This window comes from Pagrus major, chromosome 8 (genome assembly GCF_040436345.1).
Source record: "Pagrus major chromosome 8, Pma_NU_1.0".
Lineage (NCBI taxonomy): Eukaryota > Metazoa > Chordata > Actinopteri > Spariformes > Sparidae > Pagrus > Pagrus major.
In genome coordinates, this window is record NC_133222.1 from 22,980,991 (window position 1) to 23,239,812 (window position 258,822).

The 258,822-nt window shown below is 39.9% G+C and overlaps 1 protein-coding gene across 1 annotated transcript; it reads right to left on the minus strand.

Moving 5' to 3' along the window:
• Window positions 1–4,218: 4,218 nt before the first annotated feature.
• On the minus strand, window positions 4,219–177,725 carry galnt18a (UDP-N-acetyl-alpha-D-galactosamine:polypeptide N-acetylgalactosaminyltransferase 18a). Its single transcript, XM_073472461.1, has 11 exons — window positions 177,473–177,725; window positions 82,503–82,710; window positions 82,220–82,386; window positions 71,685–71,871; window positions 57,850–58,047; window positions 54,145–54,259; window positions 47,010–47,195; window positions 45,673–45,810; window positions 37,526–37,621; window positions 21,093–21,260; window positions 4,219–4,365 (listed from the first exon to the last, which is right to left on the minus strand). The coding sequence occupies exons 1-11, from the start codon at window positions 177,723–177,725 to the stop codon at window positions 4,219–4,221; spliced, it is 1,863 nt and encodes a 620-aa protein (XP_073328562.1).
• Window positions 177,726–258,822: the final 81,097 nt, after the last annotated feature.

Sequence of the window (258,822 nt, forward strand, 5' to 3'; positions counted from 1 at the left end):
AACACACCAGTGTTTTTCCTGTTAGAGGTACCATCCATCTGTGTGATTTAATCCATTCCCTATACCTTACTCATCATCTGATTCTACTTCTGCTCAATTCAGTCCCACATTTCCCAGCATGCCTTTTAACAGCCCACACAGAGGCTGGACCTGACCACAAAAGATGTTTTGCTATGGTTTTGGATTTTAGTTTTATGTTGAAAGAGTCTGTCGTACTGTGTCCTGTTTTGTGTCACTTCCTGTCTTATTGCCCTCATTAGTTTCAAACCTGGTCCTGTTTATCAGTCCCTGTGTATTCAGTCAGTGTGTTTCCCTCTTTCAGTTTGTCTCTTTGTCTGTGTCTCACCTGTGTTTACTACATGTGCTCCCTGTGCTTTATTGGTTTGTACTCAGCTTAGGTTTTGCATTTTTGTATTTCCTCAGGTCTTGGATTTGCTTCTGCCTGTTTACTCAGTATTTGTAGCCTGCCAGTTTTTGTTTGGGTTCAGCTTAACTTTATTAAAGCTCGCTTTTCGTTTCTACTCTCTGCCTGCCTTGAGTCTTGCGTTTTTGCAAAAAAGCTGACAGACGAGCTGGGGCCATGTCAGGGTCTGCGTCCAAAGAAGATGGGATGACTGAAGGCTGTCTACCTGCCCCTCCACCATGATAGAGGATTCATCACATTGTCACTGGGATTTCTTCACCAGAGCTGGCTGTCCTTCATATATATATATATTTTTTTCATTTAAGCTAACATTTTACCCACTTAAGTAATTGGTAAGTTCAAAGAAATATGACTGGAGTGGAGTGAAACCACTGAAATTTAGGAGAAACTAAAAGTGAGTGTACCTGATATGTCAGTAGTTATTTCTCACTGAACAGGAAAAGTGGTGCCTCCATAACTCCAGTTAGTATCATAGGTCATATTTGAACCAGGAGGTCGATCTGTAAACTGTGACAGATGTTCACAACACCCCAAAAATAATTTGCCTAATAAGTTCAATACAAAGGGTCATATAAAATGTCATGTTGAGTCAATGTGTATAAATTAAACAACTAGATGTTTGATTTACTTTTAGGTATAATACTAAAATAATAAACACCTGAAAAAGATGTTCCCCTTAATTTTATCTGTAATAATTGAATAAACACATAAAGTTTATAAGTCTACATTAATTTAATCAGACTAAGTCATGTTATTTATTCAAACTGACTCAACATGATAGAAACACTTTGCATGAACTGTGAAACTTTACATTAAAAGGTGCAATATGTAAGAATTGGCCACCAGTCAAATTCATATTCAAAAGAAAGAGGTGGCTGCATATCACCGGAGTCACCGCTAACTGCAGCTAACTGCAGCTAACTGCAGCTGCCATCAGCTAGTTAGCCCTGTTAGCCGTGCAACTAGCAAACTGGGAGGTGAGGGACCAGGTGAGTGTTTTTGTTTGAACCGGTAGCACAGGAGCTAGAGCGGGTTAGCATGTTAGCTTCAGCAGATATCTCTGGAACACAATTCATAGAAATTATGTCAAAATTGTCATTTCTTCACTTTCTGTTGATAATTTTAGCTGTTTTTTTAAAAAAAATGTTTCTAACAAAAATTCTTACATAGAGCCCCTTTAAACTTAATGTATGTAATAAAATTATATGGAAAGTTTCATGTAATTTAAATACTGTAAGTCGGTGCTTTAGGCAAATTTTTTTGAGTGAACCAGACATATATTTGTACAATATATACACCAAAAAGGTTTTGGCTGGCTGAGCTGGCTAACCTTGTGCTGACTTTCTGGACACAGGGAGAGTCCTCTCTAGATAAACCCCACAGGTTGAGCAGTCATTTTCAGTTTGCCTTTGTTTTATTTTCAAATCAGTCTGACTAACCTGCTTGTTGCCATTACTATCACTGATAGAAACAATGGTTAAAGCTACAAAAATAAGACCTGAGCTGTAATAAACCAGAAATAGTCTTTACATTTAATGGAAAAAAGTATGCCCAGTTATTGGTTAATATATCCATTTAACTTCCATTTCTCCATCATAATGTGTGCATCTGATTGGTACATCCTACATGTAACAGCATGTTCAGGCTGCTGACAGGGACAGACAGCAGTGTTTATGCCTCACTTTGGAACGGCCTTTTTCATAGCTTCTACTTCCACATAGACACGACGTCACAAGTGACGTGACCATTATCGAGGGGTCGTGGATCATCAAGGTAACATAAACTTCTTCTTGGCTGAATTTATGGAAGCAGTTAGCCTCTGGTCTTGAAATTCAAAAGGAGGACTGTGAAGGCAGAGACCCCTGAAATAGGACAGTAAATATCTGACCTTGAGTTTTCGCACTGTTAAAGCTCCTGCACATCCATCTTACACCCACACAGGCTTTTTCGATTATTTTGCCTGTTTAGACATCCTCTCAGTGCTGTGTGGGTGTATACAGACTGTGTGTAAGTGTCAGCTTTATTATATCTGTTATGGCAGGTCAGATTTAAATGTGTATTGTTTGGTGAAGTCAACATAAAACATTTAACATAGACGGTTTAAATTAGACACAATAATTAGAAACACTAATGTGGACTGAGTATTCATATTTGTCATATCGATTTGATGTTGGAGCTTTCACATCACTGATCCTCTGCTCTGAGATCAAGGGTGGGATTCTTGAGGTGTGCTTCATCTTCTCCAACCCCGACATTTTCAACATCACTAAGGCCTCATTCAGACAGAATCGGGTGTTGCGGGTGAAAACGCCTGTCCTCCCATTGATTTGAGTGATGGTAGTGTTGTGTGTGTGCGTGTTGGGCTGTGGCATTGCGGACCAGAGGAGGTGCCAAAATATGAAATTGAAATATGAAAACAAACAAAAAAAAAAGCAGCTGGCTGTGGCGAAAAAGTTGAAACAGAATCAACTTTGGAAACACAACCCAAGTAACATTGTGGTGGCCAATCAGGTAAGGCCCTAGACACACCAAACCAAAATCAACGAACTTGTGTCGCCTGCGTCTCAACCAAAAAGCTGTACTTGACCATACCGCAAAGACGACTGTCGACAACCAACTAGCTCGTACGTTCAGCACCTGCAGATAAGGAGATTACTCTCCATACCACCAGGGGGCGGTAGTCTGTTAGTCATTCAAAAAGGGAAAACATTAAGTCACACATTACGTTTTTGTGCAGTGGAATGACTCCCACAACCCCAGATTCTGTCTGCCTGGAGCCTCATGCTGCGTGAGCCAGAGTCGAGTTACTTGCTGGTGTTAGAGGAACTAGGAGGTCTTAAATCATCTTTTCTGGATGAACCTCATGTTCTTGCGCCTGAACTCATAAATATAGCGCCTGCCACCATGATCGACAGCTCGAATAAATTCCAAAGCACGCTCTGAAACTTAGACAGTTAAGGTTTCTATCACAATACCAGTTTAAATCCTCGCTGGATATTCTCATTGCACTTTCTTTCTCATCTTTGTGAAACTGAGGGAATCTCCAGCACCCGTCCTGCCTACACTGAGTCAAGAAATGTGTAACGGTAATAAATCAAAAGCTGTCTCCTCCACATAATTTGTGCAATAGATCAGCCAGTTTGCGTTGCACAATTGCTTGATTTTTCTGGAATGAGTGCAGCCACACACCTTGCATCGCACCCTCTGCCCACAAACATATTGAATCCATGCTCACTCAATTTGTTATGGTGATTGTGCAATGAGACTGAGGGAGTGCGGGCCCTATCTTAAACTGTGGATGGGGACCCAAAATACATCACAGGCTGGCTTCTGCAATAACCAGAGTGCTTATATGATTTCATGAGTCTGCCCCCTGGAACAAGCGACTATATTTCTCATTTCGATTGCAGAGTGGGAAGTTTTAAGAGCCCCGGCACCATCTGTGAGTGTCTCTTCTCTCAGGTCATTGGTATAAAATGGTTATTAGGTTACTGATGGTCCGTGTCTGATTGAAGCACACCTCTTCCTGTGCAGATTCTCGTTAAAAATAGGTCCGGTATCCAAGCTCATTTTTTGGACACTTAGTTCGCTGCTTAGGTCAGCATGTTAGTCCATTCCTAACTGGACTCTAATTGTTTTTACGTGAACCAGAACTCTGCGAAGGTCGGTCTCGGGTCTCGGGTCTCGGTCAGTTTGGTTTTTCAGGTGAAGCCGCAAGATTCTCACTGGAAGCTCCTCGCTTACTAGGTTAGTCCATCGCAACAAAGGTGACTATGTGACTGGTGCCAGTGTGTTCACTGTGGCAGGACGGTCAGTATGTTAGTGATGGTCCATTTCTGATCGGTGCACTCCTGAATGGCCAGCTGGAAAGTGAACTCTGACTGTTTGCTCTCCACCAGCTCCAGACAATTCTGAGACTCGATGTTCTGGATGGAGCCACCCTGAGGGGACACAGAGAGAGAGAGGAGGTGAGTGGGATTTACAGAATAAAAGCAATAATGTACAACAAGGTGAGGCTGTTGAAGAAAAAAATAATGGATGAGACAAGCGAAGAATGCAGCACTACTTAGTGCCATGTTTTGGTGCCAAATCCATTATTTTCAGACACTTGTATGACATTGTAAGACCGTTCTTACAATTTTATACCTTGAGGACAGAAAATTCTGCAATCTTGTTTGCAGTTTTTAATTAATTACCTTGCAAGGTCAATGGATTCGCGAGGTCAGTTGATCACATGAGCTCACGGGCTTCAAACTATGCGTTTGGCTTTGGTGCGACGACCACCTACAGAAGCACCTGGTCGTTTGAAAACAACGATGGCGACTCTGCAAGAGGTTGGCATACAGTAGATGTTGCAATAGCATCCAAAATATATCGGAACTGGAGAGATTATTTCATTTGAAAGAAGAGCAAAGAACGACACTGACAGCTTTTATCAGCGGAGAAGATGTTTTCGCTCTTCGCTCGACTGGTTTCGGTAAGACTTTGATTTACTAAGTCGCTCTCCTACTGTTGATCTGATTGGTTCAAGTAAGCCCAGGTAGACTGACAGACAGATGGTTTGTCCAATGACTTTCCAAGTAAGTTTTTAAGGTGAGCCTGCCCTTTTGACTTTCAGCTGACTGAGCTCTGACTTAACCAGAAGAAGTCAGTAGAACAAAGCTAAAGATTCAACATTCAATAATTTATAACCATTTTAATGAAACATTACTCAATCCAACCAGTCCAGGCAGATGGCCACCCACCATTGAGTCCGGTTCTGCTCGAGGTTTCTGCCTGTTAAAAGGCAGCTTTTTCTCGCCGCTGTCGCCAAGTGCTTGCTCATAGGGCAAATGTTGGGTCTCTGTAAGTAAATGAATCAAGGAGTATGGTCTAGACCTGCTCACTTAGGAAAGTGTCATAAGATGACTTTCGTTGTGAATTGCCGCTATACAAATAAAGATTGATTGATTCATTGATTGATTAAGTGGATTTTGTCCTAGTGTGTGCTTTAGGTAGACTAAACAGAACCACACAAATACACAAAAACAATACAATGCAAATACCGATCAACATAAGCTTATCAAATGTAATTTAGCAAGGCAGCTGAATACATGAACAGCATAAACATATTCATACAGTACTCAGGCAGAGTTACTAAAACACAAGTGTCTAGTGCATGGAGAAATCCGCTGGGGGACACAGGGAGGTTGAATTCATGGACTGAACTGATGATAAGGAGTTAAGGGCCCTCACTGCCTCAGGACATGTGCTTTTACTGAGACAAGTAGTTTCAGCCTGGTGTTAAAGCAATACACTGTAGAGAGAATTTCTGTTTGAGTAGTATTCAACAGAGAACACTTGTCATTATGAATCTCCTGCAGGCCCACACAAACAGTTTTAGACCTTGGGGACCTGAAAAACCTCAGTGCAATTAAAACACTTTTGACTACAGAACCTAACCTCAACACAAATTATAGGCATACATAAAAAATATCAATTATATATCAGTTTATGTCCAATTACAGCCACACAAGATTGGAGGAACAGTGCACTACACCTACAATCTGAACAGACACCAGCCGGTCAGTATTCTGTGTGGTTTAACAACCAATAACTTTTTTAAGTAAAGTTTGAGTCTCTGGATCTTTTACAGTGTACATCCCTCCAGCTGCTGGAGGTACGCTGTAAATATTATGAGCCACTTTACAGCAAAGCTGCATGGGTGTATCATCTGCCAGACATGGTCAGTATATATTTGACCTTGTGTTTGAAATTTCACAGCCTGTAATCACAAATTAGACCCGGTTTAATACAGTGGACAGAGTCCACGCTGCAGCAATGAATACGTTCAAGGTCCTACTGTGAGTAAGCCCCTCAGTCATCAGGTCACCAACAAAGAGACGCCACGGGTAGAAAACAGGATTTATTCAGGCCAGCAGTGTCATGCATCCTTTGAGGAAGGTTCTTAAAAAGTAGGTTAAAGGGAACTGCAGAGTCGCGCAAACCCCTTTACGTGTGATCTATTGTGAATAAAACAATATAGATTAATGTGTCTTTAAGATTCTGTGCTGTGCTGCCGGGAATTGAACTATGTTACCTTCTGTGCTTTTCACATGAAAGTAATATGTAACCGCCACAATTTTAAAAAGGTTGAATCAAATGCTTATCAGGAACTTGAAGCTATAAATGTCACATCCTCGTTGTAATTTGAATGTATCTTATTATATGTATTACTGTATTGGTCTATTTAACAATTAGTCTTCTAATTAAATAATCAATCTAAATTAAGCAACAAGTGTTTCAAGCAAAAATGTCAAACTGGTTGCAGCTTCTCAAATGTTAGGATTTGCCGCTTTTCTTTACTTCATTCTTACTTCACTATCACTGGACCACAGGTCAGGTAATACTAGCAATTTGAGGACATCAACACGGGCTCAGAGAAAATATAATGTCCATTTTTATGTATTTTCTGACATTTTATATACTATGATTAATCAATTAGTTTAGAAAACAATGCTTTGATTAATTGACAATGACAATAATTGTTAATAACAGCCCTGATCAACGTTTGAGGTGATGTATTTCTCAGGATACAACAGGGTTGAATAACAAAATAAGAGTTTGTATCTGTAATTCTGTAGAGTATTTATTAAAGTTGTGTCAGGGTGAATGTACGGCAGCAACAAGATGAAAATGATTAAATTGGTCGGCAGCTGCACATTAAAAGTTCGATCAGGTAAACACTGTCCATCCACTTTGACTGTGTGTGAGCACCATGCATCAATTACGTAAACACAGAGTCCACTTCCTCCCTGAGACGGTCCAGCTGGTCATGTTGGATGCTCAAAGGATGCCGTGGGCAGTTATCATCTCAAAGTCCGCTGCTCTAAATGCAAAAACCTGCACTTTCCACTCCAATAGTGATGAATGCTTTTTTATCGTTGGCGTTTAAATGTGTTCCAGCAACAAAGCTAAAAAACTGACGGTTAAAAAAACAAATGTAGCGAAATTTATGTATGTGTTACTGTTGCCATGAAATGAGTCTATATTGTTTTGGTTTTTGTCCTTCTGCATCTTTCAAGGGCCACAATAGATTGTCTGAGATTATTGTCTCATATTTAACATTTTTGTAGTGAATATGTGATTTATTGTCTTCCTTTTCGTGAGTTAAATAAACTCGACCAAACAAACATCTTGTCTTTCTAAATTTACAATCAAGCTAACATTCCTCTTGTTTTAATCCATTCTGCCCGAATTATTTCATCGAACACTTGGATTCAATAAGCGTTGGATGTTTGCTATGCACTGTATTATTTTAATCATTGTTATCTAGATGTTTTGGCATAAGTGCAGATTCGTTATTTGTGCCAATAAAGCACACTGAAGTGAACTGAATTGAAACAGACAGAGGGAGATGTTGTGGGAATGCAAAGTATGTGTGTGCATGTGTGTGTCTGTGGTATCCGTGTGTGTGTGCACACCGTATTTCTTCCAAACAACGTCACTTTGAATAAAAGGCTTGCTTTATTGTCATTTAATACGAGCCCCTGGCCCCCTACCTCCTCTGTGTGTGTATCTGTGTGTGTGTGTGTGTGTGTGTGTGTGTGTGTGTGTGTGTATGTCTTACTTTCTTGAACAATAGGCTAGCACCCAAAGTAGGTCCTTAGTTATATGGCAAGAACAGTAATATGTTTTAATGAGCCTGAGCCCCGGCAGAGAGGAGACTGAACCCATTTGTGTCACACTGGCTGCCTACTTTAGGAAGGCTGCTTTGCTTTAAATCAATATGCCGTACATCTTCCACAATAACAAAAGCACGCACACACACACACACGCACGCACGCACGCACGCACGCACGCACACACACATGTACAGAGGAACGACCATCAGTAGAGGCCTGGGAGCAGAACTGAGTGTAACGCGGTGTATGAACGTTTCTGAATCTTGCTGCTAACTCTACATTCTGACGCTTGATTACACTACAAATACAAAAAAAAAAAAAAAAGCGGACCTGTGTACAACAACAAAATAGTCACGTTCTCCTTGAGGCTCGCTTGTCTGTGTGCACAGCTGCCTCTGCACAGAGCAGTCCGTCCACACATCGGCTGGCCGGCATGTGTAGGTGTGATAACTTGACGGAACAAACTGTCCACATTCTGGTGTCACACCCACACATACAGAACACGCACACACGTGTACACTAGCTCACACAAACACTCAAGAGAGAGTAGGTGTGCAATCCCATCTATGTTGGACTCACATATTGGATTTTCAATGGTTAGCCTCTGTTGAAATTGATCCCAGGCTAATGAGTGAAACGCTGCACCACGCTGTGTTAGGAACAGAGCAAAATCCTATTTGATTTTTAATGATCGACCAGTTGAATCCCTTTTATAAAGTTCAGGTTTTTATTAAGAGCACTTTTGTGTGAGGCAGGTGGAATATGATGCCTCTGAAAATCCAATCAGCAGGTAAATGATCTTTTTTTAAAGCAGGATGAGAGAAGCGCTCTAACAAGTAATGAAAAAAGTTGACCTAATGAAGCTTTCAGCGACTGAGATTGCTGGTTTATTATGCCTGAATATTGATAGTATTGTGGTCTGTTGCATATTTTTGGATGATTGCTTCTCTTTATTTGCCTCTTTTTATTTTACGTCTTCCTCGTCTGCATCAGGAGACAATAGGCTTCACATTAACTAATGGAGTTTCTAATGTAAAACACAATCTTTACTGCTTGTGCAACTGTCCCCCAGTGGCAAAAACACTGAATTTATGTAGTACTCATCCATTACTGTAAACTAGTAGACAGAACCACCGTTACGTCACCCATAGGCTTCTGAAGAGCCAGAATGAAGCCCAAAGTGGGTGGTACCAGCCGACTCCATCTTAGCAGCAACCGCCTTCGCCGATGGCTCATCAAAATGGGAGAAGAGGTAGAGTGTGTGTGGTGCTGAAGCAAGCCTCGTCAGTTAAACAAGCCCACCAAGCTGTAAGCTACCAAGCTTGCTAAGCTAAGTCTAACAAGCTATCAGTGTTCATAAAGAAAGAATAGCATGTTTAAACTTTCAGCATTCGCTTGAGTTTGATTGCGGGATCATTGATGTTTATTTGAGTTACTCGCATGAGTTTAACCGCAGGTTTATTGCCCCAAAAAGTCAGAATACTTTACTGCACATTAGTGGCAAGATAGCAACAACAACCGCAACACAACGCAACCTGGGTTGTTTGTTCATACAAAACACCAGCATCTGTCCCTCCACTCCAGACTGTTAGTATAATTAACAACAAGACCTTTTATTCATCTGACATTTGCATAAAACAATTCTCCAAAAGGCACCAACACCACAAACACAGCAGAGCAGTGAAGATCAGTGACTGGAGTAAGCTGAGCTGAAGCCAAACAGACAGCTGGCGGCTAGCTTTCAATCAAAGTGGCGTTGAGCCTTGATTTAATTCAAACAAGTGAGTTATATAAAAATGTACTGCTGCACAGTTGTCATGAGCCGGGAAATTAGGCATGGATACCAAAACCGATTTTGCACCTAGCTATAAACATGGGCTCTCATGGGGACTGAATCGCTTTTGGAGCCAGCCTCAAGTGGCTACTAGAGAGACTGCAGTTTTTGGGACTTCTGCGTTGGTTTAATTTTTCAGCCCCGGCGGTTGCCCCTCGGTCTGATCCATTGAACGTATAAAATATAGATAAAACTATTGGGTTCGAGATGTGAAGCCAAAGTGGAAGTGCCTTAAACCTGCAGTTTGTATGCAGTCTAATGGCAGGTGACTCCACTTGTTTAAAAAAAGAAGTCTTGTATGTAAGCTTATGAGAAAATGAGCCTACTTCTCACTTGAACAGTTTCCTAGTGAGATTATGGTCTCAATTGCTAGTTTCAAGTCTTCTTCAATACAGCATGGTGGTCATTTTGTAAATTGTGGATCCATTTAGAGTAAAACATACGATAAAGCAGGGTATGCTTTAGGGCGTGGCTACCTTGTGATTGACAAGTCACTAAATGGACATATCCTTGGGTTATCAGTCAGATCTGATCAGTATCCTCCCCAGCTCCACCCTCTCATCCAAATATGTTCACTTTTGGCTCCAAAAAAAGAAGATGGCAACAAATTCCAATTTTAAGGCTTCAAAACAGTCGCCCACAAACCAATAGGTGAAATCACAGCGGGTTTACACTTGGTCTGATTTCAAGTCTTGAGGTTTGGTTAGGTAAATCGTTTATAGTCTGTAATGTCAGGTTCAGTGCTGTTCACTCTCAGATGATATGTTTGCATTTGTTTGTATCAGTTCTCTGGGAAAAGAATTACAAGTCCATCTTGACGGGACAGATAGAACCTCCATTACAAAGTCTCCAAACAATTTCAAGTTTTTGGGAGCATGTCACATAGTCACACAGTCACAAGGACCAGAAAATGTATGGACGTGGTAACTGTGACGCCTCCTCATCAATCAATCACTCATCTGCTGAGCTACGTCTGACAGATCCTGACAGTCTGACACCTTTTGAGATCAATTTTCTTACTGAGTCACAAAACCCTGATTCATTAAATGTGCAGTAGCCAGTTCACCCTGAAGACTTCTAGACTTCTGTTTTATTTCATAAGGGGTGTATAAATTTGATATGACAAAGGAAGTGGTCATTAATTTAGCAGAGGAGGGCTGTCCCTGCTGCAGGAAATACTGGTCATTATGAGAATGCTGAGCTTTCCAACAGATTAATGTATTGTAACTTGCAAGTTCTGCTTATGTGCCAGCATAACGAGACACATTAAAGCTGTTCTAATGAATGTTTTAAGAATAACGCTGAATTAAATGAATGTAATTTGAAAGGGTTTGCTCATAGTGACAAACTCATAGAGATTTATCACCAACTCAGCACTGTGGAGCCTTTTGTGTCTTTTCACTCACTGTTTTGGTTTACTTTCTGTGTGACATGGTTGACAATGTTGCCACTGTACCAGATATATGTGTATTTTTATGGCACCAAAGCAGAGACAGTGAATTTTGGCATCGAAAATAAAATTTGTCATCGAAGAAAACACTGGCACTGAACATTTGTCCTTGAAAAAGTTGTATTGGCCCTGAAACAAACATTTGGCACTGAATTTTTTTTTTTTCCAGTGACAGGATTTTTACAATGTCAGTATTTTTTCAGTGTCACTGGTTTGCAGTTTCAACTTTCTACAACTGCTGTGGCGTGGAGAGGAGGGGTTTGAGAGTATGATTTTAATATCTGCATACTAATGAGGAAACACCTCCGATGGAGATTTGCAGTTACGGAGCAAAAACAGTCCTGACATGAGAACACACCTAGCACACAGCTTCCCCTTCCAAACTGCAGCTTTGTTAAAGTCCCACAGAAAACACTGCTCCTGCACCGCCTGAAACGCCTGGTTTTGAGTCTGCTACTGCTGTAGCAGCATTATTTTACATCCTGCCCGTTAAGTAATGCGCATGTGCAGCTCTCACCAAAGATTCAACAGAGGCGAGATGTCTCACTCTGTCGCTAAAACGGAGCGTTCAAGACACAGTGTGTAAAGGGATGCTGCAGCAATGCACCATATGAGAAAATTAATGTGTTTTTTGAAGTTTCAAATTTAAGTATGTAAACCTATTCTACTAGGACCACCAAATAAAAGTATGAACCTAAAAATTTGCATAATATGACCTCTTTAAAACGGAAATGAACTGAAAAACATTAAAATGACTCCATGCAGCTCGTCTGGTGTAATCCAAGTCTCTAAGCCCTGAGATCCCAAATTAATCTGAAGAGACGTTATTTATACCCTTTTTAAAGCCGAAATCTTCACTGTAGCTGCTGAGCAAAGAAAGCATTAGTGTACAACCTGTCTGAAGTGGGTGCACTAGCTCGACTGCACATAGAGGATGTAAAATGTCTTCTAAAATAAATCTGGAATCACAAGGCTTACGGAGAATTGCGAGAATTTTTTCTAGTAGTTATTTCTAGTCCCCATCTACTTCAGGTGTTTAGGAGAATGCTGCAACGCTGTTTTGCTGCGAAGCTCCAGAAATGTTTTGTGGACTACGAAACTTCACCTGACTTTCCATCAGCATGGGGGTGAGCAGATAATGACTGAATTTAAATTTTTGGGTGAACTGTTCCTTGAAGGTCATTGCCTTTACAGCCTTTTATCACTGCATTGTATAAAATACACTGATAATCCATCATTTTTGCTTTCAGAAACAGCATGAGCACTGGGTTTGACATTTTCAACCTTTACACTGCCTGCTGCCGTGGGCTGCTAATGGGACATTGTAGCAGGAGGGACTTGTTATAGTGGACTCCGCTGATGGCTTTAACTATGTATGGTACAGTAACGGAACTTATGATCCATTAAAGTAATCACAATGGTCTTTCTTACCTTCTCTGCTAAAAACGGTCAATTGGCTTTCTCATAGTGTACGACCTCCTGAGTGACTTCCAACAAATGTACTTAAAAGTCTTAGCTTTACCTCTTGGCTTCCCTGAGGAGTTCAGCTCAGACTAAGTGTACAGAAGCTGCGTTAAAGCATATACAAGCACACACACACACATTCCTGTTCTTGCAATCTTACACGTACACACACAGACAAATAGTTGGCTTTCATCCAGCACCTTGTCCTCAATTCAGCAGTGAGCCCTTCTGTCATTCTGGAGAGTGCAGAGTTGGACCACACTATTGATTCCCTGCTATTAAGGCGGGAACACTAGTTAATCAGTCGGTCAGACAGCCAGTCAGCCAGAAAGCCATCAGACAGCCAGTCAGCGGGTTGGCCTGCAAGTCAGGCAATCTGTCAGCCAGGCGCTCAATCACCAAGTCATTCACCTCAGGAGGATGTGGTGAATAAAAGCACTGCAGGGAGACAAAGAGCAGAGACGACTGGAGCACCAAGCGTGAAGTGCTTCTGCAAATGCAAATCACACTCGATGAGATGTTCATGCTGAAATACACTGATTTCATCTTTACACAAGTGGGATGGCAGCAGTGACGCACCTCCTCTCCTTACGAACTGATGCACCGCAGATTCCCTCTATTTACCATAATTCAATCCTGAATGACTAATGTCTGTGTTCCTCCATCTACAGATAATAACAAAGCAAAACACAGCCCCTGTCGGTGGTGTACACACGTTATTTTTTGTCTTGAAATAAATAAATCATCACTATGTTTTCTCTTAACACACATGGGGTTTTTGAGCCAGTGTTATATAGGTGAAGGGGTCAAATGTGCTCTTTTCTACTTTCTTAAGAAAAATTAACTTCAAAAATCATTAGAAGGGATTTTGTTTTGTTATTTGCTTGTTAGATTTCATGAAATTAGATGTGTTGTCTCAAATGTCTTAAAATAAGTCCCTGTATCTCACTGAAATGTTACTCTCTACTACTTTACTCATGTACTAATGTAATGAGATGAGAAAAAAACAGACAAATGTCTTTTTGGAGTTTTGGAGTTGGAGTGGGCAGGGATACCAGAAATGTTCTTTTCTCTTTTACTGCATAAGCAGGGTGAGGAGAGCGATGATGGGTGACTGTTTACTGTTTACTTACTACAACAGTGATTACTGTTGGAATATAGAGCTATTAACACTTATTTTAATAAAAACATATAATTTACAGCAGCTTTAAATTTTCTCTACCAAGAATAATATAAATATAATATGTGCTCCACAGGCTGTCAACTACAACCACAAGTGCGGAGGGAGTCAGCAATGAAATACTCCTCAGTCTCTGCTGTTTCGTCATTACTGAGAAAGGGGCCAAAGAATTTGCCTTAACTAACTTTTTAACTGCAAGGAGCTGCATACAACGTCATTTTGGCACATAAATCGTGTATCGCTGGAGAGATTACCTACATTAGCATAATATTCAGTGAGGATTTATGCGATTACACCAGGACCTGCAGGCCAAAGTTCGCCCACCATAAGATCTGAATTGGCCAGCAAGATGTTTTAAGTGGAAAACAATTAGAGAATTATTTTAAAAAAAAGAAAAAATCTAATATGAATCACTGTTTATGCTGTTTTTATTAAAAGGTAAATGATTTTTAAATATGTAGGATCTGTAATTATTCTTTATTATTCATGATATGAGCACGACGGGCCAACACTGACACTTTGCGCAGGAAGTCAGTCAATAAAGGAAACTTGGGGTCATAGTACCATTTTGCATCTTAATACAATACTTTTTGCTTTTGGTCCGTGGCCCAACATCAAAGGGAAAACATTTGGGCACCCCTAGACTCAAAAAATAACAACGTATTTCTTCATGATTAAATAGCTTTCTTTCAGCATTAAACAATTCTGTTGGTCCAACTTTATGTACTTAGGTTTGCTCAACTTGGCTTGATTGAACTTGTTTACAATGGTTGGTATGACTTGATTTAATAGAGTTGATCCAACTAATTTTACAGGAGTAAAATTACACTATGATTACACATGATTGAACTTCTTTTAAAGAGTTCTTTTCTTAGCGCAACAAACGTATAAAACAATTTTATATTTATTTGTTTTCACATCTGGCATTATAAGTTACATTTCTATACTTACTACTCTCTGTAACTTGACATGTAATATTGAAATATAAAGTCATTGTCCACTTTTTTATGTCCACCTGGCTCAGTCAGTCTAAATGCAAAGTGTAATAATTTCACGTGAAGTTCCTCTTTATGCAGGTATATATATTCATTGAGCTCCTCCTACCTCCTCCATACATGTTTTTATTGACTTGCATGGCATGTATTAACACACCTATGAATTATGTACACTGTGCTGTGTTCAGCTGCTTCACGTCAAAAGACTGCCTTGCAAAATGCGTCGTACAGAAGGTAATTGGCAGCACTAGAAAAATCACGAGGTTGTAAAATATGAGATTTATTCTGCAGAGAATGCAGTTCCAAGATATTGAACTTCAAAGATTCGACAAACTACAAGGCAAAACAATAAATATTTAAACCCAAAGGTTCTTCCATATCACACTAAGCAAGCAGAAAAGTAATATTTGCAGTTCACTTCAATGACTCCAATTAAAAAGTTTCCAAAATGTTATTGACTCAAGTCACAGCTGTGTGTGCCGAGTGTGAAGAAAACACGAGCTGGTGTTTGCAGTGTTCACAAGCTCTTGGAAAGTAGCTGCTCGTCTGGGCGCACTCACAAATTACTGATTAGAATGAATCAAACATGATCAAACATGAGTGGAACCACACTCAGATGTCTCATTGTGTGATTAATACGGCACCTATCATATCCTACATGTACATGATTATCTAAAGGATGCATGGAAAAAAAGGGATATATAATGGGAGCACAGCTACATCGAAGAGCCGTGACAGTTCAGTGCTGCGTTTCACTTTGGATCGATACACTGTATTGTGATCAATACAAAGAGCTGCCGTCTCGCTAGAAAATAACCGTTCTCGCTCAGCAAAGCTCCATGAGTCGACCTTTCTTCTGCTCCAGTGTTGTGTTCTACAGTGAATCTGTGCTCAGCATTAGCGGAATTAAACTTTTTATTGAGCTACCTTGAGACAAGCGGTGTCCATCAAAGGATACATAATAGCAGAGCAACAAAATAAAAACCTGTTGTCAGAAAACACCACCTGCTGTATGAGGAAATACTACCTGCTCTCAGGCAGCTTTTTGTGAGGCAATTTCTCCCTTTCTCTCCCTCCCTCCCTCCACCGCTCTCCCTCTCTCTTCCTCGCCACTGATGGCTGTTCTCTTCGGGTCAAGCTCAGTTCAATATTGTAAAGGATCTACTAATCAATAATTCACAAATACTGACTGCTTCACGCTGCCTCCCTGTCTCTCGTTTGCTTCACATCTTTGCAGCACTGCCTCTCCCCGACTCTTTCCTTGACCCTCCGTCGTTCTTTCCTTTTATTCTCTCACTTCGCCTCTCTCACCTCTCATCTGTTTCCCTCTCCTGTCTTCTTGGGGCTGTATCTCCACACCTGTTTCCTCTTTGCCTGTCTCCACCTGCGTGTTTCTTCTTAATGCCTCCTTCCACTCTCATCTCCACCTGCGTGTCAGCTCCTCAACCTGCACTAACACCCTCAAAGCCAAAAGATCATAAATACAGATGCACGCATCAACACAAAACACACATATCTGTTGTTGGTTAGTCAATAATTCATCTAAATTTCTCAATCGTATTGTTTTATTTATTTATTTTTTAATTGATCCACATTATTGATTTTGTGTGTGGATAATTTCACTTGGTCGGCGAGCTAACTTGTTTGGTATGCATCTGTATTCATCTAGTATAGTAATAAATCTATTTTGAAACTATCCTTATAATGAAATGCTAAAAAAAACTGTACTTGCTAGAGGCTATTGTGCATTGGCGTCAACTCCATGCTAAAGGCTAGCAACAGGGTTGACCATAACAGGGTAAGAACTCTGAGGTGTGACTAAACATTTTCATTGGTCAGTGGATGTGCCTAAGGACCATTAGTCACTTTAACAGTGAAAGTGTCCTTAATTATTTGCTTGGCTAAACAATAATCCCCTTCATGAGCGAGCTCTGTTTGACTGAGGACTTACGACGTCCCTCTAAATGGCTACAAAATGTAAAACAGAGAGAATGTCAAACTGAAGTTAAAGCTGTACTAATTCATGTCTTTCATATTGGCAGCTGATTACATTATGATGTGAAATGTGGTGACAGACCCACAGACAAACATCATCCAACTGTAGTCCCCCTCAGGTCTGTAGAGTCTAATTTAGCTCAATGTTTTGGTTTTATAAGCACAACTAAGCTAGCATTAACCTAATTTCCAGCTGCAACAGACAGCTGTTTTAATAAAATCTTCTAAAAATTCCACCATATGCTATCTGTCCAGCACCAAACAGCAAATAGAGTCAGAAATTCTGTCATAAAGTAGTGACGCATTTAGCTGCTATAGACTGAATACTGTACTGCAGAAGACTGTATCAAAATAGTGTTAATGAATGAATGAATGTTAAGGTCTGTGTCTGCTGGATGTGTAAATAAGGAACTGCTTGTTGGCCATTATAACTCTGTAACTTGATAATATGTCAGTATTGTGCTTGCACATCACTATTGCTTTTGCTGAAAGATTTGTTTTTAATGAGGTGTATTTGAGGCACTACAGGCCAATTTTGAGACTCTGGGGTATTTTGCTGCTTAACTGGTTGATAGAAAAATGTCCAAAATAGACATTTAGGTGTTAATTTTCCAGTTTTGTATCTATATTCTGAAGATTTTAAAGAGGGGGTTTGTTCAAATATCAGTCACATATCCTGATTTATATAACATGTCATTCGTAAAAACATGGGCTACATGTAGGGATGTAACGGTTACCGGTGTCATGGTAAACCACGGTAAAATTCCCGACGGTGAAGGTTACTGTTTAAGTTTTAATTACCATGGTAACCGCCGCGGTCGATAACCACGGTGTGGAAAGCTCGCGAGATACTTTATCCAAGTCTCCCTACGCAGGCGCAGCGTGCAACGTGCGCTTGTTATGTAGTGAAGAAGACATGGTGGAGGGAGGACGTGATAGTAGCGGCCCTCAAGGCATTTTTCCGCCTTCAAAGAGAACCAAATCTGAAGTCTGGGCGTATTTTGGTTATTATAAGAATGCTCAGGGACAGCTGGTCGAGGATGGCAGCCCTATCTGCAGGAGCTGCAAGAAGAAAGTTGTTGCGAGGGGCGGCAACACATCCAATTTACTTACTCATTTGCGCTACCATCACCCTCAACTGTTAAGCGAATGCAAGGTAAATTAACCTTAAGCTGGGGTGCATGATGTGTGTATGTCGAGTTTTCTCTGTCTAATTTGCTGTTGTCACTAATGCAAACTGACCAGATAGTGGTATAACTGAACGAAGTTGATCCGTGATTTGGCACGTTATCTGAACCACTTATTAATTGTAGATTTCACTTTTTAAAGTCGACCTAATAATTCCCCAAATATTGATGCAGAGCTGCAGTGAGGAGGATTTGAGACAAACACGTACTGGGTGGACTGAGTTAATGAATGCAAACTGACTGAGATGACTGACTTTCATCTCAGCTCCGTTCACCGGAGCAGCGTCTACCTGTGGCTCAGCAGCCATTTGACCAATCAGATTGACCGAGTCCATTGACAACAGACGGGCAAGCAGACAGAGACAGACAGCCAATATATATATAAGTAATATCAGAAATATATAATACTTGTGAATTATTTGTAGAATAGACTATATATAAAGAATAATATAAAATGGTGAATATAACAAGTGTCTAAAGAGATAAGAGCCAAAATAGAGTATTCATAATTAATTTAACAATAATCCTTTTTGTTTTGATCTAAAAAATTATCCAACCTGTTTCTCACAAAAGTGATATGATCTAGATTGTGAGTTTTGTGATCTGTTGGTTGCACCCTTAGTATTAAGTAACAATGACAGTAATAATTAATAATGACATTTTCTATTCATTTTTTTCACAGAGAGGGTCTGCTGGCCAATCGAGTGCTACTGCCAGTACATCTCATTCTACCTCTGTAACGCAGACATTACAGGACGCGTTTCAAAAACAGGCTGCTTATACCTTAACCCTTTTAATTTATAATAAATCTATTTAAATATAAATCTTGGTGAAATTATTTCAATTTATCAGTGTATCAGTGTTTTTTCAACATTTTGAAGACATTTTAAAAATACCGCGGTATACCGATAACCGTGATAATTTTGGTCACTATTACCGTGGTGTGAAATTTTCATACCGTTACATCCCTAGCTACATGGATGGATTATGGCTGTCGACAGTATTTTCTGATTTATGGATTGATAGAAAAGAGCTCTTCAAAACTCCCACAGTAAAAAACCTTGACCTGACTCTAACATGTCAACAAAATGGAACATGAACTTTGAACATGGTATTATCCAATGTTCAGATTTGTGCTCTGGAAATACTTTTGTGTGTCTCTCCTTAACCTTTTACATCTAGTTAGAGTATCAACAGAGACACACCTTTCCTACTTTTTCTTTCTAAGTATCATTTGACACGTAGCGTAGTATTGGCTAATAGTAAGTACAGAGTCAGCTCAACAACAGCGAGCAGAACATTCTGTTTGCTGTCCTGGTTCCATAATAGTGGAAACTTGACACTTATTCTGTTGCAGTCTGAAAACTCATCAGTCTATATGTAAGAAAAGACACAAAGGTTGATGTATTTGCATGATTCTTGCAACATTTGGGTTGAATGCTTGTGGCTGAATGCAGTTTTTTGACAGTGCTACCTAACCAGTCCGTCTTATGTTTCACATTCTGATTTTACAGTATATGTTGATCACGTCTACTATCAATTGAACAGTAACACCTCCTCCGGCACAGGTTTAGATGTTTCTTGGCCTTATTTTCTAGTGTCCAGTACAAATTAGGCCATTTTAAAAGGTGGCGTAATGTAAATGACACCTATGCGACTGGCTAATATCTACCATGCTTTTAAGTATAGCAGTATTGGAGACAGTGATTTGCTGCATCACTAGTGCTGGATAGAAGCCGTACAGGATGAGCCAGCTTCAACCCTGTGCTGCCATTTGGTATGCGCTCTCTGTCCGCTCACTAACTTTAACTTTTGATCCCTTTTTCACTAATAGAACAAGTTTGACCAGTGAAATGTGATCAAATGTTGAACTTGCCGTACTGCATTTCGCTTTTCTCCTTCCCCTTTAAATCTTTCATACGTCTAATGTTTCATCTGCTTTGTTCAAAAAGCGAGCGGTTCAGTCTCAGGCCCTCATCTGACTTCACCACCAAACTTTTTAAGAAAGAAAATGGGCTTCTCTTTTGAAAAAAAAACCCAGAGGGGATATGCCTAATGGGTTTCATCTCTCTGACTTCTGACATAAGTTAGAAGGGAGATTTTGGATTCTGGCTGATGCTAATTAGAGGCAGATTTCCCTACCAGTGTGCCCACTAGCTACAGATATTGAGGAAACTGGAGGCTGAAGGATGGGGAGGTATTGTTCTCTGAGGACACTGGACGATGGGTGAGAGGGGGAGGGAGAGAGATAGAGAGAGAGAGAGGGGAAGGATCTGAATGATAGTTCGTTAAAGGATCCTGTTATTCACTCTGATGTCTGGGACAAAAACAGAACACACACACTCGCACACACTCAGAGAGAAGCGTACAAATGCACACACACCGAGCAGAGATGCCTAGGGCGTGAATATAGTAGTGCCTTCTTTATACTAATTATCCAGCTCCCTCTACTTATCTGTCACATTTTAAGACAACATTAAAAGTGTGAAGATTAAAAATAAGACAGAAGGTTGTGATAAGTCAGAAACTGTGGATGTGTGAAAGCTCATTATCCAACTGAAGTAGATGGGCTTTTAAAACGCCTACCGCATTAAAAAAAAGCAGAAGAATGATCTGTGCTCTACACGAAACAAAGTGGGGAGGAAGAAGTATGAATCCCACTCAATTGAATCATAAAAATGCGCTCTGAATCCATGGAGCTTTGGTCCAGCAGACAAGAACCAGCAGGAAGTTCCGGCCACATACAGAATACCAATTAACAAACAATAAGATCAAAGATGCAGCCAAGCTGAGGAGCTGTAACATGGCATAGCTGGAGTTTGTGATGTCTTTCTTGCGCATGGGGGGTCCAAAGACCGCGTTGTACATTTATAACTGTGCTTCTTTGAGTGTGGTTTACCTGAGAGAACGTCCAGGTGAGCTTCATGTGTTTGGTAGCAGCGTAGCTGCACTCCAGCAGCCTGGGTCTGCTGTTCACGTCCACCAGACACTTGTTGTCATCGTCGTCGATCGTCGGACTCAGCACTCCCAGGTGGAGCTGCTGGGAGCTGGTGAAGTACACATTCTGCTGGGGGACACAAACATAAACAGTCAGACCAGTCAGACAGTCGCTGAAAGTAAGACTCAGTTCTCCTCAGCTGTGGAAAAACATCAAGATGTGGGAATACTCAGTCTGCTCCTACCATCTTCTTTAATGAGCTTTGTAAAATTCACAAAATCAAGGTGTGTTGTTGAGAATCTCTCAACAGAGCAGCTCTCGTTCCAATCTCATCTCATCCCAAAGTCTTATTTGTATGCAAATTATTTTCTGCAACATCAAACAATCTACAGGAGATTTGGTTTCTGGAAACTACACAAACTGTATGTTTGCGGCTGAGAATGCATCACTATTGTACCCCTCAACCTTCAGACACACTTCAGTCACCTTCGTAACTATTTTCCAGTTGCAGTTGGAAATCTTTCCATATAGTTCATAGTGATTTTTTATTTTCCATTCAATTTGTAATTTCCTTTTTATTTCACTTATTATATATATACTTGTTATAGCACATTTATAACATATATATATTCAGGCAGTGCGACCCTGGTGTGCAGGAAGTTGTGATTCTTTTATGGTGAAACACTTCCAACCCCTGGTGAAAATAAAAAAAAGGCTGAAAGTACCACAACTCTTTAATAAAACCACGCAGGAACTATTAACTAACCACTGAGAGGCACGTAAACAAATTTTCTAGCATAAAGGACACCTAGAGGCCACTTCATCATATTCATCATCGACCATAGGGGCTTCCAAGAGTGCACTTCTGCTGCATTTTCTTTTCTTTTTTAACATGATGGCACCAGGGAGGGCATTAAGACCTTATAACACAACAAACATTTTTATAGTCAAACAACCAAACAGCTGGCATATAAAGTCAGACAACTAACCACCAGGAAACAAAAAAGAATTCATGAAAACAATTACAGGAATCATGCGGCACATCGGCTTAAGAAGCTGTGATATCTTTAAAAAGAAAGAATGAATGTATCTTGACAGCTACTTGTGGCTCCTACATTTCAAAGGTGCTTTGAGTGTTTTTGGTCAGAGATATGGCAGGTTTCCTCAGCATCAGGTCGCTCTGTAAAGTCTGCGCCACTATAGCCAGACAGTGGTGTGCACAGTCTGCGGTTCTCCCTGTATGTTGCCGTTCATGTCATGATTTGGACTTTGTGTGTGGTATTTTTCTGTGCTTCGCGCTTGTGTTTTTGTTTTACGTGTTCTCAGAGGTGCTCTGCAGAGGCCGGGCGTGGCTTCTCTGGATGGCTGGAGCTCCGGCCTCTCACACACCTTGCAGCTCATCTAATCATCAGTGCTGGCTCAAATACTATGGTCTTCTCTCCACTCACTGCCTGATTGTTTCCACTCGTCGCTGTGGTATATATGGCTATGTCGCTAGTGCTACCTTTCGTGGCTTTTTTGCTCTTCCTTGTGACTAATTTTGTGCCTCCTCACCATTTCCAGAGCCAGTGCAACTCCAAGCTCTAGCTCCACAGCCACCTCCGCCTCCTACCAAGATCCCTCTGTGGATCCTCCGTGTCTCGCTCACCTGAGCCTCCACCTAAGCCTCAGCTTCCCATTATCATGAGCCCTACTCCACCTTCAACCTTACCCCCGTCTTGGTGTCCGCTTTTTCGGTCCAACATACAAGTGCATCCTCTAGTCTGCATACCAGTGAGAACTGGGCCTTTCGAACACTGGAAGTATGTGTTTTTTTCTGAGTTTCTTCTGGAGTTGCTCGTCTTGGCTATTTTTGTGAGGAGTTGTATTTCTTTTGTATTTCGTGGTTGTGAACTCTTTTGGGGAAAGAAATGACACACACAACACACACACATTGAATTGAGTTGTGGTCTATTTGTTGTTGCAGTGCTGGTTTTTGGAGACATTTATTTTGTTTCTATTTACCACTCGTTTCATTGTTATGTCTGTTTTGACGGAGCTATTTTATCCAGTTCATAATACTTTACAATTCCTGATTTTTTTCTTTCATATAGCTGTTTACTGTACATAACAGAAAAGAAAAATATTACAACATCAGTTTTTCCCCCCCCAATTTCCAGCCCTGGTAAAGAAGTGATTGGATCATGTGCTGTATTTACAAATTTAGCACTGTAACTAGGGAGCACTGTAACTAGGCTAATTTTAAGTGTATTTTTTTTTTTGTACCTCACCTAGAAATTTGCCAGGTCTCTGAACAACATTCTCACTTTTAATATGAGAAATAAACAGGCCACCTGTAACTGATCTAATTAGGAAGAAAAAGAGAAATGAAGAGAAAAAAAAAAGGAAGGAAATATTCAGTGGCATGTGATGAAGGAGGGAGAAGAGAGGTCAGGGATGGAAAAGTAGATCCTGGCTAAATATTAGCTGGGGGAGATTTTGCATACCTGGAATAAAAAACAGAAAACAAAACACAAGGACATGGTAATGAATGCAAATGTTGGCCCAGTTTTGAAGCCTGCAAAATGTTTTCCGAGGTAAATCAAACACACCTGATGTAGTTTAAAGGTTCCAACCATAAAGTGAGACACGCATTTCCCCGAGTCTGACAGAAGAGCAGAAGATGAGACAAAGAATCACAGACAACACGACACGAGTGAAGCAGATAAGAAGGATCAATGTCGAGCCGAAATTCAAACAAGCAGGAAAAAGTTGAGAACGTAACAAAAGAGAAACACAATGCTCAGAACAAACGGAAACATCGCCGTGTGCTCACACTCCGTAGGTGTGTATGTGTGTGTGTGTTTTGCAGAGGAGTGTGTGGAGGCTCTGAGGAGGTAATTGATGAGAATAATGACCGTCTTGCAGGAACAGGACATTTCGAGACAGGAGCCATTATCACACTGTGAACCAGCCGCGGACCTTTTAAACTGCTGTTTAAAAACACCTCGAGAGAGACGACAGCGCGGTCTGATGTGTGTATCCATGCGCATACAGTTTGTGAGGGAGTGCGTCGAGGCTGTGCGAACGCTCCCGACTGACGATCAGTTTCTCTACGTATGTGTGTGTGTGCGCTAATAAGAGCGATTAAACTCGCATCTGTCAATAGATTGATGCTCAGCTGCCAACAGAGGGCTTAATGCTATTTCCTCTCCTGTCACGGCTTCTTAAAGCTTCTAATAGAAGGATTAGCACAGCGCTGTGTTAGACAGATAGCAATCTCTCCTGACGAATGTAAACATTAACAAGTGTGGACAGAATAAAGCCATTAAGCTACGTTGATTTTCAGGTGTTTAATGTCTCCCTTCAGCAGACGACATTCCCATCCGAGCAAAATCAAACCTGAAAGGAGCTGTTTGGTGATCGAATCTGTCATTTCCAGTGCTGTGTGACATATTTTAGATATAAAGACAAAAGCTGTGCTGTACAGTGAGTTACATGTTGAGAGGGTGAGGGTTGGACTGAGTTCAGAGGCCCCTTAAGACAATTTGCTACCACACCAGTTCTAATGTGCTAATAACTAATAACTAATCTAATAACAGTGTTCCTGAGCGCATGTCAACATGTTCTTAATCCCAATTTATTAAATAGTCCGGAAAATGCATGTAAAATGATCTAAAGACTTCTGTCCCACGGTCCTGACCAAAGTCAATTCAAAGCTGTTCTTGAACCATTTGGAGTACAGGGCTCTTTTGAAAGGTTACAGTCTGAAACTATTCACCAAACAGTCAGAAGCTCTCTAAGTGCTTCTGGCATTGATCTATAGGAGTCTGAACACACACTGAAATATTCATGTTCTTTAATGCAAAAATGAGCCTGCAGATGACCTGTAACTGCCCCATCAGCTGGACAACACAATGGGTTCACATCATATAGTCTTACATGGTCCAAGACACGCCCATTCACTCCTTCACTTCATGTTGCCTCCTGCAGCTGCAGTTGTCCCCTGCAGCTCCTCACCACAGACACACACGCACACGCACACGCACACACACCCACACCCACACCCACGAACACTAACATACAATTAGCTAACATGTTATCAAAGCTTTGTCATTACAAAACACGGTTTGAGATGCCGCAACTTCCCAGTCAAAGATACTTTGTTTTGTTGCCACGAAACAGACTGGAAACTGTTCCGTAGTCTCAATAAAGTCTCACAAATGTTGAAATGCAGTTTTTTTATAGGATCGTCAATATGGTTTGAACGTGTCAGTGGTTTGCAGAAATAATTAAATACCAAGATTTTAGCATTAGCAAAGGCATTTTTATCTAACTACTCAAACACTTCTTCACTGATACTCCTCTCCCACAGTCTGCTGAGTCGGGACCAGACTGAGTCGAGACCTGCGAATAGCAAAATTCAACTGCAATAGCCAGGTTTCAACCTGTAGAGGGCAGTCGCTATGCATATTTGTAACACAATAGGTATAATTCAAATACTTAACACTAAATGTCAACTACACTACTCAACACCCATATTTATTGTATTTCAGCTGAATAAAGTGGTTAGGAGTTTAGTTACTCTTCAAAAGGGTCTAAATAACATTGTTTTGAATCAATTTGGGATCTCAGGGGGCTTCAGGAGACTTACACCAGAGGAGATATATGGAGCCATTTTATGTTTTTTCTTTTTCAGTTGATTTTTCAGTTTTAACACATCTGCTTTAGTTGTTTAGGAGAATGCTAGATAATGACTGAATTTTCATTTTTGGGTGAACTCATCCTTTAAAACACCTGTTTTGGTCCCAAGGTCTCTTTAAAATATCCAGTGGTCCCACACACAAATGTTGAAATGCAGTCTCGCACTGCGGTCACTGGCTTGCCAGCCTTCTTGCCTGTAAATCCATCACCGTCTCCTCCACCTCCTGACAGTCAGGTCATAAACATGTAATGTGAACGTGATATGACACGTTTCGTACATATTCAGTGTGCTACATATCCTATGATGTCACAAATGTAAACGTAGCAGTGGTTTGCAGAAACATTGACTACCAACAGTCTCCTCAGTCGTGACACAGTTGACCCCTGATGTCTAGCTACAGCACACAGACTGACATATTTGCTACAGTAGCTGAGTGTCTATGAAAAATGTCTGTATCATCTATTATCTAACTGAGGCTCCTGGTGAGCTTATTTCTGACAGCTACGGATGTAGTTAGACACACTAATCACTGGTGTTTCCCTCAGCCATCTGTTCTGGTGGTGAAAGACAAACCCAAACACACACACACACACACACACACACACTCACACACACACGCACGCGCTCGGGACACAACAGCTGCAAAAATGTCTCAGTACATAATGAAGAGGTTCCTCCAGACGAGCAGAGCAGAGAGAGGTGCAGGAGGAGAGTTTAAAAGAGGGAGCAGGCAATGAGGTTAACTGGAAAAGATGTTATTTATAGATACAGATAACTGAATAAAAAAACGGTATTGTTCCTACTACTATTCAGCTCACACACACACAAACACAGAGAGAGAGAGAGAGAGACAGAGGGAGAGGGAGCTCATTATGGTATCGTGCACTGATCAGACTGGTGCCACTTTTAATAGGCTTACAGACACAGCCATTTTCAAAATAGATTACTTCAGCGCAGCCACAACCGTTTCATATCTCCGTTTTATAACCATCGCCTTTTAATGACCCGGAGAAAATTCACCTGCAGGCTCTGCTGTATTCTATGGCTTGTGATGCATTTTGCTTTTATTAAGTGAAAGTAAAAGCTGGTTGGAAATTCACACCTTGGAAGGAGAGTCTTTTATATAAGCACAATGGCATTTGATCCCACAGGGAGGTCATGCATGTTTTTCTCTCCCGCTGACGAACAGACACGGAAAAACACGTCAATTTAGTCAAAGGTTAAACTTTTAGAGTCCAGTAATTGGGTTTCTCTGACAAACACCCGCACGTAGTGTTTGTGAAAAGTTTTGAAAGTCCGGTAATTGGTTTGTGTTTTCTTTGAATCAAACCGACTCCCTGGTGAAATAAATCATTAATACACCACCAACTTTTCCCCAAAATGATAAATCAGTGTCTTCTTAGGTCTCTTTAAAGCATGAACTGTTGGAGAACAGCTTTCTCTCTTTCCCAAGTGGCAAGCTTCAAATTTTAATCTTTGATTAAACTTGTTCTGCTGCTTGCTTCCTCTTTATCAATGCTCGTCTGTTTTTTTAAAATTATTTTCCCAGCCTCTTACAAACATCAAATCCTGCTTGTTCATTTCCGCCCAAACTTACTTACAAGTTTAATATCCTGGTTATTTCGGTTCCGTCGACACCCACGCGTCCACCCACACGCATGCCTGTACACACACTCACGCATTTATATTATCGTACTTGAGAGAAGTCTTATTCACTACATCTAATCCATTGCTCTAATCTTTTTACAGCATATCAGTATGACATGGCTTATTCTTGCACTCAAGTCCTTAAATAGCCTGATGAACAAGTGAGGACTGGTGAGTGTCCTTACCTCGCAAGAGTCAATTGGGTCCTCACAAAAAAAATCACACATACACAAACACTAGCACACACACACACGAATGCCGTCCTGGTAAATAGCCTCAAAGGTCTAATTTTCAGACTTTATTGATCCGGCCACAAAGCAATCTTCTTAGCAATGCTACACCATTACTGAGGCCCAGATCAAATTTCTATTATGTGCTTAGTTTCCACAGCAATTTTTCACTATATTTTGCTGAATGAATATTGTCATCCACACCTCTCCCACTGGCCTGAGATTCACCCCTGATTCAACATCAGCCGCATTAATTTTTGAATATTACCTAATGTGGTGCTGAGAAGGGTTTTCTGTTTATATAACAGGTTTATATAACAGTTAAGGATGCTGAAAACATGTTGGTGCAGTGTCATGATAGCTCATTATGGTCAGCAGTTAGAAATGACACAACTTGCTGGAAAACAATAAAAATACTTTTCTGGAGAGGAATTTGTGCCGGATATTTGCTGATGCTGAAAGACAATTGACAGCTGTGAGAAATACTGACTAGCAGCAATAATAATGCAAAACAGGACAACACCATTAAGTTAGCTAAAAATTCTATAATCCAAAAATGAATCAGTCATTATCTATTCACCCCCATGCTGATGGAAAGTCAGGTGAAGTTTCATAGTCCACAAAACATTTCTGGAGCTTCACAGCGAAACATATTGCAGCATTCTCCTGAACAATTCAAGTAGATGGGGACTTGTTTTAAAATGTTAAAAAAACAACTGAAAAATTGAAGATAAAATTGCTCAATGCAGCTCATCCAACAAAATCCAAGTCTCCAGAAGCCCTGAGATGCCAAATTAATTTGAAAATAAGTTATTTACACCCCTTTTTTAAGCCAAAGTCTTCACTGTAGCTGCTAAGCTAAAAGCGTCTCAAGTGTTTCAAGGGTGTAAATAACGTCTTTTCAAATCCATTTGGGATCTCGGGGGTTTCCGGAGACTTGGATTCCACCGGACAACCTGTATGGAGCCATTTTATGTTGTTTTTCGATTGTTCTTTTATGTTTTAAAATGAGTCCCCATCACTTCAGTTGTTTAGGAGAATGCTGTATCGCTGTTTTGCTGCGAAGCTCCAGAAATGTTATCTAGACTAGAAACCTTACTAGAAACCTTACCCAACTTTCCATCGACATGCGGGTGAGTAGATAACTGAATTTTCATTTTGGGGTGAACTGTCCCTTTAAAGGAACAGCACAGTGATGGATTTTCAATGAAGCTCTGCAGTGGACATTTACTACGCTGTGTAAAGTAAAGAAAATCAAGTTTACACTTGACACATATGGTTTACTGCAGACCTGCTATAGATATCAGTGGGCCTTTTCAGTGGTGGATTTGATCTATTCAGAGCACCACTGCCACTCCAAATGGACGTATTGTACAGTACGTGATCAGACTGTTTTGTGCTTGAATCATAACATCCTGTCATTTACTTTATGATACAGAAATATGGCAGGCTGTTCACGCTCTTATAGCACTGGCCCATTATAGCTACATAATGTACAATGACATTACTCTAAACCAGTGTTTTTCAGTCTTGGTCCTGGGGGCCCTCTGTCTTGTAGATGTTTCTCTGCCTCAACACGCCTGATCTAAATGAATGGGTCATTATCAGGCTTCAGCAGAGCTTGATGATGAGCTGATCATTTGACTCAGGTGTGCTGGAGCAGGGAAACATCTAAAACATGCAGGGTAGGGGCCACGAGGACTAGGACTGAAAAACACCGCCCTTAACTATAAATCCCCCTTTATTTAAAAGTGGTGATAACTATGTTTATGATAGTACAGTTTTGAGCTACGTATATTTTACTTGTGTTTTTCCATTATCTACGACATTATATTTTTTACTCCAATACAATTTAGAAAGAAATAAAACACATCTCATTTTGCAGAATAAGATTAATGTGGAAAACATATCAACTGATAACACATGATGCATTGTTATTAACTATCCAATAGTATGTAAAGTAATTAAAATTGAATTCAGAACTCTTTCCAATTCACGTCATGGATTTTCTCAAACAAAAAAAAAAAAGTATTGTCAAAACTTTAACTCCAAGGGCACCTTCAAAGGAATAGTTCACTCTAGAACGAAATTCAGTCATTATCGACTCACCCTCATGCTGATGAGAAGTCCAGTGTAGTTTTTTATTCCTCAAAGTGCAGCTGGAGACCCGCGGGGGTACGGTCCTGCAGCAAATATAGTATAGTAACTGTTTAGGCTATAAAAATGTACTAAATGACACTGTTTCGAGTGAACTCTGGATGTCGCTACTTCAGGACACTTGGATTGCAGTGGACGAGCCATGTATGGACACCATTGATGCCCGTTAAATGGATTTTTGCTGCAGGACGGTACCCCCGCAGGTCTCCAGCTGCACTTTGAGGAATAAAAAACTACACCGGATTTCTCATCAGCATGAGGGTGAGTCGATAATGACTGAATTTCATTCTAGAGTGAACTACTCCTTTAAGAATTCATAACCCAAAAAAGTATTTGGAGAACAGCCACATGTTTTTGCAAGGTCCCTTGAATTTAATATTAGTTTTTAAATGATCCCTTTTCAAGAAAATCTATAACATGAACTGGGAGGCCTTGTGTGTGCAATGACCAAGTCCTAAGATGCACCCACTGCCAATGGGTCTTGTAAAGATTTTGATATTTCCAACTGACATTTGCAAATGATTTCATCCCTTGTGTGTCACCCTTAAGGACACATAACGGTCTATTGTCGAAGTCAGTTCCCCCTTTGAATAGTGCTGTTGCTTGGGGTCAGAAGACTGCACTCAAAAATAATCAGGCTCAACACATTGACTTTAAGTATTTTAATTACATGTAAATGTTCCATCTAATTCGATTACATAAGTTTAAGGCAAAGTGTCACACTTGATGCAAAGTTTGTTGAGTCAGTGTGAATAAATTAAATAACTTGTCTGATTAGATCAAATGAATGCAGACCTATACTTGAACCTTATATGTTTATTTAATTATGATAGAGTTAAAGGGAACTTCTACACAAACATAATGTGTTATTCAAGTGTTCATTATTAAGTGAGAATTATACATAAAAGTTGTGCACTTTAAATAGGTTATTCTGTCTCTTGTAATAAATCACACATCTAGTTATTTAATTTATTCACACTGACTCAACATGATAGAGAAAACTTTGCATTAAATATATGTTAAACTTACAGAATAACATGGAAAATTTACATGTAAGTAAAATTAATTAAGTTAATGTTTCAGGCAAATCATTTTTTGATTGTAGTGTAGTGTAGATTTAGGTAAGGAGGAACACATATCGACAGGGAAACTGACTTTGATATAACGCTCATAAATTTAAAAAAAGAAGAATGACCACTTTTTTTTTTAGCCTTTTCAGTGCAAATTCAATTCAATTCAAACCTTCATTTAAAATGAACAAAGCCATCAGACAATCAAAAGCAAACCAGTAGGGCTGCACAGTTAATCAAACTAATATTAAAATCGCAATATGTGCCAAGTGCATAATAAGCTGCAAACAGCATTAGAATGAAGTACTGTAGTGCTCAGACGTCCTACTTTACATAACGTGTTCTCCAGATTTAAGTCACAAAATGTCACATTGTCATGATTGAGATGATTTAAAAAAAAATCAAAATCAAAATTGTGATGCAAAAATGAACATTACCAATAATCTTGATCACATCGCAACCGTAACCTTTTAAAATAATCATGCTATTGTTTACTATATTGTGAAGCCCAACAAACCAGTTACTATAGAAATATAAACACAGCAAAACTTTATCAGTTAAATCAGTTCCAGGCCGATAGTGGACGGTTGTTCAGGAAAAACCTAAAGTGACCAAGTGATATAAGATAGTTCATTTGTAGGTCACATTGCAAGAGACTCCAAGAGACTGCAGCACTCATACAAAAAGCAGTCTTTCCAAGATCAGTCCTGGCACGAGCTACCTAGATGTGATATATGAGGTTTGTTCTCCAATCACGGCTTTAAAGATAAACAGATACTAGTGATTTTTAAATCTCTCAGTCAGACACGGCCAACCAAACTTATCATAAAGGGTGCAGTGGTGAGTATTGTAGCTATCACTGGTATGAACCTATATAAATAGTGCTAACTGCTGGCTGCGATCCATGTTGGTTTTGGTGCAAGAAAATGCAGTTTATCACCACAACTCCAGTTATCTCTGATCAGTGGTTCAGTGTGCTGTCTCAAACATCTGTGTTGTGGAACCAAACCAAACTTAAAGGGTTACTCTCCCAATGTAACAATCTGATAATTTGCTTGCAATAATGTCACTCAATGGCGAAGTTGCATTGTGGGTAATGTAGGCGGCCAGGTTTTGTAACGCAGCCCACTGGTCGAGCATTGCATTGTAACACTGCTGGACTCATTATGGACAGTTTAAAAACAAATGATCGGATGTATTGCCTTTTTTATTGCTCGCATTCTTCTTTCTTTTTAAAACTTGGGGCCTACATTACCCACAGTGCAACTGAGCCACTGGAGGCAAATGATCAGTTTACATGTAGCTTCCTCTGGAGCCACAAAAGGCTTTATACTACTTCAGTCACACATGCAGTGGTACTCCCCGACACCTGTAAACACATTTTAATGTTGGAAATTGGTTACCCTTTAATTTAAAATGACTACCAGGACCTTTAGGTGAATATTTCTCCAGTCGGCAGGTTCAACTTGAGTGAAACTGGTGGCACGTGAAGGTGGCATGAAGCTGAAAGCTCTGGTCATTTACTGCGGTAAGTGAAAAAGTGCCTAACTGAACGCTTGCCACTGAAATCCTCACTGTGAAATGTCTCTCACTCTCTCTCTGTCTCTCTCATCCTCCTCTGCATACCCTTCCGGGCTTCCCTCCCTCAGCTGTGTCAAGTGGCTGAGAAGGAAAATGAGGAACGTTATGCATCGTTGACATTCAACAGATCATCAGGTATTCAAAGCCATATCCATCTATCCCGTTGGACACGGACACACACGCACGGAAATGATTCATTTCAGAAAGAAGAGGACTCAGAGGTAATCTAAAGGATTGGACGAATCAGAATAAAAGGATCTGAATGGGGAATAAGAAGGACTGGGGGGAATAACATTACAAAAGATACTCCACATGAATAAAGAAAAAAGAATGGAAAGTGATAGAAGTGCATGATAGAAGACCAGAGGAATATTTGAGTCTTTGATGTTGGCTGTGAAGACATTTCCTGCTGCTTTTCGCCCTGCATCCTCAGGCCTCTTATCGTTGCTGTTTCAGAACTCTTTTTTGGCATTCATCAATGATTTCAAGATCAACATACCACTTTTGGCCATAAAAACACATTTGTTATTGTTTTGGCATGTATCAGTTTGAGCAGGGTTACTCACTCAGGCGAGGAGAGGTCGTTTTTGCATAAATATGTGTGAGAATATCTATTAACAGCAAGTATTATGGATTTATCCATTATATACTAAGATTCTGTAATCTCTCCCTGATTACTGCAGCAGGTACAGAATAGATATTAACTTCCATTTCATTTTATGTGCACATAATGTATATATATGCACCTCTGATTCGAAAAGACCAAATATCTCCAACCTACAAAGTGATTAGTTCCCCTTGCTGATCCTGCACTGTGTAATTATATTCTGCTGCTATCATGACTTATCCCAGTAAAGCCCCCAAATACCTCTGTTATCTGGAAACATGTCACACCGCAGTGGGTAAATTATGGTTTGCTAGAAGTCATTTGTCTTTTTTCGGAAGATTAAATTCCTCCACAAACATGAGCGAACAAATTATCTGTTCATTTGCTCTGCCTTTAATATCTCAAAATAACTCAGCTGCAGCTAAATATCTGTTCACTAACACTAACTGGAAAAGCAAATGCCTGGCTTTGAACTTGGCTGTGACTAAAAAAATGTGAGTTTTAAGACACAACCCCTCAGATTTGAACAAATTAGCATCATGTAGGCCAGATGAATAATACTGCATGATTCTGCGTCCCAGAGGACGGGGATTAAATTGGCCCACAGGCTTCTCTTTGGGCAGCGTTGGCTCGGACTGCGGGCAGTCTGCTCTGCCACGGGCTGAATACATTTACCTGCCATCTTTCTGTCCCATCTGCCAAATTCATGTTGGGAATGTCAAAACTTTTCACTAAGTGTCTTCTAGGCTTTGGGCCCAGTTAAGCAAAAGCAGCGCATTCAGAATTAAAGCAACATTATGTAATTTTTTTTACCTTACAACAGCTTCCAAATCATTTTAATGGCACAGTGTCTTGTTATAGGGTGAATGGTGTCTCTGTCTCAGCCACTCCGCCCCCCTACCTTGTTTCTACACTATGTAACTTCAGTGAGAGGGTAGGATCACAGCGTTATACACATGTTTACTTCAGCATACAAGTTTTCAACACATAACATTGTTATTATGTAATGAGTTTTGTTTGTAGTTAGCACCTACATTACGAAAACCAAAATCACAATCACATTGCCTCAGTGGGCTTTACAATCTGTGTAGCCAGTGACATCCTCTGTCAAAACTTGCCATATTGAGAAGATAAAGATATCTACTTCAGTTGTTTAGGATGTTTTGCTGTGACCCTCCGGAAATGACTGTGGACTACAAAACTTTGCATCAGCATGGGGGCTAGTCAATAATGACTGAATTGTCATATTCTGGTGAACTGTTCCTTTAATTCTGAGTCTGCTAGTTCTGCTTAAACTGGGCACAAAGCTCAAGGGACAATAATTGAAAAGTTTTCAGCTGATTTTATTACTTTTTTCGGTTGTTTTTTACATTTTTAAACTACTGAACTTAACCCAACTTTCCAACAGCATGAAGGTGAGCAGATAATGACTGAATTTTTTATTCTTGGGTGAACTGCTCCTTTAAGCTCTTTATTGTGGATAGAATAAGCTCAAGACCCTTCATTGTGGCCTTGCCCATATCAATTAGTTACGTTTCAATAAATAGATAGTGAAGGGGTGACGGAGATAAAAAAGTACTAATACAAGTCAATTTCTTTATCGGCACCTGCTGATTATGCTGTGTCCAGGAAAGAGAAAATGTGAAAGGTAAAACGACAGGACAGAGAAACGCCAACACAGCTGTTTCAGCAGCTGATTCAATACTGCTGAGTATGACCCAGATAGAGAGTTGGATGTTTCCGACGTCAAGGCGCCGGTCAAAGCTATTAACTTTACTGACAATGGAGGCAAGGCTTGGAGTGTCCTCAGAAGGCTCCTCTAGGTGCTGGGCTCGGTGAGTTAGCGGAGTCTAGTTCTGATTATGCGAGCCTCTTTATGGCAGCCAGGATATAATGCAGACGGTAAAATATTAATTTTTAATTTAGTCAAGCTACAGAGCATTTCAAAGTGGTGAAAAGTAGAAATACAAAGTCACACTCTCTTGGTGTTTAAAGTATTTTTCAGTGTCTCCATTAAAGGGCCAATAAGTGCTGCCTTTACAGCCCCTTAGAATTTAAATGGCCCTGAATCTGCAGAAGGCTGATAGAGTTGTTGATTGGCCTCAGCGACTCGAGTATTACTTTTCAGATACTTCAGCTGCGACGGCTGAAAAGTTTCACTCCACAAGCAAAACAGCACATGACAAAGCAGTGTTATTATAGCACGGTGATAGATTGGCTCTTTGTTGCATTTCCTTCTAGATCTGGGCTCTAATTAGACAGGTTTCTCATTATGGAAATGTGACTTTTTCATTTATGTAAATTACAGACCCCCACTGCTCGACATTACTCATGCCCCTATATGCAGAGTCACTATAATTCCTCAAAAATACTCTACATTATTAACTTCAACCACAAACAAGTGCAATTTCCTCTTGACTGTGGAAATGTTGAAAGCTGCACTGCCCAATATTTTCACATCAACAGTTGTTCAAATAACTATGTGCGATGCCATAGTAGTGGCTTGAAGTGATTTACCTTGTGAGGCAGCTGGATTTGCAAGATCAAGTAATCATGTGAGCAAGCAAAACTATCTTGCTGGGCTTCAACCAATCAAAGTCCTATGAGGAACTACTGCAGCTGTGGGTGTGGTTTGGGTGTGATGACGAGCGAGAGAAGCGACGGTTTGTTAGCCTTTAGGCATAAAATAAAACCTGGTTATTTTGCAGCACTAATACTAGTTGGTTATGGTAACTCGCGCCATATTACTCATGTCACATAAAGACACCACTCAAGTAATGTAAGTTATGTCATTTACTTAGCTTAATGCCGTGCTAGATTACATACAAAGTCAATGATAACATGCGATAAGACACGGATTGGCGCACCGAACTCAATTCAGGGAACAAGCATTTTAAAAGTGGTTTGCTTGTCATCTCGCCGACAGACCTGACGAAGCATGAATTCAGGCTGTTTACAAGACAGCATTATGATGTTATTTTGGTGTCCTTCTGATCCATTTATTGCAGTCAGATCACAGAGAAATCTCTTTGTTTTGGATCCATACTGATGTGGTTCGTGGTTATTTTTATTTGCGTTACTCTCACGAGTAGACACGATAGAAAATGCATAACCATGCGATCAAACTTGTGCAAGTAACGCAACGTGAATATTTTCAGGGCGTGTCAAAACGTGATGCTAGAGGGGTAACTAAAGCAATGAACTTAAAAGAATAGGGCCACTGACCAGGCATCTGTATTTGATATGCTGGGAGTGAGAACCGACTGCCGCTGGTGGTATCGACTCCCTCTGTTGATCTAATTGGTTGATATTAGCCCATGATGGACGGTGATAGACAGATGGTTCATCCAATAAGCTGCAAAGTATTTTTTGAAAGTGCCTGCCCTTTTCCAAACAGTTTCTAGAGGCGCCTTTCCAGATGGTTTTGTGATACAAACCATCCGGTGTGAAGTTTGGTAGTGATGGACCCAAAGAATTACCACCAACATTGCTGTTCTTTTTACCTATCCTAAACAACTTTTAACAACTTTTAGCGCATTCTTTTGGTTTTTGGTCCACAAATCAGCTCTCACAAAATAGCTCAGATAAACTAACTGTACCCTGCCTGTCCAGGACCAAACAAGAGAGACTGAATTAGGAACTGGCTGGTGACCATAATAGATGATGTAACAGGTTTGATGACCCAAGTAGAGCTAAAAGTAGAGTAAATATTGGACTTTCATTTATCAGGTGGACACAAACAAAACTCATTAAAAACTTGCAGTGATAATATGTAAATGTGTGTTTCCAACTAAACCCCCCGGGAACAGCGCCAGGCTTTGAAGCAAACTTTCGTAGTGGCCAAACTGTGCAATTACATCACGTAATGTACTGAGGTAGCAGCTGTGAAAAGGTGGATACATTTTTTTGAACGTGACAGCCCCTGTAAAATGGATCGTTTCACTATCATAATTTGAGCCATTTGGTCCTATAACATTTGGAAAGTCTAGAAGAGCCACATGATTGAATAATTATTTCCATTCAAGTTAGCTGGTTGCTACACTGGAAGCTAGCCAGCTCGGTCGGCAGAAGTCTCTGGTGTGCACGCTCTATGTTGATATGTTGATGATTTCATAACATTTTTAAATCATTTTGATGTTTTAAACTGGGACAACATATCAAACGTGTTCTCACACAGCCTTTTTGTTGTGCAGAGAATAAAGGGATATCACTCACACATATAATGCAACTTCATGCAATAGTTGCTCTCTCTAAATCCCTCATTTAAAATAACAAAGGCTGCAGAAGAGTTCAATTATCCACTGCCAACAACCTCTCCTAAGATCTCTCTGTGTGATCAGGGTGTTTTTTTCCTATGCGTCTGAAGAGGAAGAATAGAGAAGATGGAACGTAACTGAATAAAATGAGAGCCCACTGACCTGTGGTGTCATACCATGACAGAGGTACATGATGGGAACATTGTCGGTGTCCGGCCCCTGGTCCAAACACAGGTTGTCTCTTAGACTGTTCTTCAACTGGAACAACAAGACAGAGATAACATCAGGTGAAAAAGAGGCGAGGGAGAAAGTGAAAATGAAAAAGGGATCTCCAGTGATGACAAAACTCGAACGTGAACGTATGGCTAATATTAGAAAAGCAATACGGAAGAGGAGACGGACAGCTCTCATACACATTTAGTCATCAAATTTGCAGCACTGTTAAACAAACTGCGCTCCCCGCTTGATGCTTTTTCAGGCTGTCAGAGCTTGGCAGCTTTTGATTTGATCACAAAAACACAGAAGAGAAAAAGACAGCACCCCTTCAGGCTGATTTCACCTTCATCTTTGTCTCTTGAAAAGAACCTCAATAAAACCTTTGTGGTTTCAACTGCTGTTTTTTTAATTTTTTTCAGATTTACAGAATTTATTTAGATTTCTTTGAAAGAATAGTTCAATATTTTTGTAAACAGTGTTCTCAGCTGCCTTTCTGAGAGTGAGATGAAAAGATTGATATCGGTGTCATGTCATTTTGTCTCTTTTTTTGTTGAACTCATACATAAACAGTGTAGTCATAACAGTTTTAGGGGTAGTTTGGGACAGAACTGGACTGGTCTTTTAGCTAACGTTAAGCTAGGCTAAACATGTCTTGACTCCAGTTCTGTAGCCTATAGAGTGGTGTAGTTTGTAGTCCTATGAGTTTTTTTGAATCGTTTTTTGTTTAAATGCCTGAGATAAGGTGTGTGGTTACCACAGGCTTAAGATATTTACATGTTTTGTCTATGACTTAAAATACATCATTAAATGTCCTACAATTAATTTACAAAGCGCTTACGTGTCTTAAAAATGGCGCTTGCTAACAAGTGGCTAAATGAGACTACAGACATGAGCTAAAACATCATCACACCGAACACGGAGACTCATCTACTCACTAGTCCATCTTTACAGGCCGACTTTAGTTACAAACCATGCAACTTGTAGGATTATTAATTTATAGAGAACGTGTATAGTAATTGTGGTGGTGACGTTTAAGTCATGTGATCTCAATGTAGTCTGTTTTCTAGCCTAACATTAGCTTCTAGCTATTTAAATTACACCCTGAAAATCACAAAGGTGGTGCTCATCTGTGAAGATTATCTTTCTGAACAAAACGTTTAAGTATCATAAACTTGTGTTTGCCACAGAGCTTTTTTTTGGCAGTATTCAAAAATCCAATGTAACAGTCCCATAGGCTTTTTGTCGAGCGAAACAGGGCGATGCTAACTTCCGGTTTAGCCTACAAAAATATGTCATCCCTACAGCACTCTATTATGCACAGAGAAGATTGATATTATTATTCTCACCTCACTCTCAAATAGAAGCCTGTCTCTAAAAGGTTAAAATAGTCCTTGAAGCCTTAAAACATACATAACTGCTTTCATTTATAGATGTGATTTCAGAATCTTTGAGCATACTTCATGTAGAGGACGAGTCTGTCTTTCTCCCTGCATCCCTCTCTTTCCCCTCTATCCGTCTCTCCATAATTAATTACTCCATTATGACAGAGTGGTACACGACACAGCTAACTTTGTGGCCAAAGTGAAGACAAATGGAACCACTGTAGGCTAATTACTGTATGCCAGGAGAAAGTCATACAAACACTTTACACTACCCTTCAACTTTTTTTCTGGCAGCCGCCGAGTAATATCTCAGAGAGGAAAAGCATCTGTACTTTTGGGATGGCAGCTTACTCCTATAATTTGGCTATATTCCACAGAGAATTACAGACTAATTGTGCAATATGTGTTAATTAACACAGGGCAATCAATATACCTCAGTTTGTCCTTGCTCCTTCAAACATTTACAAGAAAGGGTCACGCAGGCATATTTTAAAGGAAGATTCTGGTTTATTTTTCATCAATGTCTCCGTCTGCAGATTGCGTCAAGCAGTTTGAAGAGAAGGTCAGATGGGAATAGGTTTGCAGGGAAAAAATGATGATGCGCTGGTTCTTCGTGCTACTGTTAAATTGGACTCTAATGTTAATCACTTCAATTTCCTTCTAGACCCACTTTCAGGCAAAGGCTGTAATGGCTGAAAATCAGTCAGTTCTGGTTTGGAACTGGTCCAGATGATATTTGATGTGTGTGATTGACTTAAATATGCTATTATATTACCTGATCCTGCTTAGTTATTGACAGTTATTTTAAAATGTTTAATTTTAACTTGTTTATTGTTGATGTTTGCCATTGTTCTGCAAGGAAGTAGAGCAGCATTTTGCCTCTGGCATTTAAAAGGTTGCATGGAAATGAGAAGCAAGAGCAAACAAATCTAATTAAGACCTATCTAATTAAAGTGGCCATCATCAATATTCCCATCCAGACAAAGTATCACATGATTACTTCTGTGTGACCATTATTGTTTGTACTAAACTATTATCAACTTACTCTGCACTTCCCTTCAGCTCTACTGGTTTAGCATCTTTCAGCTCATGTTTTTGGTTTTCTGGCCCCCAACTCTAATGTGTTGTTTGAGTCTCATCATTTTCATAAGCAAATTGTCCAGCTCCAGCAGGCAGCAGTTTTAAGCAAAAGCAAGAATTACCGCATCGGGGTTGTATGCCTCTGTTGATTGATATTGTGTTATTAATACACATATCATCATATCTTTTTAACAAAAAGTTATTTAATTCTAGTCGGGAGTTTTTGCTCTGTCCATTAATGTTGCATTGATGTATTTTTGACCACTAGGAGGCAGGAGAACTGTGAAACAGGCAGTGCAACGGCAGAAAAGCTTTGAAAGTTTATCAGAGCTTTTAAAGAGCGATTTCCGCTCTGGAAACAGTTGTTTTCTGTTGCTGGATACAAGGTGTTGAGAGCAGTGACACTGACCCAAACAGTAAATGTGCTTTAAAGCCAAAACCATGACATAAAAGAGGCTAAACGGGTCACAGTAGAGCACCAGAGTTGGTGATAATTCTCTGTGGATTTGTCACTAGTGACCCCTTTCACATTACAACTACTTATTCTCTCAATTTCAAGGTAAAAATATTCATTAAAGTATCTAAAATAGCAGCTGAGGTATAATGCTTAAAGACTGGGGTAACGTTGTACTTCCACAGCTTTGTAAACATTGTGTGGCAGCCATCTTAAATCATGCCATTAAAGTGACCTTTAAAAAGTAGTGATTTGAATAGAAATGCCTGTCTATTCAATCTCTGTGGTATGAGAATAGGTCTGCTTTACTATTCCTCATAAATGTTTGCAAAACAGCAACATTAATATCTAAAGATGAATGTGAGGATTTATTGGCTGCATCCCAGACTCGTACTAAACTCATAGTCCAAAGTTGCAATTGTTTGAGTTTATGGCGAGTGAACAGAGAGGAAGAGCTACTAATCTCTTCAACATACAGCTCGCAAAAGCCTTTCTTCTCCATCTGCTGAATAGTGCCCAGTCATCCCACTCACTGTTTAGACAGATCACTGACTACATCTCTCGCTCAGTTCACTTGGTGCATCCCACCACCTCCTCATGCTCCTCTGCAGTCACATCACACACAGTCCTGTGAGGTTTCCTGCGCACTTCTTGATCTGCTACTGAGGGCTGAGCTGAGCTTTCTACTTCACAATATCTCATATTGCTGTCACACTTATCACAGTGGTTGAGGAAAGGAAATACATTTACAATACATTCCTGTTACCTTATTTCTCAGAGAGGTCAGAGGTCAGGCTCAGCTGCACACCAGTAGCAGCCCTAGGTTTTTTGGTAGGTTTTAGTTTCTTGCTTAAGGACACAACAGTATAGTGAATGCATATAAGACAACAGCTCCTTCTGCCCCGTCATCCTCGCCAGCATGTTTGTTTCTGCTTTATGTAAATGTAATTGATAGACAAGCCCCGTGGTACACTGACTGTTGTACTTCCATAAATATCCTTCGGGTTTCCTCCAAATAAATGCTGTTGAGATGCCGAATCGTACCCTTTATCTAACTCTGGAAAGAATCACATTACATTTAGTAATTTACCTTCATTATTGGACAGGCTACTCCTCCCATAACACATGCAGACCTATACACCATTTGTATTCCTATTTGAAGCCAATAAACACATAAAATATTAATTTAAAATATACATTTTACAATATTTTTTCTTCCTTAAAGGTGCTATTTGTAAGAAAAGTTGATTTTTGAGTCTCATTCCCAACTCGTCAAATACTGACGCTTTGGGATTGTAGGACGGGTCGACCGCCATCCCAAAGTGTCATTATTTAATGAGTTGGAAAGGAGACTCAAAAATGATCTTTCTTTCAAAAAGCACCTTTAAGATATGTTCCCTCACATTGCCATTTGGAGTGAAAAGAGGTAGAAACATGTTTGGGTGGAGTTTCTCTTTTATTTCTGTAATACTGTCAAAGAAAAAGAAAATACTGTCATATAAATTTTACTGGTTTACTTCTAAATGTATTCATTTAGAAGTAAACCACCAGACTACAGAGCAGCTTCATTCCTTGGTCTGTAAGACTCCTAAATTCATCCTCAGTACTCCACTTTATAAAATTTGTTTGTTTTGTTTTCCTGTAGTTCATGAAGCATAAAGGGACTCAAACTCAGTTTCATTTTGCAACCTTGGTGTTGTAAAATGACAAAAAACAACTTTGAACCTTGAGTGTTGTGTCCTGTGTTCCACATAATCTTTTTAACACTGAATCAAAACAATGATCTTTCTCTTATACCTAATCGGGTCGTTAATTATTCATTCATACCACATAGCAGCACTTCAGGAAAGGTCAGGGGATGAATGAAGGTAGTCGGATTTATCTTCTGGGGACCATGAACATTGCATAAAATTCCATGACAAAGCATGTCATGTTATGCAGATATTTCAGTCTGGACAAAAGTGGTGGACCGACTGACCAACAGACTGACATTGCCACCTATGATAGAGCCACAACACAAGCGAGGCTAAAAATGTGTTGAAGACACAACATGGAAACACGATTCAGGTGTCTTTTTTCTTGGAGACCTTAGCATTGGGAAAAAAGTTACAGAAAATATTGAAGTGTTAAATTTGTTAATAAAATACAACAATTAAATCGGTGTCTCTTCCTGAAAACATGTCAAACTGATGAAATAGTTCATCACAATATGCGCATGTGCCACATTTAATGCAGCATTCAATCCTAATATCATATATCCTCTTTGTTCAATATTTATCTTTGTATGAACAGTGCATTCATCCAGCTTCTGTTTCTTGTTAAATAAGAGATGAGTGAATGAACAGATGGCATCGCACCACAACACTTGTTGTACTCTCTCCAACTGCTATCCCCTGTGAGAGTTTGTTTTTGTCAAATATGTAATCTTCATATCTACATCTCTCAGATGTCACTGTGGCAACGCTTTCATCTCATACGCTCAAAGCCGAGGCCCCCGCACATGCTCAGTAGTGTCAACAAATAACTTCATCCAAGTGTTTATTGAACAACAGACACAAGACTCAGTCGCTGCTGCTGCTACAGAGAAGAACCACACAGGCCTTTCATCCATCATCGCTTCATACCTTCGTTTTTCTCTCCAGTGACAGACTTGAAGTCAGTCAAAGTCAATAAAGCTGAAAGAGTCAGACCTTTTCAACCTGAAGGGAACAGGTTCTGTGCCATGGTAATATTCAGACTGCATTCAAAAGTTCTAGGTTTAAAAAAGTTAAAAAGAAAAAAGTAAAAGCAGCAATCAAAAAATCACAATCAAAAATGAAATTAATAAATTATTAGAAGTTGGACTAAGCGAAGGAGTACATTTTTCTTCCACTATCAGCAGAGCACTCTGTGAGTGGTGGGATAATTCTGCTCAGCTTTCAACAGATTACTGTCATTTTTCAATTATGCAAAATCCTCCCACAGCCGTTAGCTGAAGAGAGGAATAGCCATGCAGAAATTAAGTGGTATAAAAAGGTTCGCCCTTTCAATACCCCGCTGCTGTGATTTGAAGTGAGCTCTTACAGCAGAGAAGTAAATATATATATATATATATATATATATATATATATATATATATATATATATATATATATATATATATATACGTATATATATATATATATATATATATATATATACCTCATGTTGTGCGTTCAATTAGACTCAGTTTTAATGGAAAAGTTAAAGATGCACAGCTTGAAATACTTGGGAAAGTTTTGTTGAGGAGGTGTTACTGCCCTGTCAGAGCCAATGTTTATCAAATGGCTTTAACTGAACAAGTTTTGGTTGCTTTCCTTAAAATCATATGACCACACAATAAAATACTGCTCAACATATATGCAACATAAATTCACCATCATGCATCAGATCCAAATTAAACTAGGTTGAAGCCTGAGTGAAGAAAATGTCACAAAACAGAATTAAAACTATTTTGCCAACCTGAAAAAAATAACATTTAGCCTCAGCTGTAATGGACAAGTTAGGCCTTTACAGCCAGGAATATTAGAGAAGTTTTGTTTTGATGGAAATGTTTAGTCAGGAGGTGTTCATGCTGTCACAGAGCTAGTTATAACCCCAGTTATTTTTAAATTGTTTTCCCCTGGGTCATAGATATGTGAATACAGGGAAATGAAAATGGCCTGCCGGTGCAGGATGTGACACGTCCTGCACGAACTCAGTTTGCTAGTTTGCAGTGCACTCTCCTGGTTCTAGGCTCTACTCATTCAGCACATCTGTCGCTCGCCCTATCTCTTGTAAAGATATCAGCCCCAGCTCTCACTGGTCTCCAGAACTCTGTGCACCTCAGGATATCCCAAATCTGCCTACCTGCCGGCTTGTCTGCTTGTTATCCCTGCACTTATCCACCATACCACACATCACTATCATAAATGTCATTACTTCACCTCACCTCTGAGTCTGTGCCTTACATCTGGGTCTACCATGCAACCACTTTGTAGCAAAGTCATCTCGGCCTTTGGGTGAAATTTTTCACTATTTTCTGACATTTTACAGGCAAACAACTAATTAATTAATCAAGAAAATACTTGACAGATCAATCAGCAATGAAAAGAAATGGTAGTTGCAGCCCTAATACAATTACATTTTTGGTTGGAACCATGACGATACTGGAAAATGTTCCCACAATAAAAAATCTTAAAGCTGCACAAGTCAATATTTTCATGTAAATAAATGGATCAAATGAATATAGAGACTGCCAGCAGCTTTACTGTTTTAGTTCATCCTCATGCTCTCATGCCTATCTGATGAAGCTCTGATAAACTGTCCAGCAACAAACTGCAGGCACAGTCAGTGACTAGCTGGTAACATACTGGAGGAGAGCTGGAGAGCTGGACGTTTCTCTGAAGAGCTGCTAAAAAAGACTGATTATTGGACCTAAATTCATCAGGTGGATACAAACACTAATGTGTCCACTGGATGTGTAACTACTTGCTAACAGGTTTCCAACAGCAACTTGAAAAGATGAAATTATGTTGTTACATGTTGTGTTCTGCTGCGCCCCAAGTGTCCGTAAGAAAATCTATTCAGATTTAAATAAATCCTAAAGCAGTGATTTACTCTGAAATGAACTGCCTGAGTCAAACAGAGGAGGAAGTCGAGTGCCAACCTTGCCAATGGGGTAATCGCAACATTAAAAAAATATGACAGCTTTGCACAACACTTTGGTTCCTTTATCTTAATAAAACCAAGTTCATTGTTGGAGCACACCAATAGGAGTCTTTATAAATGTGTTTCCTTTTTGTTAAAATGGCACCAGAGAAGGACAAATGGAAATCTGTTCACACATTTTTAAAACTCCCTGCTGGTGAGCTACCACAACAAAGGTATATTAATTTTTGATGAAGCTAAAGGAGCATCTTGTTCCTATTTCATAATGAATTCAAATACTCCTGAATACTTTATGTTTTGAGGAGTTTTCTGTATGTGTAGCACCCAGTGGGGACTGAGTGAGGAAGTGTACAGTGTTGTGTTTCTCAAACTGTGGGCTGGGATCCAGACTTGTTCCTGTGGGCTCCTTTATTGCTTTAAATAACAAGCCCATTTTTCAACGTGATAATAAATTAATTTACAGGAATCGAGGTTGCAGTCCGGAAATATTTAGGAAATATTTAACTCACCACTCCGTAAGCAACCGTGTCGCTGTAGGATCGGAGCTCGGGGTAGATGTTGGACAGGAACCAGCTGAATGGTCGGCACTTGAGTCTGGATCGCAGGGCTTTCCTCTGAGAAATGTCCCCGATGTCTATTCCTGAGTTCTAGAGAAGGAAGTAAATACAAGCTCAAGACAAGAGTGCAAACGTGAACTTCTCTAATGTTGCAAGAAATCAAAAATAATGAGCACAGAAGTCAGGGCCTCGGGGTCAGTTCAGCACTACTGCATCCTTGGAGTGGCGATGTAAGTGCTCCAAATAATAACTGAGCAAGACATCAAGTGTCTTGAGTGGATATCAGTCAGTGAAGAGAGGCTGAAGTGAGGAAGTTTTTTGAAAATAAGAGTGTGACACAGAAAAATGGATGAATGAATACATTGGAAACATTTGGTTATTGATTTCTCATGTCGGCCAAAGAAAAATTCCAAACATTTGCTGGTTCCAGTTACTCAAATGTGTGAAAATTCTGCTGTTCTTTGTTTGAATCCATTGTAAATCTGATTTCTGGTTAGCTGGATACAACGAACAACATGACACAACATCATCTGGGGCTCTGGGAAATGAACTGATTAATAGAAAATAATAACGAACTGATTCATATTCATCACTAGTCATCATTTGAAGCCATACGTTAGGTAACAGTGGCTGTGAGCACTGTTTCTAAAAGGTATATTCTCACAGAACAGACAGTATTTGAGAAAATGTATGTAGTTACATTCCATCCCTGGGTTAGTCCTTTCAAATGCATATCTGGACTCTGTGGAACTAGACCTGAGGATTCTTAGTTTCAGGTGATTATACATTACTCAAAACAATTATGTTTTAGTCATGAATATACTACTATTTTATACATATTAATATATTCTCTGCCGACAGAGAAATACACACAGGACCTTCAAGCTTCGATTGTGCAGGTTTTGGGAAGATTTTGGTCTGGACAGTTTTTCTGGACCTGGCAACCCTGCTCAACCCTTCAATAGGTCTAAAAGCTTGGTGTGTCACAGTAACCTCATTTTAAAATGTAATGAACCCGTAGTACTCACTCATAACATCAATAATACGATGTGCACCCACAGCACAACCATCCTCCACAGGTTGGTGTGTGTTCAAACATTACTTGTACACAAGTGATTCTCCAGTGGGCCGACATGATGGATCCAATCATGGTTGCTAGGTGATATGTGACACAGATTCTGAACATAAATAAGCATGTACGCAATTACGCCCACACACACCCTCCCACACACAGAGAACAAGCATAGTATCAGACTGCCAACACACACACACACACACGTAATGTTTACCTGTAGTGGAACGTTCCAGGCCATGTAGACGTGACTCCTGTACTGGTCCATCCAGACATCGGCCACCCTCAGAGCGTTCCGACGCACGAGGGCTGTCAGGTTGGCTGTGTAGGGTTTGTGGGCGCGCTCGATGTGCGCGATCCTGGAGCAGGGCAGGACCTCCACGCTGCCGCCACACTGCCACACCTTCGTTACACACACAAAAACACAAATACGTTAGCAACGTCAGAGATTTCCAAAATATAAGTGTGGATATTCTTGTACTTTACATACCAGTTAAACCTTTATCCTCTAAATGGGGAATTAAATCCCTGCTGAGTCTCAGCAGCCTGCTTGATTGAATTAGTGTGAATAGAAAGGTATCACAGGAGCGCATGCATGCCCACCCAGGTGCTTGCTATGTTTACCAGTTTGCAGTTTGATGGCGGAGGGAGCTGTCACATACGTCTACACAGGCCTAGTTAGCATCATGACAGGCTCATGAAATATGAAATAAATGTTCTAATGGGGTTCGCCAGGAAAGCAACACAAGTGTGCGGCCCTCTGGCATGCTCTGACAGATGGAACTATTTAAGGCCTATATTTATTTAAGGTGTACATATATTATAAGCATGTGTATGTTAGAGGGTAAATGAGCTCCATGAGTGGCCAATTTTTATGTGGCATTAAATCAGCTGGTCTCATCTCCCACCTGCCGAGTGACATTTTACTTCTCTTAATTTATTAATCTTCAGTGAAAAGTTCTACTGCCTATACCTGTTATTCTTTGACTGTCAGCCCCCCCCCCCCCCCCCCCCCCGTTAAGTGATTACACTGTGATTACAACTGATTACAGCTCAATTTATCAACCTCTGGTGATTTCAACACCTTTAAGTGCTTCAGAACTACTTAATCTTTAAAGGTGCATTATGTAGTTTTGGGGAAGAAAAGAGAAAAATCGTCATTGACTGATTTTTTTAATGACTAAATAAACTGAATAAACAAAATGACCTTAAAGGACAACACAGTTTCATTTCTGTTTTACTTTGTTTATGTTTGGCGGACCCTGCCACCTTTCCAGCTTCAAACAGTGTTCTGCGGACAGCTTGTTTATTCAGTTATGGAGAAACTAAATATTTCTGAGTTTGTGTTATTATCTCATTAACATTGTAATATTAGAATTTTAAGTTTGAATTTCTTCTCCAAAACTACATAGTGCACCTTTAACTTAACTCAGTCCTTACAATTCACTTAAAGCTAGGGTAACTTAGCCTATTCTGAACGCAAGCTAACCGCACAAGAATGGAAAAACTGACATGCTAGCTCGACAGTGGTGAGGACTACCAGTTGGATATGGTTGGCGATGATAACGAAGCGCTGCGCTCAAAGTACACCTCCACTGTGCCTTCTCCTCAGTAGCAGCTAACCCAGTTAGCACAAAGCACAGCCTACAGCGGTAAAGAGTAACTGTTGCGTCGGGTAGCCATTTAAGATTGTGGCATTAACAGAGTTGTTAATTTAAGTATTTATTAGAGTAAAAAAAGCTAGGAGAGATGGTGGAATGTAGCGAACTAGCCGCTATCACATATCTTGAGCTACAGGACAGTTGCTGTCAGGCTAGTTAGGCAGTGCACTTATGGAGGGAGGCCTTCAGGGGTGGGGGGAATTTTTTGATTGGATACTTTCAAAGACTTTTTAAATGCACAGGTACTTATAATTCACGCCGAAGGAAAGGAAAAAACAACAACAAAAAAGCACATCTCCTTTAATCAACACTTAAACTGAAACTTAATCTTCAGTTTTTCGATGTTTAGTCAACTGACGCATTTGCAATGGTAAGACATATTTCTGACTTTCATGAAGTAATCAACTACCAATTTCCGTGATAGCACTGCTAAAATTCTGCAGCAAGCTCCCTTAGGAGTTTGGTGTACTGACAAAACAAGCGCTGGGAAATGAAGATTTAAATAGAAACGCCTGTTCTCACTATTCCAGTCCTGCACTTTGTTTGTGTGTTTGCGCTATAATCCCTCCTGCCGGCCAGCCTCCTTCTCTGTATCATTCTAAAGCAAAGAGCTACTGGAGAACAACAGTAAAACTGTGGCACTGGCCCGGCGCCCAGGCAGGAGCACCAGCCACAGCCAAATTCTGAGATAATACACGCTTCCCTGAGAAATACCTCAACGTTCTCTATAAAGGATTTACAACACGGGGTTAGAGTATAAGGAGCTATTCTTCGAGCATAACAATCTATGTCTGAGCGTGTGGGTGTGCACAGGGAGATAGGGAACAAGACGAGGAAGAAAGCGGACAGTGAAGAGAAAGAGGAGCGATTCAGAAAGAGTGTGGAACATAAAACAGTGAAGGAAGGTGAAGGTATAACAGTGAAGGAAGATAAAGTGGGATGTATAGAGAGAAGAAGGAAGTGAAATAGAGGGGGAGAGAGAATAAAAGCTCCTTTCCAAAAGCTTGGAAGATCCTTTTTTTTTTAGTTTGTATCTTCTTTCAAAATAAAAGCCTACCCCTGTGGGATAAAACAAGGTCATGCGTCAACTTTTACCCATAAAACATCACGTAACATCATCATGATGTCAAGTAGCCGTAGTTAATGTGTGTGCGTTGGCATCCAATGCTTGGAAATCATGCCTGGCTGATCTGTATGTGTGTCACCCAGACAAGACGCAGCACATTTACATCCCTAATTGTCTCTCAGTATGTCCTCTTTGGTTTAACGCGGAACGAATCTCGCTCGCGGACTTGTGTTTTTAAAAGTTTTAATGAGAAAATGAGAGGCGGACGGCAACAACAAATGAAGTTGTGAATTATAAATCACGCCGAGGACGACCGCCCGTCGTGATAAAAAAGACGGAATGAGACAATGAGCACTAAATATGCGCAATATTACACCATGCTGCATATGAAGCTTCATAAAAGCAATCTTTATCACAATGGGAGCATGCAGGCCAGAGATACGGAGCGCTTCTGCAGGAACTGGGGGAGAAAAAAAAATCCCATCGCTGATAACAAAAGGCGCCTGTGTTTGGCATGAGGGAGATAGAAATAGAACAAACCGGCTTGGTTCTAACTTAAACCTTGGGTTGAACTCAACACAGGATGAATTAGTCAGAGTAAGAGCAATGCCCTTGAGACGCAGAACTGATTCTGTCAAAATATCACTGCTGATTTTCATAATCACTGATCTGCAAAGAGCTCTTTTGCAGCGCAGTCTGCCACTTTGACAAAAAAAGGAAATATTGACGTTTCTTGTCATTCCTGATGTGTTTATAGTCTAATCCGTGTGGTGTGAAATAACTGACACTGACTATGTGTTTGTGTGTGTCTAGGCGGGTTATATTAGATGTCAGGTTCTGACTTCAAACACCCCTGTGGCACTGGAAGTGTTTGCTGTGGAAGAGAAATGTCAGTACTGAATGATGTTCTTGCTAACCTTTTGCTGCCTTTCAACCGTTCAGAAACCTCACATACAAATAGACAGACCCTGAACACAACCCTGACGTTCCAACAACCACACAACAGGCTCAACAGTAGCTTTCAAGTGTCTCTCCGCCGAAATGGGGTTCATTTCAGTTCAGTGTTTGTTGTCTCGTTGTCACAATGTTTGCAGCGGAGAGCAACTGATTTGCAGCACTGTGCCTGAGTCTTGGCCCTCTATCAGCGCATAGGCTAAAGTGTAATGTGGGCAGAGCTTCCGACAGCTGGAGGCATCTGATGCAGGGTCAGAAAAACACGGACCGCCGAGGTCGCAGTGTCGGCGGTGAGATCTCCTCCCATGGAGAGACCATCTGTTTGTGGCCTTGCTGCTTATGCTGCGATGAATAAGCCATCCAATTCTCCCCTGTGCCAACGTCTACAGGTGTACAAGCAATTTGTCTCTACAGTAGGGGCTTATACTGGAGAATTATATGCCAACAAGCTCTGTAATAGAGAATAACCTCTCCGGATGTAACAGAAGAAGTCATGGTCACTGCACTGCGAGGAGCTAAGGAGAAAGCCATTATCAGACTTGTTATAGTTGACTGTTGAAGCCTGACATTCAAGCCTCCTATGGAGAGAGTCAAGGCCGAGCCCAGCACAAAAGCCTTTATGAGCCGCATTACTGCCAATGTGCCGAAACAACAGGACACTTTAAGCTTCTGGCAGATTTAGTCATTTATATTCATGACATCATATAATGTTTATGATATCAGGTCAAAGCCATTTTAATAGAAATATTTAGAGTGCTGTAAACCGCGTTATGAGTATCTTTTGCTTGTTTGAGCTGAACCCATTCAGCTCCTGCTGTTACAGCAACACGAATAACCCAAACTGATTCTTTCTCACTTACAGAGGAGTGGAAATATCTTGGTTCTTAGATCCATGGCGATGCATAAGTGGAGGATTCTGCATCAATGCAGAGACACAGCATGATCGGGAGTTTACAGCCAACACAAAATTATAGTCTTATGATGTTGATTGCTGATTTAAAGTTGCAATGTTGATCCCTTGGATTGAATTGTGGACATGCATCAGGCTAATGTTACCATTTACATGTTGGGAGACTTGGCAGATGGAGGCAGCAATGTGATATAAAAAGTATTCTGAAAGCGCTCACATGGCGACATTTCAGATTTTATGAAGTCACTAGGGAGCACAAACTAGACAAAACTGGCCTCACAACAAATACTAAACACATTAACTGATTTCATCCAGAGCTAACATCTGCAAACATAAAGAATACAGCAAGCCCAGCAAACCAGCCAAGAAATAAAGACGCACTGTCAACTTTGCCATCCAGCTTTGAGAGAGGGGTGTGCAGCAGAGTGTTTGTAATGTCACATGAGAGCTGCTACGTGAAAACTTTATTTTTGTAGATTAAAGCACTTGTGTAATGCACTGCAGACAGATTTATGATTTGTTTCGGTAATGTTTATGTACTGAGCCGGGTCAAACAGACACTGGTATTGAAAAGATGCAGCTTTTTATTTTGTAGGTAATCACTGTGGTAGTCCAATTTTTTTTTTATTTATAGGACTCTATAAATAAAAGGGAATTTAGATTTGTCTTACTGTTTGTATTAAATGATGAAAAAGTAGCTGTGTACAGTAAAAACAAAAACTGAAGATGCCATACACTGAGATGCATCAAGATCCATAGTCAACAGGTGAGGCGTAATCAAATCATGAGCCCACCTCTGCTCACTCAGCCTTCACCGGAGAGTCACTGTGCATGAAGTCAACAACATGTGTAGAGGACAATCTGCATTCAGGGGGGTGTTGGGCAGCATAAACTAACTAACTGGGGGATGAATTCCCCAATCCCTCCAAGCAAGCAACATCTGCCACCAAGGATGCCAATAGATAACAGCTGTTTCGTTATATTCCCGACTGTTTCCCTGTACATAATGTTCCCTAAACAATCAGCATGCAATGTTACATAGGGGGTACATTATTTTTTAATTTATGTATCATTATGGAATCAAATTAACCTACAGTATACACGGTTATTATTAATTTCATTACTTCACTTTACATTCTGATAGTGTTGTGCTGTAGTGTAAAAGTACTCTGACTTAACCAAACACGAGTCGTCACTGCTTCCATGCCCAAGCAGCTAAAACCTGCAGGAAGAGTCCAAGCCAAAAATAAGCCAGCAGATGACCTATAAATGCCCCTATTAGCTGGAAAGCACAATGGACCCACATCATATAGCCATACATGGTCCAAGTTCAAATTTGATAACAATATCTCTATAAATTAACACTTACATAGAAGCTCCTGTAATAATGGCTTTTTGGAGGAGTTTTTTGACAGAAAGAAGCATGTAAAGGCATCTGCATTCGCAGTTTTTCACTATTTAGTTGGCATTTAAAGGTTTTATTGATAACATATAGTTATATATAACTAAATATGCCATTCTATCTCTCAATTTTTACTCAAAAGGAAGTAATGGAGTCCATGTCTTCACTCCAAACATTGTCTGACCTGCCCTCAACAGCAGCTATTATCGTCATTGTTCAGTGTCAATGCAGGAAGTAGTGCGTTCCTTATGTAACCAGGCTGAATGTAAGGCAGTAGAGGGCAGGGTGATGGCTGTGTAGCTAGTCCAACTTTGTGTGTGTATCCTTGAAGCCTTGTAACTGATTTCCTTTTTTATTAACTCTAACCTGGTGATGTGAGGCAGCAAGAACTCAAAACGTCACTGGACACCATACGAAAAAATGTTTGTGACAGTGTAGCAGCATTGCAGTCTGTGTTTTTCCTTTTGAGGACAATATAATTATCACCCACTCATCTGTTCTACGGGCTCTCCTGTCATCGATTGTCCACAGCTGTCCAATAAATCTCAACCTGACATGGTCAAGCCTGACAGTATTATACATTTTTCAGAGTGTGATGCGTTCTTAACCCAGTGGCTTGGATCAGCATCAGTCGAGCCCGGGCTGATAATCAAACCTGTGCTTCACTGACACTTCACTGTAAATCACTCGGCACTGAGCCTGAGTCAACAGTTTCCCTGGGATGTCTCCCGTGTCCGTTCTGTCTCGAAGCTGTTCCAACAGTTAGCGTCCTCTGGGGAGTGATTTGCCGTCTCAAGAGGACGGTGCTTTGTCAGAGCCCTCAGCCTCTGGAGACCAGATTATAGATGAAATCCCTGCAGTAACTGTTAACGCCATAACTGTAGTTGAGCTTGCTGAAAATGACTTAAAACCTGTTAGCTGCTGCAAGAAACTGCAACACTATTCAAATAGAAAAAATGACTTTCATCATTAATTAATACATGTCAAGCAATGTAGCTGCATTTTAGTTCTAATGTCATTTCATTACATTTAATCACCATGTTGTCTGTCAGCCGTTACATCATTAGTAATCCGCTCAGTTTTCTTGAGTCAGACTGAATGAATAATGTGAAGGACTGATAAAGACCTCATTCTGTCAAAGGAAAGGTCAGTCTTCTTCCTCTCTATGCTGGACATGTCTGCTATTCGGGATATTTCAATTTGGCAGGTGTCAACAGCGGATGCCTCTCTGGCATACATTGTGTTACAGATATTTTTAGTGTACGCAGGGCTGTACGCGGGGCTGCAGGACTGTATAGTTGGCATGTGGTTGCCATGGTTGTGTGGCTCAGGATATACAGGTTTTTCGAGCCGACTCACCCTGATGCCGAGCTCCACATTTTCTCCACCGTAAATTTCCATGCCTTCGTCTAGGAGGCCAATCTCCTCAAAGTACTTCCTGTCGACAACAAAGCAGCCAATCAGAGCAGGGCTCCTAAAATAGAGAGTGAAGGGAGGGAAGAGAGGAGGTCAGAGAAAAGAAAGAGGTAAAAAAAAAGGGGGGGGGGAGGGGTTTAAATGCAAAATATTCTTTAAGACACACAAACACAGTCCTAACCCCACAATTAACCCCACACTGGACATCAAGGCCCTGAAGGTCTATTTGTCAAGTATGCTGCACATATCATGCTCTTCACAAAGGCATTAGCGTGTCATGACGAATCTACGCCGCACATTTCACTTACAAATGATCCAGCTGTCAAAATGATGCTGTCACCTAACACAACAAATTCAGGACATTTTGAGGAAACCGGTGGGGGGAAAGCAACCAGATCTTTCATCAACATCAAACTGAATCAACAAGAGTGAAAAATAACTCTTATTAGTATTCATGCTGTCAGTCCCACACATGTCCTCTTATCAAAATGAAATACAGCACCACTGCAAAAACAGCTTGTTTGAGTGAATTCCTCTTCCCTGTGGATACACGGATTGGCAAACAGCCAGAAACTCTGAAACCCCAAATGCTAATGGAAACAATGAGGCCCTCCCACTACTGACTCTGAAGATACTCTCTTCTCTAAAGCTTCCTGCACAGTATCAGAAATCATATAGCAAGTATCAGTATCAGTGTGTTTTCCGCTGTTCAATCCGAACATTGCCCTTTTTTTAATAGTACACTGAGTAGATGAGATAAAGAACTTTGCAGTAAACATAATGCATCAGAGGCAGCTTCAGGTTGGGGATGTGAACACATTGTTTGCTCCATAACACACATCATGTACAAATAAAGAATATAATTCATTGACATTTGGATTTCCAGCATAATTTTAAGTATGAAACAGTGGCATTGGTCTACAATAGAAGTGACAGTGTACAGCTAGCGTTTGAATATTTGAAGTAGCTGGTGATTGTGTTAGCATAATTTGTTATCTGTGGGTTTATTTTTAGGCAGGTGTTATTAGCACCCAGGTGTCCATAGCTAACGATGCTATTTGCATCACTGCAAGTAATTTTGGTGCCTAAACCTACCGAAATAACTGACACGGGGCGGGGATGAGGGGGCCAGTTGTAAGTAGCCAAAATAGCCTTTAAATCAGATGCTGGATGTGTGTGTGTAAGTCCACTACTCAGAGTCTCAAGAAATATTGGACTTAAATGTTGGATTCCCCCCTGGGAAACATATTATCTCTAACAATGTTAAGATTTTTCCCCCTGAGTTTTTGCACAGTGAAAGGGTGTGACAGAGTAATGCATAGAGTGGTGAGGTCAAAATATAACCAATAATACATAATTATTAATGATTTCAAATGTGTTAATCCTCGTGTGGACAGTTTTTTTTTTCTCAATTGGAGGTGGGTGTACTGTCGACTACCTGGGTCATTTTTAACTCCCAACCTTGTCATAATTACAGCTGCAATTACCCGCTGTGTCTTCGTCTATCTCACTGGTCCAACTGTAATTTAAATCCCAGCTGGAGGGATCTTCTTGTATGTTGAATCTCTACAATTTTTCAGCAGGAAAAGCTGCTTGTCCTTCAAACTTTTGAACAACTGGCACCATTGAAAGTATTCTGTAGCAGGTGTTAACAGTTCCTGTTGCACTGCGCCCATAATGTAAAAAAAGTGATGATTCTCAAGGAAGTTCTGATACGTCTTTTTTAAAGCAGATTTATGGATGATATTAATAATGGCTCATGTCTGCGTGTTAGGATTTGACTGATTTATGACTCAAAGAAAAAGGTATGACTCAAATTCACCTCATGCAGTATCCTTGCCTTACTATAAGACCCTTGGGCAGGCTTTTGGCCTTTTCTTTGGGTTTTATCCCGTGAAATGACCATGACTATAACAAACTATATCCTGTAACTCTAATACCTCTCTGTGCTTACTGTGCATGAAAAACAGCTTAGTACTATAGAGGGATAATAGCTACAATGAGTTACAGTGGTATACAAATCCTAGTTGAACACCTCAACGTTCCACTTGAGCGCCCACGTTGGACTCCACACAGCAGTGTCTGCCAAGAGGCCAGAGTACTCCTATACCAGAATATTACCAGGTTGTCTGTTTACAGTTTTTTTTAGACATAAGTTTCATGTGAAAACAATACAATATGAAAATAATAATAGTCTTAAAACTCGTTTTTGACACATGACCCTGCCAAAAGACAGAGGATAGACAAGAACGATAGCCCAGTTGCAAGCATAAAATGTTGGAATTTAAGGTTTTTGCCAAACACTGATACATTCAAATGTGTATGTATCATACGTACCACATTGACATTTCTACAATATGTGTCATATCACACTCACATTACATGTTTATGACCCGGCGTTCATATCAGGAGGTGGAGGAGATGGTGGTAATGAAGGCTGCCAAGCCAGTGACTGCTGTTTGAGACTGTGTTTCAATGTTTGTAAAACCACAGTGAGTATTCGAGGCCAAAACATGACCTTTCCTAAACCTAACCAAGTGTTTTTGTGCCTAAACTCAACCAGACCATAAACACAGTGTTGTCACAACATCAAATTAAAAACTGTACCAAAATAAGTTGCAACATATCCGTGATTTGCAGAAACTCACATGAATCTGCCAACATTGATTGATAATACAGGATTCATCTTAGTTTATTATACAGTTTATTTAGAATACATATTCTCTGTGCATGTGCAGGTTTTTCTCAGTGAATCAGGAAAATTAAAATGCAATTAAATGTACATACATATCTACTTCGGAAATGAGTAATTGCTTTGACAAAGCCAGTGACAAATTGCACCTGAAAAAAAGTACTTAAAGGATAAAGAAATAAATAATGGGGGCATTCATCTTCCTCCATCACAATATTGAGCAGGTTATGTCCTCTTGTTTTTGTCCAAATCCATAAACACTGCATCATTGATTTGCTTGCCATGAGCCACCACGACAGAGGTATTATCCTCTTGCAGATATTGGTGAGTAGGCAATTTTGCTCTTGTTGCTGGGCTGTTTTTCTGTTGTAGCCTCTGCAGTGTTTATCTGTCATATTGGCAGTTTTTTTCTTGGCCAACAGTATTGAGAAAACTGGACCATTATGTCAGTTTCAGAGAATGGACGATAGACACTGCAGGTCGCCTCTTAGTGCTGTTATTGTGGTGACAAAAATCCCCTTTCCTTTTTAAATCTGTGTACCTGCCCAGAGCTTCTGATGAAACTCCTGTTTGTATGCGTTTCCTCTAATGGGCCTCTGGCTGTGCTTCATCTCCCAGGTTTTATATGGGTTAGAATATTAACACTACACTTATAATTTACATACGTAATTATCATTCATGGGGATTAGTGTTCAAGAAATTATAATGTAAAAATAATGTGCTTAGTAAGTGATCTTATCAAACCTAGTTCACTAAGCTGTAAGTCAACTTATTAATAATTAATACTGCACCGTGGATTATTTTCTGGTGTCTACCTTCTTTCATGACAGCAAGATATTTTCTTCCATGGAACCAAACTATCGGACAGGTTTCTTTCATTTTTTTTATAATGATTTTTTAATCCCCCTTCCTCTTGTTAAGCCCAAACAAAATCTTTAAGCTCCTTCTCTGTTTACCTGATCGGGGCTGTGTGGTTGCGTTGCGTCCACCAGGACTTTGGTGGGTTGAGGTATCGACACCACAGCTCCCAGTCGAAGCCCTGAGCAGACAGCGGGTACTCCTCGATCTCGAACGTGTCGTACTTGATGTTGTCAAAAGAGGGAGACACCACCCGGGTCCGGTCCTCCTTTATTCGCTGCAGAATAGGTTCTGCCCTGTGGGATGACAGAGAAAAGAATATGTTTGAGAGGAGATAATAAATGAATCAGTCAGCTCTCTTGGCTCCTGAGCCCCAAGCCAACACTCTACAATGCATTAGGATAAGTAATCACATTATTATTCAAGCAAAAATGTGAAAAAGAAAACTGAATGCCAGTGTTCAAGATTGCTGTCTGCTGTAGTGTGAAGCGTTCTAAAGTGAGAGTCAAATTTGTTAGTAGCCATTAAATATATACGGTGTGAGTATTTTATATGATATAGCACCCCCAACACTATTCTCACTGTCTGTACTAGTTTTTTTATTAGTAAGTTTGTGACTTGAATCATAGTGTTGCAACATTTTTTCATTAGTTGTTTTCCTCAAAATTACCCCCCTCCCAAACAAAACAATTCACCAACACCAACTACATTCAGATGGCACTTTTTCAGTCATACCCACCACAACACAAGTCAGCCTTCACCCATTCCACACACTGGTGTCAGAGGCTACCATCCAAGTTACAGCCTGCTCGTATACACACTCAAACAGTGATGGAACAGCCATCTGGAGTAATTGAGATTTCAGTATCTTGCCCAAGGGCACTTCAACACGCAGACTGCATTAGTGACCGGATTAGTGAACGACTTTTACTGCGTGACATCACTTTTTCCCTTTTCCACCAACTAAACACTGTCCACTTTAAACAGTTAAAAGTATAAACGAACCAAAAATGAAATACAGAATTCTCTAAAAACACTATGTTCATGATGGACCCCATAATTCAGAGTAAGAAGCTGATTGAAAAATATTTTTCAGGGTCTTTAATGCTGGACATCTGCTATCGCAAACAAAGGATGCACAACAGCAACCCAAAGCCATATTTCCAATAATTAAATATTAATACCTTTCAGAAATAAGACATACTGTATATTATGTATCCTTTATGTTAACACTGAGCTGAATGACTTATGTGTTAAGTGAAAGGAGTTGATTGTAGTAATAAAGTTACCAAGTATAATCACCAACTCTGCAGCTCTTCTGAGCTTTTTAGCCTCTTTTAGCTCATTGTTTTGTGCAAACACATTGACTCTATGTTGTGCTCTCACTGTCTCATGCCTCATTTACACATTCAGATTTAAAACTTGCCTCACAGAAGCTCGTGGGTGCATTCGTGTTGAGTGTGTAATTGACAGCACAAACTCAGCTCTGACAGGACAATTATTTTCTTAACATGCCAATATGACAGTGCACAATGAAGAAATTGCTTTTGTTTATCGGATTTTATAATTAAGTTTTTATATTAAGTTATGATAGCTCATTAAATCAATTGAAGGGAAGTGGGGACTGTCAGCAACGGTGTTGTTTGAAGAAGTACTTTTGTTTAGTTGAGTTGTGTTGTTGAGCTTGCATGTTTACGTGAGCCTTTCTCAAATTCCCCTTTGAGTCTGTGAGGCATCGGCAGTATTTGCGTCTGTATATTTGAACAGATCAACTCGAGCCGTAGCTGGCAGTTGGATTCTATAAGAAAAAGCTCTGTTAAAAATAAATTTGTCAAAAATATCATTGTTGCTGTGAGTCCATTGGATGCGTAGGTTGGCAAAAGCAGGAGATATGATGGTGGTTGTGTATCTGTTTTCATGGTGATAGTTTCAGACAAAAATGCTGAGTGTTGGCTTGCTGGGTTGTTGGGTTGCTGCTAAGAGAAGAGGAGAGAGTAAGGTGCAGAGCCAGACCTTCTGGACGAGTAAACACTCAGTCGCATCAGATTTTGCTCTGATCCGGAGCAGTTTACCGACAGGAGGAGAGCTCAGAGATGACTTTTGAACTTCCTGGGATTAAAAGGTTGATTTATCTTCACCCGTGTTACCAACCTGACCAACCAATAGCAATCTGCAGGTGACCTCCATTGTTTGGTGTTTTTTCAACTGTAATGTTGACTGCTGACTGGAGCTGGAGGGGAAATGTACTTTACTTCATGAACATAACGTTAAGGGGGAAAAGGAAAGAGAGAAAACTGGAGTCTCTGGTGAGTGCTGAGTTCACACACACTCACTCTCAGTGAGTACGATTACTTGCTAGCTTACAGCTAATGCAAAATTAAGTAATCTGGCTGTTAGGGGTGAATAAACATTTGCACAAGTAATAAATACAAATGATCCCGAGGTCCAACTTAATTGAGTAAAGCCTTGCCGGTTGGTGAACACACCATGAACCCTCCACCATTGCTGATGAAAGTCTGACATGATATAGGCACAAATGCTCACTGACAAGGTGATGCGTTAAAGTTTTCTTCACGTTAATTTTAGTCTCTTTCGCCAAGAGACTAGAGACACTTTCTTTGAGTAAACTCACAGATTTCTTTGGGTTTAAACATTGTTTGGGATAATGTAAGTAAGTAAAAAAAGTATTTTTTTAATGCAGAAATCTTAAAAAAAGAAATATCTTTTCAGCTTCTTTCATCACAAAAGTTTTAACATCACAAACAAGCATACAAAAAGGCAAAAATAAAATCAAACAGTGCAAACAATGAGAAAGATCACTTAAAAATTAATAAATAAAATGAAGACAAGGCAGAAAAACAGAGGAAATAAACTGAGAAAGTACAAAGGATTTTCAGCCCATACTGGAAGCCAGTGAGTGAGTCTGCTCTCCTGACTGGATTAGGAAGGTCAATCCACCAGTGAGGAGTCAGGATGGAGCTGAATCAAGGTCTGACAGAGTGTTTGCCAGGGCTCCTCAGGGGAGGCAGAGCAGAAGTACAGAGACTGGCTGGCATGGAAAGTCCTGGAGATATCCGAGTGTACCCTGCTTAGCCTTGTAAGCCATTCCCAGGGTTTTGAATTTAATTTGAGAGAAAGCAGGGAAAGTGGTTTCTGTGTTAGAATTCACTACTGACAAGAGCGAGGTTGGCCCAAGCATGAGGAGTTGAGAGGGCAAATAGAGAGCCCCCTCTGGAACTGAACACAGCCCTTGATCAGGTAATATCGGATTCAGTGGACGTTGAAGGCAAAGACTGCGGGGGTGTGGCTGTGATGATGGCCTTGCTCGTCCGACGGCTCTGAAGATCTCAGAGGCTTGTTGGAAGCCTGGGCAGTAATCACAGGGGTGGTGCTGATTCAGAGGTGTTGCCGCAGGCGGGGGTGACCAGCGGAGAGGAGCACTTCATGTCAAAGAGATGGAGCAGGTGGTTTGACGGTGAACCACAGATAACAGCTAGACGCAAGCAGATATGCAGTTTGTTTGAGCTTAGGATCTGAGTGTTGGGTGCTTCAGAGTTACTTCATCTACCACATGAACCACGCTGATGCAGCCACTGATTTTCAGGACAGCTAAAATACTTCAGAGACTTCCTGCTTGTATAAAAATCATTTCTCAAACACGATCTTCCTAAAAGCCCTCTCTACAACATTAAATGCTACCAACTTAGCAGAATCATTTTTTTTTTAATTTCATTCACATTTTATCTAATTAGAGTTTACTCATTTAACCCTTTGAATATTAATCGATAATCTGGTTTCCCAAAGGGTTGGTTACCTTGAAGATCAAAAAAAAAAATCTATGACATTGACATTAACAATGTTTTATGTTATGCTCAAAACAGTAAAAAAAAGCAATAAATATCAAAATCACCGTATTAAAAACACTGTAGTTGCCACTAATGACCTGACTACTCACAGCCGCCAGTCATTATAGTAACACAAGCGCTCGGTTCAGGAGTTTTCAGGAGCTCAAAGTGAGAAAAGGGGAAAGATTTGAGCTCAAATTAATCCTGATTGGTCTCAGCCCTCAACACAGTCTGACAGGCGGGAATCTGATCCCACCAACAAAACTAAGATCAGACTAAACAAGTAATGAAAAAAGTACCCCAAAGTTAAACTGAGTAAAGAAACTAAACTAAACTTACTAAGCTAAACTAAGCGAAGAAAAAAAAGTGTTGAAATATTACTTAGTACTGGTTAATGTGAAAGTCACCCATACGAATAGTACTTAAGTAAGAGTCTTCAAGTATATGATCTTAAGTGTACTTAAGAACAGAAGTAGTTTTCTGGCAATTAATGTACTTACATACCAACAGCACAAGTAAAAGTACATCATACATACAGTGCATTTACATGCGTGAATGTAGGATCTGATAATCGGACAGGTCCATTATCAGATCCTATATTCGGCTTTGTTCTGCATTTTTATGATTATGGCAATCCTCATTTTCAATCGGACTGCTGATAAAATAAATTAAGTTACAGCTTTGGCTCTGATGCAGTGTGCAATCTGCAAAATAACTAGTAACGGAAGTTGTTAAATAAATGTAATGTATAGTACTTTAGTGAATGTACTTACATTACTTACATTTCACCAATGGGCTTAACACTACTTGACAATGACTTCATGCATGCTGTGGTTTTGGCTGCTTGTGGAAGATGGATATCTTTTATTGTGTTACTGTTCGCACTTTCTAACATCATATACAGTATGTGTGATCTTACTCTCATCCCTGGTAAACATGAATGTACTGTATGTTATAATGAAAAAATACAAATAAAACAAACCCTGGAATTTAGTCTTTCTAAACAGTATATTGGACGTATTTTCATGTATATGAATATGTATACTAAAACCCAGGAACGTGCTTTATAACTGGCCCTTTGTAAATTTAGAATAGAAGAGAAGAAGAGAGAGGAAAAAAAACAAAAATAAAGGAATCTCTCATGTGAAATGACTTTAGCTAAAACTAGTGCGGTCATGTCTGATCCCTGTTACTCATGCAAAAACTAAACGAGAAAATACAGTTTCAGGAACTTTATAGTATGACAAAGGTTCAGGATTTGTGACAGAATAAGTGCACATGAATCAAAATGTCAGACCTTGCTGTCTGATGAAAAAACTATTCATCTGGTTCAAAATGATACGACTGATCTAGAGGAGACATGATGGCCGACTGGTGAGAAAAAGATAAAATCTTTACATTCTTTATCTGTGGAAAATCTGCCAAAGGCAGTCGTTAAAATGCAAACTAAACTTGACTTTCCCATGAGATATAAAACACAAACGAGGCAGCGTACCTCGCCATCATTCATGTTTTATCTGTTCAGCCCCGCAGAGCTATATGATAATCACATCACAAAGCGGCAACATCAGAGAGGAGGACGGACTCTTTTATCCTGCACACTGATTGTTCGTTAGAAGGTGAACCTTGCCTCTGGCTTACTTTGCGCAGTTCTATAAACACACATCAACACGGAAATACATAAATAAATACAAACAGTGAGACCACCCAGAAACTGGCGGAAAAACTAAAACTAGGTTGCCACCCAATTAGTGTAACCTCCACATCAAAGAATCCTCGACTAGTCAAGGTAATGTTTAAAGAGTTCACACCGTGAGACGTCCAACCGAGAGCAAATCATTTTTTCTCACAGCTTAAAACTGAAGTGTGATGGGTGATCTGAACCACATGGTGGGAGGTCTCGCTAAATGTCAGAGTTGGTATCGGTAATTCAAAACTGATACAGATTTCAGGCAGAATGGACAATTGGATAAGTCATTCCAGTGTGAGGTGCCCTATTTCCTTGGTGGTTAAAATCAGAACCTAGCAGCAACTGTCCAGGTTTGATTCATCCGTGTGGTCACAACAAAGTTTCTGTCAATTTATCCTGCATTAATTGATTTTCGGACCACTCTTGTCATGCATAACAAGTAGTAAGCACAACATTGACATATAAAGTTGTTATGCTAATTAGTTGCCTACTTACTTACTTACTTATCCAGTGTTGCAACAGGGTTAGACCAACATTAGCATTTATTTAGAGACATGTCTCTGGCCACTTGAACGCAAGTCCAATGCACTCTTGTTTAAGCTTTGATTTGGTCTCCACCCACTCCTGAGTAAATACTGTAGCTCTTTATCTGCTAAATGCTCACCTGTGTTCATCAGCTAGTTGCTTATTAGCTTGGTGCTTGGCAGGTATCATACGGGAGGGACTAAGGTGACTCACTGGGCACACCCCTACTCTTCCTCTGATTGGACATACCCTTCCAGGCATCTGCTAAATGCTAATGTTTATCTAGCTATGACGCTAACTGGCACTACAAACTCAACAGGCCTGGGTGGAGAGCGACTCAGCCACAGCAAGTCACGTTTTTTGTTCCTGTAGCAGAGAAACATGCCAACATTGCTAGCACCTGCGTAGTTGGTTGCTAGCCAGCCGGCCAGTCACGCTCACAGACCCCACTATATCTAGCTGGAGCTCTCTCAGTAGGCCACTGATTGGCTTTCCCTAACCAATTGTACTTCTCATGCCCAAACCAAACTAAGGTCTAAGGTCTTGCAGTTATTATCTACACAATGGTGCTTTTCACAGCCAGGGTGCTTTTTTGGCCTTATAACAGCACCCAACAGAGCTGCTCCCCAGAACCACCTGGCCTAGTTCAACTCTCTCCCTTTCACACAAAAATGAAGTCAAAGTGATAGTTGGGGTCGTTTGATGTGGGGTTGTATGAGGTATTTATCCCTAGTCAGTGTATTACCTGCAGTAGATGACCGTCAGCTCTCCCACTATATGGAGAAGCAGCAGAAGAGGGAAGCAGAACATTGTACTGCTAAACGGTACCGTAGGCAAGACACATTTTAGCCACCTAAAAAAATATATAGCCGTTAATGTGTACATTATATTTTGAACATTTTTAGTGGTTTACATTGCCGTCATACAGCCACGTAATACAGTGCCGGGCAGGCACAGCTGCATTTGTGCATTGGAATACAGATGTTGTATTGATGAGGGAATATGGTGTCAAACGTAAAAAGCCAAAAATGTTCAAAATATAGCGTACACGGATATATCATCTTTTAGGTGTGCCTTCTTTTAGGTGGCTAAAATACGTTTTGCTTACAGTACCATTTAGCAGTACAATACTCTGCTTCCCTGTCGATGCTACATGCTGCTTCTCCACACAGAGGGAGAGCTGACGGTCATCTACTGCAGGAAATACACTGACTAGGGATAAGCACCTCATACAACCCCACATTTAAAGGTATCCGACCTATCACTTTAACATAAACAATACATTCATGATGTTAGTTTGGCAAACCTTAGCATTTAGCACAATGTCTGGACTGGCTGGGAGGTTCTTCCTGCACTTCCAAAAGCAACACCTTTAGCATCGTCTTTTCATTAAATGTGACAATCAAAGTATTTTTGAGTGCAGCGTTAATCGTCCTGCGACCTGCTGTTTTATTTGCTGCTACTGGCTGATCCTAAAAATGTCAAATATATTTTGAAAAAGAGGATTTTGCTACTATCATTTGAAGTATTGCTTGCCTCTGCGCTTGTTTGCAGTTGCTATGTCGGCTAAATGGACAAGAAGAGAATCATGAGAGATGAGACTGAAAAAGTTTTGTAGGCAACAATTTTGTTACACTATTTAGGTGTTCTCCATTTACGTAGAGATGACTAGCACTTATACTGTAGGCGGAGATGATTGAGGATTATTATGATAACAGTCAGGCTCTGAAACATAAAACACCCTATAATTACTTGTTTTTGACTCAAAATAGCCAACATTGCAGATAATTGCAATGTATGGTGGAGACAATTATGTAGATCAAGGAGTCAGCCTTTTCGTTGGTAATTATACAGTCATTTCTTAATTTCTACAAAATATCACACAGGGTGGGTGAGTTTCAGAGCAGAGGAAGGCAAACAGAGGCAGGAGGATTAAGAGGAGAGTGTTAGTGAAGGAAGACAAAAGAAAGGGAGAGAAGAAGAAAGAAAAACGAAAACAGGGGATTGAGAGGCATGTACACAATTTGTTGATTACTAAGTGTGAAATTAGACGTGTTACAGCGAATGGTAATAACACTGGCACAAACACAACATCAACTTGTCACAGCAATGTAGCCCCAAGACCAAGACCATAAAAATGTTGCAAATGTGTGCGTGTGTTTGAAGAGAGGGTAGAAAGTAGAGGGGGAAAAAAGTGTTTATCTCCAGCTGAGCTCTTTTGTATCTCTGCCAAGAATGAATTCATTAGTCATAGACCAATACCCCCTCTGTGGCAATATGTGGGAGGTTTATGTGGTGGGTTTGTGTGTGTGTGTGTGTGTGTGTGTGTGTGTGTGTGTGTGTGTGTGTGTGTGTGTGTGTGTGTGTGTGGAGAGAGAGAATGAGAGAGAAACAGAGGAAGATGGGTTGGAGTGTGTGGAGGAGTAGGGGGGTTAAGAACCTTGTAAGTGTCTCTTGCCTAATCTGGAAAACAGCAGCAATGAAGGTTATTTTCGAACCAACTTAATGCAGTGTGTGTGTGTGCGTGTGTGTGTGTGTGTGTGTGTGAGAGAGAGATTTTTCAAGCTGTCAAAAATGATTAACAGGTGCAGAGCAGAGCTGTTGTATCGGAGTGTTTTTAAAGAAGGGACCCTGAAGTGATGAAGTGTCTGCAGCTCAGAGAGACTGACATAAAACGTGTGTTTAAAAGCAAACAGCAGTTGATTTGTGTCAGAGGAGAAGTTATCATAATGTGTTATGACCCTCAGTCTCATCGCCGTGACAGATTTAACGTTACCGGCTATGCTAATGAGCTCTGCAATTAGCTACTGCTCCCACTACATACAGTACTTAGCGGAATGATTAGGAAACATTAATACTGGGTGTCAACGCACTTGTCTTGACAAGTATGGTAGAAATGACACATGATTGGTATTAATATGGAGGTGAGGATTGAGAGCTACAAAATGACTTAACATTCCCTCATTAAAATGCAAGTGAATGCAACAAGAAACGCCAAACTAATTATCTCAATCTCCTGTAAAGAGGAAATATGTAGTCCAAATATGAAAGCGCTGGTCTAAGCTGGCTTATGCATGGTGGAAGGATGTGAAAGATAAAATAGTAACCTTTGCTAAATATAAACTTCAGGTTACCTGCAATATTCTTCCACCTTAAAACAATCCAATAGTTTGGAAACATGCTTAATTGCCATCAAACCCTGAGTCAGAGAAAAGGAATAATATCAAGTATATATCTCTTTGTGTAAGTTCAAGCCGAAGTTAGCTACCATTAACGCAAGACTAACACCTGTCTTAGCCACGATGTGATCACCTGAGCAGATCGCAGCTGTTCTAGACAACGCTCATGCTTCCACTGGCTGCTCCTCGGAGAATACGCACCGAGTCATTTTTGACGGAAGCAGACCGCAGCCACGTCAAACTAAACAGAGCTGTCAAGTAGCCAGACAGCGGAATGGCTAAGTGCATCCAGTACTGATCTTCTGCACAACAAATGGAAATATTGATAATGATCAAATGCCAAGTCTTGGCAAGTCAACAACATCAGACAGGCATGACGCTCCGCTTCTGAAATGCCGCCAGTGGGATTTGAATATTTGAAAGAAACAACAGTGGCACACATGCCAGGTAACAGAGATGTGCCTGGTGGCATCAAGGGGTATGGACTTAGGCATGAAGGGGCTTTGTCGTACATACCGTAGAGCTCCTATGTGTGTATAGGCTATGGGGTTATGCCATAGGCCAAAATGTAGCTGAAGTGCTCCCCCTCTGAAATGTTAATACAAAGTCAGGGCTGCGACGTCGACAGAGATCCGATATGAGATTCCACTGCAAGAACTGGGAATTGCTGCTTGTGTTCTCTACATGTTTCTGATGCCAATCTAGATTGATGAGAGTGAAAACAACATCACCAACAAAATTTTGGTGAGCCATAGTTGTATCCCTCATTGAAACAATTTAACTCCAGAACTGTTCTGCTTTCTTGTGGCTATTTTACATTAGAATGACGGCACACATGGACATGTACAAGTTGTAGTCAGTGTGTGTGAGAAACTTGCACTAAATTAAGACATATGCACTTTTTACCAGCCACGACAGCATTGGCTGGTATTGTTTTCAGCTTGTGATTTTGTGTGACTGTGCGTGTGCCATCATGGCAAAATGTGTTCCTGGAGACACCGTTTGGAGCGGGAACCACAGAAGAGGTTATGAGTTTGGCCAGGTGTTTATCTGTCAGTGCATTAGTTGAGATCAAAATGAAGTTTTCAAAGTTCGAAAATAGGCATGGTCTGAGCAAAGGGGCCAAAAGCAGTAGTACTTTACGGCCCTGGTCCACATGTTGATGGAGTCATAAAACTACAGGTGTGTATTTGAGCTCAAAGGTTGAATTCGAAGATGGATTTGGTCTGACCCATGAGTACTGAGTACTCATATAACAATGAAGTAATGACTTTTGAGTAGTCATTGGTCTGAACTTGAACATGTTGACCGGCGATGTGACTGGTGTGGTGTGCAAACCTGTCTCAGTCTGAGAAAAAGAAGGAGAAGGTGAAAACTGGCATAAACATAAACATAGACATCTCAGTGAGTCCAGGATTGATTAAGCTACACGAGTCACAGTGTGTTGTCCCTGTTGCAGCACTCCACAGAAGATTGGACTGTCCACCGTAATTTTGAACAGCCATTACTCTTCAGAGTACAGCGAAACAGTAAATTCATCAAAGATAAGAGCAGCCTGTTCGACACAACATCCATTCTGATGAAAGAAACTGTTCTGGTTATTATTTTTGTTATTATGGATGTTGCTGTGTAGCATGATGTGCATGTTGTTATGTTGTGAATTATTATTTTAGCGACTGATGCCACAAACAAAGTGAAAACCCTTTAGATAATAGTTGATTTTTAAGTGACAATGAATGGTTATGATTCATGATTTATGATTATGAATGATTATATTGTAATCAAGTTATTATGGTGTTTTTCTCTCTGCTTCATTTTCTGAATGACACACCTGAGCCTGCTCCAAGGCAAAGTAGCTGAAGAGCCCATGGAGCAGAATAACAGCAGATGAGACCTGGACGTATTGTGCAAACCTGCTCAATGAACTGTTAAACCACTCTGTTCTTATTTATAATTCCTAACACGTGAGAAATATTTGCAATGAATAACAATACTGCAATGACTTCACTATACTTGATCCAGATACGCTTGCTAATTCTCTCCTAATAACCAGACAGCTAACAAATTGTGCAGGAAACACACAAAAAAGACTATTTGATCTATAATGTCAACTTAAATGAGCACAAGACTTGAAAACAAAACAAAGTCAGGCTTAATATGGCTTGAGGTCAAGATAAAAGATATTTGGGTTCTCATTTCTAGCAGCAGTATAAATATCCCTTGTCAATTAACATTTGTTAAATGTTGTTAAAGTGGCTAAATGTATGTCCAGAATCTCAGTTTAATGAACATCTATCACACTTGGATCTGGAGTGTTTTTCTGAGGCAGATTGTTGCCCAAAGGTAAACAGTCAAAGAGAACAACCACAAGACTGCAGGTTTAATTAGGCCTTCCTGGACCACAACAACCTCAACTACTTAACAAATACCTAAACCACCCGACTTCTCTTTTGCACAACAGGAAGTCAGGAATTAAATCACTGCATCGCCAGGCTCTCACATAATCAACTTACTCTGTGACCCAAAATACTAATAAATATATCACAGCTGCGTCTGTGGCTCTCCGGAGCTGAGCGTGTGCACCTGTCTGAACAGTGAATATACAGGAAAATGGGTTACAGCTTCATCACTTCTCAATAGTGCTCAAAAGACTGGGAGAATTGAATGATCCCTTCATGAACCAGCTTATAAATAGACTGTTTTGTGCCATTCACTGTTCAAATTCTGCACTATTGTTCTGCCTGATGAACTGATGTGTCCTGAGGAAAAATAAATGTCCACACAGAGAAATGATGCCTCTTTTCTGATTTAATCAGCAACCTTTCAAACAAAGTGGCTGCTGAATAAATGCTAATGTTCAATATCTCATTTTTGTATTCTGTTTTTCTTTGGCCCAGCGTTTACAGCAGCAGGCTCTATCATTACAGCAGCGACAAGACTGGGAGGAAAGGACACCTGCAGCAGTGCACAACTTCCAACGCTCTGTAGTGTGGAGATGTGGTTTACTTGGTTCAAAAGGGCACACACACACCTCTAGAGTATTAACATTACCATCAGCTGAAGAAGAAAAAGAAGAGGGGTGGGGAGTATTCTTTTTAATGTTAGGGCAGTCAATATTAGGGGTATAACGATACATCGATCCGGAAATGCAAGGTGAAAACATCGATTCGTATCGCCGCCATCGTGAAGATACGCCTTTATTTTTGAAATTCTCTGTCACCGTTTCCGTCCATGCGCAGATTGTTTTCCATTTAAATGTTGAACCATTGATAAAACAATATTTCCACTGAAGAGTTCAGTAATAAAATTGTCAAATCATATTTTAGCTGCTTTTTCTGAGTTGATATAAATGTAACTGTGTTAAATGGGCATATGATATCATCTCACATCGATCACAGGCCCCTGTATCGAATCCAATCAAAATCGTATAGTGGCAGATTGTGTGATATCAGCAAATATCTTATCGTTGTCCAAAGAATCAATTTAATACCGTATCGTGATGAAATTTGCGATTTACACCCCTAGTCAATATTCTATATTTCTGACATTGTCAATGAATCACATGTAAAAAACAAAACCAACATATAACTCTAACTACTCTCTGATTTTCCTACCTTGAAATCAATACCAGTGTCCGTAGGATTGCGCAGGTGGGTGTATGTATGTGTGACTTAGTCAAGCAAACTACAGTGTGTCCTTGGTAATAAAGGGGCACGTCATCGTCAAGGGTGTGAACCATTAATGCATTTTTTATTAGTTTTTGGACAACAGCAAAGTTTATGGCACAGAGGAAAAGAGTTGGGGTCTTGGATTGGACCTCTTAAGTCCTTCTACAAACTAACCCTAAAAACTCCATGCATTTCCATCTGCAGGGTACTGGAGAAATACACTTTCCTTAGTTTGAGAATTTTGGATTATTTATAACTTGTGCCTGGTTTATAACATTTGAAATGGTTTGACCTCTCCTCCACTACATGATTTTATGTACGCTCACTCAGCAGATTTTATGAGATCCTTCCAGAATATCCTCAACACCAGCTCATACCATATCACTCTCCACAGCAGCTGCAGCTATGAATCAATAAAAAAACATCCTGCCCGACAATGTGAGGAGGCTGCACTTCTATCAGCGCTTTCAAACCCAACTTCAAAAATTCTGTTAAAGCTGCTCAGCTCTGCAAAAAGCATACATTTGTGATGTACTTCTGTCTGTAGTTTTGTACTGTGTGTTTTATATTTTCTTTTTTGTATAACCTGAGGTGTTATTTTTACTCTGTACTGTTTGTTACTTTGCTATTACTCCGCTTGTAGCTGCAAAGGGACTGCATGTTTGCTTGAAGCTAAAATCAGTCCGTTCACCCTGATGCCGTCTGACAAAATACACAGAAGTATCCACTGCCGTACCACCAGACTACAGAATAGCTTCTTTCTTTATTATTTATCAATTATTCTGTATAGTTTTGGGGGGGTGTCTGTGTGTCTGTAGTTTAGGGAATTAGAAACAGACATTTGATTATACAAGCATAATGACAAAATAATCTTAAATCAAATATTGACATTTATGCTTGATGTACACAGTCCCTTTAAATAAATTAATAAAAGAAAGAAAGGTTTCTGGTTGTGTAGACTTGTCGTCTTTCTGTAGACAGTGCTGTAGTCACAGTACACAGTATGAAGTGAAGCCAGCTGCTCACCATCCGGTGTTGAACTCCACATGTGCATCGAACAGAGCGACGACGGGAGCGGTCGCGGCCCTCCATCCGCTCACTCTGGACCTGATCAGTCCTTCCTGCTTGTCATGGCGGACTACCTTGACGAAGCCCGGGCCGTGCTGGGCGTTGGTCTCGTCCACAAAGCTCTGCAGGTGCTCTTTCAGCTCCACTGGAAGGAGAATGACACACAAACAAACACGAACACAAGTGGATGTTAATGCAAACTTGCTGAAGCCTGTAACAGCATCGATCTTATCGACGAAGCAGAAAGTCCCTCAGTTCAACAGCACTGAGGAAATGTGCTCTGATTGCGTGTGTGCTCAATTTAGCATTATTGACATCAAAAACCCCATTCAAAGTTGCTGATTTAGAGCGAGAATAAACCATCTTTCTAATAACATTTTACTGACACATTTCATTTCAGTTTGGACGCTCATTAAGGCATTATCCATATGTTGCAGCAATAATACTGTACATATTCACATTTCTTGAATCCCTCGGCAGACCCTGGGACACAGAACAATTAAGTAAGCATGAGCCCAAACTGAATGGACAAAAATGCTGAATTTACATAAATCAGAAATGCTACTGTAGATGGAGGCTGAGCAGCAGGGAGCAGTGTAGCAGCAAGGGTGTAGTGCTGACCAGACTCTACAGGAATGGGCTGAACAAGGAGGTACAGCTGTGCAAAGTCTAGATGTAGGATACACTTTATGGCCAAAAGTACGTGTACTTCTCTGATGATTTTATCAGCCTGCCCTCAAACACACAACCATTTGGGTCGACTGTGACAGGAGCTTATTATATTAACATATATTTAAGTTTCTTGTTCGGCGGCAGCCTCTAGTGGCCATATTAATTATTAAGGCAGCAAAGGAGGAAGTCAAAGTAGTATAAAAGGTGAGAAAGCCCACAGAAAGAGGGGATCAGAAGAACCAAGCACAGGGCTTTCACCCAGCAGGCCGCTGTTCACGTCTATTGTAAAAGAGAAAGTCAACTTTAAGTTATTTTAACTCACGTTTCATTCGTAACTGAAGCTACATATGTAACACTGTTATTTTAAGCCAAATCATGTTGTTTTTCTAAACCTAACCAAGGAGTTTTCTTGCCTAAACCTAACCAAGGAGGTTTCTTGCGTAAACCTATCCAAAGTGGAAGCATAAGACGAAGGTCTGGTACGTCTTTCGCTGGCATGCTGCAGTAGTCCTGTTGTTTGGAAATGGTGATAGATGTGTGTATGAGAATGTGTTGGATTTGTCACATGAAATGCTGTTCACTTGTCATGGGGAATACAACTTTTACTAAGTTTAACTCCTTCAGTGCCTTCAGATGGAGCTTTCTAAATTCTAAATAACCCTGGCGATATCATCTGAGTTATCACTAAGAAAACAATAGAAAGCACGGTGACTGGAAACATCACAAACTGGCATGGTTTGTGCAAGTCCCATGACAGAAAGACTCCACGTCTCTGTGATTAAAACCACCAAGAACATCATTGATACCCATTCACTGAGAATCAGTGACATCGGTGAAGTGAGGTGTCTGCACAGAGCCCAAAGGATACTAAAAGACAACGCCCACCCCAGCCACAGTCTGTTCACCCTGCTGCCATCTGACAAAAGATACAGAAGTATCCGCGGCCGTAGCACCAGACTACAGAGCAGCTTCATTCCTCAGGCTGTGAGACTCCTGAACTCATCCTCAACACTCCACCATGAATAGTTATAATTATTTATTGATAAGTCTGTATTCTTTTTGTTTTGTGTGTGTAGCTTAGTAAAGTACAATACATTTTTTTAATATACAATCTTGTGTTGTATAATAATTAAATTAATCTTAAAAGTCAGGATATCTCTGCCTCCGCTGTACCAGTTTTTTTTTTTTTCTAAATGTGTCTCTGACAAGCCTCCCAACTTTGTGAAAGTGAAATACAGCACCTGACAATGTGCTTCCACCTTCCTTGTCATCTCTTTTGTTTCTCAGTGTGATAGTGACCTCGATGCACAAAGCTAAACAGTTTGTTGTGGAAAAACTTGACGAGCCTGCACCGAGCCCTGACTTCAACCCATCCAGCACCTTTGGAATGAATATGAATGGAAACTGTGAGCCAAAATCAGTGGCTGACCTCACTAATGCTCTTGTAGATGAAAGGCAGCGAATCCCTGCATCCAGGTTTGTAAATCTGGAGCAAAGCCCAAAACCAGATGAGTGGAGGCTGGAGCAGCAGATGAATGCTCCTGGTTTTGGAATGATGTGTTCATCAATAAGATATGTGTAATGCTTAGGTTCCTGCATAGTTTTGGCCATATAGTGCAGTCATGTTTAAATCATGTCTCATGACTCCTCGCTCCCTTGCCCACAGTAAGACATAATAGGAATTAAAGAAAACTACAAATCTACAAAAATGAAACCCACGCTAAAAAAAACCATGGAAGTATCAAACATCAAGTGAGACTTTTAAGTCTCTGAATCATTAAAGACAGCAAATCTGCAGAAGGCCATCTTTCTTTAGGCTATGAAGGAGATTTTTATATCATGGGGTAACCTGGTGAGCACAAATTTACATGAAAATGAATTCAAAACAGCAGAAAAAGAGGGGACTGAAGAGAAAAAGGGGCAAAAATATATGAAAACAAGAGTTCACTGCCAGGCTAGCAGCTCTATGAGGCTGTTCTTTCACACAGCGCTGCTTTGAGCTAAATGCTAATGTCAGCATGCTCGTGCAGTGTGGATGCTGTGCTTACAGTAGAACAGTAATCACCAAAGAAACCCAAATACCATTCAGCAGGTAGCTTTGGAACAACTGGCTTACTGACAGCCCAACAATGCCATTCCTAGAGCTCTGATGCTAATGTGACCATGAATAAATAAATAAATAAATAAATAAATAAACAAACCCAGAATGTTCCTCTAAGAACTATGACGGTGTGATGGAATAAAAGGCTGAGAAAACACACCACACATTTTTTAACCTGGATTTTCTGAAATCTGTTTTACTTTCCTGTAGATATACTGAAAAAAATTCTTACAGGAATTCAGTGGAATCAATCCATTATTTCTCATTAAATTAACATAAATATACAAATTAATTTATTTCAAGCTCATCAAACTTAAAATTTCTTCTTTTCATTTTCTGAAAACGTCAGAATGCCACAGCAGGAGGGCTTGGGGCATCATTAGTTGCTGGGAACACCTGGACCCGGTGTTCCCAGTACTATAAGAGCACACCTCACTAGCTCTGGAGGAGAGAGAGAGGACAAAGGAGAAATTCTGTGCTCTGCTCTCCACGCTCCTTATTGTGTTTGTTTGCTTCTGTTTCCACCTTGATATGTTGGTTTTGAGTTAGTTCCAATAAATTATGATTTCCTTGCTTTAACTTCTTGTGTCTTCTCCCATTATTTGTCATGGCTTTGAGCCGGCCGTGACACTTGTAGAACATGTGTTGCAAATAAGTCCACACTGGCGTTGACATGTTCGGTTCTCTAGGCTACACTGTGGCTCTACACAGGTGCAGCTGTTTTTTACTTCTTCTTCTTTGATCAAAATCAATATTTCCCATAATTTCAATCTGATACATACTATCCCTACATTTTGTTCCATAACTAAACACAGATTTGTTATGTTTGTTTTGCTACGGAAACAGTTAGCTTATGCTCCCAGATGATGTGAGAGGCCTCTAGGCTTCATAACAAAAAATAAAAACCAGAATGCACTTAGATTATCAACCCACAGATATGGTAGTCTTTGTTAAGATATGGGATTCTTTCTTTCTTTCTTCCTTTTCTCGAGTGATTTCATATATGCCTTGCACACATACAGGTAGACAGACAGATTCAGTCGGCACACACACACACACACACACATTCACACAGGCTGCCCACAGTGGAACAGCGAACATCTTCATTTCCTCGTTGTGATTCCTCTGTGCTGTAATCCTGCCTGCAGGCTACGGCTGCTGCCTTCCCCTTTCTATTCATTATTACCATCAGCCTGGATTCTCCAGTCACTCTGTTTTCCTTTAATGAGCCACAGTTTGCAGTTGACCTGGAAGAAAGATGGGCTCATTTAAAGCTGGAGTTGGGGGTATTTGAAGAGCACCTTATTGTGTTACACGTACATGTGAGATTACCTCCATATATATAAAAAATCCAGCCATTACATCAAGCGCAACTCCAGTTACCTAATTAATTTTCAGACGTCTGGTCCACGCTGTGAAACATGTTTTTACTCAAATGTAGCCGACTGCCTGAGCAACAGGAGAGCTGTCTGCCTTCTGTCTATTAAAAACCTTCATATGAGAGCTGCTGGGCTCTGTCTGACTGGAGGACGGTTAGAAGATCCTCAGTGGAAAACAGACTGATGCTGAAATAATCAAATGGTATTTGAATACCTGTCTAAAACCCCATGTTGACAATTGATAAGATTAGTGTGTTGTACATAATTGTTAACCACATGTAGAAATGAAAACGGGAATTTTCCGATTTCAACACCGACATTGTATTGTTACTTTTTGGAACATTATGCAGTTTACGGAGTGGTGTTGGCTTGTTTACTATCCCAATCAGCTGTAATGCTCATTATTAAGGAAACAAAATTGTTGGATAAAAGGAAAAGTCAAGAGTCTTCATCACTAATGATGCACTCATGTGAGTCAGTTCATCCGTATGAAGGCTATTTTAAAATATCTCACCCAAGCTCCACATCTTGGCACGTTTTTTTATATATAAAAAAAAAGTATGTATTTTTTTTGCCTTTTCATGACTTTATTGATAGGACAGAATTGAGAGATAACAGGAAATGAGATGAGAGAGAAGGGGGGTGACATGCAACAAAGGTCCACAGGCTGGACTCGAACCCTGGGTCGCTGCAGTGAGGACAAAGCCTCTGTACACAGGACGTGGCTCTACCAACTGAGCTTCTGGGGCACCCGTCTTGGTCAATTACTGATTAGCCCAGACGGCAACAGCCGGAACCACAACTTTGAGCTTGGCTCTTTCATAACCCACCATGACAACATGGTGACTCTGTCCACTGTTTTTACATACAATGGCGGTGAGCCACAACGCTAACATGGCCTAAAATATACTGTGATATAAATATTGAGGCTTTTTTCTTCTTTTACAATTGTCTGACATCAATTGTTCATTAAAAAGATCTTTGTTAGATTTAATGATAGTGAAATAATTGTTACTTGCAGCCCTAAGTTTAAATACATTGTTGAATTAGTGTAAGTTATGATGTAGATATTTAGCCAACAGTGACACAAAGTAAATCAAAGTGATGTCAATGTGACATTAATGAAGGTGTGCACGGCTCAGTGATCTTTGATCGGCACTTTGGGGCTTTATGAATACAACCTTGATGTCTCTGCTAATTTACTATTCTGGTGGGAACTCATAAAGACTGTGACTGCGTTTCCACTTTTGCCTCTGTCTAACCTCAGATGACCCTCATTTGTCATAATTACACCATGTACGATCAATAAGCCACAAAAATGATCGTGCACTTTCATTTTCAGAGTTACCTTCCAACAATTACCTTCATTGTGTATTACTGCCACACACTTGTTATTCACCGCCAAGCAAAAGCATTAAATCACATTTCCCGGAGAACTGTTAACTCGAGCTGTTGAAACGCATTAGGAGGGAATAATTCGAGGTAAATGTTGAATCTATTTATCCCCTGGTTGCTTCACTAATCAGCATTCAACCCTGTGCAGCAACCATACCTAAACTCTGATATACTGTATTATTAAAGAACAGAGGATCAGTGAGAGAACCATAATATCTGCAAGTGACGGTCGCAGACAGATTTCTCATAATGGTAATTATAGATTTGGCAGAAGTAAAATATGTTTCATAGTACGTGATGCAATTATTAACACCAGCCCTCTAACAGACAAGTGGCACCCATGGCTCGCCTGTGACTGCTGTGATAAGTTTGAATCTGTTTTCATACAGCACTGATGCAGCTTACGCCTGCACATGATCTCTGAGCACCAAGCAGAGCAGATATAAAATAAGTTGGCCATAAAATATAGACAGTAAGGCTGACCTACAGCAAGTCAGCACTCACTGACTAACTAATCATTCAGCTTTAGATCTTTGGCCTTTAATGGAAGAATAAACTAGAAATCATCAAATAAATTAACTCTTTATTAGGGTATCATTTGGCTGCAGTGATGTCAGAGCAGGAAACAATAGATTAGTCTTCATTTGTCCTACCGTTCGATGCCAAATTTCGACAATTAATTTATGCACATGGCAGAGTTTTTAATTCGTAAGAATTAAAACACTGTTGCTCAAACTGTTTAATATTTTTTTTGTAATGAATGTCCTTGCTTGGACATCGTGTTTTGACAGTAACCGAGATCCAGGGCCCACAATCACTAAGGGGCCCCATACAAAGCCAATATATACTTTTTTTTATTTCTATTTGACTTAATGATTCTGCTGATTTAAAAAAGAAACTTTAATTTACATTTTAATGCTAAAATGTGTAAGGCAGAAGTATATATATAAAAAGATTTAGTATCATGCAGTGGGCTATGGATCTGTTGTTCCCAGTACCTCTCTATTCTGGGGACATTGTTATGTCCCTGCAGTGTTGTTGGGCAGGTACACCTTGACCTTTGTTTTGCTTTGCTTTTTTTACACATTCACTTACTGAAAATATTTTTTCAAAATGCTTAATTTTACACTTAATTTAGTTTGATATCAATTAATATTTTATAGTTTCAGTTGTTTTTCCCACTGTGCAACATTCTACAAGGGCTAATCTACTGCAGAAATGGAAAGAAAACCATTCTGATGGTTAGATAGAGAAGGCTATTCTCATGGGTTTTTATGGGTTTGCCAGAATGAAACAGAAGGATGAACGTTGTAAACTGGACATAAATCTTAATTTAGTTTGCGTTAACTCAATAACTCACTACTCATGTTTTATCAGGCATCTCTGAGATAACACAGAACTACAGCACACTGAGTAAAGAAAATATATTTTTCTGTGTCCATTTCTCTGTGTTTGCCTGAGTGACATTAATGAAGGAACTAGTTTAATGTGGTGGATTTATGGCTGCAGTCTTGGAAAAAGCGATTAGCCGACATTCTGCTGATTTTATTCATATTTTAGTCAAACTGTTGACACTGAGGATGGTATTTTTAGTTGCTGCAGAGATTCAGATCTGTGGCATGCACTTTCCGCAGCACTGAAGAGATGTTGTGGCTGTTTGCCGGATTACTGTGTGGATTACTGCCTTGCCCGGCCTCTTGTGTTCTCTGTGGTAAACTAGTAGTAAAGGCCATGTTGTGGGTGTTCAATGAATATTCTGCCTACTCTGTTCAGCTTTGTGGGCTGGAGACTAAGATATTAGAAATTACTGATGCTAGAATGTGGTATTTTAAGTGGTACAGTTTTCTAAGCTCACTAAATTGTGACACATTTGTTCAAAGTCCCGACAGAGATATCATACACAACAAAGTTTCAACCCCCTCCTGACAGTAGGCCCGTTCCGCTGCTGCAGTAACCTCAATATGCCTGTGATCACTATTGCTCCTCAAACACCATTTCAAAGCAATTAAGTCCCACTCAAGTTTCATGACAGTGTTGTATTGTGTGCTGAAAGAGAGACCAGTGATGGAACAAGTAAAAAATAATGAAGCGGTTAATTTAATCAATATCCTTTCTGTGTCCAGAAGCTGTCCATTTTCGACTGAAGCGGACAGAAGTTACATCAACCTTTACAGGACAGATCAAGCCAAGCAGGGAGTCACACACAGGAACGGCATAGAGCATCCACTTTTTTTCAAAATAAAACACTGTGCAAACTATTAGTGATAATTAATATTAACAATAAACACACTTCATAAGGACAAAATTAACTACATAGCCGACACCCATGGTAGAAGCACAACAATCAAGGATAAATGACGCAACAAACAAGGTCTGAGCAAGTCAACAATACTAGTCGCACACTAGTCGAGGTTATTTATGGTTCTGTGTTCTCCCCTTACTTTGTTCTGCCTTGAAATGTGTATGTCTTTTTCTAAAGTCTCACCTGCTGTATGCCTATATGTGCGGTGGCACTCAATTTCTTAACCCTCTAGGCGCCAAAGTCGCATTATTGCGACAGGCAACATTGCTCATTAAAACAGCCCATATCTTTAAATCTACTGCCTTGTGCTGTTACTGCTTGCTACCACTAGATAGCCAATAGATTCAGCTTCAATCCTGACGTCATTTGGGGGTGTGTTTCTATGCAAAATACCTGAGAAAAAAAAGTTTGAAACCCGACACCGGCTGTCGGAGCGGCAGCGGCTAAGCGGGCAGAGTGGGAGAGGAGAGAGCCGCGGAGCGGTGGCGGAAGTGTGCTGGACAGATCGAGAGACAGATAGCGATTTTTGTAATAAAAAACAAAATGCCCAAAAGACTTTACAGTGTAGATGAGGTGCTTGCACAGATCTTTGCTGATCGCGATTCAGAAGCGGACGATTTGCCCTCTGATGACGATCGCTCGTCAGAGACGAGTGACTGACGATGCTGCAGCTGCGCACACTGTCACACAAGCAACACACGCTGATCACGGCGAGAGTTTTCTTTTCTTTTTACAAGCTAGATTAGGACATTTACTCCTATCAGATTCCTGTTCATTTACTCTGAGGATGAGAGGATGAAAAAAAAAAAATCTACTGTGTAAATATGTTCAGAATTCCGTTTTACTGAATTTTACCTGGTGACATACAAATTAGATTAGTAAATTTACTCCAATCAAACTCCTGTTCCTTTATTTTGAGGATGAGATGACAATATAAATATTTTTTTTCTGTGTAAATATGTTCAAAAATCAGTTTTACTGAAAGTTACTTTCAGTCACCTGGTGACGTCACAATATGCAAATTAGATGATTAAATTTACTCCCATCAAAATCTTTAGGTCATTATGAATATTTTTCTCATTTACACTATGAATTTATCTCTCACCACTTCCAAGCTACAGCCTTTTGAAATCTTACAATCCAAATGGAATATTTTCCTAAATAAACTCTGGCGCCTAGAGGGTTAAATTAATAAAGTATTTTCTATCGTATCATATCATATCACATCTTATCACATCGGATCACATCGTATCATATCGTATCTGATCACATCATATCATATCATATCTGATCACATCGTATCGTATCATAACATATCGTATCACATTGTATCGTATCCGATTGTAAAGTTTGGCGATGTAGTTACTCCTCTAGCCTCATTTCTTGATGCATCCCTCTGATGCAATTGAATTGTCATTATAAAAAGCGAGAAAAGTCTGTGTCAGGGGTGGTTGGGATGGTTGGATGGGTCATACAAAACACTTTTGCCCCAAGAGACCAGGGTTTCACTACTACTACTGAGTCCAAGATTTGATGTAAATTATGTAAGTGAGAAAATCTTATGTAAATTATGTTACTTAAGTTATGTATGTAATGTGATTGAAGTTATGTAAGCATTGTATTTATTTAAACCTCAGGGTGAACCCTAACCCTAACCCAAATAGACCAAACCAAAGATCTTTTCTTAAACCTAACCAAGTTGCAACTGTGTCACAACGTTAATAACAGTCCAAAAGTCATAATATGTGAAATGTTTGTCAGCAGACAGTCTAACCAGACATCACTAACACTAACTCTCTAACACTAGAGCACTTAGCTTAAATCAACTGACCAAGCTGCTGTATTTGACGAGGTGGGGTAAGAAAACATTGAACTGTGTCGAGAAAGAAAATGAATTTCTTTCCCAAAATGCTGGACTGTTCTAAGTAGTGCCAGTCTGTGTGTCCTATGCAAAACCTTTCTGGATAACAGGGAGACTAATATTCACATCACACACACATCTAGGTGGAAAAACATATCCATGCAGGAGATTCCATTGAGCCCGAGGTGAACACACTCCAGCACAGCATCACCTGCCATCTCTCCTGTGAAACTAGAGGCAAAAGAGCTATTAAACAACTAAGGGGAGCAAAACTTATTCTTCACGCAGTGTAGGTCACCACATGTGGCTTGTGTATATTAACATACTGGTCGGTCCCCAAACTTCTCAAATTAAAATGGCAGATTACGCTATTATGACTATTGTAGCTCTATCATTACTATAAGGTTGCATGTCTTCTCTGATAGATATCTATGAACAGAAGGTTAAATTATAGGTTCATTACATGTCTGTGAGTACAGTATGCCTTCTTTTTCTCAAAAAGCCAAACAGATTAAATCTAAAGCAGAAAATCAATCAAAGGGCAAATATATATTGATAATACTATAAATGTTCCAGAGAAAACCTATAGCCAAGAGGAGCTGCCAAGAGGGTTATCAAAATGGAATACACCTTTTCATCCCACTTCAAATTGATTGCCCCCTGTGGATGGATGGAGGTATAAATGAGCTCTGTGTTTGTGGCTTAGCTGTAAATCAAGGAAAGGTGGGCAGGCTTTCCACATATCACAAAAGTGAAATTGTGATGAAGCTTTATGATTCTTACGGCTGCTGCTGTGGTCATCCACCAGTATGATCTCTTTGAGCAGGTGTGGTGGAGTCCTCTGGATAGCTGTGTGGACAGAGCGCAGCAACACCGACAGGGCCTCATTGACAAAGATGAAGATGACGCTGAGCTGAGGAAGATCTGATGAATACGACATGTTTCTGCACCTGGTGGGTGTAAGCAGAGAGAATGAGAAGCTTTAACACAAACCATTCCATTAAAGGGGGAATCCGTACAGACAGATTAATCAATGAACAGTGCACACATCGATCAACTGACTGACCCGTCCGGTCGTAAATCTGGGATCGGCCTGGTGAGGGAGATGCGGTCACTAAGGTAGCCATTGTAGCCATAGTAACGGAACTTCTTGAGAGCGACCCTTCGACTCTCTGGGCCGAGGTCGTGACCCCAGCGGTCGAACAGAGTGGAGGCGGAATCGGAGGCAGAGTCTGACGAGGAGGCAGCGTCTTCGCCATCCTTCTGTGGAGTTTCTGTGGACACAGAGGGAGAGAGATTGAAAATCAAACACATTTTAGTATTATCAGTTTTTCTCCAACGCTTTTCTCCTCGACCCATCACTAACCACTGTGCAACCAGATGCCGTGACATCTTCCCCGCTGCTACACTGTGGAGACATTGAACGAACTTCCTTCAAGCTCTATTCATGGAGAAAAAATGACTGTAAGTGAGCGCTAAGTAAGCTGTGTGGTTATCAAACAAAACCTGTTTGCCGAGGGCTGAAAGAATAATTGAAGCCACACCGGGGAAAAGGATGGAACACAAGTGTGACGCGCAATAACAGGGATTGTCATTGTCATTATAAGTAACTCATTCTGGCAGCTGCGGCGATCTGTTTCTGCAGAGGTGGACACAAATCCACTAACATGCTCAAGGAAATATTTTTTTATAATCAGTACTGTAGCTGAGTGCTCTTCCCATGCATGGCGGAAAACAGTGAGAGGAGAAAACATGCTTCAGGCCTGTTTGCAAAAATTTGCAAACAACAGAGAGCACACATCGCTTTTTGAAATATTTATATCTTATGTGAATTATAGCATGCAAACAGACCAAGAGGCTGCACTCTATTCCAGTTTGCGATATCCTAAACAGGGATGTAGAATAATTCTTTGCAGCTTCCCTGTCACCTGTTCTCGCTGTGTGGCAGATTTGGGGCAAAGTAGCAGCATAGTCTGAATGCAGTGATCTGTTGTTTGTCCAGGTCACTGGAAAGACGGGGAACGACTGAGAGAATAAAGCATTCATGAGACTGAGTCATGCTAAGATTCCTTACCCAGGTGAGCATGTGGGGAAGGTGGAAAGGGCATAAATAACAAAAAGTGCTCCAGCCATAGAAATAAAATGTAAAATATGAAACAGTGAAACAGTATGAGACTTGGAAAGACTTGCGAGTTCTACAATCACTTTCACAAAGGCTTATAAATGTCCTGAGGAATGAAACAGCCCTCGTAGCATTACTTGTTTATTTTCACAGCAGTCTGAATGCCTAAAGAACAGAAGTTTGAATTATCTTCACTTTATGTTTAAGGAAATATAAACTATTGTGCATATCTTTCTATTTATCAAAAAGGTTTTGGACATATTTGTGGAAACAGTGTCTGAGGCACCTATAGAGATGTTTTTTGAAAACAGATATTTTCCTGTCATCCAAATTAAGCAAAATGAACTTAAGGTCACTAAAAAAAAGATTTTTGATTCCCTCTAAGGTGCTGAGTTCTTTCAAATGGAGCATCTAGTAAATGATGACATCATCAATTTGTGCATGCCTGTTTTGTGACACCTATGAGAATGCTACTGAAACAACAATGGGAAACTTCTGGTTTCAGTATGTTTGGTTTCATTGCCAGTCCATGTGACGGAAAGGTGTTATATAAGTAAAGGTGAAGAAATGGGTGTCAAATAACCATAAATAATTATCTCATGTCGTTTGTCTTTTCAAGTTACTACAGCCAAAGAAAAATAAAATCATTCTTCTCTGGTATTTGTTATACCCTTTGCATTAACTAGGCTGAGGTGCTTGTTTGAGCTTTTCAATATTGTAAGTCCTCATCTGGACAGAATATTTTCTAAAAATGGATGGTGGAGACATCAAAATCACATAGCCATGTTCCCTCTTTTCACGTCCACAGTAAAACAATCATTTCTTAAAAACAATTTTTCTTTACCTCATCACAACACAACAAGCCATCACCCATGATCATAAATACCTGAAGTATAATAACATTTCTGCTGCTTAGCAGGAAAAAATATACCTATAATAGTCAGGTTAATTTAGAATTAAAATGTAGGGCTCACGTCTGTCAAACGTTACTTTCATTCTCCTCTTCCTCCCACCACTTCAGGCACTTCATCCTGCTCTCCCTGCTGAGCTGAATGGGTTTGTCTCCTAGCTTAAAGAGCAGCAGCGCTTCACCCTCTGGCAATAACATTCTTAATGTTCTCGAGGGTAGAACGCCACCTCCCTCACAGCCACATAATAAGCACCCTAAAAGCACTGCAAATAAATGAGACTTCTCTAGGCCGCAAGTGCATTGTGAAGCACCTTTAGTTTTGAGGAGTCTGAAGTTGCCCCATTTAGGCACCCTTTTAGAGTTAATATCCAACAGAAAAGAGGAACACTGGCTGAATAAAATCCATTTATATTCACTGATGCTTTTAGTTAGTGCATTGTGCTTTTAAGCACCGGAGGACAGCAGGAATGAGACTCTGAAAGGTTTCTCAGTGCAGCCAAATTCTCTGGGGAGAGAAAAGGACAGAAGCAGCAACACCTGTGTGGAAATGAAATGCAGATTTCTTTAATAAGAGTTCCTACTTAAATGACATTACGGATATGTTGGCTCAGAATTCATTCTGGTTAAAAAGCAATTGTTGATATCTACAAATGCTATTAATGCTACTTGTGAAATGTTAGAGGGCTTTGCCATTGTAGACTTCTTCATGTTGGAGTGGAAAGCAGAGGGAGTGTGTTGTGTCCCGCCCTGCTCTGTGTATGACACATTTCATTATTAAATAAGAAGGACCCAGCTACCCTTTGCAGCATGGCTGGAGGGCAGAGCTTACCCCTGTAGGAAAAGTCAGGGGGAATCAGGTCCAACAATGATGAGGCTGTGTGTGTGTGTCATACAGTACTGTGCGTACATGAGTGTGTGTGTAGTTGGAACGGGGACAGAGTGCTACGTGCATGTGAGAGTGTTTGTCTTAATCTGTCCTCTGCATGTGTGTGAGTGCTTTTACTGTCAGAGAAGATCTAATTACAACCAATGAGCAGGCAACAAAGCACAACAACAGATTCGGCAGGTTATATACTGTATGTGCGTGTTTTGTCCCGCCTGAAAGGTCAGAAAGTCAAATGTAGCATTTTGGAAAAGATGGTTATTTGCATTCTTTGCGAGAATATAGCTAAACATAGCTCCCTCATGGAGTTCCCCCTAATAACAAAAATGGTATTTTTTAGATTTCTTTTAAGCAAACCAGATGTTTTAATGTGTTGTAAAAATGCTAAAAGCCAAAACTGCATTTTTATATTTCACTTTGGACTAGCTGTTGCTGCCAGTCTTAATGCTAAGCTAGGCTAAAAACATCCTGTCTCCAGCTCCATTTTTACTGTGCATTATACATGAGACCATCTTGCCATCTCACCGCCAAAAAGTTAAAAATTTTCATAGTTTAAGATTCACATCACCACACATGACATATGCACTATGCATTTCTGCAAAGTTTGCATTGGCACTAGAGGAGAGCTCATGGAGTGTGTCAAATATTAAAAGAGTTCATCCTCTGGGGAGCATGAGTGCTGAGTTAAAAGGGTAACTCCCACAAAGGGTAAAGTGTGTATTTTGTGGCTTGTGAGGAAGCTGTATGTAGTGTGACGAATTACCTCCAGTGACGTCACTCAGTGGCTAAGTTGCATTGTGGGTAATGTAGTCCCAAAGTTTTGAAAAGCAGTCCACTGGTTTAGCATTGCACTCCTATAACACTGTTGGACTCATGGACAGTTTGAAACAAGAGAGAGATATCACCTTTTTTATTCTACACTCCTCTTTTTTCAAAACCTGGTGCCTACATTACCCACAATGCAATTTAGCAACTGAATGACATCATTGGAGGCAGTTTATCAGATTACATGCAGCTTCCTCTGGAGCCACGTAGGCTTTACACCACTTTTTTCACATATGCAGTAGCACCCCCCAAGACCTGTAAACACACTTCAATGTGTAAAACTAGTGAAATTACCCTTTAATTTTATGACTATTACATTTTGATATTCGTTGCTTTCGGGTGGACATTTTGGCGTAGCGGTGGTGTTCTAGGGCATGTCAGGGGGTCACTGGAGGGTCATCCCAATTCAACCTCAAATTTCATGTCAGACTGGCCTGTCATGTCGAGACAGTGACCACACGACCTCCTCCCTACATCTAAATCTTTAACTCCACACACCACACATTAACTACTGTAAGTGTGCGGATGGGCTCACTTTTATACCACAGCCCCAAATAATTGTATTATCTTATTTTTTAAATGTTGTATACCCTATTACCCTATCCTTACCGACCAGCTGGTAGTGCGCACACACACAGGACCTTGGGGGTCAGAGGTCAACTCCTACACGTGCTGCTCACTGTTCAGTCTGGCTGCATCCAGCATTGCATTGTGACAGTAAACAGTGGAAATTTGTCTTGTGATACCCTTGTTGGGGATAGGAACTTGGCTGCCTGTCAATGTCTGCTCAGCTGTGATCTCACACACACACACACACACACACACACACACACACACACACACACACACACACACACACACACACACACACTCTCTGTACAGACCAGAATAGTTCAGAAAGCGAGATTGAGGTTGACAATTTTGGAAATAACTTCTCCAGTTTTTCCTCCCAAAAGCAATAAAACACACATTTGCTGAATTGAAAATAGGCTTTAAAAACATTAAGATGCACAATAAAAAAAAAGTGTCAGCTCTCTCGGACCCATAAAAGACAAAAGAGAGGGAGAACACAAAGGAGGAAGAGAAAAATAGTGATGACAACAGCGAGAGAAAGATGGAAGAGAATGAGCAGAAGCCAGAGGAGTTAGGAGGGTGACAAAGTGAAAGTGCCGACAGCGTGTGGAGCGAGGTATGAGAGAGTGATGAGAAGGAGGAGAGGCAGTGAGAGTGATGAGGAGAACAAGAGAATAAAGGGCTTGTGACAGAAGGTATTCATCCCTGGGCATCTGTAAACTAGACGACCCTGAGCTCCGTCACATCAGCTTGCAGAGACACGCTCTTTTATTGGCTCAGACACCGAGACGGCTCCCCGTCCACGCACACACATACACACAGGCCATCAGACCTGGACTCCCCACAACCTAATGGATTAGAAACAAGCTGCCTTGCCCAGGTGACAAAGTGTCTCACCTTGTCCTGCAGTCACTTTATGCAGAATTGGCGTGCTGTTGGCTCAGCAGGCAGGACGCTGCAGACCAGACCTGAACCTCCAGGTCACACTGACAAAGGACTGACGCCAACAGAGCTCTGGCTCAGATCATGACTGACACCAGGGCTGTTGCAGACCAGCGACAATAGGTTTAGGAAGGATTAAAAGAAATGTAGGAGCTCTGTACGATACCACAGGGTTTTTTTGGACTAATTAATACATAAAAGGTTTCAAACAATCACACAATAAACATGCAATACATGTAAGTAAGAAAATAAGTTTAAAGCTGAAATATGTGTTGCCTCTGAATTAATAAGTATAACCATCTGCATGTTGGAGGCAAACTCATGTTTTGCAAATCAGAAATGTTAATGTGGTTTGTTAAACAGCAGCTACAGCAACACCAAACAGAATATGAGCATCTTGTTTAATGTTTTAGAGTTTGGACCATTTTGTTTTCTTGTCTTTTCCTCTGCAGTAGTGTCCAATACGTCTCAGGGCAGACGTTGACAGCCAGCCTTCATGTTAGTTAAGATCGGTGGATTGTGAAAACACCCGGGACAACAATGGAAACGAGAATAATTGATGCAGAAACATCAAGCTATGCATACAGTATGCCACGTAAACTGTTATTAATTAAAACAGAGCATGTGGAGACAATGTGTGCCTCACACTCAGCCTTCAGACTACTGCGTTTTCTGGAGGGGGCTCGGTCAAGTGGAAACAGAATAATAAGGATAGGATCTGATGTCCAACACTATTTTTAATAATTATGCAGGTCAAAGGTGCATTATACATTTATTCCAATGACTGCTGAGGGCTCAGAAAGCCTCAGTTATGGTTTTAGTGTTTTGTCATTTCTACCTCACACTATTGTGTGACGCTCTGTAAACTCAAAGATTGAGATAAAGTTTCACTGCTGATACAACTAGAGCCCAACGATACTGGATTTTTGAGGCAGATGCAGATATAAGGGAGTAAATAATTACAATATCTTTATATCTGCCAAAATGTTTTTCTATAATCACCCCTCAAATTTGGTTATCAAACAACTGTGACACAGATACGTGTGGAATGGAGACAGGATATTTTACAGTTTGATAGTAAACTTCATTGTCTAAAATGACATTGGTGCACTGAAACAATAAACCTCAATGGGAATTTCATTATTGCACATTACCCCAATAATCTTTTTCTGTATATGTTTTTTTTAAAAAAAGTTAGTTTTCATATCGGTGCATATCAGACGACACATTACATATGCCGATACTATATATCTTTGATAGGCCAATATCAGTCATCCAGCATATTGGTCGGCTCTAGATACGACCCTGTCTCCTAGGATTTACATTTCTACAACTAATTCGCACCAACAAGCACATTTTGAAGGAAACGCAATGCCAACTGGTTACATTTTCTACTAACATACTGAGGAAATGCTTTTAATTAATCTTGCACGCTGCAAAAATGTTGATATGGATTGATCAGTAAAAACTTTAATTTGTGTAAAAATATCAGATCCTGCTCAGAACGACATTATTTAACTTTATGGAAGTGGAAGCACTACATTAACGTTAGGGAAAGAGTAGGCTGGTTCTACGCATGTACTGTAGGTGCAAGGCTGTCAGGAAATGAAAAATTACTCAGTGGCACAGAAGTTTAATAACGTTTCGATCCCACTTGGATCTTCATCAGGTCAGACCCGAGTCTGACGTTTGAAAACATTGTTTTTATTAAACTTCTGTGGCAAAGGGTGTGTGCAAAGGGTTAACCTCTTTCCATTTATAAGATTAGGGAAAGATTATGCACTTGGATTGCCATGAGTCACAATATTTCAAAAGATTTTTTCCTAACAAAAGCGCTTTAGTTATCTAAACTTTACCACAGATAATGTGGTAAGGTTTTATGATGTGAAGCTCAGACTCTGAAATAAAAGTTTCTAAATAATTGATTTTTTCATGATATTGACCGTTCATCACCTTTTAAGTTGATACAGCAAACTTCTGAACAAAAACTTTATTTACTCATCCAGCAGTTACAGAAATTCATTATATTTTATTAGAAGTCATTTGTCTGTCTGCTTGATGAACGTCAAGGGCCGTCCACATCAGGAATGATAACGATAACAATCACTGTGACTACAGGTAGTTCAAATCATTTTAAATTAAGTGGAGTCCACTCCACAAATATAACGACAAGGACAGTGGAGAACGATAATGTTGAATTCACTTTCAGAGCAAACTGATGAACGATAGAAACTTTGACAGCCAATCGGGCTGGGAGGTATGGCCTTAAAATAATATTACAGTATTTTAAGGCTGTATTGCAATATAAGATATATGTCTGCAAAAACACTTTATAAATGCTGGGATTAAGCGTCAAATCACAATGTTTCTGACCAAATACTTCAATATTAATATTGTGGTAATATTTCACAAAACATTAGTACAATATTTGTGATCAATAATCACCAGTAATGTGGATGTAATGACTAAGTGGGTAAAGGCAAGTGTTAGAACAGGTAGAACAGTCTGGTAAGTTCAGAAATAAAACCAGGATGACAACACCTTTGCCACATTGTGATAACCTCAGACGACATATAGTCTCATGTCATGATAATGATATATATTGGATATATTGCCCAGCCCTAGTTTCTAACAGTAGCTGACCTCTTTTATGTAAGCTAACTGATGGCAATTAGGAAACACTTTTTGTGGTGCTCTACTCTAATAACTCAGTCTTGGTTTTTGGTTATTATAAAATCTTACATAAGGCATATTAGGTTTCAGCTGACACAGCTAAAAAAACTGAGACTTACTGCCAAACAGTCTATGGAACTAATGGGGTCTCTGGAGTTTGTTTTGTCTTTACTGATGTCGACTGCCAGAATAATTGATGCTGACTACATTTTCAGCTGGAGCATGCAGCGCGTGGCTTGAGCCCACTATTTACTGAACATTATAGCTCACCAGTGTGGACGCTCACATCATTATCGCTATTGCGTTCATTCTTTTAGCTCTATTTTCACATCTGGCTCGTTAGCTGTTAAATGCTCCACTTTGTTCACCAGCTAACTGTGTCTGCCTGCAGTCTGGTGATGAGCAGGTAGTTTACGATGGGTTTGCAGAGGTTTTTCACTGAAAACGACACTATGAGCTGTGAGAGTGATCCAAAATGTTAGGTGTGGGCCACACAGTGAAACAACTAGCTGAAACTCATAATAGATCTTTGTAGAGGTCAGAGGAGCTGAAGAGTTGGATGATAATTGTCTGTATGTTTATCACCTGTCGCATTACAATTTGTTATTACAAAAACATTGATTATAACCATTTTAATTATATTTAAATCTCATGTATATACGGTTTTCACGACAGACAAACACTGTGCAACATTGTCCATGAAACTTCAGCGTGTTTGTGTGTCTAGAAAATTATAAATAGCAGCTTTTGGAAGAACAGGAACATATGAATTTTTAAAAAGCCTCTCAGACTGCGTTATACCTGTAATATGTCCACCCAGCAGGTAAAAGGGAGCTGAAAGTTCTTGAATAGCCCTAAAAAAGTTGAGGCATCATCCATCTGCAACTGCAATGCTGTAGTCACACCTCCTGCAGTCCTGCTGTTTGAATCCTCGTGCAAATAACAGCCTGTTTCTGAGCTGAGAGCCCTGTAACTGCAGCTACAGGAACTTCAGGAACTCACCATACTGTAGCTACAATCAGCACCATTTCTAAAAACAAGACAGAAATACTTCTGTTCTGGATATTTCTGTTCTGATTTACATGACATGCTTGTTTGGTCTGATGTAAAAGCTGTCCACCCTCTGCATACCAAATGTTCGCTGGGTAAAAGCTCAATAAGAGCGCGTCAGCCCGGCTGTCACTGAGCTGTGATTGACAGTCGACCGGTAGACAGGGGGATGAAGTGTTGGATGACAATTTTTCAGTAGGAGGTTGGAATGTAAAAGAGAAAGCAATGGAACATTAAATTCTAAAACTGAACTGCGAACAAAATCCAGAGTAATCAAACCTCCACACAGCCGGGATACCGGATGTGGTCTAAATCCAGATGCTAACCGGTGAACATCTTCTGACATTCTCAGCTGAATTGTTTCAGAAAATTCAGACACAATAAAATTCGTCATCAGATAGGTGATGGAGATGTCATTTGAGGACAGAGTGGACATTATTAAGATGCAGTACAGGCCTGTCGATGTAGAGGGGAAGTGCTCGAGGGTTGTGAAGATGATTCAGTGCTGGATCTTGTTTAGGGAGAAAGAATTCCTGCTCTGCAGTGTGTGAGTCAGCGTAAAAGATGCTTCCAGCATCTACTTATTCTTTTGAGAAACCTTTTCACCTTTTTGTAATGACGATGGCTTCAATTCAGCTAGTTTCCAAAAAACTCACCACAAAATACTCTACATGTAATACGCCCGTCTTCGAGCACGTCAATTCAGGGAAATTGGATGTTGTCGCTGAGAAAGGAGCATTCAGGATTTGGAGTTCGTATCCTGAATGCAATCAGTTCTTATTTTGATGCAGTGAAAGCGCAGATAGCAAGTGTTTACATCACCCGTCTAGTGTTTGTTTTAAGCCTACGCATTAAATCACATGGCACATCAGGAATCTTCTATTTATCCAGCCCTATTGATTTATGTGTGGGATATAAAGATGCACATAAACAGCTTAAACTGATCAAGACCTTATACGGGACATGAGCCCGATTTGCAAAACACCGTGCGTGGATGTAAAAGCACTCAATTAGACCGCGGCGCCTCCTCCGTGTACTTTCAAGTTGCACATCAGCCCCGCGTTGAAACACTCGCAGCGGCTGCTGCTTCGCAGGAACCAATCCCAGCAGGCTTTGCACTTGTAACACAAACACACACCCACTCACACCCGAGGATTGGAAAGAATTTGTTTTTCGTGGAGAGAATCTCATTTGCTCTGCAAGCCCCGCAACATTATCTCCCTCTGAAAGCTTTTTGTGTTCCAATATTTAAAGAGGCAAAAGGGAAAACACAAGCAATTCATTTGCCTTTTGTACTCTCTCCGAGCCCCTTCACATCACACAACAGCTTCTTTCATGTAACAGCGAGCAATGACTCACAAAAAGTGCCTTTTCAATTGTTTGCAGTGAGTTTGATTGCGTTGCCGTGAGCGTGCTTGCACAAGAGTCATTTATAAAATGTTGTGCTGCTCCCAGCTGGCCCATCTGCACATCTCCGAAGTAAAGGAAACTAGTTTTTGCAACTTTTGTGCGGCTGCTTCTTTTGGAACAATGACACACACGCACACTGATGAGAGAGAGAGAGAGAGAAAGCGTGTGTGACAGAGAGAGAGGGAGAGATGGCGACCTGCATCCAAAAGTTCACACATGATTAATTTAATCAAGCAGCGAGCAGATGGTGATCTCTGTCTCCCTCTTCTCCCCTCAGGTATGATTAACATGTTTCATGGATCACACCTGGACAAGTCAAATCTGTACTTACAGTGAAACCAGAGGGATAGAGACACACAGGGAGGTGAACTGAGATGCATCAGCCATTTTTAGATGTTGAATTATAGCTTTTTTAGCTTCATCTATCTGTCAAAGTCAAACTGAGGTCTCCGTTATGGGAATGGATTTCAGAAGAACAGAGAAGATCATTACTAAGAGTGCAGAGCTGGAGTCATGACATGTTCAGTCTCGCTGAGCATAAAGACAGAGTGGAGGAAACAGCAAACCTTTCTCTGTGCAGAGAATTCTAAAACAAAAAACATACCTATCAGCACCTCTAAAGTTCACTAATACATTAAGTGTATCTTGTTTTTTTGTACAAAAAGAGAAACCGTAAAATGATGATTTGTGATTTTAGTTAAGGTTCGTATGAGGGTTATATATTGGTGAACAAGGTATAGGTACTGTGACGGTGTGCAGAGTAGCTTGTTTTACAGGTAAAGTTCTTTATAATGAACATCATAAGTGTGTAAAGCCTCTTTTTACCCTTCTGAATCCCTTCACACTTTGTCATTCATTTCATCATTTATACTAAATAGAATAAATAGAATATAGATTCACCCTCCAAACAGGAGAGATGGCCCTAACCATATGGTAAAATGTATATCTGTAGTCATAATATCTAGTCGTAAAATATTTTGTTGCATGGGTGGTTTGGTCTGGGAGTTGTGTTTTGAGCAGCAAAGATGCTACTGCATGATCACAGGCAGCGATGTGTCTCTTCCACGACCACACGTTGCTACTTGTCACTTTTACCATTAAGGTGACACTATCTACAGAGTATAGACTAAAATATAGTATAGAATGGAGTATTTATAGTATTGATTTGAGAAAATATTATAGATCTAAGAGGAGAACAAGAACAAGAGAAAAACCACACTTAGAAATCCGTCTGCTACTTCAGCACCATGGACAGCACCATAGTTTTATCGATGCACAGCACAGCTGCTGATATTTCAGAGCCATGGTCATTCTAACGAATATAACGAAATAGCAGGTTCATAATTAGGCCCTATTCATACAGATGTGCTGGCTTGGCTTGACTCAGTTTGACTCTGGGATTTACATTTACATTACATGACCATGTGTCCTTAACTGACGACGCGCTTATCTTGAGTATTGGTCAAAGGAGCAGCTATAACTTCTCTTCCTCCCTTAGGTATTATCAAATAAAAGCCACTGACAAGGCTCAGATAATTTGATAAACATGTTTAATTTCTTTCTTCCGGTCTTTCACTGGCAGTACCTTAACATGACTCCCATACAGCCGAAAGTGAACATGATGAAACAGATGTCAGAAAGTACAAACAGGGACGCAGGAGTGAAACTAAACTACACAGAGATTCAGGTACAAGCTACAGAAGTACTGAGCTCTGAACACACAGAGACGTTTACAAAGGCCTTTCTCTCTGGTCTCCTGCACAGACATGTGTTGAATATTGCAACTTGTCTGAGGGGAAGAAGGAGGGTTGTCATGGGTTGGCGGCTCAACTCAACTAGGCGCGCTTAAACTGGTAATGAAATCACAAATCAGTGTGGCATTGTTTGCCCAAGTAGGACGGGACTGAGATCAAAAGGAGCAACTGCAAATATGTCTGCTACTCCAGTAACCACAGACCGCTCCATGGATATTCATCTATACACAGCTACTGAGGCCACTGGAATTTCAGAGCTGTGGTTGGGGCCATGGATTCTAACTTGTATAAATCTCAGTCAGGTTAAAGATCAATGAGACTGACAAGACCAACATATTCAACTGAACAACCCCATTGCTCCTTCACTGATCCACTCATAGAGGATAAAGAGAGGGGTGCATTTTGGTCATTTGCCAACCAGAAGGATGGCATCCCATCTTATATGCCCTATTGTATCATATTTGTGGTACGCTATCTCTCCCCTATCCCATATTTGCCCACCATTGAAAACCTGTAGAACTGTATAGACAAAAAAAATACATATGAAATCGCGCTCAGGAGTCAATGAGCATTAAATCTACACCATAGCCTGATGTGTACTTCCCCAGAACTCTAACTTCATGTCATATTAACGCAGACCACACGACTGGGATTGGTTCGCTTGGTAGGATTGCATTCTCCGGGTTCTCCCCCGGTGCTTAGCGGCGGTGCTAATCCTGGATTTCAAACACACCACACTCCGGCAGCTGCTCTTTTTGGATTCCTTTTCTGGAGCTGCTTTTAGCTGCTGTAGTGTCTCTGGGCTATAAAGAGCAGACAGGCTGGGACAGCGGTAAACACTGACTTGCCAAAACTGAATCATTCAAGCTTGGCATGTATGGAGAGACGGTCCTCCATGCAGTCATTCTGCCCGTCCACTCTGAATAGAAGTACACTGCCAGAAATGCAGACACGCCGGCGCAAATGTATAAATGCTCACTACAGTGTAGGCCACTTGTGTAGTTCACAGTGTTGGCTCTGCGTAGAGCTGACATGCAACCATGAATCAGCCTTAAAGGTTGGCAACATCGCAAGACTCCATGACTTACTACACCAGTACTCTCACAAGCTGGACACACTGGATGCGTGAGCAGCGTTTGTGCGTGGAGGAACGTCCTGCTTTTCATTTCAGCGTCCATGTAAACAGGTTAGAGCAGACACACACAGCTGGCGCAATTAGCGCGGCTCACGTGCTTGTCAAGCAAGGCCGCAGCAACGCTTCATCTAGAGATTTGGAGTCTTGCCTGTTTTAACTGCAACATGTGCGCAGTTCTCGGGAATACACTGCACACACTACACAAGCAGGCAGTGTCTTCCAAGGGTAAGAAAAAGATACTTAGGAGAGAGTGATCTGACATCATCTAACTAATCTATAACCTAAAAATGGCTCATTAACGTTATTATCTGACTTATTAAACTGATTTTTTTTGTACATTGGAAATGATGATGCATGACAAAGAGTTATGTAGGTCAGACTTGAGATGAACTGGAGCTGTTACAGAGATCTTACTCAGTCTGACTCACTCCAGACTTTTATGGAAAAACTGGCTATATAAAGGGGCTTATTCAAACATGAGACTGACATGTAAAATTGCCACCAATACATGTAATGAAGTGCATGTCTGAAAGCTGTTGAGTGCTCAGAGAGAACAAAGAGGGGACGATACACCACAGCACTGAAATTTTATCTGCAATTTCCTTGTGCAAGCTGACTTATCTAAATTTGTACTCCCTCGCTTTGATAACCCTCACCTCGTTGTTTACTGAGCGGAATAATGCAGAGTGTTTCCTCCGCTCGCCTCTCTCCAACACAAAGCTTGACAGGCTGCAGATTAAAGATCACAGAGGCAGATTCCATTATCAAGCCATTTCCCTCCTTTACCACGCTAACAACCTTTTAAAACTATCAGCCATCATTTTCTCCCCATTTCGCCGTCGTCATAGTGTGATGGCCTCAAAAATGACTGTCATTCTTTCTTCCTGCCTGTGTGTGTGTGTTTGTGCGTGTGAAGACAATGGATCGTTTTCTCTCTGCAGCTTAGCCAAAAACATTATCCATCACGGCTCCCAGGAGACGAACACACACATGCCAGCACACACAAACAGGAAGAAGTGAGACACACGCACTTAGAAAACACGCACGCACACACACACCCAAACACAAACACACATACAAACACACCGTGGGGAGCATACATGATGGGAGGGTAATCTATGTCTTGATCGCAGCTTGACTGCTTGATTCTCCAAGTCGTCCACTTCCAGGAATCAATACAGATTGAGTGGGTCTTCCTGTAAGTCCATATGGCTCTCTGCAGCAACAGACGGCTCCACCGCTCCGCTAATTACATTACAGCACTACAGATAAGGTTTCATTGTCCCATACAAGCAGATGAGCAGGACAATATAACTGCTATAAAAGCCATTTCTTTGAAAGGCAGATATAAATCAAAAAGGAAAAAAAAGGAGAAAAGAGATTTGTCACAAAGGATAGGAAGTTCTTCAATCTCATTCTGATGAGCTCATTCTGTTCGGAAGAAAAGCTGCATCTCTTTCGGTGAGATGAAAGAGCGACAGCTGCAAAATATGCACACGCTTTATTTTAAGAGCTTGCTGTTTGTTTTTGTGGAAAAAAGTGATTCTGGAATAACTGTTCAATCCTTTAATTCTCTGAAAACCAGAAATATAAAAACAATATTATCCAACTTAATCAGATGTAATAGGTACTTTTTCTTACAATATGTCTCTTGGACATTGGTGACTGAAAAATACTCCACTCCAGTGGACATTACGCCAGAGGGTATATCCTGCCCACTGGGCCTATTTTTATATAAAATCTGTAGACTATCTAATATTTCTGTTTAAATTAAACTACATAAGTGTAAATTATATAATTTAAAAAACAGACAAAATTAGGCAGAATGTTGCATAATATCCACTGGAGTGGACAGTCGTATTTTTAGTCACTGAAAAAACTTAATGCAGTTGAAAAGTATGTTTTTTTACCTGTTATTCAAGAGGTACTTGGTGCAATCCTCTTCTTTCCTCCATGATTTTGAATTTGCAATGCCATATCTCCAAATGACAAAGAGGTACCAAGACAATCATCAACTGAAAAATCTGACAAGGCTTACTGAGTCCGATAGTTGGGACATGGTTCTCCAGCCTTAATAATTGAAAATGGCTTCCAAATATCTGTCCACCGTAGTGACACCATGCATGAAAAAGCTGCATCACATGAGCTGTATTTTAACAGTTTTTTACTGTAATTTCTTAATGTTGCTTCTGCTGAAACATCATATAGGAGCTGTAGAGCACACACAAGGATCACAGAAATTATAAACCAATGTGATATCAGTTAGCAAAACAGTGACAGAGAACAAAGCCAATTCACACCATCATTAATATAAATCATAAATGTATCATTAGCTAAACCTTAGTCAATGGTTATTTCACTGTTAACAAACAATGACATTTTTGTACTTAATTTAATTAAGAAGTTTAATTATTATACATATAAAATTATTTGTCCGCTCTACAGAGATACTCAGTGAGGAGCAGCTCTGAAGGATGAGTGACCGGAGAGGAGCAGCAGAAGACCGAAAAAGAGAGGTGGAAGAGACCAGTGTATAATGGCTGCCATTGCCATGTGAATACTCGTGGTTAAGGAATAAATAAATTGGATCCAGAGATATGCCATCTTTATGCAAATGAATGACTTTCCGCAAAGCAACGCTATCAGGTGTCCCTCACTTGAAATACACATCAGCATCTGCAACTATGCAGCCGTTTAAAATATGCATCGAAACAGATTGGAAAGGCTTTTTCCTCGGAACAAGACATTTGCATTTGCTGCGGCCTGTTTGCTCTAACAGCACAATATGACGTCTGGGGGCATAATCAGAGGAACAGAAGGGCATGCATGTTCTCTAAAATAAGAGACCCTGGAGACACTTGGAGGAAAAAACCTGTTACTGGTACTTGAAGAAGCCAATTAGTGCACAGCAGGAGAACAGCAGGTTTGTTGTGAAGAGAGCAGAGGAGGTGTGAACAGGGAGGGGAATAGGGAGAGAGGAGAAAACCTTTTAATACAAGACACATCAGATCTATTCTCTGTGCAGAGAAGACTGAAGCTGTTAGTGCTAACAACCAAGTGCACCTCCTCAAAATAGAGACACAACTAGACACATCGGTGCATACGGATCACACTATGGTTTCGTATTGTTGGTTCATGTACCGTCCATACCAGCTAAAGGTTAAAGAGTGGAAACTCTGAGGCCACAAGGGTGCCTTTATTTTCTCTCTTTGTTTCAACTGCTTACAACTCATAGGCAAAGTGCTTTCAAACTAGTGTGACACTGCAGAACAAGTTTATTTCAATGGACTGCCAATGATTTTCCAGCAAGTTCAACTAAATACTGTAGAACTTTGATCCCAAATACCCTGACCTCCACGACATAATGAGAATAGAGGAGCAGGTGTTGTCATGCATCTCTAAGATTCCAGAGTCATCTAACTACTCCCTGATCCTACCAGGGTCTGGCTAAACAAGAAAGGTATAAGGTACGTACTCATGGTGCGAGGCTTTGAGAAATGCTGACGACAGCATGCTAACAGGTTCGCAATGACAGTGCTGAGGTATAATGCATGTTTAGCATCTAAGTTTAGCGTGTCAACATGCTAACATTTGCTAATTAGTACCAGACACAAAGTACAGCATCAAGGTTACAACCATTTATCCTGAGAAACATATGAATGTGTGTATCAAATATAATGGAAATCCATCCAATAGCTGCAAGACATTCCACTAAAAAACAAGAATGTTATCTGATTGATAGCTGGGCCAAATTTCATAGGAATCCATTTGACATATGTGTTGAGACATTTAGACATTATATGTAACTATTTCATATTAAAATGTTTATTATCTAAGTACAGTAGTACTTCTACAGTCCTGCTTTTGGAGGCATATATTTCACTATTTGCTTTATTATTTTGTAATATTTGTATATTTGTGTATGTATATTTTGGCAATATGCAGCCATAAACAAAGGGTTACAAGTAGATAGTTTTTTGCCTCTGAACAGTGGTCCTCACTGACTGCCAATTTAGGGAGCCATCAAATGATTGAGAGTTTTACATGAAAGCTCATGAACCTGTCGAAAGATTTGTGATTGGTCTCCTAATTGCATGAAATTCCTTGAGCACCGATTCCACTGTGCGCTGAGGCAGATCACTTTATATGTAACAGTTGATCCATATTTCCTAAAACCTCCGCCTCAATCATGCAGTGTTTTTCCGTTGGTTTGAAATGTAAACTATTGAAAGAGAAATTATTAAAATGGAGTGCACATTTTTTCCGGGGGCTACTATTGGCCCGCAGGCTGCACTTTGAGATCAATTGCTTCAAAAGGGTCACACAAAGGTTGGGTTCAGTTTGATGTTAGTATGCACTGCTTCACTACTTCTTGTTTGTAAAGCTTTCCGATAGCCAGTTAGCTTGTAAGGAGTTGGCAGTGGTGCCAGTGAGCTGCAAAAACTCAACTAGTCCAGTCAGTATGCCTCTGCTCATTGTTGAAGCTGAGCCCAACACTGACTTTGTTCACTGTGCCAGCTTGCCCTTTTGTCCAAGGACCTGCCAAAATTAATTTTTGCTGAAAGTATTCGGCTGTCTATTCAAACTACACCACATGTCCTGGTTTATTAAGCCCACAATGGCCTTATCCCAGGTTGGCTCCCACATCATAAGAGTACTAATTTAGCAAAGTAAGTCACAGCTCTGGGGTGAGACCAGAATTCTCACATGGGTGTCTGACAAAAGGGCGTACGAACTATGTTAAAGGCTCTTCTGTTAGAAATATTTCCAAAAACTGTTTCATTGATTTGTGCAGCCTGAGTGTAACCAGCAGCCTCCTGGCAGCATTTCTGACTTATTGGATGAAATAATTTTATATCACCACTTCTTGGATATTATTGTGCTGAGGCACAATGCATGGTCAGGAGTTTGAGTCCATGAGATGCGATTAATATCCATCCACAAATAGGCACACCATTTGCTGCTGGATGAAAATACTATTCCTTTGCCTTCGCAGATCAATTACATAAAATGCCAGCGAGGCTCTCTGTGAGCAACGAAGAGGCTTGTGTGTTCAGCTCTGAGCTAATATCCATCACAGCGTCTCATAGTCATGCTAATCACACTGATAAGGTGCCAACATGAGTCACACCCACTTTCATTTCAGCTGCCACACACACGCGACACGAGCACATAAATCAAAAGTAGTATATGACATAATTCCTGGAAGCTAATAAAAGGCTTGACAGCTGTAAATTAAGCTGCTCATTTCTCCACAGCACAAAATGGACATATTAAAGCCACAGGAGGCTGATCAATATCTGAGAGTCCCTGATGACTTCAGGCGCTGGGATCACTGGCTTACAGGCTCAGAGCTCACCTTGTTTTTGAACAAAAACTTTTCAAACTGTCCAGTGAAAGATGATGCTGCTAAGAATGAGTGACGATTGAGGCTGGGGTCCTAATGGCTGGTTCCATTTTTGGATCCGGTTCCAGGTTGAGGCTCTTGGTTCAAAGGCTAAAAAATCTCAAATCATCTTCTTTTAATCAAACAGCAAAGTATAAGACTTGTTTTTTCTAGCGAGTTCCATTGGTTTTGCTGGTAAAAATTATAAACATGTCACGATGAGAGCAGAGTAGGTGGACTCAAATGCAAAAAACAGCAGGCAGGAAGTGCAACAGATGATTTATTCAGATCAATGGCAACACGAGGAATGGGCAAATGCAACAAAACACCAGGAACGGGAAAACAGAACAGCAGGATCAGGAAAACTCAACAGATGGCTCGACAAAGACAGAACTAAAGATGTTTCGCAATCAGTCTGTTTCTCAATTAGCTTTTCAATCAAATTCATCATTGACTGTTTTTGTATGCCTAAACTAACTAAACAAACAAACTCTCTTTGTTTCATGACTGAATAAACTGAATAAACAAACTGACCTCAAAGGACAACACAGTTTATACTGTTTTACTTTGTTTATATGTGGCAGACCCTACCACCTTTCTAGCTTCAAACTGTGTTCTCGGATCTTATTTTCCTCTGAGAACAGCTTGCTTATGCAGGCATGGAAAAAAATTAATATTTCCTAGTTTGTATTATTACCTCATTGATATTGAAAATATTAAAATTCTGAAACTACACAGTGCACCTTTAAAAAAAAAAGCAGCAACAAGTTGAATGTTAGGTTGTAATATGCTTCAGCAATGACACTGTAGATCTCAACTAAATTGTATTTCTTGGCGCAGCCACTGTCGCTCTCTCTCACTCAGCCTTACACATTGCCATCTTCTTAAAGGAACCACGCTACTCTTCTAACACGTGAGCAAAACTGTCTTCTCAGTGTGCCTGCACAAGCTACGACTCGCAGATTCTACTATACTCACACATCATCGTTCCATTTTAGCAGCAGCTTAATATTTTAAAGGTTTGCGCTCAAAATTCTGTCAAAATATATTTGGTAAACAATGTGGCTAACCATGATTGTCAGGAGAGGACTCAGGAAAATATGAAATGCCATGAAAATGCCAAAATAGTGGGGCTTTAAGCTGCTCGGCTGGAGGCTTTGCTCTCAAGCTGAATGACAAAGTACTGCAATATTTCAGATGTGTATGGCATTTTGCTCTCATTAGCTAGCTTACTCTGACGCACACATATGACTTTTTTTAATCGCCAGTGTCAATAACAAGCTGCAGGTCAAGGTGCGTGGAAGGCAACTTTTGCAGAAGAAGGAATGTTTAATGTTGGCGCACGTCCAACTGTGTGCAGACAGAGCTAGATAAAGGTTAGAGAGCACTCTATGCCCCTTTGACATTTGCAGTGCCTTATGTTTCTTTTTTTTTAACTTTTCAACCAAAATGCCACGTTGGGTTCTGGGCATTGTAACATCACAATGATCTGCGCCTGCTGTGATCTGAATATCACTCTTCGGTGTGGTGCTTGCAGTAAGTTTTCTCATGTGGCGCTGACGACGGTTGCTTCGGCTTTCAGTCGCACGCAAGCTCTGACATTAGCTGTCAGAGCATCCAAACATGTCCTGCTGAGGCTTTTCAAAATGCAGAGCTGTGCACAAGTCCAAGGTCCTTTCAGTCCGTTGAAGATATTTTTTTTTTACATTTTAGCTTGGAACGTGATGCATGACCATGGAGGCTTTCATCAAATGTGGTCAAAAGACACAGCACAGTGTCTCATGTGCTCTCTGTTGCTGAATCATGGTGTTATTCCTTCGAGCTGAAGGCATGAAGGGGACGCAGAGTATGTGAAGGACATTCTGTTTGCTTGTGCTGTGTCCCTCTGCGCTGTAAGTGTTTGCTAAAAGGGTAATGTTAGGCAGGAAGATAATGCACAATGACAAGGTGACTGCTACTGGCCCTCAGAAAAACAAAATCTCCTCATTACTGCAAACATTTCATTACTTCTGAACAACAATCTTCTCTTCTCCTTTCCTTCCTGTCACATCTCACCCTCCGGGCTGTGCTGGTTTGTCTAGCTGCTCATCTTCCTCTCTGATCACCAGTCTGAGGTATACTTCTGTCTAAACATTGTTTTATCACAGATTTTCCGGTGAGACTACATATTTCCCTCAGTACCCACAGCGTTTTTTGTTCTAGCCATTCAGAGAAAAACAAGACTTGTCTAGTCAGATAGTCTTGTCACTTATCCCCGTCCTTCCTCATTCTCTCTCGCTCTGATTCATCTGCATGAGAGACAGCAGGGAATGTCTGACAGCCACTGCGGGTCAGCGGACCAGTACCCTGCTCTGTGTGCGTGAGCATGTTGTGTTTTTCTGTGTGTGAGACAGAGGGACGAGGAGGGAGCTGCGGGCTGATGAGGGGAAAACGCTCCAGGCAGCACAGTGTCCTTGGCTGAAACCGCCAGAAACGAGCAGGCAGACTTCATTCACAAACTCAGAGCATGTGAATGTAAGATGTCATGCCTCCACTGAATTAACTGTGAATGCATTAACACTGTTTCCCAAATATGCTTTAGGAAAAGTGTGCTGAATTAATTTACAGTTGCACTAAAAAAAGCCCTGCAATTTCCACTATAACTGTAAAAAGTCGGCTCTGTGTTTGCTTTAGAATAATGATTAATTCTGGTATTCGTTGGTTGAGTTTTAATTTGAAAGTTCTGCTATTGAGGAAGTTAATTTCCTGACATTTGGTGGATTCTGAGAGGCTATTTACCCAGGTCTAACCAAATTACTAAACTAGTAGGAGTGAAAGGATTCTGTAGAAGTGTTCAACTTGTAACTGAAGAATGAGACTGGGATGTCTCACGCTGAAGCATTTATTGAAGCTAGATCAAGGAAAATATAGGTGTATACACATATATACCACTGTGTAGTGCCAGAGCAATTCTGAAGGCGAGTGGAAACACCTTATAATAACCATCACTAATAAATGGGCAATTCATAGTTGATTAAACTGTAGTTATTTGTTATTTCACTGTAAAGCACAATTAAATGCTTTATAAACAGTGAGATAACTGTTAAATACAGTTAATGAACAAACTAAATTTACCATTCATTAGTGTGGTTGTTACAAAATGTCGCTATACAAGATCATGCATTTTTGTTTGTAATTCCCTAAGCCATACACACACACACACACACATACATGCACACACAAAGAAAAAAAACTATGCAGACTAATTAATACATAATAATCAAGTCAGTAAAAAATATACTATTGGCAGGCTGTTGAGGATGAGTTCAGGAATCTCACAGCTTGAGGAAAGAAGCTGCTCTGCAGTCTGGCGGTACAGCAGCAGATACTTCTGTATCTTTTGCCAGAAGGCAGCAGGGTGAATAGACTGGCTGGGGTGGATGTTTTCTTTTAGTGTCCTTTATGCTGTGCAGACCTATGTTAGCCTAAACTACACTGTTTGATCCTCAGGTCACATGTAATACTGCACAGTCTGATAGGAGACTCTGTCTGTCTGTAAGAGTCTGAAGGCGAGTACATCATATCTATTGGCCTTGGCCACCCCGGAGACAGAGGCAGCGTTATGAGGACAGCTATCAGTCATCCTTAGGAAACACAGACGTGAACCAGCCCCGAAAGAGACTGACATTTTAGTTTTGGCCGAAAGAAGGAAATTTCCTTTGGGATAATTTACTCATTTTTATGTTTGGACTGTCACATTTTTTAAAGGATAAATCCAGCCTGGAATATTAACTCTGTAATCACTAAGCAACTGCTAAGATCTGGGACTCCGGCAGCATTACATAAAAAAAGTTTGACCTCGGGAGAAACGTGTGAGTCAAGACAGATTTTAATATGTCTTCAATGCTATTACTAACAGAGACGATGGCCAAACTACAAACACGAGACTACAGGTGAGAATGTGACTTTTTCAAATAAAATAAACTTTCCTTTCTTTTCAAGAGTTACATGAGAGAGACTGATACCACTCTCATGTCTGTATGTTTTGTACAAAGCTAGATCCAGCAGGTAATTAGCAAAAAGCATGGAGGCAGGGAGGAACATCTTGACTTTGTCCAAAGTTTAAAAGACTACTGCCCCAAACAAGAAAGCAAAAAAGCCAGTGCTCACCTTAAATCCATGATACCAACATCTACCAATCAATCCAGACACCTTGGTGTAGTTATAGTCCTGGATTTCAAGTGCTACATAAGCACAAAAGCAGCTGACTACCACCTTAATAACATGGCAGGAATCAAAGGATTTCTGTCAAAACAAGACAGAAAAACTTGCTTGCGCATTTATTTTCAGCAGGCCAGACTATTGTAATGGTGTGTTCACAGGTCTGAGTACAAAATCAATCAGACAGCTGCAGCTCGTTCAGAATGCTTCTGCCACAGTTCTCACCAACATGAAGAGTGCAGCACTTCGCACTCGTCCTTTAATCACTGCACAGCCTTCCTGTGTGTCAAAGGACAGATTTTACTTGCTTATGAAGCACTTAATGGTCTCAGGCCTATATACATCTCTGATTTACTTGTACGCTACAAAACATCCAAAACCAAACGAAGTGAAGCAGTTTTAATTCTCAACACCTGTGGAACGAGCTTCCTGAGTACCTGAGGTGTGCTTAAAACTGTGTAGTTTACTGTGGCTTCCCAATAAATCAGATACATAGCTTATTTTTAATCTGTATCAAATTATTTGCTTGCTTTTGTTGCTGTAGTCACGATCACGACCCCCTGATCTTCTTTAGTATACAGCTATCAAATGATTCATTTCAATTGTGAGTAATCTCAGCATTAACATATTTACAGCAATGGCACTCAGAACTGTATCTACTATTTAGTACAATGAAGTCGTGCCCTTGATTTTTTTTCAATGTTCATTTCCATTTTTCACACACAGATGCAGATTCATTTATGAGAGGAATGAATATTTTCTCGAACCTAGTGCAATCTAAAGTCACACAGCTTTTCCAGCATTCACTCTTCATAACAACAGGTCCTTAATTAAATTTAATTCATGATAAAAGGGCTCCATAAACCCGACCAACTCAGCTCTCATTACCCAGCAGAATCTTTCGACCTCGGTTTTTGTCATTTTCTAACACCCGTGGCTGCAAACAATGTCATATTTGATTACATACAACATTAACCTAAAAATATGCACAACAGCACAACTTTTTTTCCCCACAGAAAGCCAAAAAAATAGCAGAAATAGTTTCACCAAAAATAGTCTAAACTGGTGTGATAACCTAATATTTTGGCATTGACGAAACAATTGTCTGTAACCCCACCACTTTACTTTCCTCACTGATGTGCCTATATATAATTTCCTTAAGGCTATAATCCAATGTGTAACTACAAAGCAAGTGTAGCCCTCTCACTCAACTCTGTCTTATGATTTTCATGAACACCCCTTTTATGTATCAGACTGCATGGGAGTGAATTGGTGAGAGCTACTAAAATTTATAATTTGGGATGTTTTACAATAAATAACACACATTGAAAATAACTCTGGCTAAATTGCAGAGAGGCCTGGTTAGTTTATTAACACCTTCAAACAAGGATTTAGCCATAATAAACAGTTTTAATGTCTAAACCTTGTGGCTCATATCTTTTTCCTTTGTTTTGAATCACCTCATAACCAAGAAATACACACACATTAGACACCTTCAAAATTGTAACACCCCGGGTTTTTGTAGTGTTTCAGTTGGTACCAGTGATGGCGCGCATGTTGGAGCTCATATAGAAATACACTTGAACCCGCAGGTCAGGATACTCACACCGGAGCCACGGAAAAGCGATTTCCTCCAAAACCTCTTCCCAGTGGCAGCGACGTGACCAGAGACCCGTCCCGAGGCTTGGTCCTGCCCCGACTCCTCCGTCCTGCAGCAGCACTTGGCAACGTCCAACGTCCAATGTCCAAAGTCCGCAGCCTCTCCTGGTTAGCAGCTCGCGATGCTAACCGCTAGCAACATCATGGTCTTCAGCTTGCGCCAGTAATGAGCCCTCACTTCTAAAACACGCTCGGTTACACTCTTAACAAAATAAGACAACACTCGCCTAAACTCCCGGTTGATAACGGTAAATAATACTTTTTCATAAAGTTATTTGAAATGTCTTTCTGCTTCACTCTGCAGCTCTTTCCCTCCTCACTTCCCTCGCTTTCCCTCTAGTCCCGCCCCTCTAACAATCTGACAAGTTAATCCCCAATCACAGAGAAAATGATTGACAGCTGCCCAAACAAATGAGAACCCAAACAAGAGAAACCTAAGGTGTTCAAAGGCCTTTCAAAATATAGGACATTTTGGTATCATTCGCCACATTAACCATACAAATATTAACAGCAGCAATACATTTATAAGCCCACATCAGAACACTTTACCGAAGAAAATAAATGTAATAAACCCATATATACAAATTTGCAGGGCGCTACACAAGGAATCTCTGCCTGTCTGTCTGTCTGTCTGTATTTTATTCACATATCTCATGCGATCTCATGAGGAAACATGTAAACTAAATGGAGATTAGCGTGTTGCAACAACTTTCTGTAGTAACGTGTTGCAGTGATAAAAGAACAAAGGCAGAAGGTTAAATGAGTCTGGATGGGCGGGGAGATGCTATTATCATGAGTTTTCTTCTTATTCTTCAGTGGTGGTGAGATTTCAAGTTTCTGTCATCAGTAGTATGCTAGCTAACATTAGCCTCAAGGGCTAGATTGTTTACCATTGCTTGGCAGCACCGTCAAGCCGCCCCGACACACATCTTTAACTGGTTGCTGTGGTCTGGCTAGAGAGTACCAAGATAATCATCCAGATTTCAAATTGTAAAGATGAGATAATCTGTGCTGAACAGTGGTAACAATCAAGGACGCAGACCAGATTTCACCTCCGATATTTTGTGTTGATTTTTGGCAATTCAGATTTCAGATCTTCTCCTGAAATGCCAGAGGGGTTGGCTGTGCTATTGGATGGATGTCCAGGAATTTTGGTACAGGAGTATGAGCAAAAACCCATAAAACTAAATAACAAGCCCCATCAGTCTCAGCTGTACCTCGTCCTATGTTAGAATGCTAACATGCTAACCTAAGATGTTACCGAGGTGAACACTGGACCTGCTAAACATCACCATGTCAGCATTGTCACTGTGAATAATATACTAAATTGCTGCAGTACTCCTTTAATGATAATTCCCTTTGATAAATTCTGCTTCAGTAGAATCCCCACAGAGGATGGCTGGTAGCTGGTAGCTCGAAATAGAAATAGAAATATCATTAATTGTACCGTAATAATTGTATTCAATGGTATTCATTCTCAGTTAATTATGTAACAAAATTGACAGCCATTATTAATTCCAGCAAACAGCGAAGACACTTAAACAGTTACCTATAGGTTGAATCACTGCTGCATTGTAACGCTCTGTAATCGTGAGAGTAGCAGACAGTTATAGATAGGAAATGTTGTGTTTGCTGAACCTTTAATTAATCTCTCAGTGCACCTGTTCCTCAGTATATTCAATTTTATACCTGAGTGTTCAGACTCCTGAAAACCCAACAGCAAACACACGCGCTTGTCTCAGTCGCTGCTCTGTGACGTTGAATCAATACAAAGCTGAATATAATGAATAAGAATAGGGAACAGAAGACTGAAGGCGTTCACAGTTATTCCCTCGGGTCTGAGAGACACTCACTGGTTTTGTTCCACAAAGTAATTTGAGAAATAAAAAATTCAGACGCTCCCATCTTAAGGACATGTTCGTATAGATTCATATTAATTGATCATATATATATTATATCATACTGTTACAACGGTGGAACAGGCGCAAATAAAATCTGCCACAGAGGTGAATTTCAGTTTTGTCCCAGATAACCTGACAAAAGTACAGATATTAAATACAGAAGAACACAGGGAATGAGTTGTTGATCTGTGTAATACATCAAACCTTTGTTACTACAGCATTGAAAAAGAAGTAAGTATTCAGTATTCATCTTGGAGTGCTTAGTCTCCCAGCTCCACAGCACAATGACAGGAGAGGGTCGGAGCGGCTGCGGTGATATTAAATCATTCAGATAATGTGTTGACCTGAGGGAGCACACACACACACACACACACACACACACACACACACACACACACACACACACACACACACATGACCTCAGCCGTACCAATAGCTGGAAGAGAAGATGTGACTGGATAGTCAATACCCACCGCGCTGTCTCTCTCTCTCTCTCTCTCTCTCTCTCTCTCTCACACACACACACAAACATACATAAACATACATTTTAAGAGAAACAGAGAGAGAGAGAGAGATACAGACGCAAACACACACATACAGTTGGGCAGCCTCCTCACACTTCCAGATAGATTCATATTTTATTCATTCCTGGTGCTGGGACACATTTTCCCTGGGTCTCTGGGGGGAAAGGTCTCTGTTGGGACAGGTTGGTTTATTTAGAAATGAGACTGGGCTGGGGATGCTTTTGGCCTATTCTCTTAAAAAGGTGTCATAGAATTACGGCTAGAGATTTGTAGGCGTTAAAAGTGACTCATGATTATTTTAAGTATTAAGTATTAAAAGGTCGGTTCATTCACATGAGAATATAAAAACAAAACACATTGTCTCGATGTGCCCTTTCGGTTTTATTCGCCCAGGTTTTCAGATATCCTGGATATTTTGTTTCTGCAGAAGTTGATCTACTGAAACCTTTATTCTGAAAGTTTATCCTATGGAATATCCACAGTAATCTGGACATGGACAATCTGGATTACTAAAAGATAGTGTAGTGCACTGAATTAGGAAACATTGGCTGCTCTTTCCTGACATTTTGCAAGTTTTTGTTCATTTCTTACACTGAAAGCCAGAGGGATTGTGAAAGCAGCTAACTCACCGCTGGCACATATTTCCCAGCTGAAACTCACCTCTTGTCTGGTGTAAGGAGACAAGACGAGCATGTGCAGTAGCAACACAATACATAGATGTCGTTTACATAATGTCAGCACTGTTTTTTTTTTTTATTCTTCAATTATATTTTTCTTATCTTTTTTAAATACTGGCCATATCTTACAAATTGCCCCTTTAAGGTTTATTTCACACACCCACCAGTAGAATCAAGGGGTACCCCCTGTTAACCCCACGTTATTAAAAGATGCATACATACATCAAATATGATATAACAAGTGTTCTCTAAAGTGGCTGAATGTGCAAGAAAACATGATGCTGTGCCTTCTCTTCCAGTGCGATGCTAGAAAATGAGTTGACCTCCACGGGCCTCTAAATGTTTAAATAGTTAATAGTTCCCTGTTCCATGTTTTTATTGTTTTATCATTATACTTTAAATATGACTGAAATAATGAAACAATTTTACCATGTCAACAACCCTTACCAGGTTTTGGAACAGTTTCAAAATAAATGCATCACAATTTTCTGCATGCATTGTGCCCCAGGCCCTCATTTAGCTCAGTCCACCACTGCTCATATAAATATGGACAGTAACAGGGCACGTCAGTAGCTGCTTGTTATATTAATGATTTAGTTTTAGTTCCTTGATTTCATTCCCCTGGCACAGTCGGGAATGTTCCGCAGGATGCTAACTTCACATAGCCTTTATGATGATGAGCTGAGGTTAGGGTTAGAGATGCTACTTCTTTCAGGCCAGAGGTTCTTATCCTTTTTGAATTGCGACCACCCAGAAAAATTATGTTGATGTTCACCCCTTGGGGGTCCCGATCCACAGGTTGAGAACCAATGTCTTAGGCTATCTTTAGGTAAATGTGCTCTTAACTGTCAGCCTGGCTTAATACCCCTAATGTTAAGTAAGGAAATATGTTTTTTGTAATCTGGGTGTACAAACTCTTCACAAAGTGCATCACATTCTTTTTGATGCCAGTGAAAAAAAGTGTGGTGTTAAATTAGCGAGTGTCTCTTTTTACAGAGCTGTAAGGACCTTGAGGGGCTGTGAAGGGATTTTAATCTTAGGAAATGGATCAACACACCGATTTAACCACACAAAACTCCACTGAAACTGACACTAATGCAGTCCTTTCAGGCAGTAGTTGACAACTTAATTTACTTAAGGAGAGTCCTGTTTCCATCCGAAGAGAAGTTACTTCTTAACCTGCTTACGTAAGTAACATGGGTCAGGACAGGGTCAAAGAAACTTGGCTTACTTCCTACTCTAACTAAAGGAGCCTGCTCAAGAAGCCGTGCTCACTCCCATAACAAACGGTGGCATGAAAACTTACTGTACTGCTGTCTCCCTCAGTTTTCACCATCTGCAGAGCTTCAGACTCACACAGCATTATGAATCAGCTGGTGTTGACATGACGCCCCCCCCCCCCATCTCCCTGATTTAATTAAGACAAGTGTAACTCTCACAGCAAATGATGTACAGTACAGTAGGTGTGCGTTAGCAGGGCCACATTACAGGCTCCGCGATGCTGCACATCACGGCAAATGAGGCAGGGGACATCCAAACCTTCTACATCTGTAAACTCAAACACTAGCTCTCTCTCCCAGCAGCCCTGACAGGCCTGGTGGTATATTTATGTTCCAAGTCCTGGCACGATCAGCACATTTCCAGGGCGGGGTGCAGCTCCAGCAGCTACAACCTGGTTCTCTGACGTCCAGGATTCATTAGACTGAAAATTATAATGACCGGGAACATCAGGAGATTTGTTCCGGGTGTCAAGAAGATGGCACGTCGATCCTCATTTCCTACTTAATACAGCTCATGTAATTTTTCTGATTAACTGACACAGGGGACAGGGGATTGCTAGCTTGTAATAAGTCATAATATTTTCATAGTTGGATTATTAATGGCGTCAGGGAGACTCATCTGCTTGCCATGAAAGGATCATGTGAACCAGCTTTAAAATTGCATTAATCATGTTTTATATTAAAAATGAATCAAATGACCATATGTATATGTCACACATACTGAAATACCAAACCCACAGAGAGTATCTATCACTCCTCATTAGCCAGTGGGAAAATGTAGTCACTGCAGCAACCTAAACATACTACTACTGGTCATAATAGACCAAGTATGGCTGTGGCAGCTTCAATAGTAGATGTATTTTATTACTTATGAACTAAACTTTCCATTTGTTATATTGGGGTTGTATGTTTTTTCTCTTAAAATTACATGGTCTCACTTTAAGTTGGCGACAACTGTGCATGTGAATGTAGTTGTTGCTGGTTTTGTGCATGGGGAGGACAGATTGGGGCTGGGGGAAAGGATTCGGGCTGGAGTTTTGATTTGATTATGACTGCCTGACTGGGCTGCATTGCCTACAGCTCAGAGTGGCTGATGGGTAGGGTAAGAGTAATGAGAAATAGAGCTAAGAGTAGGCCATGGAGTAATAATAAGGGCTCCAAATGTGGTTTCAAAACGACTGAAAAATGAGGCTCAACAGTGCATTTGCCAGGATACCTAATTGTGTTGGGTTTCTTTGTGGCATACAGCAGGTTTGAATGTTCATACAGTAACTCTATTTAAGATGCCAAAGAATGATGCATTGGCTCATAAACAGTGACATGAGGCTGTGCTGCCATTAATCTTAAAGGCAATCAGACAGGAAGCAACATTTACCAGCAACCTAATCTAAATGTTATTGGATCGACTGAGGAGTTTTACTAAGTGGGCCCATCCCATTGCAGATGTTTCTCTCAATTAAACCAGAAAACACTCCACAGATATCAGTTTGCCTGCTGACAGAGGTGTTATGAAGTGGTGGTACAAGGATTATTTTTTTGTTCTATCTGAGTACTGAGAACTGAGGCTGCATCGCAGCAACAATCTTGTTTCATAGGACGCAGTGACATTTTGAAGGGGTCTGTTTCCTCAGCAGACACATGTCAGGCCGTGGCAAAGAAAAAAACACCAAAAAAACCAAAAGTCTCTCTGATAGCACTTCACCTTCCCAAAATGTGACAAGTGGCCTGGTGAAGAGGCAGAGCACAGAAGAATTCAAAATACCACGGCACTTCTGAAGCGAGGGGCGCACGGTTTTGGTCAAACGTACAGCGTGTTCTCTGTCAGCCTGCCCCAGGAAAATAAAGGTTAAAAATGAGACACAGCCTTGAGTCATGATAATGTATGGGGCCAGTCCTGTTTCATTTTGCCCACTGTCTTATAGCCTAGGCCCTCGCCATCCAGCCATCTGTCAGCCGTGACCTAACGGTGGCATGTACGAGGCAGCGCGCCAGAGACTGCAAGAGGGAGGAGGGAGGAAGAGGCTGGACAAAGAGGGGGAGAGCGAGAGGTGAGGAAAGGAAAGGAAAGGAAAGGAAAGGAAAGGAAAGGAAAGGAAAGGAAAGGAAAGGAAAGGAAAGGAAAGGAAAGGAAAGGAAAGGAGATGGATGAGGCAAGAGAATAACTGAATAAGGGATGAGGGGATGAGTGGACTTTTAAAAGAGGGTGGTGAGAAGGAGGGAGCATTGAGGAAAGAGGAGAGAACAGAGTGCACATGTAATCCCCCCTGACCCATAAAGCCTCGGGGCTCTCACCAATCTGTTGACTCTGAAAGGTTTTCAGATTTACATGAGCTACAGGAAGATGATAAAGACTACCGTGAACTCAGTCATTACTAAAGGTTGTCAACCCAGTAACAAGTCAATGAAGAAGCTACTTCAACAGAATGCCTGTTATTACACACTGTGTTTAGCATAACATAAAACAACAGTTTTTTGATGCCGTATGCATGGGATACTGTGTTTTGGCCTGTATATTTTACTGAAGTGCATGTGCTGGATGTTTGGGAGTAAGAGAAGACAGTTTTTGTTGAATGTGGATTCAGCACTGAAATACCCAGATGATTAATCGGTGAAGTGTCAAAACTTCGTAGGCACTTGACTGTCAGCTAAAAATAAACAGTTCATTACTAGGTATTCTGTAAAAAGTAACAGTAACAAGTGATACTGTGGGTGTATTGGTCCATCACTGTTTGGTGCATGCAGTCATATGAAAAACACTGACTGTAGGGCTGCATGTTACTGTAAAACAAACTGACATTGTGATATTTTAGTTTTCCTCAATATATTACCTACTGCAATATGAAAAAAAATACAGGAATTTTAACCAGATAACTTGAATATCTCTTTTTGGCAATGGTAAATCCTTCTCAAATGATGTAGGTGATTGTATAGGGGAGTTCATTTTATCAAACAACCAAAGCAGGCACTGCTTTGTTTGATCAAATGATCAAGAATAATCAATGTTCACTCAGAAGCATAAACTCCCATGTATCCAAGAACCATGAGAACCGTGTTTTGGTATCTGGCAGCAAAAAGGTGTACCATAACGTTTTGGAGTTAATTCGCATTACTCAACATTTCACATCCTGCTGTGGGACTATTACTCATGCCCACATTGCGATTTCAATGCTGAAACCTATCTGACTCTCACTCTATGGTGAGAGCATATGTCAGTGAGAACCTTTCAGATCCCCACTCCAATCCAGTGAAAAGCGATAATGCACCTAAAAGCTGTTCCAATCGTCATTAACAACCAAGCAGCAGCAGAAGAAGAGACACAGTAAAACAAGATTCTGATGATAGAAATACCAAAATACAGAAAGCCTTTACTTTACTGACATTGAATTTTATTGAGTTATTGACTTTCATTAGTCCCAGAGAGGGTGAAATTTAACAAAATATTTCAACTAAAATATCTGAATTATTCAAGGCCAAGTAAACATGATGCTCAGTGGGAAGAAGGAAGTGGCAGAGACAGTCAGTGTGTTACATTAGCATATTGAGTTAATATTCGGGAAGACGTTAAATGAAACAAAAATAAAGCCTTAGGTCAGCTGCAGTTGGGGTACGTTGGCAGGGATCAGGGCTCCGTTTTGGGCCTGAGCAGATCTTGAGAAGAGAAGATGTTATACAATTAGTAGCGTCTGCCTGTGTGTTTGAGGCAGGAAATACCTTTCATTTTGGACTTATTTATCTATTAATGAACAAGACGTATATCAAACTCATTTCTATTTACACTATAATGGCTGCTGACAGTTTTAGAGCTGAATTTAATCATGTCTTATAAATAATCAAAATCCTTTTCTGGAGAGAAGTTAAATGGAGATGACCACAGAGGCATACCAGGTCAGTTTTCATCACTGTCCTTAATCCCCATAGATTCAGTGAAAGCAGCAGCGTAAACTGAGGCAGACCTGAGCCACATTTAGTTTCCAAGCAACATGGATGAAGCATCTCTACGCCTACATCTGAGGCCGCTGGGTGACCTTACCAAACCTGAAAGGCTCTGCATGGTTTGCGAGTGTTTATGTCAAACTTTCATCCACAAAACAAAAGGACTTTGCAATGAGGTGGGAAATGTGATCCAACTGTGCTGGTGTTTACCTGCTGTGACTAATGCACCCTCACAGAGGAAAGCATGGCTTGGCAACACTCTGTCAGAGAGATCAACTCATCTGTTCATAATGACATTTTGGATGAAGCTGACATTCAGGCTGTCACGAGTTTATCAGCATCACTCTGGAACAGACTGCATCCACCCACTGCTGCTACTGCTGCTCAGTGATCATTTTAAGTATGTTTGTTCTTTAAAATGTACTTACTGGTTGTAGCTCTCTTTTTATAGCAGACCCAAGGTGTGAAGCGCTCACTTTCTGTCAGGGATGTTATAACTAATGCTTCCCAACATATGGGTTGTGACCCCCAAAATAGGTAACAAGATAAATCAAGTACTGAAGTGGAAGTAAGGTGATGGCACAGGAGACAGTTTATAATCCCATCTTGGGCAGTGTGCTGGTTGCAACAGTGTCATTGGGCTGGGTGGGGCTTTTTTAATGTATGTTCCAGTCAATGTCAGAGGTCCGAATTTCCTAGTTGAAATGTCCAACTTCCACCTCCAAGTGTTTGCTGATGGTAACAATATGTTGTCTCTTTGGCAAGCGCACACCCTTAGCAGTGCAGCGTTGTTGCATATAGAAATAATAAACAGGAAGAAAAATGACACATGGCACTTAAATACTTGACTTAGGAAACATGTCAAAATATTTCATTCACTACCCTAATACTTATACTGTCATCTACAAATACGTCCTACCCCCTCCCAATGGGTGCTGCCATTGTTGTGTGACGTCAGACAACTGTTCCCTCATGAAGTCGGGGTAGATGCGATTTGCCCCAAGTTCAAAATTCTGACTCTGAGTGGCATTCAAGTGTACGTTTTCTAGTGGGAGGTCAGCGAATGTTTTTGAGTTGAGTTGTCTGGAACGCAGCATCAGACCTCGCTACAAAAGGGAAGGAGAGATGTCACGTTGTCCAGGAAGAGGTAAGAGCAGGGGGGTGAAGTACATGCAAGGATGGTGGGGATGCAGCAGCAGAGCCCATGGAGCCAATGGGGGAAAGCCATTGACCAGAAGGTAGCTTGGTCATAGCTGGGTAGAGGGTAGAGTACGTCCAGATAAAGTTGCTGATCTAGTTGGTTTTGATCGTCCTCACCAACCCAGCCCTTTGGGTTTGGGGTCAGTCAGGAAAAATGGCCCACTTTACCCAGAAGGGCGATCACTGGAGCAGATTCTGAGCTGTTGTCTCAAGGCCCTGGGGGAGGGGTACTTACAGTGCCATCATGACTAGATCCTAAGGGGAATAGCAGATGCCATCTGCAAAACTGCACCCAACAAGGAGGGCAGCTGGCTTTGTCAAGTGCAGAGAAGATGTAGCAGCACCCAAAATCATTAAAGGGGCTTCTTGCCACTGCTATGGACTGGCAGCCGAAGTTTGACCTTTGAGGTATCCGTTCCCAGACAATCATAATTGGGCCAAACATGGTCCTGATGAACGAAACAGCAAGGCAAGTGGTCTGGAATTGGCTGTCCTTTTGGAAGACCAGATGGAGAAGGCCTTCAGGAGGAAGACAACCAAGTATGCAAACCTGGTAGGCAAGTGGCAGGGTCGAGGACGGCATGCACTGTGTGTGCTCAATGAGGTTGGCTGCAGGGGCTTTGCTGGCATTCAAGCTCAATGGGATTATAGGACTGCACAGGAAGGGAGCCATCTTGAACATCACAAGTGCCAAGATGGTTTTGGATCAAGAGGCATGACCTGTGGACCACACAGGCTACTTGGACACAAGTTGGAGACTGATCAACCCTGGCTGGGTCTCCTGGGCAAGTGTGTCCTGATCTTGAAATACCTTAAACACCTGATGATCCCCATGTTACATCACAATTCAGGTGTCCAAGTGAACTGTGAAAACTGTTCATTTTTTGGGGGGATTCTTTATTTTTTTGTGAAAAGTTGGATAGTTTTAACTGTTCAAGCCTCAAATAAGTACTCAATACTACAACACAATATGATATTTGAAAATAGTCTTCACTGGAACTGCTTATTTCTAAAAACCTTGACGAATGGTAGCCAATGGATACTTGTATTTTCAGGGGTCAAAATATAATAAAGTTGGAAACCATGGGTGCAAACCACTCAAAGGCTGTCAGACCCCGTTTCTAAAAAGATGGGATGCAGTGTAAAATGTACATACAAGCAGAATGCAATCATTTGCAAGTGACCTAATTTAATGACAATGGTTTTTTAAGTGGGGAACCTCACCCCATGATACCTGTTCACCTGTGAAATGTTCCAAACTGGTGTTTTCGGAGCATTCCACAACTTTCCCAGTATTTTGCTCCTCTCCCAACTGGTTTGAAACAGGTGTGTGCCATCAAATTCAGAATAAGCATATATTTATAAAAATCAATAAAGAAAATGAACATCAGTATGTGTACATATGTGTATGTGAATGTGTTTCTCAGCTCACCTGATTCCAATCACCTTCAAACAGAGTCAGAAATATAGGCTGACAGACGTACAGTGCACACTGCAAGATAAAGATAGTAGCCCTCTGCATCCTCACTCTCCAGTCTCCTGTTCTCCTTCAGTGACATGACACCGTGCCTCGGATTGTCAGACAAGCTCTCATTCTATCAATCAGCTGTAATGCCTGGAAGACAAAGCCTGTCTCCCACTTGCTTCTCTTTCCCCGCTCTTGCTTTCTTCCTTGCACTGCCAGCTTGGTGTCAACATAAAGCTTCTCTTCCTCCCTCTCTTCTTTCTTCTCTTACTTTATCTGTCTGCCTTACTTTTCACCTCCTCTCACCTGTTTCCTCTGCCTTTTGGAGAAAAACACTTTCTCATATGAAAGAACTTTTGTTGGCATGTGCTTCATTGTGTGGGAGTGACAAAGACCTCTTCAGCCTTTTTTCATGATAAATCAGCTCAGTGCATACGGCATGCATGTGGTATAAAATATGCAGGTAGGATTTTAAAATATCAAAATTTCAATTTCTCACTCAGCTGTATTAGTGAATATAAGCTTCCGAGGCACAACTAAAACTTTTACACAATAAGAAAGCTGAGTGCAGCTTATTCTTCATATCTTCAGCAAATCTCTCCACAGCAGCAGAGTGCCTGAATGGTGTTAACTTCACCTCATCCGTGCTGGAGGTAGCTTTTATGGCTAATTAACCTCTTTTGCCCCTTCTCCAGAGAGGGGGCCCTGGAGGAAGAGGAGAAGGCCCAGCAGAGAACAACCTGGCCTGGGCAGATGGCAACCCACAACCCCCTGAGGTGGGACGGAGGGAGGCAGGAGATAGGGGGATAGGGGTGAGAGGGATACAGAGTTGCACTGTGAGCATAATTTTGAAGAGATGGCTGATGGTGATTTAAGGTCTCTTTCAGACAAATTTTTAAGATTTTAGTATAATGACAATGCAAAAATATAGTAGCTATGATTGACATATTGCTTAAAATTGCTTAAAACAAAGTATGTGACACAGAAGTGAAGACAAAATATTCTCTTTGTGGCAGGAGGCAACAGAGTTTATGGGAAATGTGGTCTTGGAAAGGGGAATATGTAGAATAGGAGAAAATCTGTTGGCTAATGAAGATGGAATCAAAAATAATGACTACTACTGAATGACTGTATCTTCATTCAGTTAAACAAGGATGTCTAATGTTTGCTGACATGAGCTTTCATCGGCCAACATGGTTACTGGTCATATCAGACCAAGTAAGGCTGTACTTTAGCAACAAAACCCCAAACGTACTAAATTGGGTATGTGTTTTATTATGAATTCAACTTTTAATTTGTGAGAGGTTCATTTTATTATTTCTCCCTTTAAAAGTTACAGAGTACCTCTTAAACATAACATTTGTATCTGGGTACTCGTGCTGTGACTGGAGCTCAATATGAAAACTAGGTAAGCAAAACTGGCACACTTGTCAACAAACATGGGTGAAGGGAAGCGATGCAGGATACTCTAGAGGGGCCGCTACAACATGCAGGTGAGGGTCGAATAACATCTGATGGCTACTTTTTCTGTAGCCTTGATTTCTAAGCTAACGTTACTCATACAGTATGAGTAATGCAGAGCCAGCGCATGAGCTTGCTCGAACCAGACAATAAAATCGCCAGAATAAATGTTGACATAGTACGTTATTGCAAACCCACAGATAAGATAAAACTTTATGTTGCAACTTTACATTTCTTCAGGTTCAATTTTCATTTTTCTTGTCACAACCACTTGGTTTGTGTTAGAAAAACATCATGCTTTGGCTTAAAATACCTTTTTGGTCATTAGAAACACAGATGTACTGAGGTCTCCATTAAAAAAATCCAGTTGTGTCACATTTACAAATGTTGGAATGCACCAATTTGTAAAACCACCAATTTCCCCTCCACCTCCTGACATGAAAGTGATAAACATATAATGTGAATATGACATGTTTTTTTTTTAAATGTCAGTATGGTACATAGCCAGACACATTTCTTCAGAATATGAGAAGGAGGTGTGGCCGGATTAGAACTGATCACAATTTGAGCCGAACAGCCTCCAGAAGTGGTTCTGTCAGTCTGATTGTGACCCAAATGCAGTGCACTGTGTTTGCATTTTCATCTGCATTATTGTGCCTCTTTCCTAACTAATATCATCACTAGATATAACGAGACAGGTTGCAGAACCTCACAAAATATTGAGATATAGATTGCATTAACACCAGGCACTCATTGGGCCTTCAGCTCTATTTCTTCTCCTGTATTTAAATGGAGGCCTGCTGTTAACCAACATTCTCACACAAACTGCAGCTGAAAATCAAGTGGAGCTGTGTGCTGCTCAATTGTTGGTGATTCATGTGATCCTATATATAGTCTAAACAACAACCTTAGGGCATTCACTGAGAGGATTGTTGGGATCGGAAGAAGAGCTGAGTGGTTTGTGGAGCACAAAGGGGACCCAGGAGTTTATAGTGGAGAAACAAGAAGTTAAAACACGACAAAGAGCTGTTGTGATGAGACGCACCCTGTTTTTGTGTGTGTATACAGTAAATGTGTGTGTAAGTGGGCTGTCCGCAGCATAGCAATAGCAGATTGTTCTCTTGCTAGCGCGTAGTATGTAGACAAAACATTCCTTTGTGTGTGTGTGTGCGTGTGTGTGTGTGTGTGTTAGAGGGCTTCACTTGTTACCCAGTCTTAAACTGCATTAGGTTCTGTCTACACACTCTTACACACACACACAAAGCGAGTGATGTATTTGTGGTTAAATTACTAAAGACAGGTGGTATATGGAGAATGCTTGTTTATGCAGACTACACGTGTTTGAGATCCAGAGAGTAATTGCAGTGTGTGTGGCTCAGACTATTTTTATTTCTCTATGAGGACATCTGTGTGTGCATCTGGGGATTCTATTCGTAAAAGGGTGTGTGCTGGTATGTGTGTGTGCTGGATGCTTATAGCAACAGTGTTGGTTTAGAGTCTCAGTCAGGGGCAGAGCAATAAATCATTAGAAGAGTGTCTTTGCTTCTTGACTTTATTGGAGGAAAGAACAGCTCGGACACATCATTCATATTTCCTGTAAATGAAAATCGACATTTCATCGCTCCGACACAACCTTGGGGTTCACAATAGTTGCTGAGTAGTGTTTGCTTTGCTGTGCTTGACAAGGTCTTCTGCCAAATTATTCTCTCAGCTGCCTCTAAAAGCTGGGAAAAAACCCCTTAAGAAATTCAACTGTAACGTTACATCAGTGCTACTCAAGCAGAAACAGCCGGAGAGCCAAACATGCACATTCAGGCGTCGTCGGCGTGAAATCACTTCATGTGAAACACCCACAGCTCAGGAGCCTGAAGACAGAACAGCCGGCAGGTCAGGGCCACGCAGTGTTTGTTCAGCAGCAGATGAGATATCCATACAGCACATTTGTTTTTCAGTCCTGTATCAGTGGATGCTGCTCGGCAGAAACACTCTTGTGTTATTTAGTTTGCTACAAAATGCCTCTGTAAATTGTTATTGCTAAACATGCCGACTCTTAGCTCTTCTTTAAAAAAGAGAAATATAAGACATTGAACTAAGCAAATAAAGTGACCTTGATGAAAGCCTTTTCCATTTCGTTCTATTGGACCGAACATCTATCTAATCTAGCTGCCTCATTTGTCGCTAATTGGTGTTAATGCTCTTGAACTGCACCAACATTATCTTTTTTGCAACTAGCAGGAGACATCTGTCCTGCCACTGCTCTGAAGGTAAGTTCTAAATCCCCAAACAACAATAAACATACTGCTCATTATCTTCAGTTTCTATCATTAATAACAACCCAGATAAGAGGGAATTTATCCGTATTAATTAGAGGAATATTTATCTCTGCACTTTCCTTCTACTGACGAGTGAATACTCAGAGCTGCAAACAACCTTGTTTACTGTAAACTGTGGTGATAAACAATCCTCTGGCTACCTGAGAAGGTGAAAAACAATTAGATAATTGGTCTAAAGATAAAACAAAGGTATTGTTAATGTAAAACCTGTCATCATTTAAAAGAGTGAGTCGAAGATAAACTGGCAGTCGAACCCAAAATTGACAGCAGCATTAATCAACACTTAAGAAGCGTTTCCTTTTTTGGCAATGTGGTGTAACATTTCAATGCTAACAACTAGCACTAGCTTAAAAACAGATACATTCCTCCTGTATGCCGTACAGTGGAAACAAAGGAAAAGATTTCTTTCATGATTTAAACAAATTATTTTGACATTTTGGGAATTACACACTTTCTTACCGAGAGTTAGACAAGAAGACTGATCCCACGTTAACGTCTGTCCATTATATATGAACTAGGAGTTGCTAGACAGTTAGCTTGACTCAGCATAAAGTTAGCCTGGCTAATGATAAAACCCAACACGTTTAACTACTCATGGTTAAAAGTTGCAATATGTAAGAATCTGCGTCTTGTTGAATTCATACTCAAAACAAATAGGGAGAGGCATACCACAAGATTAACCTATAACTGCCACTAACTGTAGCTACCGTTAGCTACTTAGCTCTGTTAGGTCCGAACTGGGAGCTTGGAGCACTGGGGCAGTGTTGGTGTTTTACCTGCTAACACAGGAGCTTTACAGAGTGAGATGGGCCGGGGCTAGCTCATTAGCATGCTAACTTCAGTAGATAACTCTGCAACACAATACATAGATGTCATAATGTCACAATTGTTATTTTTCCTTACATTCTGGTGATAATTCTAGTTAATTTTTGAATGTTTTCAACTTAACTTCTTACATATTGCCCCTTTAAACATGAGGTTACGTGCCAGACAATTTACCGACCTTTCTAGCTCCAAGCAGGATCAAATAACTTCTAGATACGATATTAGATACAATAGACCTATATAAATACCACACAGAAACAATTTTTAGTGGCAAAAAAGTGAAAACTAGTGGAGGAGTTCTGAATTCTAGGTGAGCTGGCATTGAATTATCCAAATGCCCATCTGTGTTCTTGCTTCCTTTGTCTGCCGGTAGCCTATGGTGGGATTATCAGAGGGTTTTTTTTTTATTATTACTGGAAACAGTTGCTGGAAAAAAGGCTAATGAGAGCATTGTTAATGGGCCAGAAAACCAAAACGATAAGCTATAAGATGCCAAAATGTGATATAAAGCTAAGGGAAACTGCAGAGCTGGATGAAAATGTCCTGTGGGTTTGTTTCTTCTAGTAATGGGATATATTGCTATTATATTGTTAGAGAAATACTGTAGCTGCCATATGCTGATATTGTGGTAGGGGAAAAGTTAGTGGTAAAATAGTGGCAATGGACACATAGTTCCTCAATTCAAAGCTGCAGTGAGAGTATTTAGAAGTTCAACCTGAAATAAATTTGGAAAAAGTTGAGATGAGTAGAGCAATGTAATTCCCTTTCATCCACACAAATCACCCTGAGCTGGACACCAGGGTCATCATGCTAGGTTTTCAATCAGGGTTGAATGTGCCATAATAAATACCATAAAAAAGATTTAATAGAGAAGTGCTGTGCATGTGGCTCAGCCTATGATAGAACTACATGAGTTTGGTGGAATTTCAAGCTGATTGACTGAATTTTTTCAACATGAGGTGATGGAAGACTTTGCCACTTTAATTAAAGACAAGAAATGTCTCAAATATTTTGGTTTACATATATAAAAAAAATCCCTTTTTCCTCACTCATGATTTTGCCATGGTTACCAACACTTTCACTGATGCCCTCATCCTCTCTCTCTCTGAAACTCCCTCTGGTTTGACATCTGCTTAATGTGAAGGCCACCACATATGATGAGTGTGTGGATGAGATACAAGCCAGTTCTATGAGGTGTTAAGCATCTAAAAAAGAAAACGGAAGGAAGCTGCGCCTCCTCTCCCGTCTGTCCCGAGGCTTTTCCAGGCTCATTCCTACTTTTAAATGACCTCAGCGCGACTTAATGAAGTGAATTTCTCTTCACGTAAAATTTTGAGTTGGGTCACATTTAGGGCATGAGCAAACTTTGCCACTCGCCTGAAGAACCCTGGCGAATGACCTATCATTTAATGCTGAGGCCTGCTGTGAAAATGGATGATTGCTGAGGAAAGTTGGATTGTGTGTGCATGAATGTGTCCCTGTGTAAGTCTGCGAGTTTGTGATTGCTGTATTTTTCCACTGTAGCAGCACTCACTTCCCCGCAGTGCACTCAGTCTGTGACAATGACGGTGCTGTAGTGATGAGAAAACATGAATGAAAAATGCAGACAGAGAGGGGGATAGAGAGAGATACTGGGTCAGTATTTGCTTATCTGCAGAGGGATTAAGATTACGGTCAGTAATCTGGAATGCACAGATGGGTGAACAGTCCAACACCCACACCAGACACACACACACACACACATGAAAACTCAAATTCATGAACAGATATGTGCCATGTCATTTTAAAGCAAAGGCTACCAAAGCAGAACAGCGCACCTCTGTGATTTCATGCAGTTAAAATTGTACAGTCATCTGTCTTGGAGTACAGCAACATGTGATTTTAAACTTATTATCCACGATGCTGAGACCTTCATCAGTCACAAAAGTAGGAGTAGGAGTAAAGCACAGGTGCATGAGCGTCATTTCCCCAAATCCTATTTTTGTCTCCTCACTTGTATTATGTCAGGTTGACTTTCCAACCAAATACTCTCTGAACATTGTTTTATTACCATCCGGCCGCCGTTTTCAGCAGATATTAGCTGATAAAAACTCTGATAGACTTATCTGAGTAACCTTTAGTTATAACTGTGCACTCTCACTCTTTGAGGTTGTTGTGGCTGTATGCAGTTTGTGGGGAAAACTGCAGACACCTCTTAAAGCTATCTCCAGGGGAAAGGTCTGGCTGCACTTATTCTCATTCATGTATAGGGAAAAAAAACGCTCTGGCTTGTTTGCATTTCTTTTACCCAATCAAAACTGTCGGGAGCAGCGGTAAAAAAACAGATGCAGTGACGTTGCCCCAGTAAATTGTGTTGGGGGGGAACTACATTCGCACTCCTGCACCACATCTGTACTTTTCAGTGAACAGTTAACAGTTTGCATGCCCGCAAACAACAGATATGTTCACATCTGTACATGTCATAGGTACCATACTGACATTTGTACAATACATGTTATATCATGTTCACATTACATGTATATAAGGTGTCTTTCACGTTGGGAGTTGGAGGGGCTTGTGGTTGCCTTACAGCCACCAACCGCTGTTCAATCCTGCGTTTCAACATTTGCGTGAAACCGCTGGATGTTATATCGAGATATCATGACCTCGAACCTCGTCTCTGCGGAGGAAATTGCAGTCATTTCTGATTAAATAGGAAATAGGAAGGCCTGCACTTGCTTGACAAGTCAAAAATATCTATTTCCAGTTTAATACTCGCAGTTGGATGAGCTTGTCTTAAGCTCTGTTAGTGGTCCCCAAACAGCAGATGTTCAGTGAGCACTGCCACACCACAGTGTAGACCATTTCAGAGCGAATCCAGTAAGTGTGGCTGAAATATATGTAATGTACGTTTGTTGACCCAGCAGGCAGTAGAGAAAAGAGACTGAAAAAAGAGCTGTTAATTCTCTCTGGATAATGATTGGACTCAATACATTTCAAAGCAACATGTCCATTGGATTTCGACGTATCATGTGTACAAGTGGAAACTCGTGCTTAATTGTGGCTCTGGAGGAAAGATCAGAGGCTTCTCAGGCACATTAGGTTCAAGTGTTGGAAGGATGGATTTAACAAGCAACATCATGAAGAAAACCACTGCTGCTGCTATCTTTCATAATACGATGTCCACAATGTTAGAACCTCAAAGCCCTTTTCTCCACTGTAACACTGTAATCTGCTTACCACATTCTTGGAGGTAAACCATTAAACCGTGATAGATTACAGTCCGTTTCACATTTTCAAAGCAGATTATTGTAGATTCATGACACTGAATCTACTTTGGGTGGATGATTAACGGTGTAGGTGAACTCTGTCTGTGTAGTCATGCACAAACCTCGTGACTACAACTTTCTCTAGTTGAGGTTCCTCGTCCTTCTTCCTCCATGCATTGACGGGTTCCTTTCACAAGAAAAACATTCAAAACACTTAAACACATAAAGCAATATGATGGTTGATGGCTATATTGCTTGTTCATGATTTGAATTGAGGCTTTCATCAGACATTTCTTTAACCTCTTGTCTTATTTTTCTTTTCTCAGTTTTTTCTTGTGTTTCCTTCAAGAGCACCGTGGGCACAACCGCAAGGCCAATAGCAAATAAGTGATGCACAAAGCGAGGATAAAATATGGATTTAGCGTCAGATATATATATGCTTGGCTTCACAATATGATGCAGATATTGATAAAATAATATAAAAAGGTGTCCCCTGGAGAAATGAAACATCAGACCATCCAATATCAGCAGCCTGAGTCATTTTTCATTAGCCAGTCATACCAAGAATATTCTATAGCTAGAGGGAGCTCAACCTTTGTTATCATCACTCTGTTCTCCTGTATAGTTTTTTCTCCACATCTCTGTCCTTTATTCTCTGCCATACCTGACTGGCTGCCAGTGCTGTCATTCCATAATCAATTTTCACATTATTATCCTTGATATTTTTAAGCTGCATTGATTCAGATTTTTATACTAATAATGGCTGAAATAACTTGCAAAATATGACACTTGTTATGACAAACCAACACAGGACTGAAACTGTCAAATAAATAGGGCAGTATGGCTTGACGAAACAGTCTTGGGAGAAAAAAATTGAAGCAGTCAGAGAAGTCTTTACCTCACCAAGGTGCTTCCAGTGGCTACGACCCAGACTCTGCCTGGACTCTGCGTGACTTCATCAGTTTTCCTGATGGACATATAGCTGTACTTGTTGTTAAATTAATGGTTAACCGCTGCTAACTTTAGCATTAGCTGCCTTCAGGTAATAGAGGTCTTATCAATCAATCAATCAATCAATCAATCAATCAATCAATCAATCAATCAATCAATCAATCAATCAATCAACACACTCTAATTAATTTATTCACAGAGACCCAACATTTCCCCCATGGGCAAGCACGTGGCGACAGTAGCGAGAAAAACCTGCCTTTTAAAAGGCAGAAACCTTGAGCAGAACCGGATTCAATGGTAGGCGGCCTTTGCCCATCTGACAGGTTTACTCTCCCTGCTGTGTCCCTCCCAGCTTTGGCTTCAAAACCTCCTCCTCTCAACTGTCTTTTGCACCAACACTCCCCTAGGTTTATTTTCTATCATGAAGACTCTTGTTAATATTGACCAAATTCATCTATACTTTTGAATAATAGACATTAGCATACACACGGTGTAGAATTGATCAGCGTGATGCTCATTAACTGACTTTTTCATCAATTAAAAATGGATCTATTAAATATTGATCTCATCAGAGGTTGATGGTATATGACTTTCACGTAAAGGCAAATATTGACCTGTAATACAACACAGCTGGAACAGTATTGAGCTAATCTTAGCAGTGCTCATAAAATGGAGATGGAAGAGGAGGTAAAAACACACAGACATCCATTTTCACTCAGCAACACAACCACAATCATGAGACAGATTTGACCAGTTGCACATGCTGGTGTGTGCGTGTGTGAAAACTTAATCATGTTCAGCCAGCAGATCTGTCCACATGTCCTCTTCAATTCTCCCCCTGCAGTATTTCCCCTGTCATCTCAACCTCATCTCTCAAATGTCTTCTGTCAAATCATCCCACTCTCTTTAAATCTCAGCTCCTCTGCCTTTTTAAAAAAAATTTTCTCCAGTAAAGAAAGGTGCAGCGCTCCTGAGCCTGCCAAGGTTCACAACCTCAGTTTCCTGTCAGGAGCCGCCTCCGTCTCAGTTACATGGAAGCTGAAACATTGACAGCTGATGTGCTGGACATGATATTAACGAACCCTGGGAAGCCTATCCATACCTCCGAGCTGTCTAGCTGCACACACACCAACACACATATCAGCTATGATCTCTATCATACTCTCAGCATCCGTTGGATCTGCTGATCTACTCAGCAGATCCAACCAGCGGGAACTAATTCTTTACCATGGAGGTACAGCTAGAATCGATAATATCCCTCGCGGCGGATTCCTTAGATAACGCATGGACTTCTAAATGTTGCAACACTAATATACAAGTCACACAAAGTTACCTATGGCATTATTTTCATTTCAATAATACTGAACACAAAATAAATACTCGTTTTTAGTTTATATTTTATTTTTAAATTTGTTTTAGTGTTAGTTTTTATTTAGGGAGTATTTGTCAGGGACGAGATGTAAGAAGTTTAGGCATAATTTCACAGTCCTGTGCTTATTGTTTTGAGAAATTTGACCAAATTGACGCTAAAAATACAGACATTTCCGTATATTTTCAGTCTTTTTTAGTCAGTTTTGTAAGCACACAATATAGTTTCAATTGGTTTTAGATCATTTTCTGTAGCAAATTTTTGATTTTGTGCTTCTTTTGGTTCAGGCATCCGATTAGGACACCTCCTGGGAGCTTTCCCTTGGAGGTTTTTCCAGGTGAGCCCAACTGGGAGTAGACCCCAGGTTAGACCCAGAGCTCACTGTAGGGATTACATGTCTTATCTGGCCTGGGAACGCTCAGGATCCCTCAGGAGGAGTTGGAACACAAATACTGGCGAGAAAAACTTCTGGAATCCCCTGCTGTGACCTGACACCGGACGAGAACAGTGATAGATGGATGTTTTTTCCTTTATTTCAGTAACCTAAAGGTTTTTTCAGACCTAATTGTAGTTCAGTTGTAGGCAGCTATAATAACCTTACCTCAGATGCAATAAAAACTGTACAACTATATAGAGAATAAAACTAGCCTAATCACTCGTAAACTAATTAGATTTAATTTGTTCTTTTAGGAACAACAAAAAGACACAACCCTCTCCTTCTTCTCATTAAACATCAAAATAATAGCATGGTGACCCATCATCAACAAAACTATTTTACTATCTGACTCCATCTGGTCAAAAGAAAGAGCGGATGCTTATTAATGCATATATGCACTGACTTATATCTTATATTATAGCATAAACATAATATGCTAATAAAGTCAGTGGGCAGGAAACAGACAACAATATTGCAAAAAGCAGAGAGGAGAGAGGAGCTGAGGAGGAGTTGTTGTCCAGTATACTGCATGAATCATAAAAGTGATGGGTGGAAACTGTTCAGTATTTCAGGAGGGATTAAACATCCCTTCAAGCACAGGGAATATAATCGTATGCATTCAGTGATTTACAAACAGCCACGCTCTCAGCATAGGGTGTATAATGTCACCATACACTCTGGCCAGCCACTTTCAAAGACAGTAATAAGAATCTGGTTTACTTTGAAGAGAAACAAGCTGTCTGGCACTATAATCAAAGATTGAAGTTTATGTCGGACCATGTTTCAGAGTGCGACTTGGTTAGAGAGGTGGCAGACTAATGGCTTCGGGTGGAAAATACAGAACAAAAATCTTTCCATATCTAACTTTCATCTTAGGAATTCATTCAGGGGGTTTATAGGTATATCCTGTTACGAACTGTTGGACAAATGAACATTTCTACTTGTTGGTGGTATTTAAATAAAAGTCGAGGGATCATCACAATCATTAGAAATCTTCCTTTGGGCTCTGGGTAATTAAATGTAATCACCAAAATGTTCTTGCTATAAAACCTCATACTTGTAGAGATATCACTCTGGACCTGACCTGTAATAGATAGTGTCAGTCTAGAGCAGGGGTTAGCAACCTTTACGATCAAAAGAGCCATTTTTGCCCCCGTCCCTCGCCAAAAAAATATTTTAGTCCATTTCAGTCTGAGTTTATCCTTCTTTTTTATCCTCGGCCACATACAGCAATCAACCCTTGGGCTTGAGCATTAAACACAATGTGTTAACTCAGGATATATATATATATATATATATATATATATATATATATATATATATATATATATATATATATATATATATATATATATAATTCATTTTCATGTGAAATGTCAAAGCCACAGGGAGCCACTGCAGTGGGGCAAAAGAGCCACATGTGGTTGCAGACCTCTAGACTCTAGAGGCTGACCAGTGATTGAATGCAAGTACAGTACATTCACCCAAGTACTGCATTTAAGTACAAATTTGAGGTACTCGTACTTAACTTATAACTTATTTGAACTTTATCCTTTCACCAAATTGCATTTTGGCAAATTGTTCCTTTTGCTCCAACTTTATTTATTTGATAACTTTAGTTACTTTGCAGATTACAGCACATTTTAAATCAATCTATTTATCAGCAATCAAAAAAAACAACAACACAAAAATCAGAAAAGTACTGACTATTGGGTCTGAATCAGTCAGGCTGATAATCAGTTGACCCATAGTATACACTTTGTAGATACATGTAAATACAGTATACTATGATGACTTTCACTTTTACCAAAGTAATATTTTAACACAATATCTTTACTTTGACTCAAGTATGACTTTAGGGAAGTCTTTATGATACTGCAGACAGGAGATGCATTCAGAGAGAGTAGGTTATGACCTGAATGAGGGACTTCATCTCAACCACTACCCTAAACAGAAGACTCTTAATGTGGCTACAAATGCTAAAAATATTCTTAGCAACCTTTTTATTTAATTCAAGGTGCAATATGTAAAAAGTTGCGGAATGTAAACAAATAACAGCTGTGACATTACTTAGAAGACATCTGTGTATTGTGTTGCAGAGATATCTATTGAAGTTAGCATGCTAATCAGCTAACCCCTAGCCAGTTTGTACCTCAAGAGGTGACATCTGACATAAACAATACCAACACTCCCTGGTGTGCAGAGCTCCTGATCCAGGCAGATCTGCCGAATACTCCCCCTAGCTGCACGGTTAACAGAGCTCACTCACGCCAGGTACAGTTAGCAGCAGTTAGCGGGTACTCTAGTGACATGCTGCCCCTTTTGTTTTGAGTATGAATTCAACAGGTGGCCAATTCTTACATACTGTTTTGTACCTTTAACATCTTGACACTAATCGGAGCAGGAAAATATGAGCAGTTGAAGGAAAGCATATTCACTCATCCCAAGAGTTAAACGACTCTTAAATCATAGCTGAGAAAATACTCTGAAGATAAATTAGCATACATTAGTGTCAATTTAGGAAGAACTCACTATTATCATGAATATTGAGGACCTCATTTTAAACTCACTGACTCTTTATTCCTGTTGATTTATAGTAGAAAAGCTCTTCAGTTGGACCACAGTGCGAGTTTATTTTCTGCACCTCATGTCAACAGAGTTTGTATTCTCTGCATGATGAAATCTTCGACTTGTGAAACAAGTCATGCATCTCGATGCAACAGGAGGATATCAGTCTGTCTGCACAGCAGGACCGAGATTAAAAAAACACTGAGCTGAGAAACTACTGGAGCCCGGAGGAGGTTATCAAATCCAACACTGCCAAATCGATACTGCTGCTGCTGCAAAGAAAAAAATCTTCATAAGGTGTTTTGATGGAAACAAACTTGTACAGAAGCACAGTGGAGTATGCTTATAGTCCGAGCTGCACTGTGTGTCTGATGTTGTTCTATCAATTAATAAACACAGCTGTTAATTTTCTCCATTTACTTCAACCACTCAGATCATAATGCTGTTTGAACATGACGTGTTATTCACAGAATTAATCTTAGTGTCCAGATGGCAAGTAAACTTACATCATTCTCATCTGTGCTTGGCAGTCATCTGATTTAGACCCAAACTTCAGTCACTGGACTCACAGGAACCAAAGCACACATCCACACATACTGAGAAAGAATTCTTAAGATGTCCGCAAAGATTTGAATGAAACTGAAATGGTAATGGAGTTGTAAGTATAATATCTAGGCCACAGTAAACCCTCACAACATTGGTTTCAGTTTGGCTGCTGTAAATTGATGGATGATCAGTATTTTGTTCCAAAGACTCATTCATCAAGAACCTGACCGGCCAAAAAAGTGAATGAGCGGAACTTGATGGGCTTGAAGAAGAAGAAATGTTTGTACAGCCGTGATAGCAGCTCTGTGATGCTGACAGTGACAATGATAACATGATAATGTAAGGTTTTACATCGGTGTTATCACAATACTGGGATGTCTGACTTTCCTAAAATACCTTGAAAAATATCAAAACCATGTTCAATACCACAGGGGAGAGTTGAGAGTTGAGAGTTTTTTAGCTTTATTGAAGGATAAATACAACAGAGTTTATGTACTGTGTGTTAACAACAACAGTTTCTAAGTCAGTTTACTTCTGGGGGGACCACAGCGGTGCATTTATCAACTCACTGTCAGAGAGGTAAGTGAAAGTAAGTTCTTTGAATTGGTTAAATGGTTGCACAAATTACAATTTTGACCTACTGGTGGCGTTCAGGGGATCACCATAGTGACTATAGTTCATCCTGTGGAGGACATGAATATCTGTAACACATTTCATGGAAATCCATCCAATAGTTGACAAGATTATAAACAACTCGAGACTTGGTGGTGCGAGTGGAAAGGTAAAGCTGGGCATACACCCGTTTCGGACCCGATTTTTGAGCTGCAAGGCTCATCTTAGAATCAGGACGATATTCGTCAATGTATGAGCGAGGACTGATCGACTGCTCCCAACCAGCTGTCAGACGTTCAGATTCATTTCTGGCATGGCAGAAATGTTTGCCGGCCGTCGTCGGGCTCTCTCACAGTTGAAGCAAAGCCACAAGCTGATCTTCAGCTGCCTGGTAATGGTTTTTGTTCTCATTTTGCTAACTAGTGTGTCAGTTTGTTAGTGCTGCTGACTAGTGTGAGAAAGAGAGAGAGAGAGAATCAGAACTTGGAAGTTAAACACACATAGATACAGAACCAAGTGTTACAGATTTTACACAGGGTAAAATGACGGTCATGGCTTGAAAAACGACCTGACAGCACGAGCACATACATTGTGAACTTTGGCTTTAAATCGCAGACAATTGACTCGTAGAGTATGAGTTGGAATTAAACATCATTTACAAAACTGTACAGCGCACATCCAGCTTAATGAGATCCCCAAAGTCAGTAGACTTCATCCTGTGGGGACTCAGATTTTCTGTGTGGAGAAAGTAGACAAACAGATATTTCCATCTGGACCAAAGCGTTGGACCAACTGACCGACTAGCATCGCCATCCCTGGAGCCACACAGCTGGTACGGCTAAAAATAGCTTCACTTGAGGCATAGCATCACCTGAAACTGCCTGTCGCCTGGAGAGTCACACTAACTTTAAAGAAAGAAATTTGCATAAAACTAAAACAGATTTTCGTTGTAGGATAAATACCAGCCTAGGTTCATAAAGAGAAGTGTTATCATCAAGTTAGTCCAACTTGTTGTGAGTGTTAAACGTGCACCACTGTTGTTAGGCTGCATTCACCAAATAAATGACAGCATGCTCAACACATGCAAAACTATTGATAAAAAAAGAAGCAGATACATACTGTATCTGTAAACAACAGCTCATTTTTAAACCAGGCCAGGATCAGCATTGCCTGACTCATTAGTCTGAGTCAGCCCTAAGCCTGTTTTCTTTTAAAGGATGAGGTTTTAATATTTTATCCTTCATTAGATATTATACAGCGTGAAGAAAGGTTTAAATCTACACCTCTTTAAAGTGCCAGAATAAATATTTTAGGGTTATCAGAGAAGGCAGAAACACATACAAAGATGTCGTAAAAATTCAGGGATTGTATTTACTCATCTATTTTTACTTTCAAACACATTGCAGTACACATGCTCTGCTCTGTGATAGACTGCTGATCCTGTTTGACCCTGCTCTGTCTGCATGTCTGATAACCAGGTTCAGATAAAGGAAGGATGATCCAGTAGTACCATCATTTTCTCTTTGTTTTCACCCTCTCACTAACTGTCTTGAATGTATCTTGATATGAAGGCCACTGTTTTACAACGTCTCAGTCCTTTGCCATTTCAAAGTATAATGCGACCAAGGGGAAGCATATTCAAAGAAAATAAGACTGGACCCAGAATTGAACCTTGGGTGGCTCCGCCAGTAGATATTGATGAAGTTGAATGAATGTTGCTGTTAAAACTATTTAATATGTCGAAGTATGGTTTAAAAAGATTCATGCAAGACACACTACTGAAGTCGTTCGGTGTCTTGGTCTATTACATTGGCAGTATTACATTACTGCTAAAGAATGGAGCACATTTGTGATTATTACAAAAGCCATTTGTGACCTTGAGAAGTGTAAAGGAAAGCTGTGCCCACGTCTCTCTAAAGGCTGCTGAAAGAGTCAGTTCTTTGTAGGATTTTGTAATGAACGATAGTTTGGAATACATTGTATAATTGTTGCAAATTAGATACATTTGCTTAAAACTGAAAACAGGTATTGTCGGGCCACAGTCTTCAGAAAGAAAGTGTCTGATTAACTATAAGTTTCACCACAGAAAGCAGATAGAAAGCAACAAGTTTGAATTGAAATTTGCAAGGAGGAGTTCATCAACAGACAATATGGTTATAATTTTTTTTCAGTGGTGTAAGGGATTGAAATTTAATTTATTTCAGTAGTTTCCACTCCCAGTAACACTTCCAGGTATGGCAGTTTTGGAGTTGTTGCGCCTTTGAAGCTGTGCTAATGCCGTGTTAAAATCATATCAATCAGTCTATATTTACAGTTATATCAGAAGTCAGCAAAAGCTTACATGTCAACTCAAGTTGTGAGTGTGAGGTATCAGAGATTTCTGACAGCTGCAATATTTCGCACATGGTGAAAAAAAGTGCAGAAGTGTCAAAACAAAGCCTGCAGTAATGTGACCACAGAGGCAGTTACATCTAAGTAAAAGCAAATGTTAATACTTAAACGATTCAGTTTAAAAGGAGACTTGCATAGTTTGTTTGTATCTGGTTTCACTTGTTAACTAACCTGTCTAAATATGTAACACAGCAAAGGTAGAAAATATAGCTACACTATGTAGTTTTGGGAAAGACATTTAAATCAGAAGAGAAAGATCTTCATTGGCTGATTGTTCTGCCTAAACAAACTAAATAAACAACCTTTTTGTTTTCATGACTGAATAAACTGAATAAATAAACTGACCTTAAAGGACAACACAGTTTCATACTGTTTAACTTTGTTTATATGTGGCGGACCCTGCCACCTTTCTAGCTTCAAACAGTGTTCTGGGACCTTATTTTCCTCTGAGAACAGCTTGTTTATTCACTTTTGGAGAAAAAAACATTTCTGAGTTTATGTTATTACCTCATTAATATTGTAAATATTTAAATTCTGAGTTTGAATTTCTCCAAAACTACACAGTTCCCCCTTAATACTTTAGGAGGAGACACGCACAGTTTGTCTGTATCTGGTTTCGCTTGTTACCTAACCGGTCTAAATGTGTAACACAGGAAAAGTAGAAAATTTAGGCTATTTAAAGCAACATTGTGTCACTATTTTACCTTAAAATAACGTCTTCAAAATCAGTTTAATGATGCAGTGTAACATGATGAACTGTGTCTCTCTCTTAGCCTCTCCGCCCCTCTATCACTTCTGTACTGTATAACTTCAGTGAGCTGGTAGGATCGACACACAGTGTGTACAGCAGTACATCACACACAACACCAGCCATCGCTGATTTTGGTCAAGCTGGATCATATTTTATGGAGAAAATGTTATCTGGTTTTCCCTCTGATGTCTGCTCTGCCTCAACTCTCTGTGATTTATGATGTTTCCTAAAAGCAACCAGTAACTGCTGTGCACTGTAGCTACAAGTTATCTCTGCTAGCTGACTCTGCCTGGAGCACTGTCGGAGAGTGTTGGTGTTTGCAGCATCGGGAGAAGGAGGTTTCCAGAATCGGCACCAGAACCGGACCCAGGCGAGCCGGCAACGGCACTGGACTCAGCAGCCTGTACTGACTTCAAGACAGAGGTGAGGAGACCGAAGACGAAGGAAGCCAGGAGGAGAAAAGGAGACTGTGACTGAGCAAGAGGCAGGAGAAACTTGATTTAGATGATGTATAGCAGGATAACTACTTTGGATAATGCATTAAGGGTTGGTGGAACAGGTGGATTCCCTGGTTATCCCATTCTGCAGACAGTATATGAATGTAGCTAATAATGGAACTGTTATGTTACTACTTTTATCATTTAGTAAATAGTAAACTGTATTTGCTTTTGAAATGAGTAATAAATTACATTTAGCAACGAACTTGCAAAACTAAATTGCAAAAGTCTGTTTGTCTGAATGGAACTTGCTGCATGTGACCTTCCCTTTAGCACCCCGCCTTGAAAATTCTGCCTTCATTTCCTTCATTTCTTTCTTTTTCACATTTTTTAATTTCTTCTTTAATCCAACTGGTTCCGGATATCTCCCTTGTCCTTGGGTTCAAGCCAAGCATCAATACCAAATCATAAAATGTGAAAAGAAAAAAAAACAAAGCAAGAAGCGACAGTGAGTCTTAGTGTCACATTCCAACTTTTCTTTGTCTTAGTGACCACTTAAAGTGCTTCACAATGCAGCATTCACCCACTCACACAGTCGTGACAGAGGCAACCATGCAAGGCGCCACCTGCTCATCAGGAGCGGTAACCAATTGCATGCACGCACACACACACACACACAGATGGAAGAGCCAATGGGAGCAAATTAGGTTTCAGTATCTTGCCCAAGGACACTTCCACATGTAGACTGCAGGGGCCGGGGATTGAACCACCGCCCTCAGATTGGTGGACGACCGCTCTAACTCATGAGCCACAACCGCATAATTATTCTATCACCACAGTGTGAAAGCAATCAGGAAACTACAAGGACGGACTCAGCCTGTGCAGTTCATCTACAGTGATAAGACAAACACCACGTCATTTGTCATTACAGTGTGAACTTCACCCAAGCATGAAATCCAAAAGCCCATCACTGACAATGCAATATACATTAACCAGCACAGATTATAATTTGTATGGAAACAAGACAAAGTGCAAAGACACACTTGAACAGATCAAACAATATTAACATCCCCCGAGTCGCGCGTGTCACATTATTATCTGGCTGTCTTCACGGTGTGAAATCTTTGGCAGAGGCAGAACGAACAACATGCAGATGAGCTCGAGCGGTGACCCATGACGGTGTATGAGAAGAGGACATTATTAACTGTGAGATAGAAACACATTAACGTCGACAACAAGAGTTCATCATGGATGACCAACAAGGGGAAAATAATTACCTTTCAAATGATCTTGTTACATTTTAGAAGAGAGAAATCCATCAGATGTTGGACGCAGAGATCAGAGACACGCTGCTCTTTATTAAGGCTCCAACCATTACTGTAACTCTGTGCATTTACTATTACTTGCTGTGGGCAAGTATTGCATAATACTGTTTATTAATTGCTCGTGAGTGCAGTGTTCTTATTTTTAATGTTCTTTGAAAAGTTAATAAGAAATGCTTTCACTCTGACATGCAAGGACACAGAAGCTATTGATGACAAAGAAAGGATTTGAGCTGTCAGAAACAACTTCAATAACAAACTTTTATACTGTGTTTGTTCACAGAGACTGATGCTGTTGGTGAGAATGCTTGATTTAAGTAGTTTTCATTTTTTGGATTGTTCCAACAAGATAGACTGAGACCAAGCATGACCAACACCATAGAGACCGAGACAAGACCAAGGCCGGTGCAAATTCCACACTGGATGGCACACAATAAAATGTGGAACCTGCAAACCAGAGGCATTCTTGAAATTGATCTGACAATACACCCAGATACAATGAATGCCTCTTCACTCACCTCTTTTATTGCCAGTTGTATGTGTGTATGTGTATGTGCAGCATTAGAAATGTCTTGATGAAATAATCAAAAATCATTTAACTTTGTTTTGAGCAAATGCAAACAAGAAGGAGCTGAAATCGACTTAACCATCTTTAGTCAACACTCACTTTCCATATTTCACCACCGACCTAACACGCCTAACTTTGTGTGCAAGCATTAGGTTGTCAAGGTGACTCTTGTCTTCCCATAGAAACCATTAAGTAGAGTATTTATACAACATATATTTATATAATATCCCTGCAATTGACTGATCTTGACATAAATTTTGAGTCGACTTTGTCTGGGACAGGCAAGGCCGAGTATAAATGCAATCGAAATCCAGTATCGATTTCGAGAAGAGACCTTCAAAAAGTGGTCTTGAGACCACGACGGATCTCGAGTACTGCAACACTTAAAATTAGAATGTGTGTTTTTCGATGTGAACATTGACTTTATGGATATATTACAGCACAAGAGATAAAAAGATCTGAAGTCAGCTGCTAGCATTGCTTGAGGAAGTCTGCGCTTCCTGCTGCTGCCGGCAGCCCCCGACAGGGAAACCTGATTAAACAGTAGAAGAAGTTTGGTACGAATTAGTTGGCAACTCTTTTATTGCATCATCTGTCATACTACTTTGTTACACTTACTGCCTCAACATTTTGTAATTTGACATAAGGTTACTGTGATGGACCAGTTCTGTTATGTACATTCATATAAAAACATAAGAAAACCTTCCCTCACTCTCATTCAGAAATATTCATTTAGGATGATTTTTCCATGGTTTCTTTAGTGTGTTGTGAGCAGTGAGAAAAAAAAATGACACACAACTGCTTTTAAAATGTATTAGGATGGGCCATTGAATTTCAAGTGATCTAGATAAAAAAAAATATGTGTCTTGATCAGACTAAAGTAAAAACATAAACCCACATGTGACAATACGATAACAGAGCAGTGGTGGAAGTACATTTAGTCAAGTACTGTACTAAAGTACAAATTCGAGGTGCTTCTGTATTTCCATTTTGTACAACTTTATACATCTACTCCACTTCATTTCAGAGGCAGTTATTGTACTCCACTGCATTTGTCTGACAGCTTTAGTTACTTTCAAGTTGCGTTCTTTCATCCCCTTCCTGTTCAGTGAAAACCACATATTTCCAATTGTGATGATTTTGAATGTTTGCGAAGTGTTCCTTCATGTGTTGAGAAAATTCTACCGCTTTTAAAACTAAATAACTCATTAAAAACCCCTCTTGGATAAGCTGGAAAATGCATCGTGACAGCTGAAAACAGGCTGTTTTTCTGACACCATGAAAAGTAAAAGTAAGAAAACTTTTTAGAAATATGTGCTTATGGCAGGAAAATCCTGTTACAAACATATGACGATCTTATAGAAAATGATACATTGCTGTGGATTGAACTAGCCAACAGTAAAGTAGCCAAAATGAGCTCAACCTTAAACATCTACAGCAGTTTAATGTAACGTACACATTGATGCAGCAGTAATCCAAAAATATCAGATACAAAAGGAAACAGGGACCATTTTACTTAAGATACTCGAGGCACATTTTGCTAATAATACCAACATACTTCTATTGAAGTCATGACTTGAACACATGAGTTTTACGTGTCCTGAGGCATATTCATAGTGTGGTATTAGTACTTTTACTAAGGAAATGATCTGAAAACTTGTTTTACTCCTGTTACAGACTATATGATTACAGGCCTCACATATTGGGAAAATATAGAAATTCCTTACACTGAGACATTCTAGCTGTGTGACCACAGAGCTCATAACTCCACTATGTAAAGAGTGACATACTCATATTGCACAGGAACAAATCAATGTCTCACATTATACTACATAGTGGGCTCTCTTGATGGCCTTTCATAGTACATGCGACACCAAATGCAGTCTGAATGCAGATACCAATATAGGAATGAAGGGAGCATGACTCAAAAATCAATGTGTGAGACATAAAAAGAGCATTAAGAGGATTCATATTTTCCAAGGAGAATTTCATACAGGAGATCATATTTCCTCCACAAAAGGAAATATGTCGCTAAGCAGGATTTAGCTTCTCATTTCCTCTGGTTCAGAGAGAGTGATTAGTGTCAGCCAGAGTAGACTGGGAGTGTGCAAGATGTGCTCACAGCATGTTCAGAAAAAAAACAAAAACGCACCCTTAAATATAAAAATCCTTTTATCATGAAATGTATTACCGGTACGCACTGGATCACAGGTCAACTCAAAATCAATCAAGGAGCGTCAGAATCGCGTCAAGAAGATGCATCAATACCTCACTGTCCAAGTGTCTTCAGTCAGCCATGTTCATATCAACCTCAAAGAAACAACAGGCAGAGAAAAAACAACCTACAACAGAAAGTTATGAAACAAAATCTGACATATTAACAGTTCACAAAGCTGTCCAACTATAATTTGTCTTAAATAGCATGTTGTTGAAATTTTGCCTGCTTCTAATTGAGTGGAATATGATGAATTATCCTCACCCCCTGCACAGTGCTTCTTGTGTGTCTGTCCTTCTGTTGCTCTAACCCATTTTTCCCAAGTGGCACGTTATTTATCCCAGTTGTCAAATTCTTGCTCAGGAACACTTCAGCAGGAGAGAATCCAACATGCAGCAAAAATGAATAGTTAATGAAAAATGATTTCTCTCCAGCGTGATATAAAACAGCAGCCTCAGGTCTTTTCTGTTAGAGTCGCAGTCAAATGGCAGTTAGTGCCTTTAGTTGCAGGAACTCCCGCTGTTGGATCACCGAACAAAAGATGGGAAAGATATTTAATTTGAAACACTCTCTGGTCCAGGATAATGTGCTGCCAGATACTACACACACAAGCCACGGGTCAAGCGTGGTTATATATGATACATGGGATAAGCTAGTGGCCCCAGTTTAGATTTAAATGTAGGTATGCCATCCTGAGCCGATATAAAAGCATTAAAAACTGATTTTTGGAAAACATATTTGATAGAAATGATCAGAATGTGGTTAGCCTCGCTAAGCATAAAGACAGAAACTCTAGCTCTGTGCAAATTGAACAACAACAAAAAAAAACACTACAACTGTGGTTTGATAAAACAGAAAAAAAAAAAGAATTTGTGTTTTTAGGGAGAGTTAAGACTGACCAGGTTTTTTGGCTACGTGCCTGCATAGACAGCAAAACCAAAACCTGTTTTCTCTGACCATATCTGGCAAGCCAAACTACTGAGCATCTGAAAAACCTGTTGGTCCTAGTGAAATAGAAACGTACACCTGCCCCTAAAATCACAAATATCTGTTCATGTGAAGGTTTAACAAACAAGAACATCTTGTATATATGACGATGTCACTCTCTCTGCCTGTTTAGGTTCAACAAAGGAGCAGAGATGAGGAGATTCATGTAGATATGACAGTGTGTGATTATAAAAACCTGACAGGAAGTAGTCTTGAAAACTGCATCTTCCAGTCACAGTCAGTTCTGATTCTGAGTGTGAGAATGTGGAGGTTGCAGAGATTTGTGCTTAACTGGTAGGCAAAGAGAAAACCTGAGCCTATCATTAAGAAAGCACTCTAAAGGAACACATTTGTTTAACAGACATGGTAGAGAGAGATGAAACTCTTGAAGAAATGAAATACCTGATCATTTGTCTTTGCATCATTGACTCAGCTGTAAAAAATAAGAGCTCTGGATCGGTCATTCACCTAGAACAGGACTCTGTACGTACAGTTTGTTCAGCTGAATCATACCACTCAAGTTTCCTCCTCTGGCATTTTATTAAATCTAAAAAAAACTCCAATGACCTGATATGCTCCTTTAAATCACATTCCCAGCCATAACAGGCCAATTTCATACGCATAAACCACCGCCGCTCTGCACAATCTACAGTCTGTCAGGTGGAGGAAATAGAGGCCACGGCACATTCCAGCAACAGGCAGCCAGACAGACAGGTAGACTGACAGATTAGCATCAGGAGGGTTTGACCTTAGCAGCAGGCACGGCAGGTGAAAAGATGGAGAGATGGATGGGCTGCTTGCATTGATCTCAGTCTTAGAAAGATGAGGATCTCTTAAGGGAAAAAAGACAGCACCATCTGTGCGGATGATTGAGACGATGATTCAGCCATCTTTCTTTTTTATGAACACGCTTCATATTTCAACCCACTGACAAGAGTGATTTAATGATGCTGTTTGTACAGAAACAACAGTGTTTCAGCATATTCCAATTATTCTTGTGAGCCTATATAAAAGACTGTGGGACTGCAAGTTCTGATTAAAACTGACCTCTAGTTACACTCAACTCAACTCATTTAAGACACAAAGCCTTTATCAGGGAATTAAGAGGGAAACAACTCAGTTGCTAATGCTGCATTGTTGTTATAGCTAAAATGTTAGCTAAGAATTGCTTATTTACACATCCAGTGGACAGATACCAACATTAGCATTGATTTGGAGTCGTGTTCCTGTCAATCTGATGAATGTAAGTCCAACAGTCACTCATCCTGCCTCTGTTATGGTCTCCACCAACTTCAGAAGTATGTATCTGAGCCTTGCGCTACTCATGCACTCACTTCTAAAACGCCTTGGAGAAGCGCTTTAGGCAAAACAGCATGGAGCGTCGGTGGAACGAGGCTGCAAGTGCAGCTAGGCAATCAAACTTGACTTAAAAGAGAATATTTAACTTTTTATGTGTGTCTAAAAACTGCTAGAAAAACTTGACATGCAATGCAAGAGAGGAGTGCACGGTACGGTGCACCATTGGAAAACTTAGTAGCGGGCATACCTCTGCCAAGGCCCAACAGTCCCCTGCAATCCAATCAAACCTTATCCAATTACAAATAAAATAGAAATCAGCCCAAATCTGGATTTTTAATTGGATCAGCATAAAATTGTACTCACTCACAGATACCAGCCATCTAAATATGCCAGATTTGTTTTATCAAGATCCGTGCTTTATTCCCTGGGAAACTAACGAAAATTAAAGGTGCAATATGTAAGAAAGACTAAGTAGTATAAGTATAATGAGACAGGAAAGGCCAAGGCTAGCTTGTTAGCATGCTAAGTTCAGAGGATATCTCTGTAACACAGTACATAGATGTCTTTAATTTAATGTCGAAGCTGTTGTTTCTTCACCATCTGTCGATTATTTTAGTCAATTTTTGAATGTTTTAAATTAAAATTCTTACACATTGCACCTTTAATGAAAATGTCTTGCAATGTTAAAGAAAGTGAGAAAATATTCCTAGATCTGTCCCTTTATCTGGATCCGCACCAAAAGTTAATGGAGTCTATTCTGGGTCCAGACCCATCCCTCGTCCAAGTTTCATAAAAATCTGTTCAGTAGTTTTTGTGTAATCCTGACGACAAACCAACAAACAAACAAACGGACAAACTGTGCCTGCTGCTTGGTACTGGGTAGAGTACAGTGGGTTTATCAGAACTTTTCTACCGAAAACATCTGTCATGGCTCAGCAACTGATGATGAAATATTACAATAAGCTGCAAAGCTCTGCGGACATGTAGAGTTGGGTTTGCTGTCGCAAATTTCAAGTTACACATCCACTGAGCCCTCTATCTGATGTTAATCCACCAATAATATAAAAATATTTACTGCTGCGCCTTTATCTTACAGTCACTGATTTTATGTCTTTTCCCATCATATTCTGCATATTTCTTATCTATAAGGAGCTTGAGGAGCTAGTGTGGTGAAGCCCCGCAGAGCTGGAAGTTTTACGAGGTGAAATCCAAGTTAAGCCACAAAACTCATAGATCCAGTTAAAGGGCGTCATGGTGGCTCAGTTGGCTCAGGCACCAAGCATCAGCTGTGAACATCCTGGGTAAAAAATCAATGTCCCCTCCTCCCTCCCTCCTCTCTCTCTGACCTCTCCTGTCCTGCACTAATAGTAAACTTTGAGCTGAGGATTTAAAGATCAATCAAAGATACATGGATAGATAGTTTGCAATCAAAACCAATCCATAACTGCATGTTCATTATATAATGTAGTGGTAGACCAGTAGGTGTTTTGACTGATGTGATGTAAAAGTCCTTTCAGAGCTGCACCTCACTCAAACAGAACGTCAGAATCCTGAGCTCACAAAAGGCAAAAACCCCCCAAGAATGCTCTTGAAGAAAACCAGTTCTTGATAGGTTTGTGGACTCTTCTCACTGTAAACCGAGCTACAACAAAAGGTATGGATTGCAAATATTTCAAATAATTACTTCAAAGAGGATTCAGGAAATTGTGCAGTGTTTATCCGGTCCATTACGGCGGTAAGAAAACAAAGACGAGGCAGAGGAGCGCCAGTGTTTCCTCAAGGCGCACAGCCAAACATTAAAGCAACAGCAGTTCATTACTGAGCTTAAGCAATGCCATTTTCTAACCTGGAATAAAACACAGAGCACAGTGGAGAGAGGAAGAAGAATGAATGCTGGGAATATTACAGCTTTTGTGCCCGAACCACCGGCACACACATTACTGTACATGGACGTTCACACGCATGCATAACAGAGGAAAAGAGACGTCCTGCTGTTCACATCTCATAGGCAGCCAGGGGGGAGTATGGAAATGTGTGTGTGTGTGTGTGTGTGTGTGTGTGTGTGTGTCTGTATGTGTGTCTGTGTGTGTGTGTGAGAGAGAGAGAGAGTATTCTTGGCTGAGCAGGCAGGATTTTTCTCCCTGAAGACACAAAAAAACTGATTGACTCCTTTCTCCTGTTGCTCCTGCAAACACACACACACCTACACACACAAACACACATGCATATCTGCTCCAGGTACAGTATGCACTCCCATGCTTCACGTGGGCAATCGCACACACACACACACACACACACACACACACACACACACACACACACACACACACACACACACACACACAATAAAGATACACTGACCTTTTTAACATGCTCCCCGATGATTTTAGACACTAATATGGACAAAGGGAGGTAAAACAACAATGTTTACTCAGATTTGGAGAGTGAGAGAAAGTGTGTGTGTGTGTGTGTGTGTGTGTGTGTGTGTGTGAGAGAGAGAGAGAGAGAAGCTCAGTGTTCTGTAATCTGCTCTTGGGATCCTTGGGGATGTGGAATTGCAACACCTGATTATCTCCGAGCCTGAGCATCAACAAGAAAGGTAATTCTCCAGAGACAGATTGAAAGTCGTTCTCCCACTCTCTCTTTATTTCAATTTCGCCGTTCTCCTTCTATTCTCTTTATCTCCTGTCTCGATCACTCTGGCACACACACACACATACACACACTCCATGTCCTCTACACACACTCACACACTTCAACTCCGGTCTCTACCGGCACCTTTCTTCCCGCACCCGTCTTTCTCTCGCTCGGTTTATTGTCCCTCGTGTTTTCTCTCCTCCACTCCTTCTTCCTCTTCTCTTTCATCATTCTATTTGAAAGGCCGGCTGGTTTTGACGATGATTGCTTCTGAGATTTTTCTGTCATCATGAAATATTTCTGCAATCTCCGCTGCCATTTCACTCCCTCCGACAGCTGCAGGTCGGCATTAGAGGAAACAGAGACAGAATCGCTCTCAACAGGTAAAAAAAGGAGTAAGTATTTTTTAATGCTTGTTGTACTTATGAAATGCTAGTCTGTAAAGCCGCCAATCAAGCCCGAGTAAGCAAACCTATTCGGTGTTGTGCTCTGACCTGTTCCATTCACCTTGAGCAGAATTCAATTTCAGTTCACCTCCGAAAAGTTGCGGCGAATCCAAATCCATGTGTGCGGAGAGATTGCATTGTAGCCTTTCAAGTGACTGACAGCTCGTCCGGGCCGAAATGGGCGAAGCTGCACTGAGCGGCAACAATAGCCTTAACATAGCCGCACCTCGCTTCATTTCAGTTCCATTACATTCAATCATCCCCGCTGATCAACGAGTGCATTTTTCTGGGAAAGTGGGCAACAATCTGTTCGCTTAAGCCGTTTGTGAAAAGATCATTCATAATTCAGCTCCAGGATGGAGGAAGGAAACTTTTTCCACTGCAGGATCGAGCACACTCAGTGTGTGTTTCCTGGAAGGGCCTGCATGCTGTTTAGAAACCATAATGCGGGACAATATAATGAGATGCAACACACTGTTACACGTTCTCATTTCCAGATAATGTAGTTGTGTAATAGGTAATCAGATATATATATGGCAGCTTTGGGAAATCTTAACTAAAGCCACAGGAGTGTCTCAAATGTTTTTTAGTGATTAGAGCAATTACATTACATTTATTTGGAAGACACGAGGCGTGGGAGGTAAACCGGTTTCATCACCATCACCTGTGTCACCTTCTGCCACAATATTGTAATTGCACTACCCTCATTACAGCGTTAAATGTTTTGGCATAATGAAATTTGTGCTGCAGCTAGAGGGCTAAACACGTACTCATAGAACTAGGGTTACATCTAGTAACTACCGTTTTCTTCACTAACACAGACTTCAGTCACACAGACATGTGGAAGATAAACTAAGCATCCCAATTTCTGCGTTGTTGTCTGCAAGAACCAACACAAACATCTTCATCTGCTCCCGCTGCTTTTTCTCCCCGAGGGCCAGCAACATAAAAAGCAGGATGCGCTTTAAAACTTGAGCTCAAGATGGATCGTTACCGGGTTCAAACTTGGAATCTGTGAGTTTTGCCATTATTTATTATTGCAGAACAGTCAATAGAAATTATGTGAATGTTAAGCCTCATCTAACCACAGCAGTAGGTAAGATGTGGAAACTGTTTTATTCTTCCACGTTGCTCTTTATGAAACTTAAGACTGCAACACAAGCTCAGCTGGCTCTGTTGTTAATGTTGCACGAAAGCTCCTTCTGCTCCGTGATCCTCACCACTGTGTGTGTGTGTGTGTGTGTGTGTGTGTATCTGTTGCTGCTGAATGTAAATGTGGATAGACAAGCCCCGTGGTACACTGACTGATGTACTTACTTACATAAATATTCTCTCAGGTTTTCTCCAAATAAATGCTGTTGTGATGTAACTCTGAGAATGACTCACATATCATTTACTAATTAACTTACATTATGTGACAAGCTAGTCCTCCCCAAACACATGTAAGCCTGTACATCATTTTTATTCTTTTTTTGAGGCCAACAAACATAAACGCTTATTTACTATGTTACTTTTTACATTTACTCCATTCACAACACACCTTGTATACTGTATGCATTTGCTGTTTCTGCCAGCAGCATATCATTTACTTTGAGGTTCAAGGCAATGTGTGGCAATATGTGTATATATATATATATGTATATATATATATATATATATATATATATATATATATATATATATATATATATATATTTAATTTTTGTGTACTTTTGGAGTGATTTTTAGCTCTGTCTGGACTTTTGTTTATCACCATAAAAACAGGTTTTTATTTACCAATCATTTCCATGCATATGCATTTTTTGCTTTTCAACATAGCATGATTAAGTTTTTAAAACATAGAAGCAATTTGGGAAAGGTAGGTTATTGTGACTGACCAAGGACGTTACATTAAAACCTGGATACAGTGTCTGTGAAAGAACCGGCTAATTTCCGGTTTAGCACCCGGCTAATTTGAATGGAGATAAAAAAATATTTAATCTTGCAGCTCTTCTAGACTTTCCAAATGTTATAGGACCAAATGGCTCAAATGATAGTCAAATTAATCATTTTGCGGGGATTGTGATGCTCAATACATCTTTCGTCTTTTTGGGCCCCAGTGCGTCATGTGACATTGTAATTACACAGTTTGGCCACTACAAATGTTGCCGCTCTTCCAGGGGCTTGTGACTGATGAGGTCACTGGTGTTTCTCTTTCTTTTTTAAACACCAACCATGTTCCCTGCACATGAAAACAACTGTAATTTTACATCATTTAACAACACTTTCTTCTCTATTTAATGCGCTCTTTCTCAGCTCTACCCATTTCTTCGCCACATTGTGGTCACTCAAACTCCACACACTGACCAAACGTTTTGTTGATGTGCACGCGAGCACTAAGCCGTGCAAGTTGGTAATGTGGAGAGGAGGGAGAGGATTGCTAACTGCAAAACAGACAGGAAGTTAGCTAAAACGATGCTTACCATTTATAACACTGGCTTAACACTCCTGGCCCAATCAGCTCCAGATTACCAGTTCGAGCCTGATGTGTTATGTTACCACTTGTGTTCCAGTGGGTTAGTCTCAGTCTGAATGTATCTAGTGAACCTTAGTAAACAACTTGTGTCTGTTGTGCTGACAAAGAATATTAACTTGATCTTTCTTTATGAAAAACTCTGCATCCCTCAATTTCTATGGAGTTTTTCTTTAACAATTAAATTAACCACAGGTGTACAAATTGAAAAACGCTTTATTGCAAATGTGGCAGTATAAATAAAATTGACTTGACAATTGAGCTCTGAATGAAGCAAATAAAATGAGCAGAAATCTTCCTGACTCGCTCTCTGTGTCCTTTCTAAACAAGCAGTACTGAGGCTGTCTAATATAATCACCATGATATACTGAACATAACCAGCAGCGCTAACGAGGTCGTTCATTAAGCTAATTAATGCACTAATTAGAAAATGTTTCTATGTCTGCACATAACTCATTGGTGGTATTTAGATGAGCTCCATAACCTAAAGTACTGAGGAGTTACTGTAGCCTCATGGAAATGAGTGTTTCCTCATTAAAATCTGATGCAGGAAGTGGACCAGTGAATCCTTGTGGGTAAGAACAAAACACAGACACGGGCTCAGATATGATCAGGAAAACAGGAAATGCGCTCTCTGGAAAGGATGGTGAGTCTAGACATACTGTAAAAGGCTGAACTGAGAGAGCTCCCTGGCCTCGCTGTCCCAGCAGTCTGTCTGGCTGAGAAGCAGCTGCTTTGTAGCACTGAAAGCTCTCCACACTGGAACAGAACAGCCCGAGGGCACAGAGCACTTTACTGGAGCACCGTGAGCGAGTCAACACCTGTGGGAGATCTGCTTAACACACGTTACCTGATATCACATACACCAATGTAAGATTACACCACAGTACCAAACTAAAACTATGATTAATTACTGGAGGTAAATTAGACAAGTAAAAATAAATGGCCAAATAATATTGATTACAGAGTATACATAAATAATATACATGTTTCAAGATGCAGAAATTAAACTTTAATTAAGTAATTATTTCTGGGCCAGGGACATGATCGAAACTGTAATAATTTGGATAGAGACTCGAAATCTGCATAAATATTATTAACTAGGTGTGTAAAGTTTAATCATTACATATAAGAAAACCGATAAGAGTCAGAAATACACAAAGACTGATTCAAATTCTGCATTAAATGTGGAAAAAAAAATCTTTCTAATCTTTCTCTTTTCTGCCTTTATGTGGCTAGCATGCTATGCACCCAAATCGTTTACCACCTTATTTGATTTCCACTGAAAGAACTGTTGTTGACTACTGTTTACAATGCTGCTGTCAAAACATGCAACTGCATCATAAAATCAGCCCGAGACAGAAGAGATCCTGTGTGTGCTGACAGAAAGGTTACCAAGCTGAGCTGTCAACACAAACAGTATTGCTGACTCTTTTCCAGTGAAAGTTGGAATAAGCTCAAAAACACTCGCTAAAAGTTGGCACATCATGTCATGTGCATTTGCATATTGATGACATCATCAAGCATTCATTTGGTTGAGGTATATGGTATGTAGCATGGTATGGTATGGTTTGGTAAAGGTCTATGGAGAAAACTTGAGCCAAATAATCACAAACTCACAACAGGGACATTGTATATTTGAAGTAATTAAGGTTTTTCAGCGGCCAACGTAGCGAAGGGTGAGATGAGGGGTATTTCATTGGTTGCAATCTGCAACCTCAGCACTAGATACCACTAAATCTTACACACTGGTCCTTTAACTGTTCATCTAGTCCCATCATGAGGTCATATTTTTATTTATTTTCCAATAGTTGTTTTCTTGAGCAAACCATCAACCATCATTTACCATCAGCCACAGCTGTACTATGTATTTGGTGCCATTTGGCAAATGATAGTATGCAAACAAGCATCAAAATTTGTAACACTGCCCACATTTGAAACCTACACAAATGATTTATCACCTAAAATATAGTCAGAAGTGAAGTTTGTGATGAAATAGCATACAGAAATTGTAAATAAATGGTGTTTGAACCGTCTGCCTCGGCATCTTTGACAGGACAGTCTGAAGTACAGTATGATTGTAGATGAGTGTGCAATTCTGACCAGAGCCTATTAGTCTTGTTTTTAATAAAGAAGTAAAAACATTCAATCATTTTTGTAGATGAACTGAATCAACATTAAATAACAGTGTGTTCAATCAATATCAGTAAATAATTCTGTTATTTTTGTATTGGACTGTGGTCTGTGCTTTAGGCTAGGTATGAAATAATGTTCAGGAGATACACAGCACTAATAATTACACAAACTTATTAAAAAACAAGCATTTTTAGGAAACACTGCCTGTCTTTGTATGAAAATAAATCGCTTTGAGCTAAGAGCAGCACTTTATTTCCATGTTGAAATACAAAAAAGTAGTTTGACTTTCTCGGACAGGGCTGTTTGGAAAAGAGAGGAAGAGCTGAATTCATTTTAAAAATCTGTGGAGCATCATCCTGTCCTGCACTCTGCACAAAATCTTAAGCCTCCTCCTCCGACAGGCTCAGAACCCAGCCACAATAAAGATATAAGCTGTACACTGAAAGATCGGGCTGTTGGATTTATCCTTCAGGCCAAAGGCATTCAATAATCAAATGCTTCTTTGAAAGTTGACGGTACAGAGAGGCTGGGAGGATCTGACAGAAGGGAGGGGTTGCTTAACAGCCTTTGGGGGACTGAAAGCTGCTGCAGGCCTCAGATGGCATAGAGCAACAGTGGGTGGCCAGCTCACACATCTTAGATAATGTTTCTAAAGTGAAAGGCAAGTGTCTTCAGTCTGGAAAAAAACGCCTTCTGCATTTGTGGCATGTATTGCAGAGCTCTGAATCTCACAGCTCTTCTGTTTGGTGGAGATTATCCCACTCAGACGTGTTGGAGGGCGGCGGTGGGACAGCTCTGTCGGATGAGCTCAGGTGCATCTCCAGATTGCTTGAAGAGAATCAATGCCATTCAGTTCTGGGTCGGGGCCAGCAGCTGGTTCTGTTTACTCCTGCTCATTGTGAGTCTTATATGCTTTTCTATACCGTGTTCGGCTGCAGTGACTCATAATTTACACAGGTTAATAATGTTGTTATTTTGATAAATTGTGTCTCGGTGGATGTTTTTCCTCACATGTGCAACTTCAATATCAATCCGGTCCTGAATCTGGAAAAATGACAATATGGCTTTAACAAAGTCTGACTGGACAGGAAACACAAGCAGTCAAAAGATCCTTCAGGTTGTAAATCAAGCGTTTAGCCAGAGAATCACAACCACTTCTTTCCAAGGTCAAACTGAGAGTGAGCGCTCCTAACATGGCAGTTATAATCCCCGATGGCAGTGAAACGCTTGCTCACTAAAGCGTCAGCATTACTGGATTTTTGAGGCTGAAACTGAAACTTGTTGGATATACAAATCCCTCAGGCAGTAAACTTGATTCTGATTCTGATAACGAAACAAAGGCTGTTGGGTAATTCATCACAGACAGTAACTGTGGCACAAATTCAACATTTCCCCAAACGTCGCTTTAAGGCCCCGAACATGACCGGCAATGACTCAAGTTCATGTCCAACTGGAGACCAGTGTCTCATGCCATCTGTCTCTCCCGTCATGTCCTTTCCTCTCTCTATTAGACTGGACTGTGCTGTTACTACTTTACCAGCCAAATAGTTGCTCAAGTAGCAAAGAACCACATGTAAAAAAAATCACTAGTTAATTCAGCACAACCACATTCATGTCCTGTGCCAAAAAACATACATTTAGTCAGCTTGTGTTGTTGCAGAGTTGTTTCTTCACCTTCATCTCTTTTCATTTTATAACGGCCAAAATGACTCACAGTCATAAAGGTTTTGGAACAGCAGCGAGTGATAGCATGATCATAGTGGCTACTGCATTAACAAGGCAGCAATTTACATAGGATGTATAATTTTTGTTTTACTTGCATTATTAGAAAAAGCACTATCACCATTTTTACCATAATCTGTTTGCTACATTGACAGAAATGTGGATAGATGAAAGAAGGATTTTCATACTGTGGGGTTTGTTCATATCCTGATCTGATTATCTAATTTCTTATGTTTCCTGCAACACATCCTCATACCAAAACGACTAAAAAGGTCAGTTGCCAGTAACTCCCAAAACAACATATATTACCTTTCCCAAAACAACATGAACGTTGCGGCGTACCAGCGACAGGCATACTGTACCTTCATCGTATAGTCGCAGTTGGTTGGATTTAGGCAAGAAGACTACTTGGTTAGGTTTAGGAAAACATTGTGGTGTGGGTTGAAATAACTACATTAGTGATGTAAATTCAGTTTTGGACTTATGTCCTTACATTCTTTCGGCCAACGTTTGTGACGTAACTTAACTACGTTAGTAAGTTAAATGGAATCAGTGATGAACAGCTGTCTCCTGGATGAAAGTCCTGTGGTTGTTTAACCAACCATCCACCTCAGTGAATGCCGACTTGTTGCTCTTTATACTACTTCTTCACCTGACACCCTCCTTTACTGCTGTAATAATGACTACAGCCACTAGAGGTCACCTAAAAACAAACGTCATTATGGGTCACTTCTTGTGACCCATAGGCTGCTTTCACAGTTGACCTCTTTGGCCGATTTCTTGATGAAGACGCCCGTCTTTTCATTAACATTAACATGTTTCCAGATCGTAGAAATTAACTTTGATAGTACAATGTTGTCAACACAGAAAGACATGTTTAAAATGCATGAATTACATGGTATTCTAATTAAAATAGAAACTCAAAGCGCTTTACCACACAAGTCAGCATTCACACACTGGTGGAAGAAGCTAACATGCAAGGCACCACCTGCTCATCAAGAGCAAGATCCATTCATACGCACTCACGCAGCCACCGTGGGTAATTTGGGGATCAGTATCTTACCCAAGGGTACTTGGACATGTTGACTGTAGGGGCCAGAAATGGAACCACGGAACTTCAAATTGATTGGCAACCACTCAACCGCCTGAGCCGCAGCATTTCCAGCAGTGGATGTACTAAAACGTGGCCTTGATATACATACGTTTTCTCTCCATGTCCACTCCATAAGCATCCTTTTCTTCCAGCTTAAATAAATACAGCTCTTAGGATTTCATTAGTACTGCATTAAAGAGCAACTTAACATGCCCTTAAAATAATGTCTCCTCTTGCTGCAGTGATGTCAAAGTGACTCTAAAACCAACATTTTTAATTAACCCACTATGAAACTTTCTTACTTGAGTGAGGTCAATTATGTAAGAAAAATAGTTATTTCTTAATATATATCCTTACTTGTATATAATGTCAGACATCAACAACTGGATATAGGTCTCATCTCACTGAGCTGCAGTGTGATCAGTAAAGTCCAGGTCATCTCAGCAGGGCAACAGGAGCCTGAGATAGTGGAGAAGAGCCTCGAGGCAGAGATTACTCCCACTTGTACTGTACAACTTGTACAAATGTGAACAACAGCAGAGTACGAGCTAAACATCCAAATGATTTAGGAGTTTTCCCCTTGACCTTGATGCTAACCTTCTCCCACAAGGAAGCAATCCTGCAAGTGACCCGAAGCTATTTAGCTGCAGGCTAATGGCTGTATATCTCCCTTCTGTCTGCAGCAGTGCAGTCAGCATGCATTATATCACTGAGAGCCAACATGACAGATTCAGGGGACCCGAGGTAACGGCGAGCAACACAGACGGATTCATCCGCCGGTAAATCCTGCGTACCGACAAGACACCGTCATTCCACAGTACCTTGATTGTGACTGGCATGCAGGAAGCAGAGTATCACAACAAATCAATCAGTGCACTGTCACTCCAGCAGAGCCACACGACAAAACAAAAGCATGGGAAAGTTGTGTCCACACTCTCGCAGAGGAGTTTACATTAAGCCTTAAGGGATTGTAGAGCAGACACCTCTAACGCTGCTGTCTGCTGGTCGACAGACACTGAGTGACAGTGACAAATGTGTTCACTGAGGTCTGTGACAGTGTCGTATAAAGAAATACCTGCTCTGCTCACCTCTGATACTAATTGATATAGTCGAACAATATAGTCAGTTCATAAAAGCTCTGATGTTTGCTGTTCTGACCACTAAGGACGTGAAAAATACAACAGTTAAATTCACAACTAAAATATGTATTAATCTTTAGACCTTTGAATGAAAGTATAAAAATTTTACCAACTGTCTATAGTTTAGCAAACGTATAACAACACCAGAGCAGCTGCATAAGGCACGATCCTCACCCTCTCTCTCTCCCTCTCTCTCTCAACCTAACCAGTCTAGACAGATGACCCCAGCACCACCACTGAGTCCGGTTCTGCTCCAAGGTTTCTGTTAAAAGGCAGTTTCTTCTCGCCAAGTGCTTCACAGTGTTCACTGGGGAAATATTGGGTCTCTGTAAATAAATGAATGGAGGTGTATGGGCTGGACCTGCTCAGTTTAGAAAGTTTCATGAGATTAACTTTTGTTGTGAATTGGCACGATACAAACAAAGATTGTTTTATTGATCGATTGATCGATCGATTGATCTGAAAAAAAAAAATTGAGCTGAAACGATTCACTGATTAGTGGACAGACAGAAAATAAATTTAATAATCGACTAATCTTTAAATCGAGCAATCTTTAATGGTATATATTTACTTGTATTTAATGTCAGACATCTTCCCCATGCTTTTGTTTTTCCAGTCTACTCACCGCTCAAAGCACTTTACAACACCTGTCACGTTCACTAATTCACACACCCACTCTACCTGCTGAGCTACAGCCGCCCGAATATTGAAATTAATACTTAATATTAATAGGAATTCTGGTTAAATACATCAACAAAAGACCAACAGGAATATTAACATTGAAAATAAAACTCACCAAAATGGTCTTGATGAGTTTTTCCAGTGTCCAACTCTGGTTTTCAAAATGAATCCTGAATTAACCGAGTTAGAAGAGAAAATATTCTGGCTCTTCATGCTCATTTGCCTCGGTGAACATGAGTCTGTTGCCAAGCAGCGGCAAAATAAAATGACAAAAATCACCAAAAGAACAACCGGCCAATCACTGAAGGCAGATATATTTGACTACTTCAACAGATGTACATCATAATAGCTAACAACCTAAAGCATGTTTTATTATTACCAGCTGCAACAGCTGATGGTTATGTTTTCACCTTGTGAGTCTGTGTGTGTGTGTGTCATCATAGTAAAATGTGGTCCTGGGGACACCTATTGTAGCAGGAACTACCACAGTGGTTTTGAGTACTTTGATGGTGGTTGGTCGTATTTACACACTGGAAATTCTCGTTTAGCGCATTAACAAAAAGCTGAGAAGTGACAGCCTACATTGATAACCACAGTTGAGTGAACATCATCAGTCGGGCTGTAATGTAGCACTTAAAAATGTGGAGAGCATGAAACACAACAACAGAACTGAACTTAAAGCACAGAAGATGAAGATAAAGACAAGAATCCATGAATTACTGTTTCACAAAGCAAAAGTCCAAATGTTTTCCATGCTTCCTCCTTCCACAGAAGGCAGCACAGCCCTGTTTCTGTGCAGGTCAGCCTGAGGGAGAGACATCAGTCTCAAATTCAGTCACAAGAGGTGAGCGGTGACCGGAGGCAGATTTGTGTCATGGTACTTTTCGTGTCCAGCAGACCCCTGATGTTTTAGAAACAGAAAAAGAACCCTTCACAAAATAAATCTTCAGGAAAACAACAGAGAGCTTTGCAGGCCATGTTGGTGTCTCAGTGGCTGCAGACTCTTGTCACTTTATCTTTGCTGTCTCGCAGCAGCTCTGCCACTCTGCATGACCTGATGGAGCACTGCTCACTACAGCTGCTCTGTTTGGATTTCACTCTCAAGTTTCAAGCTGTCACTTCATCTGGGTGTCCTACATGTGACACCAGATTTTTTTTCAGCAGATAAAGCTACTGCTTTCTTTTTCAACTACAATCACAGGCTGCAAGCTGCGACATGTTCACAATAGCTCACTGTGCTTCTTATTATTTTCTCTGCACTAAAATGTTTTCTTTCTCAGCTGTATCTGTTTGTGACGAGCTTACAACAAAAGCCCTGTGAGCTAAAATGAGCATGCTAACTGCTTGCTAACAGCCGCTCACAAAGCTAATCATTAACTGGGATTAAGTTCACACCGTCTAATCAGAAGATGTTTTGTTCCACCAACTCCTGTCTCCTGACTGTTTGCAAACCATTGTGTTTTGGTATTCTTTTGTTTTTTTAATATAATTCACCAAAGTTGAAGTTGAGAGATAAGCTATAAAAACAAGTTCATTTTTAACAACTAGGTGTAATGTCATAAAATAATTGTGTAAAACATGAATTAACCCACAGAGGGCCTGAAGCCTCAGGGTCGATTCACCAACTTTCCATCAGTGCAACTCTGACGACACTAGTTAGGGCTCAGAAAGTTGCCTGCATTTCCCTCGGCTCTATGTGACAATTTTATCCCAGCGTGGAGGGAAATCTGACTGTGTTGAGGTCCTCCCAAAGAGCTGGAAGCTGATATTTAGCTGCAGGGCAGCAGAAGTGAAGGCACAACTCCAGTCTGAGGAGCTGAAAGTGAATCTCAAATGATTTTAGCAGGAATGGAAGGACGGTAACTGTGGCAATATTAGGAACAGCAGGGGGCAGTGGATGAAAAATGGATTATGTGAAAAGTTCCATGTCTAGCAGACAAAACAGAATCTTAGCTTGTGACTGTAATACAGTAATTATGTCAGTTAAAGAAGTTCATTCAGTGACTTTACAGCATATTAACGGGTTAAACTTTTTGAAAAAACAGTGCACTGAAATTCAAACACAGCAATAAAGCTTCACAATATGACCAGTGAGCGACAGAAAACTACAGACTGAGGGGAGATATCTGATAAATGTAAAATTACACAGATAAATACACCTCAGTGCTGACTGCCCACATTGACATCAACACAACACTACCTTTCAACTTATTTATAAAAAACAAGAACTGTTTGCTTTTTCACCGCTGTTTTTACTCTATTCTCCAAAACATATCAGGAAAATGAAAACAAGCTTGTGTGCACACCTCTGTCATCTAACTATCGAACAGTGTTTTTCTTGCTTGGTCCCAGTTCTATTAGCGTCACTAGCAGGTAATGCAATACACATTCCTGTGCTGTGCCGCTACACGTGGGATCTTGGTAATGTAGAAGAGGAAGAATGAAGATGACTGCGAACCAAAGCAAACTCAAATATTACAAAAACGTTTTTACACTGAGGGAAGATATATACGGAGAAAATGCACTCAGGCGCAATGGAAACAGATTCAGCTAATAAATCACGACATACACGAACGTGTGACTTAAAGATAAAAGTAACATGTAACATTTTTAAGCATTAAAATGTCTAATAACAACTTGACCTTTCTCATATATTTTCTTCAGTTTTCTGCAATGTGTTTTTTTTTAATGGTGTGTCCATCACCCGAAAAGCCAGTTTGACCAAGGGATCATTTATGTTTATCCACATTACAAGTGTTTATTCACCCCAAAAATGAACTTAACTGTGCATTAGCTGTAAGCTAGTGAGCAACAGCACGAGCCAAGGTTGTGTGTGTCACTGAGTTTGAACTCGGGTCAACCTCTCACTTCAGACTCTTCTGTTTCCCCTCTCCTCTTTGTAATGTTTCCGTTCATGAAGCAAAGTGCATTTCCCCTCCAGCTCCAGTCAGCAGTCAACATCACAGAGCATAAACACCTCATAAACAAGGTCATCTAAAGGAGTGAGGATGAATCCACTTTTAAACCCCAGAAGTTCAAAAATAATCTCTAAGCTCTCCCCCTGTTGGTAAACATTTACAGATCAGCGCAGAATGTGATGCGACTCTGGGTGTTTATTCCTCCAAAGCTGCCTGGCTCTGAGCACATGAGCAGCGGCTCTCTCCACACAACACTCTAAGGACACCTTCTGACTTGTTTTGATGTGGGATCCCTTGCTGCAGAAATGACATGTTGTGAATTTAAATGTCCACTGAAGCTTTCGCTCTACTGGAGGAACAACTAAAAAGGCCTCAGGTGAAAAACATTACTGTGTGGCGCCAGGACTGGGGCTTCAAAAAACACCAGATGAAAACCAGATTTATGCAGCAAGGACTTTTCCTGCCATACTTGAAATATCACCTCCTTTTAACGTTTAGACTGTTCATTTATTCATCAATTCACTTATAAACCAATTTAAATGTTTTTAAATGCTTACAACAAATATGGTATGTGCGGTTCAGTTTGATTAATTAATCACAAAGCTTGTAATTAATCAGACGAACTAGTTTAATCCTTTGGCAGATGAGCTGCTGATTATGTACGTGACTGCCTTTAGGAAAGCAGAAATATTTCATCTTATTGTAGTAATCTTACATCTAAGTTAAAGAAGAAAAAAAAGAAGTTAAATATTGCATACAATTATACAGTGTACAATGTAGTAGAACTTGGAGGAAACAATGGGAAGCCAACATATGGTGCCCAGGGAAAATTTCAGATCTGTGCCTTGGTCATGGGCACTGACCGGAGATTTAACCTGGACCTTGAACCCAGGACCTTCTTGCTTACCACTGCACCAGCGTCCAGCCCCAAGTTAAATCTACAATATGGCATTAACTCTTCATCCTTCATTCTCCACAACAGTTTTGGCATCCCTGTTTATATTCCTGCGGCTCACCCATTCCTAAGAAATTCAACTTTCACAAGAGAACTGGCAACAAACGTGTCAGGCATTTTCTACAGCCCCCGGATGACAACTTTATGAGGCTGCAACAGTCTTCTGCAAGCTTCACTGGAGGAATATAGCTGTGGGGCAGCACCTAGGAAAGTATCCCTGCGGTTTCATAATGCAGCCTCGGGGAACTACACTGTGGGATTTAGAAGACGATGAGTGACAGTGGCAACTTCGCTAAGTGTTAGATTTCGTGTTGGACACATGGGGTGTAAAATGTTAACAGGCTTCGTCATGCAGCGTGCCGCCTTGATCAAGTAATCTCCTGCAGATGATGACATGTATGCAGCCAGGCAAAGACTAGAGGAGAACTTGCGTGTGTGAGTGCAAACACACAGATTTCAAAGCACATGTCTCCAAAAAGGCACACAGAAGAGCGCCGCATATACACATTAGTCCTTACACAGTTCCTGAATGAGACAAGTGTATGCATGAGTGGCTGAATTAGCAGCTTGTACTTTACTGCATTTGGGAGTTAGAAGAGATGTGTGTTTGTCATGACAACACACGACACAGAGTCTCTGTAGAGAGGGTCGAGTTCATTATGACTCTCCTGTGTGTGTGTGTGTGTGTGTGCTCATGTGTGAAAAGTGACAGGGTGGATATTGACCGCCACGAGCACAGTTCCCTCTTAATGAAGCACACTGCTGGCAGCTCTCACAGGACCATCACAGAGCTCAGAAACCTGCTTTGCATTTCCAAAGTACCTGCACTTATGGACTCATTATGTGTTTAACATGGACGACTGAAAAGAGGAGTTCATTTAAAAAGGACTGACCAAATTGTAACCCGTCTAGTGTGTACGCTCATTCCAAAGCCACCAAAATAAGTTACAAAAGACACTCAAACATGTGGCACACTTTGCTGTTTTTTTTTTTGCCATCTTTTGATATAAATTTATATTAGTTTAAAAATATAATATGTTGAAATTCTGCATTAAAATGTCTAAAAGCGACTGGGTCTTTGTTATATAATTTGTTGTGTACTTACATTATCCCAAATGTTTCCAAAAATGTTCAAAGCCAGACAAATCCACATGATTACTCAAAGTAACAATGTGTTTCATCAGGTCGCCATCACTAGTTCTGCATTAGGGAAGTCAGCAAATGAGACTAAACTTAACATGAATAAAACTTCAGAAGCAATGGTGGTTGTTTAATGGTGTGTTCACCACCAGCGAAGCAAGTTTGATCAGTTGTGTTCATCTCTCACAAACAGCCAGATTACTTGACTACATTAGTCGTGAGCTAACATTAGCCAGCAACAGCCCACAATGAGAGTTCGTACGTCTGTGTTTAAATTTCCCTCTCATCTCTGTAACGTTAGGTTCAGGCAGTAAAATACATTTCCCATCAAGCTCAACATTACAGTAACGTGACATAAACACCAACAATGGGGGTCTCCTCAGCAGGTTGCTGCTGCAGTCGGGCTGATAAACAGGAGTGAGGATAAATCCACTTTTTAATCCCAAAAGTTACAAAGTAATCTCTGAGCTCTCCCCCCGTCAGTAAATGACTCCAGATCAGAGCTGAAAAAAGTTACATAATGTTAGGTTTTGAGTGTGAATGTGAATGTGAACGGGGCATGTTCAACCTAAAACTGGGCTTTAAGTTGCTCTTTATTGATTTCATAAGTTCACCAATTAGTTTTGAAAGTGTTCCATTGCTGAACTGACTCCACAAATACAAAATAACATCTTCATTGGAGACAGACTTCCGCCTGGTGAACAAGAAACTTTTGCTCTAACACACTGATTGAGTGCGACCAACCAAGCAAGGAGGATGAATTTGGATTTTGGCAGCTTTTGTCACAACCTGATGATGGTAAACTTGCAGATGCTCCCAAGCTGGAGTGGGCAAATTAACTTTTAAGTGTTTAATCTCAGATAGTCAGGTTCTGTTGCCTTAAATTGGCTTTGACACAATCTGAACTGAAACTCAAGGGTAGCAAATGAGAGTTTGAAAAAGTTTGTGATGACTAATAACACGTAACACAAATAACGGTATCTGTGCTGTGCAAGCAGCATCCACAAAGACTCTTTGGGTACATGTAATGCATTGTTTTATCAAGATAATACAAAATATATTTACTGAGCCAAAATGCCAGGAGGCTGAGAGTGTGGCTCAGACTGATAAGTTTCTGATCATTTTATACCCAAGATCAAATTGTGCAACCCCAAAACTGTGAGACTATTGTTTGTGTTTGTGCATAAATACATACAGTTTAAGATACAAAGGAAAAGCGTTCAAGCTGTTGGCAATTTCTTGACTTTAAAACAAAATCTCTGTGGAAAACTTTACAAAACAAGAAAGAATGGTTGACAATATTGTCCCACATAAAGGATAAAGAGTTTAATAAAAGTGTACCTAAAGTGTACACAGTCTCTGGTGATCAGATTTAAACTGGTATATATCTCTATTGATTAAATAACCGATGCTGTTGTTTGAGATAGTCTCATGATGCAAGAACTTCATTACAAAGTTGATGTGTTTTCAATCGCAGACATAAGTTACCTCATGTGACAGTCAGACGTAACATCTTTTCACACAAACGAATCTCATTTAACAAGATGCCAGCAGTTCAGAGCCACATCCCTGGAAAACCAACGGAGCCATCCAGTCTGGTTTCAGTGCCACAGAGAAACAAACGCCTGTCTGATTCCATCTTGTCCTCCAGTCTTTCATCTTGTTTTTCTTGCTTTGGAAAAAATGTATGTACAGTGCAGCATTGTACGGTGTGTTATAAAACAGTTGTTATTTATGTAGGATTTTGATGAAAGTGATACTGATGTGACGAGTATCTGCATCCATCCTGTACCTTATTCATGTGGAGACTCTCACTCTAGTCTGATACACATCTCTGTGGACTTTTGCAGAACAGCAGCTGTTACATTACCCAGTCTGATGTACTTATCTAAAATGTGCATACCTGTCTATTTACTGCTGAATCACACTGTCTTGGCTTTATATTTGACTGCGCTTGCAATAAATCCACTCTGTGTGATACTGTGGGATTGCAGGAGATAAAAGAATACTGACGGGCTGGTCTGAAATTACAACCCAGTGTTAAGTATCAATTTCACTAAAATGTATCTTAGAAATCAGTAAAAGATCTTCCATCACGCTGAGTGCTTACTTTTTGCTTTGTCTCAATGTCCCTATTGGCCACCATACACACTGTACTTTGAGTCAATTAAAGTGAAACAATGCCTGACCTCTGCCTTCCATGTGTATCACCCTATAAAGCTCTACTAACTAAATATTTTGGATTACAGAAAGTAAAGACTAGGCTCGGCCATGGATGAAGGTAAAGTCTTAACAAAGGAGGCAGTGGTTTCTTGCAGCTCAAGGGCAAAAACACACAAAATACAGAAAACTGCACAGCTTTTAGTCATTTTCTATGATAAGCAGTGGATCTGTTAGAAGGATCCCATAAGGATGGCCGGCAGTTACAGGCAGGATGGATGGCAAAGCCAAAATAAGTTGACTATGACCTGGAAGAGATGGAAAAAAATGCAATAATAACACTTAGGAAAATCAAGATGAGATTTTAATGTGGATTGCAATAAATAACACTTAGTTGTGGTGAATTTCTATTATCAGGATAATTGTGAATATCCTCGCAGTAGTAATTTTAAAGCTGCCTAGCTCAATAACGCACCATCCTACATTGATTTCCTGATTTATTTGGAGTTACCACAAGGAGAAGCCCTCATCTTTCCACTCAGTCCAAAAGTTTGTCACCATGGTGAATCCTCACTTGCCCATTGCATCCCCCACATAAAAAAAGTGAAATCTGATATGGAGAAATGCTATAGATTCCAAACTAAGGCAGACAGCGAGATGAGATGAGAAGAACTGAAAAGAGATGTTGATTAAAAAGAGATGTGTGTCCCATCTGTGACGCCATACAATCATTTGTTTCTCTTCAAAATGTAAGATAAGCTTTTGATGATCTTTGATCAGGATCACATCATGAACTGCACATATTTTTGGCGAGGATAATCATCATCGACATGACATTTTCATGTCCCATGCCGAGTAACAGTCACACATGACCAAAAGAAAATGTAGCGACAGCTGATGGACACTTTGGGCAACAGCTTACCTGTTTGCTATGCACTAAAGGATTTGAGTTAATAAGGCTACTTCGAGATCACAGTGCCACATCAGAGGATTTACATAATTAATGAAGTTACCGCTGCCATGCCACGTGCACAAACTCTGCATAGCAATTTGGGGACACCTGTCCTGCTGCTGTGCGGCGGCCAAAAGTTCGAACTCAGTTCAAAAACGACAGCTAAATACAAAGAAAAGTACAACACTGTGTTCTTGTTTCCTTGTGTGTGAAAATAGTATCTCCAGTAAGTCATTTTTTAATATGTGTCTGTCTCAGAAAGAAAAGGTGAAAAAGAAACAGGGACACACTAAAGAGTTTAGTCTCTGTGGCTCTTTAGTACCTGGAACTGTTAGAATGAAACGGTATAAATCAGTTCAGCCGACATAACATTTCAATGTAGTTTTGTGTCGTAAAAATTTCTCTTTCTAGGCCATCCGTACTGGGTCAGCTGAGTTAAAATCTCCCCTCAACCCCCTGAGACATAACTTAATAATCTGCACACTGCTGTCAAGGATCAGAGCAAAGCAACCACTCGGAGGAGGTGCAACAAAGTCATGGAGCTCTAATCTGAAGAAGGTAACACTTCTGGAATTGTGAGCGTCACACCTCCGCCATCTCATCATCATCACACCGTGGCTGACACCTTTCCTTTGAATTTCAGCGGCGTGAGAGAGCAGATGTAAGCGAGGGAGGGATGGTGGGTCTCTGACTATCACAGGAACAGGAGTCACTTTTGATGTAAAGGCCCCATACTATTATTTCTCTCATGCTGTCCATTGCTGCATCACCTTTATTCATCCTCTTCTGTCTCTGTAAGACTCCCCTCCTGAAAGGCCCAGTGTGCTCTGATTAGTCAGCTCTCACAGGCCTGAGCAGACACCACCTTGGGGCGTGGCTGAGGGGGAGTGACGGTATAGTTCTGACATCACAACAATAACTCCTGATGGCTCATTTGAAGGCAAAGTGTCTGAATACAGGCTGTGTGCATTTTTCAGTGGACTGAGCATTTTCATACTTTCAGAGTATTTATATATAGCGCTTCGGCCAGGTTATAATCAGAGGAGACGTAAATCTAACTTTCTATGATATGGGACCTTTAATATGTAGACCGATATCAGCCAATTATCGGGCTGATATTCAGCATTTTCCAATCATAGGTAGCGGTGATTTATTATATATATATATTTTTTGTCAAATTGCCGATAAAATAAACTGTGCAACATCCTCTTGCACAAAGTCCCGCCCACAACATTATCTGACTGGTAACACGTCACAATGAATAGCCTATAAAGACTGAATAATCTGAACCTGCAAAGTGACTAGTAACTAAATGTATCATATCACTGTAGTAGAGTGGAGGTATAAAGTAACAGAAATTGGAAATACTCAAGTAATGTAACTCAAAATTGTACTTGAGAACAGTACTTGAGTAAATTGTACCCATCGCTGGTTGTTTGAAATTTTGACACAAAGAGTTTAAGTTTTACTCAGATGAATATCAGAGCAAATATCAGTTCAGTCTCCTTGATTTCTAATAATCGGTGTCAGTACCGATCCTGAAAAGGCCATATCGGTCAACCCCTATTATGTGTCACCTTCATCTCTACGATCCAGCAGTCCACCTGCATCGGCGTTCTCTCTCTTTACTTGCTCTTCCTCTAAACTGCTTTATTTTGTATTATCCTCAGGCATCTCAGAGTGCAACTGGCAGAGAAAATCCAGAGCACAGAGCCAAAAGAAGATCGATTTCTCTATACTAACGTCCCTGTGCACCTGTGTGTTACAGTGTCATGGCAGCCTCCACCGACTGATGCCAGGATGTTTGCTGTGACAGTTTTCTTCACACAACGATACACAGGCTCTATAGGCAGGCGGTGACATCCACATCAGATCTCACGCCACTGCATCTTTGATGACACACCATGCACGCAACTTACACTGTGACGCACACACAAACACACAGTCTCAGAAGTCCAGCCTCCACCCTGCACACTCGTCGTCTTCAGCGCACTGTCAACATGGATCAACTTGCGTTGACTCATAAAGAGACTACTAAAAATAAGATTTGTACTTGGCAGGATGGAAACAAACAATGCAGAACAAGGATCAAAACACAGCATCGTATGTGAGGAGACAGATCCTCTGAAGATGTATAAGACTAACTGAAAGAAAGAATCATGGCCAAGAATCCAATTTGTCTCTCTCATGCTCCTAATCTTGTGTATCTCACATCGAAGCAGCCCTGCAGTGTGGAAATGAATGGCTGTAAACAAATGTGTTAAAATATGCACTGTTTCATGACCTGAATCTCTTCCTCACTGAGCCTCGGCCTCAGCATAGCCAGGAACGTAACATGGCACCAGCCGGAGGAGCCACCTGACACCTTCACCAGAGGCAGGACTTCACATGTCTGCTAAGCTGACGACATGGAAAATCTACCCGAAGACTGAATTATGACATGCTGCTCCATATGGAGGATATGCAATATGTTCAACTGCAAATAAATGAAATACATAATCATATGAATAAATAAAGTCAGATATATAAATAAAAAAAAAAAAAATGTGAAACAATTTGAGAAGTTATCAAAAGTCCACTCATTATTTTGAGTTTTGCTGAAGTAGTTTATATTTAAGAGAAATGGCTTCAAAGTCTCTATGGACTTCGAGTATCTCGGGATTTTTTTCCCTGCTGGATTAATCTGAAAATGTTTCAAAAGTTTGAAAAGTGTTGGAAAAGAAAGAGTTGCTGTAATCACAGTCTTCAAAAATCTAAAATATGGAGGGGAGAACTACATGAAATCTTCCCAAGAGCAACTCCTGAGGGGGACATCAACAGTAGTGCTGTAACTCTGCTAACAAACTGTCCTCCTGCCAGCTGAGGAAAACTACACTACATTTCCAGCTTCTCTCATTGCCTCAAAGTCAAAAAGAGCCGCAAACACAGGCCGATGATACTGGCTTGATATCTGACTAGCTAACTGTTAGCTACGAAAGAATTGCAGTTCGGCGCTGTGAAAATGAAGATTGGTGACGATTATAAATGTGTTTTATTGTATTCAATGAACATGACAACACTAAACATGCTAACTAACTAGCCAGCTAACTAGCTAGACCGATTTGTGAGCTCAGTTATTAACCAGCATCTTCCTTTTTGGGTTGCCGTAGCGTAACAGTAGTGAGCTAGTTAGCTGGAAATTGTCAAACCTCCTAAAAGCAGATGACGTGGGATACTTAAGCTTAATGGGCGGGGTTTGCTGACATTATTACTACTTAACAAAAAATTAAAGAGCCAAAACTTAAGGTTATTTACATAACCCCGGTTCTCTGAGTAATATGAGTGAGATGTCTCACTATGGGATGCACGCCTCGCTGCAGCCCTCAGAAGCATTAATCTCATTACGCCAATCCTGATTGGCTGGTGAAACGTGTCCGTCCGCCTCAGGTAGTCCCCTCTACCTTAAATAGCGCATGCGGACGGCACCACGTCATTCAAGATAAGCACCTCTTCTCACTCGCCCAAGCAAGAAGGGATGTCTGGTGAGACATCTCACTCATATTACTCAGAGAACCGGGGTTATGTAAATAACCTTAAGTTCTCTTTCATAATATTTCGTTCGATGTCTCACTATGGGATGTGGTAGCTCCCGTATTGCCAGACAAGCTTACCTAACGTCCACCAACCCACAGGGAAAAGTACTCTGTTCCAATCAGGACAGCAAAACCGCGCGTGCCACGCACGGCGCGGAGACGTCCAGCTTATAGAAGCGGACAAAAGTGAGAGGCGAGGACCAACTCGCTGCAGCACAGATGTCCTGAACAGAAACTCCCCTGAATAAGGCCCAGGATGCGGCCAAACCCCGAGTCGAGTGCGCTCGCAGGCCCACAGGTGGCTGCAAACCCTGACTCGTATACGCCAAAGCAATTGCCTCCACCACCCAGTGGGATAGGCGCTGCTTTGTGATAGGTTTTCCCTTATGAGGATTAGCCAAGGAGACGAACAGCTGATCGCTCCTCCTGAAACCCTTTGTCCTATCCATGTAAGTGCGCACCGCACGGACTGGACACAACGCATGTGACCGCTGCTCTCCTGGTGAAGCAGCAAAGGCCACAAGGTCAATAGGAGAAATTGAGCCGACCACCTTAGGCACAAAAGCCGGGTTGGGCTTCAAAATCATCCTTACATCCCCCGGGAAGAGCTGAGCGCATGACGAATGCACCGAAAGCGCATGGATGTCACTAACCCGTTTAGCCGAAGCCAGAGCCAGTAACAACACTGTCTTGAGAGACACGTGTTTCAAGTCTGCTCCCTCCAGTGGCTCAAAGGGAGGTCCTTTAAGACCCTCCAGAACCACAGCCAGATCCCATGGTGGTACCAGTGGTCTGGACACGGGGAGAAGCCTGCGCGCTCCCTTCATAAAACGGCAAACCAGCGGGTGCTGGCTCGCTGTTTGCTTCCCAAACCCCACGTGACAGGCGGCGATAGCTGCCAAGTACACCTTAACCGTGGAGAAGGCTTTTCGTTTGTCAATCAGGTCCTGCAAGAATGATAATATCACTCCTACTGGACACTGAAAGGGAATGTGGCCATTTCTGTGACACCACCCCTCAAACACTCTCCACTTACAGTCATACAGGGACCTAGTGGAGGAGGCTCGAGCACTTTGTATGGTGGAAATCACGCGCTGTGAGAGTCCCACAGCTGACAGACTGAGCCACTCAGGGGCCAAGCCCACAGCGCCATGCGTTCTGGGTGCGGGTGGAAGACCGTCCCCGCCCCCTGCGATAGCAGGTCCCTGCGCAGCGGGAGCTGCCAGGGCTGAGCGCACAGCAACCGATATATCTCCGCCAGCCAATGCATCGCAGGCCAATGCGGAGCTATCAAAATCAGTGCGTGGCCGTGCTCCCTCACTCTGGACAGAGTGGGGGGTATCAAGGCCAGGGGGGGGAACGCGTAAAGAAGCTCGTGCGGCCAGGCGTGCGCTAGTGCGTCGACGCCGAGGGGAGCATCCATGCTGCGCAGAGAGTAAAACAGCGCGCACTGCGCGTTTCCTCTCGACGCGAACAGATCCACCGTGGCCCGACCGTAACGGCCCCATATCTGTTCCACAATTTCCAGGTGTAGAGTCCACTCCCCCTATACTGGCGCGCCCCTGGACAACAGGTCCGCGCCTGTGTTCAGGGCTCCTGGGACGTGCGTCGCTCTCAGGGAGAGGAGACGACCGCAGCTCCACAGGATCAGTTTGCGTGCCAGCATGTACAACCGACGGGAGCGTAACCCCCCCTGACGGTTGATGTACGCCACTGTCGTCGTATTGTCCGTCCTCACCAGGACATGATGACCCGTGAGAGACGGAAGGAAATGTTTCAGGGAGAGGAACACCGCTGACAGTTCCAGAAAATTTATGTGAGACCGCTGGAGGGCCACACTCCAGTGGCCCCTCACAGACCGGCCCTCGTGAATTCCGCCCCAGCCCGTCAGGCTGGCGTCCGTAGTGACCACCTTCCTGGACAAGACGGAGCCCATGGGCACCCCTTGTGTCAGAAAGCACGGGGCGCGCCAGTGGCGCAGCGCCCTGGCGCACCCTGGTGTGACCAGTATCCTCCGTGCGCCATGACGCACGGGATCTAGCCCGCATGAGGCCACCCAAAGCTGGAATTCCCTCATGTGGAGGCGACCAAGATGGACTACGAGAATGGCAGACGCCATCAGCCCGAGTAATCGAAGACACAATCTGAATTGAACAGATTTGCCTGGATGAAAGAGCGCGAGACATGCCCTGAAATTTTTCACCCGCTCCGCCGAGAGGCGCGCTGTGAAAGTCACCGAGTCCAGAGATAATCCCAGAAAGATTATGCCCTGCGCTGGGGATAGCATGCTCTTTTCCGCGTTTATCACGAAACCCAGATCGATTAGGTGACGTGTGAGAATACGCGTGTGCGCCCTGGCCTCCTGCTCCGACTGTGCCAACAGCAGCCAATCGTCCAGATATGTGGCCAAGCGGATGCCCTGCCGTCTCAGCGGGGCTATTGCCGCTTCTGTGCACCGCACAAACACCCTCGGGCTTAAAGACAGACCGAAAGGGAGCACGCGGTACTCGTAACAGCTCCCTTGGAAAGCGAATCTCAGATACTTTCTGTGGGGAGGATAAATCGGGATATGGAAATACGCGTCTTTCAGATCGACAGAAGTGAACCAATCGTTCTGTCTCACAAGGCGCAGCAGGGATGCGTGCGTAAGCATCCTGAACTTGTATTTCCTGAGATATTTGTTCAGAGCACGTAAATCCAGGATAGGGCGAATACCGCTCCCCCCCCGTTTGGGGACCAGAAAATACCTGGAGTAAAAACCGCTCTGACACTGTGCGGGAGGGACGACACAAATTGCTCCTTTGTTTAACAGTGAGAGGAATTTTCTCCTGTAGAACGCGAGCTGACTCTCCCTGAGCCTGGGAGTGTATTATACCGGCGAATCGCGGAGGAACAGCTGAGAACTGCAGCCTGTATCCCCTCGCGATCGTCCTCAACACCCAGGGTGGAGCTGCGAGCGCGGCCCATCTCTCGCATCTGAGGGAGAGAGTGGACACGCACCGCAGCCCCTCCACCATGAGAGGCTCCAGCCGCGGTGCGGTGGGGCTCTCCCTTGGTGGGGTAGTGACATGGCTCCCGGGCGGTGCTGTGCATTTCCGCCCGGGAGGACAGCGCAGCAGCGGGGACCCCACAGCCCCCCCCACGGGAAAAGCCGCAGCTTTCCGCCGAGGGGGGACAGCGGATGTCGCCACCGCGCTGCTTATTCTGATAGTTTTGGCTTTTTTTATTAGCTGCGCCCTCGGCACTCGGCCTGGATGCGACAGCGGAACACAATTTATTTTCTTTATGAAAACTTGTGTGTGTGTGCGTGCTTGTGGACATGAGTGAGGGGCAACTGCTGAACCCTCTGCCGTCAAATGTCCGTCTCTCCCGGCTTGCTCTGGCAAAGTCCGTGGCAGCTGGGAGACGGGGGCGTGGGGGGCCCCTGAGCGCACGCTCGAAAGCCGAACAGGTGGAGCTGGAGAACGGGGAACTTCCAGCTGCATCACCGGTGAAGAGAGGAGCCTTCAGGCCGCTCTCTTCTTCCTCCTGGCCTGGTTAGTGGCAGCTTGCGCGGGCTGTGCCGGCGGAGCTGCAGCCGGGGCCGAGGGTTTCTTGGACCAGCCGGCCCAGCTGGGCAGGGGAGGTGGGGCGGGCCGGGGTTTCGTCAGTTTAGGTATTTTAAACTGCGAAACTTGGGCAGCAGCCTGCGCGAAGGTTTTCCGCTGTGCAGGCGGAGAGGGAGCTTGGGGCTTTCGAGGGAGGCAGAGCTGGAGAGCTTTGTCTTCCTTCTTTTTGGCTTCACACCGCCGTTGCATCGAAGCCAACGCGGAACCAAAAATCCCCTCCGGGACAATGGGCATGTCCAGGACGTCGTCCTTCTCTCTGTGTGACAGGTTGGCGAGGTTGAGCCACCGCGCTCGTTCCTGCAGAACCATTGCCCCCATCGACCTTCCCGTGGCCTGGACCGCACAGCGTTGGATACGGAGGCACAGGTCGGTGATGACCGGTATCTCCTCCCACGTAGCTGGGTCCTGAGTTTGTACAAAATCCTCGCATAACTCAGCCTGATAAGCCGTGAGCAGGGAGAGGACATTGAGCGCTCTGGCCGAAAGCGCCGCCGCCTTGTATGCCTTTTCAGTCAGAGTTGACTGAAAACGGTCAGACTTGGATGGCAGGCTGGGGCTCCGGGAGGACACCGCTGACAGCCGTGGGTGAAGGTGCGCTGCAACGAGTGGCTCCATCGGAGGCATGCGGAGCAGACCCAGGCTCTCCATCGCTTCACAGTCGAGGGACGAGGCTCCGGGGATCGGGCTCCTGCTGCTGTAAGGGCGGTCTCTCCATGAGCGCGCCACCTCATCCAGCAGCTCTGGGAAGACAGGGAGACGTTGCTTCGTCGCACTCTTAGCCAAGGGCAATTTCTTCCCCTCGTAGCGGGATCTGGTGGTCTCAGCTACGACAGCGGGCCAGGGGATATTCAGTCGGGCAGCAGCGCGTTTGCACACGTCGAGCAGGTCCGAGCTGGGGAGGGGAGAAGCTGGTGTGCTACTCTCATCTCCATCCCGAGAGGCGACGGAGGCCGCGGGCTGCGCAGCCCGGGCCGGAGTGATGAAGATGTCGTCCTCTTCTTCATCCTCTGAGATGAGGAGTTCCGAGGCGCCATCGTCATCGTCCCCATAGTCCAGTTCCAGGACGTCTTCCTCCTGCGGGGGATCCGCGGCTAGGTCGAGCTGGGAGCCCCAGCTGGCGCTAGCCTCCGGTATCGCCACCGCAGCGACCTCCATCTCCTCTCCGCCTTCGATGGCAGGGCCGCCGGGAGGGAGATAGGGGTCATGTCCAGACAAGCTAGCTTGGCGGGCTAGCCGTCTGCGGAGACTCTTGACGGTGAACACCGCACAGTGTTGACACGAGCCGGGGACGTCGATAGCTAGCCGGGCGTGTTGCAGCCCCAGGCAGCTCGAGCAGACCTGGTGTGGATCCGTACTCGATATCTTATTCCCGCAACGACAGAGTCGGGCCCCAGAGTCTCCGTGCCCTCTGGCGTGAGGGGATTTAGCCTCCATTCCTCGCGAGCTGGTGTGCAGGCGGGGAGTCGAGGCAGTTAGCTGGTGTGCTAACGTGAGAAGCCGAAAATTAGCTGGTGTGCTAATACTCGGTGCTCGAACTGCCGTGGTGGGGCGTCGAGGACAGTGCTGGCCAAGCTGTGGAGAGCAAGGAAAGCACTGGTTCGATCTGGTGTGATCGATGAAGCACAGAAAAAGATATCCAAAAGCTAGTAGCGCCCGGCGACGGAAGCTAAATAAGGTCCGCCTGTGGACAGTTTAGCTAGCTAGCCTTGGACGTGAGATATGCTCCGAGTGAGAAGAGGTGTTTGAATGACGTGGTGCCGTCCGCATGCGCTATTTAAGGTAGAGGGGACTACCTGAGGCGGACGGACACGTTTCACCAGCCAATCAGGATTGGCGTAATGAGATTAATGCTTCTGAGGGCTGCAGCGAGGCGTGCATCCCATAGTGAGACATCGAACGAAATATTATGAAAGAGAACTCAAAGTGCCACAAAACAGAGCTAAAGCACTGAGTCAGAGCCTGAGAGCATCCTGACCTTACAAACCGGCTGAGTCAGCCTCCAGTGAATGAAAAGTTCCTTTTTTTTTTAATCCAAGTACACATTTAATGTTGCGTTATCCTCGTTCAAACCTGCATGTCGGTTCCACAGTCTGGTCTTTTTGTATCAGTGACAAAGCATAAACACATAAGCACATCAGCCCCTGGCTGATAATGTAATCTGGCACCGGCTCCGAGGAGCGAGCGGAGTGGAGGGGAGGAGTGTGCCAAACACTCCGCTGGCTAAATTTACTCACCCGCTGTAACCCTGGAGCCTATGCAGATTCTATTAGCACTTGTGAACAGCTCGGTACACCATCAGCCTGCCATTCTCCATGTTAATGATGAGTGTGCTTTGTATCATACCAACATGTCTCTGCAAAGAGAGGAGCTGCACTTTGAACAGTGAGAAAATACTGATGGTCGTGTCAATGAGCACACACAGTAGAGAGGTGTGTAAAAGTTTGCATGGATTTGCAATACCAATTTAAAATCCCCATCCAGAGTGGCAACAGAGTGCCCCCTGTTGCAGGCGGACACTGTGACCTATCAGCTGCTATATTTCACTTCCCTTCATTACCTGAACAACAGGTACATCTAGGCCTGTCACGATAACAAATTTTGCTGGACGATAAATTGTCCTAGAAATTATTGCGATAAACGATAATATTGTCGCTTTGAGACCATTTTTCAACTAATATAATGATAATGGCATAATAATGCAACTACACCCTTTCAAAGATCAATAAACCTTTATTTCTAAAGAATATTTAACATTGGAATGTGAAAAAGACATTTTAAATATCCAAAATAAATAAAGATGGAGGCTGTGGCCAAAGCAATTGAGCCATGGCCAGCCACGGTTCCTTACTGCAGCAACAATGTTAGCACCATTGTCTGTAGTGATGCGGAGGCGTGACGGTACACGTGATGATGATGACGTATGTGTGTTTTTCCAAGGTGTTTCCCCGGTGTCCTCCTGTTAATCTAAACATGTACCAGCTGTCTGTTTATAATCATATGGATGCTGTTATAATGTGTTGTGATTGAGATCCTGACCCACCAAGCATCCTGGAAAGTGACAAAGTTACGTTTTTCTATAATTTACATAATTACATATTCGCCATCAGTAAACTGGACGCTGTCTGACTATTTCACTCTCGGGGTTCACGAAGTTCACTGAGTCTTGTCGGGAGGGCTGACCGTCACCATGACAACAGTAACTGACCGTCGCGCGACAAACACTTGGTGAGTTAAAGTTTTTTGCCGGGGACAGACGCTGTTTTTCGGGCAGAAATGTGACGAAGAGTCGGTCAGACCGACAGGCTGACAGACACTTCTCCACGAATAACTGCGATATTTTTTTCCTCACATAAGTTGCCAAAGACACGACCAGTTACTACGTTCCTGTTGTTTGGTCCTGTAACGTTGCTTTGTGGGACATTTATTTTTATTTTGTTGAGTGAAGGATCTGTAGAGTTATCAGACACCAACACCATCAGATCAACACGCCCTCGCTCCGCGCCGCCGGCTCGGTTCGCCTCTGATACCTCCGGAGGCGCAGCGAAATTTCACCCCTGACCGCATCTGAAACGTTCACACAAAGGCGGATGCGGAGAATTGGCGCAGTATCCCCGCATGCAAACGGCTGCGTGAATGGGGCTAGTGACTGACAAGAGGGTTCTAGTGAGAGACACGAGGAAAACAAACAAGCATGCAAATGGAAATTATTGAGGCCGGCAAAATTATCGAGCTCATTTTAATTTATCGTATGATTAATTGATTTATTGATTATCGTGACAGGCCTAGGTACATCGGTACAAAGAATGAAGAGACTTGTGTGTGAAAGCAATGAGTGTTTGCTTCACCTACTCTATGTGAACAGCATTCATTTACGGTGGCATTTGTAGAAATTCAGATCAGTTCTCGTGTTAAAAGCCGTGCATATACAGAAATTTCCAACTTATGAGGACGAGAAGTTTAATAAATACACGAAAGGCAAATATTCACAGGCTTGCTGCTGCCTGTTTGATAAATGATATGTGCATTCATTTGCACGTATTAAAATGCTTTGTATAACATTACTGCTCAAGTATTACTTGTTGAATCGTCTCGAGCATCAGCGCTGGCACAAAAGTGATCCTTATTTATTTAAAAAAACTAGGTGTTCAAGGTTTATTGTGTTCAGATACAGTATATGATGAAAAGCCTTTATCTTTTTGTACCTATGTACAAAGAAAATGCAAAAACCTCATGCACTGTAAGTGTAACCGTGTTATCTGTGCCCACAAGTAAGCAGTTCCATATCTCTGCATCTGAAATGATGTTTTCCCTCTCATCAGTTTTAATTCAGCCTCTCTGATTAACACCGTGTTCTCAACCAGCTCATCTGAAACAGAAAATTAATCCTGGATCAACAGTCTCTCTCTGAGATGTTTGATAAATTACGGCCCTTATCTTTCCAAGGAACGGTGTTATCTATCGGGCATTAGAGAGAAGCTCTACACTCCAGTGTTAATCATCCCGCCGCTGTAACAGAGTGCACATTTCTCCTAAATCCTGCGTTCGGTTGGTGAGTGGTGTGCTCGTCCCATTTAGCGCAGGATAAAGGAAGAGTTTGTCCCACTTCTTAATGTGTGTTGACTCACTGATGTACAGCTATGAGGAGGATAATTAAAACATGGAGGACCCTGGGGGATATACTATAAGTCCAGTGCGTGTGTGTATCACTGCAACATTTTATCAATGAACAACACCATCCTCTCCCACTGATAGGAAACAGACCAGTATAAGTGCTTATCTGCTGTCAGGAGGAAGAAGTTTGCAAATTCTGATTGACTTGAGAAAGTTTGTCCGACTCTGACCTGAATAACATAGTTAGACAAATGACCTAATCTGATTTCTTAATTTAGGTTGGTCTTTAAGAGTTGGCCAGAGAGAGCTATAAATGGGGCGATGATGCAAAAACAAATAGTACATCAAAATGGGACACAAACTGTCTATGGATCTGATGCTGTACTCACTGTAGACATCACATGAAATCATTATTTAAAGGAGCACTACGTAGTTCTGGGGAAGAAATGTGAATGAGAAGAGAACGATCTTCACTGGCTGATTATTTTATGCCAAAACAAAATCAATACACAGAACTCTGTGGCAACACAGTTTTTGTTTTTCACTTTCACTTGAACAAATGCAAGAGTTTACTGTCTTTTCTTAATGTCTTTAAATGGGCATGATGACACGTGATATCCTGGGGCTTTTATCTTGAATGCTCTAAGTGGTTTGTCTCCTCTCTGGCTGAGTCCACAGCACACGGAGGACGGACTCTTCACTGTTGTAGGAAACAGTTTGTGTCTAGGGGTGGGCGATATGGGCAAAAAATAATATCTCGATATTTTTGGGGATTTTGGCGATAACGATAATCAGTCCATATCCTTTAAAATGTGATTGGAATTGTCTGAGTTAGGGCTTGTGTCCACCAAACGCCTATAGGTGGCGCTTGAAATTCACCAAAAACGGAGAAGAAGAGACGGAGCATGCGCAAAAAGCTTGCGCGCTGTAAACAAACAGACAGTAGACGGAGAAACCGAACACAACAAGAAGACGAAAATGGCTAGTGCAAGGAAACCAGAATCGTTTGTGTGGACCGATAATGAGGTCGAACTGCTGCTGCGACTCACACTCGACTACAAGGCGAGTAAGTTGCAAGAAACACGAACACAAGCATGTAGTCCGCCATTGTTGTTGTTGTTGTTGTTATGAGACGTCGCAGGGTTCAGAGGTCGAAGGCAAGAGGTCGAGGGGTGGGGCGAATCCTGCCATGCTGTAGAGAGCGTTGCTGCTATCAATATTTTTGGCGAAGTAATTTAAATACTTGATAATGGAAATTTGCACATCGTCAAACCAAACAATGACGATATTATCGCAAACGGTATATATCGCCCACCCCTACTTGTGTCCAGCAGTTAAACCTTTTAAATGAACAATATTTTCACATTCATACTGTAGATTCTAATTAGATAGATTTTAATAAGGCCTTCTTAATTGAAAGTTCAAGTCTTTGTGACCAATTAATATTCACAGCTGAGTATTTTTATGTCCCTTCAACTCTGATTATTGCCTGCAATCAGGAACGCTGGAAGTCAGTCACAGTTGGGGGTGCTGAGGGGCCGGTCTATATCATGATGTCATACTGTAGTAATTGGTGCGCCACATTCATGTTTTTCTATTAATTTGAAAGGCCAGGATAACATGAATCTGAGCGTTACATCATTCTGAGAACGTTCTGCACTGCAGCAGACGGCGAACTCGAACACCAACATACATCAGGTCAAAGCAGCCACATCAACTACAGCTGACACCAGCGAGGAGATGAAGAGGGAGAGAAATTTCCCAGACTCCCTCATAAAATCGCTCAGTTTATAGGGTTGTTGAGTTAGGACAAACTTTATAAACTTTGCCAAGTGCCGTTTCTGACAGATTCTTAATTATTTTGGCCTTCTTATAAATTCGGCATCTGTTACAGCCTCGTTTTAGGGGGTGCTGCATCCCCCTCAGCACCTCCCGTTCCCGCATCCATGCCTGCAATGTGATAATGATATTTTAATGAGAACTCTTTATTGTTCTTTTCTAAAAAGCAGACGTCAGACAAACGGAAATTAACTTATTACAGTTAGTTATTAAGTTTCACAGGTGCTGTGAGGAGGAATAATTTAGGTAGGATTAATGAACTGGAAACTATTTTAATCACCTGTTAATCTTTTTTCTGATTAAAAAATCTTTTTATTCATATGAAATGATCAGAAAATAGAATCAAATGCCCATCCAAACCTCCAGGGAGAGCCCCTGGTGACAACTTGTTCTGTCTGACACACAGTCTTAAGGTGAAATATATTCAACTGACAGTGAAGTCAAACAGAGGAAAGAGCAGAAACTGACTTTGGAAGAAGCTTGAAACAGTGATTTTTGTTTGATACTTAAAAGATGTCTTAAAAGATAGATCAACTGTTGAAATTGGTGTCAGTTATTTTTTGTAGGGTGGACTAATGAATTAAATAACAAAGCTTGCAGTACAAGAAACACTCCTGCACTGTGTATAATATTCACACAGAGACTTAAAGGGGCACTGTGTAGTTTAGGAGAAGAAATTCAAACTACAATAAAAATGAGGTAATAATACAAACTCAGAAATATTTATTTTTTCATAACTGAATAAACAAGCTGTTCTCAGAACACGGTTTGAAGCTAGAAAGGTGGCAGGGTCCGCCACATATGAACAAAGTAAAACAGCATGCAACTGTGTTGTCCTTTAAGGTCAGTTTGTTTATACAGTTTGAAAACACAGTTTGTTTATTTAGTTTGTTTAATTAAAAATTCATCCCCAAAACTACATAGTGCATCTTTAAGATAATTGATCTGACAATAACCTCATGTTGATCCTACAGTTCTTGTCTCTGGATGCTGGCTCACACCACATCAGACTCCATCATCATCATCTAATGCTGCTCCTCACACGTGATCACTTCAAACTTTCCCCTACAGCCCATAACCCCCGCTGTGCTGACCTTTGATGTGCTCGTTGACCACGCTCTCCAGCCGGTCCAGCCTCTCGATAATCCTCATGGTTTCCCCCTTACTGTCCTCCTCCAACTTTCTCTCCGCCTCGCCGCCGCCGCCGCCGCTCTCCGCAACTTTGGGACCCCCGTTGGCCACATAGTTGGTGATCCAGCCGACGTACAGGAGGCACACGATGTTGGTCATGCCGCTCAGGATCACACATGTCGACACCAAAGTTTTAGTTCTCCTTGTGCACAGCATCGCGACATCCCTCCATGGGCTTCTCGTTCCCGACGCGCGCTGGCAGGTGGACTGAGGAGAAGACGCACTCGAGAAATGTGTCCAAATTGGAACTACGGCGATGCGATGCTGTGGAGTCAGTCCTCCTCTGCGCTCTCACGTCCCGGCTGAGGCATTTCCAAAATCCTCCGTGGGCTTTAAAGGCTTTACCTTGCCGTAATAATAATATTTCTGATGGTAACACTAAGAAGGAGAGTCCCCCACTGAGCAGCCGGTGAGTCAAGCTGCGCTCAGCCGCTGCAAAGCTGTCAGAACGCAGCGCTGCAACCCCCCCCCCAAACCCCCAACCCCCGCCCCGCCAGCCTGTAGTCCTCACACAGCCCAATAGGAGGAGAGGAGGCGGGCTCTGCTCCCTTCTGCCGGCCCCCTCACAGCCGGAGTACACGGAGGAGGGTGGAGTGGAGCGGGGCAACGCCAGGAAGCCTAAACCGAGCCGACAGTGATGGATAGGCGCGGTGAGGTAGCTGAAATGAAACAGGTGCGTTTATGCAGAGTGGACTGTCCTCTTGGTTTGTATGGGCGAGAGAAAATGTGTGTTTGTGGTGCTTAAACCAAGTGTACAGGCTGTTGTGGGAGAGGCAGGGACATCTTTTTGCTTTCACTTCATTTCCTCAGTGGATGTACATCATAGTCACTCATTTTCCACACTCAATTAAAGGAGCACTATGTAGTTTTGGGGAAGATATTCTTTTGTTTATGCCTAAACAAACTGAATAAACAAACTCTTTTTGTTTTCATGACTGAATAAACTGACTTAACAAACTGACCTTATAGGACAACACAGTTTCATGCTGTTTTACTTTGTTTATATGTGGCGGACCCTGCCACCTTTCTAGCTTCAAGCAGTGTTCTGGGGCCTTATTTTCTTCTGAGAACAGCTTGTAATAGATATTTCTGCGTTTGTATTATTACCTCATTAATATTGTAAATGTTAAAATTCTGAGTTTGAAAACTACATGGTGCCCCTTTAATATAGAGTAATAAATGGTACAAGTACAAGATGTGTCTATGTGACAAGTTGCCCGATCACCAGGTAAGTTTAAGATGTCTGAAAACAAGCCTTCTGACTAACACAGGAACACTTACAGTCAGAGACAGTTGAATAATGAGCATTGTCCCTGCCAGAAATACATAAAACGAACAAAAACAAAATAAATATATCAACAACAGTAGCGCAAACTCAAAAAGTAGGAAAACATTACAATAGCAGCTGGATTATATGTGTCCATGAAATCTAACAGGGGACAATAAACTTTCTCAAATAAATGGGAATGTTTTTATTTATCATTACACTGAGATATTTTCATAGGTAACAACTCATGAAACCATACTGAACATTTTCACGTAATTTCTAGTTCCAGATTTGTAGACTGTGACTACATGCAAATTCAAATGTGTTTTTGATATTTAGAATCAGAGGTTGGTCAAAAGGCAAAAATTGTGTCCCCTGAGAAGCCTCACACTGGGGTCTGTCTCACGGGTGTGGTAATAACTGTTTATGTAGAAGCCTTTGGTTCAAAAATTGAGGAGCTGAAAACAGTAAACACAAGGCACATTTTTACCAGCCAAGACAGCATCAAATGGTAGTTTTCACCTTCTGAGTGTGTGTCATCATGGCAAAATGTGGTCCTGGAGACACCTTTGGTAATGGGAGCTACCACAGAAGCTGTTCTGACTACTTTTCCAAGTGTTTACATGTCTGTCTGTCTGTCTGTCTGTCTGTGCCTGTCTGTCTGTCTGTCTGTGGATTTTTGTCAGTGTCAAAACTGTGCAAGATGCAGTTATGAAACTTTACAAGTGTGTTTGTGTCCTACACATGAGTAGTGAGTACTCATGTAATACTGTAGTATGAGGATTGAGTAGTCGTGGGTCTGAACGTGACTGGTGTGATGGCTGGTGTGGTGTGATTTCTAGTCTAACTCACAGGATGTAGACTGTTGGTGTGTTGCTGTCTCCCCCGTTCCTTCCACTAATTGTGTGTACCATCGCTAGGTGAAACCATGCTAATAACTTATAAGCTGAAAATGGCAAGTTGCTCTAAAACTAACTTGTTTGCTGACGACGCAAATGTAAACAAGCTAGTTGCTGTTAACTTTTCTTCTAACCCTAAGCCGTTTTTCCATACACAACTGCTTGAAGGTGTGTCTTTAACTAATGACGCACTTGTCTCGATCCCTGCAGTACTACTGAAGAATCATCGCTAACAAAGTACTCCACTAAATCAGTTACAAACATGTTTCATTTACTATAACTTCTTCACAATAACAGCTTATTTTGTAATTTAAAAGCTTTTGTTATGAAGCAGCATTACAAGGAAACATTGTAGCAGTAACTAAACATGACTCCCTAAACAGCTGAAAGTGAACACGATGAAATAGTAAAACACAGCAGTAAGTACAAACAGGACGAGGGAAACTCAAGAGATTCAGTTAGAAGCTACAAAAGTACTGAGAGCTGAACACAGACTTTTAAAAACATCTTTCTCTCAGGTTTCCTGAACAGACATGAGTTGAGTATCGATTTTAGCGGGAGACGGTGCTTGTTACAGGTTGGCCACAGTCTATGCGAGACTAGTGTTTTTCAATCCTGGTCCTGGGGCCCTCCTGCCCTGCTTGTTTTAGATGTTTCCCTGCTCCAACACACTCGAGTCAAATGATCAGCTCATCATCATCAGGCTTCATCACCACTGAAGCCTGATAACGACCCATTCATTTGAATCAGGTGTCTTGAGAAATGTCCGAAACACTGAGCTCCACTGCTTAAACGTCTGTTTTTGGTGGCTGTGTGATAATTATTGTTCCATTAAAATGTAAAGATTTAAATTGGGGTATACTTAAATTCTTGAATTCTTAATGCACCTTTAGTTAAAGGTGACATATTATGCTAATTTCTGCTTGTTGACATGGTTCCTTGATGTCTAAATGGAATGATAGTAACATGCTTTGGTCGAAAAAACTGAAGGATTGAGCACCAGTTTCACCGCCCTGCTCTAAGCGGCCGGTTTGAGTGCCTTTCCCTTTAAATGCTAATGAGCTACTGGGTGCGCTGCCCAAAGACGGTATTTGCACCGCCCACCTCTTCCTGCCGGGCGGAAGACGAGAGGACGGCATCGCGTGACCATGGCAACGGTTGAGTTTGGGGGAGAAATGGCTGCCGGACAACAAACTGTCCAAGCCGTACCTGTCCGAGCCGGAGTCTGACCCAGAACAAGAAGAGGCTCCAGAAGAAAGTCAGCAGCCAAGAATGAACACCATTTCAGACCGTCTCCTCCACATGTTCACGGCCGAGCAGTGGTTCACCGGCCGGTTAGAAGCGATAAAATCTCAATATCCTAATTCATTTTCTCAATTTACTGTCATGTTTTAAAAGAGTGCTGATATGACAAATTAATGTTTGGTAACATTAACATTATCTTGAATCCTACGGCCAGTAAGCCTAACGTTGATAACTTCACATGTAACATTAGTTCAGCCTCATATTTACATCGACGGTTAGCGTTAGCTCATGTGCTAAATGGCCAAAGTAACACAAACTATACTGTTTTTTAAATACTTACAGTTCCATCATCTGTGGCGTTGCTACGGACAGTGGGTATGGATCCATCTTTTAGGAACAATCTCATTGCCAGTCCAGCCTTATACTGACCCTGGTTGCTGAAACAGTCCGGCGTGAAGTGACTGGCACAGACAAAAACACTTTTACTCACTGAAGCTGGGGCGTTTCCCTGATAAATAAAATGTAGCCACTTCGCTCTGATATCCTCTTTGGTAGGGAAGCGATGTAGCGAAACAGGAGGATCCATGCATCCGACGACAGAGCAGCAGTGCTTGGCTTTCGGGTTGTACATGATAGCGGTCAGGCTGTCGCGTACAAGTGAAGCGAGAACAAGAAAATGGCAGATCCTCGTTCAGGTAGCTGGGGTAGTGTGGGAGGAGATACCCAGCGCGAGGGCGTTAGTATTCAAATCCCTGTTAAGTAACAGTCCAGGGTGAAATCCAAATGGCTCGTTTAGAGACTCATTTCCTGAGTCCGGCAGTTTACAAAACATTGACTTAGTTGTCGAAACTCACGCTTAAGGGGTGGGGAGGCACTCCGGGTACGCAAATATACGTAGTGAAGCAACAAAAAAGTGAGTTTTGCATAATATGTCCCCTTTAACAATGGTTAACTGAACTGTAGTGATTGTATAGTGATCATTTTCATGATGATCAGCATTTTTAAAAAGTGAAAAAAAGTTTCAGCCCTTTCCTCAACCCTAATAAGTTTAGTACAATCTCCAAGTGTGTATGTGTGTGTGGTTTGGCGAGTGTGTTTGAGAGAGAGGGACTGCAACTGAGTATGCTGTAAAGTTAGTCAGAGGTAAGGCTTCATGACTCTGCCGCTCGCAGGTGTTTGTCCACAAGCCTCTCATCTGCATTGCTGCTCCGCCTCCTTGACTTCTTATTAACCCACACACACACGGACACACACACACACACGCCTCTGATCGGAGGCCACCTAGGGTGCCTACCTGAGAGCTAAAGTAACATCAGAGTTTCACACCACCAACAGATGGATCTCACAGTTAGAGCCTCCAGGCTGCCGCTTTCATCTTTGTCTTTCATCCACTGCTTCGCCGATCACTCACACACACACAGACAAACACACACACACACACACACACGCAGATCCACACGTACACACACGTGGCGCCGAATCGAAAAACTCTCCATTCACCCAAGAGCACTCTCGCAGATTCAGCCGACTCGCCTTGGGTATAAATAATGCATTACATCTGAAATATTAAGGCTCTCTGCTCTGTGCTGCTTTCAATCTTGTCTGACTGGCTGTCTGTCCATCTGTCGGCCTGTCTGTCTCACTCCCATCTTTCTTCTCCCTCATTTTGGCCAAAAAAGGAGGCAAAACAGTCATTGATTTTTTTCTAAATGTGCAGCATGGGGAGACACTTTATTTTAAACCCTGCTGAAGACCGCTGATCCAAGGCATCGTTTCACACATGCACACAGTGGTGGAAGTGATCCTGATGAGCAGCTTCAAGGGGATCAGACGGAATATCAAAGAGTGATTTTTAAGGGCTTGGTTTTATCAAAAAATACCTGTTCCTTTACACTAACATCCAGTGTTACAGACACACACACACAGAGCGGCCAGTTTTATAGCCGAAGCAGCTTTAGTCAATGTTTTTATAAAAGCAATCTATCAGATGACAAGGTGTTAAAGATGTGACAATATGCTGGCGGCAGATATCTATCCACTAAATCTGCTGCTCCCCTTTGTTTCACAGAGCTTTATGTGAGTTTCAGTTCATTGTTGGACTGTCCAGCCTGCAACTTCACTGTTTTGGTTCATTCTCATCTCTCTCAGAGTTGTATTACCCACAGCAGGTAAATGCACAGCGAGCTTAAAAAACGCACTGTACACTCCCTGCTCAGCTCCAAACAGCGGGCGGAAACAGTTTGAGACGAGCTGGTGAACAAAGTGGAGCATTTAGAGCACTATGTGGTTCTCACACTGGGTGGCGGGCCCCCTGGGGGGGCCATGGAGTTACTTCAGGGAGGGCGTGGACAACCGGGGGAAACAAAGTTGAATATGTACATTTTATGAAAGGAAAAGGGCAAAAAAGAGTTTGGTGATGTTATAATGCTGACCTTTATTTCACTAAAATTCTTTATGTATCTATATATGTATATATATATATATATATATATATATATATATATATATATATATATATATAGATATATATATATTTATATATATTTATATATATATATATATATGGTGGGGGAAAAAAGTTTGAGAACCATAAATTTTGTGGTAAAAGTAAAGTAAATGTTGGTAGAGACCAGAATTGGAGTTAAAAGAAGAGTGGATATTGTTTTACAATGACCAGGTGACCAGAGACACAGCTCCAAATTAATGATAAAAGGCTCTGTAACTGCTGGTTCTGTAAAAGCTAAAAGGTCCCCCATATCAACTTAAAAGGTGATGATATAATGCTATTTTCACAACTGTCCGCTGACCCCTTGTCAGAAGACATTATTGCCATCTTAAAAGTACCTTGGGATAAGAGGTGGGCAACCTGGCCAAAAATCAATATTGCAATCCAACATCTAAATTGCACTAATTTAAAATGCACTGTCAACTATCTGCCAGACATGAAGAAACCTATGATTTCTCCAGCTGCGTTAGAACCAATGTTTGGAGTAACACGTTAAAAAGTAACACATTACAGTACTCAGATTACTTTTTCGTCGTAAGGAGTAACATAACATGGTAGTTTTGCAATTCAGGTAATTCATTATTTAGTTACGTCTTCACATTTAGTCATCTGTTACTGTAAGGTTTTTACTGTATTTCCCTGTTTATTTTGTTTCCACAACAAATGAAAAAAGAAAATCCCAGATACTCTGTGTTTCTCTCCTACTTCTTGGCAGGCAGTGAGCAGCCACCTGCAGATGTGTAAGTGTGACTGTGTCGTGTCAGTGTGCAGGTGTAACTCAGCTAGCAGGATGGCCGGAGCAGAGGCGGCAGCCTCTGGTTCATTAGTCACATGTTGAAACATCTTGTACTGTAGGCTGTAGAGGCAGCTGCTAAAACTGTTTGTCTCGGTTAAGTTCCCTGTCTGATCGTTTGAGGCCAAAAGGCTGCACAGCTGCTACCTGCCAGGCACACTTGCTTTCTGTATACTTTCATCTACTTGAAACACTTTTTGAATCCATTTTTTGTAATCAAACATAATAGATTAAGAGCTGTGACTGCATGTTGTGTGTTTTGACCTTCAGGGCCACTGTAGCTGCATCGCTGAGATTCACCTGAGGAGTAGACTGCGGATGCCCTCAAGTCAGATCGCCATCCCTACTTGTTTTTGTAAACAAACAAATCTTTTTCATTGACCGTATCTCACCTTGAGGCCTTATAAATATGTCGAATGCATCTTCTCTTCCTTATAAAACATTCATTAAGATGGAAGAACTTGAAACCTACATTAAATCCATATTAGCTCAGTAGAACTCTTCTTCCTTACCTTTGTCACCACGTTGCTTCATTTCTTGGCACATTCCTGCCACCAACTGCTGATCTGTGAATAGTGTGAAACAACTTGTCACTCAAAACAGTCACACTCTTAACAACATTGTCCATTAAAGCCGCTAATGGTCAGATACCCCACAGGGTACCCTTTGGGGTGGTAAGGTGGTAATTTACACACTCGTCTCGGACTGGGTGTTTTTTTTATTTCTCCCATTGCCTCTATACCAGAACACAACAAAATAATCCATTTCTATTTGGAGCGGAAATCAACTGTCATTCTCTTTCCCGGGGCAACTGAAATGAATGTGAGCAGCTGTCGTTAGGTAATTTCCTGGAGACAGCTACAGGTGACAGGTTGCTTCTCGACTTTCCTCACCGTTGAGTGTTGGATGGTGGTGGGCAACGCTAGGGTGTTATTGTTTAGCTTAAAATGAATGTCATCCTGTTGGGGGATGAGAGAGTCTAAACTTGCGTTGGAGTGGAACCCTGAATCAGTTCTTCAGTGACGAAAAGCACAGTTTGTTTCTCCACTAAACTATGTGAAAGTACATAAAAGAAGATTCCAGAGTCTACAGTTTAAGTTTTACAAGCTACCAAGACTTGAATACAAACAAATTATGCATGGAAACACATCACTCAGGAAATACACTACTTGATCTCATGCTGGTATAGTGGCATCGCAGGAAAAACAGCTTAATACCAAACATGCCCGCAAAGTTTAGGCTCATGAGAGAGGGGTTTTTTTTTGAGTGCACTCTCTGTGTTAGTGCCCCTTGAACATGGTTGGTTGATTATGCAGCTGTAGCAGCAGTCAAGAGATTTCAAATTAGCTTTTTGAATAAAATCATGCAGATCCTCCCACCTACCAGGGGAATTGGATTCATGTGGATTCAGTAACTGCAGCCTGATAAGATTTTTACTTTAAAGCTGCAATTTTGCGAGAGAGAAAATGACTGCTGAAACATTCTGAAATCAAAGCTCATGGCAACTACAGCACAGACCTGGATCTGGTGACACGACACGCGGCACCGTGAGAAGACTTAAAGAAGGCCGCCAGGGAGGCGCTACCAACATGTCCTTGTCATTCTGGCGCAACATCTAAGTTTTATATTGGCGGACACCATCTCTCCAAGTTCCTCAGACGACATCGAGCTGATTATGTGGGGCCATGCTTGGCTGCAACAAGGGCTTCATTAAATCAGTTTGCCGGTGGATCAATTGGAAAGCCCTGTGTGTTGACAAGTGCTCACTCTGATGGAAAGGATGAGAGCCACGGCCCCCTGCACTGCAAGCTAATAGCACAATCAGCTCAGATGAACGGTGCAAGGATCCAAGCAGCACAGGTTGGATGGTTGGTCCGAGATGCCAATACATTTTTTTAAGTATTGCTACTTGACTTTTCTCTTTTGGCAAGTCTTTTAAGACCTGCTGTGCAAAACAGGCTTAATGTTAAATGAAGATGAAAACAGGAGTGTGTTAGACAGCACTTTTTATTCTTCAGTGAAGCTGCTGCTTTATCAAAAAAGATCCTTCAGGAAAACGTCTGTCATCACCTGCAACACCACTGCACTTACAGGACTCTTTGCTCTGTAACCTGCTGCACTCTACATTCAGGCTAGATAAAAAGCTTTTACCTCTAAATAGCAGTGCTTCTTCCTGCGGAGGAGGGCGAGGCTAGAGGATGTTCAAAGTGGAGGTCCTGCCAGGTCTCAAGGTGAACTTGTCAGAGGCCTCAGGGCAAGACCTGGTGTCAAGTAATATTTCATAGAGTCCTTGGGTTCGCACAAGTATTTATTGGGGCCGTCTGTAAGTGTAAAGAAGATTGAAACAGCTTGCTTGTATCATTATGAAAAGTCAGGGCTAGTTGTTGGTAAAAGCAGTTTGTTTGCAAAATCGTTGCATTCCTTATTTATTTATGTCTTGCACACCGTCCCATCTTTTTTGGAATAGGAGTTAAACATTCAAAAGAAAAGGTCATGGAACCATTCAGGGATGCTGCATGATGGATATAAACAGGTATTTGTGAAACAGGCTTAATTAACACAGGAAAAAACATACATAGTTGAATTTTTCTTTATTAACCAATTATAAATGGTATGTACCACAAAGTCATGAATAATCAAGGATCTGTTTAATCATGAATCCATATTTAAGAACCAAGACATGAGACAAGGTCAGTGGATGAGCACTGCTGCTCCAATTCAAGCTCACTTTTCTTAAGCAGAAACCTAAAGCGATCAACAAGTGGCTTTTTGTAAGGTATGGCCAGAATTTTAGTTCAAAACAAAAAAAATGAACTAACATTATCAACAAAGTGTCAAGAAACAACAGTGTTGATGTTATGTCAAAAATGTTTAGAGACAGAGATTGAAGTTAGCATGCTAACCAGCTAGGCCCAGCCCGTCCTGTCTTAATACCGCTTTGTACCACAAGAGGTGATAGTCTGATAGCTCCCGTAGTGTCAGCTGGGTTAGTTACACCTATTGTCCATACTAAACATAAAAATACAACTGTACACCTTCTGAATTCAAGTTTATCTCCTTGACCGAACATAGGCAAGCTTAATTGCCTCGTTAACTCATCGTAAAACACACTTCATTTAAACTTGACATAAACTTGATAAAAATCACCAAAATAGTCTTTGTTTGTCCACAATCACTCCGGTTTGGTCAAAATAAATCCTGAATTCACCGGGTAAGAGGTTGAAATATTCTGTGTTCTCCCAGAGTCATAGTCCTGATTAGAGGTGCTGTAAATCACCTCCATACTGTACCCCCATTCTTCAAACTGGCATCCTTTCAGTCTCAGACACCCAGCTGTGTTTACTTGGAGGCTGGCTGACTGAGCCTGCGCTGACAGCTCTGTGAGGCTGTACTTTTAAATACAGTGGTGCTTCTGATGTTGAGCCAGCATAGTATTAACCATGTTCACCATCTTAATTTACCCTGTTAGCATGCTAAAGTTAACTAATTATTACATGCACAAAGAAGAGCTGAGGCTGATGGGAATGGTATTGCACTGGTTTTACAGGAATTTAATCATCAAGCAAAGTTCTAGATAATTACACTCTGATGCCTCCCCTGGTGACCCATGTTAAAACAACGCAGCAAAAGTGTAGTACCCTCTAGGGTGCCCTTTCAGCGGAGAAAACTTAATTAAGTTCCCTCTTGGATGACCTTAGGGTGCTGATGCCCCACTGCATGCAGCTGGTACCCTTTTTATTTTTTCCCCACTGCCCCTCAGACAGACTGATGTCAGTGGTTACTGACATGAACAGCCAGGCTGCATGAAATGACTGAAGTCTGGCTGCCCATTCTAAGCAATGTTCTATGTCAAAGAGTATTTGCCTTATGGTCAATTGTATAGAGGCCTAGTATACTCAGAGACGTTGTATCACATCAGATCAGCTTAGTTTGAGGCTAAACTGTCTTGTCCTTAAAATCACTGCACTGGAAGATTTAAAATCTTATTTTTAGATTATAAAGCCTAGTGAAGAAACAAAGTGAATGGAGATTCTCCAAAACAGTTCTCACTGGATGCTTTGATATGGTATGAAAAATGTGTGAATCATATTCTGGGGACCGTCCCCAGATCTAAACCCGACTCCACAGATTTTGCAGTGATGTTTCAGACAGAGATATCCACCTATCTACACCACCACCATCAACAAAACTCCAGATAGGAGAATATCTGTTCAAAGAATTTTGTTCATCCCTTCTGTGAAGTCCCACAGAACCACAGTACTGTATAGTCTTTGCCAAAGTACATTGAAGTTGTCGCCATAGAGCATTCTCCTATATTGTCATTATCTCATACACTTCTAGTACTACATTTTACACTATGGGCATGAATTGGACTTCAGTCAAGTCAGCAGGTGTTTTAGTGTGTTAGAAAAAAAGTTATGTAGTATTACATATGACATTCGTCACTAAGCTAAATAAATTTAATATTTGGCAGGAGAATTTATCCAAAGTAACATACATGTGGTAAACAATTTAAAGTGTAGTTCCACGAATTCTACACTTTAAAAGTGTGTTTACAGGACTTGAGGAGTACTATTGCATATGTGGAAAAAATAGATTAAAGGAATAGTTCACTCTAGAATGAAATTAAGTCATTATCGTCTCACCCTCATGCTGATGAGAAGTCCGGTGTAGTTTCTTATTCCTCAAAGTGCAGCTGGAGACCCGCAGGGGTACCCCCGGCAACAATAATCCATATAACGGGCGTTATTATTATCTTGTCTGGCGCGGCTTCCGTAGTACAAGCGGCTGTGAGGGAGACTTGCGTGCATGCGGGAGCGTGCCTCCAGGCAAATATAGGCTAGAAAAATGTACTAAATGACGTCATTTCGAGTAAACTCTGGATGTCGCCACTTCAGGACACTTGGATTGCAGCGGACGAGCAGTATGGAGGAATATTACAAAGTTTTTTTGTAGTTTTATGGACCTTTTCGTCTCGGGCACATTGACGCCCATTATATGGATTTTTGCTGCAGGACCGTACCCCCGCATGTCTCCAGCTGCACTTTGAGGAATAAGAAACTACACGGGACTTCTCATCAGCATGAGGGTGAGTCGATAATGACTGAATTTCGTTCTGGAGTGAACTATTCCTTTAAAGTCTTTTGCAGCTCCGGAGGAAGCTGTATGTAATCTGATAAATTGTCTCCAGTGATGTCACTTAGGGGCTGACAAGTTGCACTGTGGATAATGTAGGCACCATGTTTTGAAAAGGAAAAAGAATGCATGGAATAAAAAAAAAGTGATATCTCTGGTTCTGCTGTCTTGATTTTGATCATCTGTTTCTAAACTGTCCATAATGAGTCCAACAGTGTTATAGGACTGCAATGATAGAACAGTGGACTGTTTCTCAACAGGTCTTTTTCAAGACCTGTAAACATACTTTAATATGTAAAATTGGTGGAGTTAGCCTTTTAGACACTGTAGCTCAAGAAGAAGCCATCCAGAATAGTTTGGTTTGAGGTTTCCTGCCTTGCTCATTGACAGATCAAAGCAAGCAAGAACCTGAATGAGGTAGGTGGATGTCCTGCTCGCAGCCACTCTACAGGCAAACTCTAGGAACTGGAAATTTACATGAACCGCAGCAGGGAGCCGGTGGAGGATAAGGAGATGTAGTGGCGTGAGCGTGCAGGAAGCATTACACTAATCCATTTGTGAGATGACCACTGGCTGTATAAAGAGTTGAGTCTGATCTTTTTGATGTCCTGATGTTTAATGAGATTGGATTTCAGTTTTGCACTGCACAGCTCACTGTGGCGGCCTCCATTGTTAATGCTTCAGTATGTGTTATAATGTATGAGTGAGAGAATGTAGTGCTGTAGACACTGGCCAAGATACATTTTACCAGTTACTCGGTAGCAAGCTAATTCATTTGTCATTATACAACACAGTGCTGCATAACAACATTTCATTTTGTAGTTCATAGACCATATATACAGTTATTTATATACATGAATAGGCTTGCATAAACTCATATACACTCAGGAAATAACTCTGTAGTTCTTTCTTTTAAATTGTATATGGATGAATGTAAAAAGCAGCAATAGTATGGTCAGTGGCTTCATATTAAAAGTCAACTTTATCCATCAACTTTGACTGCGTGTGAGCTCCAAGCATCAACGACGTAAACACAGAGTACACCTCCCCTCTTCCTGCTGTAGTCCGATGCTCTGTCGGCTCTGAACACGGTCCACCTGTGCAGTGTAACAGCTTGGTCTGAGATCTTGTGGTGGAGCCTGGTCTCTGTGAAGATGGGCACAAAAAGCTTGACTCCCCCATTGCTTGGCCAGCCTGAGTCCCATTTTGTTCAGCCCTTCATCTGCGGTCGGACATTAGCAAGGAGCAGCATTGACTTCAAGCTGGATTAGCATGTCTCTTATCCCTCTACTCCTGTGGGCGGTCCATGTCCATCGGTTGAAAGATGCCGTGGACAGGGGTCATTTCAAAGTCTGCTTCACCTAATCCATGCGAATGAAATTATTTCTGTCAGAGATAATAGCTGTACACTAATGCATAGAGAAAGAGTTGTCTGTCTGTACTTCCATCTAACTTTCAATCTTGAAGCTCAACAGCTCAAACTTTCCTAACTGTTTCAAAGTCTGTCTAATGTTTCATACAGAATAGCTTGATAGGACATGGTCACAGACTGTCGAAAGGCCATAGCCATTGACATCATTTGCCCACCGTGCCATGTGCTCTGTGACTGGGGGAGGATGCATGGGGATGGCTTATTAAGCTTCAATAAATAGGCTGCAGAATGAATATACAAGCTTTTAACCCTGATTAACTCTGGTGGACATGATGGCCTACAGTAATGACTGTCATTCAGTCACAGAGGACAGGGATAAGGAGTACATGAGCACATGAGACTGAGTCTATTGTTAATAATCAGTTTCATCATCTCACTATGTCTTCCTATCCACACACTGAGAGATCCAGACCCGTTTTTTCCCCATAAATCTCTTACATGGTTACTGCTTGATGTTAAATGTATTAAAAGAAACATTCTGACTCCTGTTTGAGTGATTAACTACTCACAGATTAAATCCAGCTCTGAAATAATCTGCATTTTTTTTTTTACAATTCAGAGTTTTGAGAGATTTTGAATATTGTTCAATCAATCAAATAGACTTGTCAAGGAAGATTTATCATAAGTGATGACAGCTGTGCTTTTGTTAATGAGCAAGGCCTTTCCTAAAATTGGACCCCGAGGAACTGCAGGGAACTCTTTATAAATGCTGAGTCTTGGCCAGATACCGTAGAGTAATTTGTGGCGCTGAAACCTCCACAATCAGTCAGGGGGTCTAATGAAATGGAACGCTCTTGATTTGTATTGGAGCTGAATAATGTTGCACTACTCCTATATTCGACTTCCTGGCACAAATACATTAGAAAAAAAATAGCAGTGTTAAAAAGTGATGGGAAATGTTTCTTTTTAAGTTTCTCTTCTTTATTTTCATTGCAAAGCTAATAAGGATAAACTGTACTTCTTCTCTTTTGCATTGATCCCGATTCTTCTTCACAAGAATCAGAGGCAGGGCCAGAGAGGTGGCCAGGGGTGGCACAGGTCCCTCCTGGTTGCTCCAGCACCACACAGATGAGTGACTGGCTTGTTAGAATCAGAACCGCTGTATGAAGTGACTGTGATCTAAAGACACACAAAGTGATGCAATATGATGAGCTGTTCAAAACAACCACAAATTTATGCAAAATGGCCTTTAAAAGATGAAAAATGACCTCAGTGAGATCAAAAACGACAGCAAGGTGATGCTTAATGACCAAGGAAATGCCAAAATGAACACAAAGTAATGCAAAATGACAACAAAGTGAACAATGTTGTGGTTCTGTCTGGAGGTCTTGTTCGTATGTGCGAGGGGTGGGGGAAATTTCTGCGTCTAGGGCCGATTATGTCATAATTAACTGAAATTATTTGACATTATAGTAATTATAGTTGCTTATTTAGCATTCTTTCATTTGTATTACTTGAATTAAGTGGTAAAATGTCTTGCAATATTACACAATGTATACAATGAAAACTATATTTTTATATTAATAATAATAATTATACACATTTGTAAAAAGAAGTATTTTAGTATATTATTTACAAAGTTAAAGAGCATTTGTGATGTGAGGGAATCTTTTTATAGCCTTGAACTGAGGTAAATGAGCAGTGGCATGGGAGGAGGATCCACTGCATGCAACCATTTCATGGATGATTTCATCCACTTGTTTATGTTTTGACGTCTGAGGGTGTTGTTCAAGGACATTTTGATGTAACATTTCTGCTATCATCTGCACTCTGCATGTTTAATGCCTCTCCGCACTCCATTTTGGTGATTGAGCCTTGCATTTATGATGATGATTTCCCTTGCAACTTTGTTAGAAATTCAAACCAATGACCTGCAAGGCACCATTTTGGCATGAAAGGTAATTGGAAGATAGACTCAGGCTGAAGCTGAAGATTGAACACAAGTATTTTGATAGTTAGAGTTAAAGGCTCTTGTCTCACAAGAGAGCTTGAATTTTTTTTTGCATGTACACGATAAAGTATAATGTCAACAGTAATAATATAAAAATGCAATATTATGGTAATGCCCTGGCCAGCTAATACTACTTTAATCAATTCCTGCTGCAGCTGTCGGATCATTCAATAAGCTTCTAAAGTACAATATGATGGTAAGTCTTCCTGCGGAGCTGCTGAATGAAAAAATGAAGAAAAGGAAGACAGAGAGCAGAATTCAGGAATTGGGGATTTGCTGACCTCACAAGGGGGGACACATGATTAAGAAATTGATTTAGACAGTGTTTCACAAAGTTGATAATGAACTTCTGTCTCAACAACCCACAACACTCTAAAATCTTTTAAAGGGACTTTCTCCCTCGATTACAAAGGAGTACATTGCAGTTATTATGCTCTTTAGATTGTGCCCCTGCTGCCTTTTTAGTGTGGTCCACCAATAACACAATATACAGTCTCTCTCTCTCTCTTTCTCTCTCTGTCTTTCATGTATCAACAATTTCCACACAATTACCTGTGTGTGTGTGTGCATATGTGTGATTACTGTGTTTGTGCCTTGAGGGGGCTGACTGAAGGTCTGAGAGCATAATTCTCAATGAATATGCATTGAATAAAGGCATGTATACAACAAATGTGTGCTTTGTGTATTGATGTCATGCGAGGATTACACCTACTTGGTTTTGTTTCAGTGCATCCAAACACAGAGGTGCAAAAACAGGCAAAAATGCTAACAAGGTTTACAGCCAGGCTAATGGTTATGTAAGGCTGTACTGAGCCACACAGGTGTTTTCAGCTAACACTAATGACAGTATACAAACAACAATAAATAAAAATGCCAACATGTTGACATTTAGCAGGTATGATACTGATGATGTGATAATAATGTGGTCGTCTTAGTATAGTGTATTAAAATGCGAACATTTACTTCCAAGCTCTTAACACAGAGTGCAGGTGAGGCTGATGGGAATGCCATTACTATTCAGGCTATATATTTATAATATAACCTGCAGATAATTATTACAGAAGTTTCCGCTGCCGTATCACCAGACTACAGAGCTGCTTATTTCCGCAGGCTGTGAGGAAATAATGATGATTATTTTTACACCTTAATACTGTATCTATTCAACCATTTATAACAAAAAACAAAGTTTAGTGATGACTAGCTGGGGAACAACGGAGACCTTAGCAGATAAGAAAAAGCAGGACGAAGGGCCGGATATTTTAAACAGGAACGATTGAAAATGAAAACAGTACTGAAAGGAGAGTGAATATAAGAAATTCATCAGAAAGAACAACTCCATATAAATGCTAACGTCGCTCTGTGTGCTCTGAAAGTGCTAACATATTTGCTATCTCAACTTTAGAATACAATAAGCCAATGTTGCATTTACAGCTTGTTGTGCTGCCTCCAAGCCAAACATGTATGTGAATGGTTTCAGATAAAGCAACTAAAACTACTTGGTTACGAATACGGTGGGGAAAGACCGTTGTCATGGTTACAAAGAAGGAAACCAATGTGAATGTTGGTAGGAACCATGACCTCCGTTGTTGAAGTCAAATATTTTTTAGGTCCACCCATCTACCTTGACTTCTTCTCTAAGAGGTCTTGTGCTGCTACAACAAATGTTAAACCACTTCAGACTTTCTGAGAGAGGGCAGTCATTTGTCACACGACCTCATAAGGTAAGGTTCTTGTAGGCCTTTAAAGGTGGAATTTGTATAATAGGAAGAAGAAAACAAGTATTTATTTGATCACAGATCGTATAATGTACAAAATAGTGAAACTGGTACTTTGCATTTAACCCAGCCCGAGGACCATCTCTTGGCCTTTGGTGAACGGCACTGACTAAAGAATCAACCTAATGTACATGGGTGTCCTCAACCAATGTTTTGGGGAAACCAGAGTACCCCCACGCAAGCATGGGGAGAACATGCAAACTCTGTAGAGAAAGGTCCTACCCCAGTGGGATTTGAAGGCAGGACCTTCTTGCTGCGAGGCAACAATGCTAACCACTGCACCACCATGCTGCCAAAAATTCAAAGGTAGCTCTGTAAATATAGCCAGCAGAGTAACCTGAGTTACTGACAACTGCTGCTTTTTGCCAGTTGTCCTTGGTTGTAGCTGGCTACCATTAGCTAACTGGCTCATGGCTCAATTGGCTGTGGAGCTAGTCACAACAGATGTTGCCAGAAATGGGACCTTGGATCACGAGGGAGTCACCTCAACCATTGTTCAGCCAAAAGGAATTTAGAGTTTAAGAGGCAGTTAAGCTCATCATTGTTCAGTAAAAGAGAGAAAACTTGAACAGGTTGGAAATAATCCGCAGCTTCGGAGCCAGCTTTTGTACAAGGGCCACCCCAACAGTTAATGATTTTCTGAAGCAGAAACAAATGCTGTTTAAAGCTACCGAACAAATGACTAATGCTGTTGTTTTTGCTGTCCTTGGCCCAAAGAATTGAGTCATGAGTACCTAACTAAGCTATTAATCTCAAGAACAAGATGAAAAAACAGATGTCATCATATTTGTAGTTAGGAGCATGTTTACTGCAGATGTTAAATGTTTAGCAACGGATGATGGTAATGTTCAGGCTCAGAGAAGTCGAGGTGTTGGGAATGAAAAGGGAGCCAGAAAAAAAAAAAGTCCCTGTGGTGCACTGCCCTAAAGCATCCTAATTCCAAAACTCTATTTTTGCTCTCAGCTGTCAAAGTATGCAGGGATGATGTGGCAACCAGTTAATGGAGGGCTACGAGGCTTGTCTTACAGTCTGGCTGCTCACTTCTGTTGTACAACAGTTGAGAAAGAGTGGTGATGACAGCAGTACCAGTGGAGGCCTGATTCATAATAGGTGAAAAGCAATGATGGCCACCACTGTGCCGCGAGTCACACTACATCCACTGTGGCCAGCACATCAGAGCAGATTTAGAGGCGAGGATGAATGGGCAGAGGAGGGGAATAGGTAAGCAGGCTGCAGCTTTAGTGGGAGAAGCATGAAGGATGACACACAGACACACAGACACACACACACACACATACACCACACACTAATGCAGATTCAGAAAGCTATAATGCCCTGCTCCCACACACCGTCCCTGCACGTACACACAGACAATGTATATACGTACACATTCATGCTGTGACAGGCGTGAAAGCCAGCTGTCTGCCTCTAATGGGTTCTAGTGGAATAAAGCTTTCCTGCACAACAGTGCCAGAGGGGGGGAAAGGAAGAGACTCAGGAAGGAAGGTTAGGAGGAGTGTGAGGAATATAGCAGCAGAGGGTAACACTTACTTTAACGTTGAATCTTGGGAATGGTAATTACTGGAAACTCATGGCAGGATTCACAGACAAACCAATAGAGACCAGCGTTTTAGCACTGCTAGCTTCAGGGATGGAAACGTCCATCGGTTTGTTGATCCACCATTTAGGTTCAGACTTTTTGTCAAATATTGGATGGATTGCCATGTAATAGTGTACAGACATGCATGGTCCCCAGATGATGCATCCTACAGACTGTGATGATCCCCTGACTTTCACTCGTTATACAATGGAGGGTTCATTTATTTATGATTCTCAGTCTTTAACAGGGGTCCACGACTCCTAGGGGGTCCGCAGTGTTAAGCCAGGGGGGCCGCCAAATCATTGTTTAGTAATAGTTTGAAAGTTTGATTTTTTTAAAAATCGAACTGTCACACATCCACATTAATTCAAAATATTATTAGCAAAGATTCCATAATAAAACACTTAATTTTCACACCAATCGTGATATTCTACCCATGATCTGTTGGGATCTGTCGGGAAATCAAGGCAGCAAGCTAACCTTACCATATACTAAATCACTGTGCGCCACCTATCCATACTAGCTAGTATTACTGAAACATACTGGTCAGTTTTCTGTATTATTTTCAACATATATGGACAGTCCACCAACTCAGGGGTACTTGGCCTGAAAATTGGTCTACAATACAGGGTTGTACAATGAAATGCAAGTTCTCGTCCCTATATGCCGTTTTGCATACAGTTGCTTTTTCTGAGCCTTTTCTCTTAAACCAGATGCCTGCTGCTTGAAACAATCCTGGTGAGTGAGCAAAATGGTAAAGTTGTTAAACCAAAGCAAAGAGCTGAAAGACACTAAAGTGCTACATTGAGCTGAGGGGAACATGGTAATTCTCTCTGGATTCATAACTATGACTGATCCCTTTCCCACTACACTTAGTCATCTGACCCATTGTTGATCTGAAAATAGTGATTAGAGCAGCTTTAACTTCACTAAACTTACTCTTAACCAAACCTTCTGGGTATTTTAAGTATCGGTATTGTTTGTAAGTATTTGTTTGGCATGTCCTTGCCAATAGGTTTAAAAAGTTTAAAAGACCCATTTTTATACATCTCACACACTTTGTGATCCCATGAAAAGTGACCGTTCTCTCTCAGTTACAAAGTAAAAGAGGTGTAAGCTGACACTGTTCTTCCACCAGAAGCCTTATTTGGGCGGGAAGAGATTGTGGTGTTTGGTTGGGTGTACATAGCACATGACAGCAGCACAAAGGCAACTCTTACCAACATGAATTTCATTTGGGTTCACTTTGGCAAGATAAATAACATATTTTGTATTTTAAGTCTGGTTCTCTGGGTCAGATCTAGACACAGACATTAGGGGTGCCAGACAGAGAGGAAAAGGACACCAGTTGTGTACATTAAATAACATTTACAATATATTTAAAAATATTTTAAAAATGTTTATATATTTGTATATTTATTTTTTTTAATACATAAAAAACTTTAACGTCAATGTGTGGGAAAGAGTGTTTCAGTGGTTTCACCTCAACGAAGGTCAGAAAGCCTCTGTAAATGTAAGTTTACTATTTATATATCTAATTCTGTATAAGTAAAAAGACATTTTCCTATAAATACATAAGAATTCCAACCAGTTGTAAACTGAAATATAAATAGATGAAATATATACTGAAATAAATGAATGAGCATATTATTAATCATGTGGCAGTGCAATCATTTTGTTGTTTACCAAATATCTAAAGGTGTGTGTATAAATGAGTGTCCCCATAAAAACACAGTCTGTCTGCTGTAATCTGTTCATTTCACCTCTGATTGTTGATTGAACGCCATTAATATGATGACAACATTAACTTTTAATCAAGAAGCAGTCCGTTTTGCATCCTCACCCTCAGGTGGCTGAAGCTAAAACCTACCAGGCAGTAAGAGTCCAACTTCTCATTGTACTTTTATTGAGGCGGCAGCATCCTCCGTCAAAGGCTGGTTCCCTGCCTCTTCGCAAGCCAAAGCTAAGCTCGGGCATATTGTCTGCACCACTGAGCAGGTGATTGGCTGTCAAATGGTCTCCATGAAGAAGCTGCACGATGCTGATGGCTCGCAGGATTGCTGTCACAGCACACCTAGGAAATCTGTTCAAGAGGCTTCCCCCTGGGAGATGCAACAGGACTGTAATCTACTTCCTCCCAAGAGCTGTCACCTTATTCAACCAGTCCTGCAAAGACTCTACCACAGTGCATCCCGAGCCCAGCCTGGGGACTGGCAGAAACACTAAACTGTTGCTGATTCCTGCTGGTCCATCCAATTTATTTTAAGTGTTGTAAGCACAGTTTTCTAATCTTTACAATGTCCAGGGAACCAGGGTCCTTAATGCTCCATATGCTATTGTTTAATGGCACAACTGATGTAGCAGAGGATCCTTTGAAATCTATGTAAGTACAGTGATACATGTATGTGTTATCACATACACTATGTTGGTGTAGTAACACCCTGCCAAGAGTTCGATACAAGAATTACTTTGACAATTAACATTTTTCTCACTTGGCAGCTAAAATAAGTAATTCTCTGATTCTGACAGAGAAGCTTTTCTGCATGCCAAAATATGGTGTCTGCTGCATAGATCCCCAAACGCTGACAAATTTATGACAAAATAGGAGGGAATTTCAAAATATATTGTTAGTAAATCTTAATCTTGTTCTCTATTCAGCTGTCAAAACAGTGAGGGAAAATCTGGTAAAGTAAGCAGGGTTTGTGTTATAGTACAGCTTCATTCCCACAGAGAAGAAAAAACATGATTCTTTTCACTGTATGTCACTTTAATTAGATACAGTGAAGTATCCACCCACCCTGCACTTCTATCACCAACATAAAGCAACACATTCTATAAAAACCCACAATGGATTGTCTCTTCCATCTTAGCCATCAGTCCAGGGAGATGTGCGTTGTGAAAAACAGAGTTGTTTTCTTAACAGTGTGTTAAGACAAACACACTGTTATTAAAACAACTTTACTAATGTTCAGAGCGAATTTTAAAGAACATTAGGATATGTTAAAAAGTCACTCTCAACATCAGTATAGTCGAAAAGTATAAAGGACATGGACTGCGTTGAACAGAAAAATATCAAAATTGACAATTTGTTTCAAAGTTTAGAAGACCTGTTTTATACATCTCACACATTTTGTGATCCAATGGAAAGTGACTATTCTCTCCAAGTAACAAAGTAAAAGAGATGTAAGCTGACATTGCTCTTCAGCCAGAAGCCTTTTTTGGGTGGAAGCAGATTGTGGTGTATTGTTGGGTGTACATTGCATATGACAGCAGCACAAAGGCCAATCTAACCAACATAAAAGCCTGCCTCTAACCTAACCCTAACCCTGGATCCAACTATGTGATCCAAAGAAAGTGTCAATACAAATAGGTACCAGTCGACTCCAAATGGCCCGAAACATGCTCCTAAACACTTTGTGGAGGAACATTTTTGGCCAACTACTTGACCTATGATCCATCCCATTCAATTGGCATAGGGACACGTTTTGGTGAATATTTTCAATAGCTTCCAGGACATTTGACCCATTGACTTAAAATCAATGCCAAAATGTCTTGTGATACTGGTTGAATGAGACACACCTGTTTTCATTTGATTTTGTCGGACTTTCTATTTTTAATGAACATTTTAAAGAAAAATCACCATTTTTTTTCAATACCTCCCAGGTCATTTGAGCCATCGACTCAAAATCAATGGCCAAATGTCTTGTTATACTGGTAGAATGAGACACAGCAGTTTTTATTGGATTTTAGTGGAATTTCTATTTTTCATGAATATTTGAATGAAAAATCACCATTTTTGGCGAATACACCGCCCGATTTTTTCAATAGCTCCCAGGTCATTTGAGCCATCCACTCGAAATCAATGCTGACATGTCTTGTTATACTGGTAGAATGAGACACAGCAGTTTTTATTGGATTTTAGTGGAATTTCTAGTTTTCATGAATATTTGAATGAAAAATCACCATTTTTGGCGAATACACCGCCCGATTTTTTCAATAGCTCCCAGGTCATTTGAGCCATCCACTCAAAATCAATGCCGACATGTCTTGTTATACTGGTAGAATGAGACACAGCAGTTTTTATTGGATTTTACTTGAATTTCTATTTTTCATGAATATTTTTTTCAAAAGATCACCATTTTTGGCGAATACACCGCCCGATTTTTTCAATAGCTCCCAGGTCATTTGAGCCATCCACTCGAAATCAATGCCGACATGTCTTGTTATACTGGTAGAATGAGACACAGCAGTTTTTATTGGATTTTAGTTGAATTTCTATTTTTCATAAATATTTTTTTCAAAAGATCACCATTTTTGGCGAATACACCGCCCGATTTTTTCAATAGCTCCCAGGTCATTTGAGCCATCCACTCGAAATCAATGCCGACATGTCTTGTTATACTGGTAGAATGAGACACAGCAGTTTTTATTGGATTTTAGTGGAATTTCTATTTTTCATGAATATTTGAATGAAAAATCACCATTTTTGGCGAATACACCGCCCGATTTTTTCAATAGCTCCCAGGTCATTTGAGCCATCCATTCGAGATCAATGCCGACATGTCTTGTTATACTGGTAGAATGAGACACAGCAGTTTTTATTGGATTTTAGTGGAATTTCTATTTTTCATGAATATTTTTTTCAAAAGATCACCATTTTTGGCGAATACACCGCCCGATTTTTTCAATAGCTCCCAGGTCATTTGAGCCATCCACTCGAAATCAATGCCGACTGAATGAAAAATCACCATTTTTGGCGAATACACCGCCCAATTTTTTCAATAGCTCCCAGGTCATTTGAGCCATCCACTCGAAATCAATGCCGACATGTCTTGTTATACTGGTAGAATGAGACACAGCAGTTTTTATTGGATTTTAGTGGAATTTCTATTTTTCATGAATATTTTTTTCAAAAGATCACCATTTTTGGCGAATACACCGCCCGATTTTTTCAATAGCTCCCAGGTCATTTGAGCCATCCACTCGAAATCAATGCCGACATGTCTTGTTATACTGGTAGAATGAGACACAGCAGTTTTTATTGGATTTTAGTGGAATTTCTATTTTTCATGAATATTTTTTTCAAAAGATCACCATTTTTGGCGAATACACCGCCCGATTTTTTCAATAGCTCCCAGGTCATTTGAGCCATCCACTCGAAATCAATGCCGACATGTCTTGTTATACTGGTAGAATGAGACACAGCAGTTTTTATTGGATTTTAGTGGAATTTCTATTTTTCATGAAAATTTGAATGAAAAATCACCATTTTTGGCGAATACAGCGCCCGATTTTTTCAATAGCTCCCAGGTCATTTGAGCCATCCACTCGAAATCAATGCCGACATGTCTTGTTATACTGGTAGAATGAGACACAGCAGTTTTTATTGGATTTTAGTGGAATTTCTATTTTTCATGAATATTTTTTTCAAAAGATCACCATTTTTGGCGAATACACCGCCCGATTTTTTCAATAGCTCCCAGGTCATTTGAGCCATCCACTCGAAATCAATGCCGACATGTCTTGTTATACTGGTAGAATGAGACACAGCAGTTTTTATTGGATTTTAGTGGAATTTCTATTTTTCATGAAAATTTGAATGAAAAATCACCATTTTTGGCGAATACACCGCCCGATTTTTTCAATAGCTCCCAGGTCATTTGAGCCATCCACTCGAAATCAATGCCGACATGTCTTGTTATACTGGTAGAATGAGACACAGCAGTTTTTATTGGATTTTAGTGGAATTTCTATTTTTCATGAATATTTGAATGAAAAATCACCATTTTTGGCGAATACACCGCCCGATTTTTTCAATAGCTCCCAGGTCATTTGAGCCATCCATTCGAAATCAATGCCGACATGTCTTGTTATACTGGTAGAATGAGACACAGCAGTTTTTATTGGATTTTAGTTGAATTTCTATTTTTCATGAATATTCGAATGAAAAATCACCATTTTTGGCGAATACACCGCCCGATTTTTTCAATAGCTCCCAGGTCATTTGAGCCATCCACTCAAAATCAATGCCGACATGTCTTGTTATACTGGTAGAATGAGACACAGCAGTTTTTATTGGATTTTAGTGGAATTTCTATTTTTCATGAATATTTGAATGAAAAATCACCATTTTTGGCGAATACACCGCCCGATTTTTTCAATAGCTCCCAGGTCATTTGAGCCATCCACTCGAAATCAATGCCGACATGTCTTGTTATACTGGTAGAATGAGACACAGCAGTTTTTATTGGATTTTAGTGGAATTTCTATTTTTCATGAATATTTTTTTCAAAAGATCACCATTTTTAGCGAATACACCGCCCGATTTTTTCAATAGCTCCCAGGTCATTTGAGCCATCCACTCGAAATCAATGCCGACATGTCTTGTTATACTGGTAGAATGAGACACAGCAGTTTTTATTGGATTTTAGTGGAATTTCTATTTTTCATGAAAATTTGAATGAAAAATCACCATTTTTGGCGAATACACCGCCCGATTTTTTCAATAGCTCCCAGGTCATTTGAGCCATCCACTCGAAATCAATGCCGACATGTCTTGTTATACTGGTAGAATGAGACACAGCAGTTTTTATTGGATTTTAGTGGAATTTCTATTTTTCATGAATATTTGAATGAAAAATCACCATTTTTGGCGAATACACCGCCCGATTTTTTCAATAGCTCCCAGGTCATTTGAGCCATCCACTCGAAATCAATGCCGACATGTCTTGTTATACTGGTAGAATGAGACACAGCAGTTTTTATTGGATTTTAGTGGAATTTCTATTTTTAATGAATATTTTTTTCAAAAGATCACCATTTTTGGCGAATACACCGCCCGATTTTTTCAATAGCTCCCAGGTCATTTGAGCCATCCACTCGAAATCAATGCCGACATGTCTTGTTATACTGGTAGAATGAGACACAGCAGTTTTTATTGGATTTTAGTGGAATTTCTATTTTTCATGAATATTTTTTTCAAAAGATCACCATTTTTAGCGAATACACCGCCCGATTTTTTCAATAGCTCCCAGGTCATTTGAGCCATCCACTCGAAATCAATGCCGACATGTCTTGTTATACTGGTAGAATGAGACACAGCAGTTTTTATTGGATTTTAGTGGAATTTCTATTTTTCATGAATATTTTTTTCAAAAGATCACCATTTTTAGCGAATACACCGCCCGATTTTTTCAATAGCTCCCAGGTCATTTGAGCCATCCACTCGAAATCAATGCCGACATGTCTTGTTATACCGGTAGAATGAGACACAGCAGTTTTTATTGGATTTTAGTGGAATTTCTATTTTTCATGAAAATTTGAATGAAAAATCACCATTTTTGGCGAATACACCGCCCGATTTTTTCAATAGCTCCCAGGTCATTTGAGCCATCCACTCGAAATCAATGCCGACATGTCTTGTTATACTGGTAGAATGAGACACAGCAGTTTTTATTGGATTTTAGTGGAATTTCTATTTTTCATGAATATTTTTTTCAAAAGATCACCATTTTTAGCGAATACACCGCCCGATTTTTTCAATAGCTCCCAGGTCATTTGAGCCATCCACTCGAAATCAATGCCGACATGTCTTGTTATACTGGTAGAATGAGACACAGCAGTTTTTATTGGATTTTAGTGGAATTTCTATTTTTCATGAATATTTTTTTCAAAAGATCACCATTTTTAGCGAATACACCGCCCGATTTTTTCAATAGCTCCCAGGTCATTTGAGCCATCCACTCGAAATCAATGCCGACATGTCTTGTTATACCGGTAGAATGAGACACAGCAGTTTTTATTGGATTTTAGTGGAATTTCTATTTTTCATGAAAATTTGAATGAAAAATCACCATTTTTGGCGAATACACCGCCCGATTTTTTCAATAGCTCCCAGGTCATTTGAGCCATCCACTCGAAATCAATGCCGACATGTCTTGTTATACTGGTAGAATGAGACACAGCAGTTTTTATTGGATTTTAGTGGAATTTCTATTTTTCATGAAAATTTGAATGAAAAATCACCATTTTTGGCGAATACACCGCCCGATTTTTTCAATAGCTCCCAGGTCATTTGAGCCATCCACTCGAAATCAATGCCGACATGTCTTGTTATACTGGTAGAATGAGACACAGCAGTTTTTATTGGATTTTAGTGGAATTTCTATTTTTAATGAATATTTTTTTCAAAAGATCACCATTTTTGGCGAATACACCGCCCGATTTTTTCAATAGCTCCCAGGTCATTTGAGCAATCCACTCGAAATCAATGCCGACATGTCTTGTTATACTGGTAGAATGAGACACAGCAGTTTTTATTGGATTTTAGTGGAATTTCTATTTTTCATGAATATTTTTTTCAAAAGATCACCATTTTTAGCGAATACACCGCCCGATTTTTTCAATAGCTCCCAGGTCATTTGAGCCATCCACTCGAAATCAATGCCGACATGTCTTGTTATACTGGTAGAATGAGACACAGCAGTTTTTATTGGATTTTAGTGGAATTTCTATTTTTCATGAAAATTTGAATGAAAAATCACCATTTTTGGCGAATACACCGCCCGATTTTTTCAATAGCTCCCAGGTCATTTGAGCCATCCACTCGAAATCAATGCCGACATGTCTTGTTATACTGGTAGAATGAGACACAGCAGTTTTTATTGGATTTTAGTGGAATTTCTATTTTTCATGAATATTTGAATGAAAAATCACCATTTTTGGCGAATACACCGCCCGATTTTTTCAATAGCTCCCAGGTCATTTGAGCCATCCACTCAAAATCAATGCCGACATGTCTTGTTATACTGGTAGAATGAGACACAGCAGTTTTTATTGGATTTTAGTGGAATTTCTATTTTTCATGAATATTTGAATGAAAAATCACCATTTTTGGCGAATACACCGCCCGATTTTTTCAATAGCTCCCAGGTCATTTGAGCCATCCACTCGAAATCAATGCCGACATGTCTTGTTATACTGGTAGAATGAGACACAGCAGTTTTTATTGGATTTTAGTGGAATTTCTATTTTTCATGAAAATTTGAATGAAAAATCACCATTTTTGGCGAATACACCGCCCGATTTTTTCAATAGCTCCCAGGTCATTTGAGCCATCCACTCGAAATCAATGCCGACATGTCTTGTTATACTGGTAGAATGAGACACAGCAGTTTTTATTGGATTTTAGTGGAATTTCTATTTTTCATGAATATTTGAATGAAAAATCACCATTTTTGGCGAATACACCGCCCGATTTTTTCAATAGCTCCCAGGTCATTTGAGCCATCCACTCGAAATCAATGCCAACATGTCTTGTTATACTGGTAGAATGAGACACAGCAGTTTTTATTGGATTTTAGTGGAATTTCTATTTTTCATGAATATTTTTTTCAAAAGATCACCATTTTTGGCGAATACACCGCCCGATTTTTTCAATAGCTCCCAGGTCATTTGAGCCATCCACTCAAAATCAATGCCGACATGTCTTGTTATACTGGTAGAATGAGACACAGCAGTTTTTATTGGATTTTAGTGGAATTTCTATTTTTCATGAAAATTTGAATGAAAAATCACCATTTTTGGCGAATACACCGCCCGATTTTTTCAATAGCTCCCAGGTCATTTGAGCCATCCACTCGAAATCAATGCCGACATGTCTTGTTATACTGGTAGAATGAGACACAGCAGTTTTTATTGGATTTTAGTGGAATTTCTATTTTTCATGAATATTTGAATGAAAAATCACCATTTTTGGCGAATACACCGCCCGATTTTTTCAATAGCTCCCAGGTCATTTGAGCCATCCACTCGAAATCAATGCCAACATGTCTTGTTATACTGGTAGAATGAGACACAGCAGTTTTTATTGGATTTTAGTGGAATTTCTATTTTTCATGAATATTTTTTTCAAAAGATCACCATTTTTGGCGAATACACCGCCCGATTTTTTCAATAGCTCCCAGGTCATTTGAGCCATCCACTCAAAATCAATGCCGACATGTCTTGTTATACTGGTAGAATGAGACACAGCAGTTTTTATTGGATTTTAGTGGAATTTCTAGTTTTCATGAATATTTGAATGAAAAATCACCATTTTTGGCGAATACACCGCCCGATTTTTTCAATAGCTCCCAGGTCATTTGAGCCATCCACTCGAAATCAATGCCGACATGTCTTGTTATACTGGTAGAATGAGACACAGCAGTTTTTATTGGATTTTAGTGGAATTTCTATTTTTCATGAAAATTTGAATGAAAAATCACCATTTTTGGCGAATACACCGCCCGATTTTTTCAATAGCTCCCAGGTCATTTGAGCCATCCACTCGAAATCAATGCCGACATGTCTTGTTATACTGGTAGAATGAGACACAGCAGTTTTTATTGGATTTTAGTGGAATTTCTATTTTTCATGAATATTTTTTTCAAAAGATCACCATTTTTAGCGAATACACCGCCCGATTTTTTCAATAGCTCCCAGGTCATTTGAGCCATCCACTCGAAATCAATGCCGACATGTCTTGTTATACCGGTAGAATGAGACACAGCAGTTTTTATTGGATTTTAGTGGAATTTCTATTTTTCATGAAAATTTGAATGAAAAATCACCTTTTTTGGCGAATACACCGCCCGATTTTTTCAATAGCTCCCAGGTCATTTGAGCCATCCACTCGAAATCAATGCCGACATGTCTTGTTATACTGGTAGAATGAGACACAGCAGTTTTTATTGGATTTTAGTGGAATTTCTATTTTTCATGAAAATTTGAATGAAAAATCACCATTTTTGGCGAATACACCGCCCGATTTTTTCAATAGCTCCCAGGTCATTTGAGCCATCCACTCGAAATCAATGCCGACATGTCTTGTTATACTGGTAGAATGAGACACAGCAGTTTTTATTGGATTTTAGTGGAATTTCTATTTTTCATGAAAATTTGAATGAAAAATCACCATTTTTGGCGAATACACCGCCCGATTTTTTCAATAGCTCCCAGGTCATTTGAGCCATCCACTCGAAATCAATGCTGACATGTCTTGTTATACTGGTAGAATGAGACACAGCAGTTTTTATTGGATTTTAGTTGAATTTCTATTTTTCATGAATATTTGAATGAAAAATCACCATTTTTGGCGAATACACCGCCCGATTTTTTCAATAGCTCCCAGGTCATTTGAGCCATCCACTCGAAATCAATGCCGACATGTCTTGTTATACTGGTAGAATGAGACACAGCAGTTTTTATTGGATTTTAGTGGAATTTCTATTTTTCATGAATATTTTTTTCAAAAGATCACCATTTTTGGCGAATACACCGCCCGATTTTTTCAATAGCTCCCAGGTCATTTGAGCCATCCACTCGAAATCAATGCCGACATGTCTTGTTATACTGGTAGAATGAGACACAGCAGATTTTATTGGATTTTAGTGGAATTTCTATTTTTCATGAATATTTTTTTCAAAAGATCACCATTTTTAGCGAATACACCGCCCGATTTTTTCAATAGCTCCCAGGTCATTTGAGCCATCCACTCGAAATCAATGCCGACATGTCTTGTTATACTGGTAGAATGAGACACAGCAGTTTTTATTGGATTTTAGTGGAATTTCTATTTTTCATGAATATTTTTTTCAAAAGATCACCATTTTTGGCGAATACACCGCCCGATTTTTTCAATAGCTCCCAGGTCATTTGAGCCATCCACTCGAAATCAATGCCGACATGTCTTGTTATACTGGTAGAATGAGACACAGCAGATTTTATTGGATTTTAGTGGAATTTCTATTTTTCATGAAAATTTGAATGAAAAATCACCATTTTTGGCGAATACACCGCCCGATTTTTTCAATAGCTCCCAGGTCATTTGAGCCATCCACTCGAAATCAATGCCGACATGTCTTGTTATACTGGTAGAATGAGACACAGCAGATTTTATTGGATTTTAGTGGAATTTCTATTTTTCATGAATATTTGAATGAAAAATCACCATTTTTGGCGAATACACCGCCCGATTTTTTCAATAGCTCCCAGGTCATTTGAGCCATCCATTCGAGATCAATGCCGACATGTCTTGTTATACTGGTAGAATGAGACACAGCAGATTTTATTGGATTTTAGTGGAATTTCTATTTTTCATGAATATTTGAATGAAAAATCACCATTTTTGGCGAATACACCGCCCGATTTTTTCAATAGCTCCCAGGTCATTTGAGCCATCCATTCGAGATCAATGCTGACATGTCTTGTTATACTGGTAGAATGAGACACAGCAGTTTTTATTGGATTTTAGTGGAATTTCTATTTTTCATGAAAATTTGAATGAAAAATCACCATTTTTGGCGAATACACCGCCCGATTTTTTCAATAGCTCCCAGGTCATTTGAGCCATCCACTCGAAATCAATGCCGACATGTCTTGTTATACTGGTAGAATGAGACACAGCAGTTTTTATTGGATTTTAGTGGAATTTCTATTTTTCATGAAAATTTGAATGAAAAATCACCATTTTTGGCGAATACACCGCCCGATTTTTTCAATAGCTCCCAGGTCATTTGAGCCATCCACTCGAAATCAATGCCGACATGTCTTGTTATACTGGTAGAATGAGACACAGCAGTTTTTATTGGATTTTAGTGGAATTTCTATTTTTCATGAAAATTTGAATGAAAAATCACCATTTTTGGCGAATACACCGCCCGATTTTTTCAATAGCTCCCAGGTCATTTGAGCCATCCACTCGAAATCAATGCCGACATGTCTTGTTATACTGGTAGAATGAGACACAGCAGTTTTTATTGGATTTTAGTGGAATTTCTATTTTTCATGAAAATTTGAATGAAAAATCACCATTTTTGGCGAATACACCGCCCGATTTTTTCAATAGCTCCCAGGTCATTTGAGCCATCCACTCGAAATCAATGCCGACATGTCTTGTTATACTGGTAGAATGAGACACAGCAGTTTTTATTGGATTTTAGTGGAATTTCTATTTTTCATGAATATTTTTTTCAAAAGATCACCATTTTTGGCGAATACACCGCCCGATTTTTTCAATAGCTCCCAGGTCATTTGAGCAATCCACTCGAAATCAATGCCGACATGTCTTGTTATACTGGTAGAATGAGACACAGCAGTTTTTATTGGATTTTAGTGGAATTTCTATTTTTCATGAATATTTTTTTCAAAAGATCACCATTTTTAGCGAATACACCGCCCGATTTTTTCAATAGCTCCCAGGTCATTTGAGCCATCCACTCGAAATCAATGCCGACATGTCTTGTTATACTGGTAGAATGAGACACAGCAGTTTTTATTGGATTTTAGTGGAATTTCTATTTTTCATGAAAATTTGAATGAAAAATCACCATTTTTGGCGAATACACCGCCCGATTTTTTCAATAGCTCCCAGGTCATTTGAGCCATCCACTCGAAATCAATGCCGACATGTCTTGTTATACTGGTAGAATGAGACACAGCAGTTTTTATTGGATTTTAGTGGAATTTCTATTTTTCATGAATATTTGAATGAAAAATCACCATTTTTGGCGAATACACCGCCCGATTTTTTCAATAGCTCCCAGGTCATTTGAGCCATCCACTCAAAATCAATGCCGACATGTCTTGTTATACTGGTAGAATGAGACACAGCAGTTTTTATTGGATTTTAGTGGAATTTCTATTTTTCATGAATATTTGAATGAAAAATCACCATTTTTGGCGAATACACCGCCCGATTTTTTCAATAGCTCCCAGGTCATTTGAGCCATCCACTCGAAATCAATGCCGACATGTCTTGTTATACTGGTAGAATGAGACACAGCAGTTTTTATTGGATTTTAGTGGAATTTCTATTTTTCATGAAAATTTGAATGAAAAATCACCATTTTTGGCGAATACACCGCCCGATTTTTTCAATAGCTCCCAGGTCATTTGAGCCATCCACTCGAAATCAATGCCGACATGTCTTGTTATACTGGTAGAATGAGACACAGCAGTTTTTATTGGATTTTAGTGGAATTTCTATTTTTCATGAATATTTGAATGAAAAATCACCATTTTTGGCGAATACACCGCCCGATTTTTTCAATAGCTCCCAGGTCATTTGAGCCATCCACTCGAAATCAATGCCAACATGTCTTGTTATACTGGTAGAATGAGACACAGCAGTTTTTATTGGATTTTAGTGGAATTTCTATTTTTCATGAATATTTTTTTCAAAAGATCACCATTTTTGGCGAATACACCGCCCGATTTTTTCAATAGCTCCCAGGTCATTTGAGCCATCCACTCAAAATCAATGCCGACATGTCTTGTTATACTGGTAGAATGAGACACAGCAGTTTTTATTGGATTTTAGTGGAATTTCTATTTTTCATGAAAATTTGAATGAAAAATCACCATTTTTGGCGAATACACCGCCCGATTTTTTCAATAGCTCCCAGGTCATTTGAGCCATCCACTCGAAATCAATGCCGACATGTCTTGTTATACTGGTAGAATGAGACACAGCAGTTTTTATTGGATTTTAGTGGAATTTCTATTTTTCATGAATATTTGAATGAAAAATCACCATTTTTGGCGAATACACCGCCCGATTTTTTCAATAGCTCCCAGGTCATTTGAGCCATCCACTCGAAATCAATGCCAACATGTCTTGTTATACTGGTAGAATGAGACACAGCAGTTTTTATTGGATTTTAGTGGAATTTCTATTTTTCATGAATATTTTTTTCAAAAGATCACCATTTTTGGCGAATACACCGCCCGATTTTTTCAATAGCTCCCAGGTCATTTGAGCCATCCACTCAAAATCAATGCCGACATGTCTTGTTATACTGGTAGAATGAGACACAGCAGTTTTTATTGGATTTTAGTGGAATTTCTAGTTTTCATGAATATTTGAATGAAAAATCACCATTTTTGGCGAATACACCGCCCGATTTTTTCAATAGCTCCCAGGTCATTTGAGCCATCCACTCGAAATCAATGCCGACATGTCTTGTTATACTGGTAGAATGAGACACAGCAGTTTTTATTGGATTTTAGTGGAATTTCTATTTTTCATGAAAATTTGAATGAAAAATCACCATTTTTGGCGAATACACCGCCCGATTTTTTCAATAGCTCCCAGGTCATTTGAGCCATCCACTCGAAATCAATGCCGACATGTCTTGTTATACTGGTAGAATGAGACACAGCAGTTTTTATTGGATTTTAGTGGAATTTCTATTTTTCATGAATATTTTTTTCAAAAGATCACCATTTTTAGCGAATACACCGCCCGATTTTTTCAATAGCTCCCAGGTCATTTGAGCCATCCACTCGAAATCAATGCCGACATGTCTTGTTATACCGGTAGAATGAGACACAGCAGTTTTTATTGGATTTTAGTGGAATTTCTATTTTTCATGAAAATTTGAATGAAAAATCACCTTTTTTGGCGAATACACCGCCCGATTTTTTCAATAGCTCCCAGGTCATTTGAGCCATCCACTCGAAATCAATGCCGACATGTCTTGTTATACTGGTAGAATGAGACACAGCAGTTTTTATTGGATTTTAGTGGAATTTCTATTTTTCATGAAAATTTGAATGAAAAATCACCATTTTTGGCGAATACACCGCCCGATTTTTTCAATAGCTCCCAGGTCATTTGAGCCATCCACTCGAAATCAATGCCGACATGTCTTGTTATACTGGTAGAATGAGACACAGCAGTTTTTATTGGATTTTAGTGGAATTTCTATTTTTCATGAAAATTTGAATGAAAAATCACCATTTTTGGCGAATACACCGCCCGATTTTTTCAATAGCTCCCAGGTCATTTGAGCCATCCACTCGAAATCAATGCTGACATGTCTTGTTATACTGGTAGAATGAGACACAGCAGTTTTTATTGGATTTTAGTTGAATTTCTATTTTTCATGAATATTTGAATGAAAAATCACCATTTTTGGCGAATACACCGCCCGATTTTTTCAATAGCTCCCAGGTCATTTGAGCCATCCACTCGAAATCAATGCCGACATGTCTTGTTATACTGGTAGAATGAGACACAGCAGTTTTTATTGGATTTTAGTGGAATTTCTATTTTTCATGAATATTTTTTTCAAAAGATCACCATTTTTGGCGAATACACCGCCCGATTTTTTCAATAGCTCCCAGGTCATTTGAGCCATCCACTCGAAATCAATGCCGACATGTCTTGTTATACTGGTAGAATGAGACACAGCAGATTTTATTGGATTTTAGTGGAATTTCTATTTTTCATGAATATTTTTTTCAAAAGATCACCATTTTTAGCGAATACACCGCCCGATTTTTTCAATAGCTCCCAGGTCATTTGAGCCATCCACTCGAAATCAATGCCGACATGTCTTGTTATACTGGTAGAATGAGACACAGCAGTTTTTATTGGATTTTAGTGGAATTTCTATTTTTCATGAATATTTTTTTCAAATGATCACCATTTTTGGCGAATACACCGCCCAATTTTTTCAATAGCTCCCAGGTCATTTGAGCCATCCACTCGAAATCAATGCCGACATGTCTTGTTATACTGGTAGAATGAGACACAGCAGATTTTATTGGATTTTAGTGGAATTTCTATTTTTCATGAAAATTTGAATGAAAAATCACCATTTTTGGCGAATACACCGCCCGATTTTTTCAATAGCTCCCAGGTCATTTGAGCCATCCACTCGAAATCAATGCCGACATGTCTTGTTATACTGGTAGAATGAGACACAGCAGATTTTATTGGATTTTAGTGGAATTTCTATTTTTCATGAATATTTGAATGAAAAATCACCATTTTTGGCGAATACACCGCCCGATTTTTTCAATAGCTCCCAGGTCATTTGAGCCATCCATTCGAGATCAATGCCGACATGTCTTGTTATACTGGTAGAATGAGACACAGCAGATTTTATTGGATTTTAGTGGAATTTCTATTTTTCATGAATATTTGAATGAAAAATCACCATTTTTGGCGAATACACCGCCCGATTTTTTCAATAGCTCCCAGGTCATTTGAGCCATCCATTCGAGATCAATGCTGACATGTCTTGTTATACTGGTAGAATGAGACACAGCAGTTTTTATTGGATTTTAGTGGAATTTCTATTTTTCATGAAAATTTGAATGAAAAATCACCATTTTTGGCGAATACACCGCCCGATTTTTTCAATAGCTCCCAGGTCATTTGAGCCATCCACTCGAAATCAATGCCGACATGTCTTGTTATACTGGTAGAATGAGACACAGCAGTTTTTATTGGATTTTAGTGGAATTTCTATTTTTCATGAAAATTTGAATGAAAAATCACCATTTTTGGCGAATACACCGCCCGATTTTTTCAATAGCTCCCAGGTCATTTGAGCCATCCACTCGAAATCAATGCCGACATGTCTTGTTATACTGGTAGAATGAGACACAGCAGTTTTTATTGGATTTTAGTGGAATTTCTATTTTTCATGAAAATTTGAATGAAAAATCACCATTTTTGGCGAATACACCGCCCGATTTTTTCAATAGCTCCCAGGTCATTTGAGCCATCCACTCGAAATCAATGCCGACATGTCTTGTTATACTGGTAGAATGAGACACAGCAGTTTTTATTGGATTTTAGTGGAATTTCTATTTTTCATGAAAATTTGAATGAAAAATCACCATTTTTGGCGAATACACCGCCCGATTTTTTCAATAGCTCCCAGGTCATTTGAGCCATCCACTCGAAATCAATGCCGACATGTCTTGTTATACTGGTAGAATGAGACACAGCAGTTTTTATTGGATTTTAGTGGAATTTCTATTTTTCATGAATATTTTTTTCAAAAGATCACCATTTTTGGCGAATACACCGCCCGATTTTTTCAATAGCTCCCAGGTCATTTGAGCCATCCACTCGAAATCAATGCCGACATGTCTTGTTATACTGGTAGAATGAGACACAGCAGATTTTATTGGATTTTAGTGGAATTTCTATTTTTCATGAATATTTTTTTCAAAAGATCACCATTTTTAGCGAATACACCGCCCGATTTTTTCAATAGCTCCCAGGTCATTTGAGCCATCCACTCGAAATCAATGCCGACATGTCTTGTTATACTGGTAGAATGAGACACAGCAGTTTTTATTGGATTTTAGTGGAATTTCTATTTTTCATGAATATTTTTTTCAAAAGATCACCATTTTTGGCGAATACACCGCCCGATTTTTTCAATAGCTCCCAGGTCATTTGAGCCATCCACTCGAAATCAATGCCGACATGTCTTGTTATACTGGTAGAATGAGACACAGCAGATTTTATTGGATTTTAGTGGAATTTCTATTTTTCATGAAAATTTGAATGAAAAATCACCATTTTTGGCGAATACACCGCCCGATTTTTTCAATAGCTCCCAGGTCATTTGAGCCATCCACTCGAAATCAATGCCGACATGTCTTGTTATACTGGTAGAATGAGACACAGCAGATTTTATTGGATTTTAGTGGAATTTCTATTTTTCATGAATATTTGAATGAAAAATCACCATTTTTGGCGAATACACCGCCCGATTTTTTCAATAGCTCCCAGGTCATTTGAGCCATCCATTCGAGATCAATGCCGACATGTCTTGTTATACTGGTAGAATGAGACACAGCAGATTTTATTGGATTTTAGTGGAATTTCTATTTTTCATGAATATTTGAATGAAAAATCACCATTTTTGGCGAATACACCGCCTGATTTTTTCAATAGCTCCCAGGTCATTTGAGCCATCCATTCGAGATCAATGCTGACATGTCTTGTTATACTGGTAGAATGAGACACAGCAGTTTTTATTGGATTTTAGTGGAATTTCTATTTTTCATGAAAATTTGAATGAAAAATCACCATTTTTGGCGAATACACCGCCCGATTTTTTCAATAGCTCCCAGGTCATTTGAGCCATCCACTCGAAATCAATGCCGACATGTCTTGTTATACTGGTAGAATGAGACACAGCAGTTTTTATTGGATTTTAGTGGAATTTCTATTTTTCATGAAAATTTGAATGAAAAATCACCATTTTTGGCGAATACACCGCCCGATTTTTTCAATAGCTCCCAGGTCATTTGAGCCATCCACTCGAAATCAATGCCGACATGTCTTGTTATACTGGTAGAATGAGACACAGCAGTTTTTATTGGATTTTAGTGGAATTTCTATTTTTCATGAAAATTTGAATGAAAAATCACCATTTTTGGCGAATACACCGCCCGATTTTTTCAATAGCTCCCAGGTCATTTGAGCCATCCACTCGAAATCAATGCCAACATGTCTTGTTATACTGGTAGAATGAGACACAGCAGTTTTTATTGGATTTTAGTGGAATTTCTATTTTTCATGAATATTTTTTTCAAAAGATCACCATTTTTGGCGAATACACCGCCCGATTTTTTCAATAGCTCCCAGGTCATTTGAGCCATCCACTCAAAATCAATGCCGACATGTTTTCTTATACTGGTAGAATGAGACACAGCAGTTTTTATTGGATTTTAGTGGAATTTCTATTTTTCATGAATATTTGAATGAAAAATCACCATTTTTGGCGAATACACCGCCCGATTTTTTCAATAGCTCCCAGGTCATTTGAGCCATCCACTCGAAATCAATGCCGACATGTCTTGTTATACTGGTAGAATGAGACACAGCAGTTTTTATTGGATTTTAGTGGAATTTCTATTTTTCATGAATATTTTTTTCAAAAGATCACCATTTTTGGCGAATACACCGCCCGATTTTTTCAATAGCTCCCAGGTCATTTGAGCCATCCACTCGAAATCAATGCCGACATGTCTTGTTATACTGGTAGAATGAGACACAGCAGTTTTTATTGGATTTTAGTGGAATTTCTATTTTTCATGAAAATTTGAATGAAAAATCACCATTTTTGGCGAATACACCGCCCGATTTTTTCAATAGCTCTCAGGTCATTTGAGCCATCCACTCGAAATCAATGCCGACATGTCTTGTTATACTGGTAGAATGAGACACAGCAGTTTTTATTGGATTTTAGTGGAATTTCTATTTTTCATGAATATTTTTTTCAAAAGATCACCATTTTTGGCGAATACACCGCCCGATTTTTTCAATAGCTCCCAGGTCATTTGAGCCATCCACTCAAAATCAATGCCGACATGTTTTGTTATACTGGTAGAATGAGACACAGCAGTTTTTATTGGATTTTAGTGGAATTTCTATTTTTCATGAATATTTGAATGAAAAATCACCATTTTTGGCGAATACACCGCCCGATTTTTTCAATAGCTCCCAGGTCATTTGAGCCATCCACTCGAAATCAATGCCGACATGTCTTGTTATACTGGTAGAATGAGACACAGCAGTTTTTATTGGATTTTAGTGGAATTTCTATTTTTCATGAATATTTTTTTCAAAAGATCACCATTTTTGGCGAATACACCGCCCGATTTTTTCAATAGCTCCCAGGTCATTTGAGCCATCCATTCGAGATCAATGCCGACATGTCTTGTTATACTGGTAGAATGAGACACAGCAGATTTTATTGGATTTTAGTGGAATTTCTATTTTTCATGAAAATTTGAATGAAAAATCACCATTTTTGGCGAATACACCGCCCGATTTTTTCAATAGCTCCCAGGTCATTTGAGCCATCCACTCGAAATCAATGCCGACATGTCTTGTTATACTGGTAGAATGAGACACAGCAGATTTTATTGGATTTTAGTGGAATTTCTATTTTTCATGAATATTTGAATGAAAAATCACCATTTTTGGCGAATACACCGCCCGATTTTTTCAATAGCTCCCAGGTCATTTGAGCCATCCATTCGAGATCAATGCCGACATGTCTTGTTATACTGGTAGAATGAGACACAGCAGATTTTATTGGATTTTAGTGGAATTTCTATTTTTCATGAATATTTGAATGAAAAATCACCATTTTTGGCGAATACACCGCCCGATTTTTTCAATAGCTCCCAGGTCATTTGAGCCATCCATTCGAGATCAATGCTGACATGTCTTGTTATACTGGTAGAATGAGACACAGCAGTTTTTATTGGATTTTAGTGGAATTTCTATTTTTCATGAAAATTTGAATGAAAAATCACCATTTTTGGCGAATACACCGCCCGATTTTTTCAATAGCTCCCAGGTCATTTGAGCCATCCACTCGAAATCAATGCCGACATGTCTTGTTATACTGGTAGAATGAGACACAGCAGTTTTTATTGGATTTTAGTGGAATTTCTATTTTTCATGAAAATTTGAATGAAAAATCACCATTTTTGGCGAATACACCGCCCGATTTTTTCAATAGCTCCCAGGTCATTTGAGCCATCCACTCGAAATCAATGCCGACATGTCTTGTTATACTGGTAGAATGAGACACAGCAGTTTTTATTGGATTTTAGTGGAATTTCTATTTTTCATGAAAATTTGAATGAAAAATCACCATTTTTGGCGAATACACCGCCCGATTTTTTCAATAGCTCCCAGGTCATTTGAGCCATCCACTCGAAATCAATGCCAACATGTCTTGTTATACTGGTAGAATGAGACACAGCAGTTTTTATTGGATTTTAGTGGAATTTCTATTTTTCATGAATATTTTTTTCAAAAGATCACCATTTTTGGCGAATACACCGCCCGATTTTTTCAATAGCTCCCAGGTCATTTGAGCCATCCACTCAAAATCAATGCCGACATGTTTTCTTATACTGGTAGAATGAGACACAGCAGTTTTTATTGGATTTTAGTGGAATTTCTATTTTTCATGAATATTTGAATGAAAAATCACCATTTTTGGCGAATACACCGCCCGATTTTTTCAATAGCTCCCAGGTCATTTGAGCCATCCACTCGAAATCAATGCCGACATGTCTTGTTATACTGGTAGAATGAGACACAGCAGTTTTTATTGGATTTTAGTGGAATTTCTATTTTTCATGAATATTTTTTTCAAAAGATCACCATTTTTGGCGAATACACCGCCCGATTTTTTCAATAGCTCCCAGGTCATTTGAGCCATCCACTCGAAATCAATGCCGACATGTCTTGTTATACTGGTAGAATGAGACACAGCAGTTTTTATTGGATTTTAGTGGAATTTCTATTTTTCATGAAAATTTGAATGAAAAATCACCATTTTTGGCGAATACACCGCCCGATTTTTTCAATAGCTCTCAGGTCATTTGAGCCATCCACTCGAAATCAATGCCGACATGTCTTGTTATACTGGTAGAATGAGACACAGCAGTTTTTATTGGATTTTAGTGGAATTTCTATTTTTCATGAATATTTTTTTCAAAAGATCACCATTTTTGGCGAATACACCGCCCGATTTTTTCAATAGCTCCCAGGTCATTTGAGCCATCCACTCAAAATCAATGCTGACATGTTTTGTTATACTGGTAGAATGAGACACAGCAGTTTTTATTGGATTTTAGTGGAATTTCTATTTTTCATGAATATTTGAATGAAAAATCACCATTTTTGGCGAATACACCGCCCGATTTTTTCAATAGCTCCCAGGTCATTTGAGCCATCCACTCGAAATCAATGCCGACATGTCTTGTTATACTGGTAGAATGAGACACAGCAGTTTTTATTGGATTTTAGTTGAATTTCTATTTTTCATGAATATTTGAATGAAAAATCACCATTTTTGGCGAATACACCGCCCGATTTTTTCAATAGCTCCCAGGTCATTTGAGCCATCCACTCGAAATCAATGCCGACATGTCTTGTTATACTGGTAGAATGAGACACAGCAGTTTTTATTGGATTTTAGTGGAATTTCTATTTTTCATGAATATTTTTTTCAAAAGATCACCATTTTTGGCGAATACACCGCCCGATTTTTTCAATAGCTCCCAGGTCATTTGAGCCATCCACTCGAAATCAATGCCGACATGTCTTGTTATACTGGTAGAATGAGACACAGCAGATTTTATTGGATTTTAGTGGAATTTCTATTTTTCATGAATATTTTTTTCAAAAGATCACCATTTTTAGCGAATACACCGCCCGATTTTTTCAATAGCTCCCAGGTCATTTGAGCCATCCACTCGAAATCAATGCCGACATGTCTTGTTATACTGGTAGAATGAGACACAGCAGTTTTTATTGGATTTTAGTGGAATTTCTATTTTTCATGAATATTTTTTTCAAATGATCACCATTTTTGGCGAATACACCGCCCAATTTTTTCAATAGCTCCCAGGTCATTTGAGCCATCCACTCGAAATCAATGCCGACATGTCTTGTTATACTGGTAGAATGAGACACAGCAGATTTTATTGGATTTTAGTGGAATTTCTATTTTTCATGAAAATTTGAATGAAAAATCACCATTTTTGGCGAATACACCGCCCGATTTTTTCAATAGCTCCCAGGTCATTTGAGCCATCCACTCGAAATCAATGCCGACATGTCTTGTTATACTGGTAGAATGAGACACAGCAGATTTTATTGGATTTTAGTGGAATTTCTATTTTTCATGAATATTTGAATGAAAAATCACCATTTTTGGCGAATACACCGCCCGATTTTTTCAATAGCTCCCAGGTCATTTGAGCCATCCATTCGAGATCAATGCCGACATGTCTTGTTATACTGGTAGAATGAGACACAGCAGATTTTATTGGATTTTAGTGGAATTTCTATTTTTCATGAATATTTGAATGAAAAATCACCATTTTTGGCGAATACACCGCCCGATTTTTTCAATAGCTCCCAGGTCATTTGAGCCATCCATTCGAGATCAATGCTGACATGTCTTGTTATACTGGTAGAATGAGACACAGCAGTTTTTATTGGATTTTAGTGGAATTTCTATTTTTCATGAAAATTTGAATGAAAAATCACCATTTTTGGCGAATACACCGCCCGATTTTTTCAATAGCTCCCAGGTCATTTGAGCCATCCACTCGAAATCAATGCCGACATGTCTTGTTATACTGGTAGAATGAGACACAGCAGTTTTTATTGGATTTTAGTGGAATTTCTATTTTTCATGAAAATTTGAATGAAAAATCACCATTTTTGGCGAATACACCGCCCGATTTTTTCAATAGCTCCCAGGTCATTTGAGCCATCCACTCGAAATCAATGCCGACATGTCTTGTTATACTGGTAGAATGAGACACAGCAGTTTTTATTGGATTTTAGTGGAATTTCTATTTTTCATGAAAATTTGAATGAAAAATCACCATTTTTGGCGAATACACCGCCCGATTTTTTCAATAGCTCCCAGGTCATTTGAGCCATCCACTCGAAATCAATGCCGACATGTCTTGTTATACTGGTAGAATGAGACACAGCAGTTTTTATTGGATTTTAGTGGAATTTCTATTTTTCATGAAAATTTGAATGAAAAATCACCATTTTTGGCGAATACACCGCCCGATTTTTTCAATAGCTCCCAGGTCATTTGAGCCATCCACTCGAAATCAATGCCGACATGTCTTGTTATACTGGTAGAATGAGACACAGCAGTTTTTATTGGATTTTAGTGGAATTTCTATTTTTCATGAATATTTTTTTCAAAAGATCACCATTTTTGGCGAATACACCGCCCGATTTTTTCAATAGCTCCCAGGTCATTTGAGCCATCCACTCGAAATCAATGCCGACATGTCTTGTTATACTGGTAGAATGAGACACAGCAGATTTTATTGGATTTTAGTGGAATTTCTATTTTTCATGAATATTTTTTTCAAAAGATCACCATTTTTAGCGAATACACCGCCCGATTTTTTCAATAGCTCCCAGGTCATTTGAGCCATCCACTCGAAATCAATGCCGACATGTCTTGTTATACTGGTAGAATGAGACACAGCAGTTTTTATTGGATTTTAGTGGAATTTCTATTTTTCATGAATATTTTTTTCAAAAGATCACCATTTTTGGCGAATACACCGCCCGATTTTTTCAATAGCTCCCAGGTCATTTGAGCCATCCACTCGAAATCAATGCCGACATGTCTTGTTATACTGGTAGAATGAGACACAGCAGATTTTATTGGATTTTAGTGGAATTTCTATTTTTCATGAAAATTTGAATGAAAAATCACCATTTTTGGCGAATACACCGCCCGATTTTTTCAATAGCTCCCAGGTCATTTGAGCCATCCACTCGAAATCAATGCCGACATGTCTTGTTATACTGGTAGAATGAGACACAGCAGATTTTATTGGATTTTAGTGGAATTTCTATTTTTCATGAATATTTGAATGAAAAATCACCATTTTTGGCGAATACACCGCCCGATTTTTTCAATAGCTCCCAGGTCATTTGAGCCATCCATTCGAGATCAATGCCGACATGTCTTGTTATACTGGTAGAATGAGACACAGCAGATTTTATTGGATTTTAGTGGAATTTCTATTTTTCATGAATATTTGAATGAAAAATCACCATTTTTGGCGAATACACCGCCCGATTTTTTCAATAGCTCCCAGGTCATTTGAGCCATCCATTCGAGATCAATGCTGACATGTCTTGTTATACTGGTAGAATGAGACACAGCAGTTTTTATTGGATTTTAGTGGAATTTCTATTTTTCATGAAAATTTGAATGAAAAATCACCATTTTTGGCGAATACACCGCCCGATTTTTTCAATAGCTCCCAGGTCATTTGAGCCATCCACTCGAAATCAATGCCGACATGTCTTGTTATACTGGTAGAATGAGACACAGCAGTTTTTATTGGATTTTAGTGGAATTTCTATTTTTCATGAAAATTTGAATGAAAAATCACCATTTTTGGCGAATACACCGCCCGATTTTTTCAATAGCTCCCAGGTCATTTGAGCCATCCACTCGAAATCAATGCCGACATGTCTTGTTATACTGGTAGAATGAGACACAGCAGTTTTTATTGGATTTTAGTGGAATTTCTATTTTTCATGAAAATTTGAATGAAAAATCACCATTTTTGGCGAATACACCGCCCGATTTTTTCAATAGCTCCCAGGTCATTTGAGCCATCCACTCGAAATCAATGCCAACATGTCTTGTTATACTGGTAGAATGAGACACAGCAGTTTTTATTGGATTTTAGTGGAATTTCTATTTTTCATGAATATTTTTTTCAAAAGATCACCATTTTTGGCGAATACACCGCCCGATTTTTTCAATAGCTCCCAGGTCATTTGAGCCATCCACTCAAAATCAATGCCGACATGTTTTCTTATACTGGTAGAATGAGACACAGCAGTTTTTATTGGATTTTAGTGGAATTTCTATTTTTCATGAATATTTGAATGAAAAATCACCATTTTTGGCGAATACACCGCCCGATTTTTTCAATAGCTCCCAGGTCATTTGAGCCATCCACTCGAAATCAATGCCGACATGTCTTGTTATACTGGTAGAATGAGACACAGCAGTTTTTATTGGATTTTAGTGGAATTTCTATTTTTCATGAATATTTTTTTCAAAAGATCACCATTTTTGGCGAATACACCGCCCGATTTTTTCAATAGCTCCCAGGTCATTTGAGCCATCCACTCGAAATCAATGCCGACATGTCTTGTTATACTGGTAGAATGAGACACAGCAGTTTTTATTGGATTTTAGTGGAATTTCTATTTTTCATGAAAATTTGAATGAAAAATCACCATTTTTGGCGAATACACCGCCCGATTTTTTCAATAGCTCTCAGGTCATTTGAGCCATCCACTCGAAATCAATGCCGACATGTCTTGTTATACTGGTAGAATGAGACACAGCAGTTTTTATTGGATTTTAGTGGAATTTCTATTTTTCATGAATATTTTTTTCAAAAGATCACCATTTTTGGCGAATACACCGCCCGATTTTTTCAATAGCTCCCAGGTCATTTGAGCCATCCACTCAAAATCAATGCCGACATGTTTTGTTATACTGGTAGAATGAGACACAGCAGTTTTTATTGGATTTTAGTGGAATTTCTATTTTTCATGAATATTTGAATGAAAAATCACCATTTTTGGCGAATACACCGCCCGATTTTTTCAATAGCTCCCAGGTCATTTGAGCCATCCACTCGAAATCAATGCCGACATGTCTTGTTATACTGGTAGAATGAGACACAGCAGTTTTTATTGGATTTTAGTGGAATTTCTATTTTTCATGAATATTTTTTTCAAAAGATCACCATTTTTGGCGAATACACCGCCCGATTTTTTCAATAGCTCCCAGGTCATTTGAGCCATCCATTCGAGATCAATGCCGACATGTCTTGTTATACTGGTAGAATGAGACACAGCAGATTTTATTGGATTTTAGTGGAATTTCTATTTTTCATGAAAATTTGAATGAAAAATCACCATTTTTGGCGAATACACCGCCCGATTTTTTCAATAGCTCCCAGGTCATTTGAGCCATCCACTCGAAATCAATGCCGACATGTCTTGTTATACTGGTAGAATGAGACACAGCAGATTTTATTGGATTTTAGTGGAATTTCTATTTTTCATGAATATTTGAATGAAAAATCACCATTTTTGGCGAATACACCGCCCGATTTTTTCAATAGCTCCCAGGTCATTTGAGCCATCCATTCGAGATCAATGCCGACATGTCTTGTTATACTGGTAGAATGAGACACAGCAGATTTTATTGGATTTTAGTGGAATTTCTATTTTTCATGAATATTTGAATGAAAAATCACCATTTTTGGCGAATACACCGCCCGATTTTTTCAATAGCTCCCAGGTCATTTGAGCCATCCATTCGAGATCAATGCTGACATGTCTTGTTATACTGGTAGAATGAGACACAGCAGTTTTTATTGGATTTTAGTGGAATTTCTATTTTTCATGAAAATTTGAATGAAAAATCACCATTTTTGGCGAATACACCGCCCGATTTTTTCAATAGCTCCCAGGTCATTTGAGCCATCCACTCGAAATCAATGCCGACATGTCTTGTTATACTGGTAGAATGAGACACAGCAGTTTTTATTGGATTTTAGTGGAATTTCTATTTTTCATGAAAATTTGAATGAAAAATCACCATTTTTGGCGAATACACCGCCCGATTTTTTCAATAGCTCCCAGGTCATTTGAGCCATCCACTCGAAATCAATGCCGACATGTCTTGTTATACTGGTAGAATGAGACACAGCAGTTTTTATTGGATTTTAGTGGAATTTCTATTTTTCATGAAAATTTGAATGAAAAATCACCATTTTTGGCGAATACACCGCCCGATTTTTTCAATAGCTCCCAGGTCATTTGAGCCATCCACTCGAAATCAATGCCAACATGTCTTGTTATACTGGTAGAATGAGACACAGCAGTTTTTATTGGATTTTAGTGGAATTTCTATTTTTCATGAATATTTTTTTCAAAAGATCACCATTTTTGGCGAATACACCGCCCGATTTTTTCAATAGCTCCCAGGTCATTTGAGCCATCCACTCAAAATCAATGCCGACATGTTTTCTTATACTGGTAGAATGAGACACAGCAGTTTTTATTGGATTTTAGTGGAATTTCTATTTTTCATGAATATTTGAATGAAAAATCACCATTTTTGGCGAATACACCGCCCGATTTTTTCAATAGCTCCCAGGTCATTTGAGCCATCCACTCGAAATCAATGCCGACATGTCTTGTTATACTGGTAGAATGAGACACAGCAGTTTTTATTGGATTTTAGTGGAATTTCTATTTTTCATGAATATTTTTTTCAAAAGATCACCATTTTTGGCGAATACACCGCCCGATTTTTTCAATAGCTCCCAGGTCATTTGAGCCATCCACTCGAAATCAATGCCGACATGTCTTGTTATACTGGTAGAATGAGACACAGCAGTTTTTATTGGATTTTAGTGGAATTTCTATTTTTCATGAAAATTTGAATGAAAAATCACCATTTTTGGCGAATACACCGCCCGATTTTTTCAATAGCTCTCAGGTCATTTGAGCCATCCACTCGAAATCAATGCCGACATGTCTTGTTATACTGGTAGAATGAGACACAGCAGTTTTTATTGGATTTTAGTGGAATTTCTATTTTTCATGAATATTTTTTTCAAAAGATCACCATTTTTGGCGAATACACCGCCCGATTTTTTCAATAGCTCCCAGGTCATTTGAGCCATCCACTCAAAATCAATGCTGACATGTTTTGTTATACTGGTAGAATGAGACACAGCAGTTTTTATTGGATTTTAGTGGAATTTCTATTTTTCATGAATATTTGAATGAAAAATCACCATTTTTGGCGAATACACCGCCCGATTTTTTCAATAGCTCCCAGGTCATTTGAGCCATCCACTCGAAATCAATGCCGACATGTCTTGTTATACTGGTAGAATGAGACACAGCAGTTTTTATTGGATTTTAGTGGAATTTCTATTTTTCATGAATATTTTTTTCAAAAGATCACCATTTTTGGCGAATACACCGCCCGATTTTTTCAATAGCTCCCAGGTCATTTGAGCCATCCATTCGAGATCAATGCCGACATGTCTTGTTATACTGGTAGAATGAGACACAGCAGATTTTATTGGATTTTAGTGGAATTTCTATTTTTCATGAAAATTTGAATGAAAAATCACCATTTTTGGCGAATACACCGCCCGATTTTTTCAATAGCTCCCAGGTCATTTGAGCCATCCACTCGAAATCAATGCCGACATGTCTTGTTATACTGGTAGAATGAGACACAGCAGATTTTATTGGATTTTAGTGGAATTTCTATTTTTCATGAATATTTGAATGAAAAATCACCATTTTTGGCGAATACACCGCCCGATTTTTTCAATAGCTCCCAGGTCATTTGAGCCATCCATTCGAGATCAATGCCGACATGTCTTGTTATACTGGTAGAATGAGACACAGCAGATTTTATTGGATTTTAGTGGAATTTCTATTTTTCATGAATATTTGAATGAAAAATCACCATTTTTGGCGAATACACCGCCCGATTTTTTCAATAGCTCCCAGGTCATTTGAGCCATCCATTCGAGATCAATGCTGACATGTCTTGTTATACTGGTAGAATGAGACACAGCAGTTTTTATTGGATTTTAGTGGAATTTCTATTTTTCATGAAAATTTGAATGAAAAATCACCATTTTTGGCGAATACACCGCCCGATTTTTTCAATAGCTCCCAGGTCATTTGAGCCATCCACTCGAAATCAATGCCGACATGTCTTGTTATACTGGTAGAATGAGACACAGCAGTTTTTATTGGATTTTAGTGGAATTTCTATTTTTCATGAAAATTTGAATGAAAAATCACCATTTTTGGCGAATACACCGCCCGATTTTTTCAATAGCTCCCAGGTCATTTGAGCCATCCACTCGAAATCAATGCCGACATGTCTTGTTATACTGGTAGAATGAGACACAGCAGTTTTTATTGGATTTTAGTGGAATTTCTATTTTTCATGAAAATTTGAATGAAAAATCACCATTTTTGGCGAATACACCGCCCGATTTTTTCAATAGCTCCCAGGTCATTTGAGCCATCCACTCGAAATCAATGCCGACATGTCTTGTTATACTGGTAGAATGAGACACAGCAGTTTTTATTGGATTTTAGTGGAATTTCTATTTTTCATGAAAATTTGAATGAAAAATCACCATTTTTGGCGAATACACCGCCCGATTTTTTCAATAGCTCCCAGGTCATTTGAGCCATCCACTCGAAATCAATGCCGACATGTCTTGTTATACTGGTAGAATGAGACACAGCAGTTTTTATTGGATTTTAGTGGAATTTCTATTTTTCATGAATATTTTTTTCAAAAGATCACCATTTTTGGCGAATACACCGCCCGATTTTTTCAATAGCTCCCAGGTCATTTGAGCCATCCACTCGAAATCAATGCCGACATGTCTTGTTATACTGGTAGAATGAGACACAGCAGATTTTATTGGATTTTAGTGGAATTTCTATTTTTCATGAATATTTTTTTCAAAAGATCACCATTTTTAGCGAATACACCGCCCGATTTTTTCAATAGCTCCCAGGTCATTTGAGCCATCCACTCGAAATCAATGCCGACATGTCTTGTTATACTGGTAGAATGAGACACAGCAGTTTTTATTGGATTTTAGTGGAATTTCTATTTTTCATGAATATTTTTTTCAAAAGATCACCATTTTTGGCGAATACACCGCCCGATTTTTTCAATAGCTCCCAGGTCATTTGAGCCATCCACTCGAAATCAATGCCGACATGTCTTGTTATACTGGTAGAATGAGACACAGCAGATTTTATTGGATTTTAGTGGAATTTCTATTTTTCATGAAAATTTGAATGAAAAATCACCATTTTTGGCGAATACACCGCCCGATTTTTTCAATAGCTCCCAGGTCATTTGAGCCATCCACTCGAAATCAATGCCGACATGTCTTGTTATACTGGTAGAATGAGACACAGCAGATTTTATTGGATTTTAGTGGAATTTCTATTTTTCATGAATATTTGAATGAAAAATCACCATTTTTGGCGAATACACCGCCCGATTTTTTCAATAGCTCCCAGGTCATTTGAGCCATCCATTCGAGATCAATGCCGACATGTCTTGTTATACTGGTAGAATGAGACACAGCAGATTTTATTGGATTTTAGTGGAATTTCTATTTTTCATGAATATTTGAATGAAAAATCACCATTTTTGGCGAATACACCGCCCGATTTTTTCAATAGCTCCCAGGTCATTTGAGCCATCCATTCGAGATCAATGCTGACATGTCTTGTTATACTGGTAGAATGAGACACAGCAGTTTTTATTGGATTTTAGTGGAATTTCTATTTTTCATGAAAATTTGAATGAAAAATCACCATTTTTGGCGAATACACCGCCCGATTTTTTCAATAGCTCCCAGGTCATTTGAGCCATCCACTCGAAATCAATGCCGACATGTCTTGTTATACTGGTAGAATGAGACACAGCAGTTTTTATTGGATTTTAGTGGAATTTCTATTTTTCATGAAAATTTGAATGAAAAATCACCATTTTTGGCGAATACACCGCCCGATTTTTTCAATAGCTCCCAGGTCATTTGAGCCATCCACTCGAAATCAATGCCGACATGTCTTGTTATACTGGTAGAATGAGACACAGCAGTTTTTATTGGATTTTAGTGGAATTTCTATTTTTCATGAAAATTTGAATGAAAAATCACCATTTTTGGCGAATACACCGCCCGATTTTTTCAATAGCTCCCAGGTCATTTGAGCCATCCACTCGAAATCAATGCCGACATGTCTTGTTATACTGGTAGAATGAGACACAGCAGTTTTTATTGGATTTTAGTTGAATTTCTATTTTTCATGAATATTTGAATGAAAAATCACCATTTTTGGCGAATACACCACCCAATTTTTTCAATAGCTCCCAGGTCATTTGAGCCATCCACTCGAAATCAATGCCAACATGTCTTGTTATACTGGTAGAATGAGACACAGCAGTTTTTATTGGATTTTAGTGGAATTTCTATTTTTCATGAATATTTTTTTCAAAAGATCACCATTTTTGGCGAATACACCGCCCGATTTTTTCAATAGCTCCCAGGTCATTTGAGCCATCCACTCAAAATCAATGCCGACATGTTTTCTTATACTGGTAGAATGAGACACAGCAGTTTTTATTGGATTTTAGTGGAATTTCTATTTTTCATGAATATTTGAATGAAAAATCACCATTTTTGGCGAATACACCGCCCGATTTTTTCAATAGCTCCCAGGTCATTTGAGCCATCCACTCGAAATCAATGCCGACATGTCTTGTTATACTGGTAGAATGAGACACAGCAGTTTTTATTGGATTTTAGTGGAATTTCTATTTTTCATGAATATTTTTTTCAAAAGATCACCATTTTTGGCGAATACACCGCCCGATTTTTTCAATAGCTCCCAGGTCATTTGAGCCATCCACTCGAAATCAATGCCGACATGTCTTGTTATACTGGTAGAATGAGACACAGCAGTTTTTATTGGATTTTAGTGGAATTTCTATTTTTCATGAAAATTTGAATGAAAAATCACCATTTTTGGCGAATACACCGCCCGATTTTTTCAATAGCTCCCAGGTCATTTGAGCCATCCACTCGAAATCAATGCCGACATGTCTTGTTATACTGGTAGAATGAGACACAGCAGTTTTTATTGGATTTTAGTGGAATTTCTATTTTTCATGAATATTTTTTTCAAAAGATCACCATTTTTGGCGAATACACCGCCCGATTTTTTCAATAGCTCCCAGGTCATTTGAGCCATCCACTCGAAATCAATGCCGACATGTCTTGTTATACTGGTAGAATGAGACACAGCAGATTTTATTGGATTTTAGTGGAATTTCTATTTTTCATGAAAATTTGAATGAAAAATCACCATTTTTGGCGAATACACCGCCCGATTTTTTCAATAGCTCCCAGGTCATTTGAGCCATCCACTCAAAATCAATGCCGACATGTCTTGTTATACTGGTAGAATGAGACACAGCAGTTTTTATTGGATTTTACTTGAATTTCTATTTTTCATGAATATTTTTTTCAAAAGATCACCATTTTTGGCGAATACACCGCCCGATTTTTTCAATAGCTCCCAGGTCATTTGAGCCATCCACTCGAAATCAATGCCGACATGTCTTGTTATACTGGTAGAATGAGACACAGCAGTTTTTATTGGATTTTAGTGGAATTTCTATTTTTCATGAAAATTTGAATGAAAAATCACCATTTTTGGCGAATACACCGCCCGATTTTTTCAATAGCTCCCAGGTCATTTGAGCCATCCACTCGAAATCAATGCCGACATGTCTTGTTATACTGGTAGAATGAGACACAGCAGTTTTTATTGGATTTTAGTGGAATTTCTATTTTTCATGAAAATTTGAATGAAAAATCACCATTTTTGGCGAATACACCGCCCGATTTTTTCAATAGCTCCCAGGTCATTTGAGCCATCCACTCGAAATCAATGCCGACATGTCTTGTTATACTGGTAGAATGAGACACAGCAGTTTTTATTGGATTTTAGTTGAATTTCTATTTTTCATGAATATTTGAATGAAAAATCACCATTTTTGGCGAATACACCACCCAATTTTTTCAATAGCTCCCAGGTCATTTGAGCCATCCACTCGAAATCAATGCCAACATGTCTTGTTATACTGGTAGAATGAGACACAGCAGTTTTTATTGGATTTTAGTGGAATTTCTATTTTTCATGAATATTTTTTTCAAAAGATCACCATTTTTGGCGAATACACCGCCCGATTTTTTCAATAGCTCCCAGGTCATTTGAGCCATCCACTCAAAATCAATGCCGACATGTTTTCTTATACTGGTAGAATGAGACACAGCAGTTTTTATTGGATTTTAGTGGAATTTCTATTTTTCATGAATATTTGAATGAAAAATCACCATTTTTGGCGAATACACCGCCCGATTTTTTTCAATAGCTCCCAGGTCATTTGAGCCATCCACTCGAAATCAATGCCGACATGTCTTGTTATACTGGTAGAATGAGACACAGCAGTTTTTATTGGATTTTAGTGGAATTTCTATTTTTCATGAATATTTTTTTCAAAAGATCACCATTTTTGGCGAATACACCGCCCGATTTTTTCAATAGCTCCCAGGTCATTTGAGCCATCCACTCGAAATCAATGCCGACATGTCTTGTTATACTGGTAGAATGAGACACAGCAGTTTTTATTGGATTTTAGTGGAATTTCTATTTTTCATGAAAATTTGAATGAAAAATCACCATTTTTGGCGAATACACCGCCCGATTTTTTCAATAGCTCCCAGGTCATTTGAGCCATCCACTCGAAATCAATGCCGACATGTCTTGTTATACTGGTAGAATGAGACACAGCAGTTTTTATTGGATTTTAGTGGAATTTCTATTTTTCATGAATATTTTTTTCAAAAGATCACCATTTTTGGCGAATACACCGCCCGATTTTTTCAATAGCTCCCAGGTCATTTGAGCCATCCACTCGAAATCAATGCCGACATGTCTTGTTATACTGGTAGAATGAGACACAGCAGATTTTATTGGATTTTAGTGGAATTTCTATTTTTCATGAAAATTTGAATGAAAAATCACCATTTTTGGCGAATACACCGCCCGATTTTTTCAATAGCTCCCAGGTCATTTGAGCCATCCACTCAAAATCAATGCCGACATGTCTTGTTATACTGGTAGAATGAGACACAGCAGTTTTTATTGGATTTTACTTGAATTTCTATTTTTCATGAATATTTTTTTCAAAAGATCACCATTTTTGGCGAATACACCGCCCGATTTTTTCAATAGCTCCCAGGTCATTTGAGCCATCCACTCGAAATCAATGCCGACATGTCTTGTTATACTGGTAGAATGAGACACAGCAGTTTTTATTGGATTTTAGTGGAATTTCTATTTTTCATGAAAATTTGAATGAAAAATCACCATTTTTGGCGAATACACCGCCCGATTTTTTCAATAGCTCCCAGGTCATTTGAGCCATCCACTCGAAATCAATGCCGACATGTCTTGTTATACTGGTAGAATGAGACACAGCAGTTTTTATTGGATTTTAGTGGAATTTCTATTTTTCATGAATATTTTTTTCAAAAGATCACCATTTTTGGCGAATACACCGCCCGATTTTTTCAATAGCTCCCAGGTCATTTGAGCCATCCACTCAAAATCAATGCCGACATGTTTTGTTATACTGGTAGAATGAGACACAGCAGTTTTTATTGGATTTTAGTGGAATTTCTATTTTTCATGAATATTTGAATGAAAAATCACCATTTTTGGCGAATACACCGCCCGATTTTTTCAATAGCTCCCAGGTCATTTGAGCCATCCACTCGAAATCAATGCCGACATGTCTTGTTATACTGGTAGAATGAGACACAGCAGTTTTTATTGGATTTTAGTGGAATTTCTATTTTTCATGAATATTTTTTTCAAAAGATCACCATTTTTGGCGAATACACCGCCCGATTTTTTCAATAGCTCCCAGGTCATTTGAGCCATCCACTCGAAATCAATGCCGACATGTCTTGTTATACTGGTAGAATGAGACACAGCAGTTTTTATTGGATTTTAGTGGAATTTCTATTTTTCATGAAAATTTGAATGAAAAATCACCATTTTTGGCGAATACACCGCCCGATTTTTTCAATAGCTCCCAGGTCATTTGAGCCATCCACTCGAAATCAATGCCGACATGTCTTGTTATACTGGTAGAATGAGACACAGCAGTTTTTATTGGATTTTAGTGGAATTTCTATTTTTCATGAATATTTTTTTCAAAAGATCACCATTTTTGGCGAATACACCGCCCGATTTTTTCAATAGCTCCCAGGTCATTTGAGCCATCCACTCGAAATCAATGCCGACATGTCTTGTTATACTGGTAGAATGAGACACAGCAGATTTTATTGGATTTTAGTGGAATTTCTATTTTTCATGAATATTTTTTTCAAAAGATCACCATTTTTAGCGAATACACCGCCCGATTTTTTCAATAGCTCCCAGGTCATTTGAGCCATCCACTCGAAATCAATGCCGACATGTCTTGTTATACTGGTAGAATGAGACACAGCAGTTTTTATTGGATTTTAGTGGAATTTCTATTTTTCATGAAAATTTGAATGAAAAATCACCATTTTTGGCGAATACACCGCCCGATTTTTTCAATAGCTCCCAGGTCATTTGAGCCATCCACTCGAAATCAATGCCGACATGTCTTGTTATACTGGTAGAATGAGACACAGCAGTTTTTATTGGATTTTAGTGGAATTTCTATTTTTCATGAATATTTGAATGAAAAATCACCATTTTTGGCGAATACACCGCCCGATTTTTTCAATAGCTCCCAGGTCATTTGAGCCATCCACTCGAAATCAATGCCGACATGTCTTGTTATACTGGTAGAATGAGACACAGCAGTTTTTATTGGATTTTAGTGGAATTTCTATTTTTCATGAATATTTTTTTCAAAAGATCACCATTTTTGGCGAATACACCGCCCGATTTTTTCAATAGCTCCCAGGTCATTTGAGCCATCCACTCGAAATCAATGCCGACATGTCTTGTTATACTGGTAGAATGAGACACAGCAGTTTTTATTGGATTTTAGTGGAATTTCTATTTTTCATGAAAATTTGAATGAAAAATCACCATTTTTGGCGAATACACCGCCCGATTTTTTCAATAGCTCCCAGGTCATTTGAGCCATCCACTCGAAATCAATGCCGACATGTCTTGTTATACTGGTAGAATGAGACACAGCAGTTTTTATTGGATTTTAGTGGAATTTCTATTTTTCTTGAATATTTTTTTCAAAAGATCACCATTTTTGGCGAATACACCGCCCGATTTTTTCAATAGCTCCCAGGTCATTTGAGCCATCCACTCGAAATCAATGCCGACATGTCTTGTTATACTGGTAGAATGAGACACAGCAGTTTTTATTGGATTTTAGTGGAATTTCTATTTTTCATGAATATTTTTTTCAAAAGATCACCATTTTTAGCGAATACACCGCCCGATTTTTTCAATAGCTCCCAGGTCATTTGAGCCATCCACTCGAAATCAATGCCGACATGTCTTGTTATACTGGTAGAATGAGACACAGCAGTTTTTATTGGATTTTAGTGGAATTTCTATTTTTCATGAATATTTTTTTCAAAAGATCACCATTTTTGGCGAATACACCGCCCGATTTTTTCAATAGCTCCCAGGTCATTTGAGCCATCCACTCGAAATCAATGCCGACATGTCTTGTTATACTGGTAGAATGAGACACAGCAGTTTTTATTGGATTTTAGTGGAATTTCTATTTTTCATGAATATTTGAATGAAAAATCACCATTTTTGGCGAATACACCGCCCGATTTTTTCAATAGCTCCCAGGTCATTTGAGCCATCCACTCGAAATCAATGCCGACATGTCTTGTTATACTGGTAGAATGAGACACAGCAGTTTTTATTGGATTTTAGTGGAATTTCTATTTTTCATGAATATTTTTTTCAAAAGATCACCATTTTTGGCGAATACACCGCCCGATTTTTTCAATAGCTCCCAGGTCATTTGAGCCATCCACTCGAAATCAATGCCGACATGTCTTGTTATACTGGTAGAATGAGACACAGCAGTTTTTATTGGATTTTAGTGGAATTTCTATTTTTCATGAAAATTTGAATGAAAAATCACCATTTTTGGCGAATACACCGCCCGATTTTTTCAATAGCTCCCAGGTCATTTGAGCCATCCACTCGAAATCAATGCCGACATGTCTTGTTATACTGGTAGAATGAGACACAGCAGTTTTTATTGGATTTTAGTGGAATTTCTATTTTTCATGAAAATTTGAATGAAAAATCACCATTTTTGGCGAATACACCGCCCGATTTTTTCAATAGCTCCCAGGTCATTTGAGCCATCCACTCGAAATCAATGCCGACATGTCTTGTTATACTGGTAGAATGAGACACAGCAGTTTTTATTGGATTTTAGTGGAATTTCTATTTTTCATGAATATTTTTTTCAAAAGATCACCATTTTTGGCGAATACACCGCCCGATTTTTTCAATAGCTCCCAGGTCATTTGAGCCATCCACTCGAAATCAATGCCGACATGTCTTGTTATACTGGTAGAATGAGACACAGCAGATTTTATTGGATTTTAGTGGAATTTCTATTTTTCATGAATATTTTTTTCAAAAGATCACCATTTTTAGCGAATACACCGCCCGATTTTTTCAATAGGTCCCAGGTCATTTGAGCCATCCACTCGAAATCAATGCCGACATGTCTTGTTATACTGGTAGAATGAGACACAGCAGTTTTTATTGGATTTTAGTGGAATTTCTATTTTTCATGAAAATTTGAATGAAAAATCACCATTTTTGGCGAATACACCGCCCGATTTTTTCAATAGCTCCCAGGTCATTTGAGCCATCCACTCAAAATCAATGCCGACATGTCTTGTTATACTGGTAGAATGAGACACAGCAGTTTTTATTGGATTTTACTTGAATTTCTATTTTTCATGAATATTTTTTTCAAAAGATCACCATTTTTGGCGAATACACCGCCCGATTTTTTCAATAGCTCCCAGGTCATTTGAGCCATCCACTCGAAATCAATGCCGACATGTCTTGTTATACTGGTAGAATGAGACACAGCAGTTTTTATTGGATTTTAGTGGAATTTCTATTTTTCATGAAAATTTGAATGAAAAATCACCATTTTTGGCGAATACACCGCCCGATTTTTTCAATAGCTCCCAGGTCATTTGAGCCATCCACTCGAAATCAATGCCGACATGTCTTGTTATACTGGTAGAATGAGACACAGCAGTTTTTATTGGATTTTAGTGGAATTTCTATTTTTCATGAATATTTTTTTCAAAAGATCACCATTTTTGGCGAATACACCGCCCGATTTTTTCAATAGCTCCCAGGTCATTTGAGCCATCCACTCAAAATCAATGCCGACATGTTTTGTTATACTGGTAGAATGAGACACAGCAGTTTTTATTGGATTTTAGTGGAATTTCTATTTTTCATGAATATTTGAATGAAAAATCACCATTTTTGGCGAATACACCGCCCGATTTTTTCAATAGCTCCCAGGTCATTTGAGCCATCCACTCGAAATCAATGCCGACATGTCTTGTTATACTGGTAGAATGAGACACAGCAGTTTTTATTGGATTTTAGTGGAATTTCTATTTTTCATGAATATTTTTTTCAAAAGATCACCATTTTTGGCGAATACACCGCCCGATTTTTTCAATAGCTCCCAGGTCATTTGAGCCATCCACTCGAAATCAATGCCGACATGTCTTGTTATACTGGTAGAATGAGACACAGCAGTTTTTATTGGATTTTAGTGGAATTTCTATTTTTCATGAAAATTTGAATGAAAAATCACCATTTTTGGCGAATACACCGCCCGATTTTTTCAATAGCTCCCAGGTCATTTGAGCCATCCACTCGAAATCAATGCCGACATGTCTTGTTATACTGGTAGAATGAGACACAGCAGTTTTTATTGGATTTTAGTGGAATTTCTATTTTTCATGAATATTTTTTTCAAAAGATCACCATTTTTGGCGAATACACCGCCCGATTTTTTCAATAGCTCCCAGGTCATTTGAGCCATCCACTCGAAATCAATGCCGACATGTCTTGTTATACTGGTAGAATGAGACACAGCAGATTTTATTGGATTTTAGTGGAATTTCTATTTTTCATGAATATTTTTTTCAAAAGATCACCATTTTTAGCGAATACACCGCCCGATTTTTTCAATAGCTCCCAGGTCATTTGAGCCATCCACTCGAAATCAATGCCGACATGTCTTGTTATACTGGTAGAATGAGACACAGCAGTTTTTATTGGATTTTAGTGGAATTTCTATTTTTCATGAAAATTTGAATGAAAAATCACCATTTTTGGCGAATACACCGCCCGATTTTTTCAATAGCTCCCAGGTCATTTGAGCCATCCACTCGAAATCAATGCCGACATGTCTTGTTATACTGGTAGAATGAGACACAGCAGTTTTTATTGGATTTTAGTGGAATTTCTATTTTTCATGAATATTTGAATGAAAAATCACCATTTTTGGCGAATACACCGCCCGATTTTTTCAATAGCTCCCAGGTCATTTGAGCCATCCACTCGAAATCAATGCCGACATGTCTTGTTATACTGGTAGAATGAGACACAGCAGTTTTTATTGGATTTTAGTGGAATTTCTATTTTTCATGAATATTTTTTTCAAAAGATCACCATTTTTGGCGAATACACCGCCCGATTTTTTCAATAGCTCCCAGGTCATTTGAGCCATCCACTCGAAATCAATGCCGACATGTCTTGTTATACTGGTAGAATGAGACACAGCAGTTTTTATTGGATTTTAGTGGAATTTCTATTTTTCATGAAAATTTGAATGAAAAATCACCATTTTTGGCGAATACACCGCCCGATTTTTTCAATAGCTCCCAGGTCATTTGAGCCATCCACTCGAAATCAATGCCGACATGTCTTGTTATACTGGTAGAATGAGACACAGCAGTTTTTATTGGATTTTAGTGGAATTTCTATTTTTCTTGAATATTTTTTTCAAAAGATCACCATTTTTGGCGAATACACCGCCCGATTTTTTCAATAGCTCCCAGGTCATTTGAGCCATCCACTCGAAATCAATGCCGACATGTCTTGTTATACTGGTAGAATGAGACACAGCAGTTTTTATTGGATTTTAGTGGAATTTCTATTTTTCATGAATATTTTTTTCAAAAGATCACCATTTTTAGCGAATACACCGCCCGATTTTTTCAATAGCTCCCAGGTCATTTGAGCCATCCACTCGAAATCAATGCCGACATGTCTTGTTATACTGGTAGAATGAGACACAGCAGTTTTTATTGGATTTTAGTGGAATTTCTATTTTTCATGAATATTTTTTTCAAAAGATCACCATTTTTGGCGAATACACCGCCCGATTTTTTCAATAGCTCCCAGGTCATTTGAGCCATCCACTCGAAATCAATGCCGACATGTCTTGTTATACTGGTAGAATGAGACACAGCAGTTTTTATTGGATTTTAGTGGAATTTCTATTTTTCATGAATATTTGAATGAAAAATCACCATTTTTGGCGAATACACCGCCCGATTTTTTCAATAGCTCCCAGGTCATTTGAGCCATCCACTCGAAATCAATGCCGACATGTCTTGTTATACTGGTAGAATGAGACACAGCAGTTTTTATTGGATTTTAGTGGAATTTCTATTTTTCATGAATATTTTTTTCAAAAGATCACCATTTTTGGCGAATACACCGCCCGATTTTTTCAATAGCTCCCAGGTCATTTGAGCCATCCACTCGAAATCAATGCCGACATGTCTTGTTATACTGGTAGAATGAGACACAGCAGTTTTTATTGGATTTTAGTGGAATTTCTATTTTTCATGAAAATTTGAATGAAAAATCACCATTTTTGGCGAATACACCGCCCGATTTTTTCAATAGCTCCCAGGTCATTTGAGCCATCCACTCGAAATCAATGCCGACATGTCTTGTTATACTGGTAGAATGAGACACCAGTTTTTATTGGATTTTAGTGGAATTTCTATTTTTCATGAATATTTTTTTCAAAAGATCACCATTTTTGGCGAATACACCGCCCGATTTTTTCAATAGCTCCCAGGTCATTTGAGCCATCCACTCGAAATCAATGCCGACATGTCTTGTTATACTGGTAGAATGAGACACAGCAGATTTTATTGGATTTTAGTGGAATTTCTATTTTTCATGAATATTTTTTTCAAAAGATCACCATTTTTAGCGAATACACCGCCCGATTTTTTTCAATAGCTCCCAGGTCATTTGAGCCATCCACTCGAAATCAATGCCGACATGTCTTGTTATACTGGTAGAATGAGACACAGCAGTTTTTTATTGGATTTTAGTGGAATTTCTATTTTTCATGAAAATTTGAATGAAAAATCACCATTTTTGGCGAATACACCGCCCGATTTTTTCAATAGCTCCCAGGTCATTTGAGCCATCCACTCGAAATCAATGCCGACATGTCTTGTTATACTGGTAGAATGAGACACAGCAGATTTTATTGGATTTTAGTGGAATTTCTATTTTTCATGAATATTTTTTTCAAAAGATCACCATTTTTAGCGAATACACCGCCCGATTTTTTCAATAGCTCCCAGGTCATTTGAGCCATCCACTCGAAATCAATGCCGACATGTCTTGTTATACTGGTAGAATGAGACACAGCAGTTTTTATTGGATTTTAGTGGAATTTCTATTTTTCATGAAAATTTGAATGAAAAATCACCATTTTTGGCGAATACACCGCCCGATTTTTTCAATAGCTCCCAGGTCATTTGAGCCATCCACTCGAAATCAATGCCGACATGTCTTGTTATACTGGTAGAATGAGACACAGCAGTTTTTATTGGATTTTAGTGGAATTTCTATTTTTCATGAATATTTGAATGAGAAATCACCAATTTTGGCGAATACACCGCCCGATTTTTTCAATAGCTCCCAGGTCATTTGAGCCATCCATTCGAGATCAATGCCGACATGTCTTGTTATACTGGTAGAATGAGACACAGCAGTTTTTATTGGATTTTAGTGGAATTTCTATTTTTCATGAATATTTTTTTCAAAAGATCTCCATTTTTGGCGAATACACCGCCCGATTTTTTCAATAGCTCCCAGGTCATTTGAGCCATCCATTCGAGATCAATGCCGACATGTCTTGTTATACTGGTAGAATGAGACACAGCAGTTTTTATTGGATTTTAGTGGAATTTCTATTTTTCATGAATATTTTTTTCAAAAGATCACCATTTTTTGGCGAATACACCGCCCGATTTTTTCAATAGCTCCCAGGTCATTTGAGCCATCCACTCGAAATCAATGCCGACATGTCTTGTTATACTGGTAGAATGAGACACAGCAGATTTTATTGGATTTTAGTGGAATTTCTATTTTTCATGAATATTTTTTTCAAAAGATCACCATTTTTAGCGAATACACCGCCCGATTTTTTCAATAGCTCCCAGGTCATTTGAGCCATCCACTCGAAATCAATGCCGACATGTCTTGTTATACTGGTAGAATGAGACACAGCAGTTTTTATTGGATTTTAGTGGAATTTCTATTTTTCATGAAAATTTGAATGAAAAATCACCATTTTTGGCGAATACACCGCCCGATTTTTTCAATAGCTCCCAGGTCATTTGAGCCATCCACTCGAAATCAATGCCGACATGTCTTGTTATACTGGTAGAATGAGACACAGCAGTTTTTATTGGATTTTAGTGGAATTTCTATTTTTCATGAATATTTGAATGAAAAATCACCATTTTTGGCGAATACACCGCCCGATTTTTTCAATAGCTCCCAGGTCATTTGAGCCATCCACTCGAAATCAATGCCAACATGTCTTGTTATACTGGTAGAATGAGACACAGCAGTTTTTATTGGATTTTAGTGGAATTTCTATTTTTCATGAATATTTTTTTCAAAAGATCACCATTTTTGGCGAATACACCGCCCGATTTTTTCAATAGCTCCCAGGTCATTTGAGCCATCCACTCAAAATCAATGCCGACATGTCTTGTTATACTGGTAGAATGAGACACAGCAGTTTTTATTGGATTTTAGTGGAATTTCTATTTTTCATGAATATTTGAATGAAAAATCACCATTTTTGGCGAATACACCGCCCGATTTTTTCAATAGCTCCCAGGTCATTTGAGCCATCCACTCGAAATCAATGCCGACATGTCTTGTTATACTGGTAGAATGAGACACAGCAGTTTTTATTGGATTTTAGTGGAATTTCTATTTTTCATGAATATTTTTTTCAAAAGATCACCATTTTTGGCGAATACACCGCCCGATTTTTTCAATAGCTCCCAGGTCATTTGAGCCATCCACTCGAAATCAATGCCGACATGTCTTGTTATACTGGTAGAATGAGACACAGCAGGTTTTATTGGATTTTAGTGGAATTTCTATTTTTCATGAATATTTTTTTCAAAAGATCACCATTTTTGGCGAATACACCGCCCGATTTTTTCAATAGCTCCCAGGTCATTTGAGCCATCCACTCGAAATCAATGCCGACATGTCTTGTTATACTGGTAGAATGAGACACAGCAGTTTTTATTGGATTTTAGTGGAATTTCTATTTTTCATGAATATTTGAATGAGAAATCACCAATTTTGGCGAATACACCGCCCGATTTTTTCAATAGCTCCCAGGTCATTTGAGCCATCCACTCGAAATCAATGCCGACATGTCTTGTTATACTGGTAGAATGAGACACAGCAGTTTTTATTGGATTTTAGTGGAATTTCTATTTTTCATGAATATTTTTTTCAAAAGATCTCCATTTTTGGCGAATACACCGCCCGATTTTTTCAATAGCTCCCAGGTCATTTGAGCCATCCATTCGAGATCAATGCCGACATGTCTTGTTATACTGGTAGAATGAGACACAGCAGTTTTTATTGGATTTTAGTTGAATTTCTATTTTTCATGACTATTTGAATGAAAAATCACCATTTTTGGCGAATACACTGCCCGATTTTTTCAATAGCTCCCAGGTCATTTGAGCCATCCACTCGAAATCAATGCCGAGATGTCTTGTTGTACTGGTAGAATGAGACACAGCAGTTTTTATTGGATTTTAGTGGAATTTCTATTTTTCATGAATATTTTTTCAAAAGATCACCATTTTTGGCGAATACACCGCCCGATTTTTTCAATAGCTCCCAGGTCATTTGAGCCATCCACTCGAAATCAATGCCGACATGTCTTGTTATACTGGTAGAATGAGACACAGCAGTTTTTATTGGATTTTAGTGGAATTTCTATTTTTCATGAAAATTTGAATGAAAAATCACCATTTTTGGCGAATACACCGCCCGATTTTTTCAATAGCTCCCAGGTCATTTGAGCCATCCACTCGAAATCAATGCCGACATGTCTTGTTATACTGGTAGAATGAGACACAGCAGTTTTTATTGGATTTTAGTGGAATTTCTATTTTTCATGAATATTTGAATGAAAAATCACCATTTTTGGCGGATACACCGCCCGATTTTTTCAATAGCTCCCAGGTCATTTGAGCCATCCATTCGAGATCAATGCCGACATGTCTTGTTATACTGGTAGAATGAGACACAGCAGTTTTTATTGGATTTTAGTGGAATTTCTATTTTTCATGAATATTTTTTTCAAAAGATCACCATTTTTGGCGAATACACCGCCCGATTTTTTCAATAGCTCCCAGGTCATTTGAGCCATCCACTCAAAATCAATGCCGACATGTCTTGTTATACTGGTAGAATGAGACACAGCAGTTTTTATTGGATTTTAGTGGAATTTCTATTTTTCATGAATATTTGAATGAAAAATCACCATTTTTGGCGAATACACCGCCCGATTTTTTCAATAGCTCCCAGGTCATTTGAGCCATCCACTCGAAATCAATGCCGACATGTCTTGTTATACTGGTAGAATGAGACACAGCAGTTTTTATTGGATTTTAGTGGAATTTCTATTTTTCATGAATATTTTTTCAAAAGATCACCATTTTTGGCGAATACACCGCCCGATTTTTTCAATAGCTCCCAGGTCATTTGAGCCATCCACTCGAAATCAATGCCGACATGTCTTGTTATACTGGTAGAATGAGACACAGCAGTTTTTATTGGATTTTAGTGGAATTTCTATTTTTCATGAATATTTGAATGAAAAATCACCATTTTTGGCGAATACACCGCCCGATTTTTTCAATAGCTCCCAGGTCATTTGAGCCATCCACTCGAAATCAATGCCGACATGTCTTGTTATACTGGTAGAATGAGACACAGCAGTTTTTATTGGATTTTAGTGGAATTTCTATTTTTCATGAATATTTGAATGAAAAATCACCATTTTTGGCGAATACACCGCCCGATTTTTTCAATAGCTCCCAGGTCATTTGAGCCATCCACTCGAAATCAATGCCGACATGTCTTGTTATACTGGTAGAATGAGACACAGCAGTTTTTATTGGATTTTAGTGGAATTTCTATTTTTCATGAATATTTGAATGAAAAATCACCATTTTTGGCGAATACACCGCCCGATTTTTTCAATAGCTCCCAGGTCATTTGAGCCATCCACTCGAAATCAATGCCGACATGTCTTGTTATACTGGTAGAATGAGACACAGCAGTTTTTATTGGATTTTAGTGGAATTTCTATTTTTCATGAATATTTGAATGAAAAATCACCATTTTTGGCGAATACACCGCCCGATTTTTTCAATAGCTCCCAGGTCATTTGAGCCATCCACTCAAAATCAATGCCGACATGTCTTGTTATACTGGTAGAATGAGACACAGCAGTTTTTATTGGATTTTAGTGGAATTTCTATTTTTCATGAATATTTGAATGAAAAATCACCATTTTTGGCGAATACACCGCCCGATTTTTTCAATAGCTCCCAGGTCATTTGAGCCATCCACTCGAAATCAATGCCGACATGTCTTGTTATACTGGTAGAATGAGACACAGCAGTTTTTATTGGATTTTAGTGGAATTTCTATTTTTCATGAATATTTTTTTCAAAAGATCACCATTTTTGGCGAATACACCGCCCGATTTTTTCAATAGCTCCCAGGTCATTTGAGCCATCCACTCGAAATCAATGCCGACATGTCTTGTTATACTGGTAGAATGAGACACAGCAGTTTTTATTGGATTTTAGTGGAATTTCTATTTTTCATGAATATTTGAATGAAAAATCACCATTTTTGGCGAATACACCGCCCGATTTTTTCAATAGCTCCCAGGTCATTTGAGCCATCCACTCGAAATCAATGCCGACATGTCTTGTTATACTGGTAGAATGAGACACAGCAGTTTTTATTGGATTTTAGTGGAATTTCTATTTTTCATGAATATTTGAATGAAAAATCACCATTTTTGGCGAATACACCGCCCGATTTTTTCAATAGCTCCCAGGTCATTTGAGCCATCCACTCGAAATCAATGCCGACATGTCTTGTTATACTGGTAGAATGAGACACAGCAGTTTTTATTGGATTTTAGTGGAATTTCTATTTTTCATGAATATTTTTTTCAAAAGATCACCATTTTTGGCGAATACACCGCCCGATTTTTTCAATAGCTCCCAGGTCATTTGAGCCATCCACTCGAAATCAATGCCGACATGTCTTGTTATACTGGTAGAATGAGACACAGCAGTTTTTATTGGATTTTAGTGGAATTTCTATTTTTCATGAGTATTTGAATGAAAAATCACCATTTTTGGCAAATACACCGCCCGATTTTTTCAATAGCTCCCAAGTCATTTGAGCCATCCACACGAAATCAATGCCGACATGTCTTGTTATACTGGTAGAATGAGACACAGCAGTTTTTATTGGATTTTAGTGGAATTTCTATTTTTCATGAATATTTTTTTCAAAAGATCACCATTTTTGGCGAATACACCGCCCGATTTTTTCAATAGCTCCCAGGTCATTTGAGCCATCCACTCGAAATCAATGCCCGACATGTCTTGTTATACTGGTAGAATGAGACACAGCAGTTTTTATTGGATTTTAGTGGAATTTCTATTTTTCATGAATATTTGAATGAAAAATCACCATTTTTGGCGAATACACCGCCCAATTTTTTCAATAGCTCCCAGGTCATTTGAGCCATCCACTCGAAATCAATGCCGACATGTCTTGTTATACTAGTAGAATGAGACACAGCAGTTTTTATTGGATTTTAGTGGAATTTCTATTTTTCATGAATATTTGAATGAAAAATCACCATTTTTGGCGAATACACCGCCCGATTTTTTCAATAGCTCCCAGGTCATTTGAGCCATCCACTCGAAATCAATGCCGACATGTCTTGTTATACTGGTAGAATGAGACACAGCAGTTTTTATTGGATTTTAGTGGAATTTCTATTTTTCATGAATATTTGAATGAAAAATCACCATTTTTGGCGAATACACCGCCCGATTTTTTCAATAGCTCCCAGGTCATTTGAGCCATCCACTCGAAATCAATGCCGACATGTCTTGTTATACTGGTAGAATGAGACACAGCAGTTTTTATTGGATTTTAGTGGAATTTCTATTTTTCATGAATATTTGAATGAAAAATCACCATTTTTGGCGAATACACCGCCCGATTTTTTCAATAGCTCCCAGGTCATTTGAGCCATCCACTCAAAATCAATGCCGACATGTCTTGTTATACTGGTAGAATGAGACACAGCAGTTTTTATTGGATTTTAGTGGAATTTCTATTTTTCATGAATATTTGAATGAAAAATCACCATTTTTGGCGAATACACCGCCCGATTTTTTCAATAGCTCCCAGGTCATTTGAGCCATCCACTCGAAATCAATGCCGACATGTCTTGTTATACTGGTAGAATGAGACACAGCAGTTTTTATTGGATTTTAGTGGAATTTCTATTTTTCATGAATATTTTTTTCAAAAGATCACCATTTTTGGCGAATACACCGCCCGATTTTTTCAATAGCTCCCAGGTCATTTGAGCAATCCATTCGAAATCAATGCCGACATGTCTTGTTATACTGGTAGAATGAGACACAGCAGTTTTTATTGGATTTTAGTGGAATTTCTATTTTTCATGAATATTTGAATGAAAAATCACCATTTTTGGCGAATACACCGCCCAATTTTTTCAATAGCTCCCAGGTCATTTGAGCCATCCACTCGAAATCAATGCCGACATGTCTTGTTATACTAGTAGAATGAGACACAGCAGTTTTTATTGGATTTTAGTGGAATTTCTATTTTTCATGAATATTTGAATGAAAAATCACCATTTTTGGCGAATACACCGCCCGATTTTTTCAATAGCTCCCAGGTCATTTGAGCCATCCACTCGAAATCAATGCCGACATGTCTTGTTATACTGGTAGAATGAGACACAGCAGTTTTTATTGGATTTTAGTGGAATTTCTATTTTTCATGAATATTTTTTTCAAAAGATCACCATTTTTGGCGAATACACCGCCCGATTTTTTCAATAGCTCCCAGGTCATTTGAGCCATCCACTCGAAATCAATGCCGACATGTCTTGTTATACTGGTAGAATGAGACACAGCAGTTTTTATTGGATTTTAGTGGAATTTCTATTTTTCATGAATATTTGAATGAAAAATCACCATTTTTGGCAAATACACCGCCCGATTTTTTCAATAGCTCCCAAGTCATTTGAGCCATCCACACGAAATCAATGCCGACATGTCTTGTTATACTGGTAGAATGAGACACAGCAGTTTTTATTGGATTTTAGTGGAATTTCTATTTTTCATGAATATTTTTTTCAAAAGATCACCATTTTTGGCGAATACACCGCCCGATTTTTTCAATAGCTCCCAGGTCATTTGAGCCATCCACTCGAAATCAATGCCGACATGTCTTGTTATACTAGTAGAATGAGACACAGCAGTTTTTATTGGATTTTAGTGGAATTTCTATTTTTCATGAATATTTGAATGAAAAATCACCATTTTTGGCGAATACACCGCCCGATTTTTTCAATAGCTCCCAGGTCATTTGAGCCATCCACTCGAAATCAATGCCGACATGTCTTGTTATACTGGTAGAATGAGACACAGCAGTTTTTATTGGATTTTAGTGGAATTTCTATTTTTCATGAATATTTTTTTCAAAAGATCACCATTTTTGGCGAATACACCGCCCGATTTTTTCAATAGCTCCCAGGTCATTTGAGCCATCCACTCGAAATCAATGCCGACATGTCTTGTTATACTGGTAGAATGAGACACAGCAGTTTTTATTGGATTTTAGTTGAATTTCTATTTTTCATGAATATTTGAATGAAAAATCACCATTTTTGGCGAATACACCGCCCGATTTTTTCAATGGCTCCCAGGTCATTTGAGCCATCCACTCGAAATCAATGCCGACATGTCTTGTTATACTGGTAGAATGAGACACAGCAGTTTTTATTGGATTTTAGTGGAATTTCTATTTTTCATGAATATTTGAATGAAAAATCACCATTTTTGGCGAATACACCGCCCGATTTTTTCAATAGCTCCCAGGTCATTTGAGCCATCCACTCGAAATCAATGCCGACATGTCTTGTTATACTGGTAGAATGAGACACAGCAGTTTTTATTGGATTTTAGTGGAATTTCTATTTTTCATGAATATTTGAATGAAAAATCACCATTTTTGGCGAATACACCGCCCGATTTTTTCAATAGCTCCCAAGTCATTTGAGCCATCCACTCGAAATCAATGCCGACATGTCTTGTTATACTGGTAGAATGAGACACAGCAGTTTTTATTGGATTTTAGTGGAATTTCTATTTTTCATGAATATTTGAATGAAAAATCACCATTTTTGGCGAATACACCGCCCGATTTTTTCAATAGCTCCCAGGTCATTTGAGCCATCCACTCGAAATCAATGCCGACATGTCTTGTTATACTGGTAGAATGAGACACAGCAGTTTTTATTGGATTTTAGTGGAATTTCTATTTTTCATGAATATTTTTTTCAAAAGATCACCATTTTTGGCGAATACACCGCCCGATTTTTTCAATAGCTCCCAGGTCATTTGAGCCATCCACTCGAAATCAATGCCGACATGTCTTGTTATACTGGTAGAATGAGACACAGCAGTTTTTATTGGATTTTAGTGGAATTTCTATTTTTCATGAATATTTGAATGAAAAATCACCATTTTTGGCGAATACACCGCCCGATTTTTTCAATAGCTCCCAGGTCATTTGAGCCATCCACTCGAAATCAATGCCGACATGTCTTGTTATACTGGTAGAATGAGACACAGCAGTTTTTATTGGATTTTAGTGGAATTTCTATTTTTCATGAATATTTGAATGAAAAATCACCATTTTTGGCAAATACACCGCCCGATTTTTTCAATAGCTCCCAAGTCATTTGAGCCATTTACACGAAATCAATGCCGACATGTCTTGTTATACTGGTAGAATGAGACACAGCAGTTTTTATTGGATTTTAGTGGAATTTCTATTTTTCATGAATATTTTTTTCAAAAGATCACCATTTTTGGCGAATACACCGCCCGATTTTTTCAATAGCTCCCAGGTCATTTGAGCCATCCATTCGAGATCAATGCCGACATGTCTTGTTATACTGGTAGAATGAGACACAGCAGTTTTTATTGGATTTTAGTTGAATTTCTATTTTTCATGACTATTTGAATGAAAAATCACCATTTTTGGCGAATACACCGCCCGATTTTTTCAATAGCTCCCAGGTCATTTGAGCCATCCACTCGAAATCAATGCCGACATGTCTTGTTATACTGGTAGAATGAGACACAGCAGTTTTTATTGGATTTTAGTGGAATTTCTATTTTTCATGAATATTTGAATGAAAAATCACCATTTTTGGCGAATACACCGCCCGATTTTTTCAATAGCTCCCAGGTCATTTGAGCCATCCACTCGAAATCAATGCCGACATGTCTTGTTATACTGGTAGAATGAGACACAGCAGTTTTTATTGGATTTTAGTGGAATTTCTATTTTTCATGAATATTTGAATGAAAAATCACCATTTTTGGCGAATACACCGCCCGATTTTTTCAATAGCTCCCAGGTCATTTGAGCCATCCACTCGAAATCAATGCCGACATGTCTTGTTATACTGGTAGAATGAGACACAGCAGTTTTTATTGGATTTTAGTGGAATTTCTATTTTTCATGAATATTTTTTTCAAAAGATCACCATTTTTGGCGAATACACCGCCCGATTTTTTCAATAGCTCCCAGGTCATTTGAGCCATCCACTCGAAATCAATGCCGACATGTCTTGTTATACTGGTAGAATGAGACACAGCAGTTTTTATTGGATTTTAGTGGAATTTCTATTTTTCATGAATATTTGAATGAAAAATCACCATTTTTGGCGAATACACCGCCCAATTTTTTCAATAGCTCCCAGGTCATTTGAGCCATCCACTCGAAATCAATGCCGACATGTCTTGTTATACTAGTAGAATGAGACACAGCAGTTTTTATTGGATTTTAGTGGAATTTCTATTTTTCATGAATATTTGAATGAAAAATCACCATTTTTGGCGAATACACCGCCCGATTTTTTCAATAGCTCCCAGGTCATTTGAGCCATCCACTCGAAATCAATGCCGACATGTCTTGTTATACTGGTAGAATGAGACACAGCAGTTTTTATTGGATTTTAGTGGAATTTCTATTTTTCATGAATATTTTTTTCAAAAGATCACCATTTTTGGCGAATACACCGCCCGATTTTTTCAATAGCTCCCAGGTCATTTGAGCCATCCACTCGAAATCAATGCCGACATGTCTTGTTATACTGGTAGAATGAGACACAGCAGTTTTTATTGGATTTTAGTGGAATTTCTATTTTTCATGAATATTTGAATGAAAAATCACCATTTTTGGCGAATACACCGCCCGATTTTTTCAATAGCTCCCAGGTCATTTGAGCCATCCACTCGAAATCAATGCCGACATGTCTTGTTATACTGGTAGAATGAGACACAGCAGTTTTTATTGGATTTTAGTGGAATTTCTATTTTTCATGAATATTTGAATGAAAAATCACCATTTTTGGCGAATACACCGCCCGATTTTTTCAATAGCTCCCAGGTCATTTGAGCCATCCACTCAAAATCAATGCCGACATGTCTTGTTATACTGGTAGAATGAGACACAGCAGTTTTTATTGGATTTTAGTGGAATTTCTATTTTTCATGAATATTTGAATGAAAAATCACCATTTTTGGCGAATACACCGCCCGATTTTTTCAATAGCTCCCAGGTCATTTGAGCCATCCACTCGAAATCAATGCCGACATGTCTTGTTATACTGGTAGAATGAGACACAGCAGTTTTTATTGGATTTTAGTGGAATTTCTATTTTTCATGAATATTTTTTTCAAAAGATCACCATTTTTGGCGAATACACCGCCCGATTTTTTCAATAGCTCCCAGGTCATTTGAGCAATCCATTCGAAATCAATGCCGACATGTCTTGTTATACTGGTAGAATGAGACACAGCAGTTTTTATTGGATTTTAGTGGAATTTCTATTTTTCATGAATATTTGAATGAAAAATCACCATTTTTGGCGAATACACCGCCCAATTTTTTCAATAGCTCCCAGGTCATTTGAGCCATCCACTCGAAATCAATGCCGACATGTCTTGTTATACTGGTAGAATGAGACACAGCAGTTTTTATTGGATTTTAGTGGAATTTCTATTTTTCATGAATATTTTTTTCAAAAGATCACCATTTTTGGCGAATACACCGCCCGATTTTTTCAATAGCTCCCAGGTCATTTGAGCCATCCACTCGAAATCAATGCCGACATGTCTTGTTATACTGGTAGAATGAGACACAGCAGTTTTTATTGGATTTTAGTGGAATTTCTATTTTTCATGAATATTTGAATGAAAAATCACCATTTTTGGCAAATACACCGCCCGATTTTTTCAATAGCTCCCAAGTCATTTGAGCCATCCACACGAAATCAATGCCGACATGTCTTGTTATACTGGTAGAATGAGACACAGCAGTTTTTATTGGATTTTAGTGGAATTTCTATTTTTCATGAATATTTTTTTCAAAAGATCACCATTTTTGGCGAATACACCGCCCGATTTTTTCAATAGCTCCCAGGTCATTTGAGCCATCCACTCGAAATCAATGCCGACATGTCTTGTTATACTAGTAGAATGAGACACAGCAGTTTTTATTGGATTTTAGTGGAATTTCTATTTTTCATGAATATTTGAATGAAAAATCACCATTTTTGGCGAATACACCGCCCGATTTTTTCAATAGCTCCCAGGTCATTTGAGCCATCCACTCGAAATCAATGCCGACATGTCTTGTTATACTGGTAGAATGAGACACAGCAGTTTTTATTGGATTTTAGTGGAATTTCTATTTTTCATGAATATTTTTTTCAAAAGATCACCATTTTTGGCGAATACACCGCCCGATTTTTTCAATAGCTCCCAGGTCATTTGAGCCATCCACTCGAAATCAATGCCGACATGTCTTGTTATACTGGTAGAATGAGACACAGCAGTTTTTATTGGATTTTAGTTGAATTTCTATTTTTCATGAATATTTGAATGAAAAATCACCATTTTTGGCGAATACACCGCCCGATTTTTTCAATGGCTCCCAGGTCATTTGAGCCATCCACTCGAAATCAATGCCGACATGTCTTGTTATACTGGTAGAATGAGACACAGCAGTTTTTATTGGATTTTAGTGGAATTTCTATTTTTCATGAATATTTGAATGAAAAATCACCATTTTTGGCGAATACACCGCCCGATTTTTTCAATAGCTCCCAGGTCATTTGAGCCATCCACTCGAAATCAATGCCGACATGTCTTGTTATACTGGTAGAATGAGACACAGCAGTTTTTATTGGATTTTAGTGGAATTTCTATTTTTCATGAATATTTGAATGAAAAATCACCATTTTTGGCGAATACACCGCCCGATTTTTTCAATAGCTCCCAAGTCATTTGAGCCATCCACTCGAAATCAATGCCGACATGTCTTGTTATACTGGTAGAATGAGACACAGCAGTTTTTATTGGATTTTAGTGGAATTTCTATTTTTCATGAATATTTGAATGAAAAATCACCATTTTTGGCGAATACACCGCCCGATTTTTTCAATAGCTCCCAGGTCATTTGAGCCATCCACTCGAAATCAATGCCGACATGTCTTGTTATACTGGTAGAATGAGACACAGCAGTTTTTATTGGATTTTAGTGGAATTTCTATTTTTCATGAATATTTTTTTCAAAAGATCACCATTTTTGGCGAATACACCGCCCGATTTTTTCAATAGCTCCCAGGTCATTTGAGCCATCCACTCGAAATCAATGCCGACATGTCTTGTTATACTGGTAGAATGAGACACAGCAGTTTTTATTGGATTTTAGTGGAATTTCTATTTTTCATGAATATTTGAATGAAAAATCACCATTTTTGGCGAATACACCGCCCGATTTTTTCAATAGCTCCCAGGTCATTTGAGCCATCCACTCGAAATCAATGCCGACATGTCTTGTTATACTGGTAGAATGAGACACAGCAGTTTTTATTGGATTTTAGTGGAATTTCTATTTTTCATGAATATTTTTTTCAAAAGATCACCATTTTTGGCGAATACACCGCCCGATTTTTTCAATAGCTCCCAGGTCATTTGAGCCATCCACTCGAAATCAATGCCGACATGTTCTTGTTATACTGGTAGAATGAGACACAGCAGTTTTTATTGGATTTTAGTGGAATTTCTATTTTTCATGAATATTTTTTCAAAAGATCACCATTTTTGGCGAATACACCGCCCGATTTTTTCAATAGCTCCCAGGTCATTTGAGCCATCCACTCGAAATCAATGCCGACATGTCTTGTTATACTGGTAGAATGAGACACAGCAGTTTTTATTGGATTTTAGTGGAATTTCTATTTTTCATGAAAATTTGAATGAAAAATCACCATTTTTGGCGAATACACCGCCCGATTTTTTCAATGCTCCCAGGTCATTTGAGCCATCCACTCGAAATCAATGCCGACATGTCTTGTTATACTGGTAGAATGAGACACAGCAGTTTTTATTGGATTTTAGTGGAATTTCTATTTTTCATGAATATTTTTTTCAAAAGATCACCATTTTTGGCGAATACACCGCCCAATTTTTTCAATAGCTCCCAGGTCATTTGAGCCATCCACTCGAAATCAATGCCGACATGTCTTGTTATACTAGTAGAATGAGACACAGCAGTTTTTATTGGATTTTAGTGGAATTTCTATTTTTCATGAATATTTGAATGAAAAATCACCATTTTTGGCGAATACACCGCCCGATTTTTTCAATAGCTCCCAGGTCATTTGAGCCATCCACTCGAAATCAATGCCGACATGTCTTGTTATACTGGTAGAATGAGACACAGCAGTTTTTATTGGATTTTAGTGGAATTTCTATTTTTCATGAATATTTTTTTCAAAAGATCACCATTTTTGGCGAATACACCGCCCGATTTTTTCAATAGCTCCCAGGTCATTTGAGCCATCCACTCGAAATCAATGCCGACATGTCTTGTTATACTGGTAGAATGAGACACAGCAGTTTTTATTGGATTTTAGTGGAATTTCTATTTTTCATGAATATTTGAATGAAAAATCACCATTTTTGGCAAATACACCGCCCGATTTTTTCAATAGCTCCCAAGTCATTTGAGCCATCCACACGAAATCAATGCCGACATGTCTTGTTATACTGGTAGAATGAGACACAGCAGTTTTTATTGGATTTTAGTGGAATTTCTATTTTTCATGAATATTTTTTTCAAAAGATCACCATTTTTGGCGAATACACCGCCCGATTTTTTCAATAGCTCCCAGGTCATTTGAGCCATCCACTCGAAATCAATGCCGACATGTCTTGTTATACTAGTAGAATGAGACACAGCAGTTTTTATTGGATTTTAGTGGAATTTCTATTTTTCATGAATATTTGAATGAAAAATCACCATTTTTGGCGAATACACCGCCTGATTTTTTCAATAGCTCCCAGGTCATTTGAGCCATCCACTCGAAATCAATGCCGACATGTCTTGTTATACTGGTAGAATGAGACACAGCAGTTTTTATTGGATTTTAGTGGAATTTCTATTTTTCATGAATATTTTTTTCAAAAGATCACCATTTTTGGCGAATACACCGCCCGATTTTTTCAATAGCTCCCAGGTCATTTGAGCCATCCACTCGAAATCAATGCCGACATGTCTTGTTATACTGGTAGAATGAGACACAGCAGTTTTTATTGGATTTTAGTTGAATTTCTATTTTTCATGAATATTTGAATGAAAAATCACCATTTTTGGCGAATACACCGCCCGATTTTTTCAATGGCTCCCAGGTCATTTGAGCCATCCACTCGAAATCAATGCCGACATGTCTTGTTATACTGGTAGAATGAGACACAGCAGTTTTTATTGGATTTTAGTGGAATTTCTATTTTTCATGAATATTTGAATGAAAAATCACCATTTTTGGCGAATACACCGCCCGATTTTTTCAATAGCTCCCAGGTCATTTGAGCCATCCATTCGAGATCAATGCCGACATGTCTTGTTATACTGGTAGAATGAGACACAGCAGTTTTTATTGGATTTTAGTTGAATTTCTATTTTTCATGACTATTTGAATGAAAAATCACCATTTTTGGCGAATACACCGCCCGATTTTTTCAATAGCTCCCAGGTCATATTTGAGCCATCCACTCGAAATCAATGCCAACATGTCTTGTTATACTGGTAGAATGAGACACAGCAGTTTTTATTGGATTTTAGTGGAATTTCTATTTTTCATGAATATTTTTTTCAAAAGATCACCATTTTTGGCGAATACACCGCCCGATTTTTTCAATAGCTCCCAGGTCACTTGAGCCATCCATTCGAGATCAATGCCGACATGTCTTGTTATACTGGTAGAATGAGACACAGCAGTTTTTATTGGATTTTAGTTGAATTTCTATTTTTCATGACTATTTGAATGAAAAATCACCATTTTTGGCGAATACACCGCCCGATTTTTTCAATAGCTCCCAGGTCATTTGAGCCATCCACTCGAAATCAATGCCGACATGTCTTGTTATACTGGTAGAATGAGACACAGCAGTTTTTATTGGATTTTAGTGGAATTTCTATTTTTCATGAATATTTTTTTCAAAAGATCACCATTTTTGGCGAATACACCGCCCGATTTTTTCAATAGCTCCCAGGTCATTTGAGCCATCCACTCGAAATCAATGCCGACATGTCTTGTTATACTGGTAGAATGAGACACAGCAGTTTTTATTGGATTTTAGTGGAATTTCTATTTTTCATGAATATTTGAATGAAAAATCACCATTTTTGGCGAATACACCGCCCGATTTTTTCAATAGCTCCCAGGTCATGTGAGCCATCCACTCGAAATCAATGCCAACATGTCTTGTTATACTGGTAGAATGAGACACAGCAGTTTTTATTGGATTTTAGTTGAATTTCTATTTTTCATGAATATTTGAATGAAAAATCACCATTTTTGGCGAATACACCGCCAGATTTTTTCAATAGCTCCCAGGTCATTTGAGCCATCCACTCGAAATCAATGCCGACATGTCTTGTTATACTGGTAGAATGAGACACAGCAGTTTTTATTGGATTTTAGTGGAATTTCTATTTTTCATGAATATTTTTTTCAAAAGATCACCATTTTTGGCGAATACACCGCCCGATTTTTTCAATAGCTCCCAGGTCATTTGAGCCATCCACTCGAAATCAATGCCGACATGTCTTGTTATACTGGTAGAATGAGACACAGCAGTTTTTATTGGATTTTAGTGGAATTTCTATTTTTCATGAAAATTTGAATGAAAAATCACCATTTTTGGCGAATACACCGCCCGATTTTTTCAATGCTCCCAGGTCATTTGAGCCATCCACTCGAAATCAATGCCGACATGTCTTGTTATACTGGTAGAATGAGACACAGCAGTTTTTATTGGATTTTAGTGGAATTTCTATTTTTCATGAATATTTTTTTCAAAAGATCACCATTTTTGGCGAATACACCGCCCAATTTTTTCAATAGCTCCCAGGTCATTTGAGCCATCCACTCGAAATCAATGCCGACATGTCTTGTTATACTAGTAGAATGAGACACAGCAGTTTTTATTGGATTTTAGTGGAATTTCTATTTTTCATGAATATTTGAATGAAAAATCACCATTTTTGGCGAATACACCGCCCGATTTTTTCAATAGCTCCCAGGTCATTTGAGCCATCCACTCGAAATCAATGCCGACATGTCTTGTTATACTGGTAGAATGAGACACAGCAGTTTTTATTGGATTTTAGTGGAATTTCTATTTTTCATGAATATTTTTTTCAAAAGATCACCATTTTTGGCGAATACACCGCCCGATTTTTTCAATAGCTCCCAGGTCATTTGAGCCATCCACTCGAAATCAATGCCGACATGTCTTGTTATACTGGTAGAATGAGACACAGCAGTTTTTATTGGATTTTAGTGGAATTTCTATTTTTCATGAATATTTGAATGAAAAATCACCATTTTTGGCAAATACACCGCCCGATTTTTTCAATAGCTCCCAAGTCATTTGAGCCATCCACACGAAATCAATGCCGACATGTCTTGTTATACTGGTAGAATGAGACACAGCAGTTTTTATTGGATTTTAGTGGAATTTCTATTTTTCATGAATATTTTTTTCAAAAGATCACCATTTTTGGCGAATACACCGCCCGATTTTTTCAATAGCTCCCAGGTCATTTGAGCCATCCACTCGAAATCAATGCCGACATGTCTTGTTATACTAGTAGAATGAGACACAGCAGTTTTTATTGGATTTTAGTGGAATTTCTATTTTTCATGAATATTTGAATGAAAAATCACCATTTTTGGCGAATACACCGCCTGATTTTTTCAATAGCTCCCAGGTCATTTGAGCCATCCACTCGAAATCAATGCCGACATGTCTTGTTATACTGGTAGAATGAGACACAGCAGTTTTTATTGGATTTTAGTGGAATTTCTATTTTTCATGAATATTTTTTTCAAAAGATCACCATTTTTGGCGAATACACCGCCCGATTTTTTCAATAGCTCCCAGGTCATTTGAGCCATCCACTCGAAATCAATGCCGACATGTCTTGTTATACTGGTAGAATGAGACACAGCAGTTTTTATTGGATTTTAGTTGAATTTCTATTTTTCATGAATATTTGAATGAAAAATCACCATTTTTGGCGAATACACCGCCCGATTTTTTCAATGGCTCCCAGGTCATTTGAGCCATCCACTCGAAATCAATGCCGACATGTCTTGTTATACTGGTAGAATGAGACACAGCAGTTTTTATTGGATTTTAGTGGAATTTCTATTTTTCATGAATATTTGAATGAAAAATCACCATTTTTGGCGAATACACCGCCCGATTTTTTCAATAGCTCCCAGGTCATTTGAGCCATCCATTCGAGATCAATGCCGACATGTCTTGTTATACTGGTAGAATGAGACACAGCAGTTTTTATTGGATTTTAGTTGAATTTCTATTTTTCATGACTATTTGAATGAAAAATCACCATTTTTGGCGAATACACCGCCCGATTTTTTCAATAGCTCCCAGGTCATTTGAGCCATCCACTCGAAATCAATGCCAACATGTCTTGTTATACTGGTAGAATGAGACACAGCAGTGTTTATTGGATTTTAGTGGAATTTCTATTTTTCATGAATATTTTTTTCAAAAGATCACCATTTTTGGCGAATACAGCCGCCCGATTTTTTCAATAGCTCCCAGGTCATTTGAGCCATCCATTCGAGATCAATGCCGACATGTCTTGTTATACTGGTAGAATGAGACACAGCAGTTTTTATTGGATTTTAGTTGAATTTCTATTTTTCATGACTATTTGAATGAAAAATCACCATTTTTGGCGAATACACCGCCCGATTTTTTCAATAGCTCCCAGGTCATTTGAGCCATCCACTCGAAATCAATGCCGACATGTCTTGTTATACTGGTAGAATGAGACACAGCAGTTTTTATTGGATTTTAGTGGAATTTCTATTTTTCATGAATATTTTTTTCAAAAGATCACCATTTTTGGCGAATACACCGCCCGATTTTTTCAATAGCTCCCAGGTCATTTGAGCCATCCACTCGAAATCAATGCCGACATGTCTTGTTATACTGGTAGAATGAGACACAGCAGTTTTTATTGGATTTTAGTGGAATTTCTATTTTTCATGAATATTTGAATGAAAAATCACCATTTTTGGCGAATACACCGCCCGATTTTTTCAATAGCTCCCAGGTCATTTGAGCCATCCACTCGAAATCAATGCCAACATGTCTTGTTATACTGGTAGAATGAGACACAGCAGTTTTTATTGGATTTTAGTTGAATTTCTATTTTTCATGAATATTTGAATGAAAAATCACCATTTTTGGCGAATACACCGCCAGATTTTTTCAATAGCTCCCAGGTCATTTGAGCCATCCACTCGAAATCAATGCCGACATGTCTTGTTATACTGGTAGAATGAGACACAGCAGTTTTTATTGGATTTTAGTGGAATTTCTATTTTTCATGAATATTTTTTTCAAAAGATCACCATTTTTGGCGAATACACCGCCCGATTTTTTCAATAGCTCCCAGGTCATTTGAGCCATCCACTCGAAATCAATGCCGACATGTCTTGTTATACTGGTAGAATGAGACACAGCAGTTTTTATTGGATTTTAGTGGAATTTCTATTTTTCATGAAAATTTGAATGAAAAATCACCATTTTTGGCGAATACACCGCCCGATTTTTTCAATGCTCCCAGGTCATTTGAGCCATCCACTCGAAATCAATGCCGACATGTCTTGTTATACTGGTAGAATGAGACACAGCAGTTTTTATTGGATTTTAGTGGAATTTCTATTTTTCATGAATATTTTTTTCAAAAGATCACCATTTTTGGCGAATACACCGCCCAATTTTTTCAATAGCTCCCAGGTCATTTGAGCCATCCACTCGAAATCAATGCCGACATGTCTTGTTATACTAGTAGAATGAGACACAGCAGTTTTTATTGGATTTTAGTGGAATTTCTATTTTTCATGAATATTTGAATGAAAAATCACCATTTTTGGCGAATACACCGCCCGATTTTTTCAATAGCTCCCAGGTCATTTGAGCCATCCACTCGAAATCAATGCCGACATGTCTTGTTATACTGGTAGAATGAGACACAGCAGTTTTTATTGGATTTTAGTGGAATTTCTATTTTTCATGAATATTTTTTTCAAAAGATCACCATTTTTGGCGAATACACCGCCCGATTTTTTCAATAGCTCCCAGGTCATTTGAGCCATCCACTCGAAATCAATGCCGACATGTCTTGTTATACTGGTAGAATGAGACACAGCAGTTTTTATTGGATTTTAGTGGAATTTCTATTTTTCATGA

What these genes read in the sequence shown, in the direction of transcription:
- galnt18a (XM_073472461.1), bottom strand. Translation starts at nt 177,725, where the DNA reads ATGCTGTGCACAAGGAGAACTAAAACTTTGGTGTCGACATGTGTGATC. An exon ending in GGTCAACGAGCACATCAAAG is followed by an intron (nt 82,711 to 177,472) that starts GTCAGCACAGCG and finishes CTGTGTCCACAG; the next exon opens with AAACTCCACAGAAGGATGGC. An exon ending in CCAGATTTACGACCGGACGG is followed by an intron (nt 82,387 to 82,502) that starts GTCAGTCAGTTG and finishes TACACCCACCAG; the next exon opens with GTGCAGAAACATGTCGTATT.